Genomic DNA, 288,358 nt, shown 5'->3' with positions numbered 1-288,358 from the left:
TGAATGCAGTTTCTGTGTTTGTGTAGTGGATGCAGTGTCTGTGTCTGTGTTTATTTTGAATGCGGTGTGTGTATCGTAGATGCAGTGTGTGTAGTGGATGCATTGTGTGTGTATAGTGGATATAATGTGTGTAGTAGATTCAGTGTGTGTAGTGGATGCATTGTGTGTGTATAGTGGATATAGTGTGTATAATGGATGTAGTGTGTGTAGTGGATGCAGTGTCAGTGTAGTGGATGCAGTGGATGTAGTATGTGTAGTGGATGTAGTGTGTAGTTCATACAGTGTGTGTAGTGGATGTAATGTGTATAGTGGATGCAGTGTGTATAATGTATGCAGTGTGTGTAGTGGATGCATTGTGTGTGTATAGTGGATATAGTGTGTGTAGTGGATTCAGTGTGTGTAGTGGATGCATTGTGTGTGTATAGTGGATATAGTGTGTATAATGGATGTAGTGTGTGTAGTGGATGCATTGTCAGTGTAGTGGATGCAGTGGATGTAGTATGTGTAGTGGATGTAGTGTGTAGTTCATACAGTGTGTGTAGTGGATGTAATGTGTATAGTGGATGCAGTGTGTATAATGGATGCAGTGTGTGTAGTGGATTCAGTGTGTGTAGTGGATGCATTGTGTGTGTATAGTGGATATAGTGTGTATAATGGATGTAGTGTGTGTAGTGGATGCAGTGTCAGTGTAGTGGATGCAGTGGATGTAGTATGTGTAGTGGATGTAGTGTGTAGTTGATACAGTGTGTGTAGTGGATGTAATGTGTATAGTGGATGCAGTGTGTATAATGGATGCAGTGTGTGTAGTGGATGCATTGTGTGTGTATAGTGGATATAGTGTGTATAATGGATGTAGTGTGTGTAGTGGATGTGGTGTCAGTGTAGTGGATGCAGTGGATGTAGTATGTGTAGTGGATGCAGTGTGTGTAGTGGATACAGTGTGTGTAGTGGATACAGTGTGTGTAGTGGATACAGTATGTGTAGTGGATGCAATGTGTATAGTGGATGCAGTGTGTATAATGGATGCAGTGTGTGTAGTGGATGCATTGTGTGTAGTGGATGCAGTGTGTGTAGTGAATTAATTATGTGTGTGAGTATATAGTGGAGGCAGGGTTTAAGAGCATAGTGGATGCACAATGTACAAATTAGCTTGGCATCTAGGAGCCAGCTAAACCAATCAGAAGCCCATTATTATTTTTTTAAACTAACACATCTTTATTTGTAATGACAAAAATCCAATTCTTAAAGGGACACTATAGTCACCAGAACCAGTACAACTTAATGTATTGCTACTGGAGTCTATAGCATGTCCCTGCAGGCTGAGCACTGTAAATGCTGCCTTTTTTTTTTTGAGAAAAGGCAGTGTTTACATTGCTGCCTAGTAACACCTCCAGATGCAGTCACTCAGACAGCCACTAGAGGTGCTTCCTAGTCCATTGCTGTACAGTGTGTATATATGTGTATGTACAGCAGATTTGTTAAGGTGTACAGAGGTGGCATGGCCCCACCGGGACCAAAGCATGGGCCAGCCCTGCAACGGTCTATTCTCTAAATATTGAGCTGCACTACAAGTATGTAAAACAGGAAAAATTGAAAAAACATATATTATTGCAAATCTATCAATTACAAAGTAATAAAAAAGAATATGTTTAATGCAACCTTTTATTTTCAATAATAAAAATGATAATACCTGCAATGTAATCTCTTGCTCTTCAAATCACTACTTAATATCTTTCAGTGAAACTTGAAAAATAGAAATGTAAAGCGACAGTCCCCTGTAAAGTTCACAATATCTCTATACAGGAGACAAAACTCATCCCACCTATACCCCGGTGGTATGGCAAAATGGAGGAACTTTCAAGTAACTTTGAAAGTCTACAGCAGTGGTTCCCAAACAAATCCTCACGCCCCTCCACCACCAGTCCACGATTCAGGGATTACCCAGTTGTGTCTAAGGTGTTGTTTTGTTTTTAAATCATCTTAGACTCAACTGGGTAATCCATAAAACCTAAGACTTTAGGTGGGCGTGAGGGGAACCACTGGTCTACAGGGACATCTAGACAATTTGGTTGGTCACGACTCACTTTGATGAGTTTGACTAAATACTAACCCTATAGTTAAGGATACCAACTATGTGGACAAGAGGCAATTCTCTTATGCCCACTATCACTGATGATATCTCTAACTGCTTACATTTACACTTTTTCCTGCATTACAAATCACTTTATTTCTTTGTTTTGTTTATGTACAATCAACTTTGGTAAGATGGATTTGACAATTTGCATTTGTCTGTCCTTATATGGCAATTTTAAGCATTGGATTGATGATCTGAGGCAGAGAGACTGGGCCAGTCATGGCAAATTTAAAGTCCCTTTACTCCAATCTCAGGGGGGCCGGGGACTGAAGTAGCTAGTCCAAAACTATAGTATTAAGAATACGTGTTTGTATTCCTAACACTATAGTGTTCCTTTAACCCCTTAAGGACCAAACTTCTGGAATAAAAGGGAATCATGACATGTCACACACGTCATGTGTCCTTAAGGGGTCAAACTAATATATGCTGGATAACCCACACAATTTACTCTTGGAGTGAAGAGATGAAGCTCCTGGAATTTTTGCTAAGTAGCAATGCTTGTGGACGCAAATATTACTGAATTGTGACATGTTTCAGTCTTTCTAAGCTTCCTGTCTTTCCAGTTATTCTAAGCTATTCTATCCTAAATAATATCATTCCGTTTTTAATTCACCGTTAAATACAATCCATGTGTCTATGGACTAGAAAACATGTCCACTCATCTGTTGCTAGATGGTACCGAATATTTTCTGCAATATATGTATTATTATTTTTTTTTTTTTAAGTTCTTAAACATCATAATTTATGAATCATACATACGTACATACAGAAGATGCTGGGAGAGCCAAATCTTTAGCTTAACAGATTCCACAGATTTTTCACACGTGTAATCAGAAGAGAGATACACATTATAGAAATATAGCGTACATGTTTTACATATCCAACATTTTGGAGACTCATGTCAAATAATTCATGGTTTTTCCTCCAAATCATACTACAACACAAAAACAAAGAAACACCACATAAATCTTGAGCTTTACCGTGTTATAGAATTTATTGAACAATTAGCATTTTTAAAATCAGCTTAAATTAAGCTTCCCTGCAGCGACAGAACCTGCCTCTTTGATAGTTTCTTTAATCCCAGAACATTTCCCCTCCGTACAGCAGACACGGATTATTTTACTTTGTTCACTATTCCAACCTGACAGTGAACTGTCAACGGAGGTCTGGCATCTATATTAAACCTCTAAGGTACAAAATAAGGAAACTGTCATGGCAGTACAGAGTCGAATGTTATTCTGACCCACAACTGACAACCATTCTAAAAACTAATATAGTTATTTTGTTACGCTATGTTGCCCGTACACATATTTATCCCTTCCCTTCCAACAACATACGTACAATCATGTTTTCTCAAAGGAGCCATTCAACGCCATTCAAAAATCAGAAAACCAGGTCCTGGAGGACAAGGGAAAGGGTAATCCTAAAGGAACTCGGAACATTTTTCTAAGAATGGATGATTAAATCTAAAATGTTATTATACTTCAGGGGAGCTGTAGTTCACAACATCTGGAGTACCAAATGTTGTCTACACATGTTATAGTATATTCAAATCCCCTAAATTAATACATTTTAAAATCTTACACCAAGAAAGTAAAGTCAATGGGCGCAAACAATGGTAAAAGAAAAAGAAAATATAGCCACTATTAAGAAAAGGAGAGACATTTGGGAAAGAATGTTTAGTCACACTAATCCTACTAATCAATAAACATAGGCCAAGCAAAATATATCCTAAATAGAACCTTATATGCTTAAAAAGTAGATAGATGAAAGCCTACCAGTTGAGGTCAATATACATAAAAAGTCTATAGGCAATATAAGGAGTAGGGTATAGGGAAGATACCTATAGCTATTCCAGAAAAAAAGAGAGTGCTAATTATAATCTCCGTGTATTCTTATAAGTAACTTATTTCTGCATAACTACCCTAATAGAATAAATAATGTTGCAGTCGAAAAAAGAGAAAAAGTAAAAAATTAAGCTCTGTCCATATTCTATCTATGTAGAATAACAGCTGAAACCTTGGATGCAAGATCCCCAGATGAGCCCTAAACAGTAACTGTAATCGAGAAGAGATAGTTCCTCGTTCCTTCACTCAGTAAAATATTTTTCAGTGTTTAATGCAGCTGAGGTAAGTAAAAAAAAAAGTCTTTCCATGTTGCGACATCTCCACTATCCCATGATGTTTCTAAAAGAAGAATTCAGTACTGTGCGCATGCACACTCAGAAATTTCCCCCAGCATTGCCCTACGCATGCATGAGTCGTGTATACGGTACTATATGAGTTTAAGGGACATAATAATCAACTAAACAACTCAATGGAGCAGTTTTGGTGTACAGATCATGCCCATGCACTCTAACTGCTCAATTTTCTGCCATTTAGCAGTTGAATCATTTTGTTTATGCAGCCCTAGTCACACATTCCTGCATATAGCATGCACATCCTTCCTAGACACTTCCTGTAAACTGAGATCTAATGTTTACACTTCCTTTATTGCGCAGTCTGGTGAATTTAGAATGTCTTATATTCTGCTCTGTTAATAGCTCGCTAGACCCTGCAGGATTGTCTCCTGTGTGTGATTAAAGTTCAATTTACAGAGCAGTAGATAAAACTTCTAAAGTAAGTTAACATCTAAATGAATTTAAAACCACTTTTCCCATGCAGTCTGTGTCAGTCACAGCCAGGGGAGGTGTGGCTAGAACTGCATGGACAGAAACAAAAGTGATATAATTCCTAAATGGCAGAGAATTGAGCAGTGATACTTCAGAGACATGATCTTATCACAAAAACGGTTTAATTAAACTAGTTAATAGTTTTGGTGACTATTGTGTCCCTTTTAGTTAGTTACATATGCTGCCTAGCCCTGGCCAGCAAAGTATATCATTTTTTTTGTTTAAATTGCGCAACCAATAGCTCACTTTTAGTTTTGTTAAAATTAGCCACATGACAGTTCCTTTTTAACAGACGAAACATGCATCTGAAGTATGGAGGATCTTACATTGATTAATAGGGTTTCTTTATTGTATTTTGTTTAATGGTTCTTTGTGTTCACTCATTGCACTTTCTTGGTTTTGAAGTCTAATATAGTGTCTCTAGACCCATAATAATCAATTAGCAATCAATGGTACATTGACAAAGAATTCAGCTGCAATAATCACTTATTGATCTAGATTTCTTGTGTTCTCTATACTGAAGGTTTGCAGTTGGTTCACAGGGAAAGAAATTTGTATCATTGAACTCTCTGTTGTTGTGTTCTTTTAAAACAAAAGTTGTTAATTACTCGGACAACAGTACGAGTTGTTTTTTCTAAACTTAAACCTCAGTATTAAGGTTTAATTGCCATGTTGGCACTTTAAGGAAAAAAAGTTGGCATATATTGCGGTTTGGGCACTCTGGCTCCCAGACCACTTCATTACGCTGAAGTGGTCTGGGTGCCTATAGTGGTCCTTTAAAGCACAACGTAGGAGGCACACTTATGCAATCTAAATAAGATGTTAGTTCGTGGGTGGAAGTGGGGTAACGATATTGATGAATTCCTATGCTTTTTTTGTAGGACTTGACCCCTGCCATAAATATGTTAATCCACACAGTATAAATAGACCCTCAGAGTCAGTTTAAATATATTCACAACCACAGATCACAGGCTGCCTTCTGAGCATACCTGAGCTCAGCCAGTGGATCTGTTTTCCTAGCATAAGTGTTAACAAGGCGTTCTTCTAGGAAAATAACAGGCATTAGCCTGTAAATTATAGCTGCAAACAGTGACACTATTTTACTGTTTTCAGTTATAAATAGTAAAAAAAAAATTAGACACTGAGGTCTGTCAGAATGTAATTATAGCGGGACAATTGGTTCTCTAACACTTGGAAGTTCTCTCTATAAATAAATAATCTTTGGGTCCCTCAGGATGTGCTACACCATGGGAAGATGGGCAATATACATTTTATGGGAGCCAGGAGATGGCTAGTGTCCTAGCCTAGTAAAATACCTCCAAGGGGCTAGGATATGGTTAGTCTAATAGCTCCTAAAATTATATTTCAAACAAAAAATGGCTTCTGACTCCTAGGTGATCAAACCCAGTGAGGGGGATAGCCCTTAAAATATGAATATGTCCAGTAGATGTCTAGCCTTCTGGCCAAGGGGCCAGGAGATGTTAAAATACTGCTGGCATGATGTGGGTTAACCCATTGAATACTAAAGGGGCTAAGCGACACCCAGTCTCTTGGGCCTATTAACCCTAAGGTATTAACCACTAAAATGGCAAGACCCCCAGTAACTAGCATCACCTCCCTCCAATATTTATCCAACCTGCCCTCCACACAAACATTCCATACTGACGGTGCCCAAATATTGTAATAATAGAGTATAAAAGTTTTTTCACACCTTACATTTAAATTATTGAAGATTTTCTTTATTCGGTCTTCTTTCTACAGTCTCAAAATGGCCACACAAAAAAAATTCAAATATATCTCAAACCAATAAATAAAAATTAAAATTTACTAAATTTGTAAAAAAAAAAAAAAAGAAAATAGACAAAAAAAACTAAAAACTGTCACACAAACAATACAAAAAATAGAAAACAGAAACAATATAAAAATGTACCCACCTGTCCCAGCCTTAAATGCTCTGTATAAGCACCATAATTTATTAGCTTGGAAACATGGGCATCCGCAGGTGGGGTAAGCGGGGGCACTTCGTGTGAGATTGTAAATGCACTGCAATACCGGCACCGGCTAGTAGGTGGCGTTGTGTATGAAAAAAAACAGGGATAGTAAGCTACATCTTATCCCTGCTTCTCTCTGCTGACTGAAACCGCAGGGGAGCAGCACATGCAGCCAGCAGAGACAGCCTACAGATCAGGTAAATGAGGGATGGGGGGCAGCCTATAGATCAAGTAAGTGAGCCATGGGGGGGAAAGATAGCCTATAGATCAGGGAAGTGAGGCATGGGAGGCAGCTTATAGATCAGGGAAGTGAGGCATGGGGGCAGCCTATAGATCAGGGAAGTGAGGCATGGGGGGCAGCCTATAGATCAGGGAAGTGAGGCATGGGGGGGCAGACTACAGATCAGGGAAGTGAGGGAGGGGGAGGGGAGAGACAGCCTGTAGATTAGGTAAGTGAGAGATGGGGGGCAGCATACAGATCAGGTAAGTGAGAGATGGGGGATCCACCTACAGATCAGGTAAGTGAGGGATGGGGGGCAGCCTATAGATTAGGTAAGTGAGGGATGGGGGGAGGCAGCCTACAGGAAGGGTCAGCAAGGAGCAGGAAGGTAAAGTAAGAGAAGGAGCAGAAAGGAGAATGAACAGAAATGAGCAGGAAGGGACACCAAGGAACAGAAAGGGGCAGCAAGGAGCTGGGAGGGACAGCAAGGAGCACAAAAGGTAAAGTAGGAGAAGGAGCACAAAGGAACAGAAATGAGCAGGACGGGTCTGCAAGGAGCAGGAATAGTCTGCAAGGGGCAGGAAGGGTCTGCAAGGAGAAGGAAGGGACTGCAAATAGCAGAAAGGGACAGAAGGAGCACAAAGGTAAAGAAGCAGAAAGAATCAGAAGAAGCACAAAGGTAAAGTAGGAGAAGGGTCTGCAACGAGCAGAAAGGGATCAGAAAGAGAAAGAAGCAGAAGGGTGCAAAATAAGCAGAAAGTAGCAGAAAGGTAAAGGAACAGAAGAAGCCAAGGAGGAGAGAAGACAGTGTCAGAAGAAAAAGAAGACTGTGTCAAATGAAGAAGAAAATGAGATTGGAGCAGGAAGGACAAGTGAAGTGAGCCCTCCACTTTATTCTGGACACTGCATCATAAGGCTTTGGTACCTGGGCCTGGCAGGGAATCTTTGGACCGTCTCATCTCCCCAGGTAAAAAAATATCAGTATTAATGTGGTCACTTTTATTTACTGAGTGTCAGGAAGCACAGAGTGCCGCTGGGTAGGGGTGTCGCTGATTGGCTAAAGCGGTCAGATGGCACTCTAAGCCAATCAGTAGCTCCCCATTCGTAAAAAAGTAAAACATTTTTATGAATCGGGAACTAGCGATTGGCTTAGAGCGTCAACCGACCACTCTAGCCAATCAGCGGCACCCATGCCCGGCGTCAATCTGCACTTCCCTACACTCCGTTTCAGAAGCCGAATACCACTGGTCAACCTGGAGATCTGGATATGGAGGAAGTCTTTCGGGTAAACCATTTGAGAGCGGTTTAACCCCTTAAAGAAAAGAGAGCACCCAGGGGCTTCTTGGAATCATAGCATTTTCATTTAGATGAAGTTGTTATGGTGACCCGAATGTTCCTTTAATTTGCTTAAAGGAACACTATAGTGTCAGGAATACAAACATGTATTCCTGACACCATAGTTGTGAAAACGCTGTTCACCCTGGCTTTATGTGATAATGACTATGCCCCTTCCCTTTCATGACACTGTCAAAAAGGGACCAAGCATGGATGTCATTACAATTATGCCCCCCCCCCCCCCCCGGAAAAATTCCTGTGGATGCCCATGCTTGGAAACTAACTATAAGCAGCTGTCTGATGGTCACACCTTGCTTCACCCAAATCTTGGCCGGTAATGTGTACATAAAGTATTATAATATGTAAATATATACACAGTCCTTCACTACATGCGGGGTTTAGACCAAATGCCTAGCATGTCATTTGTCGTGTGCATTGACGTTTTCCTGTCTGCCAATCAATGGATTGTATAGTGTGACACCAGTAGCTCCGCCCTAAACGTACCATACCATTTCCTATGGACCTACATCTGAAGGGGGCCCAGGAATGGTGTGGTTTGGCTTGGTTGTATGGGCCACTTTCATAATGGAAACACTCAAAATAGCGTACCAGACCGTACCAACCCGAACCGTACCGCTCAGTGGAAACGGGGCATATGTATAAGCTTGACATCGCATAACTCAGTGTTACAATACCCTTATAGGGCTAAGCCTCCTCTCTCAAACATCACGTAGACTGAGATTGGAAAGTCAGACTGGAAACTACTTTACAGAGGAAGAATGGAATTCCTCAAAGGACAATTTACAGAGGTTGTTCCAAAACGCAAATTGAATATGTTCAAAAAATCACCCTAAAATAGTACCAGGTTCCCACCAGTGTCCACATCTACAAATCAAAAAACAATAGGTGTTAGCGTAACTGTGGACAGCAGGGCTCATACCTCCACTCATAGTGGTCATGCCCATTGATCTTCATACTTTGGCACAAAACTTTCCAATTAGTTAACCAAGTATCATTACGTTGCCCCAAAATATCCTTGCGACAACTGATTTCAGATGTCCTATATTATAGCTGTGGTCGAAAATAATAAAACATGGGAGCAGATGGGCTATACTGTAAATGATAAAATACTCTCCGAAAAAAGAAAACGGACAGACTGGGACACATTCTGTATAAAGATGTACATACATTTACATCACTAATGATAGAACATATTAACTGGCATTGCACTGGCTGTAACTGTGTCCGGGGAATACATGAGGCATTAGAAATACGAGTGTACACTTCAATAATACATCATGGATGTTATTCATGTCAGTTTCTTGATTAGTCAATATATTCTCTCTTTTGTTGTACTTGCTTGAAAATACAACAAAAGTAACAATAAAAAAGAACAAACAGGCAAAAATATATACTGGAATTGCGTCAGTTCTGCAGGAATGCTTGACCATTAGTCAAAGGAAGCACTTCCGTTAGCTTATTGCCAATCAAGTGGATGACAGTAAGTACTAAATCCAAGGGTTCACATACTGTACATTTTCACATATCCCGCGGGGATATTGACACTGTATGGTGTGGATAAATACATGTTTGTAAAGCATTGTGTTTGTGAGTCACTTTTTAATGAGGTTATTATTAGCTATAATTAGAACGTAGATTACAACCTGATGCCATTGTAGGTGTGACATATTTGACAATGCAAGCTATTTTTTCTCTCAAAATACAGCATCTCATTTTAACACTCAAGAATTAGAAGCCTGAGAGAACACAAGTATCAATCTCGGTTAGTCATATCTGCTGTACACTCCTCTCCCACATTGAGATTTTTAAAAAAAACTATTTTTTTGCAATATCCTTGAACTTCTTCAAATACTGATAACCAAAGTAAATTACACAGGCGTCAACATATATTAATTACAATAACCAACTAATCCTAAAAAAAACAATTACCTCCTCTGTAGCACAGAGCGTGGAGACGCTGAACACCAGTCATGCACACTGTGCAACACTGGTCTAGGAAGCACCTCTAGTGGCCATCTGAGTGACTGCCACTAGAGGTGTTACTAGGCACCAATTTATACACTACCTTTTCTCTGAAAGGGCGGCATTTACATTGAGAAGTCTACAAAGACAGGCTAGAGACACCAAGGCTAGAGACACTGCCTAGGGCAGCACAAAACCAGGATACACCACTGGTTTTTACCCTCATATTCTCTGTTTTTTGTTGCACTGCATTTGCTAGGGCTCTCCCTAAGCTCAAAGGGTAATCCAGACATGGACCCCGTGTTCACTATGCCTAGAGGAGTTTCAGCAACACCTCGCTGACGAGGCCTAAAGAAGGCCGAAAAGGATCGTTTGGGGTTGCTGTATCGCTATGTTTTTGTTGCAAATAAAATAAGTTAGAATGCATTTCTTTTTAAACATAATCAAGACACAGCCGTATATATTTAAAGCACGTGGCACAGACTGACTGCGGTATAATAAAGGCTGCAAAGGCCAATTCACAAAAACATTTATATTTTAATAAACTATAAAAATACAAATGTAAGCACACAAAACAATCAGCCATGTTCAACGTACAAATGTATAGCTTGCCTTTAGTTAAGGTCACCCGGATGTCTGGTTGCACAAATACGGCAAAGCTTTATTCTAACAGAGATCTGCCTGATGCATTTCACCCTTATTTGGAACTTTTTGAAAGGTCTCATGTTTATTAAAACTTTTGTAAAGTTATCCTGCCTGCCTTGGTATTTAACAAAAGCTGGATAAATGTTGCATTATTTGCTTTTTATTTTATTTTATTTTTTAAATGGCCAGCTTTAAAGTTTTTTTTGTTTAATGAAGATGTGTCTTCTTTTCTATTTTATAGGCATTTCTGATGTTGATATCAGGATGTTAACCACCTACTGTGTGGCATTCATTGGTAACCAATAAATCACCCAACAGCCATGTTATACACACATTATTAAAAAGGTATGGAAGAAATGAAGGTGTTCTTAATAGCAATAAAACTAATTAAACCTAATTAATATTAACATAGTTTGGAAAAACGGCGCCTCAGAGGTGATATGATAACATTATACAAATATGTTTGGGGCCAATACAAACCATTATCTGGTAATCTATTCATAAACAGGGCTATACATAGGAACAAAGGTCACACATTTAGGCTGGAAGAAAGGAGATTTAATCTAAGGCAAAGGAAAGTTTTTTTTACAGTAAGAGCAATTAGGATATGGAATTATCTGCCTGAAGAGGTGGTTTTATCAGAGTCCATACAGATGTTTAAACAGCAATTGGATAAATACTAAAAAAACATAACATTCAGGGATATCATTTCTAATTAGTGGGGTAATAGCTTCTTGATCCCAGGAGACATCTGACTGCCATTTTGAGGTCAAGAAGGAATTTGTTTCCTAGTTTGTTGCAAAATTGGAAGTGCTTCAGACTGGGTTTTTTGCCTTCTTTTGGATCAACAGCAAAAACATATGTGAGGAAGGCTGAACTTGATGGACGCAAGTCTCTTTTCAGCCTATGTAACTATGTAATTTCATTGGCCTTTATAGAATCTTCAGAAAGAAGAGCCATAATGTAAAGTAGGCCATTCCTTACACAAATTATAACAATACACAAAAATGTTAGTATATGTTAAACGCAAGACTATGATAGAAATACTTTAAACGCTATATACTAATGTATAGAATATTATTTATCACTGTTTTACGATAACATAAAAACACTACATAATGATTTTGTGGCAGTCTATCTTTCATGTGCCGCTTTCAATCTTTCTTATTCGGATTCTGCTTGCATTTACTGTGTGCCCCTCCATTTTCTCTCCCGCTATCCTGTCTCCAACCGTATCATCTTTATTCTTCCGATCACTCTTCTGGTTTCTTGCAACTCTATTAGATACTCTTTGGGGACCTTCCAATCACCTGAAAAATCAGCCACAGCTGTTTAAATGCAGCTCTCTTCCCAGAGGAGCCGCACGAAGCTGCTGGACTCATATTTTTAGACGAAAGCAAACGTCTTGTTTGAATGTTTGACTTCCTTACACCTGAACAAAAGACAGTAACTTTCATTCCCTGCTGGCAAAAGCAAACAATGTGACTTTAGTAGCTCAAGCTTGGTATAGAAGGAAAATAGGCTGGGATTGGGAGGGGGAGAGATGAGGAGGGAGCAAGGTGCAGTAGCGAGGTGGGGGTGAGGGAATGCAAAACAGCCTTACACCTAAGAATGGTAGCTGTTTCAGATTCACAGTATAAAACAGAGGTTTAGCTATACGTATAAAATAAATTATGTATGCAGAAGGGTATAAACTAGAAGACACAATGGCCACCCCATACCATGATGGGACAGTGTTCAATGGAAGCTAAATATAAAAGTAGCAAAGTTTGGAAAGGTAATGTGAATGTATGTGAGAGGTGAGCTTTTTTGTTGATATTTTAGAGCAGGGGTGATCAAAAGGTAGACCCCCAGATGTTTTTGAACTACGGCCTCCACAATGCTTTGTCCTTCTAAAGTATTCTAAAGGCACGCAAAGCGTCATGGGAGTTGTAGTTCGACAACATCTGGGGGTCTACCTTTCGGACGCCTCTGTTTTAGAGAGCTACACAGCTTAGAACTAGTGGAGAGTTGCGTCTGAGGACAACCCAAGAGCTTTTGGTGGAATATCATAAATCAGGGATGGAAAATGGCAAAATGTGTGACTGTTGTGAAATACATCTCCCATTATGCATAAAGGCTGGCAAAGCATCATTGTTGTTAAAGGCCTACATCAGCTGGGGTCTACCTATCATCCTATTAAGGTCATTCCACCAAAATCTCTTGCCTTGTCCTAATACTCAATGCAGGACAAGCTACTTTTTGCCAGCCTTGATATAAGTGTACTTGGTTGTGGGACAGCGACTTAGCTGTATAAATGTTTGTCTTATCTGTGGCATTGGAGCAGCTGTTGTGTGGTTTTGGTGACTGTGAAATTAACTCAGTGCTGAAATTGCAAAAAGCTAAGAGACCGTGTCTGGGATGCATGTTTGGTTAGATCAGCGGTAAAGTAGTAGGGGGTAATCGACAGATGTTACAATTGGCAGGGGAGCCAGCAATGTAAAAATGCTTGTCAGAAAAGGAGGCTTGTAGATAGTAAAGGAGGGGCTAGACAAGCAAGATTTATTCCAATAAGTGAAAAAGGTTGTCTGTAATGGAAACTCATTTAAAAAAATAATAATAATTAAACTGTAAGATGTTTCTTGTTCGAAGAATTTTAAATTACAAATATTGTCATTTTTGTTCGTGATCAGGTATTCAATGCAGGAGTCAATAAGGTTTGATAAAATGAAACATCCGTGATTGCAAGGAGTTAACGGCAGAATGATAACAATGACAAAAAAAAAAAAAGACCACAGTGTCAATCCATTGGTTTCCTTGGCAATTGCTCCACTTAAAGAATACTGTCCCATTTTCCCAGCAGTGAAACGTGTATAAATGAAAGAGTGGAAGCCATACTACATTAGAGATATGGTCCATGGATTGTTTAAATCCCAGACTTCTCTGATCATTGACTGAAATTGATAGCAGTGCTAGTTTTTAGTGCTTGCGAGTCAGTCATCACTATCCATTGCCTCCTGAACTGGGCCACTTGGGCCTTTAGCCTACACAGGGTGATATATCAAGGCTGGCTATGCGGCATATTGTACAACATGCATCAAATGTATCAGCTGTTTTAAAAAAAGATGATATCTTAATAGACTTTTTACTGTAAATTTGGCAGTGAGCAGGCCTTGAATTGATAGCTGGATACATATACACGCACTTTTGTTCTAGCACCCGTGAGGTATTCGATTGTATTATTAATCTTTCATTCTTTACACATTTTAAGCAACAATAGTTACATTATTGGGAGTATAGAGTACAGCAGTACTATTACAGATCACCAAAAATATCTGGAATGCTTGTGTTTTACCCTTTAGCAGATCCCGGAGACCTAGGACTTTGAATCCCTCAGAGATTTCACCTAAAATTTTCGAAGCTCTGTGCTGATGGAGCTTGGAACAATTCATGTTTCCCATTTTAACATGTCAAATTCATAGGAAGCTTAAAATTGCTGACAACACAGTCAGCAACAAGGTGCTAAAGCATATGATATAAAATGTTTAACTGGTCTATTATTTTCAGTTTTTTATTCCTTTTTTCCAGACCTTTGTGTGTGGTATAGGGCACAAAGAACATTCTATGTATTCCACATGTAGCAGTGATAAACAGCAAATCTGTTGGACTAAAATATCAGTTTATTTATTTAAAATATTAAAATACTCAGTGGGAAGGTCAGCAATTGATGTGGTGGACGTACTCCAAATGATAGAAGCACAAAGAATGAATGCAGTTCTATTTAAAATAATCTAAAAATTTTTTTTTTTTTTTTTTTTTTATTAAGGAAATGAAGTAATTTACATGAGTAATATGTTGTCATTTTGCCTATTTTAAGATATCCATACTGCTTTTGTAAGTAGTCATCACATCATATAAGTATCACAGCATTTAAAGTGGATTCATGATAGTATTAGGTATCCACAGGGTCATAATTACTGAATAGTATCCCTTAATAATTCTTCAAATCCCAGCCATGGAAGTTAAGCTCACAGGCCTATCATTTTGAACCCCTTTTGAAAATAGGAACCACATTTACCTTCCTCATATCCTCCAGTACAGTTCCTGAAAGAAAATAAGTCTGAAAGATTAAAAACAGAGGTTCACTTATTTCCACACATAGCTCCTTAAGTACTCATGGGGGAATACCATCAGGCCCCAGAGCTTTGTTTACATTAACTTTCTTGCTGCAGCACCTTGCCTTGAGTCATCCAATTAAAATTTCCTGCAGCAATTATTTGCATATATCTTGCAATATGATCCTCCTTAATTTATACTGAGGAAAATTAGTTATTTAAAATGTCTGCCTTCTGGGGGGGCAGGGCCTGACTGTCATGGAGGAGAGAAGTGTTTCACTCAAGCTCCTCAACAATCTTGGAATAAAAAGCATTTCACAGCCCCATACAGCACGACCTGGGCAGCTCATCAGACTCCTGACTTGGCTGAGACATGTTGCCGAGGTTGGTGACTCACTGGGAGCCAATTGCCCTACTAACAGAGGCATGCGGCCTTGTTAGCAATGGATGGGGGAGGCAACTGATCCCCCGCTCTGGAGCGGCACATCGACTACTCCCATGAGTCAAGCACCCGTTACCCCCCCAACCCTTGGACCGTTGGGAGTGATCACGGTCCCACTCAGGCAAGCTCCCCTGATATGAAAGAGGAACAGGACACAGCTCTACCCGTCAACGACCAGCCCAGCGACTTCACAATCATGGCGGATGCCACTTGTCCCCTTCATCCGCATGTTGCCCAAGCTGATATCCAGACCAACAGATATAAACACCACAAAATGGTGTAAGATTACTTAACTTTGATTAGTGTGCAGCCTCCCGGGATCGTTATCCACAACAAACGATCTTTACAAATATAAAAAACCACAACCAAGACGGGATACGGCTGAAAATTCTATAAAGGGAACATACAGAAAAAAACACAATAGTGTAATACAGTAAATGCAATGTTTCTTGCGCTGATAATAAATGCACTCACAAGATGATGTAGATAAAAGCGCTCATAAGGTGCCTCCCCTGATGGTATGGGGGGCTGGTAATCTCCCTTCCAATACGAAATAGCTGAAAGGTACACGGGAGTTTTTTTTCATTTCTGTACCTAAAAAAAAGGGGGGGGGAATGGTTGTTTTGCTCTCTATGGCTATTACGTTCTCTTTTTTTTGCGTGCATTATTGGAGTTCCTTATATCTTTTATAACATGCCTTTAATTTGTCTGATTTAAATGCTTTAAATACCCTTTACTTATTTTTTATTTCTTGGTTTGCCTTCCCACTAAGCCACATTGGTTTCAATTTGTTTCTTTTATATTTATTACCCATTGGTACATACTGAGAAGTGTACCTTTCTAGAATATATTTGAAGATATTTCATTGATCATCAGTGTGTTTTTCACTAAAGAGATTATGCCAGTCAATGAACTGTAAAGCTGTCCTTATCTTATTGGAATTTGCATTTTTGAAATATGTTTTAGTATTCCAAATGTGCATTTTCTTTTTTGAGTTTATTTCAAAAGATACCATATTGTGATCACTATTTCCCAAGTGCTCCCCTACTTGAATGTCTATCAGAAGATCAACATTTTTTATTAGAAATCCAGACAAGCATCCTTTCTAGTTGGTGCTTCTACCAGATGTGACATGAAGGTATCATTTACCAGGTGTAAAAACCTGATTCCTCTTGTTGAACTACTAGTCCGTTTATCAAAATTATGTCCAGGTAATCAAAATTTCCAATAATTAATGTGTTACCCGGATGTGCAGCTTTCTCAATTTGCTCTAACAGCTGTATTTCCTCATCAATATCAACATTAGGTGGATTCTAACATATCCCAACCAATAATTAATTTGCCTTCTTTTGCCACAAGTAGATATTTTTCTCGTCACATTCCACTTAATATTTGGCTTTAACACATGGTTGACATACAAACATACCCCACCACCTTTGCTGATTTTTCAATCCTTCCTAAAAAAAAAGTGTAGCCTTTTAAGTTGACTTTCCAGTCTATTACTTAGTGTACGTTATTGCCTCTAGTTTACTCATTTTGCTATTTAGATCCCTTGCATTATTTATCATAAGTTTCTTGTGATGAATTTTGTATTACTATTACATACCTCCACTTTTCTGATCTTGCCCCTCGCCCCATCCTCTCTTTTTGTGCTGAGTTAAACCCATCTCCTTTTTGTCCTATCTCCATTTTGTAGATTTCTGTGTCCCACCCCCCTACCGCCAGGTTAAAATCTACTCTAACCTTCTAGCCATCCTGTCCCCCAGCACGTCAGACCCTCTTCCATTTAGGTGCAATCCATCACGGCCATAAAGATTGTACCCAAGCATAAAATCAGCCAAGTACTCTAAATAACCAAAACCCTCCTTCCTACACCATGACTTTAGCCACGCACTGACCTCTCTAATCTCCCTCTGCCTTTCTACTAAAGCACGCAGCACAGGTAATATTTCCTTAATACTATCTGTTACGGTACCCCTGGGATAAAAGGGGTTAAAACCGTGTATGATTCTGCTTTCCCGAATACGAAGGCAACTACCGATCACTCCAATCAGCCGAACAGGAACCATACGAATCATACACCCTCCAAACATCCGAACGAGAATCACCATACGAATAAATCCCCCCAAGTACGAGACAAAGCTCTGTATTGAGGGACAGCTGGAATCTGGTTTATTATGGGCTACCTGCCCGGTATTTATGCAGGTTTTCCACCAGGTGGACACTCCCCTAGGGAACCTGGTGGAAAACTGGGGCACATATTGTACATTAGCCAATCACAGAGTTGAAGACATAAACACTCCTCTTTTACTTACATACAATATAAGGTGGAGTATCTTCTTATTTAAAACAAATGGTGGTATTGCCTAGAGATAAAGCAGAGAAAACACATAATAGTGCAATATTGTCTGGGTCATATGGAAGGTGCAGAAAATGGGTGAAATATCACTCACAAGACAGGAGCCTATAGAAAAAGGCTCAATTTTCCAGCGTTGTGGGATTTAGGATCCCACTCCCTTCTTTATACTGCCAGGAGGTTGTAAGTAGTTCAATGTCCTCTCAAAGGTAAGTATAAATATATAAAGTGCTTTATTGAAATAAGTGCACAGATGGTATAAATAAAAAATATAAAAACAAGACCTTACAATTGAAGGTGGACTTGTAGAGATAGTCTCTGGTTGCAAAACGCGTTTCGCCTCGTTTAGAGGCTTCCTCAGTTGCTGTAGTTGCTTTCTGTAGGTGTCCATTAATATAACTTGTATTTGGCGCCCTTTTCCACCTCGGGTAATTAGCCGCGGCACTTCCGCTTCCGGAATAAAATCTCTATAATAAAACTTAATAAGTATAATACATTAAGTTTTATTATATAGATTTTATTTATGATATGATGTATTTACAATTGAACAGAGACTGTTTTTTAGTGTATATGGCATAATATAGACTGTCAAAAACGGATGAACCAAAGTGGAACGCATAGATGCGTTCCATCATACGAAAACCGGAACTAGGACATATGCGTTCAACTGTTGGAACGCAAATGCCGAAAACGGAAGCATCATCTAGCCATCAATTTAGTGCGTTCCACCGATGGAACGCAAAACCCCGGAAGCGGAAGTGCCGCGGCTAATTACCCGAGGTGGAAAAGGGCGCCAAATACAAGTTATATTAATGGACACCTACAGAAAGCAACAACAACAACTGAGGAAGCCTCTAAACGAGGCGAAAAGCGTTTTGCAACCAGAGACTATCTCTACAAGTCCACCTTCAATTGTAAGGTCTTGTTTTTATATTTGTATTTATACCATCTGTGCATTTATTTCAATAGAGCACTTTATATATTTATACTTACCTTTGAGAGGACATTGAACTACTTACAACCTCCTGGCAGTATAAAGAAGGGAGTGGGAACCTAAATCCCACAACGCTGGAAAATTGAGCCTTTTTCTATAGGCTCCTGTCTTGTGAGTGATATTTCACCCATTTTCTGCACCTTCCATATGACCCAGACAATATTGCACTATTATGTGTTTTCTCTGCTTTATCTCTAGGCAATACCACCATTTATTTTAAATAAGAAGATACTCCACCTTATATTGTATGTAAATTCTGTTTGATGTGAGGGTAAAGGGTACTCACTAAGGTGTTTTTGAGCATCTCTTGTTTTTGTGTGTTCCACTGGTAATACTGTATTTTCTTTTACTCCTCCTTTACTGTATAGGACCCTCCTCTCTGTCCTGGAGATAATTGGGAAGTAACTCAATTATCTCTGAGGACAGAGGCCAAAGTCCATTTTATACAGAATAATGAAAATACATAAAAATACATAATATAAGAACTACCGAACACAATAGATACATTCAACACATCCCCAGATAGCTTGGATCTGAGCGCACATTATTACCGAATGGCGCTCAGATCCTATACACACAGTTAAATCGCCATGGAGCCAAAGTCTTTCACATAGTCTTTGGTTATACGAATGGGCTCCATGGCACAGCTATCTGGGATAAGTCTATTCGTGAAAGGAAACTACCGAACGGACCGGCGTTCTTATGCTTGAAAAATAGAAGAAGGGAGGTCAGCGGCTTTCAGCGATGTTTGTGAGAAACAGTGTGCGTTTGTAGTTCCATGAAATCATCGACGAACACCACTGAGCATTCGTATGTCCAAGGTGGCTGTCGCCTCGTGGTCGGCATACGAACGATGACCACCCAGTCGGCATTCGACAATTAGGAAGTGTCTGCGGTTAACCACAACGTTCTAATGAGGCCAAGAGGTTAACCAGCAGCACACTTCCATGCTGGGTGGCCGGCCGTTCGGTGAATTGTTCGGTATAAAAGAAACAAGCGTGGGGACCGTACGGATAGGGAAATAGCCGAACAAACAGACGAATGAGGGAACAATAAAAGTATTTCACAGGCAGTTGGTTCTGTCACACTATCTTGAAGGTTCTTTTCTTCAGTTTACTTACCAATTCCCTGAACACATTATTTAGGATCCTCCATTTTCCTCTGACTTTGTCATTGGCAATTATATGGCTCATGACAGGCAAGTCTTTACCAGCCCCTCCCAATAATCCACCCACTCTGTCAGCAATATGCCGGACCCGAGCACCCAGGAGGCTGCAAACTGTCCAGCTGAGATGATCAGAGGGCAGATTACCCTATCTACTCTCTTAATAATAAAGTCCTCGACCACCACAACCTGTCTAGCTTTTTTAACATTCTCAATTGTATCTGTACTGGAGGGGCTATTCCCTCTGCTGTTAGAAGGCACATATTCCTCTAGTACAGCTGTTCCAGAACTGATGCTCCCAACATCTTCACTCAAACTGGCAAATCTGTTGGGTTGCACAAAGATGGGACTAGCTAAACCGTTCCTCTACCCTCCCCTTCTGCTACCACGTGGTATTGTTACCTGTGGCGAAAGTAACCTCGCCACTGGTACTTGGAGGGGTCTGCTTGCCAGCCTCTTGCCCCAGGATTATGGGCCCTGCAAAAAGACATGTTAAAAAGTGACTTCCATTGAAAAACCAAACCACTGAACCAATCTGGGTGATTTTTTTAATATGTTGGTCACCCAGATCAGGGCTATCCGAGGGTATGACTCTTGTGGGGTTTCCATGTATCTTGGGGGTACTTTTGGGGTGTTTGTAAATTGTGTGTTTTTCTGTACTTGGAGATAATTGAGTTTGTACAGTTCCTGACTCAATTATCTCTCAGAGTGTATTGCTTGTCTGTGCCTCTTCCCCTCCCCCTTTTTACCTGTCCTATTGTTTCTCCAGCAGGACGTTGTCCCAGGGACACTGCCAGATCAGTTTAAACTGGCTGCTTTATCCCTCCTCAATCTCCCATCAGCCCTTGCTATTGTCTGACCCCACCCTCCCTTGTACTATAGTGCTCTATGTAACCTATTGTATGTAAATGAGGCTGTTGGGGGTTTAAATGTGTGTATAAATTGTAGGTGCTGGCTTGCATTAAACAGACCTGCTTTACCCCTTCATGAAGTCTTGGCTCATGTTTGGGGGATTGGATAACTACACTCTGGGGGATTGCTATAATCACTATACTCCCCTGAGTATAATCACTCTTGTAAGAGCTTGTTCCTGCTATGCTCTCTGGAGTAGGAGAGGTCTACCCACTGGGACCTGGATCCTGGTCTTGGGTCCAGGGTGGGTGGAGGACGGCGAGACCCCGGTGCAGCTGCATCGCTGGAAGTGGGGTCTGCAGTGCATTATGGTGTCTGGTGGAGTGCTTGGAGGCCTCGATAAGCACTAGGAGCATCGATTGACGGAAGTATCCGGTCAGGGTGCCAGGCGGTCCGTCACATTACCTAACTACATGACTGCTCCCCAGCTGTTTTATCTCTTCTCACTCCACTAAAGGCCCACACAAAACTCTGCTCAGTGAGCAGCAGACCCCATTCAAGATTGTCAATTTTTCCCAATGTTGCAATTTGCTTCTCCATATCTCCAGTACGAGCTTACGGAGAAGCCACTCCCTCACAACTGCCACAGTGATATAGATCCTGGATGGATTCAGCCAGGCATGCATACATGTAGCAAGATGTGCACTAAGTCAAACCTTCAATCTTGCTAGCCCCAATTTCCACAGTTACAAAAAAACAAGTACAGGACAATAAAACCTTGTTGGTTTAAACTGCTTGTTGATTTAAAATCCTGGTTTTAACCCCTTCCCGACCTTAGACGTACCAGGTACGTCTGACAAAAAGTGGTTGTTTACAACCTCGGACGTACCTGGTACATCCGCGGCAAATCAGCCCCATATACTTTTCTGGACCGGCGATCCCGGTCGGGGGGGGGGGAAAGGGGGAGACTGCCAGAGAGCCCAGCAGTCCCCGTACAGCAGCTACGGCCCTCAAGGGCAATGTGATCACTATGATCACATGGCCGCAATATGAGTCTATGGAGCTGCCAGCAGGGGGACTGCCTGAGCTGTCAGGGAGTCCCCCAGCCAGCTTAAATGTTGTAAAAATTAAATAAATATATTAATTAAATATATTATAGTCCCCCAGGATAAAAAGTCTAAAAAGTACAAAATAATAATAATAAAATAAATATATTGTACATATATTATATATGTATAATATATTATAAAATAAGTAAAGCATTTTATAATATATTATACATATATAATGCATATATATGATTTCATCATAAGTGTACTTTGAGATATATACACATATATCTCAAAAAACACTTGTAATTAAATCATATATATGCATTATATATGTGTAATATATTATACAATGCTTTACTTATTTTATAATATATTATACATATATAGGAAATAAAAACGTGTGTGTGTGTGTGTGTGTATATATATATATATATATATACACACACACACACACACACACACACACATATTATATATATATATATATATATATATATATATTTAAAGAAAAACACATTATATATATATATAAAAAACATTTTATTTTATATATATATATATATATATTATATCTTGTGTAATATATATATATAATATAAAATATAATATATTATATATTATATTTTATATTATATATATACATATTACACAAGATCCATCACACTCACTTATCCACTAAACAGCAACTTCAATGTTGACAGATTTTATTAGTTTTTATTTTATTTTTTTAAAACATCTAATCTAGGTAAAAATAATGAGGGTTTAGTTACACTATATGATCATACATTGCATAAGCCTGCCACAACGTCAATGTCCTCCATCTTTGGCAGGTCTTACTCTAACAGTCTAATGTCTGCTCTTCTGGAATTAACCCACTTACTTGAGGAAAGAATTTCATCTGGAACTCTCTGCAGTACAAGGCTAAATAGGGCCCTGGGATGAGGCACCTGTGACAGGGAGCGGTGCAAAACCAAGGAGTTGGCTAGACTCCTAAATATATATATATATATATATATATATGAAACCAGGGGGCTGCACTCACCTGAACATGCATAAATGGGGTAATGGGGTGCTGCTGGGGCCAATTTATACAATATACAAGATCCAGCGCACTCACTTATCCACTAAACAGCAACTTCAATGTTGACCTAATGTTGACCTAAACACCAAATCTAGGCAAAAATAATGGGGGTTTAGTTCCATTATATGATCATACATTGTCACAGGTGCCTCATCCCAGGGCCCTATTTAGCCTTGTACTGCAGAGAGCCCCAGATGGAATTCTTTCCTCAAGTAAGTTTGTTAACAGAGGTGGCTTTCTAGTTAGGCGATTTAGGCGGCAGCCTAAGGCCTTGTGCTGATGGGGCCTTGTGGCTGCCTAAATCATATGCAGACCTCCCAGGAACTGGATAGGGGGGCTCTGCAGCACTCATGTATCAAGTACTAGAAACAAGGCAAGACTAGAACAGGCACTTAACAAGAAAACAAGATAAGACTAGAAGAACCCAGAACTGGAGCAGGACAGAAAGCAGAACCCAGAACATGTACACAAGACATGAGGGAAAAATGAACAGGGCAGGACAGGACTGTACATGAACTGGGAATACAAGAGAAAAGAAAACAAGACCAGAGATGCAAGGCAAAACAAGAGGAGACATAACTAAGTACCATATATGTAAAACTTTGGAGATTTAGACATGCATAAATGGCCAAGATGTATGCAGGCCACCACTGCGCCAAAGTACTCAAATTAAGGTGGGTCCTAACTGCCTAGATATGCATGACTAAATAAAAAATAATAAAACACACACAGTACTTACCTGCAAAGAAAGGGACAGAGGACATGAAACAACTGCCTGCAGGAACAGACTGAAACAAAGAGGATTACTGGAAAACGAATGGGTGTAGCAACATGAAAACAAAAATTTCAAGGATGCCAGTAGACTGGGAATTCCAGGAACGGAATCAAGGAATGAGCCCAGAAATCCCAGCATAAAGAAAACCAGAAAAAACAAGAAAAACTAAACAAGAATTGTAAAAAGAGTACTGGATACCAGAAGCCAAGGCCAGACATTCCTGCAGAACAGAACAGTATGTGAGAAAAAAACATTTTGAAGAAGAACTTTAGTTTGGAGATGTTTTGTTTGCTATATTTCTTAAAACGATTGTTTCTTCAGAAGAAAATTCTGAAAAAAGATTCTAAAAAAAACAGTACCAAAAATGGATTCTATGTAATTTCTTTCAGAGGTATCTGTATCTCTTATTGAAACTTACATTGTCATTTTATGAGATTGTAGGAAAATATCCAATACTTATTTTCAATACATTTTTGTGAGTGTTTTACTGTCCTTTTAAAAACAGAGGCCCGTAAAATGTAGGATATATAGAAACCCTTGTATGGGGTGCTAAGAATGCTATGAATATAATATAGGAAGGGATCATCCTTGTAGGTCATCACTTATAGAAGTAGAATCCCTAATGTCTTAGAATTAATTGCTGGTTAATCATGTCAGTGCCAATGTCATATCTTTCTGCCTCACCGAACCTCGCTACCAGTAAAGCTTTAGTACGGAACGAAACTGTGAGTCAGTGCTATGGAAGCAGGTCTTTGTATGCGATTGCGCTATTCCTGAAAAAGCACAATGAATTCACTAAATTCCCTTCTTTTGTTTTCAGCAAAATGCCACTTGACACTTATGGAAATGGAGATTGCGTTGGCTTTGGGGGCGAGTTATCTTTCATGCCCGTTTGCCCAAGAGCACTTTGCTTTCTGAGCTTCCTCTGCTCGGCCCTTTCAGTATCTATCATTTTGCCAATGTTTTACAGAGATAAAAGACATAGGAAAACTCTCAGGATCAAGCAGAAGAGCTTTTAACTTTCAACTCCGAAGGAGAACTGCATGGGGTCAGAAAAGAAAAAGGTAAACAAAGGGATCCCTTAAAAGTAAAAGAGTGGAGAAAGATGAAGAAAAAATAAACTGGCCGGACGAATAAAATGGATTGAAAAAGGAAGGAGGAGGAGGAGGAGAGAGACGGGCTTCAAGAACAAGACGTGGAGGAGTCAAAATAGATATTATAATAATGGGAGAAAAGGAGGAAAGATATAAATGAAGAAAGCAAATAAAAGAGAGGTTAAGAAGACAAACTGATACCAGACAAAACATTATTTATAATGATAAAAGCAGACTAACACAAAAGAAGCAAAAGGGCATACTTAGCAAAACACAAATGCAATTTCTAATGTACGGAGCCCTAAATAGCATTGCTTTCTTTGATGAGTAGCTAAAAGTGAAACTGTTCTCCTCAGCATATAAATGCATCTTATGAAAGCATCCATACTACACACGAAGAGTTGCTCTGCTATTTCTTTGTTGCATTGTACATGAAGACATCGGTTCTAGATGCTCCGATTTGGAATTCTATAAAATTCATATTTATAGTTTACTGAATAGTAGTGTAAGAAGGGTTATTATTAACATCTGCCCTACGTCTCAACCCAAAGGTAAAGTTGAACAGAATGATAACTTGGAAAATGGTAGCAAAAAGGAACAGTGTAAAATGAAAAAGAGAAAATATGTGATGATTTAAAAAAAAAATTGCATCAGGAGAGAAATGAGATAAGTATGAGGGTGAAGGGAAAAGGTGTATATATTGTTAGGGTGTTTGGTCAACGCATTTTGTAATTTCCATATAACCGCAACAAGTTAACATAGATGGAATACATTTAATGGCAAGAACATAGAAAATAAAGCCAAGTATTAAGGATGCTATGAATATTATATAGGAAGGGATAATCCAATAAAAAAAAAATATGCAAAGGAGAAAGTAGTAATTGATCAACATCACAACTTAAAACAATAGATAGAAATTATATTCACCATAAAAAGAGAGTTAAACAATTCCGTGTAGTGTACAAACAGAATACAGAGCAAAACACGGTTACGAAAGGGCTTATAGATGAATAAATACATGTGGGGATCCCAATTGAAAAGATGATTGGGCAAGAAATAAAAAAATCGGGGTATCTTTTAAAAAAGAGAACAAATAGAGAACAGAAAATGAGAGATACATATTGGAGACTATAGTGGAACGAGGAAATAAGAAAATGTTGGGTATTAAATATAGAGAGTAAAGTGAATGAGGTGATAAAAGCGGTGGAGGAGAACAGAAAGAATAAAGAAGAGAATTAAATACTAGATTATGGTGGAAGTTAAGGGGAAAAAATATAGCATTAATACCAAGATAAAAATGGAATGGAGAAAATAATTGGTTTAAGTCAATATTAAACTGTGGGAAAGAAAATAGTAAAATAGTAAAGTCTAAGGTGTAAACTAAAGATTTGGCATAAGTGTAATAAATTTCATGGGAGAAATCAGTGAATTGGGTACTTTGTCCAATAGAAACGGAAACACAGAATTAAACTTGACTGATTCACTCAGTAACTAGGATCTTAAGATCATCACAAAATGTAACATAATCAGCACTTTTATTCAAGTGTACTCATCCATTAAAACACAACATTCAGAAAATAAACGCCAATAAAGTTAACCAGATATTGAAGAAGAAGATTTGTAGACAACAGCAGAATACACACACGGTGGAATACATAGAAGCCATAGAGTCCAATAATCAAAGTAAAACAGGAAATGTATTAATCAAAGGTATTACATAAATTAAAAAAATTAAAAAAATTATATAAGAGTATTGCAACCTTTTTTTTATATGGGGTATGCTCTAGTTTTTTTGGCATTAAGAAAAAGGACTCCACAAATTATTATCTTCAGATTTGGGCAGTTGTCTCACTCTATGCTGTTAAAACCTATTGAAAGTGTGTGCTGGCTGCTATTTTTCAGATTTAGTATATATATATATATATATAAAATAATTTGTGTAATTTATCATGTTCTTTATAAAGTGTTATCATATTCACTAATTAAGACTATAAATATAAGTAGTGGGTATGAATTAGTGAAATAAATAAATTGTATTACTTTATAACTATAATAGTGTGTTTATTGTTTGCTTAATATCATGTATTCTTTGTACATGTATGTTGTATTCACTATGTAATTGCAGCTTGCAGTTTGTAGTTTCACAGCTTGACAAATGCTCATACTGAATTAAACGATGCTTGATATGAGGTCACATTATAGGTTATAGTTTCAGACAAGGCCGGGGACATTTTCTGATATGCATGTCTTACACAAATGTGAAACAATTATATGAGACCACGTACCAACAGCACAACAAACGCTAAACCCGACAAAAAAAACAAAAACAAAAGAGTGTTAGCTCAAAATTATACCACACAGTATAAATCAGACTTAAAGAAATTCCAATACGCTGCACACTGATTATAAAATATAACAAATCCTTTAATAAATCCACTTCACACCAAACAGCATGACACTATAGTACAAAAAGTATGTCAGTACAATGCTACAAATAGTGTGGTTTACTATGTAAAATAAAATAAATAAGGCAAACAATGTAAGTCCAAAAACAACCTTTGTAAAAGGGCAAACATGATTTAACTCATGAGAGTTGAGCATGGATACTGCATGGTAATGATCTATACACCAAAACTGCTTCATTAGGCAAAAGTTATTTTGGTGACTATAGTGTCCCTTTAAACAGTAAGAATCCCACCTAAAATGCAAAGTACTTTGTGAAAGCTTCTAAACTTCCCACCGAAAACATAGTAATCCAAATATCCCAAAATAAAACAGTTACAATTTTGGAAAATAAATATAGCCTGGTCTTATAATTACCATTGCTGTGCATGCGTTAGAAAACTACAGAAGCCATTGCAGACCCAGATGTATCATTTGTACTATTGTGCTATGTTATTTGGTTTTAAGTGGATTTAATAAAGGATTTACTTTATTGGATATTCAGCATGCACCTTATATGAATTTCCTATTCAAATGTGAAATCACTGCAAGTCTGAGTCTTCTGGAATTAGACCTATCGCAGATAGACTGTTTAGTAAATCTGTTGTGTCCTGGAGATTATTGTGTTTCTTATCAGATATTTTAGCATATATACTGTTCCATCAGATATATATATGTTCTTGTAGAGCTCCCACAACAGAAATGACCTTCTTTGTGCAAAAATTCTTAGCAAATAGAGAAATATTTTACTCGTTGGTACCTGATGAAAAAAAAAAAGAGAATACAAGGAGTGAGAATGTATAGTCAAAAAAATAGTGTGGGGGCGGGGCCGGACCGCCATGCTGACCGGTCGCATGCAGGAGAGGCTCCGGAGAAATTTGGCCTCTTAGGCTACACTCAGAAGCTTTTGACTTAAAACAAACCCACGAGAAACCCACACGGCTGCGGCAGAGGTAGCAGACCCTGAGATCGGGAGTTTCGTACCCCCTGGTGGAAGTACGAGACTTTGGGGGCTGCGGCCTACTCAGGAGAGGAGCGAGGTGGACGGCCGCTACCATGCATCCCTTTCAAGCTGCCACACGCCAACACCCGGAGTCGCTTGACGGCCCCGTTCACCCCCCTCTGGGCCGGGGGGGTCATCCCGATCCCCACTGGGGAGACTTCGAGCTACGAGGAGCCTAACACCCGAGGCCTACCTTGTAAAATGTCGGAGACTCAAGGCATCCCAAGTCTCGAATACTGCATCAAGAAGCTGGCCTCGTGGCGCACCCAAGATGGCGGCTGACTACTCACCCTATACTCAAAGCTTGCCTCCCAGCCATAGGCGCCATCAGGTCACTACCACAGATCCCCTACAACGCCTCAAAGAAAATTTCCTGCGATGCTGGGAAAAACTAAACCAGCGTGCATTTACCAGCAGGATGCAAAGTATAACATCGGCGCTGCTGGCTCCTGCCGTACCTCAGCAACCGGTGCATATTCCTGATGCAGCAGAGGGGACCGCTACCAAAACGGAGGCCTCAGCAAACAGTAGGCACTATTCCTCCCCCTCGACGACCTCAGAATCCCTGGAGGCTCCACTTCAAGCTACACCATGGAAGTGCCCGCAGTGACCCATGCCGCAAGAACCTACTCTACAGGCGCAACTCACACAAAGCCACGAGCCAGTCTCCCCCGCACTCCTGGACTGCTGAAAGCATGGTGCAGACCGCCATGCCAAGACTTTGTGATCCTGCAGGGTAACGGCTGACTGACACAACACACACGGCCTGCCTTACTACCAATTGCTTGAATACTCACTGCACCTGGCAGGTGCACTTACCTCTTGACATGTATTAGGACATGTAACCAGCTTTAACAATAAATATACATGCCCTTTCCTTGACATACCATGCATAAGCATAATCCCCTAAATTAACATCGAACAGCAACACTAGCTATATTTAGACAGCACGATTTATGTCTCCTCTTTATTAACCACTAGGCACAGCAGACCTAGCATGTTACTTGAAGTTGACTAGCAGAGTTTTACTTAAGGATTTCCTTCTTACTCACTCTTTTTATTTTTAACCAACACCACCTTAGTGAATTAAGCTAGAGGCACTGGCAACCCACAAGCAGTTAGTCTGTTAGCCTGCTAGCCTGTCCCAGTACCTCACCAGCGTCACCCCACAACTGACGTGCTGATCTACAATAAGGCACCCAGCCATGCCAGTTACTCCGCTATTGTCCAGTGTAGGCTAGCCTATCAGGCGTCATTTTTGTAACCAAATTATCACTAATATAATATTGTGCCATGATATTGTTTACCATGTTTTGCATATTAGCTAGTACATGCTGCCGTGACAATACAGGACACCTGCAATGTACGGTAACTAGACCATGCTACTCTTGTTAACCTCTACTTAATTATAAAATTGTGCATGCTTTCTCATATACCTCAATGTTACAAATGACTATGACACGCTAGAGGATTGCCGTTGGGGTACCTCACAAGTGACTGTTATATGTACATGCACTGCAAAAATAAAGAATTACAAAAAAAAGAATAGTGTGAGAATCAAAAAACAACAACAAAAATGGAAACATGGGGCTAGGAAAAATGTACAGTATTTAGAAACATTTTGGCAAGAGAATAATGGTTCTGATGCACAGTGCGGGTGAAAAAGAATGAAGGATCATGGGATAAAGGATTGGCTGCTGAGAACGTGTCAATGTATGTGCGAAACGCGTCCAACTGTCCCTCGGTTGTTTTTCTGTTCCTCCATCCTCTTTATGGTATATCGACAATTTTTCTATTTTGTATTTTAGGATCCACACATGTGTGGCCTTCTTCAGCCTTGTATTTTTTTTTTTTATTCTTTATTTTTGCAGTGCATAAAGATACGTGTATGTGGTACCCCAACGGCAATCCACATACTATCAATAACAAGTATTACAGTGGGGTACATGTTGATGCTTGCACATTTTTATGTTTATATGAGGGATCGGCTCTATTACCAGTAGCTTATGTGTACGTTTTGTGTGTGTAATGTTGCTGGTTCAAAAGCTTGAGGTGGGTACTGGTCAGCTGTCAGGCTTTACAATGGTAGAGTTAGTTTTCTGAGATGTGTATTACTGGTTGACGGTGTACCCTGCTTGTATTTTGCTGGGCTAGTGTTTCGAGTGTTAAGGCTAAGCTCCACTCCACCGGGTGGCTTAAGCTAGGGACACGGTAGTGTAGGCAGGCGTGCCTGGTAGATTGTGGGGTGAGTGTAGTGAAACAATAACATTTAAGCATTAAGCTTTGCTGTTCAGGTCGGGTAGGACGCCCCGTCCCTTCGGTACCATTAGGGTTGCAAAGGAAGTCCAATGAGGTCAAATTAGCAGGTGATTTGGCACAGACAGTTCAGGCAAGGGCCGGGGCAGATCGGTCAGTGTAGTAAAAGCATGGTAGTCACTGAAATGCCCAGCCAATACCTTGTTAGGAGTTCACCCCATCCCCTGTCTTGGCTCCTGATCTCTTTGTTGTGTGCTATTCTCATAGCGGGTGTTGAGCGGATTGTGGTAGGTGGCAACCTTCAGGTGGTTCTGCTGCTTCATCAATTTTGCCGATGTAGGTGCCGCTTTAGGAACTGTTGGTGGGCTCCGCCACTCGTCAGATATGCGGTGTGGAGCTGAGTGCGCCCCCTGGTCAGATTTGCGTCCGGACGCTTTATGTGGCCTCCGCCTCTGTTCCCCCTGCTTGTGGTACACTAGCCGGCTGAAGGTTGTCCCCCTTTTGTTTGAGCAGCGGTGGGCCCTGCATGTGGGCCCTCCCCCCACGTCGAGGCCCAGGTAGGTGGTGTCTGATGCGTGGTCTGCAGCCTAAGGGTCGGGGGGTAGCCCTCGCTCTGCTCTCCTGCTTCTTCTCGTTTAGTGGCTCCGTGGTGCTTTTCAGAGCTGGTTTATGTGCAGGGGGGGTGCTTGGCTGTCGCATGGCTGTTTGGGTCTGTGCCAGCGTGGTCCATAGCTGCTCCCAAAATTGGTCAAATGCTGCTTTTATACTGTCCTCATTGGGAATCCCACTCATTGGTCTCACTTGTGGAGACTTAGTGAGTGTAGGCCCCGGAGCGTGGATGGCGGGCGCCATTTTGGTTGTCAGTTGCGGGTTGCTTGCGATCGCAGGAGTTTGTGGGAGCCTGTGGCCCTGTGTAATGTGGACCGGGATGACCCCCACCGGTCCATAGGGGGGGGAACGGCTAAGCTGTAAATCAGCCGGATATGAAGGCAGCGGGAGAGCGGCCGTCTCTCCCGCGCTGCCTGTGTGAGCAGGCCGCATGTTGGTGCCATGCGGTGTGTCAGCAGGCCTCAGTAGGTAGATCCGGGCACCCGGCTGTCGAACTGCTCGTTTTTGGTATCGGGTTATTCGCCTGGGTGTCCCCCACTTATTAAGAGCTGACTTGGAGTTGGATGTGCCGAGTTGCAAGGGTTTTACCCCATAAAAAGACGATTTGGCTCAGGAGCTGTGTCTCGGCACGTCTGTTCAGTCTGGCTGCTCGGCTCCGCCCCCCTTCAGCCATGTATTTTACTTTTCTTTAATAAATTATCACCTTTCACAGACCTTTCGCAAAGATTCAAGTGTCAGCTCAGTGTGTTCTGAATGCTTTTTTGTTTGGTTTGTGGATACAAAGAAACAGATAAACAGACACAGCTGAACTGTTTTCTTTGCCTTTATTGAGGGAGTAATTCAGTACAAATATATACGTGCTAGTGGCATTTGCCCTTCGTTCTTTTTGCAATAATGAAAAAAGTTTCGTTTAAAAAAATTAGAAAATGAAAGACTACAAAACAGAATGAAGAGAGAATGGAACAATGGAGAGAGTAGAGCAACGTCAAGGAATGGCGCGATTAAATGTATTTTGTAAAGACGTAAAACAAAACTAAATTATAAAAGGATGTGCATGGATTGAAATTTGTAGAATAGTGAGCAGTGCAACCAAGAGGTAGTGAATGAAATAAGGGAACAGAAAGTGACACAACGCATTTAATGGTAAAAAAAAAAAAAAAAATATCTACATAATTATTTTGACTGTTCTACAGTATAGATGACTACATATGTAGCAACTGTTTTACATATAGTGGCTGAGACCATTGTGATTGAGCAGCTTGTTTCCTAGTCACTTAGTTGATGACAAAGAAACTCACGAATGAACAATATTATTAAAATTATGTTAACGATGATTGAGATAAAGACGAGAAGAACGAGTAGGCCAATGTTGATTATATTGCGGATGAGTGAGAAAAAAAGATGATAACAAGTAATGTGCTACAATTTGGAGATAGGAGACCCACGGAGAATATTCAAGATCCTGTTCATTCATTTCTACAGTCAGGTGATTTTGCAGAGTGTACATTTATTCATTCGTGACGAATGCAAATTATTCAAATTGTGCAGCGAATGTCAGCATTATACTTATCAGGAAATAGAATCTAATTGAAAGCAAATATTCCTGTATACTACCATTAACCCCGTCAGGCCGGAAAATACTATACCCAACCCTTCAATAAATACCTTACTGACCGAACGTTAAGTTGAAAACTTGTTCTACATTTGTAGTCTGGTAGCAGAAATACTGGCAGATCAATAAGATGAATATCAAAAGAAGATCTTTAAATAAATTAGGTAATTTCTTTCATTTCATCACAAGAAAACAAGCACTTAAAATCAAACAAATATTTGTAAAAGGGAGAAATGTTATGCTTTGTACTTTAAAATATGAACAAACATGAGTCGTAATTGATTTTGTTATAAATATGTGTCCGATTTATACTGTTCTTGTTTTATGTCCTGGCTCGGAAATCTTGTTTCCCAGCTGATCCTTTTTATATTCGCTTGAATTTAAGACCATCGGTAAATTTTTCTATATACCTGCCTTACTGGCTTGATCATGGTGTCAAAAAAACATGCAGAAAAAACTTTAAACATTTAATTTGTTATTCTACTTAAAATTTTGAGTCTGAAATAATGACTCACATTAAAATGTCAAGTGTCATGACGTGAACTTAGGGTTAGTGTCAAAATAGTGGTTAGGGTCAAATGTTGAAAATCGTAGCTGTTAGGACCAGGATTAGGGTTAAGGTTTAAGGGTTAGGAATATTTTACAGGTTATGGTTAGAGTGTAGTGGTTAGGGTTATGGGTTACTGTTAGGATGTAGTGGTTAGGGTTAAAGGTTAGAGTTAGGGTAACAAATTAGGCATAGGGATTAAGGTGTAGTTGTTATGGTTAAGGGCTAGGGTCAAGGTTTAAAGTTAGGGATTAGAGTTAGGATAGAGTTTAGGGTGTAGTGCTTAAGGTTATGGGTTAGAGTTAGGGGTCGTGTGTCTAGGGTTAAAGGTTAGGGTTAGGGGCTGGGGTGTAGTGGTTAAGGTTAAAGGTTAGACTTAGGGATTAAGGTGTAGAGGTTATTGTTAGGAGTTTACAGATAAGATTAGCGTTCCGCTTAGTTTAGAGAGATACTACATAGAATCAACATTGCTAAATAAGCGACATTTAAAGGCGCATTTTTGATGCAGATAACATTATTAACTTAATTTATGATACTCAATATTAGATCGGCATCATTACAACTGTAAACGCTTGATCACAGCCGCAAACCGTTGCAGATTCCTCAGTTCTTACTTTGAAAAATAAGGCGATAGCATTTATTTATTTTCTTTAGTGATCATGAAAGTGTATTTTATCTGTGTTACAGTCTGTGATTGTAGAGTAGATAAATAGACTTAATTTATTGCGTAACCCGATCATTTCTCATTAAAACATTGTTCATTATTAACTGTATTAGATTAGCTTATTATACACATGTCATTCATTTTGCTTTATGTTGAGGAACAAGAATATTTATTGTAATTGACTTTGCATTTGCTACACGTCATATAACTGTATCAGTACTTTTTTTTTTTAATAGATTAATTGTTTGTTTTGATAACTATCAAATCAAAAGAAGTATTTTTGCTTCTGGCAAATTACACATTTGTTTTGTAATAGTATTTTATTGAGGTTTTCATGTTTTGGTTTAGAGACGGCATACATATTCGGATATTCCGACATAACAAGGGAATGGAAAAGAAGATACAATGGTATAGTAATAGGAGTATAGTCAAGGTTAAACATAAGGTGAACACAATATTGATAACGACAATTGGCATACATCGATAAGTGGCAACTGTAATATTAGTTTGATGCAAGATCTCTGAAATGTCTACGCCTAGCAGCGTGGAGTTGCGCATTAATGATAAGCTGGGTATTCGTGAAAGGTAAGATCTTTTTGTTTCTGCTTGTATGTGACAACAGATATTTTTCCATAGGTGTGATTTCTATTTTCCCAAATCATGACCTCAGAGGGGCACACTGTGCTTTTCCAGTTAAGTGCCTGAGAAAATATGTTCTAGAGCTCTCCCTTTAAAAGGAATGGATTGTGGAAGGTCCAACCAGGCAGGTATAGTGTAAGGGACCACTTAGTACATCTACAAATGTTAGATATTGCAATTGTGTATATATCTGCATTGTATTTTGAGCACTTAACCTACGATATTGCTGTTTATTTCTACTTAAATATTTTCATTAAGGTTTAGAATCACTATTATATTTTTTAGTTTCTATTTTTTGTATCTGATTTACATGTGGATGAATTTATATATAAATATAGAAATTAAAGGAACAATCCAACCACCATAACAACTACAGCCCTCTTTAGTGGTTTTGTTGTTAGAAGTGTCCTGGCACCTTTCCATGGTGAGTAACCGGACAGTTTGCAAATGGTCTGACAACTCACCTGAGGTCCACCTGGTACCAGTCACTGTCTGTCTTATCTCCACTGAACTAAACCTAGTCGTACAGGGCTGGTTCCTTGGCTGAAAGCATGAAGTAGGCATTCTCAGTCAATGGGCTAAGCCCTTAACCATCAGACTTGGCTCATAGCTGCAGCTTCCCGCTCCAGAATTGGCTGTATCGTGTGCCCATCTGAATTCAGGTAAGTTGACAAACCATTAGCGTAGCGGATTGTAGTGGTTATGGGTTAATGAGTTTAATGAGTTTTCCATTAATATTGGCGATATTATAATCAAACAAATTTGTGTGTGTGCTTTTGTGTTAACTACAAAAGACCATTTGCCTATGTGTGAATTGTCAGAAAGTCAAAGTAAACTTTATATTTTAAACCAAAACAGTTGAACTGAAAAATACGACTGAATTTTTTCGACTATTAAGCCCCAACAATTTAAATTCACTTTGACCGCCTGAAAAGTCACATTTCAGTGAATAACCTTGGATAGTATATTTCTATTTATCCCATAAGAGCTCTAGACATATTTCCAGTCCACAAGCTTTAACTTCTGTACACCTATATGTACTTTATATCTACCAATAAATTATGCATCTCTAAAAAATCAAATGTAGTTAATTTCATTGATGGACTCAAAGTGTTATAGCAATGGTTGAGTTGGTAATCTTAAGTGAAGCACAAAAGATTGTGAGCCGAACGTTAATAATAAGTCATACTGAGGATAATGGAAATATTTCGTAAAGTAGTATAAAAGGTTCATGAAAAAGAGGAAAGAAGGTATGTTTTCGCTCAACATTCCAAAACCTCCCATGAAAAAGAGGAAAGAAGGTATGTTTTCGCTCAACATTCCAAAACCTCCCATGATCCTTTGTTCACATTTGATAGACTATTGTGTAACAGTCAGAGCAGATATTACAAATAACAAAAATAAGCTTTGTTGATAATTGCCGTCCTACAATTAATATGAAGGGCTAGCTATTAAGCTGTTGCTTGTTATCAGTACCCTCGTATCTTCTATTTGTTTTTTTGTTTTTCTATAATTAGTACAGGCCTGTACTCTAAAACAAGATGCATTTATTAAACCTCTTAACTACTAATGTTTCTTTTTATTTTGCAATGTTCATTACCTGTGAAAATGCTTGTGTGACTTATCTTGTTATCTTTCACCTGTTTCAGCTAATATAGGTGGGAGTATTATATTGTTTGCATAAAATGTATAACACTGCTGTTTATTAATAAAATAAAAATAATAAAATGCAGAAGTAACACAGAAAAACACATTACTTAGAGGAATTCTATAGTGTCCAGAACACAAGCACGTGTTCCTGACACTATAGTGGTAAAATAACAGTTTAGACCTTGCCACCCCTCTCTTTGCATTAAACATGTGTTTTTACTCAACTTTTCAACCACGCCATGCCGGTCTTGCCATGGTTGGCCCCGCCTCCAGGCTTGATGATTTTAGCCATTCCAATGTTTTTCTTATACAAAAGCACTAAGAGGCTATTGGGCATGCGCAGCAAAAAGCTGTGCTGCGTCAATCTGCATCTCTTCAAAGAAATGGATTGAGACGCTTAATGCCAGTGCTGCACACTGTGCAGCTCTGATACAGGAAGCACCTCTGGTGTCTGTCTGAGTGACTGCCACTAGAGGTATTTCTAGGCAGTGATGTAAAAACTGCCTTTTGTCTGAAAAAGTAGTGTTTACATTAAAAAGTCATCAGGGAAAAGCTATAGACCCCAGAACAACTAAATTAAGAATCAGAAATCTTACAGGAACACTCCAAGTATCCTAACCAGTAGAAACGGTGCCTAGTTATTGTGCCAGTAGCGCCCTGTGCCGCATTCCTCATCCACCACCCCAAATTAAAGTAGTGAAAACATTTTGAAGATGTCCTCTGGCTCGATGCAGCCGCCAGGAGAAATTAGCTCTCCTGTACAGCAGTACCAGTTCATGGCTGAGAGAAACAGCTGAGCACTCTCGGCCAATGAATTAAGCCAAGTTCAGCTGAGACAGAGAGCTTCCAGCTCAGTGCCATGACAATGGTAGTACCAGGTTTTGTGGACACTTTCTAGAACTTGGCATCTTGTGATACAGAATGGGAAAATGTTGAATCCATGTAACACAAAATGGCAGCCGCTATTGTGTTTTTGTTAAACAAAACAAAAGTATATTATTTGTTTGAAGGCGGCAGTGCATAGCTAGCACAAAAATAGGACATCATTGCTAATGATCTTTTCATGGATGTCTAAAATATTAAATTATGCATATCTTCATATTACTACTTTTTATTGATTCGTTCATCATTTTCAGAAAATTAATGGCGGTCATAAAGTATAACTGATTATACGGCATCCTTTTTTCTTATAATATTTAATTGTTCTCCTAAAAACCTTCTCATATGTACAAATAATATTGTGCTACAATATAACATATGTTTATACACTTCTTATGGATACTGGTATTTTAGTCAACATTTCCAGATTTGATTATTTTATTAAACATTGTGATATATGTGGCTATAAACCAGGTTTCTCCTGGGTCTTATTTTTCCCAATGTTTCCCAACGGGCTATTGCGATGCACTGCTTAATAATTAGGGAAGGGTCACCATATATATCCAAGGGCCTACTGTGTTGCAACTTATGCCTCTTTATCGAATTCTTTTTATATATACCTATCCTTTCCTTTCTTCTTTTTCTTTTTTTCATTATCCTCATTAGTTATTAATAAAAAATGTGTCTTTCCAGGGAATATGGCTGCTGTCAGGCCCAATTTATCACGTTTATATCGTAACTTTTTGATATATATTGTTCCTTCAGGACAATGCTCTCTATTTCTGGAGAACCTCTTCACTGAAACAGCTTCTCCTCATCTGGATGAATTGCCCCCGTGGAATATTATCAAATCATTTAAGATAATTACAATTACAATCTAGGTTGAAGTTAACATTCATACTTTAAAGTAATCACTACTCTGCTCCTGCCATTTTCCAAACCTAAATTCTAAGTCCAGGAATTGCATATTATTCATTTACATATAAGTTGTTAATTATATATTACCGTTATTTCTATGGATATTCTCATCAAAGTCATTAAATGGTCAGACTCCTACCAAACTTCCAATATGAGATTTAAAAACCATCTCTCCATATTTTCATATTACTATAAAGTAATCTAAAGTTATAAATAACTCATTGATCCCATAGTCCCAGTAAAAGGTCTATATGACTTGGGATCATTAAAGATAGAATATTGAAGATAGTACTGAAGTTACAGAATTAACCATGAATGTGAATAATAATACAATAGAATATTTGCATTTTATGATGGAATATGGTTAAAGCAGCACTGTCACCACAACTGAAAAATTTGTATTTCGTATGAAATACTCATTTTGACCATGGTGGAATTTTACTGAGCTATTGCTGTCTAGATCTGTCAATTACCCCAGCCATCATCAGTGATGGATTCAGGGAATTAGCTCTGACTACGGAGGATCCTGTGATCCTGTGAGACAGCGAGTTCCTCCTTAAACCTTAATGCGGTACTCTTGCGCATGCTGAAGCACCAGGAGCTGAAGAGGACCCACCGGAGGAAGAGGACCGCACTCAAGAGGGACAGTTCAGGTTAGTAGAACTCACTTTTACCTGCTCCCCCGGCCACTGGACCCCCAGCAGCGATGTCACTGTTGGGGTCTTTGCAAATACTGCATAGCCTCAGGCGGTGACAGTTCCGTTTTAAGACCTGTTCTACCAATTCTTTTTAAAGGGTGGATTCTAACTCTTAAAAAGCATAAATTGAGGAGACTCTCTGTAAGTAGCATGTCTGCTCAATTGTTTGGCTAGTCCCTAACATTCCAATGTCTTTATGCACTAAGTCTAGCTATGGTTTCCATAACTTTAAGAATTTGGTTTGACTTCTCGCAGCTGTTACAGCTGCATATTCAAATAAATAATATTGTCTTATCGTATCAATCAATTGATTACGTGTTGGATAGGTGGCTTGTTTCCAGTCCCCTGCTATAAGGTTTCTTGATGGCTGCTTAATTTACTATAGCTGTCATCTGCTTTGAAACCTGCCTCTGTCCAGTATGAAATAACAAAAAAGACTTCTTTCCACAAAGGTTTGATAACCTTGCATTCCCAACAGATGTGCATCATATTTCCTTCCTTCTCTCCACAACGCCAGCAATAGGGAGATAAGTGGGTATATATCTTATTGAGTCGGCTTGGTGTCGTATAGCATCTATAGACTAGTTTTTTATGTGCCTCAATATGTAAGCAGTTTAACCAGTAAGTATTTTCACCCTTATAGGTATTGCTAAGATAGATAATATTAAGTAGCCTTGTAAAATGTAAAACTGTGTTTCTATTATTGTCAGCTGTTCCTTAATCTGTATTTTGGATTCTAACTCTTGTAATGAATACGGTTATAAGTGATAGGATAATGTTCCACTAGGGATGTACAGTTGACTTTAAAAATGACTGACTAGAAGGATAAGCAGTACACCCGTAAATCACCACCAATAAATGTAACAAGTTGGAGATCTCTGCCAACTCCTTTATGAAGCATCCTCATGTAGAAGAAGGTCCAACATGTTGTCGTTTATGGTAGTAAGTAATCATTCTAAAATAAAAATGTTGGATTTTTAAAACTATTCTACCCCTGTTGGAGTGCTGTAAAGTACTGTATATTTGGATAACATAATAAATAAAAAAAAAGTATGGTATATGGAGGCCATAGCTCTGCCAATATGTAACCTTACCAGTGTCATTTAAAGATACATCTCACGCCGTAGCCTCCTCCTGTCTGTTTCCAATTCTACCATCTGATGCTAGACACTTTCTGTTTCTTTCCACTCCACTATTTGTGGGCTCAGGTCAAAACTAATGCATGCTCTTTGACAGGGGTGAGCCATGGTTCTAGGAGTCCTGGATGCAAAAATGTAAATGCAAAAAAAATAGACACTTTATAAACATTTTGAGCATCTCTGCACCCCATTACATATGTATCCTAAATCCTATTACCCTATACATTTCTCTCCCAACTACCTTACTCCTTGTGTGACTTAGCACAACATCACCACCTTGTGTGTATCTCCTAACCCCTTTTACCCTATTGTGTCTCTCTCTTAGCCCACTTACCCCTTGTGTGCATCTTAACCACCCCCCTTACCTCTTAACCAACCTCTTATCTCCTTCTTACACACAAGAGGTGAGCAGAAGAAGGCAGTTAGAAGGCTGCCAGCCTCATTAGCGTGTGTGTGTGTGTAGGGATTGTAGTGTATATGTTTGTGTATGGAGCTGGAGTGTTAGGGGGTGTATGGGCTGTAGTTTATGTCTGTAGAAGGGACTGTAGAGTGTGTAGGGCATGTAGTGTGTGACACTATAGTGTTGGGAATACAGGTTTGTATTCCTACCACTATAGGGTGTAGTGTGTGCATGTGTGTGCATAGGGAATGTAGTTCATGTGTGCACAAGTGTAGTGGATATAGTGTGTGTGTGTGTGTGTGTGTGTGTGTGTACAGGGCCGGCCTTAGGTGTTCAGGCGCCCTGTGCGAAACAATCTTGTGGCGCCACCCTCACCTGTCTCTGTTTGGACCCCTTCAAACTATTTTGGGAGCATTCACAATCTGTCGCCTCCACCCCCTTCTACAAAACTCCTGCACCTCTTAACCAAAACCCCTGGCCAGATCTTCACCAAGCCCCTGACCATCACTTCATCAAACTCCTGGCCACCACTTCCCCTTCATCAATTCCCTGGCCATCCCTTCATCAAACTCCTAGCCACCCCTTACCCTTCATCAATCCCCTCCCACCCCTTTATCAATTCCTGCCACCCCTGCATCACCCCTGCCACACCTTTAACAGCCCTCTGCCCCATTCATCAGTCCCCTGACCCCCTCACCAATCCCCTCCCCCCCTTTTATCAGCCCTCTGCCCCATTCATCAGCCCCCTGACCCCCTCATCAGACCCCTCCCACCCCTGTATCAGCCCCCTGACCCCCTCATCAGTCCCCTCCCAACCCTTTATCACCCACCTGCCCCCCTTTAATCAGTCCCATGCCCCCCTTTTCAATCCCCTGCTCCCCTTCATCAGCCCCCTTAATACATCCCCTGCCAATTAATCCAACCCCTGGCCACCCCTTCCTCAGTCTCCTGCCCCCTCATCAATTCCCTCCCACCCATTTATCAGCCATCTGCCCCCATTTCATCAGACCTATGATCTCCTCATCAATCCCCTCCCACTCCTCTATCAACCACCTGCCCCCTTTAATCAGCCCCATGCCCCCCTTTTCAGTTTCCTGCCGCCCTTTATCAGCCCCCTTAATAAATACCCTGCCAATTAATGCAATCCATGCCACCCCTTCATCAATCCCCTGCCCCTCTTAATTAAATTCCTGCACCCCTTCAATAAATAAAAAAGAAAAAAAAAAAAAGAACAGTCACTCACAGTAAAGGCTGCTGCTCCCTGGACTGAGCAGTCACTGCCGATTGAAGAGCACCGGGCGCCGCCTTCATTCACTGAATTGGATCCTTCTGCGGCTCCCTCTGATGACAGAGCACATCGACGTTACGCAAGTACGCGGCGTAACGCCCCCACGCTCCTCCTCCACACTCCATACAGAAGTATGGAGTCAAGTGCAAAGCAGCATTATGCACTTGACTTGCTCTGCACTTTAAATACAGAACTCGGCCGGCCTGCGAGCTGTGTTGGCCTCCCGGCGCCCCTGTTGCCATGGCGCCCTGTGCGGCCGCACAGCTTGCACACCCCTAAGGCCGACCCTGTGTGTGTATAGGGTTATAGTGTGTGTGCAAATAGGGGATGTAGAGTGTGGGGAATGCAGAGCATGTGTGTGTGTGAATGGTGGGTGGTGCAATATTTGCTTTAGTCTGTGTGGGGCCACCTAGGGGCTTTAATATTTATTAATATTAAATCAATTAAATAGTATTCCCCTCTCACCTGCATACCTAGGGCCATTGAGGGGGATATGCAGATCTCTGGCAGCCCAGTGCTTCATTCTGCAGGGCACACAGACTGTACTTTCTTAAGCTCTGGCATTCTGACCATCAAAATGTTGCTGTGGTAAACTGCGGCATCGCTGTGAATAGCCAGAGCTCATAATGGATACACCCAGCCTGCACCTGGCAGACGTGCAGACTAGAATCTTCCTCCTAGGGCTGCATAAACAAAGTTATTTAACTCGTAAATGGTAGAGAATTTAGCAGTGAGCCTGCAGGGGCATGACCTATATCCTAAACTGCTTCATCAGACTAAATGTGTTTTGGGGACTATAGTGTCCGTTTAAATTTTTTTATTTTTTATTTTATAATGTCCTATTTTTCCCTAACTGAACTCACTGTCTAAATAAATGTAAAAAAACCCAAAAACTGTGAAACACAACCTTGAACAAACATTAAGAAATAAAGTAATTGTACAAGAGGAGTGCAGACCCATAACAATATAGCTAAAACCATCTACGACTCAAGCACACACCAATATATACAGTGCATGCATTACCATTCTTAAGAAGCTGTACACTTTCTTTAAACTGTAGGAAATGAGAATTCCACCACATATATATATGATCTAACAATGCTCATCTCACAACTGCTCCAAAGTGCCTTTGTTTCTCTGGGTCTTAACCTAATGTTTTAAAAAGAGATAAAAGAGAACAAAATCTTTAAATCTTAAATACTTACATTGGAACAAAGTCCTATTTATTTCAACCTTAAGGCGATATTGAAGGAGAGGCTTAAGGTTGAAATAAATGGGACTTTTTTCCAATCTAAGATTTGAACATTTTACTCCTATCTCCTTTGTAAAAATTTACGTTAGGATGCAACAAAATAGCGGCTCGTTGGTATGCTTGTGGGCTGAGTATTATATGATTATGCATGTAATTTAAGCCAAATGTTTTTCCACATCTTTAACCCCTTAGTGAACAGACCATTAAAACAATTTTTTTACCGTTAAGGACCAGGGCTGTTTTTTTTACATTTCTGCGGTGTTTGTGTTTAGCTGTAATTTTCTTCTTACTCATTCACTGTACCCACACATATTATATACCATTTTTCTCGCCATTAAATAGTCTTTCTAAAGATACCATTATTTACATCATATCATATCATTTACTATAAAAGTTTTTATAAAATATGATGAAAAATGTAAAAAAAAACCACTTTTTCTAACTTTGACCCCCAAAATCTGTTACGCATCTACAACTGCCAAAAAGCACCTGTGCTAAATAGATTCTAAATTTTGTCCTGAGTTTAGAATGTTAACATGTTCTCAGTTTTTTTTTTTTTTTGCAAGTTATAGGGCAATAAGTACAAGTAACACTTTGCTATTTCCAAACCATTTTTCCAAAATTAACGCAAGTTACATTGTAACACTGATATCTATCAGGAATCCCTGAATAACCCTTCACATGTATATATTTTTTAAACGAAGACAACCTAAGGTATTAAACTTTGGGTATTTTTACTCTTTTCCTGCTCTTTTCATGCAACCATTTTACCACCAATCTATGCCACATTTAAACAAAATAATAATAATTGGTGATTTTTATGACACACATAGCAATTTAAGAATACATGTACTGAGAACTTTAACATTTTTGAAGCCGGCCAATGTAATTTACCCCATCAAACCATATATTTTTGAAAAGTAGACACCCTGGGGTATTTCAGATGGTGGTGTTTTAACACTTTCTATGAACTAATTCTACCACCAGTCTTTGTCAAACATTTGGGTAGTAATTTTTCTGTTATTTTTTTTATTTTTTTTTGCGTGAGAGTGCTGTGGATGATGTGTGTGAGTGCTGAGTGTGATGTGTGTGAGAGTGCTGAGTGTGAGAGTGCTGTGGATGATGTGTGTGAGTGCTGAGTGTGATGTGTGTGAGAGTGCTCTGAATACATGTTAGAAGGGATTGTGTGTGTTTGGGAGGTAAATAAAAACAACAAAATAAGTAAGCATTATGTACCCCCCTCCCTTCTTACCTTTTAGCCTGGGAGGGGGGGACCGGCAGGCTGGTGATTGGGAGGGGGGTTCAGGCACTCTGCCATCCATCCCTGGTGGTCCAGCGGTGAGTGAACTCTAGCCTGCGGGCTAGAGTTCACTCTCGCGAGATCCGGTCGTTGCCATGGCAACGCTCCGGATCTCGCGAGAGGAACCCGGCGGAGCTGCAAGATAGAGCTCCGCCGGGTTCCTCTGCTGGCAGGCTGGCTCCCTCCCTCTCTCTCCCCGCCGGCGGCCGCCTTTGACAGCATGTGGGCCGGTGAGGGAGTGCTTTGATCTCCCCACCGGCCCTCCATGGAATACAGCGGGGCCAGCGCTAGGATAGTGCCGGCCCTGCAAAGACCGGCAGGGGAGATCCTGGGACCTCCCCTGCCGGCCTCGGCCCATGGCCACCGCGGTCCACCGGGCATTTGCCCGGTGTGCCCGATGGCCAGTCCAGGCCTGGCAATATCTACTTCCTTTGTCAAGTTAGTGGGGTTACGGGTAGGAAAAATACATAAGACAAAGTTGTCCCTATTTCATATTATATTTTAAAGACAAATAGATCAGAAATTAAGAAAAGAAGAGCAGATTCTGAAAGAGGAAGAGGAGAGGAAACAATATGAGAAAGGTAAGTTGGAGATGTCAGAGCCATTTTAATTGTGGATATCCCAAACACGCAACCACCGAATCAAATATTTGTTAATTGGATCATGTTTCATGGATATTGAAATGCGACACTATACCTAAAAATGTCCAAAACAACAGAATATATTCCTTCTCAAAATTCTATTTACTTTTTTATTATTTAAAGAAAGTGTTACTTTTTGTTACACTGAGGTTTATATACAGAATGAGCCGTTACATACGGATTTATATGTAAACCTCCAAGATCATAATAACCAAGAGTTTTTGTGCAACACAATATCCTTTCTGCCTTAAAGCCAATACCTCAGCGCTAAGAGGATAATATCTGCTGAAAACAGATTAGAATTAAGATTTGATAAATGCTAACTTAGTAGAAACAGAACAAAGGTAGAGTCTTTTAAACTTAAAATAACAGATCTGATAATATTGGAAATAACCTCAGTGTGCACTAATTTGCATATTGTGTGACATCACGGTCAGTAATACCAAATTACATATGATAACCTGTTAAAGCACTGAAGAATAGCTCTTTGGAAGTCTTTTTTTTGTCAATGAATGTAGCATTTTTGTATTTTGCCTTATTTGAACCAATATTTAAAGGGACACTATAGTCACCAGAAAAACTACAGTTTATTGAATTTGTTCTGGTTAGTAGAATCATTCTCTTCAGACTTTTCGCTGTACACACTGTCTTTTCAGAGAAAATGCAGTGTTTACATTACAGCCTAGTTATAACTTCACTGGCCATTCCTCAAATGGCTGTTAGAGATCCTTCCTGGGCCATGGCTGCCTAAAATGCATCCAAACATTCAGAATCTCGTCCCTCTGCGTGCAGACACTGAACTTTCCTCATAGAGATTCATTGATTCAATTCATCTCTATGAGGAGATGCTGATTGGCCAGGGCTGTGTTTGAATCATGCTGGCTCTACCCCTGATCTGCCTCCTTGACAGTCTCAGACAATCCTATGGGAAAGCATTGTGATTGGCTCAGAACAACACTTCTGATGATGTCAGCAGACAGTTTGTAGGTCTGAGGCAAACAGGGACACAAACAGCAGCTTCAGGCTTGAATACAAGTAAAATTATACTATATTTAGGGTGGCAAGAGAGGGCCAGGAGGGGTAGATGATGGCTTTAACACTATATGGTCAGACATCTATGTTTGTTGTATGACCCTATAATGCTTGTTTAATATATTATAAAGATTTAGCTCAGAATTAAAGGGTTCCTATAGTATGATCAGATAGATAACCATTTGCTCAAGTGTGTCCTTCACCCAATATCCATCCTTCCCTTACTTGTGTTTCACATCCCTTAATTCATATCCCCCATTTTCCCACATAAATCACTAAGGGACAGACCATTATGGAAAAAGATCAGGTTTGATAGAGCTTTCCTGATTTCAGTAGGATAGTCCCAATTTTAGGGTCCTGCCTCACTGTCCCGACTTTGTTCCCCGATGTCCACGAAAGCGGGAACTGCCACCAAAAAGTAGTTCAAGATCATAATTTGAATCACTCACACTGCACTCAAGGCACTAGGACCCTGCAGACTAAGTGAACATGAAACCTTTGCCTCACTGTCTTATTTATGCCATCTATCCCATTTATCCCCCTTGACTGGTGTTCTATCTTTCGGGATGCCAATATTGGGGCGTATGGATTGGAATGGTGACATATTTTCCTGGTCAGGCAAAGGTATTGAGGTAACTGAATTCAGCCCCACTGAGCTGTGCAGCTACAGGAGCTTTTAATGTAAGTATGTTTTTTTAAATTTTATTTTAAAATGTTCTTTATTATATAAAGAATTTAAAAAACAGGGGTTCAATATTTGCCTATTTTTTTCTTTTTAACCATGGCAATGCCCGAGGAGCATTTAAATGGTTACGGACCACGCAGCAATCAGAGACAGCCAGGGCTCGTGCAAGGATCTTTGGCTACACAGATGTAGATGCATTCTGGCTGCCCCCCCCCCAAAAAAAAATGCATCTTCACCTGTGGTACCTTAACCCCCTCCTCTTAAATGTCTTACCCCTTTTGGGTGCCTCCCTCAACCCCTGTCTGTCATTTTTGCCCCATCCTTGCCATTCTGTTCCTCAATCACACATAGATCATGCCTTTCCTACCCTTCAGACATTCTCCCCAGCTACTGATCAAAAGCTCTTCTCTGTTCCTCTCGCCCCACCACTTGCCCGCTCGATCCTGTCCCATCTCACCTTATTAGATCTCTCTCCACTTGTCTCTTGCCTTCCTTAACTCACATCTTCAACTGCTCTCTGTCTTCTGGCATTGTCCCTGCTGACCTTAAACATGCCACTGTAGTACCTATACTAAAAAAAACATCCCTCGACCCGTCCACCCCCTCTAACTATCGTCCCATATCCCTGCTCCCTTTTTCCTCAAAGCTTCTGGAAAGACTTGTCTTTACCCGTGTGTCTCATTTCCTCAATTCCAACTCTCTCCTTGACCCTTTTCAATCTGGTTTCCGCCCTCTCCACTCTACTGAGACTGCGCTTATCAAAGTTACTAATGACCTAATCGCAGCTAAATCCAAAAGCCACTACTCCATACTAATTCTTCTTGACCTCTCAGCGGCCTTTGACACCATTGATCATTCTCTCCTTCTTCAAACTCTTCAATCGCTTGGTCTCTGTGACTCTGTCCTCTCGTGGTTTTCCTCTTATCTCTCCCAACGCTCATTCAGTGTCTCTTTTTCTAATGATACCTCCTCCCCTCGTCCTGTCTCTGTTGGAGTATCCCAAGGTTCTGTCCTTGGTCCCCTTCTATTTTCTCTTTATACTGCCTCTCTTGGCAAACGTATTACCTCTTTTGGATTCCGCTACCACCTGTACGCTGATGACACCCAGTTATATCTCTCCTCCCCGGACCTCTCCCCTGCCGTCCTGCAACGTATCACTGCTTGCCTTTCTTCCATCTCTGACTGGATGTCGTCCCGCTTTCTGAAACTCAATCTCTCTAAAACTGAGCTCCTTGTCTTTCCTCCTCCTAATACTGATCCTCCTCTTTCGCTCTCCCTTCAAGTTTGTGCTACCCACATCAGTCCATCCTTGCAAGCGCGCTGTCTTGGTGTCACACTTGATTCTGGCCTCACCTTTGAGCCTCACATCCAGCATGTTGCCAAATCCTGTAGATTCCATCTTAAAAACATAGCCCACATCCGCCCCTTTCTTGCACCAGATACTACCAAGGAGCTTGCCCATGCTCTAGTAATTTCCCGCATGCATTATTGTAACCCTCTCCTGATTGGTCTTCCCAAAAGCCGTACTGCACCGCTACAGTCCGTAATGAACACTGCTATCAGACTGATTTTCCTCTCTAGTCGTTTCTCTCACACCTCACCCCTCTGTCAGTCCTTACATTGGCTTCCTGTATGCTATAGGAGTGAATTCAAGGTACTAATTCACACCTATGAAGCACTGAACAACTCTAGCCCCTCTTATATCTCCTCACAGATCCATAGGTACGTCCCTTCTCGGTCTCTCCGCTCTGCCCGTGACTACCTCCTGTCCATTGTCCGCACCCGTACGGCCAACTCATGCTTGCAGGACTTCTCGCGGGCGGCTCCCTTCTTATGGAATAGCCTGCCTACCTCCATCAGACTCTCCCCTAGTCTTGCATCTTTTAAGAAGTGCCTTAAAATCCATCTCTTTAGGAAAGCTTATGGCCTCCCAGAGTAACCTCTACCTCACATACCTGTCTCTTGCTCTATCCTAAAGGGCAACCCACCTTATTTGACTGCAAATTCCTGTCCTAATGTGTTTTACACTCCACCTCCTATAGAATGTAAGCTCGATTGAGCAGGGTCCCCTTCAACCTATTGTTCCCGTAAGTTCTTTGTAATTGTCCTATTTATAGTTAAATTCCCCTCTCATAATATTGTAAAGCTCTACGGAATCTGTTGGCGCTATATAAATGGCAATAATAATAATAATAATAATAATAATAAAATCCCCTCTGTGTCTCTTTGTGTCGTCCTTTAGCCCCTCTGGGTTTATCTCCCCCATGCCCCTGCCTGTCTCTTCTGCCCCTTCCCTAGCCTCTCTGTGGCTCTTTGCTGCCCCTCTGTGTATCTCCTACTCTCACCAGCTCCATTTGTTTGTCTCTCCCCCCTAGCACCTTGCTTCTTTCTCTCCCAGACCCTATATGTCACTTTGTGCCCCCCAGCCCCCTCCATGTGTCTCATATACCCCCAGCCTCCTCTATCTGTCTCATATTCCCCACGTGTCTCATTCCCCCAGTTCCTCCATCTGTCTCATTACGCCCAGTCCCCTCCATATGTCTCATATGCCCCAGCCCCCTCCATGTGTCTAATATCCCCCAAGGTGTATCAATCCACCCAGCCCCCCAGACGTCTCATATCCTTCCAGCCCCTCAACATGTCTCATATCCCCTAAGCCCCCATGTGTCTCATAGTCCCCAGCCCTCTCCATGTGTATAATTTCTCCCAGCTCCTGCCATGTGTCTTATTTCCCCCATCCACCCCCATGTGTCTCATACCCCCCAACCCATCCATGTGTCTAATATCCCCCATGCCCGCTCCATGTGTCTCATATCCCCCCAGCCCCCCACTTGTCTCATATGTCCCCAGCACCCCCATGTGCCCATTATCCATCTAGCCTTAATGTGTCTCTTATCCCCCTAACCCCCCCATGTGCCAGTTAACTTCCCTCTACTCCCTATATTTCCCTCTCCCCCTCACATGTCAGCACACCTTCTTCTACCCCCTTCATGTGCCAGCACACCTCCCTCTCCCCCCCATGTGCCAGCTCACATCCACCTCCCACCATGTGCCAGATCACCTCATTCTTCCCTCCTGATTTAACAAGAGCAGAGTTCCATATTTAAGCTGAACATAATATTCAGCTCCAGTCCCCGGCTATCATTATTAGCACTCTACCAAACAATTGGGCTAGGCACATCGGCAATAAAAGGAACTCTCCAATCACCATAACCACTGCAACATTTTGTAGTAGTTATGGTGCCGAGAATGCCATGGTAAGCAATGAAACAACTTAAGAATGGTTTGAAAACTTACCTGGGGTCTTCTCCTCCCTTTGAAGGGCCATCTTATTAACTAAGAGCATCTACCAATGAGATCCCCCCCGGCTCTGCAGTGCAGGAGTTTCTGACTACGGAGGATGTGGTAGCAGACGTCCAGCAAGTTGATTGTCAAACAAATTGTCAAACTATTCTCCAACTGTTTGAGTAGCTATCTTGGGAGGTCACCAGGGAACTCATGCCACCATAACCACTACAGTGGGCAGTGGTGCTTTCATCCAGCACTACATTTGCTATTCTGGGGTAACGTGCTAAATGTTAAGAGATGGGAAGCGTATAGTAACAGACAGCAAGAAAACTAAATTGTTATAATTATACTAATAATAATTACTACTTTTTGACATATAGCACTAGTTGTAATTTTCCAATCAAATAGTTGATTAGTATATTTAACAACTGTGCATATTTAATCACAAACTATCACAATCACAATAACTAACAGCATATTAGCTAACCACGCATGGAAAACGTCTCCTTTTAAAATATCGTTTTGTGAAAGTGATCTTCTTTTCCCACACATATTTTTATTCACTGTTAGGGTTATTTACTAAAGTAAGAATTCAAACTAAATTTCAAATTTAAGTCTCGAGTAGTGAAACTGAAAGCATCGCTGATTTTTGCAGTTTGGCTGTTTTGCAATTCGCTTTGAACTCACTTAAAATTCTAACTTTTGTGAAAAACCCTGTAAGACTCTTAAAGCTCAAATAAGAAAAATTAGGAGGAAAAAACCCTGAATGTTTATACACACAGCATTAATTTTTCCAATCTTTTTTTTTCTTTGCTGTTGGTTGCCATGGTGAACGCCCCTTATTTATGACTTTTCCCCAGAGTGGCACTTTTTTTTTTTTTTTTTTTTGCATTAATAAATGTGAATTATGAAGTCATTTTGTTCCCTAAAAGGAGACATGTTTTTAGAATGAAGAATATATTTGCTCTTTTTTTTTTTTTTAAAGCTGACCCAGGGACCATAACTAATTCTGCAACTTTTGCAGTTTGATTCTAAAGGATAAGGTACAGTAAGTGGGTTGTTACCCTGTCATTGTCAAAGTACACATTTACTGTTTGTTTTTTGTTTTTTAACTCCTGCTTTCTGTGTCTGACAATACACTACGCCTCATGGCAGTAAGGGGGTTTAATTATTCCAGTTTGTATATATATATTCTTACAGTTCAGGTGTGACCTCATTACAACTCTACAGAAAGCCATTTTAGGATCACAGGGAGGTCACACCACTCATTCCATCAGCAGTGATTAGTGTCACAATAAAAATGGCCAGCATCACACTGCTGTTGTTAAACCACATTGTCTCTAATGTCCCTGGGTGACTTGGTGAAAGGAATATATATATATATATATATATATATATATATATATATATATATATATATATATATATATATATATATATATATATATATATATATAAATGTTTTTTTGGTTTAATAAAACAACCCTATTATCCCCTGTAAATATTCAGGAGGGGATGCCAGCCACCACCTTTTGCATGAAAAATAAGGGTTTTATTAAAAAAGAAAAAAAATAGCAGTCGCCCCCGCCTAAGATGATAAGGAAGCAACAGTTAACCGTTTGCCTAACAGATTAGTCAGTAGCAGATTGCACAGCAAAGTGCAGCATTGTACCATGGAATGAGGTGGGTTAACAACTGTTAGAGAGGAAAGTGTCTAATTATGAGGCTGGTAAGGGGGGGCTTGGGGTGGTAGACGGGTCCCCTCAGCTTGTTGTAGTTGATGGATTTCCAGGGAATCAGATCCCCCCTACAGGATTTAGTGGCCTCCTCCAGCCCAGCTCAGTGAGCAGTAAGCAAGTCTCACATCTCTCCCCTTCTCTCTGTGCAATCCCTGAGTCTCCAGCAGGGGAGAGAGCAGGAGAGGGGATTTTAGCCTGGTTCCTTCTGTCTCTCTCACACATACACACATACACACAGTCCCCCTGCCCAGACAGTGCTGGAGCATCACTCTCTGGCTGATGCTCACTGCCCTCAGCATGGAATAGAATCCTGGGTGGAACAGAAACATATTGAGGATTCCAAGCCTCTGGCTTCTTCATCTATAGGATTCCAGCATTGGAGATAAAGAGCTTTGGAAGGTAGGTAATACATGCATGCACTGGGAGGGAGCTCTCTGTATATCAATCTGTCTGTTTGTGTCTGTGACTGTGTCTCTGTATGTAATACATGATGTATATGACTGTATAAGAGCACATGTGCATATACAAAGTAAGCCAGTACCTGATTATTTATTTTTTTGCTGTTTTTTTATGTGAAGGTGTGTATACTGTGCATATGCACCTGTTTGTGAATAGTATTGGCTATTGGTGAGTAGATAAACCACACAGGTAAAAGTATATGCAGCAGGAGGGGATTGGGAGTTAAGATACCCACCCTTAATAATGTATTCAAAACATTGTAACAAAACAACTTCATGCTAACAGTGGCTGTGCATTACATTAACACATCCAGATTTTCTATACAGACACAAACATGCACACACAAAACATCTTTTGAGGTGTATCACATGCATGTAACCTCTATAGGTTGTCACAGCAGAACCTAAATATCCTACACACTTCACAATCCATATCTTGTTGCACAGTATCACATACGACACGACAGAACGCAGACCACACTTGTCCAGACAACACTATTCCACACTACCCATAACATGCACTATGTACACCATGTGTTACATTTAAACAATTTACATCATAATATAAGCAACTACCTGTGTGATGCAAACCAGTCACACAAAGGTAACAGTTGTCGTTTGCAGCAATACACCATTTAAAGTAATCCTACAACACGGGAGATGTTGTACAACCATAACTACTATTCAGACTTCATGTAGTAAAGTCCGCACCGCGTACCGCAAATTAATTGTGTACAATACATACAACACATTACACAACACTGATGGCACCGTTGGTGCCCTCAGATTATGCCACACAGCACAATTCATGCCACCTGTCCAAGTACCGCTAACCTTTCAAGGTACGTCATTCCCAAATGGAGGCAACACAAACTATTACAATATCCAATATAAAACATATGTGCCACAATAAATGTATTCTCCTCATGAAAGATTTTAAGTAAACATAATTGACCATATTGTGCTATTTGTCTTTTGTCACACTGTGCTTGAGGTTTGCATGGGCCTCAATATAAATTTTAAAACAGTACAAATGAATCACAGAAGTGCATTCATATCGCTCAGCACCTTAGGGATGATTCACTAACCCTCAACATTAAAGAATTCAACTTAGGGTATAAAACATTTAGTGAGAGCCAAGGGCGACTCAAACGCACGTACGGTATCTCTGGGTTATGAACAAGACCCCTAGGCAGCAATTATTGGGAGTTCATTTAAGATGTGCACAGCTCAGGTCCACTATGGCCTAGTGCTAAAACAATTACCCAAATTATAGTTTAATAAAATTAAGCCGGTTGCAGTTTAATTAACCGGCATAATCAACAGGAGCGTCTGTGTGTTAACGTGTGGAGTCAGTGTCTTGTCTGATAAAGTCAAGATGTCAATTGATTATGCCAAAAATTGATGTCATAATCAATATGAGATTCAGCTATGAAAAAAATTAAAAGCTACGGTCATTCTCTGGCCAATTTTAGATCTAGTTAAAATAATCACTTTTTGTTTTGTGAATTCAACAAAGCACAGAGTAACATGGAAATCAAACTTACTACACTAGCGGTAAAAATAGGCAAAATTCGTATCAGAATTGGTTAAGAGATAGAAGTCTAAAGTTTTGCGTAATGAATACTAGTTAGAAAATCAAACAATTGACGCTTAAATTGCTAACTAGTATGCTTTGTATTTTCCTATCAATAAAAATACACTTTTTTTTCACAAAAAATCGCCATTTCAGCAGAGGGAAATCACTCAAAACTTGATCATGTTGCTTTTACCTTCCTTATCTAATTGGTACCCACCTATCCACCTTATATCAGATAAGCACAAACAGATTACATCAGGAAAGAAAATTGTCCGAGCCATGTACCATACTTGCACTTCCAGTAGTGTGCCCAAGTTTCACTGATAAGTATTCACATGCATCACCACCCAATTTGATCTACTTTGGTGGCCTGTTTTTTTTTTTTACCTCAAACATGTTATAGCAGATTTTTTTCTTCGTACAATTTTAACCTTTAAATTAACAATTAGTTCAAAATGTATATAATTTATATGTAATACCCATAACGTTTTAATTAAACTGATACCGAAGTATCCCTAGACCTAGCACATGTTCCCTGTGAACTACACATCCAACCATACTGTGGCGTTCGAGATCTCTTTATCTGGTGGTAGAACATGCCACAAAAACACATCACAACTTGTGTGCGACAGGATGCTTGAATTGTTCTGTGTGTGAACACAGTTACATTACATAATAGAAGGCCATTCGCTAAATTTTAAAAAAAAAACATTCACCAAAAAGGGCTATACGATAACAGAATTGGAAAATTTGTCCAGTTGGTCTTTTTTTGGCCTAGAATTATCAGTTATCTTCCTGATACGTAACAATTCCTAGTTTAGCGATGAAATGGAGAGTGACAGTTGAAAATTTAGGCCAAAATGAAAATGTTAAAAAAAAACTCAGCTGTATTAGATTTTTTCTAATTTGCACTGTTTTCGTCTACATTTTGTAAGTCATATCAACTCACCGTTTAGCAAACAGGGTAAGATTATACAAAACAGCATATTCTGATATTGACACTACCACCCCCAATGCTGCTATATCGTAGAGACTAGAATTTGTAGAACTCTTACTGTTGTCTGATAAGAGCACCAATCAACTCAAGCCCTATGGTGCCAAGGTTAATGTGAACTACAGAATAACAGCCTGTGGCCGTTGGTTACCTATCCTGGTTTTAAAACCAGACACAAGGATAAGCCATTTACCTTGCTGTTATAGCGAATCTGTCACCTATTGTGTTGGTGACAATTCCATTTTACTAGAGTTTAAGTGAAATGTGCAGAAATTGTACATATAGAACACTAACTTATGAAGCACTTTTACATGATCACTTGTGTCATCTTCGCATGATACTCTACGCCAGGGATACCCAAAAGATAGATCTCCAGATGTTTTAAAACTATAGCTTCCATGATGCTTTGTCATTATAAAGACATGCAAAGCATCATGGGAGTTGTAGTTCTACAACATCTGGGGATCTACATTTTGGGCACCCGTGCGCTACACCCACAACAAATAAAGCTGTGCGCCACTCCTGGGGAATGGGTGTAGGATCCCATGCAATACCTGGTACTATGTGGTTGGAGGCCAGCAACCAAGTTATAGTATCTAATAGAGAATCCACAGGTTCAACAGGTAAAATGCATCATGTCGTTTATTGAAGAAGGGGACACAAAAACATACAAGGTTTTGGCCCAATATATACATGATAAGGCCATGGGGCATTTACCTGTTGAACCGGTGGATTCTCTATTGGATATTCTACACCAACATTCGCACTGAGCATCTATTTCGCATTATGCTGTGTGCACAGAAAGCACAGAATCATGGGATTAAAACTAATTTGAATTGTATGCCAAGCTGTGCTTTGTATTTAGAATAACGTTATAGGCACTTCAAAAACAAAACACAAAAACACACTGGGATTTTTATTGGGGGGAAAAAAAAGATCAAAAAGTGACAGTTTCACTTTAATACTATGACTGGTACCTCTGAGAGCCCTATCTGGTTCATCCTATAACCTTGCTGTATTTATCAGACAGCACTGACCTTCAGATTTAAAATCACTCTAGAACACAGGTACAACCCTTTTGGATTGTGCCGTATCAATCTCTTGGCCATTGTGGTAAGTAAAAACAATATGACACAAGGGCAGCAAAATTCATACCTACTACCTATGTACCTACCCGTGTAAATGCTTGAGAAGGTGCATCTGCTTTCAACATCAATTCTTGAGAAATCATTTTGGAACAGGAAATCTTGTCTTGATTGCTGGCACAGCTTCCTCTGTTTGATATGGAGCCTTGCTAGGAATAATTGAGGGACGTATAGTATGTCTCTTGTATGTATTAGAGCCAAAATCTCTCTTTTTGTTGCCAATAATTCTGTTCCTGCTACTGCCATTATGTACTAAGCTGGCACAGCTGAAGTAAAATTCAGCCACTGAATGAAATGCAGTTTTACAGCAAAACAACTCTAAACATCCAGTATTAAGGACAATGCATACATTTCTTCAACCTCATGTTTACAGGAACCATTGTTTATGGCCGTCAGACTTACAGTCAGAGCAACAATTGTTATATTTAGCTGTAATTGTAATGAGAATCAGCACTGACTCAGTGCAACTACACATATTACTGAAAGCAATCATAACATGTATATACCATACTGAGATACAATATAGGTAGTGATGCATGTTGCAGGTAGATATTGCAAAGACCAGTATAAATGTATATAGCACACTCACGTTTTTTTTTATACATATTTATATCAGTCTCTCTTATAAATACATAATCTTATTTTTTCATCCCCTCGTTTACAATATATATACATGTATTTAGCACATTTGACGTATATTTTGAATTTATCCTTTTTAACACATGAACTTGTGTATTTTTTATCCTTTTATTCATGGTAGTTTCATTTGCAAAAATGTTTTGGAGGAGGAGTCTTGTTTTTTTTTTGTTTGTTTGTTTGTTTGTTTGTTTTTAGCAATCTCCTGTTCGGGGAAATGTGTATTCCATGTTAATGTTTGAAATAAATAAATAATTTCATTGTATGATAAATTATATGTGATATTTTTGGACAGTGACGACTTTATGTTTTTTTTTCCCTGTTGTTGTAGTTGTTGTATGTTTTGATAATGTATTGTAAATTTGTGATAACACTAAACTGTTATATGTGTATAAGCTCTGACTTTATTGTTATATTATTCAAATTATTGTAACATTAGTAAATATATTGGTATTTAAGAAAATATTAACATATAAGTACTTCAACTGATTCACATTTTAGTTAAAATACATACAGTACTGCATAACACAGCTTATTGATTTGACTTTCCCATCGGTTTTGTTTGGGGGAATACAACTACTAGATTTGCGCACAAATCCCTTTTAGCTGCGTTGAACGAATCAATTGCATGTTAATTAATGGACAAACGAATCGATTTGTTAGACAATCCAGAATGAATCGATTCACAGGCATATGATTCGTTCAACGGAGCCGAAAGCGATTCATGCACAGGCCTAGTAACAACATAAACTAGATTATCAAATGTAAACCGCGTCAGATGTGCATCATAGGACTATTCAGTAAGCAATTTGTTCCCTCCAGTACATTATATGACTGTTTTATATACACATAGATGGATAATTATGTAGGTGTGTGAAATTTTATGATAGGGAAAAAGATGCTTATCTTGTCGGAAGGTGTTTACTGGCCAAGATTTATAGATATTTTTCTTGTTTTCCAGTGCTTCTTCAGTATTCTATATTCTGCTTACAAAACATGTTGTCTCGTGCCTGTTGTGTCCTACTTTAAGATCTGGCTGATAAATTGTATGTAGACCTTTGCCGCAAATTGTAAAAAATAAATTGACACATTTTTTCTCAATATGTACTCGATGGACTATTGTTGTACTCAAGTCACACAATCTAAGTAGAATATGTTCCTAGACTGGAGGAAAGAAGAATAAGAGGAAAAAGACAAGCTTGACCCAACAATGTGAAACAAGCAATTGTAGCAAGTGGAGCGAGGCAGTTGAAAATGTACCCAAATACATCAAACTAGGAATTGTTAACCAAGATCTCTAGAGAACCTCATCCTTCGACATGCCCTATAAATTATATGCCTCCTCTTGGGTCCTACTACTCTTCTAAATAGAGTTGTGTGCTGGGTAAATAGAACATGAATATTTATAAGCAACCCTGGGTAGATGGAACATAGAAAAATGCTAATTTCTCAAATGCAGTGTATTTAACCTCTTACTGGGGTACGAGTATGCATTAGAAGGAGTCTTAGATGCAAACCTAATTTAAGTAGCTTGTGTTTATTCAGTAGAGACTGAATATTAAAATTTTTGCCATATTGAGCTTTCTTGCTAAATTAGTACCTCCATCGTGAAGATATATAGTTAATAACGGTCAAGTGGGCATGAGAATAATCTTTGGGTAGTAAGCAGTAGTCATTATGACCTATCCTCACACCTTCTCTTGCCAGACATATAATATAACCCCTAATAATATTCAAGGATTACGCCAAGCATAATATCTGCTACAAAAATAAACCCAATACGTAGTTTTGGCACTGAAAACCAGTAGTGCATCTATATCCCACTCAGTAGTGTCACCCCTGCTACCCAAAACATAAGTATATCCAAAACAAAACTAAGGTGAAAAACGTTCACAGTGATATAGAGTTACCACTTAGTGTATGATATAATATTATTTCTAAATAAACAAAGATGAAAGAATCTCATAGTCTAGACGTTTAAATACCTTCTTTTATTAGATTTCCAGTTGGGTAACTTACGTTTTTCTGAGCCCAAACATTGAGTCAAACTTGACATCACATATGCATTTTTTTCCCCAATATTTCTCCTGGTCTAGTATTGGTACACAGCAACACTCAGCAGGACGTATGCTCATCGCCAAACAAATACCGTAGGAAGAAGCAATCCCAGTTTCTGCAGGACCTGTCCTTCCATCCCAACTTTGAACCCTGGTGTCCTACTTGCGGGGACATCAGCGTACTGTCCCCAAGAATTGTAGTGTTACTGCATTAATGGTTCTGCTTGCGCAAGTCCTGCCCTCAGTGGGCTGGCCTACTTCTTTATCAGGCAGCCTGGCGTGTGTTTACGCCAAGCTGACCTGCCAGCAATTCGCCTACACAAAACACTATTTTGGTTAAAATTACCCTTGCTGTTCTGGATCACCCTCCCAATACAAAATACATAGAAAAATCCAGCTTGTTGATCAAGTTCTCATCGCAGCCCTATCCCATATCCTCCATGCCCAAAGATGGGAATGGAAGGTAAGATGGGCTGAGAGGGGTAGCATATGGTGCCAGCATGCTGTGTGTGCTGAGTCAGATGTAAAATTTTCACAGAATTCTGGGCTAATGATGCCCTAATGACGCTGCCACAGGTAGATTTATATGCAGACTATAGGCACCTTGACCACTTCAAATTAGTAAAGTGGTCATTTTTAATTGGAGTCACCCATTAGCGCTAAGTACCATCAGTAATTTGTATAATTGCAAAGAGGATATATTACATATATTACATAGTACAGTTTGCACTCAAAAATCTAGGAGTGACGTACAACTGCAGGAATTTGAGAACAATTCTGCAACTTTGAAACAGTTCTTTGTCGTCCCCAGTCTCACAGTACCTTCCTTCTGCTTTACAGCAGCAGGAAGTGAGTTCTGTTGTTTGTTTTCAGACAGGAGAAGAGAAGCAGCAAACAGTAATAGTGCAATAGCCTTTGTAACCCCAACACTGTGTGAGATTGTGCCTGGGCTGGTGGCCCCCAACCTCAAAGTTCTCCTGGCTTGGACTGGTCCACTGAGATATGGGTAAGTCTGCAGCATACTGGTCAACCTCGCTGCCCGACTATAATGAGAATGTGAGGTGTCCTTGTAAGGTGCTTGCAAGTGGCCAAGGGCTGAGATAATGCTAAAGACATTTATCGTACATGTCGATGGCCATTGGTGGCTGTGGCTTTGCAGGAAAAAAAGTCTGCATGTCAAAGGCATGCCCTGAATCTGGGCAGGTCATACTGATGGAGGGCAAAGGGTTATATGATGACACTGAGACTCTAGCAGTCTCCGTCTATTAAACCCATAATCACATATTGTATGCACCATGTGAGCTTGGCCATCTATTCTGGGATTTGTGAGAATTTTGTGTAGAGAAAAATGTCATTCATTTGTACATGCCTTGCAGGCCAGAAGCTGCCGGCCCTCCCCTGGCAATTGTAAAAACCCACACCGAAGCAATTGGCTAAAATGTGTTATCATTTTTACTTTAGTCATATAACCTCTTTCAAAGTTACGTCTGCTTTGCTAGAGAGTAAAAACTATAAAATACAGGACCCTCGTACCCATTCTGGGCCCCTAAATATCCACGATAAAGTGTACTAAATCTTACAGTTTAATTCAAGTTACGGAATCTGCTGCATAGCTCCCTATAAATGTGGTAATTTATGAGCATTCAGAACTACAAGAGTCTCTCCCTCTGATGTGACATTCAATGTCAGGGCTGGTTTGTGTTTCGCAAGTCACTTTGTCTGCGGATCTCAATAAAACATGCTTAATAATCCTGATCGGAATAATGCTGTACAGTAATTTTGGATGTTGTAATGGTCTATTCGTGACCAAGTCTAAGTTTATTTTGACATGTTCTTATCTTAGAAAATAGACATTTCTTAAGGTAAAAATTGCACAGTAGTAACTGTTTTACACCGTGTGTTCGTATCGGTTCAGTGTGTGTATTGACTTACAGGTAAATGGGAAGATTAATTTCATTTGATTGTTTTCCAGCAGAGAACTGGCACACATTCAGCTCCTATGACATGTTTGATAATATTTCTGTTAAACCTAGACGTGAGTAAGAGAATGTGTTATTTTAGCATGTAGAAGGGATCATGGTCTTTACATCTTAGAATGGGAGGACATATTGGTATAAAAGTTTCTACATGTATGGGTTAGGTCAGCAGGTGCCAATACGTGCATCACAAGGCATGCATTCCTATAAGGGATTCTGATTAGACCTGCAACATGTGTTACTCTGTGGATACATACCTCTAAGAGAGGACCTGTTGATAGGATAGCATGACATATTGTTTTGTTTATTGCCCAATATGCTCTGTCATGTTAAAAATCCATTACCCAGTTGGTGGTGATGAGATTTTGGAAGTAGAGAAAATATAGTAGGTGTAGGTGGGTAGTAACATTGAGGACATCTTAAAAAAAAAAGTAAGAGTAACCCAAATCCGATTTCTCGCCAATTTATTATTTTTTTTCTAAATAGAATAGCACCATGTTAAATCGTTATGTGTTTTATACGTTTATATATGTTCATTTTAGTTGTAAAACCTCTATGTGTTTTATAAATTTATGTATGCTTATTTTAGTTGTTAAATCTTTGTGTTTTATACATTTATATATGTTCATTTTAGTTGTTTAATCTTTATGTGTTTTATACATTTAAATATGCTAATTTTAATGTGTAGGCTAATGTGTATATGCATAGGATTGATTGTATGCTGCCTTTAAGTCAAATGAAGATTTTAATGACAACGATTCTAACATGAATTCCGAAATAATTGCCATGTTTAAAGGAGGGGTGTAAATAATTTTGCAGATTCAATTCAGTGAAGACAATGTAATACAAATGGATAACAGTGTTTCTCATCCTATTTTCTGAGTACTGCTTGCAACAGTTATTATCAAATCATGGACCTCCGATATCTTTCGTCCATTTAACAAGTGTCCTTAAAATCAACATTCCATATCGATAACAATTATCTTCTGAAATTAAAACGGTAAAAAGCATCCCCTGGTATCATCAGTTCAACTCATCGGATACATGTATCCTCAGGCCAAGAATTTTTGAGTTACAAGAAGAGCTGTATTGTATTTGTTTATAGTTTATGGTCTTCACGGCCTTAAATACAGTAAGCAGAAAGAGCAATTGGGAATAGTAGCCTGGCTGATGTGTAAAAGATCTGAGTGGAGGAGATATTATTATGTTGGGTGATTTATGGTTAATATTGTGCTTCTCGTGAAACTGATGAATGATTCTGCTGGGATTCTATTCTCCCTCAGGAACTTGCCGAAGTGTTAATAACCAAACTCAGCTATTGTCTGGGGAGCATTTCATTAGTGAACATTGGTCTGATGGGATAAGCCGCTGTCTGTATATATCATTTTCACTAACACTCTTTTCCTAAAACATTATTATTCGGTACAGAGTTCTGTGGAAGGCTTTTTAATATTTCCTAGTTGCTCTCATTAGCCTACTAGATATGAACATGTTCTCATATTTAATGTGTACATTATCTATATCGTATATAGTCATGTCTTACTTACGTGAACATGGTATATATTAGCTCGTTAGAGCATTGCTAAAGGGACACTATAGTCACCAGAATAACTATTGCTTATTGTATTTGTTCTGGTGAGTAAAATCATTCCCTTCAAGCCTTTTGCAAAATGCAGTGTTTACATTACAGCCTGGGGATACCTCCAGTGGCCACTCATCAGATGGATACTGGAGGAGCTTTCTGGGGCAGTGCTGCACAGTGTGACTGCCATTCAGTTTCTCCACCCTCTGCATGGAGAGACTGAACTTCCCTCATAGAGATGCATTGATTCAATAAATAAGAATAGATTGGATCAGACCTCAAAAAAAAAAAGGGGGGGGGGGGGAAGAAACCAACAATATTACCCACAAAGGAATCAAAAGTAAAAATACAATTACTTTATAAAATATTATTATTATTATAATTTTTTTGTTGTTTTTTTTCCTTTGATACTTTTAATATAAAATTTTGCTCTTTGAGCTTTTGTTAAATTACTATTTCTTTGTGGGTAATATTGTTGGTTTTGTGCCCTCTTTTTTGAGGTCTGAATGAATTTATTCTGGTCTATTATAGAAGGTTATGCCCTAAATTACCCAGCAACCAATACGGGCTCCGTGACGGTTTACTGATGATTCTGTCACGGATATCCGTCGTTTCCTGATTCAATAAATCTCTATGAGGAGATGCTGATTGGCCAGGGCTGTGTTTGGCTTGTTTGCTCTACCCCTGTTCTGTCTCCTTGTCTCAGAGAATCACTTCTGATGATGTCAGTCAAGCAGGCAGATCAGGGGCAGAGCCAACAGCAGCAGACTGGATCAAAAGTAAGAGTTTACTATATTTAGGGTAAGAGAGGGCCAGGGAGCTAGATGGTGGTTTTAACAGTATAGGGTCAGGAATACATGTTTCATTTAACGTCACTGCCTTAGAACTGGGAAACCCAGGTTAGAGTCCTGTTCAGACCACTTCACCAGTAAGTATCCTTAAAGGATCACTATAGTGTCAGGAAAACAAAGCGGTTTTCCTGACACTATAGTGCCCTGAGGGTGCCCCCACCCTCAGGGTCCCCCTCCCGTGGCACTGAAGTGGTTAAAACCCCTTCAGCAGCTTACCTTAATCCAGCGCCGGGCTCCCTCGGCGCTAGTGACCTCTCCTCCCCGTCCGACGTCAGCTCCCAAGTGGAGCGTAATGCGCATTCAAACGGTTTCCTATGGACGTTATGCACATTGGATGTGTATTTCGCATCCAGCGTCGCAGATGCGCCTCTAGCAGCTGTCAGGAAGACAGCCACTAGAGGCTGGATTAACCCCTAATGTAAACATATCAATTTCTCTGAAACTGCTATATTTACATGTGAAGGGTTAAAACCTGGGGGACCTTGCACCCACACCACTTCATTGAGCTGAAGTGGTCTGGGTGACTATAGTGTCCCTTTAAGCAAGACACCTAATGATCAGGGGCGGGCTGGGCCAGGGGGCAGGGAGGCAATTGCCCCCCAGGCCGCCCTAAATCATTTTAAGACCGGCCGCTGCAGGGCCGGCCCTTTAAATCCTGCAGCCGCCTGAGCGCTCTGTTAAGAGCCTCAGGCGGCTGCAGTTGCTTCTCTCCTCCCCTCCCCTGTAGCGTGGCCGAGCTGCTCTCCGGTCCGCGGCGCCCGGCCGGAGTGATAGGAAGGTGCACACTGAGTGTGCACTTCCTGTCAGTCTGGCTGGGTACAGGAAACAGAAATTCCTGTTCTGCGCGTAGTTTCTGTTTCCTGTACCCGGCCGGACTGACAGGAAGTGCACACTTAGTGTGCACCTTCCTATCACTCCGGCCGGGCACCGCGGACTGGAGAGGAGCTCGGCCACGCTACAGGGGAGGGGAGGGGAGGGGAGGAGGGAGTAAGAAGGGGGGAGTGGGGAGTAAGAAGAGGGGGAGGAGTAAGAAGAAGGGGAGGAGGAGTAAGAAGAGGGGGAGTAAGAAGGAGGGAAGATAAGAAAAAGAGGGAATAAGAAGAAGAAGGGGGGAGTAAGAAGAGGGGGAGGGGAGTAAGAAGAGGGGGAGTATGAAAAGGGGGAGGGGGGAGTAAGAAGGAGGGGAGATAAGAAAAAGAGGGGGATAAAAAGAAGAAGGGGGAGTAAGAAGAAGAGTGGGGAGTAAGAAGGAGGGAAGATAAGAAAAAGAGGGGGGTAAGAAGAAGAAGAGGGGGGAGTAAGAAGGAGGGAAGATAAGAAAAAGAGGGGGGTAAGAAGAAGAAGAAGGGGGTGAGTAAGAAAAAGAGGAGGGAGTAAGAAGAAGAAGAGTGGGGAGTAAGAAGGAGGGGAGATAAGAAAAAGAGGGGTAGTAAGAAGAACAAGAGGGGAAGTAAGAAGAACACAGGGAGGAGGGGGGTAAGAAGAACACAGGGGGGGTGAGGAGAACACAGAGAGGGTGGAGGGGGGGGAACGCATAATAACACATAATACATCCCTTATACACAAATACACACTGCATCACCTACACAAACTGGTATCCCTATACACTACATACCATAAGCACACATATTAGATCCTCTACAATAACACATAACACATCCCCTACACACTCCACTCCCTGTGAGCGAACTCATGGGTGGGTGGAACATATAAGTGGACTTATGAGTGGGCCTTATGGGCATACTCACCGTCAGGCCCTGGGGCCCAGACCTTGAGCTGTGTAAGGGGCCCCAAAAAATGGAGCTGCTTCAAATTCTCCCAGAACATTGAATTTTGTGACCACAGTTGCAAACAGCCTCCAGAGATCCTATTCTACACCAGACCAGTGGAGCCAAACTGCAGCCCATCATCATCCTCATCTGGTTGTAAGTAGGCAATCTAGTATATTATTAGTGACACTATTATTAAATGAAGTGGTTTTGGTGTCTATAGTCGGTCCCTGCAGGCTTTTTAATGTAAACACACACTGTGTGCAGCACTGGCATTAGTTCATATGGCAGATCATATGGGTGGGGCATTGTGATGTCACATGGGGGGGGCGGCAAATTTTTATTTTGTCTAGGGCGGCAAAAATCCTTGCACCGGCTCTGATCCTGGGCAGGTGCACCAGTCTACTGGTGACCCACAGGAGGGGAGTGCACTGATTGCACTGCACTCTCCTCCTGCCCAGACCCGTCTTTACTGCAGTGCAAGTGCCCTCTGCCCCTAATTTACAGTGGCTCACACTCACAACAAGCAGTGCCTGGAGCCTTTTGCAGAAACGGGAACAAAGAGGTTCTGCGGCAGCTGGCCGTCCTGCAAGCATTACATTAAACAGCTGTTCCCTATGCAGCCACAGGTGGCGCTGTGCTGGGAGACTGTAATTACTCTTCACTTCCTCCCAGCCTACAGAGCAGCGCATGGGGGAGAGAGAGGAGGAGGCATGATTTAATCTTACAATAAATCCTCTAAGCAAACCTTTATAAATTTGGGGGGATCAGCTCTGTTTCCACAGTTTATTGGTGTTTACTCTGATGTCTGTATTAATATTGAGGGATGTCTAAGTAGTAACGTCAGTGTGTGTCAGCAGGGCCAGCCTTTGGGGTGTGCACGCTGTGCGGTCACGCAGGGTGCCATGACAACAGAGGCATCCGGCGGCCAACACAGCTCACAAGTTGGGGACACCAGCATATTTAATTTAAACGATTCGCTGGTGGTCCACTGGTGCGCACCATCAGTAGGTGCAGTCAGATCATATCCTCTCCCTCGTGGTTCCGGCGCTCAGTTAGTGAGTCAGAGCACAGGCTCAGGGATTCTCAGCCTGTGCTCTGACAACATTGAAAGTCAGAGCCGTGAAGGAGCGGGTATGGCAAAGAGCTACTGATTAGCATAACATCAATATCCGTTATAAAACCTGAAAAAGGTGGGCATGGATGGTGAACTGATTTGGTAGTGCAATGGGCCACGTGACTGGTTTTGCCCCCCAGGCCCAAGGCTGCAAGCCCTCCCCTGCTAATGATATATATCCACCTATCTCAAATACCTACGGATTGTAAGAATGTTTGTGCAGGGCTTTCTATAATTGTAAAACTTTGTGGAATATGTTGCCGCTATATAAATGCTGATAATACCAATGGTATTCATCCTTATTGGCACAATGATCTAAAACAGGGGTGCCCCTAAAGGTAGATCCCCAGATGTTTTAAAACCACAGCTTCCATGATGCATTATGGGAGTTGTAGTTCTACAACATCTGGGGGATCTACTTTTTGGGAACCCCTGATCTAAAGCTACATATATACCAATAGCTCATTGTCACATTTTTATATATACAGATATCAACTATAGAAAAAAAATCCACTTCATCTTGCGCCAACAATACCAAAAGGTATATTATTATTCTACAGTGTGCCTTACACACAGCACACTATTAACTCTCCCCAATGGTCTTGTTACATTGTTATATATCAGCTAATTATCCTGCATGTAGCTATTCCCTTGCTACATTTACTGTATTACACATGCACACATGTTCCCATTACACACACACGCATATATTTATGCATTATAGATGTGCACTTTACTCTTACCAGCGTGCATATTAGCCTCTCTCTCTCGTGTGCATATTATTTATAGATGATGTGAATTACCCCGTTTAAAATGTACACACAATCCTTTTGCGTCATGCAGACTTTAATTACTTGTCGACATTTCTCTATTTACCTCTAACGAAGATATTATGCAAGTTCACTGTATACTCTTGTCCCCCAAGAAGAATATGATTTGCCAGGCTAAATATCTGATAAAATCCATTTCTGTAAATGTATGGGGCTTGTAAAAATGTACGTTGCTGAGAATTTCTGGTTCCTCTATGCAGCCCATTGATTCTAACGTCTTTTCACAACCTGATAAAAGTATCAATAGATTCTTCTAGCCACACACTATTTCACAATAATATGGGATTGCAGCTCCAATTCACCAAATATTCTGCTTTGGTCATTGTTTTTTTTTCACTAGAAAGAAAATTATTAAACTGGGCATACTGCTGACCCAAAGTAAAAAGTTAAAAAGTCCAAATAAATGTACAGACAATTGTTGCCTCAAAACTATTTTAATCATGTATTTCCTTTCATATCTTGATGAAATGATTATTATTATTTTTTTTTAATTAAGTTTACCGGTACTTTGAAAAAAAAAAAAAAGAAAACCTATTTTTTAGCTTTAGTATATGACACGATCCTTGAACCATATACATGCACCTTGGGTCGGACGGTATTTGAAAACAGACACACAGGCCATGCTGAAGAAAGACATCGCCATTGACTAAATGCCGATAGTCTGTTTACTGTGCAAGGGATCGGAGGGGGGCAGCAATCTTTAATATTCTTTAGTGATATCACTAGCACAGTATGTAATTCAAAAAATCACACTACAGGTATCCTTTAATATATTTATATATATTTTTAACTGCTGTTGCATACTCCTCATTTAGCATGTATACTTAACTGTCTGAAGAGTATTATGATCTTTTTTTGTGACTCCCCCCCCACCACCCCCCCTGTGTTAAATTTGTAAATATGTCTGATTTAAGTACCAATAACGTTTTTGATTGAACCTATGGTGAGCGCTGGACTCAGAGTGCCATCATTAGCTAACTGTGCATCTTCCTTATTCACTGAACATCAAATTGTAGTACATTGAAAACAGAATTGCACAAGTTCCATCTAAAATAGCCAAAAGTGACTATAAATAAGCTGGAAAAATTCAGGGTTTTTTTGGCTGCATTTTGCATTGTTTTCAATTATTATTATTATTATTATTATTATTTTTGACATTTATATAGAGCCAACATATTCCACAGCGCTTATTCACTACAATTCAATGTTTAATAAATAAATCTCATTGACACCTGTTCACTTGGAGCCCAAATAACTACCTTTAGACACAGTGACATATTTACCAATAGGCACACTTTAACGTTGGCATACATTTGCAGAGTGTAGGGGGTGGCAGAGGAAAGCTCATTTTTTTACTTATATTTTTGTATATTCTATAGAAGAATCTGGTAAATGTCTGCCCCTACAGCTGTCATTGCTTTAGTCCTTGTTACTGTTCCTATGCATTAGCTTCCAGACAGCCCTTAATTTAAGATCTACTCCGGCACCAAGTAGCGAGTTATCTGCTGTCCGACTATAGTGGCAGCCAAAGTCCAGAGTAGAGCACTGTTCTTCACTACAGTTCATATTTTGTAGACTTGATATTGAAATCTGTTTGTTGCCTAAATAATATGTTGCACATAAATGAAGGATGATACATCATATACATACACCATATGCATTACACTCACTACACTCAAGTATATCACATTTATGTATGTCTAATACACATTCATACATACACAGTAATGTTTAAGAAAAAAATTAATACATACTAAAAACAAATATGCATCCTAAAAACATATATTAAAATAAACCCAGTAAATAACAAAACCTAACTATAAAAACACACCTGTCTGATATCATGTAGGTCCTCCCTCGTGCTGCCAAAAGAGCTCTGATGCACTAAGGCATGGATTCCACATCACCTTTGAATGAGTCTTGTGGTATCTGGCACCAAGATATTAGCAGCAGAACCTTTACATTTTGCAATTTGTGAGATGGAGCCTCCATGGATCAGATTTGTTGTTCCAGCATGTCCCACAGATGCTCAATCAGATTGAATCTGGGGAATTTGGAGGCCAAGACAACCCCTTGAACTCTTTGTCATGTTCCTCAAACCATTCGTGTACATTTTTTGCAGTGTGGCAGGGTGAATTATCCTGCTGAAAGAGGCCACTGCCATTGTCATGAAGTGGTGTATGTGGCCTGCAACAATCTCTAGGTAGGTGGTACATGTCAAAGTAACATCCACGTGGATTTCCAGGACCCGAAGTCCCATCCAACATTGCCTAGACTCTAGAGCATAACATACTGCCTTCCTTCTTCCTATAATGCATCCTGCTGCCATCTCTTCAGTTCTGATGTTCACGTCCCTGTTGAAGGTGCCTTCATCAGTGGATAGGGGTCCTCATGGTTTGTGACTATGCTGCAAACTGTGATGCACTGTTTGCTCTGACACCTTTCGATCATGGCCATGTTTTTCAGCAATTTGAGCTGTGTGATTGGAACAGGTGGGCTAGCCTTTGCTCCCCACGTGCATCAATGAGTCTTGGGAGCCCATGACTCTGATGCTGGTTCACATTTGTCCTTCCTTGGACCATTTTTGGTACTAACCACTGCATACCAGTAACACCCCACAAGACCTGCCATTTTTGAGATGCTCCCAGTGGTCTAGCCATCCAATCCTTGTAAAAGTCACTCAGATCTTTTTGCTTGCCCATTTTCCCTGCTTCCAACACATGAAATTTCAAGAATGGACTATTCACTTCCTGCCTAATATATTCCACCCCTTGAAAGGTGCCATCGTAATGATATAATCATTCTTATTCACTTCACCTGTCAGTGGTTTTAATGTTGTGACTGATTAGGGCATTATTCCACGTGAGTTGACTCGAATGGACCTAAGGCAGCAAATAAGCCAAATCTTATGTGGTTTGGGTGGAGGGGTGATATTCCCAGTATTTTAGTGAGGGTGAAAAGATCTCTGCTTGAAGTTATTAATATATTAGGTTTCTAGGTAGACTTGCATACTTGACTCTAAGTTAATGAGTCATCTTTGGAAACTGGGAGATTTGGAGATGGAATCAGAATGTTTGTTTTTTTTCCTATATTTGAAAAATGTAGTAGTTATGTTTATACAGCATATTAGTAGCCAGTTGGTTTTGCATTTTATTTCAGCATATTGTTTACAGTGAGAAGATAACATTGTGAATTATAAAAAAATAAAAAAAAGCCCAGCAATGCAAAACCTAAAAATAGAAAAACGCATTTTCAACAAAGCACGAAGATACGTAGGCAAAAAGTCAGTACACAAAACAAAAGTTTCGGGTTTCTAATTTTCCATTTACTTGACATGATTTATAATAAAGGAGTATGTGCGTATATCTGTGCATGTATGTAATTTATAATATATGAATGTTTGTAATTTAAGTTATTAGAAAAGTCTGAGAAGCAATGAGAGGTTTTATAAAATAATGAAATAATAACTTTTGTATTTCTCCAAAACCCCAAGATGTCCGAGGTTTTAATTAGTGCATACTCCTGCATCTTTGCAACTGTTTGCCCTTTTACCTGGGTCCTCCCTAGGTGCAGAGAGTCCTCCAATGCCTAGTGACAACATCCGGCTTCAGCAGAGATGACGTTGATCCCGCCAGTCATAAATGCACTGAGAGCGTAAGCTGACCGCTCTCAGCAAATGAACACACATAGAATTGACATTAGCCAGCCTGGAACTCTTGTTCCGGTCTGGCTAATGACTCCCCGAAAATGCTGCCGGGGGCGAAGTTACACCTCCAGCAGCAAAAGGATAAAACACAGTATGTTCAACATTTCAAAGACACACACAGAGTGTTCCTCTAACCCAGGGCAGCACTTGGACAGACATGCCTGATCGTGGTCGAGATTGGAGAGAGGCACATTTCCACACAGCATTTGCTATCTGCAGATGTTATCCTTAATTTAGCCTCTCTCCCGATAACAATGTGCTGGGAGGGGAGTTGAGGAAACAAAATTGCAATTTCTCGGTCTCTCTAGCCCTTCTCCCAGCATATCATTATTGAGCGAGTGACAAAATTAACCCCGTAAGAACCAAACTTCTGGAATAAAAGGGAATCATGACATGTCACACATGTCATGTGTCCTTAAGGGGTTAAAGGAAAACTTTACCATACTAGAATGTTCAATATTGTGTTTCTTAGAAACATAACATCAGTGAGCCGCATTTCTGCATATATTTATATTCTGGAACCAAATATCTCCATCATGTCTCCCTGTCCATCATTGTTATAAGCTCTGCCCTATTCTGTCACTGAATATAGTAAGAAGAGGTGCAGAAAATTTACCCTGGCCGTCCCTGAATCAAAGTGGATTGTAATCATTTTCAAAATCTTTAAATTGACACTCAAAGCACCCAAACGACTGCATCTTAATGTAGTGTTTTTAGGTGGGTACATGCCGTCTCTTTTCTTGGGCATTGTTTACATTTAGCTGAACATCTCTTGTGGCTGTCAGACAGCAATTCTAAGGTGCACGTTCTCCGACATAGGAAAGCCAATCAAGCTGACTTCAGGTTATGATTGGATATGATAGCCGTTAAGTATGATTCCCGGGTCTCTGGTGCAGATGGCTGGTGGTCATAGTTAGAAGCCATGCGTTCAAGTCTTCATACACGAGAAAACTTTGGAAGACAGGACACAGAGGGACATATTGATAACACTGTTACAGCTTCAACAAGAGGAAGTTGTATTTCCTACAGTGTCCCACTAAGATCCTTCCATTTTTCAAAGGTCTTCACATTCAGCATGATTGATGCCGTACGTAGCTAAGCATTGGATTGGACCAGAGATCATCATGAGTTATGATCTCAGAGTGGAAGGATTTTGTTGCAGAGCAGAATCTTGACAGTGATATGTATAATTGCATTTTGCTAACTTTTGGCTTTTTCATATAAATAAGAAAACATCTAACTTAGAAATAAAAAATATATTTATTTTTAATATTTGAATGCCAAGGTACCATCCCACAGTAACATGTCAAACTGTTTTAGTACAATTTGACAACATAATTTAATTCTGATAGTTACCCAAGGCGACATACCTCCATCTAGTCTTTTCCAGCAGAAGAATCCACTCGTTGGATGAGAGTGTCAGCTCAGCACACTCAGTCAAGAAGCTTGGACCTTTATCGACCAAACTATATTCTACAGTGACATCTGTTTTTTCCTGTTAGAGAAGCTGGATGCAGTCGATGTGGCACCGGCACCTGTCTGGATTTAGGTAAATTGTCAGACTGTGCCAAAATGATATGATATCTCACTGACACCACAACCACTACAGCGGGTTGTAGTGGTTATGGTGCTAGGAGTGTCTCTTTAATATAAATTCTAAAGAAAATGTAACATCGTATTAAGAAAGGTTAGCACAAATTATAGATGATTTTCAGTGTTTCATTCAAAGGTGTAATTTTCCTGTCCCCCTTTTTAAGTTGTCAGTTCCTTCTAATAGCAGCTGCTGCTTGAAAGTATAATTTTCACTAATCTTGGGCAGGTGGTCCTGGCGGTACACTGAGATTAGGGGTCTCCACACTGGATGGTGTCAGTCACAATATGCATAGTCACAATATGCACAATATGCATATATATATATAGAGAGAGAGAGAGAGAGATACAGCAGATATATAGAAACATGATAGAAACATTTAAATTCATAAAGGGAATCAACACAGTCAAGGAGGAGACTATATTTAACCCCTTCAGGACAGTTGACGGACGAGGTCCGTCATCCAGGGGATACCCTTAACGACGGATGACGGACCTCGTCCGTCACGCGGTAAAATTAACCCCAGATCGCCGCAATCACGGCGATCGTGGGGTTAATGGTGCTCCGGTCTGCCTCTGCATTAGAGGCAGACCGGGAGCACCGGATCGGGCTGTCCCAGCACATGTGCCCGCTCTGACAGCATGTCAGAGCGGGCACATGTGCTCTGTATACTCACCTCCGCCTCCCTGCACTTCCGGGTTCAGTGTGAAGTGCAGGGAGACGGATCTTCAGTGATCCTGCCCCCTGGTGTGTAAAAAAAAAAAGTTAAATTAAAATCCCACCCCCCTTTACCCATATTAATAAAAAATTAACCCCTTCCCTGCCAATTGATCACTGACTACAGTGATCAATTGGCAGGGATTACATTTTAATATGATCTGATTTTTTTTTTAACCCCTGAGGGTTAATTCTTTTTTTTTTAACCCTCAGGGGTTAAATTTATTTTATTAATTAATTTAAATATTTTAAAATTATAAATTTAGCTAGCTGGGGAGGGTGGAAGTTAGTGGGGAATTGGGGGAATTAGTGTTAGGCTTACTAGGGGTTAACGTTAAAAAAAGTTTTAAAATAAGCTTTAAAAAGTAAAAAAATTAAGTTAAAAAAAAGTTTTAATAACGTTTAAGTAAAAAATTAAAAAAAATAAACCCTTTACCCAGTCCAAATAAAAATTAACCCCTTCCCTGTCAGTCTATCACTGCCTACAGTGATCAAAATACAGATCACAGTATTATACTGTGATCTAATTTTTTTTTTAACCCCTGACGATTAACTTTTATTCATTTGTTAACCCTCAGGGGTTAAATTTATTTAATTAACTAATTTAAATATTGTATAATTAAATATTTTTCTAACTGGGGTGGGTGGGAGTTATGGGAAAATGGGGAATTTACTGTTAGTGCTGCTTACTGCTAGTTAGGGGTTAACGGTAAAAGAAAAAGCTTAGAAAAATGTTAAATCTGTAAAAAAAAGTTTTACGAAAGTTTAGGAAACTTTAAAAAAAATAATAAGCAAAACAAAAGTTTAAAAAATAGTTTTAAAAAGTAAAAAAAGTTTTAAAAAGTAAAAAAATTAATTTAATAACGCTCATTACCACTACACCTGGTACAAGCTAGCGGAAAAATGATCCCACGCAAAGGTTCAAAATATGCCTTTTGAAATACCCTGGGATGTCTTCTTTAAGAAATGGTATGGCTTTATGGGGTATTTGGATTATATAGCCTGGTAAAATACTCTAAAATGGGACATGGGCACAGCGTAAAAATTTAAAGTTTGAAAAAAAATGGAATGGCTGTGTCCCAAATGTGCCCCTCCGATGTCCACATATACCTGGCAAAGGTACATACGGGGGTATTTTTGTACTCAGCCGACATAGCTGAGCAACATATAAAGTATTATAGAGTGGTGGTACACATAAGGTTTGCAAAATATACTGTGCAAACTCACTTTGTGTGTCAAAAAGGCAGAAAAAACGCTTATTACCACTACACCTGGTACAAGCTAGCGGATAAATGATCCCACGCTAAGGTTCAAAATATGCCTTTTGAAATACCCTGGGATGTCTTCTTTAAGAAATGGTATGCCTTTGTGGGGTAGTTTGAATTATATAGCCTGGTAAAATACTCTAAAATGGGACATGGGCACAGCGTAAAAATTTAAAGTTTGAAAAAAAATGGAATGACTATGTCCCAAATGTGCCCCTCTGATGTCTACATATACCTGGCAAAGGTACATACGGGGGTATTTTTGTACTCAGCTGACATAGCTGAGCAACATATGAAGTATTGTACAGTCGTAGCACACATAAGGTTTGCAAAATATACTGTGCAAACTCACTTTGTGTGTCAAAAAGGCAGAAAAAACGCTTATGACCACTACACCTGGTACAAGCTAGCGGAAAAATGATCCCACGCTAAGGTTCAAAATATGCCTTTTGAAATACCATGGGGTGTCTACTTTAAGAAATGGTAGGCCTTTGTGGGGTAGTTTGAATTTAAAACCTGCGAAGATGCTTGGAAATTGCACATAGGCCCAGCGTCAAAATTCAAAGTTCTGTAAAAACTGATATGGCTTGGTCTCCAATATGCCACTGTAGCTTCACAAAATAGACATTCATTGGGGATGTCTTTTTACTCAGAAGACTTAGCTGAGCATAATTTGGAGGTTTTGAACTTAGTGGCACATATGAAATATACAAAATGCCCAGCAAAAATGCAATCCGTATGTCAAAAAATGCACAAAATTATTTTTTACCACATACTTTGGAATATATTGATGAAAAAATGGGGGCATGCTAAGGCACAATATGCACCTTATGATATACCCTGGAGTGTCTACTTTTACAAATGGTAGGCCTTTGTGGGGTTTTTTTGAACAGTCAAACTGTTATAATACCCCAAATGGAAGCATAGGCTCATTAAATCCGTCTCTCAAAATTCTACTGTGAATACTGAAAAGGACAGGTCTCCTGTATGGCACTGTAGCTTCACGAAATAGTGCCATAGACATACAATGGGGGTGTCCTTTTACTCAGAAGACTTAGTTGAGCATAATTTGGGGGGTTTGAACTTAGTGGCACATATGAAATATACAAAATGCCCAGCAAAAATGTAATCCGTATGTAAAAAATGCACAAAATTATTTTTTACCACATACTTTGGCATGTAATGGTAAAAAAATGGGGGCATGTTAAGGCACAATATGCACCTTATGAGATACCCTGGAGTGTCTACTTTTACAAATGGTAGGCCTTTGTGCGGGTTTTTGAACAGTCAAACTGTTATAATACCCCAAATGGAAGCATAGGCTCATTAAATCCGTCTCTCAAAATTCTACTGTGAATACTGAAAAGGACAGGTCTCCTATATGGCAATGTAGCTTCACAAAATAGTGCCAATGACATACAATGGGGGTACCGTTGTACTCAGCAGAAGTAACTGAACACATAATAAAACTTTGTACAGGAATAGCACACACCAACTTTACAAAATACACATGAGAAGTTCTTTGTTATACGTTTGTGTGCGAAAACCCCCAAAAAACACAATTTTACTTCAATATTTAGCAGAGGTTGGCGGTAAAATGGCTACGTAGAAAGTGTCAAAACAACCGTAGGTAAATAGCCTGTGATGTCTACTTTATATAAATATATACTTTTGTGTGGCAATTTTGTTTTCTTTTATGGCTATTAGGCTTACAAGACAAACATACCAAATTCTAAAATCGCTCCACATTAAAATTTTATTTTACTCCTTGTGCTTTGTGACCTGTAACTACCAAAAAAAACTTAAAATCCCAGACACATTATATATTCTGTAAATCAGAACAAATAAATGAATTTATTTTTAATTACTTTCCTTAACCTGCACTAATTATGCACACATTATGATTGCAAAAACTGTAAAAAAAAACAATATTTTTAATTTTTTTTTCATTTTTCTGTATTTTTTTTATAATAAGTAAGCATTTATATATATATATATATATATGTTATATCAAATTAAAGCCCCTTCTGTCCTTTAAAAAACAGTATGTAATATGTGTCGGTGCAATAAATGAGAGAGAAGCAAATTGCAGTTGAACGCAAACAGCAAGAAAATGCAAAAATTGCTTGTGTCATTAAGCGTAAGTCAAGCTTCTGAAGCTGTGTCCTTAAGGGGTTAAAGGAAGAAAAACTACCACAACAAGAGGACATAGTCTTAAATTAGAGGGACAAAGGTTTAAAAATAATATCAGGAAGTATTACTTTACTGAGAGGGTAGTGGATGCATGGAATAGCCTTCCAGCTGAAGTGGTAGAGGTTAACACAGTGAAGGAGTTTAAGCATGCATGGGATAGGCATAAGGCTATCCTAGAATTAAGATAAGACCAGGGACTGATGAAAGTATTTAGAAAATTGGCCAGACTAGATGGGCTGAACGGTTCTTATCTACCGTCACATTCTATATTTCTATGTAGATATTTATAGATATATAAAGAAACACAGATATATACTCAGACTTTCATATATACAATGTGCGTTTACGTACACAGTATCAGGTAAAACCAACAAACGTAACAGAAATCCATAATACGATGCCTAGTATAAAAAAATGTATCATTTCATTCTGTGCCTTTTTTTTTTTATCACATTATGATTTTGAAATATACTAGTCAAAATCATTCTGTTATAACCATGTAAGGCGCAGAAAGACCCAAGTGATTTAAATAGAATATTGTTTAGCTATAAACAGGTTGCAGCGAACTGCAGCCAAAATAGGTGTAAACATAAATAAGCATATACATATTCAAGACATATGCTAGGAGGGAGTTTCGTCTAGAAAGAAGGAGAAAAAATGGAAATGCATACAGACAGCGTGTCCAACAAATTAATTACAAAGCTGTCTCCAGGAACAAGATTTCAGCTTCCTCTGATCTTAGCCAGACTTTCTCAATTTGGAGTTCTTGCGCCTCCAGGGCACTTAAATAAAAACAGCATTGAGTACCCCATGTACCTATTTTCAATAACACAGAATCATGCACCTATGTGTATTTGCTATTTGCATCATCCGCTGTTGCAGCAAGTAAAGCCAATATGTGGACGTCTGATAAACAGACATTTTAACGAGCTCCGTTAATAATTAAATTCTACCCATCTATGAATTAACATGTTTTATTCAGACTATTTAAAGGGCCATTTTAAGCACCAAAACCACTACAGTGTTAGAAAATTTTGACTTATTACTTGGCGCCTGACGGGCGGTGAGTTGCACTTCTGATTAGGAGCTTTCGTTAGCCATGTCATGGCTAAGCCCTGTCATGGCTAGCTTATTGGCGGAAAACCTCAGCTTAGCTTAATGAAGAGGGATTCTGGCTCTCAATGAGCAGTAATGGAGGTGGGGAGTGGTCCATGGAGGATCCCAGGTAAGAAGTCAAACCATTTTAAAAAGGTTGGACTCCTTAAAATGGGGGTCATCAAAGGACTCCCAGAACCATAAACACTACTACACGCTGTAGTGGTTATGGTGTTTGGAATGTTCCTTTAACTATTAAATCTCTTCTCCAATGACTCTAATAAAGACCGTTGGTAGAAAGAAAAGCATGTTTTATAATATAATATATTTCTCTTCTGCTTCTTGTTGGGTGGCTCACGTTAAGATGATGTGAGTGATGTTAATATACATATATTTTATAATTCTTCTGTGTGTCGGTTAGAAATGTCAATATGCATCAGACCTATGTTTTCTAAAGGTTTATTCTGCTTACAATTACTAATATATAATAAAATAACAAGGGATGTTACAGGATGATGGGTGTTCAACAGCAGATGTTATTGCTGGACTCAGGAAGGGAGAGAGAGTCTTTAACCACTTCACGACTGTGGACGTACCAGGTACGTCCGACAAAAAATGGTCGTTAACGACCTCGGACATACCTGGTACGTCTGCAGCAAATGTGATCGCTTCCAGCCACTCTAAGGGTTTTGCAACGATGCCTCGATGTTGAGGCATCCTGCAATACCTCTCTTGACTGCCGGGCCGCCCAACGTGGCGCTCGGCAGTGTATCAGACTTCAGGCAGGCTTCCGATGCTCTGCCTGTGTGCTGAGTGCCTCGAGGGTCAAGGCACTCAGTGAAGATTAAATAATTTAAAAAAAAAACATTAAAAAATCAATAAAAAAATATAATATATGTATTAAACCCCTCCCCCCGCTCCCACTCTCCCCTTCCCCAGGACCTCGGACGTACCTTATACGTGCACGGTATTCCTATTCACTTATTCAATCGCCGCCATTCCCCCGCCGGCGACCAGTGTTCCTCTCCGACTGGGGGGACTGTCTGACAGCCCAGGCAGTCCCCCCTCAGCAAATTAGGACCCTGCGGGCCATGTGATCGCTCTGAAAGAGCGGTCACATTGACGCAATAGGCATCCATAGAGCTGTCTGCAGGGGGACTGCCTAAATGTGTAAAATAAAAATCAAAAATTTTAATAAAGAAAAAAATGTATATATAACTTGCAAAAAAACTAAGAAAATGTTAACTTTGGGTATTTCTAAACTCAGGACAAAATTTAGAACCTATTTAGCACGGGTGTTTTTGGCGGTTGTAGTTGTGTAACAATTATAAAAGTGTGTTTTTTTTATTTTTTCATCATATTTTATAATTAGTTTTTATAGTAAATTATATAATATGAAAATAATGATATCTCTTTAAAGACCATTTAATGGCGAGAAAAACGGTATATAATATGTGTGGGTACAGTAAATGAGTAAGAGGAAAATTACAGCTAAACACAAACACCGCAGAAATGTAAAAGAACCGTGGTCCTTAACGGTAAGAAAATTGAAAAACGGTCTGGTCACTAAGGGGTTAAAGTCCACTATATATGACCATAATGACGTCAGACTTTTTAGCTAAACTTTGGCCACATAAGGACATGTATGAAGACCCTCATCCCTCAATCCTCTCATTATACACCAACATTACAAACTTTCTCTATGTTCTTTTTTTTTACCCATTAAACATCCATACCTAATATTAATATAAACAGGAATATAGAATATGTAACATTCTACACCGTTTTTGTACGTTTGTTCTGCTGGGCTGCCTAGGCTCAATTTAAAAATATATATATTCTATTCAGAGTTTCAGTCTTTACACAGACACAGACTCGGACTCAGTATAAGCACCAACTTTGTGAAGAGATTTGGGGAATAGATGTTGCCCCTATTCTGTTATAGGTGAAAACAGCACAATGTCTGTGCAACGGAACTGCTTTCTATTTTAAATACCCAAACCCATAGTGATTGTCATTCAAACAGGCAGTAGGGGTTTTGGGCAAGAATAGTTTTTTAAGATTTGAATCTATAAATCTCTGAATTCTATCTCGATGAGAAGAATCGGATTGGAGGATTGTGGTGATAGCAATGGATGCGCCATATATTCATAATGCTTCTCTCTGAAGAACATTTGACTGGACAAGAGACATCTTGATAAATTCATAGTAACTGTTAGATACCATTGCAATGAGCAAAATGTAACCCCCCCCCCCCCCCCTTCCTACTTTCGCCGGCTGGGGAACTCACTGCTGTGAACGCACCTCTTGGCATGTTGAGTCTTTAACAGCAAATACCCCGGTATTTAGAGTGCTTGGACACATTGCTTTGTCTGTTTGATGCATCTAATTCACAAAGTGGGGCAGGTTACAGAAGTACAACACCCAGACCAATTCCATTAACCCCTTATGAACATTAGGAGAATCGGGCTGCATCGAAAAGGTAAATTTTACCTCTAAGGTAAATTCCATTGCTATTTAAAAGATTGTTTTGTTTTTTAAAAGGGGGACTCCTAAATTTAAGCAGATAAAGGAACACATGAGACTAAAAATTGATGTTATTAGTCTGTTTCTTTAATTAATTAGCAATTTTCATATGAGGTAGTTACCAAGCTCAGAACCCTATCCGTTTGCTTACAGTCTAGAATGTTGACAGTTTTAGTTTGTCTCAAAAAAACAAAAAACGAAAAGGGCTTATGAGGCGTCTTTCTGTAGGGTTCCGCCATAGGGAGTCACTGGCAGTTTGTGCTGCTCGCCTTTGGCATTTTGCTGTGGGGTCCCAGCACGGGATTCTCTCACGGGTTGTAGCAGTTGCCTGCCTCTGCATATTTTAATTAATCACTTCTTTAAGTTTTTTTTTCACTTTTTGGAATAATTTCAGTAACATATCTTTTTAAACAGTAAGACTTATCTCCTTATTGGCACTATACAGGGAAAGACAAATGGAGCAATGTTTCTATGCACAGACCTTCCTCAGGTCCACATTTTGTGTCACTCCAATGACTGCCATTCTGTGCAACAAAAGTTGCACTGAATTAACATTAGTCAGCTCGGAACTCTGGCACCCCTATGTCCCTGCCGGATGTGGAGTTGCACCTCTTTCGGCAGAGGGGGTCGTTTTATGTACATTCAGCGTTTTTATAGTGAAATGCTGCGTATACAGACTCCAGGCACCATGACCACTTCAAATCAGTGAAGTTGTTATGGTGCTTGGAGTAACCCTTTAATGGTGCACATATAAGTAATTTGCGCACACATGGCTCAATACAGACAGTTACCAGCAGCAGTTCAGGTAACAGTGACTGATTGTGGACATTCACGCCTCATGCATCAGAAGCACTAAAGACAATGTGTGCCAAACATCTTACATTATATCATTGCAAGGAGCAAAATGTATCCCCCCCTCCCTGCTTTCGCTCACCACTTCAGGCAGCTGGCTGGAGAATTGACTGCAGTAAAGAGCAGAGGTGAGCAGACCCCCTGGTATGTTGAGTCTTTTACAGTAACCACCCCGGTAGTTAGAGTGCTCGAACATATTGCTTTAGCTGGCTGATGTATCTAATTCACAAAGTGGGGCAGCATAGAGAAATGCAACCTTCAGGTCCATTCCATTAACCCCTTATGCACCAATCACAGTCTTTGTCATCTTCACAAGGATGGTTCTAACACGCATGCTGCAACCTTGCAACTACCAATGGCAAATAAGCAGGCTACCCCTTAACAACAGAAGGTCTCTAATGGCAACGCTGACCTCGGCACTCCAGATAATTGAAAACTATTTTTCCCACGATGCACTGCAAGCCTTACGAATACAATTCTCAATCATTTCTAGAGTCCAACTTAGTCATTACTGTTCTACCAGAACCAGATTTAGAAAAAAATATTTAAATGCAATTTTTCCGTAAAAGGTTAATAAAGTTGTAGGCCTCTCTGTTCTTCCAGTGCCGCTAATAGGGCTGATTTTAAGTAAATCACACTTTGTGCATAATTATTTTAATCACGGCAGCTTAGTAAATGATTAATTATCCTAAACTGATGTGAAAATATCTTTGACACCAGGCCTGATAGCAGCGCTCAAGACAGAGCAAAAATCACACCTGTTACCGAATGCATTTAATAGGCTTGACTTTGTTAACAGCCTATTAAATTAACCCATTTACTTTGGGAGCTTTACATGCGAATTACCCTTGGGGAAAATTGTTGCGTCTGAGTAACGAAATTATATACAATGGAATGCATGCGTAATAGGGTAATGTGCTTATAATATGATATGATTATTGTCCTACAGATATAAAAACACAGCGCGGCATCTTAACGGATCTTTTCTTTGCGATTCTGGTTTGTTCGTTTTTTCGCCCCTCTTTCTTGTTCTCTTCGTCTTTAATTTTACCTTTTCTCTACGCATAGTTTCTGAAGCCGACTTTAGGGCTGTGGGAAGGTAAATGGAACTTGTCATTGGCTAAGTCTGATGTATTTTCTCCCCGTTCCTATGGCAGCATCTTGGCTGCATTGTCAGAAATGAAATCCCAAGCATTGTTCTCAAATAATGCCGTTAATTGGTAATGGCAATCAGCCTGTTAGCTTGTCATTTCGGAGGGTAGTGCGATGTATGGGAGACTCTGCAGCCGGCCAGCCCCACACTTCATATAATGCAGGAGGTGAACTGAAGGCTTGTCAATCATCACCTTCTTAACAGTTGACAAATTCTGATGTCCATTTGCAGGCAACACCATTTGCAGGCAGCATCGTATTTGTGCATACTATATGCGGAATCAGTATGCCTGAGCCGTGTTTATCAGCAGAAATTGTCTATATGTTAATGTTTTGTATAATTGCTCGAAGCCTGCCAAATCTGTATATTTTAAAACATGTACTTAAAATGTTTGGCAGCGCTTGCATGTGGATTATCTTCTAAATGGGAAAATGGAGGCTCATAGAAAACAATTAAAGAACAAAGAGTGTAGCGCAATATTGCGAAATTCAGAGCGTAGAAACATAGAAACATATAGAAACATAGAAACATAGAATGTGACGGCAGATAAGAACCATTCGGCCCATCTAGTCTGCCCAGTTTTCTAAATACTTTCATTAGTCCCTGGCCTTATCTTATAGTTAGGATAGCCTTATGCCTATCCCACGCATGCTTAAACTCCTTTACTGTGTTAACCTCTACCACTTCAGCTGGAAGGCTATTCCATGCATCCACTACCCTCTCAGTAAAGTAATACTTCCTGATATTATTTTTAAACCTTTGTCCCTCTAATTTAAGACTATGTCCTCTTGTTGTGGTAGTTTTTCTTCTTTTAAATATAGTCTCCTCCTTTACTGTGTTGATTCCCTTTATGTATTTAAATGTTTCTATCATATCCCCCCTGTCTCGTCTTTCCTCCAAGCTATACATGTTAAGATCCTTTAACCTTTGCTGGTAAGTTTTATCCTGCAAACCATGAACCAGTTTAGTAGCCCTTCTTTGAACTCTCTCTAAGGTATCAATATCCTTCTGAAGATAGGGTCTCCAGTACTGTGTACAGTACTCCAAGTGAGGTCTCACCAGTGTTCTGTACAATGGCATGAGCACTTCCCTCTTTCTACTGCTAATACCTCTCCCTATACAACCAAGCATTCTGCTAGCATTTCCTGCTGCTCTATTACATTGTCTGCCTACCTTTAAGTCATCAGAAATAATCACCCCTAAATCCCTTTCCTCAGATGTTGAGGTTAGGACTTTATCAAATATTCTGTACTCTTGCACTTATCCACATTAAATGTCAGTTGCCACAACTCTGACCATTTTTCTAGTTTACCTAAATCATTTTCCATTTGGCTTATCCCTCCTGGAACATCAACCCTGTTACATATCTTAGTATCATCCGCAAAAAGACACACCTTACCATCAAGACCTTCTGCAATATCACTAATAAAAATATTAAAGAGAATGGGTCCAAGTACAGATCCCTGAGGTACCCCACTGGTGACAAGCCCAAGCTTTGAATATACTCCATTGACTACAACCCTCTGTTGCCTGTCACTCAGCCACTGCCTTACCCATTCAACAATATTGGAATCCAAACTCAAAGATTGTAGTTTATTGATAAGCCTTCTATGTGCAACAGTGTCAAAAGCCTTACTGAAATCTAGGTAAGCAATGTCTACTGCACCACCCTGATCTATAATTTTAGTTACCCAATCAAAAAAATCAATAAGATTAGTTTGGCATGATCTCCCTGAAGTAAACCCATGTTGTCTCTGGTCTTGAAATCCACGTGTTTTTAGATGTTCAACAATCCTATCCTTTAACATGGTTTCCATCACTTTCCCCACTACTGAAGTAAGGCTTACTGGCCTATAGTTGCCCGACTCCTCCCTATTACCTTTCTTGTGAATGGGCACAACATTTGCTAACTTCCAATCTTCTGGGACTACTCCTGTTATCAATGATTGGTTAAATAAATCTGTTAATGGTTTTGCTAGTACACCACTAAGCTCTTTTAATAGCTTTGGGTGTATTCCATCAGGTCCCATTGACTTATTTGTCTTTACTTTTGACAGTTGAAATAGAACCTCTTCCTCTGTAAACTCACGTGTAATAAATGACTCATTTATCCTTTTTCTTAACTGAGGTCCCTTTCCTTCATTTTCATCTGTAAATACCGAACAAAAATATTCATTGAGGCAGTCAGCTAGACCTTTATCCTCATCTACATACCTTCCTTCTTTTGTTTTTAATCTAACTAATCCTTGTTTTACTTTTCTTTTCTCATTTATGTATCTAAAAAAAGTTTTGTCCCCCTTTTTTACTGACTGTGCTATTTTCTCTTCTGTGTGGGATTTGGAAGCTCTTATAACTTGCTTAGCCTCTTTCTGCCTAATCTTATAGGTCATTCTGTCTTCCTCACTCTGGGTTTTTTTATAATTACTAAATGCTAACTTTTTGTTTTTTACTATTTTGGCCACATCTGCGGAGTACCACAGTGGTTTCTTGAATTTTTTGCTTTTACTGACAAGCCTAATGCAATTTTCTGTTGCCTTCAGTAGCGCAACTTTTAAATAATCCCATTTCTTTTGGACTCCATATAAATTGCTCCAGTCTGATAATGACTCCTTTACACATATTCTAATTTTAGAAAAGTCTGTTTTTCTAAAGTCTAAAACTTTTGTTTTTGTGTGGTGTGACTCAGTCACTGTTCTTATATTAAACCACACTGACTGATGATCACTGGATCCTAAACTTTCACCTACAGTAATATCTGATACCAAATCTCCATTTGTTAACACTAAATCTAGTATGGCCTCTTTACGAGTTGGCTCCTCAACGACTTGTTTTAGAGACAATCCCAGTAGGGAGTTTAGAATATGTGTGCTCCTGGCACAAGTAGCTATTTTTGTTTTCCAATTCACATCAGGAAGATTAAAGTCACCCATGATGATAACTTCCCCCTTCATTGTCATTTTAGCTATTTCTTCAACTAGTAGATTATCTAACTCTTCAATTTGTCCTGGGGGCCTATAAATCACACCTACACGAGTTACTGTGTGATTACCAAATTCTAACGTAACCCAAACGGACTCTATGTTTGCCTCACTAACCTTTATTAGGCTAGATTTTATGCTATCCTTTACATACAGGGCCACCCCTCCCCCTTTCTTGCCTTCCCTGTCTTTTCTATATAAAGAGTACCCTGGTATTGCTATGTCCCAGTCATTTTTCTCATTATACCATGTCTCAGTAACAGCGACTAAATCTACACTATCAGTTGCCATTATTGCCACAAGTTCATGGATCTTATTCCCTAAACTGCGAGCATTTGTAGACATGACTCTAAGCTTATCATTTTTTAACACACTTGCTACAGGCACCTTCTGTCCTTGTTTTGGGGGACAATTGGATTGATGTTTTATCACCCTTTTGCCCCCCCCTCCTAGTTTAAAAACATCCTAGCAAAACCTCTGAACTGCTCACTGAGAACATTTGTTCCCTTTTGAGAAAGATGCAAACCATCTTTTTTGTACAGTTTATTTCCATTCCAAACAGAGCTACCATGAGCAATAAAGCCAAATCCTTGCTCCCGACACCATTCACCAAGCCACAAGTTAAAGTCCCTAATACGCATCCGCCTGTCGTTCTGAGATGACACTGTTTAGGGGTTAACTCTTACAAGTAAGGAGCCAGTAAAACTGGTCTCTCAGTATGTGCGTCTGTGTGTCGTTAAAGGGCCACCCAACAACCTCAAGGATTCCATAGTGGCAATAAGTTGGCCTCCAAGTTATTCCAATATTAAACATGGGTAATGAGAGCAAAATTACGATAGTGCGATCTGTAAATATACTGAATATTGTAAGAAAGAAAAAACTCACATGATTTTGAGCCAGACAAGGTGCTCAATCTGAAAATGCATAGAGGTTGTACGTGACTCACAAAACCTCGAAGAGCCTCCTGGATACAAATGGTGCTAATAAACTCCAAAAATGTATTAAAATAATAAAAACATGTATATAAAAAAATATAAAACAGTAAGCTAAAACACAGTTCACTTCTTCACAGTGATGCTTCCTTAGTTGGCATACTTGAAATATTAAAAGAATAAAAATAAATGTGGAATAACACCAATGTGTTTTTGAATGACATGAATGTAGAAATATTAAAGTGACAGTACACCCTTAAGGCACAGAGGACCTATGTATACAATATCATAAAAAAACATAAAACTCTTGTAAAAAAGAAAAAAAAAAGGAAATTTGAGGATGGCAGAGCGTCCATAAGTAAACCGGGATGTATCATATGAACTGGGTATCGATTCTGGGAAGAAGAAAATAAAAAAAATATATATATTCTCTCTTTTTCTTTCTCCCTTTCTCATTTCCATTCTTCCTTTTTTCCTCTTTCCCTTATCCTTTCAAAAAAATTGAAATCTATAAAATAAATGACATAACTCGAGGTTGTGATTGATTGCCCCAGGAATCCAAGTACCCACTTGATATATATCCATCTCATTTGCTCTTCGTTAATTGTATTCATTAATTCCTTTCCTCTCCATTTTTTGTGTTCTTGTTTAATGACTACAAAGGAACTGTCTTTGTTGGAATTGTGTTTTTTGTTTATAATACATAGGGACGGATTGGCTTTTTAGACATTTCTTAATATTACTTGGATGTTCCTGGATCCTCACATTTATTTTCCTAACTGTGCGTCCTATGTAATTAAATCCACAAGGACAAGTAAGAAACTGCACAGTTGTGAACATATTTAGGACATGTGTAAACTATACTCCAGCCCTCATCCCAACATATCAAATGGTGAAAATGTAGCCTTCTTTTTATAGGTTGTGACTGGAGGTATGACCAGAAGGCTGAGCTATTTAGGACATTTTAGTAGACTACATTACCTACCTGAAACATTTATTTAACTAAAAATAATAATTTAGAACAAGATCACATATATCTTATTAACACAACTTATTTTTAAACACATTTATTGTTGTTTAAATACAGATTAATGTGTGTTTTATTGCTGTGAAGCAGTTACCCACTCATGCACACCAAAAGAAAATATGGCATTCTTAGAAAAGGTAGAGAGACTAGGCTTGTAAAAAAAGGTACAGAGAGGTTTTGGCTCAAATTATAGGCTGTCCCTCCTGCATAGGGACAGATACGAGGTATGTATCAGTTGTGGTCTACACTTCCCACAAAACCCAGAAATTACCCAGAATTGTATGAATGAATGCCAGGAATACAGGATTCAGGAGTTTATCTGTTATGGTGGGTGGTGGAAAATGTAATGACAGTGGGGTGATTGATATAAATATTGGCAAGATGTCTAACACTTAAACTCTTATCTGGTCTTATTTTTGCCTGTGCACTTGTATGGCGTTAATAAAGATGTCTAAACAAACGTTATAAATTAGAAAACAATATGTGTCTTGATTGTGACCCCATATACTTCCTCGACCATTACCACATTCCTTAATAATTAGATCACCATTCTATTTTGACATGCCTGGGGCACTGGGACCCATTTCTGCTCGGAATCATGTTTATACAAAGATACAAGTGTAGATGTTAAGTCTGATGTCCCAGTTATGCCACTTTTCCCACTGAAACACTCTTATGCATAGGCCCAAATGCATGCTGAATGTATCATCCATGTGCAATAATAATTTGAAGTTACCAGTTTAAGACCATCCAGCAGGAACCAGTCATTGCTTTTTCATACCTTGAACATCATTTATGATCCATCTTTTTATAGGACAAAGTTTTTCACACCTATTGACTGGCTTGACCTATAATTGTCCTTGTGTGCTACATGAATAAATTAGGCAATCTCAGTCTATGGTTGTCAAGGCTAGACATCCCAACACGCAAACCTTAGAGTATCTTATACTACAAGAAAATCTATAAATCTATTACTGTACATGTGGGGGGCTAGGCTTAATATATGAAAATATAGAATACAGTTTGCACAAATAACAAGCAGGGACCAATTGAGGCCTAGAAGTACGGAGTAGTGGGGGAACAGTAGACAGCCAAAGTCAAGGATTTCCAGAAGTCAAAGAAGTCATATTTCAAAGCCGAGTCAAAATCAAAATGCAATTTCCACAATTCAGAATGCACTCTCGGGTAACAGACACCACAACAGGGCAAAGGTGAGTGGTCAGAATGGCTTTAAATAACCCCAGGCTCATTCCCATAGATCTGCGTCATTTATGTGACAAAATGTGCAAAACCATACAGACTGACGTGACATCAAAAAAATGACGCAAACATCAGAGCATATAAACAGAGTGCCATTTGGAGGGGAGTGCGTCAAATGATGTCAGAATAATTCACATGTCGAACTCATGCGTCAGTGTCTAGATGTTGCAGGATACACGACAATGGTTACTCATATCAAATACCTGAAATTGCCAAACTAGTCTCGGTGAACGCATATCAAGAACTTCCCAATGCAATAACCATCGTTTGGCATCCAGAATTCTTTAAGGACCTGTATGTGATGACTGTATGCATTGCCAGTAAAGGGTTAGCTAAGGTGTAGCCAGCTCCAGTTTAAGCTAATAATTGTGTGTGTAGGGATGTTTTTTTTTTTTCATCATCTCTATAAATTTCAAGAACCAGTATGTTTCCATCTATCACTTTTCAGTGGCAGAATCGCTGATTCAAACAGAAGAAATGTGCTAGCCAGCCTTCTATGTCTTTGCCTGTTTTACAACCCTTTCATGTTACAAAGATTTAATGAACTCTGTCTAATTTATGATAAGTACGTACATCTCCATATATGCGCATGGCTCAGATGTTGCAGATGCCAATCTGCATGTGACTGTGTGTCACTCTGCGTGGAATTTCACGTTTATCGGTTATGCAAGTGTGTCACTTGGGACGTGACGTTGTGCTTCTTGGTACGTTAGTATGTCACTCAGGATGTTACAGTGCGTTTGCTTGTCTGTTATTCTGTCTCTCTGTGAGTGAGAGTGAGAGTTTCTTGGTATGCTAATAATGTGTCACTCTGGATGTGAGATATTTCATGTTGTGTTGGTTTGTCAATCAGAAAGTGACAATGTGTTATCTGTTTGACAATGTGGTATCTTTCTGGATGTGACATCTGGTGTGTCCGGGGCAGTTAATTGTGTGTCACTGTGGCTGTGACAGTGTGTTCCTTGGTGTGTTAGTGCTAGCGTTAGTGTGAATCATATGGAGAAAGAGACTGGAGATCTCTGCTCTAGAGCTGAGTTGACCATATTTCATCAACCACAAAATGCAGATGTTACATTTCATGCATCAGTAGGAAAATGCTATATTTCAGGTACTCCTTTCTCCACAAAAAAACAATAATCCCAGGTAAAACAATTGATTTGTATATGAAGTGTGGGTAATTCATCTCCCCAAAACCCTCAATTTCCATCAATGAGGTGGCAATACACCTCCCCACAATCCCATTGGTTGGCATGATCTACCTTTTCCAAGCCAGTTTTGTGAATGGGGAGTCACTGATTGGCTGAGAGCATCAGCTGAAAGCTCTCAGCTAATCAGCGGCGCCCCTGCCTGGCGGCACTCCACGCTTACAGAATCTAAAAATTCAAAATCAGATACTGTCAGGGGGGGGGGGGGGTGGAGATCGCCGCCGGAGGCAACTTTGGGGTTAAACCGTTTGAGAACAGTTTAACAACTCGAGCTAAGAATGCCCATGGGGTCCACCTGGCACCATAACAATTTTGTTTAACAACTTTAATGAACTACTGATTATGTAGGTGATCACCTGAACCAAATCTGATTTCATGAGCAAAAATATAAAAACAACTGCAGTGATCAGCACTTGCAATAGGACCAGCTTGAAGACAAAAAAATAGTGCTATTAGTACCTTAATATTAAGTAGTATCCTAGAGTGTACTCTATAGAGTGTCTTTGTTATATAAGTCTTGTGTGACTCAAAGGGGCTGTCAGTGATATAAACAAGAGGGTTTCACCATGTGTATGGTTCGAATTGAAAGTTGCAACTTGTGAAATCTCACAAATGAGTACCCCTAACCAAGGAGAGGAGAATACCTTATCTTTAAACTATTTTAAAGAGAAAAAGTGGTCTGGGTCCCGATTGGGCCATTACTTCATCCCTAGGGACAAATGGAACCACTAGATTGGGATCCCAGACCTGAGTAGTGTTGAGTGCAATCTTCTCCGCGGTCAGGGCGGGTAATCCTAGCCCCTGCAGAAATTGTGGAGCATCCGCAACATAAGTTAGCCTATGATCAGTCTCCTGCTGGGTTACGATCAAGATTCCTGGAGATGCCTATCTATAAGGCAGACGGGAGTCTTTCAGCCATTTAAGTCCAGTTCTGAGAGATCTTTGCTATTGAAGTATGGATATGGTTAGGTCATGATAAAACGTGAGGTATGTGTTCTCGAACTGGTACGGTGTTTTATCACGAACAGCCTGAAGTGAGGAACATTAAACTATAACATCCTGGGTGACATTGGGAGAAGCCATTGGGGACCTTGGCAACCAATATGTCCCATCTATGGTCAGCTTTCTAGTCAGAAGTTGAAGAAGTATGGTAGCCATTAGGCATGTCAAATAATGTGGCAACACTTCAGGGGGGACTTCATCTGGTATGCCCTGTATCTTGACATGATGTTGTCTGCAGCTGTCCTCCATGGCAGACATGTTTGCAGTTAAAGTTTATTGAGAGGATTAAGTTTTCCTAATACTGTCCTGTATAGTAGACAGACCACCGCGTAGATTCAGAATATCCTCCTCAGATGCGCAGAACCCGTCAGTAATTGCCTTGACGTCCTTCTTGACTACTGAAATGTCGGCCTGCAGCATTTGCTTGATGTCCAGCAGGAATTGCTGGATGTCCTGCTTAGTGGCCAAACCTGGGGCTGCTAGCATTGCTTCTGGGAATGCAGACTGTGAAGGTGGGTTGATCAGCTCCACAGGGCCATCTAGTGGTAAGGATCTCGGGACCTCCACAGCCACCATCGCAGTGACTGGCAGTTGTCTCTGCCAGCCGCCCCCATGGCCAGTTTATCTCCTATATGCTTGGATTAATCAGGCTCAGCTTCTTGGCAGAGGTCTTCCGCTGAGGAGAGACTCAAGCTCGGCAAGGGTAGGTGAAAAGTAGGCCGCCGACCTGCACTTAGATTTTCTCACCTTAGATGTGTGAAAGAATGGCATCCGTCAATGTAGGGGGACACCGTAGGGTGCTGTCAGTGTGTATCACCCCTGGATGGTTGGTAAAACTGAGTGTATTTGTCAGTGTTGGACTTTGCAAGTGGGAGCTCTAGAAGATGTGTCCGCTCTCGATAAATAGCAAGCTCCGCCCTCGCATTGTAGCCATTTAAAATCAAATAGCTGAAAACGTTTTTCTGACATTGAGAAAAGTTGAGAACACAAGTTGTTTATTGACACCCAAATGGGCAAAAATCACTCTCCACTGACTGGGATGACCACCGCTCACTCGAATGTTACTCAACAACCATAGAATAACATCAAAAGGACCTATAAAAAGGATGGTAAATAGCAGCCATGGTGAAGTGAACTGTGTGGACTGTTCAAAACAGGCTACTAGGGGCACAGCTGAAGTCGTGCAAAGCTTGAAAAAAAGCCCTTCATCAATGAGAGGTTTTGTAAGGTCATCTTCTCTAATGAGTCCAAACACCTAATCGTCCAATTATGAGATGGAGACCTAGAGAAGCCTACAAGCTGCAGTGTCTCGCATCCACTGTGAAATTTGGTTGAGGATCGGTTATAAAGGAAGCATGAATCAAGCCATGTATAAGGTTGTTTTTGAAGAAAAAACCTTCTGCTCTGAAACTGTTCCTTAAATATGAGGGGTTTTATTTTTTAAATAGGACAGTGCTCCATACCACACACCAAGCTCAAATAAGGTGTGGATAGAGGTCCACCAGATCTGTTGTGGCCAATCCAATCTCCAGACATTAACGTCGTTGAAAACCTATGGAATGTGATCTAGAGGCGGATGGATGGTCACAAGCCGTCAAACACAGCTGAGCTGCTTGAATTCTAGCCCCGGGAGTGGCATGAAGTCACCCACCAGCAATGTAAAGACTATTGGAGGGCATGCCAAGATGAATGTGAGCTGTGATTGTAAATCAGGGTCATGCCACCAAATAGTAATTTCTAAGCTCTTCCCAAGATAAAACATTAGTATCGTGTTGTTTAAAAATTAATATGAGCTTGTTTTCTTTGCATTATGAGAAGTCTGCAAACACTGCATTTTATTTTGATCAGCTGTCAGTTTCTTAAAATAAATGCTCAAAATGGCAATATTTTTATTTGGAATATGGGAGAAATGCTGTCATTAGCTTACACAATAAAACAAAAATGTTCTTTTTACTGAAATACATACCAATAAATAGTAATACCAGAGAAACATATCATTTTGCAGTGGTCTCTTAATCTTTTTTCCCAGAGCTGCATGGTGATTCTACCTTGTGGAATTCTTAATTTTGAATGTTTTTTTTTATTTTTTTTAATTCACCCCACTTCGCTGTTTAGTAAATAAATCCATATGTCTCGGTGCAGCAGTGCGTCACTCCTGATGTGACAGTGACAGCTTGGTTCCTGTTTAAAATCGACCTCCCATTGAGTGCTGTACGCGCCTTGTTTGCAAGGTGCAGAAAAACTGTATGTCACCGGGGATTGACATTACCATAAAAAGCACCCTATTCGCTGTGTACGGCAAATTTCCAGCGCCCACCTGTCCTGTTTGAAATTAATTCTCCTTTCATTAATATTCACATTCAGCAGGTGGGGGAGTTGGATTTCCCCAGGGAGTAGAAGGGGGAGTCGAGCTACAGCTAAGCAGAAAACACTAGGCAGAGCTAATAATAAGAATGCCACACTTTTCCCATCAGTGGTTTAAGGTGCAACTGATTTATGTGCTCAGAAATGCATGTGAAAGAGGTTATATACCTTTGGACACCAAGAGGAAGTACTGTCTGTACAGCCTCCCTTCCCGCATACAGACAGGACTTTCTGTCCTCCCTCCTCCCTTCGTCTCATAGACAGGACTGTCTCTTCCCCTCCCCCTCTCATAGAGATTTCTGTGACACCCTGGCTTGCCGAGGCACAGTATCCTTTGCCTCCCCCACACATAGTCTTGTAGTTATCCTCATGCAGACAAGTGTGACTGCATCCTTTCTTTGCTCACAAGGATCCTACTTAACAAATAAATATTTCCCTTCTCACCTCTGTCACATATTATTATAATTTAAAAAAAATAAAAATGTGTGGATAGACATATAGGTAATTCTGCCACATGATTAATTTTATGAGCATGGACCATCTCGGACATCCAGATCATCCGTAGACTATTTTCCTGCATCTTTGTAGCAAACTCTCGTAGATTGGCAGATGTATCAGATTGAATTATTTTTCTCCCCAGCATCTCCCCTCCCATTCATTTCTTTCAAGGACCAGTCTCTGTGCACAGAGACTGTTATTCCACAACCAATGACACATTTCTGCGTGATTTTTTTTTCTGTACCCGCAGAGAAGGAGAAGCTGGCATATCTGCTCCTTTCCTGCCCTATTTCGGGAATTTCACAAACCCCTCCCAAGCCACACACATACCCGTCTTCTAACTCCTTCCCTGCTTACTAGTTCACTTATTTCTTCTTTTTAATGTCAATCTCTCCCTCTCTCTAGGCTCCCAATCTATCACTGTCTTATCTTCCGCTCAGCAAATTAAGATAGAGATGCAAATGATATATATTGATCTTCACTTCCCTTCTCTGGCATGGCTTTCATGCTCCCTCCCTTCTCTATTTATCTTTTCTCTTGGAGCAGGCTCTCATATTTCTCATCTCTCTTTATGATGTCCTATTTCCTTTTTTTATGGTTTTGTCTATTACTTTGTGGGAAGCCTCTTTTGGCTGTGGTGCAGATTTGAGTACCATTTAAGGGCCTGTTCTCTTCTCCAGATAGCTGCTCGATACAAGCGCAGAGAAAATGGATATGACCTAGAGGATTTTTTTTAATGTTATTATTATTACTATTTTGGCTACATTTTGCTTTTTCTTACTTTATCATCCTTATACATTTTCTTATTTTGGCCACATGTGGCTTAGTGCCTAGGTGGACCGTAGACTGTCAAAATATCATCCCATGATGCACCAGCATCATAGGTAGCCTGTTAGGCTAGCCAATGGTGCTTAACTTGCCTCCGTCTTGTTTTGTTGTTATCTCTTCGTGCCTTTGTTTTGGTTTTTGTTTATCTTTTCATAGAGATACTGACAAGCCCGTAACGGGTTAGGACTTGAATTCTGCTTTTCTGTAGCTACTGGTCTATTTGCCCCCCGGGCCTGTGCTGTAACCGCTGTATTAGGGAAAGGTTTGCTCATTTTTCTTCAACTGTATTTGATGATAAATAATTCAAGCTTGACGCCAAATCTTTGATTAAAATCTCCTTTCCCTTGACAGAGAATCTCAAAAGGGTAATTTTCCTATAGATGATATTCTCATGGGTATACTTTGGAAACCCTTAATGCACAGGAATTCATCTTGTAACAGTGTCTGAGGTATAAATATATGCCAGTAAACATTTGATTATTAATTCACAAGCAGTTGTTTGGGGACTGTGTTTCTGTATACCCTTCAACATATTTACATGTTCCAATCAATGACCCTATTTTGCCTTTTATTTTAAATAACTAGAATTGAGGCAGACATGATATTTTATGAGTCCTGGTTATTAAAATCTTTACCGAAAAATTCGAGATTTATGACTTAGTCAATTCGATTTGAAGTTGGCAACTCTGAAAGGGTTAATGGTTTTTATATACTGTAATTATCTCAGAAAATATTCTGATGCTTAAACTTTTGAGAGATCATTAAACACTGTTGTCTGAAAGCTGTTTCTTGAGAAAAAGCTGTTAAATTGGTATGTTAATTTATCACAAGATATCAAAACATGAGGTAGCCAGTTCTTACTAGTACTTACACAGCTGCATATGTCTGTCAAGAGCAATATTTATTTTTTGTTATGTACCTGCTTTCTTACGCGCTCGTGTGTTTATATTTACCTGTGTTGTAGAACATTTTAATGTGTTATTTATTTATTTATTTTATTCTTTATTTTTGTGCACAGATAGACGAACGGTCATGTCACGCCCAAACAGCGTATGACAGGCAATCCAGTACGTACAGCTTTAAAGTTGTAGGCAGGATAAAACAAGCACATTTTATAACATATATATGAACAAGCAGATTTGTAGGGCTTCGTAGCTGCACAGTGCATTCTAGCGATACACTTGCTAAAGAGTTTCCAGTCCACATAGCGGTAAAGAAAATGGCATATCATTTGGCCTAGATGGATTGTGGGAGTCGCTATGTGAGGGATCATGCTTATTTTAAGTAGAGGGTGAAAGAGATAAGTGGCTTATGTCACCTTAATAGAGAAGAACTATTATTAGACGGCACCTATGGGGCAATTTAAAGCCTGTACAGGTAGACTGCATACAGACAATTGAGCTAAAAACAAAATGGGTAGAAGCTATATACCATGTGTAAGTGGTCCACTGTTGCAAACCGCTACATGGGTTGGGGTCAGTGATGGACCTTATTAGGCAGTCTACCTGGGGCAGATGTGAAAGTTCCCTTGCATGTGTTGCATACTCGTAGCAAGTAATTTAGTTCAGGGAGTTGGAGTCTCTGTAACCCCAGAGCATGGGGGGGGGGGGGGGGTTACCAGGGGACCAGCTTGGAGTGCCTTGTAAATTAGTTACTGGCAAGTGCCTCGGTGGACTGTTTGGTAGCGTTTGAGTCAGTAAACTAACAGTAAAAAGAAAAATTATAAAGCATCAACAAACATATGCATAGACTCTGGTAAGTCAAACAGAGTATGGGTTAGGCCAAGGTAAGATGAGTATTACTCCCCTCCAAGGGAGATTAGCCCAGAGCTGAGGAGCTCGATGGGATGAAGACCTCTACATTCGCCACATCCCGTTGGTGAGGGGCCCCGACCGGGTTGTTAGTGGCTGTATTAGCCGTTAGTCCCAGGAAGCACTTGTAGGTATCTGCTTCCGATAGGGATGTCAGCCTGAATCTCCGGCCTTCCTTTTCGGCTATGAGAACCCTGGGGTATCCCTATTTGTAGGAGATGGATGCTGCTCGCAGTTGGGATGTCACTACTCTCAGCATTGCACACCACTGCAAGATAGGTTGACTTAGATCCTGGAAGAAGATTAGAGAGTGCTCCTCAAATATGTATGGTGCTTGATCTCTAGTGGCTTTCAGGAACACCTCTTTGTCGCTGCGTGACCTAAAGCACAGGATGACATCTGTTGGTGTCTGGGTCTTGGGGTTTGGCCGACCCGGCAAACAAAATAGCCCTTCAAGTAGGAGTCCCTTTGCTTGTTTAGGCATTAAGGCGGTGGAGAACAGCCTCCGAATAAATTGCGGCAGCTCAGCCCAGTTGATCGTGTCTGCGATCCCCTTTACCTTCAAATTGCATAGTCGAGCGCTGTCCTCTAGCCGCTCAATCCTGGCATTAAGGTGTTTGCAGGTAGAGCTGAAGTAGTTTATTTGTGTTGCCGAAGAGTCTTGTTATCTTCTTCCGTGGCCTTAATGCAGCCTGTCAGCGTTTCCAGGTCCTCCCAAAGCACGGCTAATTCAGAGGCAAAGAAGGCCTTTAGGTCTGAGACCATGATTGTGAGGTCTCACTTTGAGGCCAGTGGGGGTTCAGGCTGTCGCTGGACCTGTCCCCGGCATCTGTGGGGTGGGGATAGAGCTTCTGAGAGGTCAAAATCCTCATCTGAGACCGTAATAGAGCCCTGGAACGAATCTGGACGGAGGTCCGCCATCTTGTGCCGGCTCGGCTGAGCAGCAGGCCTTTATCCCTGATCTGCTTTTCACTGGGCCTCTGGGATTTTCTGGAGTGTTTCTCCATGGCGTGCTGGAGTTTCTGGCAGTCCGGTATATCTCAACCTGATGTGTGGAGCAGCCAAAAAAACGAGGTAATAGCTCAAAGTATTGGGAGCTCATGCGGCATGCCGCTTAGCTTGCTGGTCAGCCCTGCCCCTTTTAATGTGTTATTTATTTTTAACACTTTTTTTTAACAGAAATAAATCTTCAGTATTTTTTTTTATCTTTAGGTGTAGCTATTGCCATATTTATCACAGCGAAAACTGGCACTGTGCTGGGTTAAGGTTCTAGATTTTGAGCGATTGCCAAGGAAACCAAAAAATATTTTACATGCTGCATTCTGCCCCCAAAGAGCACATGCATTGTTTTAACTCATAATTGTATTCACAGTGCGTGATATCTTTTGCTTAAAGGGACAATATACACTGCTCAAAAAAATAAAGGGAACACAAAGAGAACACATCCTAGATCTGAATGAATTAAATATTCTTCTGAAATATTTTGTTCTTTACATTGAATGTTCTGACAACAAAATCACACAAAAATAAAAAAAATGGAAATCAAATCTGTCAACCCATGGAGGTCTGGATTTGGAGTCACACTAAAAATTAAAGTTAGAAAAAAAAAAACTACAGGCTGATCCAACTTTGATGTAATGTCCTTAAAACAAGTCAAAATGAGGCTCAGTAGTGTGTGTGGCCTCCACGTGCGTGTATGACCTCCCTACAATGCCTGTGCATGCTCCTGATGAGGTGGTGGATGGTCTCCTGAGGGATCTCCTCCCTGACCTGGACTAAAGCATCTGCCAACTCCTGGACAGTCTGTGGTGCAATGTGACGTTGGTGGATGGAGCGAGACATGATGTCCCAGATGTGTTCAATTTTATTCAGGTCTGGGGAACGGGCGGGCCAGTCCATAGCATCAATGCCTTTGTCTTGCAGGAACTGCTGCCTCACTTCAGCCACATGAGGTCTAGCATTGTCTTGCATTAGGAGGAACCCAGGGCCAACCGCACCAGCAAATGGTCTCACAAGAGGTCTTATCTCGGTACCTAATGACAGTCAGGCTACCTCTGGCGGGCACATGGAGGGCTGTACGGCCCCCAAAAGAAATGCCACCCACTGCCAAACCGGTCATGCTGGAGGATGTTGCAGGCAGAAGAACGTTCTCCACGACGTCTACAGACTCTGTCACATCTGTCGCATGTGCTCAGTGTGAACCTGCTTTAATCTGTGAAGAGCACAGGGCGCCAGTTGCGAATTTGCCAATCTTGGTGTTCTCTGGCAAATGCCAAACGTTCTGCATGGTGTTGGGCTGTAAGCACAACCCCCACCTGTGGACGTCGGGCCCTCATACCACCCTCATGGAGTCTGTTTCTAACTGTTTGATCAGACACATGCACATTTGTGGCCTGCTGGAGGTAATTTTGCAGAGCTCTGGCAGTGCTCCTCCTGTTCCTCCTTGCACAAAGGCAGAGTAAGCGGTCCTGCTGCTGGGTTGTTGCCCTCCTACGGCCTCCTCCACGTCTCCTGATGTACTGACCTGTCTCCTGGTAGCGCCTCCATGCTCTGGACGCTACGCTGACAGACACAGCAAACCTTTTTGCCACAGCTCGCATTAATGTGCCATCCTGGATGAGCAGCACTACCTGAGCCACTTGTGTAGGTTGTAGACTCCGTCTCATGCTACCACTAGAGTGAAAGCACCACCAGTATTCAAAAGTGACCAAAACATCAGCCAGGAAGCATGAGAAGTGGTCTGTGGTCACCACCTGCAGAACCACTCCTTTATTGAGGGTGTCTTGCTAATTGCCTATAATTTCCACCTGTTGTCTATCCCATTTCCACAACAGCATGTGAACTTGATTGTCACTCAGTGTTACTTCCTAAGTGGACAGTTTGATTTCACAGAAGTGTGATTGACTTGGAGTTACATTGTGTTGTTTAACCCCTTAAGGACACATGACATGTGTGACATGTCATGATTCCCTTTTATTCCAGAAGTTGTTCAGGTATAATCTATAGCTCCCTGTAGGCAATCTAATGTAAACACTGTATTTTCAGAGAAAATACAGTGTTTACATTGATTGATAGGAATACCTCCAGTAGCCGTCACTCAGACGGCCACCAGAGGGACTTCCTATCATGCAGGGCCCTAAAAAGGCCCTGTACACGTCAGACGTATTAAAATATGTCTGACGTGTGCAGGAGAGAGAAGGCACTGTGTGCGTGCCTTCTCTCTCCAGCCTGTCAGCAGAGGAGGGGGGCGGGCAAAGACCGCTAGCTGAGCTGTCAGTCAGCTCAGCTCGCGGCAGCGCACACCGCGCGCATGCGCGGTATTGCGTTCAGGACTTCAGAGGGCGGCCTCTGAAGTATGTGCGCATGTGCGGCGAAGCCGCGCATGCGCACAAGGGAGCAATGACGCTTCCAAATGGAAGCGTCTGATTGCTCCCTGCTCGCGCCCGCCTATTTTGTCATTTTGACGAAATAGGGGGCGCGGCTTCACAAGGCTCCCGGCGCTGGAACCAGGTGAGTAAAAACTGCTGCCTGGAGAGTCCCTTTAAGTGTTCCCTTTATTTTTTTCAGCAGTGTAGTTACCAATACAACTTTAGATTCATGAAGCAGTTTTGGTGTATAGATCATGCCTCTGAAGTTTCACTGCTCAATTATCTGCCATTTACAAATTAAATCACTTTTGTTTCTATTTATGCAGCCCTAGCCACACCTCCCCTGATTGACACAACCTGCATGAAAGCACAATGGTTTCATTTTTTTTTATCAGAAGTAACTTACAGGAAGTGTTTAATAAAGCTATGTAAGTCACATGCAGGGAGGTGTGGCTAGGGTTGCATAAACAAAGTGATTTAACTCCTAAATGGCAGAAAATTGAGCAGTGAGATTGCAGGAGCATGATCCAAACACCAAAACTGCTTCATTAAGTTAACCTTGTTTGGTGACTATAGTGTCCCTTTAAATCCGCCTAGAGGTTAAATTTAATGAGTCGTAAAACTTCCATAGTGCAATATGCCAGTGCCTCCTGAAACCCAAGGTTATTTAGTGTCAAAACCCATGGGCTGGATTTCTAATGGAATTACCCAAAATTAAAGGTCTTCTTTAACTATAAAAGCATGTTACACTTGAAAACCTTGAAAAATGTGAACATTTCAATGTAATCAAATAAAACCTGTCCTGATTCCTATATACACTTTGCTGTAAGTGGGTTAAGCCCTCCTTCTTTTACTTTTATACCCACCAGATACCAAAAGAGTAGGTGGAACTCTATGAACCAAGGGACAATTGAGGGAGAGATATTGACCCTACCTGTAACTTATTAGCGACTATAAAACAATGGCATATCCCAATGCCGTTCTATTTCTTTCAACTTTTTATTTTTTTCTGGTTATTGGTGTCTTTGCACAATAGAGATTATTAAATCGAGAAGCAGCCTAAAGCTGTGTCTCTGATTTTTATTACATGTGGGTAACTAAACTTAAGCGGATCCTTGCGTGCTTTGCAAGAGAGACACAAAATAAGACATTCTCGATGTTATCAAATAACTCTGTTTTGGCAAAATGACCTATACTGTTACAGTAATGTAAGTGTGTCTGGGGAAAGCTTTATAGAGGAGCTACTTGGCATATCGATGGTTTAATAGCCTAGAACCGTTCTTCTCCTTATAGCCATAAATCCTTAAATGCAGGTAGGACAGAGGAAGGCTGCTCTGACTTTTTGGTGATCTAAGTAGCCAGCAATGTCTTTGAAAACCAGCGTTTAGATATAAATATCAGAGACCCAGGGGAAGCCATGTGAGGACCTAGGTGAGGAAATAAGAATTTCAAATTTAGCAACATACGAAATGTGATTCCAAGAATAAGACTCATGGCATTTTGTGCACATTTGCATCTGTATGAGATCATAAATTACTCAAGGCTGTGTTTAAATGCAAATATGATTTTCCAAAATAATGGTCTCTGACAGGCATTGTGCTGGCGTTGGATGCAATTTAGTCTGGTTTTCCTTCCTCGTGGGATCTCTTTGGTGGTTTATTTCGAAGTAAAGTTACTGTAGAAAATGAATCTGGACATAATGAGTCTGTCAGGAGCCAGAAAAGTGTTGTAAAGTGCAATGTATCTGCATTACTCACCCGCATGGTCACACAGCAGTAGCCCAGTTTGGTGAGTTTCCTTGACCATTATTTAATTCTCCCAACATCTGTAATACTGAGAAAATAAATGAAGATGTCCTTACTACTTCACAGCAACAGGTGCTTCTTTGTTAGAGTGCCCTAGGGTGACCTGCGAGACATATTTTTTTCAAAACTTGTTTTTTAAAAAGCAAATGACCATAGATAGATTTTAACGTTACATATTTTTAGTGAACATTCTGATAAAAGAACATCCGTTGCGTTAGATTTTCAGGTGGAACCAGACTTTGCATGTTGCTCGTTATAGTTCTTTCCTCAATAAAATTGTGCCGTAATTATTAGAGGAATACCTAGGCTATTTGGCACCCAGGGTTGAAGTATGTGAGGTGGATGTCCCAACAGAATTGAATAAACATTTTGTATGTCTCATTACATATTTTCCCTTTGTATCTTTTAATCCCCCTAACCTCTTTTGCAATTGTTTAAAAAGTTACACCTAGATTTATTTTAGAGTGACCATTGAAGAGGCTGTAGCAGAATAGAGGACCCAACTTCACTTTTATTCCCTTTGTTCAGCTGTCCGTACAACCCCGTTCGTTTACCGAACCCCCTCTCTGTGTGGCCCCTTGTCTGCACCTTTTAATCACCGACCACACCTGGCTATTAACCACAAATTGGTTATTAGTTCAAATGTTTTCCCTGTGTGACCGCTGTTCGTATAAATGAACACACGTGTTCAAACAATTGGCGGCCATTTTGTCTCCCGAACGTGGGCAGCAGTACATGGTGGTCGACAGTGTGGAACTGTGTTCGGATACGCAACCTGATATTGAGTGATATTTCGGCAAAGTGTGCACTCAGATCCAAGCTATTCAGTGATATGACTTTTGTGGGATTCCGAAATTATTAAAAAGTATTTTTGGGGGTGTTTTAGAATATTGAGTATTTTTCTGTACCTAAGAGATAATTGAGTTATAGCTTTTTTTCCACGCAATTATCTCTCAGGCACAGAGGATCCTGGGAAGGAAAGCCCTGTATTATTGTATGGGAGACCCCATGAAGGGGTCTGTGCATAAAAGCCGTGTGTGGCCAAATAAAATCTGTTGACTCCCAGAACTATGTGTCGTCTAGTTGCTGGAGGGAAAGGGTCTTGGGGTATTATACCGTTTCTTTCAGCTACGAGGACGGAATAGCGGAGATACCTATGCTAGGTATTTGAGCTCCGCTACAGAGGCTGTTGATGTTCCACTGCTTGGTCTAGTAGAGTGGACTGACTGGTGAGAATATCATTGAGTCCCAGTCCGTTCCACTCACTACATGCCGCACTTAGCTTCCTGTTAGACTGGACAAAGGAACATGAAGATCCTTTACAGGCCATGCACGGCCATGTTCGGGGTCATTATATGCCCCCGAACAAAGCAGTGCACTGGGACCTTGTCGACACAGTCACTCACAGAAATGAAAATGTAATTTTATTAATAACATTAGGTTTATATTTATTTGAACCTCCAAGAAGATCAGTGTTTAAACATTAAAAAACATGCCGTACAGCAGAGCTTAATCAAGACAAATGTTAGCACAATATAACATTAGCAACTGACATTGACTGTTAAAAAATATTAAAATAACTTTATTATAGCTTTATGTCTTCAAAAAATGATGTGTGTCGATTTTGTCTTTCTTATGTATAAATAGTACGTTCATGTTGTTTTCATCAAGGTCAAGATATGTATTCGCAACAGCATGATCGCACATACAAATAATAGCTAATACTGAAGTGATTAGCCCACCTAAATCCTTTTATAAAGAGGGTTTGAAGGTTCTGAATAAATCTTCCTGAATAATATACTGAAAAGTTGGCAAGCCTACGGGCCCCCTATGCTCGTGGGGCCCCGGGGCAACTGCCCAGCATGCCAATGCGTTAAGACGGTCAGGAGTGGATATTTTCTGCATCTCTTTGTGTCTGTTATCCAGGTAGGGACTGGCCCCGATCCACACCCCGGTGATGCACCTAGTCAGGTCTGGACTACACTGAACCACCAGGGATCTGCTTGCGGTGTACCCACTCTCACTTTAGCAGGGATCTGCCTACTCCCACTCCCCGCTTTAAGGTAATAAGGGGGAGGGAGGAGTAAGTGTGATTTTTTTTTTTTAATTATTAAATAAATTATTTAAGGCCCTATCCTACCCACTATATACACACACCCTCACATACTTACACACACAAACACACTATATACACGCTATACCCCTATATACACATTAAAGCCCAGGCACTAACACACAAAACACTACACACACTTTATACCCCTATATGTACACTACAGCCCCTGCACTAACACACAAACACACTACACACACACTCTATATCCCTATATATACACCACAGCCCCTGCACTAACACACAAGCACACTACACACACTCTATACCCCTATATACAGACTTCAGCCTCTGCACTAACACACACATGACACACACTCTATATCCCTATATATACACCACAGCCCCTGCACTAAGACACAAACACACTACCCACACTTTGCACCCCTATATACAGACTTCAGCCCCTGCACTAACACACAAACACACTACACACTATACACTACAGCCACTGCACTAACACACAAACACACTCTATCCCCCTATATACAGACTTCAGTCCCTGCACTAACACACTACACACACGCTATACTCCTATATACACATAAACACACTACACAACTCTATACCCCTATATATATACTACAGCCCCTGCACTAACACAAAAACACACTACACACACACGCTATACCCCTATATACAGACTTCAGCCTCTGCACTAACACACACACACTACATACACTCTGTATCCCTATATATACACTACAGCCCCTGCACTAACACACAACATCACAGGGAGCATCCCCACACATGCACAACACACTTTAACAGCCCTGTTCCACTTTTGTTCTCTGGTATCCCACTATTGAGGAAAACAGAGAGTAGTCACCAGCAAACGCAGCCCACGCTTACATTGCACAACACTCCCCCCTCCCCCACCCAACAAAAATAGGACATTTATTTAAGAGCGCTGGGTGCTCTGGAGGGGCATCACACTAACATACTCTTTTGGGCGGGACGTGCTTTTCAATGGTGATGACATAACACGACTCCTTTTTGGCCCCGCCCCTCCTAGTGGGCTACTCTGTCTTTAATTGCCCAGGCTGAATTTTTGTCCCAGGCCGGCCCTGCACGTAGTTGACGTATCATGACTTGAATACAAATCTCATAGGCATGAATGCAAGGTCTGTTCAAACATGCTTGGCTCAGATGTGGCTTTAAATTACACTTTTCAGCTGAACTAACTATTAAAATGGATTTTCATATATTTATATATTCAGATGAGCAATACAACATGTTGTGAGTCAGATATTGTCCCTTTCTATACCTCCAGGTTGTCCCTATTTAGGAGGTACAATCCCTATTTTGAACCATAAGTGTATAACAGAGCAATAATACTCACAGTATTGTTTTTAAACTAAACAATAAATGTCCTTAGAAATCGGTCTTTGTAAATAAGATACATTGTTCTTATTCTGAATTACATTTTAGTTCCATAAGTTAATATAAGTAAATCACCTAAAAATTTTAGAACAGCCCTCCCTGGCCACACCCCCAAAATTAAAGTGTCTCTATTTGTCCATTTAAAATGTTGGTGGATATGCTACTAGCAAACTGAGCTTTTCCTCTTCTGGGTGATGCCATTTTTTGGGGGAACAAAATTGGAATTTTGGAATACTGCTGCTTAGTCATATTTGTTTTCTTAAAGGAACACTATATGGTCAGGGACACAAATATGTATTCCTGACCCTGTAGTATTAAAACCACCATATAGCCCCCACTAAATATAGTAAAGTCTTAGCTTTACGCTAGTCTGCTGCTTCTGGCTCAGATCTGCCTGCTTGGCTGACATCATCAGAAGTGTTATTCTGAGCCAATTACAATGCTTTCCCATAGCAAAGCATTGGATTGGCTGAGACTGTCAAGGAGGCAGATCAGGGGCAGAGCCAGCACAAGCCAAACACAGCTCTGACAAGTCATCATCTCCTCATAGAGATGCATTGAATCAATGCATCACTATGAGGAAAGTTCAGAATCTCCATGCATAGGGTGGAGACACTGAATGTCAGTTACACTGTGCAGCACTGCCTCAGAAAGCACCTCTAGCAGCCATATGAGGAGTGGCCAGTGGAGGTGTCCCAAGGCTGTAATGTGATCACTGCATTTTCTCTGAAAAGACAGTGTTTACTACAAAAAGCCTGAATGGAATGATTATACTCACCAGAACAAATACAATAAGCTATAGTTGTTCTAGTGACTATAGTGTCTCTTTAAGCCCTTAGTGACCAGACCGTTTTTCAATATTCTTACCGTTAAGGACCAGGGCTGTTTTTACATTTCTGCGGTGTTTGTGTTTAGCTGTAATTTTCCTCTAACTCATTTACTGTAGCCACACATATTATATACTGTTTTTCTCGCCATTAAATGGTCTTTCTAAAGATACTATTATTTTCATCATATCATATAACTTACTATAAAAAAATTATAAAATATGCTGAAAAAAATAAAATAAACACTTTTTCTAACTTTGACCCCCAAAATCGCATCTACAATCACCAAAGTGGGAAAGTTATAGGGCTATAAGTACAAGTAGGACATTGCTGTTTCAAAATATATATATTTAAAATGTATCAATAGTGACATTGAAACACTGTTATCTGTCATAAATCTCAGAATCACACCTCACATGTACATATTTTAGACAACTCAGGGAAATTTCAGCTTTTTCCTGGACTTCATTAGCTAACAAACCCATCTCTGTTTCTAGTGTACCTACACTTTCATTTTTTTTTTTTTTTTAGATGTACTTGAAAAAAACTTTGGGATTGGTTTTGCTTTCTTTGGCTATCAATATCTCATTATCTAGTTTAGCCACTTTAATTGCCTTTTCCAAGCATTATTGGCTTCCTTATATCTTATATAGGATGCCTTTGATTTATCCGATTTAAATGCTTTAAATGCTTTAAATGCCCTTTTATTATTTTTAATCTCTTGTTTTACTTCTCTACTAAGCCACATTGGTTTTAATTTGTTTCTTTTATATTTATTACCCAATGGTACATACTGAGAAAAGTACCATTCTAATATTTGTTTGAATAGTTTCCATTTATCCTCAGTGTTTATCACTAAGGAGTTTATGCCAGTCTATATGTTGTAGAGCTGACGAAATGTTATTGAAATTGGCTTTTTTTAAAATTATATGTTTTAGTATACCCCACGTGCTTTTGCTTTTTTGAGTTTATTTAAAAAATTACCATATTGTGATCACTATTTCCCAAATGCTCCCCTACTTGAATGTTGGTTAAAAGATCAACATTGTTTGTTATAACGAGAACCAGACAAGCATCCTTTCTAGTTGGTGCTTGTACCAGTTGTGACATAAAGGTGTCATTTAACACATTTAAAAACCTGATTCCCCTTGCTGAAGTACTAGTCCCTCTATCCCAATTTATGTCCGGGTAATTAAAATCTCCAATAATTAACGTGTTACCCCGATTTGCAGCTTTCCCAATTTGCTCTAACAGCTGTTCTTCCTCATTTATATGTACATTAGGTGGTTTATAACATATCCCAACCAATAATTGATTTTCCTTTGTTTGCCCCAAGCAGATATCCACCCATAAAGCTTCCACATTTTCCTCGTCACACTCCACATGCCTAAGATTTGACTTTAACTCATGGTTGACATACAAACATACCCCACCACCCTTCTTATTTTTCCTATCCTTCCTAAATAACGTGTACCCATTTAAATTAACTGCCCAGTTATGTATCTCATCACACCATGCTTCTGTTATGCCTATTACATCATATTGTTTAGTGTATGCTATTGCCTCTAGTTCCCCCATTTTGTTATATAGGCTCCTTGCATTAGTAAGCATACATTTAATATTATATAATATTTTTATATTAATATATGTATATATTAATAAAAAATACACTTAGTATGAAGTTATATATATAAGATATATATATATATATATATATATATATACATACATATTATATATAAATATAATATATGTATATATATTTGTTTATTTTTAAACTTTTTTTTTACTTTTTTCACCAGCAGGGGGACTGCCTGTCCATTCAGGCAGTCCCCCTGCAGGCAACACTATGGATGCCTTTTGCAGCCATGTGACAGCTCTTTCAGAGCGATCATATGGCCCATGGGGTACTATTTCGCTGTGGGGGGACTGTCTGGGCTGTCAGACAGTCCCCTCATTGGAGAAGAAGACCGATCGCCGGCGGGGGAACAGCGGCGATCGGGTACGTAATTAGGATTACCTCGGACGTACTAGATACATGTGAGGTCCTGGGGTGGGGGGTGAGGGGGGTTAGTTTTATATATATATATATATATATATATATTTAAATTTTTTTAATTAGTATTTTTACTGAGTACCTCGACCCCTCGAGGCACTCATCACACACAGGCAGATCATCGGAAGCCTGCCGTGCGCCACGTGGAGGCATCGCTGCAATACCCTTAGACTGCAATACCCTCACGATCGCTTCCAGCGCTGATATTTGCCGCGGACATACAGGGTACGTCCGAGGTCGTTAACAACCGTTTTTTGTCTGACGTACCCGCTAAGGGGTTAAGGAAGCATTCTGATTTTAATACCACTCCTATTATTCTAATGAGAGAAAATTGATTTATGTACTTTATTTAGAGTATATTCTACCTCTTGCTTAATTTACCTAATACATGAAGGATTTTAATCACGTTTTTTTTTTCTTTTCATTTAAACACTGTGCTTTTTATTGCGTTCCTGTGACATATACATCGGCTTTCCTTCTCATAATCCACCATTGGTATCCACTAACTTCCTGATACTAGCATGCTCCTCCCCTTAAAACACTCCGTTTTTGTATTGACGTTACAATGGCGCCCTCCTATTGTAAGTACTTATAGTAGTAATTTTAGGAAGTTGTGACCTCTTGGAGGTCACCAGGCATTGTTCCCTACCTGCTCTCAAGTATCTGGAGAGCCAGATGTCTGCTTAATTCAGACAGAGGCATTCCGGCTCTCTGTTGGATGTAGTGGAGGCGGGCTGCTGCGCATGGTGGTCCCCAGGTAAGAAATCAAACTGTTTTTAGAAGAATTGACTACTTACATCAGGGGGGTGACAGGGCAATGCGAGCACCATAGGAACTACAGCTCGCTATAGTGATTATGGATCTCGGAATGTTCTTTAAACAATGAATCCTGCTCTCCATTAACCATACTTTATCTGATTACACAATGCCCTTTTCTATTGATGAATACTTATTACTCCTGATAATCACCGCCAGCAGGTTACTACTCTTGCTCTAGAACAAACAATTCTGCTGTCGGTTATTACATTGTGCTTCTGCCTATCACATAACAATAATAGTAAAAGTAAATACTTCACACGTTCTCAAGTGCATTTAGCTACCAGATGCATGTGATATACAGTGTGCTTTAAGAAAGATTGATTGGGAACAATTAATTCACAAAGCTAATTAGGGAATTCCCTCTCTACTGATCAGTGAGCACTACAGTCAAGTGTATATTGTAGATCGAGTTCTCTACAATTATTTCACAGTCCAAGGAGGCTGCTGTGTAATAATCAATACTGTCTAAAGAGCAGTGGCAGAATTATTATAGAGAGGGACCTGGTGCATGAACATTTTTCGGGCCCCTCAAGAATGGACAAAAGGTTGATTCCCCCATCTGTCGTACAACTTCCAAAATGCTGTGCCAGGTGGGTATCTACCCTTGCCCATCCTTGCAGAAATGTATTTGTGTTTGTGCATTTGAGTGTAAGCATGTTTTGTATAGATTGTATGTGTGCATAAAGGGGTGTATTTGTATGCAATGTTGCCATTGGAATGCAGCTGTGTTCTTGTGTTTTTCGTGTTGGACTTTAAATGCTGGTGTACGTTTGTGTTTAGTATTTGTGTTTCATATGATTGTGGAGTTTGAATACAGGGGTGTGTTTGTATGTAATGTTTATGTTTGATTGCAGGGATGTGTGTGCATGTTGTGTTGGTGTTTGATTGCTGCGATGTATGCACATACATACATTGACACACAGACAGGCATTTACACACACTGACACACACACATTGACACAGTGTATTGTCAGTTTGTGTGTGTATATGTCAGTGTGTATCAGTGTGTGCATATGTCAATGTGTGTATGAGTCATTGTGTATATCTGTGTGTTAAGGTGTGTGTATGTGTATTTGTGTGCCTAGGTGTGTGTATGTGTTAGTGTCTTTATCTGTGAGTCAAGGTGTGTGTATGTGTCAGTGTGTACATCACATATACACATACTTTGACACACAGATACATGGACATATAGACACATTGACATATACACACACACATAGAAACACACAAACACATACAGTATCTCACAAAAGTGAGTACACCCCTCACATTTTTGTAAATATTTTATTATACTTTATTATACTTTTCCTGTGACAGCACTGAAGAAATGACACTCTGCTACAATGTAAAATAGTAAGTGTACAGCCTGTAAAACAGTCTACATTTGTTGTCCCCTCAAAACAACTCAACACACAGCCATTAATGTATAAACCGTTGGCAACAAAATATTTACAAAAATGTGAGGGGTGTACTCACTTTTGTGAGATACTACAGGTACATACATGTCATTGTTTTTATATTGGCAGCCACCCTCCTGTTAGCGTACCTTTTGTGTGCAGGAGAGTGGCTTGCTTGGGTTCTGCTACTGCAAGCTGAGGCTGGAGCAACTATCTACTAGCTTCTCTCCCCCTTGCTTACCTTGCTGCCTCTTCCTCCTCCTCTGCCTCTCCTACGTGAAGCTCGGAGGAAGTGATCTGCTCTCGCTTCCTCCCAGGCTGCCAATTTAAAAGGGGTTTGTCACGCTGTTAAATGGCTGCAGCATTGAGTGGCCCTAAGTGAATAGTCCACCTGATGGCCCCCCGCAGCGGTAGTTCCTCCTCTGCTAAAGGCAAAGTTGCTTCTCTGCAGCTCTGTCTTCGACGCCCCTTATAGCATACCTCCAACATTTTAAATGAACAAAGAGGGACACTTTAACTTTAGGAGTGTGAGTTGAGTTGTATGACTAGGGGTGGGGCGGTTCTGAGAAATTGTAGGTGACTAATAGCAATTTATGCAACTAAAATATAATTTATACCAAGAACAAAGTATCTTAATTGCCCAGACTGATTTCTAAACTCATTTATTGTAGTTTAAAGACACATTATTGTGCGTACTATTGCTGTGGCGCTGTTTTATTTACTCAGACACACCAACAATATAAAGCACCTGGAAAATTGGGACATTAGGACGGAAAAGAGGAATAGGGGGATTTGGGCCTCAGATAGGGACTGTCCTTCCGACAGAAGGACACCTGGGAGGCATGCTTATGTTCTTGAATGCGTTAAATTTTCTCTCTCTTGTAAACCTGTAATGCTACTGTAAAGTGTAAATGTTATGGTACCCACAACGAGACAATATAGGCACCAAAACCACAAAATCTAAATGGAATGGTTGCTGTCACTTTTTTGGACAATATAAAAGCCAATGCTGCCAATGTTACATTTGTCTTAAATCACACTTCTAGCTGCAGTCTAGAACCATTTCCTACTTTAGACATAATTTTCCTTCTTTTAAAAAATATTCACGTTTGATGTTGTCACCAAGCGTATCCTGTGCTTCTCTTAGACAAGCATCAGACTCGATGCTTCTCTATGAGAAGCACTGGATTGGCTCACATACTTTTTACATCCCTAGTTCTTCTCTTTGAGAACATTGTATTGAACAGAAAGCATTAGTTATGATGACCTCAAAAGGCAGAGGGTGCTGCACTGATGAGACTATCCTAGTCCTGCATTACATGTACCTTTTATGGCTCTCTACATAGCACATGAGACAACAGAAGGTCTTTTTTGTTGATGATAGTATTCTGTTTATCATGGAAACACTGAATTCTTTTCCTAAAATTACATAGTTCTCTAAAGGAATTTGGATCAGTATTATAGTATAAGGCCAACCATTAAAGGTCGCAAGCCATGTCTGTAAATTTCCCGTTGGCAACAATGAAATGCCTCAGACTTAAACTAAAATATGAATGGCACATAGACGACATCTAGGACACAGGTTACAATATAACCCAGATGTTATTGTTGCTGCAAACCTTCACTTTATATGGAAGCTCCTTTAAGACAATATGTTCTGAAATTATGAGATCTCTGCGCTGTGACATTGTGCCTCTGCTAAGATGATGGTATTCCCTAAATTGCTTCATGTATTCAGATCCATTCCATCAACACTTCCCAAGGTTAGACTCCTGAAGATGTAAAAATATATTCTGACAATACTGTGGCACAGTCCACTTTATTTCATTCACCACAGGGAACGAAGATAGTTAGATTTAGAGGAATCTCTGGGTTATCTAAGCATTGTGTGCACTAGCTCCCTTAGTTCCTGGCTCACTAGCTCACCGTGGCACTAGCTCCCTTAGTTCCTGGCTCCCCGTGACTTTCCACTGAGCCTCAACATGGAAATCTTTAGCCAAACAAAACCCCACGTATCTGCCTTCAGCCATTGTCTACTCTACAAGTGTCATTTTGTAAGATGCCAATGATTGAACTGGATCTGTCCAAATGGACCTTAAGGGGTGTAAGAATGCATGCGGATATATATAAATGAGAAACCTTGCTCCCTTTTCAATCGATTGTATTGACATATTGGCGATTCCTGGCTCGGAAGTCTATACTTATGTATCCTTAATTTCATCCAGTTGAGTGCAATTAGTATGCTAGAAAAGACAATCCTCCCCATGTTATAGAAAGTTTTCCTTACAAGTTTTCCAATCTAGGGATTTGATTTCCAATTTCCAGTTTCCAATTTAATATGTAAAAGCAGCATCACTGAACACTTTTACACAGAGCCAACCTCCTTTCAAAACTGTGGGAAAATGAGATTGGGCGTTTGATTTCCCGGGAAGATTGGAACAGGGCATTGAAGGATTATGCGCGAATCATACAGAGCTTTTATATAAAGTCTTGTATAGACAGCACCTGGTGTCCTTTATACTGACGCAATCGTAGGGAAAAAGGGACATATATTTGGTGGCAATGTTCATCTTTACGGAATTTGCTTATTTGTTCTTATGCTCCTTTCAGCTTAAACAAAGGTTGCCCTACTTGGCATGTTCTTGCCTGATCTCCATAAACAAGATATTTATCTCTGTCCACACATTTTTACTGTGTGTGTGGAGTGTTGAGACTGCGAGGGAGTTGTTTTCTCCCTGCTCGGCACCCTTGCGCACCCTCTAGTGAGGCTGGGAGTCAGAATATGACTTCTCTCCAGCCCCGGCATCACTAAAAGTAACAAACTCTAGTGAATATCATAATGTATACATTTACATCTCTTCAACTATCCCCAACCTATCATCACCATACAGGGATTGCACCCGAATATGTTGCACTATAAATGTATTAGTGCTTGGAGTGTCTCTTTAAGGGCTTTTTTTAGAATGTTTCTAACAGAAATTGTCTAGAATGCCTGCAAGGTTTTCTGCAACATCACAAGTCCAATAAAAAAAAAAAAAAAAAAAATGAAACTGATGACAGAATTGGGGTGGAAGTGTGAATAGAGAATGGGTGATTCTTTGGAAGAGCAGAAGGACTTAAATAGGTAATGTTTGTTATGGAGGTTGTTTTTTTGTTTTTTTAAGTACTAATAGTTTACATCACATTTTAAAGAATATAGTAATCTAGCATAAGCATTGACAAAGGGGAGAAGTGTGCAAAGAACGTTTGTAAAGAAAGATAAGCCTGGCAGCAACATTTATTACAGGCTGTAATCTGGGCATGTGTTAGAATGAAGTGTGTGCTGCGGTAATTGAGACAGGAGATAATGATTGTGTGAACAAGAGCTTTGGCTATATCTTGTGCTACAAAGGGGCAAATACAAGCTATATTTTTTAACATGGATGCAGCCAGAGATTTAGAGATTGACTGGATTTGAGGAGTAAAGGAAATGGAAGCAAGAAGTGAAAGAAAGGTCAAGTTAAAAAAAAAGGCACTTAGACATTCAGCCTGCATGGCCAAGATGATAGATTTTTCTCACATTTACAGGTGTTAAAGACACACACCTTATGTTTAAAGGGGCAACAGGGGAAGGTGATTCTCATTGTGTAGACATTTAGAGTTCTGAGCAGTGGTTTACATCAAATTGTTGCTTCGTTATATATTTTTTTATCTCCTCTAATATTACTATAATTTTGAGTATGCATGAACATGCTTGATGCCAATCTTGAAATAGCTTGATTTGGACTTAAACCCATGGGGGTGAGTGACTGGTCCCCAACTTGGGATTCAGGCGTGCTATTCTATGTCGTCCATCCCTTCTTCTCTGATACCTGAATTGGATTGTGACGGTAGTCACCATCACTGGGGATGGAAGACAGACACTATGGGTGGGCTCCCAAATTCCTTTTGTGTTTTGTCACATTGTGCCTATTATTTGTGCAGGGTATGTTGAATGTATTGCTGGTCTGTCCATCTCCCCCTCCCCCTTTTTCCTGTCCTATTGTTTCCCCAGCAGGGCGTTGTCCCAGGGACACTGCCAGACCAGTTTAAAGGGACACTATAGTCACCTGAACAACTTTAGCTTAATGAAGCAGTTTTGGTGTATAGAACATGCCCCTGCAGCATCACTGCTCAATCCTCCGTCATTTAGGAGTTAAATCCCTTTGTTTATGAACTCTAGTCACACCTCCCTGCATGTGACTTGCACAGCCTTCCATAAACACTTCCTGTAAAGAGAGCCCTATTTAGGCTTTCTTTATTGGAAGTTCTGTTTAATTAAGATTTTCTTATCCCCTGTTATGTTAATAGCTTGCTAGACCCTGCAAGAGCCTCCTGTATGTGATTAAAGTTCAATTTAGAGATTGAGATACAATTATTTAAGGTAAATTACATCTGTTTGAAAGTGAAACCAGTTTTGTTTCATGCAGGCTCTGTCAATCATAGCCAGGGGAGGTGTGGCTAGGGCTGCATAAACAGAAACAAAGTGATTTAACTCCTAAATGACAATTAATTGAGCAGTGAAATTGCAGGGGAATGATCTATACACTAAAACTGCTTTATAGACATCCAATATTGGCCCCCAACTTGGGATTCAGACGTGCCATTCTATGTCGTCCATCCCTTCTTCTCTGATACCTGAATTGGATGTCTAGGTATTCACCTCTAGACATCCAATAATGGTCCCCAACTTGGGATTCAGACGTGCCATGCTATGTTGTTACAGACCTTTTTACTAACAAGACTTCCGACACTGTAGCAGATGACCACTGCCAAGAAATAAAGTAGTCAGCTAACAGGACCTTGACATGTTCTACTTTTTATTTATTAACAGAAGGACTAGACCAGGGGTAGGCAACCTTCGTCTCTACAGATGTTTTGGACTACATCTCCCATAATGCTTTTACAGCCATATTGCTGGCAAAGCATCAAGGGAGATGTAGTCCACAACATCTGTAGAGCCGAAGGTTGCCTACCCCTGGACTAGACCCTTATCAAGCTTGTGGTGACACTTTCCATGATAACATAAAGTTCTATATGCAATTTGGGGGACAAAAAAACTATTACCCATTACTTTAAAATAGGTATGGAATTTAATGGGACACAGTACTTTAGATTTAAGAAAATGTTGGGTGAACTAGTAAGGACAGAAATATAACACCCGTCTATTGTCCATTCCACCACTAGAGGTCCCGGCACTTAAATATTTTGACAGTCCTGAGTTCTAGAAATAGTAGTACCCTAAGAACCTATAAAAGTGCATAGGGAAACAGACTGTTCTACAAACTTGATCACCAAGCCATGATTTCCCAGACAAGTACCTGCAACATCTGGTGCCAGGGAAAGAGGCCCGCCGGAGTTTATCCATGCAATACTGCTGAGGCAGTATCACCAGAGTAACTATCTAAAAATACTGCAGTAGTTTATCAATACAATTCCCACAGTCTCACCTCATAGTGAACAGTGTAGCCAAAAAACATGTAATTTGGAAAAATAATGCACAGCTTCCTCGAGGGATATCCCTGGTAGCATCCCTCAAAACGGCAAACCAATGTATAAAGTATTGAGAATGCAGCTGTTAATCTACAGAAGTAACACAGATATAGTGTGATACAGTACAATCTAAATATATGCACACAAGGTGATCCACTCACTAGGGAGTTGATGATATGCCTTAGGGTGCCTCCGCCACTGTAGCTCAAATTGCTGAAAAATGAAATGCTGGCCATGATAGAAAGGTGTCAGAACACACAGGACATTGCAGTCTGTAGCGTATTGGGCTGCATGGCAGCAGACCGATCATAGTGGCAATGTGGATCCTTGTCCACCCCTGAAGTCACATTCATAGGGGATGTGAGAATCAAAACTGGACCATGGAGCAATGGAAGAAAGCTGCCTGGTCTGATGATTCAGGTGGATGGCCTAGTGCCTGTGCGTCATTTATCTGGGGAAGAGATGGCAGTAGGCTGAACTATAGGAAGAAAGCTGACAGAGGCAGTATTATGGTCTGGGCATTGTTCTACTGGGACACCTTGGGTCCTGGCATTCATGTGTACTTTGACACATACCACCTACCTAGAGATTGTTGCAGCCCACATACCCCGCTCATGCCAATGATGTTCCCTGGCGGCAGTGGCCTCCTTCAGCAGGATAATGCACTATGCCACACTGAACAAATTTTTAGAAATGGTTTGAGGAGCATGACAAAAAGTTCAAGGTGTTGCCTTGACCTCCAGGACTTAAACTGGCACTTTCACTGCCTTGGAAATTTGCAGAATTCGCACAGACCCCTGATGATGACATTGCTGCTGGGAGTCCTGTAGCTGATGGGAGGCAGGTAAAGGTGAGTACTACTTACTAGAACCTGTCCCTCATTTGCACAGCCATATTCTTTCAGCCGGTCCTCTTCAGTTCTTGGCACTTCAGCTAGGAGCTGATTTCACTGCTGGTCATTGAGGTCTATGGAGAATCCCGCAACACTGCAGGATCCTCTGTAGACAGAGCAGCTTTTTGAGTGGGCACTTGCAAGTATAAAGACCTGCTTCTGTCTGCCTCACCAATCATCTGTGAGACAGGAGCAGGCGTTGGATTCCCAGGGTGCAGTTTGTGAAAATCCCTACCACATCAGCTCTGTGTACCAACTCATTAGGTTGGTGTATGAGCTGAGAAGACTAAATGCCGGATCTTTGACTGAGGCTTGGAGATGGAGCTTCTATGCTGCCATTTAACAAATTTGTCATATTGTAAGAAGACCCAGAGGTACAAAAGAAAGGTAAACTGGAGGGACCATTTTGAAGTCAAAATGATTTATGGAACCTCAATGGTTCCACAGTTAAGCTTAAAAAAATCAATTAGCCCATGACAGAGACGGTAAACCAAAAAAAAAAAACGTGATTAAATTGTGGTGCCCAAATGGCTCTAGATGTGAACATATCTCGGAAAAACATCAGTCATCAGGGGGGTTAATAAATGTGGAAATACATTTGCAAAATAAAAACATGTTTAATGCATTACAGTTTATGTATCTGCTGAAAGATTAAACAAACTAAATGAACAGCAACAATGTATTTATTAAATGACAATTTGAGTCTAGAAGAGTATTTTGCATTGTAAAATATGAGACAAGTAAAAAGAGAAAAAACTGTGCCATATGCCACCAATATTTATATTTATGAAGATAAAAAAACAACAATTAATCTATAACCGCTATGAAGAAATGTGTCCTTAACTCATATGTCTTTTGTCATGTAAAGTATTGATGGACATTGATGTATGGCTCATATTTTAACAACGATGCTTAGAATTACATCAGGGCAGTCGGTGGCTGATCAGAGACATGCTACATGCTAATTCACTCATTTAATAAGATATTTCCCCCAGGTTATATTTTATTTAATTTTTTTTGAATTTGTTATTTTTGTCGTGCATAAGAATTACAGCAGGGGGGGCGTGGTTACGGTGCCGACCAAGATGGCCGCATAAAGGAAGAGCTCCGCTCCACCGGACCCGATATAGCCATATAACATAGCATTTTCACCTGCTAAATGGGTCGCAACAAGAAACCGGAGCAACCCCAGACCCCCAGGAACCTCCAGCAAGGTCCCCTGGACGGATTCCTGCACCCACAACCGGGCGCTAGCGGGAACGTGGGAAGCCCCAAGATGGCGCCGGCTACCCCTCCGGCGACGGAGGGCACAGCCCTAGAGAGGATTGAGGAGAAGCTGATGAGCCTCACGGCCTCCATGGCCACAAAAGACGACCTGCTGTCCCTTACCACTGTCATACAGGACACCCTCAGGGCAGAAATAGTGGGGATCCAGGCTGAAGTCACTACCCACGCGGGCCGCATCGCACGTGTTGAGGAAGCGGCTGAAACCCTCTCGACACGCCAGACATCTGCCGACACCGCAATTGCCCGCCAGGGATCGATGCTATTATCTATGAGGCGACACCTCGAAGACCTAGACAACAGAGGTCGGAGGTGCAATATTCGTGTCCGGGGAATCCCTGAAGCCGAGGGTCCGGCCGAAAACGTAGTTAGCATACTCACCGACCTCTTCCAGGCAATACTGCAACCGACTTCCCCGGAACACATAGAGTTCGAGAGAGCGCATAGAGCTGCACGGCCCAGATCACAGGAAGAGGGCCCTAGGGACATCATCTGTTGCCTCCACTCCTTCCCCGTTAAAGACGCCATCATGAGGAAGGCCAGGGAACGACCGACGTGGCCCTTCCGAGGCGCGCAAATTGCCCTGTACAATGATCTGTGCCCTATTACATTGGAGGCACGGAGAGCTCTACGCCCTGTGACAGCAGCTCTGCGGGAACGAGCTATCCCCTACAAATGGGGGTTCCCATTCGCCCTGATGGCCAGAAACGGCAATGGTTGGATCTCCATCCGCTGGCCTGAGGATGTCCCGCGGTTCATGGAGGAACTAGGCCTTCCACCGCCACCTGTTCCCAATTGGATCTTAGGCCAGACGGCCCCTGCCACGAGATCGCAACGGGCACCGAGACGGAGAGACGCCCGCTCTCCATCGGCTCAACCTGTAAGACGGCATAGAAACCCGACATCCCCGGAGGAGTGAATACACCCCCGCTAACATGGACGTTCCATCACGGCCTCCTATCCAGGTTGACGACCCTTCGCTAGTTTGCTGACCCCGGACCTACCATGTGTTTGGCCCCGGCTGGGGTAATGGCTACCCACAGGTTTGACGGGACTTCTTTTGGGGGGGCTCGTGGGGGGACTCAGGGGACTGATTTCGGGGTTCTCTGAACTTTCCCCTTTTTATCTTTTTCCCTGAAAGCTCCAGCCTTACTGAGTAACGTCTCCTGGCCTAGTCCAGTTGCCACCGGACTCCCAGGTTAAACGGCATTGATGCAGGGGATGGGGTACCTTTGTTTGGGGAGGTGGGGACCACAGGGTGAGAACATGGGCTTCGGTCGCATCACTTGCCGCTGCAACACTACAACGCACCCCTTGGCTCCATCGGGGCACAGTAACTATATTTCTGCTGTTATTTTATTATGGTTGTTCATGCATGTGCCGATGTGCGGGGGGCGGGGGTGGGGTGCACACCTGGGGGAGGCAGTAACGTGTAACACTGGCTGTGTCTTTGAACCATATGGGTATGTACTGGGGGAGTGGGGGTGGGAACTTAGCGTAATAATGCAGAGCCTCTCACCCTCGGTAATCCCCAGCGGTTGTGTCTCCCATTCCCTGTTACGTCTAGGAGAGCTTTACCTACGTATATGTAAGTGCGTGGGGGATGGAGGGGGGCTCACAAGGGGTCGGGGGGAACTGCCTTGATTATGTCTTTGCCCCCAGCATGAATAGGAAAGTCGGGGGTGAGTTATGTGATGCAGCTTAAACATGATCTTGTATAACCTAGTAAATTAAACTGTAAGAAGCCTCCTCTACACACCCCGACACCCGAGACCCAGGTGACTGAGAGGGCCTGCTGCACGGACAGGCATTACGAGATGGGAGATGGGTTTCGGTTACTGGTAATATTTAGCTCGATTCTGTCTTGCATGATGTTGTTAAAAGTTTGGTTACCCTGCATTATTCTAGTACCTCCTCCCCCTGGTGCCCCCACAAAGCTCCAACCCTGAGCCAGTCCAGCCAAATAGCAAACTTCAGACTCCCCCCCCCCCCCCCTCCCCTCCTCCATGCCTCCCTGCTTCCCCCCTCCTCCCCTCCTCCCCTCACCCCCCCCCCCACACGAACCTCGGGTGCCCGCAAGGACCTGATGGACAGGTGCACAGACGTTACTGCAGGGGGGACGGTCCTCCACTGCCTAAGGTTGTTCTAGACGCACTGCTCAATCCCGTTTTCAACCCTGTTATTGAATATTTTATGTGTCTACATGGTACTAACATTCCCACACCCGTCCGCCTATACAGGGCTCCAGCCCTGACTCAGTCCCACCAACCGACAACCCCCCCCCGGGCTGAACAACACACCCTCACCAGCGGGAGGCCCTGGGTTAGTGCTGGTGCCTGGAATTGTGACTCCCCTCCCCCTCTCCACTCCCCCCCCCTTTCCCCCCCCCCCCCCATAGGCAGTAATTATGGTATGGGAGCTGGGTTTCGGCAACAGTAGGTTGCCTCTGATAAACTGCTTGATTGTGTTTTACTTGATGTTGTTCTGTAATTTCTTTATTTGCTTGGTAATGGCACTCATCCACACGAGGACCTACGTAAAGCCCCAACCCAGAGTCAGTCGCACCAAACAGTAACCCTGGGAGGGATGCCAGACCCCCCCGACAAGCTGACACATTGAAATCCCTCCCCTCCCCCCCTATTTCCCCTTTCTCCCCCCTTCCCGGGACAGCGCTCCTAGACTCGGGGGACTGATGGGGGTCTTGGGGGCTCCAAACAATGGACCGTGACTGACACATGGCCCCTCAGCGCTGACACCGGGATCCGCTGTCGAGTAGATGCAGGTACCTAATTATTACAAGCTGACCTATTTGGCCCCGCACAAGATGGAAGGGGTTCGGTGGGGCGGACGACTCCACTGTTGGACTAACCAATCCTCTTGGGCGGAGCCTGACTCGCGCCTCCCACTCTACACACTCGTGCTACGAGTTGGGCAACTGGGCTGTGGTTTTCCTCGCCCTCTGGGCTGGTACCAGGGCGGGGCACCTCTAGCACCAGCTGCAGCACGAGACTCATTACTAATACTGCCCCGTGCAGAACCACACATACACTTACAACTTCACATCCCCACCACAAACCCTTTCGGACGACCTCCCCCGGGGTCCGGAACCTGGCTTTCGACCTGCGGCACTTCTGACACTTACTTTTCGACTTTCCGCTTCACCTCCTTCCCTTAGCTCCTCTTCCTCCTCCCCCCCCCTCCACCGTTGGTCGGTGTCCGGGGGGCGCACTCTGACGGCCGCTCCGCGGGACCGCGGAATATCCGTGTATCGCTGAGACTGTGAGACATACTAACAACACTTCGCAGGAATGGCCTACCAAAAGACGCCCATGAGGGTCCTCACACAGAACTGCAGAGGCCTCAACATACCTGAGCGACGGTCTCAACTCCTCAGGGAACTGAAGAGAAAACGCATTATGGTGGCCATGATCCAGGAAACCCACTTCCGAGAGAACTCGGCACCCACACTACGGAATAGACACTACCCAACTAACTTTTTCTCCAACCACCCAACGTCCCACAAAGCTGGCACGGCTATCCTCCTGGCAGCCGAACTAGATTTTAAGGAACTCGAAAGGGCGCAGGACTCCCAAGGTCGATACCTCTTTCTCAAGGGAGTCATCGCCGATAAGATATACACCTTGGCCAATATCTACGCCCCTAACCGACGGCAAGCCCCCTTCGTTCGAAATGCACTGCACATCCTGGAAGACTTCACAGACGGTATACTAATAGTTGGAGGAGACTTCAACGTACCCCTGGACCCGATAATGGATTCCTCCTCGGGACACAGCTGCATCCCACAGACTAGTATACGTTCCATCCGCAGATCCTTGGAAGATCTGAGACTGGTCGACTGCTGGCGAGCACTCAACCCAACGGCGAGGGATTACACCTACTACTCCGTCCTCCACAACCGATACTCCCGCATTGATTATATATTCATCGTACAAGAGGGACTCACCCGCTTACTTAGAGCTAACATAGACCCTGCCACTTGGTCGGACCACGGTTCGGTCTGGATAGAGTTGGAATCCCCTCTATTCCGCCCTTCATCCTGGTCCTGGCGGCTCAACGAGGCATTGTTACTGGATCCCACCACAAAAGACCAAATAAATCAGGAGCTAGAACAATACTTCAGGGAAAATGACACACCTGACATCTCCCCAATATCCATATGGGAGGCCCACAAGAGTACCATCCGAGGAGTGCTCATCCGCATTGCCTCACAAAAACGTAAGGCAAATATGTCGGAGATGCTCGACCTGCACCAGAAGATAACAACCCTGGAATGTCAACATAAGAGAGCACAGTTGAACGAGGTCTACGGGGAGCTCATGGAACACCGGAGAAAACTTAGGGACCTCATCACCCGTAAACACTTCCGCACACTGCAGCGTACGAAAGGATTTTACTACGCCCATGCCAACAAAGGGGGAAAATACTTAGCCAGGCTATTGAAGGGCCCGGCACCCCGCAGGCAGATAAGAAAACTGCAACTAGCTCCGAATGAGATAACCTCCTTTCCACAGAAGATAGCTAACGAATTCCGGACTTTTTACAAGAACCTCTACAATTTGCCTCCACCCCCTCAGGGGACCGGAGCCGACAGTCACAAGTCCCGCATAATGGCCTACTTGACCAACACGGTCTCCAACACGATCAATCAGGACTCAGCGCTCGCACTCGACACCCCGATCAGTCTGGAGGAGCTGGCAGCGGCCCTCAAAGTTACAAAATCGGGCAAGGCCCCTGGCCCAGATGGCTTCTCAACTGGCTACTATAAGAGCTTCTCCACTCTTTTACTACCATGGCTAACTAAAGCGCTTAACGCGGTGGGCGAGGGTGGGCGCCTGGGCGCGGAGTCCCTGGCAGCGACCATCACGGTCCTGCCTAAGCCGGGTAAAGACCCGCTGCTTTGCGGAAGTTACCGCCCCATATCCTTGTTGAACGTGGACGCTAAGCTGTTTACCAAGGTTATGGCGAGCAGACTCAACCGCCCTTTGCCGGACCTGATCCACGCGGACCAAACGGGCTTCATCCCGGGACGCGAGGCCAGGGATAGTACACTGCGGGTGTTCTCCATCCAACAACACGCCAGAATAACGAAGACTCGTTTACTACTCTTATCAACCGATGCCGAAAAGGCGTTTGATAGAGTTGATTGGACTTACATGCAAGCAACTCTACAGAAGATGGGATGCGGACAGAGGTTCCTTACCTGGATATCAGCTCTATATAGTAAACCCCACGCGACGGTAAGAGTCAATGGGTCAACGACTGCTGATTTCCCGATCAACAATGGCACCCGTCAGGGCTGCCCTCTTTCACCGATCCTGTTCGCGATGTCCCTCGAACCACTACTCCAGGCAATTTGCTCAAACCCTGATATCCAGGGGTATAACTGGCGAGACACACACCATAAAGTAGCAGCGTACGCCGACGATCTTCTGTTTTTCGTGCAGAACCCAAGAACGACGCTACCGTGCCTCCTCTCAGAATTCGACAAATTTGGACGCATTTCGGGTTTTAAGCTCAACCTTTCAAAATGCGAAGTCCTAAATATCACAACCCCCACGGATGACTACATCTCCCTTGACTCGCAATTCCCCTTCCGGTGGTGTCACGGTAAGATGAAGTACCTCGGGATCTGGGTGGCCACAGACCCCGAGGACACTTACCGATTTAACTTCACACCCCTTTTGAAGGCAATTGCGACCGACTTGGATAGGTGGTCGTACCCCCACATTACATGGCACGGCAGAGTGGCGATCATCAAAATGAATGTCCTTCCACGAATCTTATACCTCATGCAGACCATCCCACTAGCCATACCAAATGCCTTTTTCTCCTCTCTGAAGACGGCGATAATTAAATTTGTTTGGCGAGGTGGTCGCTCTAGAATTCGACACGACATCCTTTGCCGACCAAGGCACCGTGGAGGACTAGCACTCCCGGACATTAAGAAATATCACCAAGCCACGATAATGCAGCGAATACTGGACTGGCACACAGATACCACGTCAAAACAATGGGTTACACTTGACAAAGGATTACTCGGACCCTCCCTCGAAATGGAGATATGGGGAACCGCAAAGGGGCGGATGGATGGAGGAATTGCAAACGGATCGATACAACAAACAATAATGGGCTGGAGATCACTGAGAAACCAAAGTCACGTATCGCCTACTCCCAGCCCCATGATTCCTATCACACATAACACGACCCTAGCAGGAGGGCTGTCCTCGAGGGCATGGCCCGCCGTCAGCGACAGGGCATACATCCCCTTCTACCGGGTCCTTACAGAGGGCAGACTACGCGACTCGACATCGCTGTTGGGAACAGCCCCTAGGACACCCCTAGATGTTCTCAGATACCTACAACTACAACATTATTACAACTCAATACCGCATAAAGAACGCTTGCATCGGGAACTTACCTGGTTTGAAGACCTATGCGACCGGGGCAGTCCACTGGACCATACAATCTCGGCACTATATCAGCACTTAATCGCCGGGGACGGGACCCAGTCGCCCACCTTCCGCCGACAGTGGGAAACACAACTCGGGAAAACTCTGACTCCAGCACAGTGGGATACAGCTCTACTCTGGCAGCAGAAAAGCTCCATGAGCTCATACTACCAGGAGGTCAACTACAAATTGCTCTCATTATGGTATAGGACCCCGACCCTGCTACACAGGATATTCCCATCAATCACACCGTTGTGTTGGAGATGCCAGGCAGAACGAGGTACATTGATTCACATTTGGTGGGAGTGCAGAGACATAGTCCCATACTGGGCGATGATAAAAAATGCCATTACCGACATCCTGGGTGACATTCCGGAGTGGAGTGTTGAGCTCGCCTTGTTGCACATCTCGACCCAACCCGTCCGAACTTACAAGAGGTCCATACTACGCCATCTGCTGAACGCCGCCAAAGCCAACATACCGGCACATTGGAAAACGCGCGATACACCGACGAAGAATGAATGGATCAACAGGGTGGAAGACATACACGGAGCGGAAGACATCCATGCCTCCCTGACCGGCCGCACAACGAAACATCTGGAGATGTGGCTCCCATGGTTCACATACATCACCCGCTATAGATTAGCGAGGGGTGCTCGCGGCCACCCAAGTGGGGGGACGGCGGCAGTGGGTCCCCCTTGATGCAGACCAACCTTCTTTACCCTCCTCCCTTCCTTCCTCCCACCTTTAATTTCTCCTCTTCTCTCTCTAACTCTGCTGCGGCTCGACTGTTAGGCCTAGGGGTCCCGGGGTTGGGAACCGGGATCGGGGAGATACCGTCCTTCCAAATTATAGGCTCCATTCCACTGATGCCTTTGCCCCTGGCCATTATGTGGCGCAGACGACCGCCTGCACCATGGCAATTGCGAAATACACTTACCATCTCGCATCTTCACGACAAATGCCGTGGTGATGGTCGACTTTGGTTCCCTGCCCACGATGAGGCACCACATCGCTTCACACTCCCCCCCTGACAACACTGACACACACACTACAGTTACAACATAATCTCTCACTCCAAACACTTAACCTACCCACGACAACTACAAGTGACCTACACCTGAGACGCTCGCGCCCCGCAGGCTCTGCCGACGGGGACGACGATTCAACCCATGACCACTTACGTCTTTGGACATGAAGGAAAGGCCCCTGGGAACGCGAAGTCTTAGCAGGGGCAACTTCTCCGACCACTTTGTCTCGAGAGGGCGACCGGGCCACAATCCACACACTGAAGAGAATAGGTGTCATCCCGGGCACCCCGTAGCAGACACTGAAAGGCACCCATGGTGACCCCGACATCCACGGGTCCACATGACTGATAGACGCCATAGTTACAGATTGGTGCGCCTGACTCGATAAAGATACATAGACTACCTTTTTTATTTCTGCCCTGGCACTCCGCCAAAGACTCTAGAGTCCCATACTTACGTATCCTTCCCGTGTCCCATGCCTAGTTGAAAAAAGCTTCTCCCGACGCTAGCCACACTTGTTCTCAACGTATTGAAGTGCCTTGGGAAACCATACGGGTGTCCTTTGCTTGGTGCTCCAAGAGATCTCCTCATTACACCTATCTAAGTGCCTACTTTATCCATTAAGCACGAATATTATGTTTACCTACCAGGAGACCTGCGTATCTCCTTATTGATAATACCGCTGAGATTTGCATAACTCGTGTTATGACATATTACTTCAAATGCCTGAAACCTGCGTGTTTCCCACTGCTTATTTACTGCGCACTCTCTATGTCATGTTAATACCTCAATAAAAAAAGATTTACAAAAAAAAAAAAGAATTACAGCAGTGCTTGTACAGCCACAATAGCTTTCACAAGCTCAATTTTCATTTGATGTAACAGAAACATGGCTTAGAGATATCTTGCACATTTTTGTATTTAGAATAGTGAGCATAAACGGTCTAAACTAGAATAGCACGAGTTAGGTATAGTGGTAAGGATACATTCTAAGTATAGCGATGCTGGCATGGGAGCCTATATGTAAAGCTAAGTTAGCATGAGTTGAATGTTAGAGTAAATGGTGAGGAAAGACATAGCAGGCTTGAGCCAGTAAAAACGTTTAAACATCAACTGGTGGATAAGAGAGCTGGGTAAGTAAACCATTCAGCACTGGCAATGGGGGAGTGATCTGCCCTGGCAGTAAGCCTGGCATACCCATACAGTCAGGCAGTCTGTCAGCCTATTCCCCGGCTGGGTTGCAAGCTACCATGTGAACACAGTTCATGCGGGGCTGCCAGTGGCCCGCCAGGCGACAGAAGTAGTTTGGTTGGTGTTTGCTGGTGTATGCTTGGTCGTCTGAGAGGGTCTGGGTCGATGTCTAGGAGAAATCGGTTTGGTTCCCTCACTGGGTATCTTCCGCGTTGCAGCGGGTTCTTTTCTCCCAGCGGGTTAGGGCCGAGGTGCTGCCGCTTGCGCCGGTGTCTCAGCTTTGGACTCTGCGTTGCCGCATGAGGATCTCCTCTGTGCTGCTTGTTTTTATTGATTTGCCTGAGCCGGGTGTGTGGGTGGCCCGGCGGGAATCGAGGCTCCTTCGTCTCCCGTGGCGCCAACCGGGCGCCATGGCGCTGGGCCGCTGGCCGCCGGTTTGGTCGTGGTGCCTGCTCAGGAAGGTCAGAGCTCTGTGGTGGGGCCGGTTGAAATAGTCTGCGCTCCAGCAGCTTCCAGAACCTTTTAAAGTGTCTGTTAATCCTCACCAGGACGTTCTGCACAGCGACAGTGGGGCTCTCAGCTCTTGTTATTTCCGCCATCTTGGGCGATGCTCTATACTCTCGCTTTGCCCATGAGGCGGCCTGTGTCGTTTCGGCCCGCCGTGGGTCGTCTCCGCTGGGTGGACCGGGATCACCCCCACCTGTCCAGAGGGGGGGGGGGGGGTAACGAGGCTTGTTCATCTTGTGTGTATTGTCAGAGCGTCTCTGGGTCGGGAGAGCGTCTGCCTCTCCCGCCCGTTGTGTGCTAGGCCGCCCTGTCGGTCGCGGTATCAGCGTGTCTTGGACGAGTCTCTTGCCCTCCCACTGCGTGCCCTCTGTGGAGGGGAGCCCGTGGGAGTGTGGTACTGTTGCTTGTTTCGCTGGGTACCGTCTTGAATCGCTTATATCGCCATAGTTAAGCGGGAGCCCTGGGGAGACACGTCTCGTCGCCATGATGGTTAGGCCCCGCCCCCCAGGTTATATTTTCTATGCATTTTTTTTTTCAGCATTTTTTTTTTTTTAAATGTTCATTTTAGGAAAGGTCGCATGGAATGTTACTTTCATGGGTCCTTGATTAGGTATGACATTTTAGACAGGTATGCAAACCATAGAGGCAAAAACAACATAAACTGGGACATTTAGTGTGGATGACTGCGCCAACTTTATTTGTGACTTCAATTGAAAAGATGGGACACTTAAGGTATCAAACATGAATCAATGGGGATGTAGACTATCATTCCAGCATCATATAGATATCACCAGGCAAGCCTTGTGGGAACATTAATTATTTACTGGTACACTGTGATGAATTATTTTTTAGATACTTATTAGATTTTCGAAGTTAGGTAGGAATCACATTTAGATATTCTGTTTCTAACAGCAGTAGCTGATGGTGCCTAGTAGGTGGCCAGTAGCCTGGAGACCCCTTACCACCTGGAGTCTGGAATATTGTTTATTCTCTGGACCATGAGACTGGGCACACCTTGGTCCTTTAGATATATTAGTGTTGGATAGTTTGGGGTCCCTCTGGTCCTAATGGATTGAGGGTTTTGGGAACTTGACATCATCTGGTTCTGTAATTGATGGGCTTGGAGTCTGAAGTCCATTGTTGTAAAGGGGTGCAACTGTTTTTTCTGTGTTGTTGATTTTGCCATGCTTAGCTTAATGCATAGCAGAAAAATCAGTTATATATCATAGGTTCTTGTAACTGTAGATTTGTGCACCATATGCTGACAAGCATTGCAGGATGCATGAGAGCCAAATAATCATCCAACAGTTCATAATGATCCTGTGCTTGTTTTAGCTCCCTTGGTGACACATGTGACAAAACCTGTTGGTAAAGTTTTGGGTAGAGTTCCATGGAGATCCCATGTTGGTTAAGCGCTAAAAGAGTTAAAAAAAAAAAAAAAAAAAAGGGACACATACGATCCTGTAGAATGGAGAATCGATTTGACTTGATCCGGGAAAAAAAGCTAATTTACAATAATTTCCCTTGATCTGCCTTCAGGAAAATAGAAAATTCAGGATTAATACCTGCATAAACCAGCGTAAGTTGGGGGGCGGAGGCCGTGGCTTCTAGAGCCTGCCGCTTTGCTGTGTAATTTGTGCACACCTAACGCGCACCCACACACATCTAGCTAGGGATAGAGTATTGCATGTACCAGCCTAGCCACACACTCGAGTACACCCAGCATGATACATTGAATATCGACATACCATGTACCGGCTTCCCTAGCATGATCACTGTGCACAACTACGGCTCAAAGGCTGATCCGCATAGAAGTCTCTCATGCTTAACGCTACCATTGCTTTCTTAGCAAATACTAGCTATATAATCCAAGCTTGCTTAACAGGCGCTAAAAGTTTGTTCACTTTATAATTTCTTAACATGTAACCTACGTGTCATACCATAAGCTTAAGCGTGCCTAACTATGTCATTTTAATATCCAGACTAGCATGATCACTACAAACTCCTGATGTCGCATAGCCTGTGATTTTCCTATCATACATAAAAAATGTGCTGTTTAAACTGCCACACTTTGCAATGCTATGAAAATGCCTGCAGCTGCTGTCGTGGCTCCGCACGCTTGTTGTTACTCGACGCACAAATAAAATAAGGAATTTAAAAAACTAAATAACTGCATAAAGTTATAAAGAATTTTTTGTTCAAAATCTAATTTCGTTTTTTTTTTTTTTTTATTGAAATCTATTTATATTGTATAGTTTTGTATTGTATATTGAAATATACAATACTCATACAATACAGGTCTATTTTAGCTAAAATCAAAACACCTTAAGCCAGTGCTTCTGAACAGAATTTTATAGTCAAGTATTGAAGTGACCTTTTAATATCATATTACCTAAATTGTCATATTATCTACATGCAATAACCTTGTTGGAACAGTGGCGGAATTTTCAGACTTTGTCCATCTTCCCGTTACAGCCAGCTATGTGCCCCTTCGATCCACGGACACGGTCTGTGTGTCAGATTTAAAGCAGCACTGCCACACGTGGGGCTGATGCATTTTTTACATTGACTCCCACCCTTCAGTAAAATGTCTTCTGCATGATGGCACCCATGGACAAAAGTGGAGGAAGTGACATTCACACTTGTAGTCCACTTTCCTTGGTGTATCCAGTTTCTTTCAACTATCGGAAGATGGAACTACCAGGAGATTCGTTGCTTTTATGCTGATGTGAAATACTGCAATCATAGCTTCGATGTTCTATCTGCCAAAAAAGGGATTTCAGTTGTTTTGCTATTTTACGACAGAAGGAGCAATACATGTGTAGTGATTTTTACCTATAAACCATGTCCTGCACATATGACTTGGCTGCGGCTTATTTGGGTTTCCAGACGGCTTACTGCGATTAGTTGTCTGTGTCGGACATCTGACTGTTCCTTGACTATTAATCCCCATTTTTAGAAACGTAAATTATCTGTAATAAACTCTCTGCTTGTGTTCCTTTCTCTAAAGCAGCAGTCCTTTTCTTCTGTTACCAGGGAATTGGCTTTCACATCTTCAGACTAGAGAAGCAAAGAGTTCGTAAACAAAAAAAAAAAAAGGTCAAAGGCGACCTATCATTATCATGTCATAGCTACATTCTCCGTTTTGATGCAGAAGTCACTGTTATACTGCATACAGGATGACCCTCCAGTTTGACCACCATTCCTTCCTCAAAGTGGGGCAACAAGGTTCCCGCGTATCAAGGTTAGAAATAATCCAGTAATAGTGGTCTGGCAATAATCGTACCTTCCATTAACAGGGACTAGTTCCATCACAAAGCTCATCACCAGATATACTACATATTACTTAACAACTATACTTTAACATGCTGTTGCACGGTACGTTAATTAAACTGTCCACCAACCTGTGGAATCTCTACATTTCCAGAGGGATACTTTTTAATCCTGGCTGTCCCTATAGGATCCCTTCTTTGATTTACGAATTGATTTCTGTCTGACAGCATACCTATTGTACAATGTGCAGTATCTATCAGGGGCCAGCTGATGGTCTGCGGAGATGATATGTGCTTGATCTGGTACTTTTAATTAACTTTTGAAGTGTAATTGGTTCTGACAAAATTAATTGAATGCACATATGTAAATGCTTAGCCGCCAGCTATGAATTCAGTTTCCCTGTGTAGAAGACAATTTCTGGTCCATTGTCTGCTTGCTCTTTCTGTACTTGAAGGTACACTGTAGGTACTATAACCATTTCATCTCATTGAATTAGTTATTGTGCCTTAGGTACTTTTTGTGCCCGACTACTGATCCTTAATTCAGTGTTAAAGGCACACGGTAGGCACTGCATGTGCTTTATCTCATTAAACTGGTTATAGTATCTGGAGTCCCCATGTGCCATCTTTTCATTCAGCATTAAACAGTTTTGTTACATTTTTATGTATTAATACTAATTGAGAGTTCCCAGCAGCCCATCCACTCTGTGCTGCTTTGGCTAATGAGGAAATATTAGCCTAAGCAGCAAAGGGCAGCTGTGATTGGCTGAGAGTGATATAACTGACGATATAAAGGGCATGATTACAAGGAAGTGAGTAATGTCTACCTTAGCCACAGCTTCAGAAGGGACTGGACTGTGGGTGGCAAGAGACCCTTATTTAGTGATAAACTGCCCAAGCATGGTTTAACACTTAAAGGAACCATATACATGTATTCCTGACCCTATAGTGTTAAAACCACCATCTAGCCCCCCTGGGCCCCTCATGCCTCCAAAAATATAGCAACATCTTACTGTATTAAAGCTAAAAGCTGTAGCTCTGCATGCTGTTTGCCTCAGAATAGCAAGCTGTCTGCTGACATCATCAGAAGTGGTGGCCTGATCCAATTACAGTGCTTCTCCATAGGATTGCTGAGACTGACAAGGAGGCAGATCAGGGGCAGAGCCAGCATGATTCAAACACAGCCCTGGCCAATCAGCATCTCCTCATAGAGATGAATTGAATCAATTAATCTCTATGAGGAAAGTTCAGTGTCTGCATGCAGAGGAAGGAGATACTGAATGTTTGGATGCATTTTTGGCAGCCATGACCCAGGAAGTATCTCTAACACCTATCTGAGGAGTGGCCAGTGAAGTTATCACTAGGCTGTAATGTAAACACTGCATTTTCTCTGAAACGACAGTGTTTACCTCAAAAAGCCTGAAGGTAATGATTCTACTCACCAGAACAAATTCAATAAGCTGTAGTCAGGCAGTGGTGTATTTTGGATTTGTGCTGCCCTAGGCACGACTAAATTCGGGCACCCCCAAAATCTAAATTTGCCCCCCCTCCCCCCAATTCGTGTCAAGGCCATTTTTTTGACTGACAGACACATGCCTTCATTGATACATGCACGGATATACACTCACTGACAGATACACAGTTATTGGCACACACTGTTTAACCAACACACACTGACACACCCACTCACTGACAGGCACACACTCTCAGATACACATTAAATGGCATACACACACTGACACACACTCACAGGCACACCCATTTTTACTCACAGACACACACTGACAGCTACACTCACTCCCTCACAGTAAGGTGGACAGCCCCAGAACACAAAGCAAACAAGGAATTTGTCTGGGAGCTTGGGGTGGCATTTTTTGGCGGCCCCCCTGAAAGTGCCGCCCTAGGCAAATGCCTTGTTTGCCTTGTGGTAAATAAATCCCTGTAGTCAGGGACGGACTAGGAAAAAAATTCGGCCCGGGCATTTTTTTTATCACAGCGGCCCACTAAGAAAGGGGGCGGGGCAGAGGAGGTGTGTTTTGTCATCACTTATGACAAACACGCCCCCTCTCAAAGTGAACATGTTGGTTCAATGCTCTTCCAGGGCAGACCATGCACAGAGCTCTGCTGAAGAGCTCAAGCATGAGAAAAAAAGCCCTGTATTTGTTCTGCAGAGCGCAAGCAAATTTAATAACATGCTTGCACTGTGTTTCCTTGCAACTTGTCTCTGGTGTCTCTATAAATGGATACCAGGAGACAAAAATGCCAGGAAAGAGTATTGTGCATCTGTTTGGAGCCTGCTTGTGGTATTGGGTGTGTGTATAGTGAGCTGATTGTGGTGTAGTATTGTGTAAAAAGGTCGGTTTTAGTTGTGTTGTGTTTGTGGTGTAATGTAATGCATATGTGGCTAGGGGCTATTGAGAATGTGTGTATAGGGGATGTAGCAAGTGTGTGCACACAGGCTATCGTGTGTGTGTGTGTATAGGTGATGTAGTGTTTGTAGAGAGTGTGTGTTTAGGGGTGTAGTATATGTTTGCTTGCAAGGAATCTAGTGTGTGTATAGGGGATCCAGAGTGTGTATGTTAGGAGTGTAGTGTGTGTGTGTGTGTATATTTATATATATATATATATAAATATGTTTGGAAGTATTGTGTATGTGCAGTGTGTCGGGGGGGTTCTGTGTGTATGTGAGGGGTGTAGTGTGTATGTGAGGGGTGCAGTATGTGTGTGTGATGGATGCTGTGTGTGAGGTGTGATGTGTGTGAGGGTTATGTGTGTGAGGGTCGTGTGGGTGCTGTGTGTGATGATGCTGTGTGTGTGTGAGGGTGCTGTGGTGCTGTGTGTGATTGATTTGTGTGAGGGTGCTGTGTGATGTGTGTGAGGGTGCTGTGGGTGATTTGTGTGTGCGGGTGCTGTGTATGATGTGTGTGAGAGTGCTGAGTGTGATGTGTGTGGGTGCTGTGTCTGAGAGTGCTGAGTGTGATAGTGCTGTATATGATGTGTGTGAGAGTGATGTGTGTGAGAGTGCTAAGTGTGATAGTGCTGTGTATGATGTGTGTGAGAGTGCTGAGTGTGATGTGTGTGAGAGTGCTGAGTGTGATGTGTGTGAAAGTGCTGTGTATAAATGTTAGAAGAGATTGTGTGTTGGGGGGGTAAATAAACAAAAACGAAAAAAATAAGCAGGTATTATGTCCCCCCTTCCCTTCTTACCTTTAGCCTGGGAGGGGGGGACTGGCACGGTGGTACCTGGGAGAGAGAGAGGGAGGGGGGCGGCACTATCACTCCATCCTTGGTGGTCCTAGTGGTGAGTGAACTCTAGCATGCGGGCTAGAGTTCACTCTCGCGAGATCGGGGGCGTTTCCATGGCAACGCTCCAATCTCACGAGAGGAACCCGGCGGAGCTGCAAGATAGTGCTCCGCCGGGTCCTCCTCTCCCTCCCCAGCCGCATGTCTGTCCAAGTGGGCCGGTGAGGGAGATCTTTGATCTCCTCACCGGCCCATTATTGAAAACAGCGGGGCCGGCGTTTGTATAGTGCCGGCCCTGCATAGACCGGCAGGGTCGGCACTATTTGCCCGATGGCCAGTCCGGGCCTGGCTATAGTTGACTATAGTGTCCCTTTAATGGAGGGATAGTGCCCGGGCACTAAAACCTATTCAAAGAGATGAAATGAGTATAGTGACTCAAGCACACTACAAAATGGACCTCTGAGAAAAGAGGTACACTAGAATAACCAAGGAATTTTGGACCCGAAATAGGGACAGCCCCTCCTAAATAAGGAAAGTTGGCAGGCATGAAAATAAACATTTGCCTTATGTATGTGTTTGGAATGTCCTGGAACTTCAGTGACATTCCCATGCAACATGTAGTCACGTTTTCATAAAGATTTTATCCTGAAAACACTACTAGTGTATGAAACATACATGTGGCACAGAATGCATTAATATGAGCTCTAATACAGTAAAGCTGTGGTGCTGTGAGTGTTGTCCTTGTTTTGGTGATTTCCTATGCAGTTCCTACAGCAGGTCTTAAGAAAGAAAGTATGCACACTAAAAAACAAACAAATAAATAAATATACATCTAATTGAAGTGTTCCCAGGTGTACCTCAGTGATACCTAATATAGTGAATTACAAGAAAGAAGTGGGAAAAAACACCCAAAAAGCGTACAAATATAATATAGTACAACCTGGAAAAGTAAATCCGGGTTGAATGGATCCTACTGAGGATATATAGTAAATCTACGATGATAATACAGACATATCATAGCGTAACACAGTATAAGAAAAATATAAGAATTTTGGTGTGGTAGCAAACTCACAAACATATGTGGAAAACTGGCTTCTCTCCCCACTCAGGGTAAAGTAGTATCTGGAATTGATAGTAGATCCTGATATCACAGAATCTTAAATGGAATAGAGGAAGAAAACCATACATGGTGAAGTATGTATAAAATAGAAAAACGTTTTATTAGATTGCACTTCCACAAACTGGAAGAAGGTGCAGGCATATCTCTACTACAAGTGGAATTAAGGCACAGCGTAATGGAACTGGATATAACCCAATCTCAGGCGCAGAAAATAAAAAAACAACAAAATACAAAGATAAACAGGATAAAATAAAACAAAAGTCCAATCAATCCGATGCGTTTCGTCCAAAGGGTAGAATGACTTCTTCAGGGATCGGGTAATTCTTTGTGTGATGTGCTTCTTATTGTACTCCTAATTCTGCTTAATTGAATTCTTCAGTGGTGTGCGTTCCACCGCTGAGGCGCACTGACGTACTTCCTGTGCGTCCTATGAAAAAACTGGCGCGCTCATTCGTAGTGTGGATGGAATTCCAAACTCTTAAGACTTGTCTTACAATGGAGCGTGCGCATGTCAATAAAACGCATGAGTCTAAATACAAGAGAACAAACACAAGGATACTGGCGAACTGTCGCCATAAATAGAATAACATACTAATATACTAATATATAATATACTGTCGCCATAAATAGAATAATATACTAATACCAAAGAATTACCCAGATCCCTGAAGAAGTCCTTCTACCCTTTGGACGAAACGCATTGGATTGATCGGACTTTTGTTTTATTTTATCCTGTTTATCTTTGTATTTTGTTGTTTTTTTATTTTCTGCGCCTGAGATTGGGTTATATCCAGTTCCATTACTCTGTGCCTGAATTCCACTTGTAGTGGAGATATGTCTGCACCTTCTTCCAGTTTGTGGAAGTGCAATCTAATAAAAACCTTTTTCTATTTTATACATACTTCACCATGTATGGTTTTCTTCCTCTATTCCATTGAAGATTCTGTGATATCAGGATCTACTATCAATTCCAGATACTACTTTACCCTGAGTGGGGAGAGAAGCCAGTTTTCCACATATGTTTGTGAGTTTGCTACCACACCAAAATACTTATATTTTTCTTATACTGTGTTACGCTATGATATGTCTGTATTATCATCGTAGATTCACTATATATCCTCAGTAGGATCCATTCAACCCGGATTTACTTTTCCAGGTTGTACTATATTAGAGTTGTACGCTTTTTGGGTGTTTTTTCTTACAGCAGGTCTTGCCCTTATTTTAGAATTTCTGACCTTCTGTGTTGCAGTCTGACCCATATTTCACACTTTTTCTTCTGACCATTCTGTTGTGATCTCTATCTTTTTTTATAGCTTAGCCTTATATATGCTGACAGTGTCTTACAACTCTTGACCCCTGACATGTCTTGCCTTCTTAGATAGGTTTCTTTAAGCTGGTTCAGAGCAAATAGATTTTTAGCAGTCGTGCAATCTGTGGTCACATGTGGTTAGTCACACAATTTGTTAGCATATGCAGTTACCAAATACATGGTACTATATATCCTCCCCACATATTGTCCTCCGTATCCATCATTGCCACAGTCAGACTCGAACGATGAGTAAAGGGCAGATTACAACTGGATAATCATCCAAAATGTTGGCGTTCTAAACCAAAGAAATAGTTAAGTGAACAGAAAATTGACGTTCTTGACCTGCCATTGCAATTGCAGACCTCAATCCAATAGAACACTTGAGGTTTGAACTCCACAACGTAGTTAAACTGTACAATAAGGGTTCTTTTCATTACAGAATTTCTTTCTGGGTGAATGGTCAAAAATCATTAAGGAACGATTCACACACTTATTAAACATTAGGGGAAGCTTCTTAAGAATTTGCGCAGAATATTTTTTTTTAATGAACTTCATGTTCTCTAAGTAACGTTTTCAGTGTGATAGGTAATCCTTGGAATTTAGTTGGTTTTCATCACGATACACAAATTCCCGTTAACATGCCTATCCAAAAATAAATTCTTATCTCAACAGAGGAAAAGAAAAAAACGAGTCCAACCTGCAAGCATTCAATCTCTACCGATCAAGCCATCAGAGCAATTAACGGTTGGAAATGTGAGTTATTAAATGTATCTAAAGCAGAAAATTGCTCCATACTTACCATAATGTTCTTTTACTGATTAATAACCATGGCAGCATTAACTAATGTGTAGCTCCTCTACCTAACGACAGAAAGGACAGGAAACAAAAATATGAAATCTACGATAAATCAGACTGCCTGCCCTTTTTAGAAAGTCAATTTAACTAGCTTAGCAATTATATATTTACTAATTAGGTAAAGAAAATTAGGGTAAGTATAGAACAATTTGAATAACCAAGCTATACATGTAACGGGAGGAACAGATAATAGAAAGAGTTTAGACATTAGTTAAAAGTTCTCATTACTGAGCGTAGGACATAATGAGCATTTTCCAGAACTGACGTCAAATGCTTAACTCTCAAAGAAATTGCAAATCATGATGATCAGCTTTCTAAAAAGATATAAACAGCATTATATTCTTTAGTAGTTTGTTTTTTACAGTCTCATTTCTGGACCAAAATGTTAATGGCTAAGACAACACAGATCATTAGGAAGACAAAAAAAAAAAGTATGTACTTTTTAAAAAGTGGTGCAGTCTGTCAACTATAAAACATATAAGATAAGTTCACCTGTATGTAGATATAGGAATTTTAATTTTATAGAATGCTTATGAAATCATCAGCGCGTACATAGCTTAAAACATATACGGTCGAGATTGAGATGTTTTACAATTTTTGTTTTGCCTTCAATTCTCTTTTTTATTAAATTCCAATTACTATTGAGGTATAAGATATCTTGCAAGTTCCATTGTGACTATTCCGGTGCAATCTGTTAATTGATAAATTGTATACCTCCTATACTTTACAATGGGAGAGGGTAGTGGATGCATGGAATAGCATTCCAGCTGAAGTGGTAGAAGTTAACACAGTGAGGGAGTTTAAGCATGTGTGGGATAGGCATAAGGCTATCCTAGCTATAAGATAAGGCCAGGGACTAATGAAAGTATTAAGAAAATTTGGCAGACTAGATGGGCCGAATGTTATGGAATGGAAATTCTGGTCAAATGAAGAACGTTAGAATTTTTATATAGTTTTTTTTTTGTTTTGTTTTTTACACCTGTACTAATCCCGAATGTGCACCTGATACCCCTTAGTGAATTGATGCATCATATGCTTGATAATTATTGCTTAACTAAATCACATAAAGTTTAATAAATGATCCTATGTTGTAGTATTGCACCCAGATACACCATCTAAAAAGCCTTTGGTTAACTAGATGGCAGATCCTCATGTGTTTTAGGAAGTTTCTTATGACACAAGTCAAGAGAGTATAACAAAGGAATGAAAGAACCGTGCTCAGGGTAATTGTTCAGAGAAGGATTAACATCCTACAGGATGGTGAAGAGGGTCTGAGGCTCGTGGCCGTTGTTCCTGCCGGCAGGAACGATATTATGTTCGATAAGTCCCAGGTGTGTGTGGTTCTTGGGCTTGGGTCCAAAGATCTCTGTCCTGAGTGTATCGGCAATCTCTGATGCTTCAGTGATGCGTAGAGTTTTGTCCCCATGTGTAATCACTAGGTTCCGGGGATAAGCCCAACAATATGGGATAGAGTGGTTGCGAAGAGAGGTGGTTAGTGGTTTGAACTGGCCGTCCCAGATCAAGGTCGGCTTAGAAAGGTCCTGATAGAACGACAGGGCGGAATTTTCAAAGGGGTAGGAAGGATGTTCCCTTGCTGCTGCCATGAGAACAATTTGTGCCGATCATAGCTGGAACTGTAGTATAACGTCACGTGGGGATTTAGCTGGGGCTCTGGCTGCTTTTGGGATACGGAACGCACCCTTTACTGCCGCCTGTTTAGCTTGTTTAAAGGTAAGTATCGAGGTTGTCAGTTTGGGGCCCCCCTTTATTCTTCACAAGGAGATGTGAATGGAGCTAAACAATTTTTTTGTTTTGTGGTCCCTGTCTAACTCCTGGGGCCCTAGGCAGTCACCTAAGGTCACCTTATGGTTAATCCTGCTCTGTAAATGTTTCCTCACTACACACAAGGTTTTATGAAGAGATCAATCTCATGCTTGGCACTGCAGAAGTCTCCCTTTAATCCTCACTTTTTTTAGGCAAATGTTTATCTGAACCTGCTGTGAAAAGGTCCTTGTTTGCTAGTTGCGCTCCTGAGAATATAACTTTTTGAAGTTTCTTGTTCTGTTAGGCTGTGGAGCGAACATGAGTAACTCTGATACATTTAATCAGGGCTCAAGTCTTAAGCAAGTAGCCAGTCCTAAAATGTACTAACCTCTGCAAAACTGTAAACCCAGGGCACACTCATCGGGGGTGAATTTCTACTCACCTTGGCTGAATTATCACTTGCCAGTGGCTAATGGAGGAATGGGAATCACAGAATGACTTTTTTGCACCAACGATTCCAGGAGTAATTTTATGTAGCCTTGAGCATCCAGTATCTTTCTACATATAGGCAACTATTGCAAGCTCTGCATTTCTATGTAATGTTGATGCCATAGAGAAGTTTATTTTCTAATTCTGAGTTTGTGTACAAACTAGCCTGGAGCGGTGCTCTTCTATTTACTGCTTAATTTCTCTGTGTCTGTTTATTGAAGAGATGAGCCAAGCATATATTGCAATCCATCACCAGTGTTTACCTATTACCATATAATTTTGCATTCCAACGGCAATCTTGAGACTTTACAGAGTGTTTGTTTCTGTGATATTAGAGCTTTGTTGGTCAGTTATTTACCTACTGGGTCCTTCCTCTTTGTCTTCTGCTCAAATGGGTTTAGTCATCAGCCTTAAATTCATGCAAATTTGTAATTCAGCTCTACTACGCCCCCTGCTGGCTCATTGTGCCTTCTTTGACCTTGGCTGCTCCTATAGTTTTGATGTTTGCCTCCTGTACCCATATTATTGACCTGTTTCTGGCTTGCCACTGTGTTCATAATGATGAATTCCTGCACAATCCTTAGTCTTGTTATTCTCTCTTGCACCGACTTCAACTATTCATGCATCTGATCTTAGTAACCTGTCTTTCCATAACATCACTGCACATTTCTCGAGGGCTTGACCTCTGGGGAGATTGAGTGTTGCTAATATATGACAGCAAAACATATACTTTACTACTGAAGTAGAAAATGCTGTCTCCATTAAAGGCCGTTGTGTATGTGCGCATGAATCATGCCTGGCTAATACTGATAAGAAACATGATTAATTCACCCAAGTCGCAAAGGAATAGCCTGGTCCTAAAATGTCCAGATCTGTCAAGACCTAAAAGTTTGCAGATAATCGGTTGTGGTACCAACTAAGATATAATCCTGTTACATCTGTACGTATAACCACATATCTGATGAGGTGATCTGAGAGCACGGTTCTACACCCTGGAACAATAAATTATTTATTATTTATCCACATGTTAATGGCTGCTAATCAAAATTGCACAGTATCTGAGCTTTCAACAATTTTACCATTATTGGTTCAATGAAACATTTCCCTTATATTTAATGTTAAACGGTCAAGTATAACCAATCACAGTCTTTTCAGAAGAAACGTTATCAGCAAATTATTTGAACCATCTGACACTTAGGACATTCAACACCAGAAAGAGCTTAAATAGGCAGTAAGAACCTTATCTGATAATTAAACAATACCATAAAACTTTTGGGGTCTATGCATGAGGGGGACAACACCGCAGACACATTCACTGAATTAAAAATAATGTATGCAGATAATATCATGAGGATTCTTCAGTCAATTAACAGAGTAATTACTGGAGTTAGAAATAAAAACTTCTAAATTAAACACAATGTGCAATAAGGGAAGTTTAAAATTAGACCTCTTTTTCAGGAAGTGTCCCTTAACCCCTTAAGGACCAGACTTCTGGAATAAAAGGGAATCATGACGTGTCACACACGTCATGTGTCCTTAAGGGGTTAAAGTATAGAATGTTCCTTTAAGTTACACTCTGGTCTCTCTCTGTCTATCTACTGTGAGCTTATCTAGGCTACATAATGTTCTAATAATAAGTTCTTTATTTGATATTTAATAGGAGATGCTCTCGAAAATCAAGCAAGCATCCTTTACGCCATGTAGAATTGGCGATGCCCTAGGCTAGTGGTTCTCTGATCACATTAATGATTATATTGCTACTCTTGATGTACTTTGTCACCCATGAGAATTTTAAAGATTATTCAGAATATTTCCAGGAAAAAAAGAGGTGCACTTAACCCCCTTTATAGCAAATTATTCAGAGGTAACACTGATTTCGTACTTGCTATGCAGCCAAAATGGGCCTTGCGTTAGATAAGGGCCAGATTAAGAGCCCACTGGGCCTGGTGCTGACAATTATGATGGGCCTAATTACAGAATTGTATCCACCAAAAACACTAAAGCACTCCCAAGTGTCATGTGATACAATGTGAGCAAGATATTACTTTGCTGCAGAGGGATTTAGATAGATTGGGAGACTAGGCACTCAAAATGGCAGATGAAATTTAGTGTTGAAAAATGCAAAGTTATGCACTTCGGCGTGAAGAATGCACAAGCAACGTATACCGTTAATGGAAGCGAATTAGGGATAACAACACATGAAAAGGACTTGGGAATTGTTATAGACAACAAACTGTGCAACAATGTGCAATGTCATTCAGCAGTGGCTAAGGCCAGTGAGGTATTGTCATGCATGAAAAAGGGCATTTATTCTCGGGATGAGAAAATAATTTTGCCTCTTTATAAATCACTGGTAAGACCACATATGGAATATGCTGTCCAATTTTGGACACCTGTTCTAAAGAAGGATATTATGGCACTAGAAAAAGTGCAGAGGCGGGCTACAAAATTAATAAAAGGAGGGGCGGGGCCGGACCGCCAGGCTGAACGGACGCAAAATGGAGTAGCTCCTGGAAAAGCCTCAAGTTTAAGCCTAAAAACGACAGCTTTAAACTTACCCGACACCTGGCTGCTGAACCCCGAAGTGAGAGACCACCCTGGTCCTGAGGAGAGGCTTGCCGGGAGGTTTTAGTCCCTCGGAGGGGCGATCCAAGTCTCAAGATGCGGACCGCTCGGGCGGTGAGCGGGGTGGACGGCCGCTGCCCAGCTATCCTGCCCACCAGCGGTAAGGCAGAAACCCGGGGCTAGGCGGGTCCGGCCCCGTTCCCCCCCCTCTGGGCCGGTGGGGGTGATCCCGGTCCCCACCCTGTGACCCATCGGACCTTCATAACGCTGGCACTCGGAGAGGTGTCGGAGAAGGCCCAGCGCACAGGCCACTTCCAAAATGGCGGAGACCTCGTGGCAGGCGACCCTGACAACAGCGGGGAACGCTCATCTCCCCTGGGGGCCCTGGAACAGCCAAAACTGTATTTTACATGTTGTGGACCCAAGAACCTCAGACCAGCGTGACACAAACATATGCCTCAAGGTTCAAGCTGCAAACCGAGACGCTGCACAGGAGAAACCCTTGCCGACGACTGCTAGAGCTGGAATCAAACCCAGGGACTGCACCGAAGGGGCCAACCGTGTAAGCAATCGAGACATTCCCACACTGGCCATAGCTTGAAGAGCCCACTACCCTGACCCACAGCTGACATGCCTCAAATCAAATCGTGTGGGCACTTTCCCCCGCTGTCACTATATCACACTAGCCCGGGAGCAACCTCTGCCACCGTTGTGGCTTACTACCCAGCGAACTTTACCTACTTCTCAAGCTGACTTTCTGTTACCACTTGTTACCAGTGGTCTCATATTCTGCTAAATCTCACTACAGCATATTTGTCTAACTAGCAAGGTCTAGATGGGTTCCCCTAAGCATGTTAACTTCGAGGGTTACAGGATTAGCCAATTAATGTACTACTAGAAGCTGAGACATATAGGCTTTTCATGTAACCATGTTTTTCTTCAACATTATAAAATGTGCACTGTCTCTCATGTCACACTATTGTTATACTATACTTAATGATATGCATGCACCAACTGTTGTGGCAGTGTTGCCCTGCTTGTCTAATCTATGCACGAATAAAATAAAGAATGTAAAAAAAAAAAAAAAAATTAATAAAAGGAATGGAACATATCAGCTATGAAGAAAGGTTAACAAATTTAAACCTCTTTAGTTTAGAAAAACGTCCCTGAGAGGGTATATGATGACATTATACAAATATATTCGGGGCCAATACAAACCATTGTGTGGAAATCTATTCACAAACCAGACTTTTCATAGGACACAAGGTCATGCGTTTAGACTGGAAGAAAGAAGATTTTGACTAAGGCAAAGGTAATGTTTTTTTACTGTAAGAACAATAAGGCTGTGGAATTCTCTGCCTGAAGAAGTGGTTTTATCAGAGTCCATACAGATGTTCAAACAGCAACTAGATGCATACTTTCAAAAACAGAATATTCAAGGATATAATCTTTCAATGTAGGGTAATAACTGCTTGATCCAAGGATAAATCTGACTGCCATTCTGGGGTCATGAAGGATTTTTGTTCCTATTTTGTTTTGCGAAATTGGAAGTGCTTCAAACTGTTTTTTTTTGCCTTCTTTTGGATCAACAGCAAAAACACATTTGAGGAAGGCTGAACTTGATGGACGCAAGTCTCTTTTCAGCTATGTAACTATGTAATGTATCTGATGGAGATGGTGCTGGAGGGAAAGAAAACAGATATACGAAAACACATACCCTATGCTAATCTCTCTCTAATGTTTGTTTTCATCTTTCAAGTAAATCCATAACCCGTAACAGCAGTGTCCGGTGAATCAGGAAGTCAGTAGGCACGGTAAAAGGGTGTGCCACTGACACAAACCACGTAACCTGCCAAAAGGGGCGAACATGCCCAAAATGGGGGCATGTCTGCCAAAAGAATTAGAAAGCCAGCTTAGCATTGCATAATTATGTATGAGTGACATCACATGATGTAAATCACTAGGAGTGACATAAGAGTAAAATCACCAAAAATTGACTTACAGTTTGATTATGCTGTATAGATGGATTGCTCCCAGTGTCTCACTGTCCCCCAGTGTCTCAAGTCTCCCACTGTCTGTGTTACTACATATCAGTTTCCTCATGTCTCCCAGTGTCCCCATGTCGCCCAGTGTCTCAGTGTCCCCTAGTCTCCTAGTGCCCCCATGTTTTCCAGTGCCCATGTCTTGATTACCCCAGGTCTCACAGTGTCCCTATGTATCACAGTGTCTCAGTTCCCCATGTCTCCCAGTTTCCCCTAGTGTCATGTCCCCAGGTCTCCCAGTGACCCTATGTATCACAGTTTCCCTATGTATCACAGTGTCTTAATGCCCCTTGTCCACCAGTGTCCTCTTGTGTCTCCATGTCGCCCAGTGTCCCCATGTCTCCCTGTGTCCCCCAGTATTCCCATGTCTCTCAGTGTTCCCTAGTGTCTATGTCCTCATGTTTCCCTGTGTACCCATGTCTCCCAAGGTCCCCATGTCACTAGGAACCCAGAGACCTAGGGACACTGAGAGAATTATGTCCCTTGGGGCACTAGGAGACATGGGGACACTGGGAGACATGGGGACACAGACACTAGGGACACTGGGAGACATGTGGACACTGAGACACTTGGTGAAACTGAGACACCAGGGACACTGGGAGACATGGGGACACTGAGACACTAGGGACACTGGCTGGGACACATGGGGATACTTTGAGACTAGGGGACACTTGAAGACATGGAGACACTGATACACCAGGGACACTTGCTGGGAGACATGTCTTCAAGTGTCTCTGTGTCCCCACATGTCTGTGTCAAAATGTCTCCCAATGTCCCTTAGTGTCCTACTGTCCCATATTGTCCCCAAGTGTCTCAGTGTCCCCATATATCCATGTGCCCCCCATGTCGCCTTGCAGCCTTTTCTCCCACCCCTTACTTCTCTGAGCTGTAGGCTGTCTCTGCAGGCTGGGAGTTGCTGTCTGGATAGGCTGGATAGGTCTATCTCCACACAGAGCGACTGACCAGTGCTGGTATTGCATCGTAATCTATGTTTATGCTGAGAAAAATACCAGCATTTGTATTGCCAGTATGACTGCAATATCGGCCCCGGCTAGGCAGCCTCAAATACTGGCTGTGCCAGTAAAATACCACCCAGGTGGAAACCCTAAGAGTAGTGTGTAAAAAAAAATTAAAAAAATATTATTATTTTATTTTTATTTTTTTTATCAGTGGGCCTATGTCATGGGCATGGGCCTGGAGCTGCAGCTCCATCAGCCCTTATGTTAATCCGGCCCTGCATTAGATGTAAGACTTTTCATTACTTACTGTTATTAACACTAGTAATATATAAAGCCAACCTATTGTTCTGTGTTTTACAGTTATAGAAATTATAGATATTTGACAACAAGTACATTATGCACAACATTTAAGAGGAGAAGAAGGCCGTACTCAAATTATCTTACAACCTATGATTCTGTTATTATGCTTTATACACTTCTCAAGAACACATAGGGTTGTTTGCTAAAGTGACAATTTTAAGGGACACTGTAGGCACCCAGACCACTTCAGCTAATTGAAGTGGTCTTGGTGCAGTGTCCCAATTGCCTTTAGTGCTGCAATGTTAAACATTGCAGTTCCAGAGAAACGGCTATGTTTACTTTGCAACACCAAGTCAGCCTCTAATGTTTATCAGCAAATAGCGGGCATCAAGGTTTAAAGTGCGGTATCTGACACTGGACGAGCATGAGGACGTCCAACGTCAGATTTTTCCCCATAGGAAAGCATTGGTTCAGTACTTTCCTATGGGGAAGTTTAATGTGCGTGCAGCATTTGCTGCGCATGCATATTAGAGCCTGCTCGTTGTGGGACAGAGGACGAGCAGCTTCGACCCTTTTTAACCCTTTATTCACAGGGGAGAGGGGTGCGCAGGGGAGGAAGGGCAGGGGGAGCAATAGTGCCAGGAATACAGCTTTGTATTCCTGGCACTATAGTATTCCTTTAAAGTGAATTTCACATTTAAGGCCATTGCAGCTGAAAAGAAAGCATAGCTTATTTAGACAATCTTCCAGTTTGGCTATTTTTTTTTTGTGCACAGATAACAAACATTCTTACGCTGCCACAATAGCCGAAGTAAGAGCTGTAAAACATATAGTATAACAGTGGCACTAAAAATAACTGCAAATTTAGATATGTATTTACAAGAGGTGAAGATGCTCACAGGCTAGACTGTGGTAATAATAGGTGCATAGTTTTGTGTTATATATGACAGGCCAAGTTGGAATAAACATGTTGAGTGGGCTATCTCAATGAGGAGCAAGACTAGGCAGCTGTGCATTTTAACAGTCTGAGTAGTCTGGAGAGCACTTAACTAGTTATTCTTAAATAGCCTTTAGTGTGATCTGCCTTTTTAAGTGCATAAAATAATGAAAAAGTTCATTAAGAGAGTGTTCAGGTGTAGTTTAGGTTGGGCAAACATTTCTTAGGGTTGACAAGACATATGAAAAGAGACAGGTAAGACATGAGTGCCGAGAATTATATGCTAAAATGCTCTGTGACCTTGAGCTGGGGGTGAGGGTTGTGTGATGTAGGGAGTCGCTAGTAGTAGCTAGTACTATGTTGTGGGCCCAACGTGGGACCCCTTTGGCATTTGGTCCCGGCATGGGTGTATTTAACATTCTCTTACCAGGTGAGAATTTGCTAAATAAGCGTGTGTGTCAGCAAAACAATTTACTAACTAAAGCCTCAACAGTGAACTACAATAACATTCTATGATGAGACGTTGAATAGGAGCAGGGAGGTTTGATCAGCAACCAGGTTCTGAGGCTTTCCGCTTTAGTCCTCAGGTGACTCGTGTATTTCGGCTCACGTTTGGTGGTCTGGAGGTCGCTGGGTGGGACGCTGGTGAAGCGGGGCTGAGGCTCGTGGCCGTTCTTCCTGCCAGCTGGAACGATTTTATGTTCGATAAGTCCCAGGTGTGTGTGGTTCTTGGACTTGGGTCCAAAGATCTCTGTCCTGAGTGTATCGGTAATCTCTGATGCTTCAGTGATGCATAGAGTTTTGTCCCCATGTGTGATCACTTCCGGGGATAAGCCCAACAATATGGGATAGAGTGGTTGCGAAGAGAGGTGGTTAATGGTTTGAACTGGCCGCCCCAGATCAAGGTCAGTTTAGAAAGGTCCTGATAGAACGACAGGGCGGCATTTTCAAAGGGGTAGGAAGGTTGTTCCCTTGCTGCTGCCATGAGAGCTATTTGTGCCGATCGTAGCTGGAACTGTAGTATAACGTCACGTGGGGATTTAGCTGGGGCTCTGGCTGCTTTTGGGATACGAAACGCACCCTCTACTGCAGCCTGTTTAGCTTGTTTAAAGGTAAGTATCGAGGCTAGAAGCCTTCTAATATAATGCGACAGTTCTTCCCGGGTTATGGCCTCAGGGATTCCCCTGATTTTAACATTACGACTTCTGTGTCGATCCTCCATAGCCTCCAGCCGGTGAGTAAAGGTGGTTTGGGTTCTGTGTAATTCCGCTTCCAGTGTTTGGCATCTCACTGTGAGGCTCTTTGTGTCTTCTTCCACTGCTTTAACTCTGCCCCCCACTGTATGTATCTCTTCCCGCACTGTGGCGAGATCCGCTGCAAACATCTTGTGTATGTTTTGCAGGAGGACTTTGATGTCCCCTTTAGTGGAATGCATCTGGTTATCCTCATCTGAGGAGGGGTGGTGTAGGCCACCTGGGCCTGGGAACTCATCCAGTTCATCCATGACCTGCTCTTCAGAGGATGCCGAGGCTGAGTCGCCATCTTCTTTTGGCGCGTGGACTGCCGCGGCCCTCTTGGGTTGGAGAAAAAGGTCTCCTATGTCCCGGGAACCTGCTGCTTTTGCAGGTCCTCGTGTCTAGACTTCTTGCCCATTTTGTAGGTTGCTGCTTTTTGGGTCAATAATATTAGAATGTAGCTGTTTTTTTGTGTTTGTACAGGCTTAAAGTTACAGAGCTCTCCTGCTACACGTCTGCTTCGTTCAGCTGCTTGCTCCGCTCCCCTACAGTTCGGCTATTTTGACCTTAAATGGGACATTAACCTTGAATTCACCTTTAATTCTCACTTTAGAGAACAACCCTGACTGTCATGGTTTCACATTCATTAACTTTCAACTATCAGTCTGGTGCTGTGGTGGCACACACACCTACACAAAGTAATTTTAGATCATTCTAGAGTTTGCGTTTCTTATGAGCAAAACCATTGTTCAGTTTAATCAGTTTTGAGTTAGATTGTATTGAAGGTTGTGGGTTAGAATGTATTGCAGGTTGCAAGAAAGTACATACAGAACATTAAATATGAATCTTAGCTATATAGTTACAAGTAAACGTGTACAAGGGTATGAGAATAATACATCAAGGAATAATAGTGTACATTACAGTCATTCAATATATCTGGTATGCATTGCTAAGAACTGATAAAAAAAAATGTAAAGTACAAGATGTAAGAAAATAAAAATAACCTCTAAATAAAGGCTCAATTAAAAATATTAGAATAAACTAAAATTATTTTTTTCAACATAATAAAGCAGGACTCGACAAAGCCCTTTAGCTAAAGGCACGATGGGGGAACAATCGTCCTGAGGAGTGTGGACGGCTGGCTCAGGGAGCGTGCAGGCGGCTGCCCGGAGGAGCATGCAGACGGCCACCCCGGGGAGCATCGCTGTGGTCGGCTGGGGCAGCGTGCGAGGGAGTAGTGATTTTCGGCTCCTCTCTGCTCCCTCACGCTGTTTAATGATGCCGGGTGCCGGCATATGACATAATTCCGGCTCCTGGCATCACTACAGGGAGCAGAGAGGAGCTGCTTGAAGATCACTGCTTCCTCACACGCAGGATGAGCAAGCAGGCCATTGGACCCCAGGGAAAGTCCACTCAGCTCTCCCAAAGGTAGGGAGGCTGGGTGGATTCAAATAAAAATGGAAAATGTGTGTGTGTGTGTATGCATGTCCATGTGTGTGCGTGTCTCTCTCTCTCTGTCAGTATGTGTGTGTGTGTCTCTCTCGGTCAGTATGTGTGTGCATCTCTGTCAGTATGTGTGTGTGTGTGTGTCTCTCACTGTCAGTATGTGTGTGTGTGTGTCTCTCCCTGTCAGTGTGTGTGTGTCCATGTCAGTGTGTGTGTCCCTGTCAGTGTGTGTGTGCCTCTCTGTCAGTATGTGTGTGTGTGTCTCTCACTGTCAGTATGTGTGTGTGAGTGTCTCTCTCTGTCAGTGTGTGTGTGTCCATGTCAGTGTGTGTGTCCCTGTCAGTGTGTGTGCGCGTCTCTCCGTCAGTGTGTGGGTGCATCTGTCACTGTGTGTGTCTGTCAGTGTGTGTGTGTCTGTTAGTGTGTGTGTGTGTGTGTCTGTTAGTGTGTGTATGTCAGTGTGTGTCTGTCAGTGTCAGAGAGTGTGTCTTCTTGTGTCTGTTTAGGTACCTGCACCCTTCCGATCACGAGAGAGGTGTTTTTACTCACATTCTTTCCCACGCCATGCCAGTTTTCCGCGGCTTGTGATGCCTTCATGGGTGAGCACCTCCATGGAGACAATGAACAAAGGTGCTGCACAGTGTGAAGCACTGACACAGGACTCTCTAGTGGCGTCTGAGTGACTGTCACTAGAGGTGTTACTAGGCAGCAATGTAAACACTGCCTTTTCTCTGAAAAGGCAGTGTTTACAGTGTTTACAGTGAAAAGGCTACAGGGACAGGCTACAGGCACCAGAACAGCTACATTAAGCTGAAGTGGTTCTGGTACCTATATATACAATTCCCTTTAAGAATTGTATATTTCTCGTAAATTTAACTTTAAAAAAAAACTGGCTCCTAACTTTTTTAGGCGGCTCCTACATTCCAAACAAATTTGTCAAGCCCTGTAATAAAGGAACACTATAGGTATAGGGTCAGGAAAAGCAATGTGTACTCCTTACTCTGTAGTGTTAAAACACTATTTAGCCTCCTTAAATAGGATGGAAAACTCACCTTATTTCTGCACTGGCACCGCCCATGATCAGCCTCCTTGGCTGACATCATCAGACTTGAAGATCTTAGCCAATTCAATGCTTTCACATGGATTGGCTGAGATCACCAATTCTGATTATCTCAGCACAGGAGGCCCGGCGGCGGATCCATCATATCCTCATAGAGATACATTGAATCGTCTCTATGGGGAAAGTTCAGTGACTCCATGCAGAGAGTGGAGACCCTGAAAGTCGATCCAGGAAGCACCTCTAGTGGCCGTCTGAGTAATTGCCACTGGAGCTGTTCCTAGGGAGCAATGTAAACACTTCCTTTTCTCTGAAAAGGCAGTGTTTACATCAAAATGCCAGCAGGGACTGACTACACTCAGTAGAACAACTACATTAAAAGCGGTAGTGTTCTGGTGACTATAGTGACCCTTTAAAATATATATATTTTTAAAAATCTTTTAAAAAAAATATTAAGATATAAAAACATATCAAAATATTTAAGTATTTTTCTAAATATTAAAGCATTTTAAAAGTTTATCCAAAAACATTAACTAATTTTAAAAGCTTATCCACAAATATTAAATTGAGTTTTGTCAATAGTTTATCAAGGCCTATTGGCTATTGAATTTGATAAGGGGAAAATACTGATCCACTAACATAGTGATAAAACTTATGTTATCACTATGTTAAGGCAGGCTTCCCCAAACTCTGGCCCTCCATATGTTGCTGAACTACAACTGCCATGATTCTATGAATGAAATAGATAGGCTGAGAATCATGGGAGCTGTAGTTCAGCAACATCTGGAGGGCCGGAGTTTGGGGAAGCCTGCTTTAAGGATTGGGACCCTTTTTATAGAAACATAGAAACATAGAATGTGACGACAGATAAGAACCATTCGGCCCATCTAGTCTGCCCAATTTTCTAAATACTTTCATTAGTCCTTGGCCTTACCAGTGTTCTGTACAATGGCATGAGCACTTCCCTCTTTCTACTGCTAATGCATCTCCCTATACAACCAAGCATTCTGCTAGCATTTCCTGCTGCTCTATTACATTGTCTGCCTACCTTTAAGTCATCAGAAATAATCACCCCTAAATCCCTTTCCTCAGATGTTGAGGTTAGGACTCTATCAAATATTCTGTACTCTGCCCTTAGGTTTTTACATCCAAGATGCATTATCTTGCACTTATCCACATTAAATGTCAGTTGCCACAACTCTGACCATTTTTCATTGATAAACCAAAAATGCCAAAACTGTTGTTGAAAGGTGTGATTGTGATCGTGCCAACCACGGGAGGGTCAAAAAGGCCATCTACCAAAAAATTTTTTTAAAGTGCATTAATGCCAAAAAAAAACCCCCATAAAAACAAAAGTGTTGTGCTTTTGATATATAAAATTAGTATTTTAGTTAATGAAGATCATGAAACGACACAAGTTTTAAAAATATTTTTCACAATGTGGTAATAGTGAAACCAGTGTTTTTTTTAATATTTTGGGAGTCATTTTTTAGTTTCCCAAATTTTATCAAAGGTTTGCCCTTATTTAAAAAGCATCAAAATCTTTATTTTAATCTAAATCTAAATTTATTTGAAGGGTGCTGAAGGGAACAATAAGCACACACACATCGCTTCATCTTAATGTTATACACACAGATAACCTTGCAGACAGCAAAATAAAAATATTTAAAAAGGAAATACGTATCTTGAAATCGGCAGCAAAACCACATCCTCAGCTCTACCATGTTGATATTTAAGCTATTGGCATCCTTGCTCGCCTCATCACTCGGGTATTTTTGTATATTCTATCATGAATAAAATGCAAAAAGTGCATTTATAAAAGATTCCCCAAGATGGCTGACAAGAAAATGACTGTGTGGAATTACAGCTGTCCTGTTGTTCATTGTTCTTATAAAGTACTTCCCCTAGTCATGCAATTTTCCTGTCCACTTCTAAAAAGTCAAGCTTTTGAACAATATATGTAGGACAAAAAGGATTTTTCCTTAAACCTTCTTGTGGGCTTCTGTTTTGCTTAATACATAGATGGAATTTTTTAGACCAAGCACTATGACCACTTCAGTGACTTGAAGTGGTCATTGGCTGAAAGTGGTCAGCTGACACTGACAACTGAATCAGTTTTAAGCAACAAAAATTTGTGTCCCTATAAGCAGCCTACTATGTCATCAGGGCCAGCCTGTCAAGGCTCCCAGCTCCTCTGCCGGCGTGGCTGCACAAAAACTAAGCAGCCACGCCGACAGAGATATTTCTGACTTAGCTTGATCCCGGCGGGCAGCTGCCTGGTCTCCCTCTGTTCCAGTCCCCAGCGGGTGCAACGTTCGTAGGAACGCTGGCTGCTGCGGTTCGGATTTTTGTAGTAAACTTACCTACCCCAACAACAAAGATGGTGCCAACGTGCGTGTGACGTCACGTAATAGACACGCACACATGTCTTGGGGTCAGCGGTCAGAGACAGCCTAAGGAGGGTTATTTAAACCCAAATTACCTTTTTGTCAGTGCCCTATCGTGGTTTTCACTAGTTGGTTATCCAAGAGTGTGTTTCTGATTGTGTTTTTCTGGTATTTGACTTTGGCTTTATTTTGACTTCCCTGATTTTTGGTATCCTTGATTTCTGGGTTTCCTCATCGGTGTGTCTCATTCTGTGTCCCTGACCTCGGAAAGTATTTTGACTATTCTCAGGTACATTAAGTCCGGCCAGTCTAAGGTCCGGTTAGACGGTATCCTAGGTGTGATTCTATTCTGCGTTCTGGATCAACTATAATCCTGACACAGCCTTAGAAATGTGCAAGCTTTGCAGTCGCACAGGGCGCCAGGGTAGCAGGGGGGGACATGTGTGTGTGTGTCTGTCTTGTGACTGTGTGTGTGCCTATCTGTTTGTGACTGTGTTTGGCTGTTTGCTTGTAAGTGTGTATGTAACTGACCATGTGACTGTCTACCTGTAACTGTGTGTCTGTGACTGTCTGCTTCTAAGTGTGTGTGTGTGTGTGTGTGTGTAACTGCCTATCTGTAACTGTGTTTTTGTGACTGTCTACGTGTTACTGTATGTATGATTTTTTGTAAATGTGTGTGTCTACCTGCCTGTAACTGTGTGTGTGTGTGAGAGAGACTGTCTATGATTATGTGTGTGTGACAGCATGTGACTGTGTGTGGCTTCCTGTAACTGTGCGTGTGACTGTGTAAGAATGACTATGTGCCTGGGACTGTGTGCATTTGGTTGTTGTTTTACAGTATATATGTATAACTGTGTGCATCTGACTGTGGGTCTATGTGCATGTAACACTGCAAGTATACACACCTGCATTCACACATGGGCCAACATGCATTTTAATCTGAATTAAATACCCATCACAAATATCACACACAGTCAACGCACACATATATCTCACACAGTCAATACATCCATAACAAATATCGCACACAGAGGCACAGACCACTGTACCACCTGGGTTCAGCACGCCTCCCCCCTGCAAGGTAACAACAGGGATGGGGGAATGAATATTTGCTTTTGGGTTGTTTAACAATTATTAATTTAATAAAGCCCTGATACAAACACTATACACAAATTAGCGGATATGACCAGGGAGGGGCGCTGTCAATATTTTTCTCACAGGGCGCCTAAAGGACTAAGGCCGGCTCCATATGTCATCAAAATGTATCTGAGGAATCATAATTAGTTCCAGATATGCCAGAGAGTATTTATGGTCCGTTCAATGCATGTTTTTGGTAATGTAACACTCCTGCCATTCAACAGTACTCCCACAGCCTTCCAAAGATCTCTCAATGCCAAATTTATAAATTATCTCCCACAATTATCTAACAAGACGATGCCATGATAATGCTCTTTCCTAACTTGTTGTCATAGTACAATTAATCTACGTCTTTCGTGTTTGGATCCTAACATCATAAGATCTTGATTTTAAATAAATCCCTTTAAAGTAGAGACATACTTCCCTTGTCTCAACCCAGAGGTTTAAGAGTGCAAAATATTTGTAGTATCATACATAATATGGGAACTATACCATTACTTGCAACAAAATGGTGCCACAAAATAGTCTTGGACCAAGGCTTGAATGTGTTCTCTCAAGGAATGTTTTGTAGGTTAGCAGCATTGACCTCTCTAAGACCTATACATAATCCAATCCATAACCAATCGCTTCATAGCTCTTTTGCTATTAAAAATAAATTTCTGCCTGAAATGTATCATGGATACTGGAACTTTGATGGTCAGTTACTAAGCTCATGAGTCACACATAACCTCCCTGTTTGTCTGTTTTGCTCTTTCTGTCTTATCATCCTTGGACACATTGGTTCCAATCATTGCACCGGGCATGGATCACCTTGCCTTTTTAAACCTGTTTAGACATCCTTGCCTTGCTCTCGCATTGTCATTATATTTCTGATTGGCTACAAAACACTTTTCATTCTGCTATTTTTTCATGTCTACAGTTCCTGGCCTCTACCTGTCCTTTGGTTTCACATGTTTGCCCATGTACCTGACATTTTGAAATGTATGTGGTTCCTCTGGTTATTCCTTGTTTTCCCACAATCCTACATCTGTATGGTACTGTAATATCTGTATCTATGAATTAGCATTTTAGTACGATCACTGCATGGTTCTTTGCTACGGCATAGAGGTGCTCCTTGTAAATCCTCAGACATCTGCAGACCACCATCTGGATCAACCCCAGGAGCAGGCCCGGACTGGCCATCGGGCACACCGGGCAAATGCCCGGTGGGCCGCGATGGCCGTCAGGCCGTGGGGCCGAGGCCGGCAGGGGAAGGTCCCAGGACTTCCCCTGCCGGTTTATGCAGGGCCGGCACTATCCGAGCGCCGGCCCCGCTGTATTCCATGTTGGGCCGGTGGGGAGATCAAAGATCTCCCTCACTGGCCCACATGCTATCCAATGCGGCCGCCGGCGGGGAGAGAGGGAGGGAGACAGCCTGCCCGGAGAGAGGACCCGGCGGAGCTCTAACTTGCAGCTCCGCCGGGTTCCTCTCGCGAGATCCGGAGCGCTGCCATGGCAACGACCGGATCTCGCGAGAGTGAGCTCTAGCCCGCAGGCTAGAGTTCACTCACCACGAGGACCACCAGGGAACACTGCCACTCTGCCTCCCAGTCCCAGGAACCAGTCCCCCCCTCCCAGGCTAAAGGTAAGAAGGGAGGGGGGGACATAATGCCTGTTATTTTATTTGTTTACCCCCCCTACACACAAAATCCATTCTAACATTTATACATCACTCACACCCATCACACTCAGCACTCTCACACCCATCACACTCAGCACTCTCACACCCATCACACTCAGCACTCTCACACCCATCACACTCAGCACTCTCACACCCATCACACTCACACCCATCACCCCCAGCACTCTCACCCACAGCACTCTCACCCACAGCACTCTCACCCACAGCACTCTCACCCACAGCACTCTCACCCACATCACACACAGCACTCTCACACCCATCACACACAGCACTCTCACACCCATCACACACAGCACTCTCACACCCATCACACACAGCACTCTCACACCCATCACACACAGCACTCTCACCCATCACACTCAGCACTCACACCCATCACACTCAGCACTCTTACACTCAGCACTCTCACCCACATAACACACAGCACTCACACCCATCACACTCAGCACTCTCACACCCATCACACGCAGCACTCTCACACCCATCACACTCAGCACTCTCACACCCATCACACTCAGCACTCACACACCCATCACACTCAGCACTCTCACCCACATCACACACATCACACTCAGCACTCGCACATTCAGCACTCTCACACACAGCACTATCACACTCAGCACTCTCACACCCATCACACACAGCACTCTCACACCCATCACACACAGCACTCTCACACCCATCACACACAGCACTCACACCCATCACACTCAGCACTCACACCCATCACACTCAGCACTCACTCAGCACTCTCACCCACATAACACACAGCACTCACAACTATCACACACAGCATTCTCACACACAGCACTCTCACACCCATCACACAAAGCATTCTCACACACATCACTCTCACACACATCATACACAGCACTCTCACACACAGCACTCTCTAACCCATCACACACAGCACTCTCACACACATCGTACACAGTACTCTTACACACATCACACTCAGCACTCTCACACACAGCACTATCACACTCAGCAGTCTCACACCCATCATACACAGCACTATCATACACAGCACTCTCACACACATTACAAACAGCACTGTCACACACAGCACTCTCACACACCACATTCTTACACACATCACACACAGCATTCTCACACACACCACTTACCGCACCCTCACATACCACTTACCGCACCCTCACACACAGCACCCCTCACACACAGCATCCATCACGCACACATACTGCACCCCTCACATACACACAGAACCCCCCAACACACTGCACCACACACATACACAATAGTTCCAAACACACACATATATATACATACACACACACACACACAGCACCCCTCACACATACTGCACCCCTAAACACATTACATTCCAGACACACACTAGATCCCTTACCCAACTCTGGATCATCTACACACATATAAACACTAGATCCCTATATACACTCTGAATCCGTTATAAACACACACTCACTAGATCTCCTACACATTCTGGGTCCTTCAAACACACACTAGACTCCTATACACATACACACACACACACACACACACACTACACTCTTAACATATACACTCTGAATCCCCTATATACACACACACACACACACACACACTAGATTCCTTGTAAGCAAACACATACTACACCCCTAAACACACACTTTCTACAAACACTACATCACTTATACACACACTCTATAGCCTGTTTGCACACATGCTACATCCCCTTTACATACATTCTCTACAGCCCCTAGCCACATATGCATCACATTACACCACAGGCACAACATGTCTAAAACTAACCTTATTACACAATACCACACCACAATCAGCTCACTCTACACACACGCAATACCACAAGCAGACACCAAACACATGCACAATACTCTTTCCTGGCATTTTTGTCTCCTGGTATCCAGTTATAGAGACACCAGAGACAAGTTGCAAGGAAACACAGTGCAAGCATGTTATTAAATTTGCTTGCACTGTGCAGAACAAATACAGTTTTTTTTTTCTCATGCTAGAGCTCTTCAGCAGAGCTCTGCGCATGGTCTGCCCTGGAAGAGCATTGAACCAACATGCTCACTTTGAGAGGGGGCGTGCTTGTCATTAGTGATGACAAAACACACCTCCTCTGACCCGCCCCCTTCTTAGTGGGCCGCTGGGATAAAAAAATGCCCGGGCCGAATTTTTCTCCCAGTCCGGCCCTGCCCAGGAGAGAGTGTGTTCTGGCAAAAAAACGACATGGGAATTTTAGTAGTCAGAACAGTAAGTAGGAGATTTGCAATTGTAAACTAGTAAAGTGTCTATATTGCCCATATATTGGTTCTTTATGTTAATGAATATGACATGTCAATATTCCCATCAAGGACAAATGCCTTACAAGGCACATAAACTATAAAATACAGGAGAACACTCTAACATTAGAAACATATTTGTATTTCTAACATTAAAATGCTATCAATTCTATATATTTCTATAGAGTCAGATGACTTTGGGTATGTCTATAGGAGTTGGTTCATCCCTATCTCTGAGGCAATCCTGGAACACCTGCACAAGTCAAGTAGAATGAGTCTTAGGACACGGACACTGTCCACTTTGACCTGGCTGTCACTGTCCTCCAGTCCCTAACATCCGTGTTCTAGTTTAAGCTACATAAAACGTTGGCAAATTATAACTGTTTTGCCGTTTTTGTTTTTTTTAATGGATTAAAAATCGACTTGCTATTTTGCCAGTGTCAGATTGGTTCAAAATTAAAATGTGGTTGTTTTAGGAGACATAAGTTGTGTGCTAGCAGTTTAACTTTGCTGCTTAATTAATTGTTGCATGCAATTGTTAATATTTTGTGCTTTTTGACATTGGCAGAAAGAAACCTTGCTAACTGTTCCATAAGCAGAAGCATTAAATGGCTTGGAAGAAAAAAGTCAAATGACATGTGTGTCAAAACAATGACTACAATTTGAATAAATGTAATCATTTTTGCAGCAAAAGACCCATGCTATCTCTCGCTTGGTTTTTACATTATAGTATATCTTAGCAACCATATATGCTTACATGGAGTACCCAATTCTCTGTGCTTTCAGCATTTCATATATATATATATACATATTAAAGCATAGCCATATGAAGGGTTCCACTTAGGTCTTTGGGTCTCTCTAAGTGAACACCTATTTTCCAGATGGGGAGGGGAACATTAAACTTTACTAGCTTACCATTTAGCTGTATGGGAAAATGGACCTACGTGTTTTTAACCAACCCTGATTTTTTTTTTTTTTAGGGTTCCCCTACACATTTGTGATCAGAACAACCTTCTATTTCTTGAGCCCCCCCCCCCCTCCCCCCTTTTTTTTCTGGCCATAAGAAAAGACATGAAGATGTCTAAGGGGCGATTGTGACATTTAGCATTTGAGAAGTTTGGCAAACCATCACTTTCCTTTTTAGAACACATTTATATGTGGAGTTTGTATTTTATTCTATACTCAGATCTTGTAATACCTCGAATGTCTAGGGCTTGCCCTTGTCGAATAAAGAGTTACATGTTCTCTTTCGGAATTGTGCCGATCCCTACGTCATCCCAATTTGTATAATGAAATAAATATTGATACGGTCGGGATGTATTCAATTTGTCCTGACCAGTGAATCGCATTCGTTCTGACAGGGCACCGTGAAAAACAGAAGCTGAGTTGTAATTTTTATTGTCAACATGATGTACAGTGGTGCTCAGCGAAACACGGAGCACTGTGACATCCACAGGGATGTAAGGGCCAATGCATGTAAATTGGGGCGTATGTTGAAGGCATGGGGAGGGTGAATTGCAGTTATACCAATATAATAGAGGTTATACGTGTAACACAAGGGAACTTGACCTGAAAGCCATGCCCTGCTCTCGGGAATGCCGCTTGCAGCAGAGGAGTTAATTACAGTATAGGGAGAACAGGCCTCTCTACTCTAAGTATAGAGAACTGACAGAACAGCAGATCTGTGGCTCACAGCTGGGCATCAGGTGCATTTACTGAATATGTCATTGCCTGAGGTCTTGTTCAAAACCATGTATGGCATTTCTGCTTGAAATAAAATACCATTACTAAATTACATTTATGTATCTTGGTATTCTTGAGTCAATTGTGTTTCTTGTAACCGCATTCCTATTCTGTTGTGTATTTGGCAGCCAAAGCAGCAAATGACTAATACTGATGTGATTTCCCACTAGATCACTAGACTTTTATTTATATGTATTTGTTTTCTTTCTTTTTTGTGTGTTTGTTTTAGGTCGAGAATCTCTAGACGGACTGGGACTGCTCATCTGCTCGGATCATTGATTTCCAAGGATGGGATGTAATGGTGTCTTCTTCTCGTGGGCAGAGATGAAAGGAATAGTGTCGTTCCACTGTGGGCTACAAAACCAGCTTTAACCTCTCATCACCTCTCGAAGCCATATGCGATAAAGATCAGGGATTTGGAGGTCTCGGTTTAATAAATTGAGAAAACAGGAAGCCTTTTGGTGCAAATAGGAGAACAGGGAATTCAACTGTGAGGCCTTTGAGTTCAACACCTTACAGTTTATTATAACCCAGTACTGAGCTTAATATAATCACATAGATCATAGCACTTGACAAAATAGGGCACTGAGCAGAACAATTTGGTTATTCTTCTGGAAATACATCATTCCTCCACATCTCTTTATATCCCCGTATCCAACCAGAGGGTCCTTATATATTTCAGTTTTTTTAAATACATCCCGGTCTTGTTTGGTAAGACAAAATATGATGCAGCTTGATATTGCAGTACATAAAAATACACATTGTTTACCTGCTCTGTTCATTAATTGTGTTCCCTCTACTAGTGCACTTTATTGAACACATCTTATTAACTCGATTCAGTACTCCTTACTATATCCAATTACAGCTTCTACACCACAAAACACATAGTGTGATCTAGCACAGTAGGGGTCATCATAATAAGTTTAAGAAAATCTAGGCTCAGTGTGTGGTAGAACATTGTTGCATTATTCAAATGTCCCAATTTAACATGGAGAACCAACTTCTATATCAGTGGAGCTAGATCTATTTTAATGTCATTATATTCTAATATACAACTTACCTGTCCACGTCAATTTATTTTGTTGTTTTGTAGCATCACAACTCATCCAGCGGGTTCCAACACTGTACAAGTTTGTGCACCTTAAACTTCCTACTTAACTTCACAGTCCAGGTTAGCGTTAACCAATCCTAGTGCATTTTGATATATCTTATATTAGATTCAGACATTTTAGACTGGTCTTGCACATCCCACCACAGTCAACCTAGGTACTGTCTGGTTCATTTAAAGAATGCCTCAGCAGAATGGCTATAAATGAGGGATGTGGTAATTATGGAACTCTCTATCACCACCATCCATGGTTAACAACTACCTGCTGCGTGATGTGAGGTCTTGGAGACCCAGTGGACTTGGAATGGCTGCTCAAGGCTTTGCCTGGACTGTGGTGCTGATTTTTTGCAGCCCAAAGCTCTTGGGAATGGTTTCAATGGAAACGGGATTGTCATTGGAGGTGTCTGGCCGAGTAAAACGTGGTTGGGTTTGGAACCAATTCTTTGTGGTTGAGGAATATACAGGGACAGAACCACTGTATGTGGGAAAGGTAAGAAGGGAAGATAACATGGGTTGGGGGGGAAGTATAGCATGTACCATATAAAATAACGTCTAAAGTAAGGGGATCTTAAGAGGTGGGACAAATACTCACTGGTTAAACAATGACAGAACTCGTAATATCTAGTAGAACACTTGTATGTCATCAGGTTCTTCTGAAAAACATTGTATGGGTACAGGATCCAATGGGAAATGTCATTGACATTCTGTTTATGAGAGTAAGCATATTGATGAAAGAGAGGCACAGAATTTGTGTAAACTCTAGTCCTTGGGGGCTGTAAGACAGTCGAGCATTTAGCACATTGCTCCGTGATAAACTGTTAGTTGTATAATTAAATGTTAATTAGATGAATCCTAATACTTTGGTGGGATAACAACCTTCAAGATCATTTAGACACCCTTGCTGTAAGGTATAGATCTTGGGAACACTGCAATAGAATGTGTGAAATCACATGAGGCTTGAGGGAATATTAGTGTCTGGTGATAGAACTGTCTAGTCCTTGCCTAAAATGTAAGAAAATTATAGAATATTCACGAGAAGATGGTATGAATGGTGTCTGATGGGAAATTACAAAATATACAATTGGCATATGTTTTATTTGTTTAACCAATGCGCCACCAGTAATATTGTGACATGTTTATAAGGAGATGCTATATTCTAGAAGCAATGTTTAGAGTGCTTTATACTTTTCATTTAAAATAAACAGTTTATGTACCATACCCACTGCAGGCTGGTGTAAACTATTGAGAGGTATGAAACCAGGACAGTAAGGATGGAGGCAGGAAGTGACTGGGCTGTATCAGTGAGGCATTGTGCATCACTTTACATAAATGTCAAGAGGCATGCCCAAAAAAGACAAACCAACCAAGTCTGAATTGAAAGGGAAACCATCATCTCTCTGCAAATTACACAATGGGTTAAAACATTGAAAATCAGCTATAACATGTGCTAACCCCTTTTTTTTGTTTACATGGGGCAACATTTTCTTTTTAAATTCATTTTTAAGATTAAGCAAATGACTTCACAACCCAGTTCAGTCCAAGCAGAGCCAGAGCAAACATTACTTCCGAGGAAGAGAAATAGAAACGTTGTTTCATTTGTTCTGTTCTTTCGGTGCTTTCTCTGAGCCGACTACCTTGTGTAAAGGGCAACTAATGGCCTCGCTCATCCTCATGCATGTTAGTGCTGAAGTGAGATTCTTGCTGAGAGCTGTTGTCTTCAGAAGTGGAAGTGTTTAGTGGTATGGTATAGGTAGTTTTTTGGTTTTGATATTTAATCTGTTTGTTAAGTATATTCTGTGTTGAAAGATGTTCAGATGTATGATGACAGCGTTCTATGTTCTCACCTACTAATTTGATTTGATGGATCATGGAAAACTATGTTTGTATGCGTGGTTTTCAATGTTTGTGATGCTTTGTATGCGTTTGCAAGCAGTATTTAAGCGACACAATAGTCACCAGAACAACTACAGCTTATCATTCACTTCAGGCTTTTTACTGTAAACACTGTCTTTACAGAAAAAAGGCAGTGTTTACATTACAGCCTGGTGATAACTCCACTGCATGGAGACAGTGAACTTTCCTCATAGAGATGCATCGATTCAATGTATCTCTATGAGAAGATACTGATTGGCCAGGGCTGTGTTTGACTTGTGCTGGCTCTGCCCCTGCCACCTTGACAGTCTCAACCAATCCAATGCTTTCCTATGGGAATGAATTGCGATTGGCTTTGATCGCCACTTCTGATGATGTCAGCCAAGCAGGCAGATCGGAGCAGAGCCAGCAGCAACAGCAGCAGACTGGAATGAAAGTAAGATTTTACTATATTTAGGGGGGGGGAGGGGTTAGATGGTGTTTTTAACACTAGAGGGTCAGAAATATGTTTGTGTTCCTGACCCTATAGTGTTCCTTTAAGTAGCTATATCTTGTGTATGTAGTAATTTTAATATATGAACAGACGTAGATGTCCGTTTCTGAGCAGTTTTCAAAAAAAACACAAACATTTATACATTTCTAAAAGTGCAAACAACACACCCCTCTCTGTATTACTTATGCATAATTGTTACGCATTAACTATAATCACACAAGATTGTGTGTGCGGGTATGTTGAATAAATGCATTATAACAAAATATCGCAGTGTATAATAATACCTTTTTCGTGTACTGACATTTACTTGAAAAGATGAACGAGGTAAAATGTGTTTTGCAAAGTGTACGCATAAAATGAATGTCCTGTAAATAAGCTATTACAAATAGCAAATACTTGCCTATTATGCATCACAATATGTAGTTTAAAGTACTCGTGCTAGTCTAGTGATGCAGGCATTAAATAAACGAGTATAACAGTATGTGGGGTTTTTTTTTTTTTTTGGTAAGGGAATGACATTAAGATTCAAGGGCATATTTCCTAGAGTAACAAGTTCCCTTTATCAATTCAGAAGCAATACTGAAAGCCAGAATGAAACATCAATAGTGTACAGTGGCAGCCTATGTATAATGTATAGACTGCTATTTATACATACATGTGTTTGTGTGTGTATGTATATATATATATAGATACTACACTGGTAGCATGGCAATAGCGCCTCCTACTGGCCTTGTGTGTAGTGCTCACTTTGTGCAGATCTCCCTTGTTTAATAGGATTATGGGGTCAGACACTGGCACGGGAGAGAGAATGCGGAGAGATCTATTTTAGATATAAAAGGGATTAAACACAAAGCTCACACATTTAATTAACTTGCTCAGATTTAAAGTAAAGTGCTGAAGTTTTCCCTGACACTCTGGGGAAGCCAAACAACAGAATATTAAATTCCGCTTATTTAAAAAGCTTCGGTTGGATTACGTACGATTAAAAACAATGCCTCTTAGATAGAGAATCACTTTCCTCTTCAATACAGTGAGGAGCTGTATTCCACGCACCATTTCTGAGTCATTTGCTTCATTTTCAAAATCGCCTTAGCAATACCATATTGCGTGCACCGTAAAATAGGCTCATGAGAAATAGTCTTACAATTGGTTTATTTTTAGCCGCAGATTAATGTGTAAAGTTTGAAAAACAACATCCCACATTGGTGATCAATATTACAGCCAAAATATTATGAATATTAGTGAATAATAAGATCTATCAACTCTGTCTTTTAAAAAAATATATTATTTTAAGCCTTATCTATTCTTTAAAGGATTTTAAAGAATGATGGGTAATACAGTAAACAGCATTTTAAGTGCACCAAGGGGCAGAGTTTAGGGGTTGGGGATGAACACACAAAGGGTTTAAAGGGACAATATAGTCACTAAAACAACTTTAGCTTAATTAAGCTGTTTGGGTGTATAAATCATGCCTCTGAAGTTTACTGCTCAATTCTCTGCTAGTTTGGAGTTAAATCACTTTTGTTTCTGTTAATGCAGCCCTAACCACACATCCCCTGGCTGTGATTGACAAAGCCTGCATACATTTTTTTGTTGTAAATTTTCAATCACATGTAACTTATTTTAAAATATTTAAACTCTTACTCTGTAAATTTAATTTTGACTACAAACAGGAGTCTCCTGCTGGTCTAGCAAGCTATTAACAGAGCAGGAGACAAGAAATTCTAAAGTAAACATAATTTGCAGTAAAGGAAGTGTAAACATTGGATGACTCTTTACAGGAAGTGTTTAGGAAGACTGTGTAAGACACATGCAGGGAGGTGTGACTAGGATTGTATAAACAAAGTGATTTAACTCATAATTACAGAGACTTAAAAAGTGAGACTGCAAGGGCATGAGCTATACACCAAAACTGCTTAATTAAGCTAAAGTTATTTCGGGGACTATAGTGTTCCTTTAAATTTAGTGATTAGGAAGGAGTGCAAAGTCGCACACATCAGTTAGGTTTATGGATTTGAGATTATAGCAAGTATTCTTTATTGAAGATACTGTGACTTACCTATCTTAGACAAAGCTTGGTTATTTAGTCATATAGTATAGCTATACAATCTGAACCTCTGTCTGTCTGTCAAGCTATTTGTTCCCATTAATTTGTCATTTATTTACTGTTTTATATCTGCATATTAAAATTGTACAGCACCTTGGAGTATGTTTGTGCTGTATAAATAATGATAATAATGATAATTATAATAATATTGTGGTCAGCCATTAAAGGGAAACTGTAGGCTATGAATATACCCCTTTTATTCACTTACCTGGAACCACTGATGATATTTCTCAGTGCTGGTTTAGGCTCTGCCTTCACTCCCCCTCTCGTGCACCGTGATCGTATCAGTGTGTGTCTGTTAGTGACTGTGTGTGGCTGTCAGTGAGCATGTGTCTGTCAGTGTGTGTGTGTCTGTAAGAGAATTTCTATCAGGGAATGTGTGTGTGTGTGTGTGTGTGTGTGCCTGTCAGTGACTGTGTCTGTCAGTGACTGCGTGTGTGTCTGTCAGTAATTGTGTGTGTCTGTCTGTCAGTGAATGTGTGTGTGTGTGGGTATGTGTGTCAGTGAATGTGTGTCTGTCAGTCAGTGTGGGTGTGTCTGAGTGAGTGTGTTTTTGTGAGTGTGTGTATGTGTATGTGTCTGGCAGAGTGTGTCAAATCAGTGAGGATGTGTGTCTCTGTGAGTGTGTGTCAGTGTATGTATCTGTGAGGGCATGTCTGTCAGTCAAAGTATATGTTGGTCTTAAACAGGAAGAAGTGTGGCCTTGACAGTAAGGGGTGGGGCAAATTTAGATTGGGGTTGCCCAAGCTTAGTAATGCCTAGGGCAGCACAAAACCAAAATAAACCACTAGGCACAATCCTGCCTTTTGCTGCGCATATGTTTTCTTATTGGAAAACATTGGATATAATAATAACAATAATTATAATAATAACAAAGTATTTAACCAGGAAAGGTCCTGGGGATTGATGATCTCAGCCATATAGGCGGGAACAGCTGCGGCCTGGTGTAGTGTGGGAGAAAAGGTGATCTAAGGTGGGCCGGGGACGTAATTAGTTAGTTAAACACAATAGTGTCAAAAGTACATGTTTATATTGCTGACACTATAGTGCTCCTTTAAATATATATGTAAGAATTATTAAATACGAGTTATAAGGTGCTAGAAACTGAGATTCTTTTTTTTTCTGGTTTCTACTGAACCGAGACCAAATGGCCTAAGACGGTGCATGGCAGATATGATTGCTTTAGACATTTTACATAGTCATCTGCTATGTAGCAGGCAACCAGTTAACCTAATATGTATTCATTTTACCAGTTGTAATCTTTTAATCAATTTAGAGTGTCAGCCTCTATTTTAGCAGTTGCAGTATGCGGTTACTAATGTGATTATTTAATGTTATGTCTTTGGCAGCTCTACAGGGATTGCAATAAAAGTTATAAATGCTAATCATTCTAGCTGTACCTACAAAATCTTTTTTTATCTGCAAGTTACCCTTCTTAGCAGAGGTACAAACTGTCTGGCATAGCATGGGTTAATGCAGGATTACCCAAATCTGTCTTCGACCACTAGAAAGATAAAGAATTTCCATGTTTCAATAGAAGCAATAAAATAAGTATACGGGTCTGTCTGAGTCTTTTCCTGAGCATGAGCAGGACATTCTAAATCAGAGCAAGCTCTGAAAGTGGAAATATATATTTTTTTTAAACTGCTTGTCAAAGGGTCTAAAGCAGTAGTCTAATCGGCTTGTCAGACATGGCAACCTAATTATCGTGACACACAATATAATTTCAGATTAAGGTCCCTGTCTAGAGTCCTGGGCATTAACAGGATTATTCTCAAAATTCGAAATTTCTGAATTAAAATGTGAATTAAATCCGAATGGAGAATCTAAGTCAAAAATGCATACCTGGAAAAAATATTCAACCCAGCTAAATTCACATCTTTTTGCCTCATTGTAATGTGTGTGTGTGTTAACTGTGCAATGTGTGTGTCTACTGGCTGTGTGTAATATGTGTGCTGGCTGTGTGTAATGTAAAAATAAGGATGTATAATTCTCTGCCTGAAGAGGTAGTTTTATCAGAGTCAGTATAGATGTTTAAACAGCAATTGGATGAATTATTGTAAAAACGTGATATTCGGGGATATGTTTGTTAATTTGTGGAGTAATAGTTTCTTGATCCAAGGAGAGATCTGACTGCCATTCTGGGGTCGAGAAGGATTTATTTTTCAAGCTTGTTGCAAAATTGAAAAGCTTTGTTTGGATCAACAGCAAAAACAGATGTGAGAAATCCTTAGCTTAATGGATGCATGTCTTTTTTCAGCCTATGTATGTATGTTAATGCCTGTGCAATGTTGGGTGACAGCAATCCCCTCTCCCGGGGAGGTTAGAGAAAACAAAACTGCTTCTATTAAGGTTCTGTCTTATTTGCAAGTTTTTCTTTATTCACAGGTGTGTGGTCTTCGCTAGGAAGGGTTCTACAGATCTCCTAATGCTGTGGAAATGATTACTGTTTGTTCTTTAGCACATTCATTCTTTCATTCATTCATTATTTCATTATATCAGTCACTTACTCATTTATTTATTCATTATTTAACTCACTCATTCAGGAAGCCAGTCATTTATGTATTTATTAATTTTTTCATTCATTCATTCATTACTATACATGAGTAATATCCAACTTCTCTGACTGGACCTGTGGGTGTAAACTTATTTTGCCCTATGAAGCCAAATTGCTCTGAAAATATAATTTGTACAAACCAGACCTCATTATTCAGCACGGAATGTCTAGTAAAGTGTAGAGAGTAAATAGCCTGGATAAAGTGCAGTTTTCATATGCATATCCTGTCTCAGATAGTCTTAAAAAAGCTCTCTGGGCACCAAACTGGCTACAACTCATTGGTGATGCTGAATCTTTAGGTGCAGCCCTTTGTTTTCTGTCAAACCATTTTGGAGCGGGTGAAAAGAAAGCATCGTAGTGGTTATGGTGTGCCCTGGTTCCCTGCCAGTGTAAGGAATCAAACTGTTAATGGGGCCTGCTGGACAAGAGTCGCTGCCTCATTCCTTCACAGATCTGTGAGCTCTCTGTCTGAACTAAGCCCAGTGGTGCAGGACTAAGTTCATTGGCTGATGCTCTGTGTTAATGCGCTGGCCCTGGCTTATCTCAAGAGAGCAAAGTGAAACTCCTAATCGAGCTTACAACTCTCCTGTAGCTATAGTAAAAGCAGGGTAAGAAGAAAAACTGTTCTGAACTGTTCTAAAACATTTTGATTAGTTACAATGGGAGGGAGGGGTGCCTGGACCTGGTCCTTGCACCATAACCACTACAGCTATCAGAAGTGGACCTTCTGCATTTTTCTGAGCAGCAGATGAAATTTCCAGGCTTTAGGTGTAAGGAATTTCATTGCTGCAGCATACAGCCTGCAGCAACAGCAGAGCCGTAGCAGCCGGGCAGGGGGGAAAAAAAGAGGCAATGAGTAAGTTGGCAATTGATGACCCACACATTGTCTCATAGGCAGACAGTTTACTTGTACACCACCCGCTGGCCTGGGACGCAGAAAATGTACTCTATGCATGGGGATTTCCAGCTGCAGAGGATTTGATGTTTAAACCTCTAAAGAGCTGGATCGGAAAAAAAAAAAAGGCAAAACTTTATGGTTGCAGTCAAACCAGACAGATGGAAACAAAGTAGTCAGTAAGTGGAAAACTGATGACCCACTCACTCACTCACTTATACCCCATATCAGACTGTTCACTTCTATCTTGCATGCTATCAAGAGGTGGATTCCAAAGAGTGCAGATAATGAACTTCCTGTAGTGAGGTTCCATGTTCTAGTGCAGGGATAGGAAACCTTCGGCACTCCAGATGTTGTGGACTACATCCCCCATTATGCTCTTACACCCATAATGCTGGCAAAGCATCATGGGAGGTGTAGTCCAGAACATCTGGAGTGCCGAAGGTTGCCTATGCCTGTTCTAGTGGGATGTTTTCAGTCATCTAGTGGTTGTTGCCTTGCCTAAGCATCATTAGTCAACAACATCACTCAACTCCCATAAGACAGCTACCAGCACTGTCCTCATGAAGCACCAACAGCAACAGAGTTTACTTTTAAGGTGTAACTTTCTTCCTTTACCGGCAGGGCCGTCTTTAATATTGATTGGGCCCTGGGCAAGCATTTGCTTGGGCCCCCTGGACCCACTCCCTGGCATGCAATCATGCCTCCACCCCAACGCAGTGGGCAAACTAAAGTAGAAAGAGTCCTGGTGCAAGAATTTCATTTGGACCCCCAATTGCAAGGTTGGAAAGAAGGTAGAACCCTATCTGTCGTGCAACTCCAACAATGCATTGACAGCTGGGGTTATACCAATTTCCCATGCAGGGTTGTATTTAGCACTGTGTTTGTATGTAAAAAAGATTTGTTATGGAGTATGTTTGTGTGAATGTGTTTGTATGTAGTATTAGAGTTTGAATGCAAGTGCACATTTAAGTGTAGTGCTGGTTTTTGAATGTAGGGGTTTGTTTATATATAATTTTGGTGTTTAACAGAGGTGTGTTTGAATGAAGTGTTGACTTCCAATGCAGGAGTGTGTTTGTATGTAATGCTGAAGTTTGAATGGAAGGGTGTATTTGTATTTATTGTTGGTGCTCTGACCCAGGTAAACATGCTGACACACAAGCAGATACACACACTGACTACATACATATACGCACACAGATAAACACACACACACACAGAGAGATAAACTGAGACATATAACTGAGACAGATAAACTAACACACATAAAAACATACAATGATAGACATACTGACACACAGGCACATACGATGACAAACATACTGACACACAGATACATATACTGACACACACACAGGCACAAACACTAATAGACATACTGACACACACACACAGGCACATATACAGACATACTAACACACACACAGTATCTCTATCAGCATAGGTGGCTATGTGTGTGTCAGTATGTCTGTATATGTGCCTGTGTGTGTGTCAGTATATCTATCAGTATGAGTGCCTGTGTGTGTGTGTGTGTCAGAATGTCTGTATATGTGTGTGTGTGTGTCAGTATGTCTGTATATGTGCGTGCGTGTGTGTGTGTCAGTATGTCTATCAGTGTATATGCCTATGTGTGTGTGTGTGTCAGAATGTCTGTCAGTGTATGTATCTGTGTGTCAGTATGTTTGTCATTGTATGTGCCTGTGTGTGTCATTATGTCTATCAGTGTGCCTGTGTCAGTATGTATATCGGTGTATGTGCCTGACACACACACACACACACACACAACAGGTACACACACACACAGACACACTGGAAGACATACTGACACACAGGCACATACACTGGCAGACATACTGACACACACAGACACATACACTGATAGACATACAGACACATACACTGTCAGACATACTGACACACACAGACACATACACTGTCAGACATACTGACATACACAGACACATACACTGCCAGACACACATACTGACACACACAGACACATACACTATCAGACATACTGACACACACACACACACACACACAGACACATACACTATCAGACATACTGACATACACTATCAGACATACTGACACACACACACACAGACATACTGACACACACAGACACATACACTGTCAGACAAACTGACAAACATATAACATTTACATTTAAGCCCACCCTCCAGTTGCCTACCTTTTGCTGGAGGGTGGCATCCCTGGGATCCAGTGTGCTGCCTGAGGATGATGTGAGTGAGGAGCCCCCATCCTCACTGGCTCCTCCTCCTCCCTCCCGTGCAGGTCCTTCTTCTCCCGCCCAGCAGCTCTTTATGGGAGGAAGTGACGCTCAGCACTCACTTCCTCCCAGTGCTGCCAAAAAGCAAGGGGCCCGGTCGCGCTGTTAAAGGGCCACAGTGCCCGACCGGGCCCCTGCTGGTACAAGCCCACTGGGTGGCCCTAAGTGCATGGGCCACCCGGTGGGACTACTTACAGGGCGTGGCCCGCCTAAAGTGGCCAGGAAACATTTTTTTTTTTTTTAGGGTAGCTAGGCCCACGGGACAGCTGCTTTGGGCCCCCCAGGAGTAATTAGGCCCAGGGCAGCTGCCCCGTTTGCCCCTTGTTAAAGACGGCCCTGTTTACCGGGGAAATTAGTTACAGCAAAGAGACCTGCAATATGCTTCTACCTCACAGCAGGGTGAATGAAACCATTAGCTCAATCAAGTGCACTTGTATAATTGTCGAGGGGTCAGGGTTCAGAATATCATTAGTCACTAAAAACACTTGCTCACATTGCACAATAGTTTGTAGGCACAAGAACAGCTCATGAGCTGCCACGCTCATCGTGGTACGTTGGGGGCAGTGGATGCTGGTGAAGTTTTAAGGTGCTTGGCTCCATCCCTGGAATTTGATCCCGCCATTTCTTGTAAACATTGCTCCTAACCTGTCGGACTTTGCCACTGAATGTGCTAATACAGATTCTATCAATAATATTTTATACGTTTGTTATCACTTACAATGTCACCTAGTGGCCAATTTATTTTTGTTTTCTTCATATTGTTTTATTGTTACCACCAGCTGAATGACTAGTTGAGTGTTATGGGAAAGTAGTCTGCAAGAACTGCAGTGCTAAAGGTAAGAAATTACTATTTGATTATTATTATTATTATTACTATTTGGTCACCACTAAACGGTATAGCTTTATTTCTATATGAAGCGTATAAGACAAAGCTCTTGCTAGGGAGCAGCACTTTCAGTTCCGGCATGAATAAGACTGCTGTGGAGAGCTGTGGGCAGGGGAGAGAGTGAGACGGAAGGGGACGGACTCAAAGCATGGAGCCAGGAGAGGCTTATCAGAGACAGCAGGGGAGAAAGATTAGTGATGTATTCAAAGTGTGGAGCTGGTGGAAAGCTGTCAGAAACTGACTCTTCACTTTTCATACTGTACAACCCTCACTGCCCCCGTAACACTGTGATATGAGCAGGGCTGGCCTTAGGCCTTTAGGTGCCCTGTGCAAAAATCTTCACAGCGACCCTCCCTGGTCACATAAGGTGTGTATATAGGGGTGAAGTGTTTGTAAATGGGCCTATATTAAAACTGGTGGCCCAGTGTGCTGCGTGTGATATTTGTGGTGGGTATTTAATTAAGATTAAAAAATAAAATGTATGAATGCAGATGTATATGTTTGCAGTGTCACATACACACAGTCCCACAGTCAGATGCTCACAGTTATACACATATACTGTCAAATACAGCCACATGCGTACAGACCCAGGCACATAATCACACACACACACAGTTACAGGCAGACATTCACACACATAGTTACAGACAGCCTCACACAATTAGAGGCAGACAGTCATATACACGGTTTCATGTACAATAGAAGATGGAAGTGCACTCAACCCATCTGTCTTGGAATCCAGGGTGCTCCAATGGAAAAGTCCCAGTACCAGATGGACCAAACATGAAATATAAATGTAGAAAATAATCCAGGCACTCCAACGAATTCCAAATAGATAGGCAATTTTATTAGAACCAGAAACTACACGGTTTCAGGCAGACAGTCACACACAATCACAGACAGTCACACAGACAGTTACAGACCGTCACGCACACACAGTTACAGGCAGACAGTCACACACACGCTTACAAGCAGACAGTCACACACAGTCACAGACATACAGTCACACACACAGTTACAGCCAGATAGTCACACACAAACAGTTCACATTTACAGGCAGACAGTCACACAGACAGTTACAGAGAGTCACACAAGCACACACACAATCACAGACCGTCACTCACACACACATTTACAGGCAGACAGTCACACACAGTTAAAGGCAGACACTCACACACACTCTCTCTCTTTCACTGACAGACAGTATGGTCCCTGGGGGAGGCAGTGTAGTCCCAGTAGTCTAGGTATTGGGGAAGCAGGGACTCCTTCCTATTACCCTTAGTGTGCAGCAGTAACCGGGAATGGGGTAGAGGCTGCATTTAGATCCACCCCTGCTGTCGATTTAGCTTCATCCCCTCTTCCACTTTAGATCCACTGCATTATTTGCGGCTGGCCCTGTGGCTGGCCCTGGATATAAGCATTTTTCACACTCTTTCCCGTCTGTGATCATACAGCTACATTAATCTGTATCTCACTTCTTACACACTCAGTGTTTCAATGTCAGCAGGGGCTGCACAGTGTGAAAAGTGAAGAGTCAGTGTCTGCCCTCCCCAGCCAAAGTGTTCCATGGTGTGCTAGACACATAACTCACAACATTTCAAATGGAAACATCTTATTGTGGGATTTGTTCCCTTCCCATAGGAGCCTTCCTTACCCAGAGCCAGGGTTTATAAGGCTCTGGGAAATGTGAGTTCTATATCAATAAATGTTCTGTGTGCACAATTATCTAACTAGTTCAGATGGTCTGCACTATAAGTGTTTTTATATGTTTTTACAGACTATGGTACAGTATTTACAAATACCGATGGTGAAGTATTACTGTGTGTATATCATCATTTACAGTGCAACACCATTCTTTTGGATTCCATCTTAGTTCACTTTCTGTTGGGGGTGAGTGCCGCTGGTTTTGACACCATCACTCACTGAGTTTGTGCAGCACGTTTTAAAGTTCTAAGCGTTGTCCACTTTGTGTTTAGTGTAACTTTCCACCCAGTCTACACTTTGAAAAACAGCCATCTCCAATATCATCAACATGTACTGCACACTGTGGTGGTTATGGTGCCAGAAGAGCCCTGTTGAACCCCCAATGTAAGTAGTTAAGCTGTTTTAAAATGGTTTGACTTCTTACTGAAGGCTCACTAGACCCCGCTCCTTGCCTCTTCCCTTCCAGTCCTGAAGCTAGGAGCTTCCGTTTCTCCATCTCCTCCGGGCTTAGCTCAGACAGAGTACTTCTCACTCCTATAAGACAGGGTGAGGAGCCGAGCAAACCGTTTGTCTACTAATCTGGGATGGAGGTGCCGCCAGGACACTACTGGCACCATAACCACTGCAAAGTGTTTCTTTAAGAACTAATATTTAAGTAAGTAAAACACAACCAGGCACTTTTACTGATTGATGTGAGAAATAATTAAAACCTAGCAAACAGTTCCATTTTACTGCTAGTAGGGATATTAATTATAAATGAAATAAAAAATAAAAAAAATTAAAACTCACTGCTGGGTTTCAGTAAATTAAATAAAAAGATCAAATGAAATAGTAGACACGTTCCGTTACATCACTGCCTGTAAACATAAATACAATTTAATTAAAATGAATATGTATTAGTATCTTAATTGACAGTGTAGATGTTTGTACTTCCCAACGTTGGTAGGTGTCAGCTCAGGAGAGGGGGTGGGTCTCAATGGATGGGTGGGTTGTGACAAAATGAGGGTTTCTAGGCTTATCAACCTGAAAAGAGGGCATGTTAGCCTGACGTGAATGCCAGGTTAAAATGGATGGTTAACCCCACCAAACGCTGCCTTAGTTAGCTGTGTACAGTACAAACAGGTCTAATGAGGGACGGGTGGACATGTGCAAGAATTCTCGGGTTAGAGATGAGGCAGACACAGGTCGTTGAGGAACAAAGGCTATTTATTGTTTTGCAGCTGCAAAGGTCTCAGTCAGACAATAGTCTTGGAATACCCGACGGAGGACACGTTTACAAGAGAACAAAGAATATATACCACAAATGACGTATTCCATACGTATAAAAAAATAAATAAAAAAATTACACCCACATTACAATAGTTACATCCAATTATTAAACTAAAACTTATCTCTTATATATGTTATCTCATAGTGGGCGTTCCTGACATTCCACACATGCGCCCTGGTTCAAGATAGTTGCACAGTAGTTTTAACCATGTGAGTACTGAACTTTTATTAAACATCCTGTAGCTTCTATCACAGACAGAACTCCGAAACTGGGACTGTCCCAATGAATCTGGTACTGTTGGGCTAACATGCAACTATCATATCACAAGCTAGTGTAATAAGTGTTCCCAGACATATCCTAATTAAATTATCCATACCCATTGAGGGCCCAACCTGTACTCATGTAACAATGTAGAAATAGCTCACCTGGCTGAATATTATCATAATTTATCTTTGCAAATTATGTTTAGCACTAGGATCACATTTGGTTGTTTCATTTTGAAGTTTGTAAGTGTAAAACTGTAAGCTCGATTAAGTTCTTCTTCAACTCTTCATATATTCTGTATGAAAATTACTTTTCGAATATCCCCATTTTATAATTGTAAAGTGCTGCGGAATATGTTGGCACTATAAAACTTTTAAAGTAAGTAACATCTCTGATTAAAAATGAAACAATTTTAAAGTATGCCCGAGGGCGTGGCTTGGCGGTCCGAGAAAATGGCAGCTTAAACCTTGTGCTCCCCGCTGGCTCCCAGCTAACCTCGCCAATCCTGCACTCAGTTCGCAGCCATGGGGAAAACCCACCGAGCGGCACACGCACCGAGACACGCGGACACCCCTAAGGGGACACCGACCCCCTCCATGAAGCACTATCTGGTGACTCAGGCGGAGCCTTTAATGACTCCACATCCTCAGGCCTATCGGGTCCGCCGTCACCGAGGGGGGACCGGCAGTGCACGGAAGGCGGCCTGAAGGCACCAGGGGAGTGCCCACCTAATCTACTCTCCCTGCTGAAAGAGCTGCCGACAAAAGCAGACCTGAAAGCGGCTAATCACGATCTTCGCACCTCTCTCACCTCCGAACTTCACGCGCTGCGGGAGGACATCCAAGGCCTCAGCCAGAAAGTGGCGCAGCTGGAGGCAGACTGCGACCATATGTCTATGGCACAGACGGCAAATGCGGACCAGATACAGCAACATACCACGATACTGAAGAAATTAGCCCTACATGTCGAGGATCTCGACAACAGGGGCAGAAGACAGAATATACGTGACAGGGGGCTAGATAAAATGGCGCCGTTTCAGACCACACTGTTGGAATTATTCAATCAACTCCTCTCCAGGCCTCCCCAGACACACATAGGATTTGTCCGTGCACACAGATCGCTGAGACCGCAGGGGCCCCCAGAGGGATCCCCTAGGGACGTCATATGCTGCCTGGAGAGCTTCCAACTGAAGGAGGACATCCTCCGAAGGGCGAGAGGAACCGAGAAGGTGCTCTTGGGGAACGCCGAAATCCAGCTGTTTCCAGACCTCTCCCCAGCAATCCTAGCATACCGGAGGGCAATGAAGCCGCTTACCAGACAGCTCCAAGCGGCAGCCATCAGGTACCGCTGGTGCTTCCCCACAGGCATACAGATAACGACGCCCAAGGGCCCTTTCACAATAACCAATGAGGAGGAGCTGACAAATATTCAACGGGAACTCCACCTGGCACCGGAGAAACTGCAGTGGCCAAACCCACTCACCTTCTACACCGCTGGCCCCAGGCTTCAGGGAGTGGCCCCATGCCACAGAGAATTAGAAACCTCCGCAAGCAGACGACAAGACCCGCAGGGACACCGAACTAACCGAGCTGGGCACTCCGCCCTCAGCACTGACCCCACGGGAGGATAATCGCCACGATTGTAAGCTTCTCACCTGTTTACTTGCGAACGCTTTGAGACTCTCCGGGACATTTAAAGGTACAGCTCCCCAAGGGAATAAGTGCCGGAGGTTCTGACACCCCTACCAACTACCACACAGGCCAGGGGTGCAAGGCCACCAACAGAAAAGACACAGACTCGCACCGACTGGCTGGAGACTGGGCGCTTTGCCGATCACCCATACCACAAGTCCCACCAGCATATTTTACTATATCACACATTGCAATGCAGTTGGAGCGTGCTGCGGGGGGGGATTGGGAGCGCCGACCGGGGGGTGCCCCACGGGACCACAGCGGCCAGCGATGATCTGCCTGGGAGCGCGCTGGGTCCCCTGGGCTCTGCCCGCTTGGGGATCCCTAGACCCCCTTCTGCTACCTGATACGTAATTCCACCACCCATGAGATGGGGACTTATTCGCTGGGGATATGGGACTAAACGCTCCACAGCACATTTATACGGCAGGTACGAGGGGGGGGGCGGGGGGAGAGGTACCCGACTGAACAGGGAGTGGTCGAAAAGGTCATTCCATACTCAGGGCTGGAGGTCACTGTCAAATATAATTCTACTGTACGTGTTGTGGGGGGAAGGTAGGCTGACTGGGGGATGCCCCGAGGGACCATAGTGGCCAGCGATGATCAGTTTGGGAGCGCACCTGGACCCCACCCACTCAGACTCCTGCACTCTATGGCCTGCCTCAGGCGCTGACGGGGAATGCCACGCTTTAAACGGGGGGGAAGCAGGTCGATGGGGGGTGGGGTGGGGAGCTGCGGGTGGAGTGCATTGGGTTTCCATTCCACAAATATTCTTTGATGTATTACACTTTAATGTTATGTTAATGCTATGCCAGATACTTTTGGCGAGGTTACACGACAGGCTATTTTTTCTCTTATAAGAAATTGTGTAAATAGCACTGTATACATGCAGGTACATTCGCTTGTCATGGGGAGTAAAAAAGCGGGCTGTGGTTACTGCCAAACAATAGGTGTATGAACAGTGGGATGCACAGAGGTGGGGGAAATGCTCCAAACACAGGAGACACAGACTTGCTGCTGCACAGCGCCGCTAGTATCCACACCTCTCCCACAGACCACACAGACGTCTTAGACTTGCCCTGGGCTAGCTGTCTAACTCACATCTGTGAGTGTCAGAACTAACTGCTACTTCAAGGCAGCCTCAAGATGTCCCTAACTCCCCAATCAGTACAACATGCAAAATTATATCAAGGTCTCTCCCACCCCTTAGTAGATACACCACATAAAAAAATATCAGTAGTGTGTTTGGAGCATTTCCCCCACCTCTGTGCATCCCACTGTTCATACACCTATTGTTTGGCAGTAACCACAGCCCGCTTTTTTACTCCCCATGACAAGCGAATGTACCTGCATGTATACAGTGCTATTTACACAATTTCTGTGTTAATACCTCCAATACAGGGGTTTATATGAATATTTCCTGTTTTTTCTCCCCTGCCCCTCCTCGTTTTTCTGTTTTATTCAGATACCTATACTTTGGAGCTTTTTGACTCCTTATCAGAATTAACTCTAGGATACCATATTTGCCCACCTTCTAGGTCCTATTGTGTATTGGCATTTTTTGTAGCCAATCTTTTAACTTTAATTGTATTTGTCTTTTCAATAAAGGTTTAATCCCTCTCCCCTCCCCCTACTTTTTATATGTGATTTTCACATTTTGAGGTATATATTTGGAAACGAATTTGGTCCACACCCATGGTATGGGAGTGTTCCCCACATTCAGTTTTCATTTTTTTCTCTTTTTGATGTCTGTCTGTCAGTAAGTCTGCGTGTGCCAAATCAGTGAGTGAGTCTGTTTAGGTCGCTCTGATCGCCATTTTTACCATGGCTGGTTGCTAATAATCTTGATGATTTCAGTCAAGACGATGCTATCCCATTTGTCGTTGAAAATTAAACTATTAAACAAAAACTGGCTTCTAACATTTTTAACTGGCTCCTAGATTAAAAACAAAGAGAGAGAGAGAGAGAGAGAGAGAGAGAGAGAGAGAGAGAGAGTGTGTATTATCTGCTGTTCTCCAAATTGAATAACTACAAACTGAGGGAATAAAAGGATGCATTTCCTTTTTATAGGGACACAAATTTCATTATTTATCATATTCCTTCAAACGTAATATGTATATTTTATTATTGTAATGCCTTTGCTGAAAAAGGCCAAGTAGTAATGAATGGCTGCATACGCATTCTTTGAAAATGCAAGTTCATAGCGATGGCATTACTCAAATGTTCTGCTATTATATTTACACGCTAGAATTACACAATATTTCAAATGTGTGTTATTTCTTACTTCTTTCTACGCAGTCTGACTTTTATGAAATGGTACTCTTTGCTGTATTTATAACAGCATAATAAGAGATGCAGGGAGCTATAACATCACATCAGCATTTTAAAGTCTATATGTTGAGAAAAAATAGATATTGTCACTTTGAGTATAAAATTTCATCTATGATTTATATTACTCAAATTTCTTAATACGTAAAATGAACAGCAAAACATGTTATATAGGTAAAATACAAGCTATTGCCTGATATGTATGGCAAAAATTTAAAAACTACAAATATATCTTAGTGCATGCACGCATCCAGTAGCTCCCAAATCCTCGGTGCAGCGTCTTGCTTTTTTGTAAGCGGTAATCCTCATTTTTCACCGCGCACCATTTTTTCAGCAACACAATGGATTCAGACATCCCAAATGCAAAAATGCATCTCAGGGAGGTGGGTTCACAAGCTGCTGAACCACCTTCCTCCCCTCCACTCCCCTCCCTTCTGCACAGAGAGTCTTGTTTGTTCCAGTGACCATTAACCCCGTCCTTGGGGACCCGGCTCTAAACACCGGCGGTCAGGAGAGTAGGTTCCCGAGGTCCAGGGGATGTACCTGCTCGCTGGTGATCCCCCGCCAATTGATCATGATGGGGGGACTTAGCTGGCTTTCCAAGGAGTCCCCCTGCTGCTGATCCAGCCCGTATGGTAGCCCAGGATTGAGAATTACCCCCACGATGGCCTACCAATTGCAAAAGTAGACAACCCAAGGTATTGCAAATAGGGTATGTCCAGTCTTTTTTAGTAGCCAATTAGTCACAAACACTGGCCAAAATTGGCGTTCAAATTAGCATTTTTCACACACAAACAAATATTAATGCTAAGTTTGGCCAGTGTTTGTGACTAAGTGTCTACTAAAAATAACTGGACATACCCCATTTGCAATACCTTGGGTTGTTAACTATTGCAAATGGTATGCCATCATGGGGATAATTCTCATTCCTGGGCTAACATACGGTCTCAAAGGAAACGTAACCAAGCTGGCGAATTACAATGTGAAAAAACTGAAAAATTCAACATGCTATATTTGACCCTGTAACTTCCCACAACACCATAAAACCTGTACATGGGGGGTACTGTTTTACACGTGAGACATCGCTGAATACAAATATGTGTATTTTATTGCAGTAAAAGCAAACAGAATTATGACATTCACAGTTACAATGTCACGCAGAAATAACAAAATGTCTTAATTATTTTTATTTATTTTATTCATATTAAATTATGTTTTATAGCTAAATATTTGATGTTAAATGAAAGCCCTATTTCTCCTGAATAAAATGATATATAATAGGTGTGGTTGCACTTAATATGAAAGAGGTGAATTACGGTTGAACAGACATAAAGTCAAATTACAACTTTTGTTTACGTTTTATTTTATCAAAACATGTACATTTGGCTCAGTCCTTAAACCAGATTAATCAATTAGCACCTGCTATAATCCCTTAAGTAGAAGCTGGTCCCTAGTGGTATTTTCCTTGTGGTACCTTTTATGGGAGTGTGGAAAATATTGGACTCCTTCAGGTCCTCTTTCTGAAGGTAGGATCCTGTTATTTGATGTAGGTGTTAAATTGTTTTTCACCCCCTTACCAGGATCTGTCTCTATGTTCTTCCATGTAAAATATCTAGTCGCCATATTGAATCTCCTGAGATGTAGTTTCCTTTGTGGCACATATCCAAGACTGGAGCATGTGCAACTCATTGTTGGGAATGTTGAACCAGTGAGGTCAATCCTGGAGTATGGAAAGGTTATCTGAAGTGCAGACCTCTGTAAATGGGTGTTTCGGTGGTCTGTATTATTCATGGATAACTTGTCCATGTTTGATCCTATTACAGATTATTTTTGTGTAGAATTTGAATTTTTTATTTGTGTTGTATTTTGGTCAATGGACCTTTTGTAGCTGTTATTGTGTATTATGGAATGAGCCATGGGCCTTCCACACATGTCACGGTTTAGTACGCAAAGCCCAGCATGCAGTAATAGGCTTGAGAAAAGCGAGCTACCAATATAAAATTAGGCAAAGGCAGGGTCAGACTGGCAAATAGTAAGGTCAGGCAGCACAGGTTAGTAAACGGAGGTCAAGCCATAGATCAGATACCAGGTAGTCAGAATACTAACAGGTGAGCAACTAACAGGACAAATAAGCACAGTAATACTGATCAATGACAGCGTTTGTGAGCAGATTTAAATAGGAAGAGGGCCCTGCGACATGCCCAAATCACCAGCATCCCCTGGATGGTAACTCCCCCTTCCCTTTTAAAGCACGCCAGACTAGGCAAATGCGCGCCTTATGGGTTTGGAGCTGAGGACCCATTTGCAACTTCATGTGAAGGACCTGCCAAACTGCAAGATGTGGCTTCCAATTCAGCGCTGCGCTAACGCTTCCCCGAAGGAACATCTCGCACTTAAAGACGCGAGTGAGGCAAAAGCCATTGGAGCAGTGAGACCCGGTGCCTCACAGGGAGAGGAGTGACGCCCAGAGTGAGAGGTAAGTGCTGGGCAGAGCAGGGGACTCACAATACCAGAGAACCTTGATTCAACTCTCAGATGAAAGAAACAATTTAGGACTTTCTTGCACCATTGTCATTTGGTTTTAGCAGCAATATGAGAGACAAAATTTGGTTGAAAGTCGTAGAATCCTTTATCCTTTCATTTTTTATGTCCTGTTGGATGGGAGGAATATTATCATTGCTGCCATGGAATGTAGCCAGAAAAAGAAAATTACGATAAGTATGAATACATTTTCCTTTTATTTCACTTCTCTTCATTTCCGCCACGCTAAATTAAACGGCTTAATTGTTGAACTCGATGGACTTTTCTCAACCTGGAATAGAAATGTAAAGTACACTTTTCAGAACACTTTGAAAGAAATCCCCACTAGGGTGTGCCACTCACACTGACCTAAAAGCACAATCACACAAACTCAGTTCCAACATTGGGATTACAGACAAGTAGTGGACCTGGGTCATTGTACAAAGAAGCGGAACGATTGGTTAGGAGGCTGAGTTGAGTCAATGCAAACCAGGCTGACTGCCAATCACACTGCTTGGCCCTATTAATGACCGTAGTGTCTAATGATGTGCTCACACAATGCTTTACGCAGGACAGCTCCTGGGGATAGTGTAGTGGTTAATGTGCAGTGTAATTTGTTAGGGTGATGTAGAGGTAATCTATACTGCAGTGTAGGGTGTCAGGGTAATGTTCGGGTGAATGTGTAGTTTAGTGTCTTAGGGTGGTGTAGAGTTAATGGAGGACTTTAATGGGTTATACATGTCCCAGCGTTGCCTGATAATAGTGAGAGTAACAGTTCCAGGTGCAGAGAAGGACTTTTTATATTTGGCCTGGAAGACAAGTACAGACAAAAAACTTTTTTTACACATTAATTTCACGTATCTCTGTGTGGATGTCCTACACATCACATCTTATATGAGTTTGATAGATGAAGGCTGTTGGAGTCTCTAAGTATGAGATAATTTGCAGCATGTACAGCATGAGGGGTGTTTTCAGAGATCTCTGCATACCTGATTGATTGACTCCGTTCCTATGACAAAAATGACAACAATTTCTTTTCTCACCCCGTAGACCAGGGGTGTGCAAACGGTAGATCCACAGATGTGTTAAAACTACAGCTTCCATGATGCTTTGTCATTCTAATGGCATTCTAAAGGCGTGCAAAGCATCATGGGAGTGGTAGTTCTACAACATCTGGGGATCTACCTTTTGGGCACCCCTGCTGTAGACACATGTAAGCACATCCACATCATATATACTCATCATAGTATAGTGGTTAGCTGCAGATCTCGCAGGGAATTTCACAGTGGGCCAGTTCAGCCCTGGAGAGCAATGAAATTATGGGCCCACACAGCGCCAGTCTAGAAAACCCACACAGTGCCATTCTAGCAACAGTGCCAGTCTAACAAGAGCAGAGGACAATTCCTGCCTACTGTCTCACCCCTGTGATAGTCTGCTAACAGGCATCCCAACGCACTTTTAAATCAACAGAAGAAAGACAAATAGACCCCCTGGACAGCCCTCTCACACCTGTGCTGCAACTCTTTCAGCTTCCAGCATTAAAATAGCCGCAAATACTGCTCAGGAGTTTAACTCCTACTAATCTCAGATGCATGTATGTTCCGATTGTTGCCCGCGATTGCACCGAGGTATTGTGTGCTTTATTCCCTGTTCATCGTGGGACATAATTTCATGGATGATGTCACTATCCATGCAATACATTGTCCAAAGCCACGGCCTGGTAGATTATAAATACATATATAAATACACAGACTGATCAGCCACTACATTAAAACCATCTGCCTATTTATGTTGGAATACCGCACTATTATATTCCATGAACATAAATAAATGTATGTATATGTATATGGAAAACAAAATTGTCAATTAAGGTAAAGAAAAAAACAAAAAAACATCTGCCTAATATCGAGGAGGTCCCCCTCGTGCTTCCAAAACAACTCTGATTCATTGAAGCATGGACTCCTCAAGAGCTCTGAATGTTCTGCGGTATCTGGCACCAAGCAAGACATTAGCAGCAGATCCTTTAAGTCCGGCAAGTTACGAGGTGGGGCTTCTATTGATCAGATTATTTGTTACAGCACATCCCACGGATGCTCAATCGAATTGAGATCTGGGGAATTTTAAGCCAAGGCTGCACCTTCAACTCTACATCATGTTCTTCAAACCATTCCTGAACAATTTTTGCAGAGTGGCAGGGTGCATTATCCTGCTCAAACGCATAAAAACCGACCACTTGCTGCCTAATATATCCCACCTCTTAACAGGTGCCAAGTGGGCTTTTATCAGAAAATATAGCAACGTGCAAATATTATACGTGATGAATTTCTCATTTAGTTATTTTACAATGCAATGTATACCTGTGCTAATAAAATAATGTTAATAATAATTATATAACCATGAAAGGTAATTATGTTTTTTTTTTTTTTTATTAAATTTATAACTTGGACTCCTGGTATTATTACCCAAATTAATAGAAAGTATTTTATCAACCTTGGAATGATAAAAGTCTGAGCTGAACTTCTGATTTTAATTCTCATTAATCTGAGAAAAGATCGCTCTATATTTAATTTTTTTTTTTAATTAATATGTATCTTCTTCACTGTAGAATAGATGTGCAGTAATAAAAAAAAAAAAGGTCCATCTGCTTTTCTTGTAAACCAACTCCAAGCACGCTTGTCCATCCTGTAGGAAGAAATGGTACTACAAGTGAAAGACGATAACTGGAAATGGAATGCGGATAAAGAATGTAATATATTTATACTCAGAAAGCCAATAGTTTAAAAGTGAGCAAGGCACAGAATGGAATGGTTAAATCACACAAAGACAATGAAGACAGAAACAGAAATCAAGGCATAAAATAGACCAGGCAGTCACGGCTTGTTTGGCTGTGGCTCAAAAACACGAGGTTGCCAAACCCAACACTAAAGAATGGATCAACTTCCAAATCAGATGTTGACAAAAGGAACAATTCTCTCACTCATTTTGCTCCTTTGTCACAACCAAAGTGTTAGTCAAACAGCCTCTTTTAAGGATGTTGTGATGGGTTCATACAAAAACATGTTCATGGCTTGTGAATAATTCATAGTTTTCCTAGGAGGCTCGCAGTCCTTTTAAAGAAAAAAAATATCACTTGTTATGTTATGTTGTCAAGTTACTCTTTTGAATAAAATATTTAAAAAGCACCTTTAACACAAAATGTTCTGTTTCTTGCTAAAGTTATATAAAGGAATTAGCAAATTGTATTTTAATCTAGTTCAGTCAAGGTAAAGCCAGGGCAAGCATACGGAGGAGAAATGGAAGAATGTGGAGGTATGTATAAAAAAGCGTTGTGTTCTGAAAGTGGTCTACAGTACTAAAAGTGGGGCATTGACCATGGAAACGAGTGGAACCACAAGACACATTACATTAGTGACTTTGTCCAGTTTCCATGCGTTCACCACTTTTCGGAAAATACCATTTTTAATATATAAACCCCCTGTTGTTTCATGTTGTTTCATTTCCTCTTTCCTTGTATGCTTTCTGTATGTTGACCTCCATGTAGATATAATAGAGCTTAAAACAATTAATAAAATGGATCGAAGATGGAGTCACCAGTGCAGTCTTCTTTATTTTATTTTAATATTTTTTTTATTATCATTAATAATTATTTTTACATTATTTAATTTTAATATTAAAAACGTGGCAAGTGACAGTACCCAATTAAAGGAGCCCGTCTCCAGTACTGCGTGATTAGGAGGAAATGTTAGATGTGTCAAATGTTATATCAAATATGGCTCTATGTGGTTGAAAAGCCAATTCATCAATGAGAAAAGTAAACAATCAACAAGACTGCTGGTCAGAATGGAAACATGTGAAGGCAATCCCACCAAAGTCGCTTCATTTCCATATCAGATCGTATTTTTACTTGCCCTTCTAAAAGAGACCCACCAGAGTAAAAAAAAATGATCTTTTATAAGAAAGCGCTACGGAATCTGTTGGCGCTATATAAATGGCAATAATAAATAACTAAAATAAATGAGTGTAATTTGTGGTTGACAAAAATGGTGAGAAAAGAGATGGCTTCCCTAAGTAAAGTCCAGATGGAGGGGCCAGTGTACCTTTCTCAAGCCAACATATACGAGAGTGGTGAAGTGGGAAACATAATGGAGATTTGACTTATTTGCATCGGGGCGTCAAGAGCAGATTTTTCTGAATGAGAGGGGTGTTGAGAAAGCTACAAAATTATATATATCGGAGTAGTTAAAACACGTAAAGGGTGTATGTTGCAGAAGGTCATTAAAACGAGTGAGACAGCTGATTGTGAAACAGTGAAGATCATTGGTCTTTGAATCGGGCAACACAAATCCTTTCCACCTAATGTGGTGGGTGACCATATTAGATGGAAAGGATTTGTGTTGCTGAAGGAGAGTTATTCGGGATTGTGTATTAACTAGTGGGACTTTCTTTTTAGTTTATCACAGATCATTATGGAACTGTAATGGCTGGAGGTGTTGAAAGTACGAAAATTCTAGCATGTTAAAAGAGACAGAGATATAGTGGGGATTCATCCCATTATTTTAAGCCCCTTGGGACATGTAGCTGTTGTATTTAGGCTACCTGAGTTGCATGGTGTAGTGTAAAAAGTGAGGTACACCTAAGACCCTAGATTTAGTGGGGATCAATACCATTTTAAATATATCCCGTGTATATTTAGTTAAAAAACGGGTTATCTAAGTATTGTGATGATATGCCAAAGATAATTTTTCCATCTCATAAAACTGTGAAACGTTTGTTGATATATTGCCTTTATATTTATATATTTAGATATTTTTTTTCCTTTTATCACATCTGTTTGCACCATCTACAACAAGTTTAAAATGTGTATAACGGTGTACCCACAATATATATATATTTTATTCACAGATTCACTCAGACTCCGATGAGGGTGATGGTTCCATTAAGTACACTATTTCCGGGGAAGGGGCCGGTTCCATCTTTATCATTGATGAACTAACAGGGGACATACATGCTACGGAGCGTTTGGATCGGGAGCACAAGACCTTCTATACACTCCGTGCACAGGCTCGAGACCGAAACACAGATAGACTGCTTGAGCCTGAATCTGAATTCATCATTAAAGTACAAGACATTAACGACAGCGAACCACGCTTCCTCCAGGCACCATACATTGGAAGTGTCCCTGAGCTGTCACCTGTAGGTGAGTCACATTGAGAGCCAAAGATAGTCGAATGATAAAAGTAAAACGTTACAATATTATGTGCTGATTTTTGTCATATAACTGAATTACTCTTCTGAACTGTTTTGCTGGCCTAGAACAGGTTGTGACACTATATACAATTTGTTTGTTAAAACCCAACATTTTATGTTTAGGGGTTAGACATTGTTAGTTCCCCCAGTGTGCCCATGAGTGGATAAAATCACAGATATTGGGGGGCGTGGCTTGCCGTGCATGGAGTGAGTCGCATATCGCCGGAGCTCCGCGAACCCGGACCACAAAGCCCCTTATCTATGCCACATTTCACCTCTAAAATGGGGAAAACTAAGCGCCAGGGCACCCCAGGACCATCGGGCTCGAGTCCAGTGAGGAAAAACGCCGGACCGCTGGATGATTTTCTAGCATACCCGGACGGCCCCCGAGCCGCGAGACACGCGGACAAGATGGCGGCCGCGCCACCGGACTTGGACAGTACTGCAGGCCCGGAGTCGGGCCCGGCGGGGGGCGACCAGCTAACACACATTACTGCTGAACTAGCGTCCATATCTGCCAACATGCTCTCCAAGGGCGACAAAACTGCGCTTGTGGCGGAGCTGAGGGCGGCGATCAGGGAAGAGATCCAAGAGGTACGTAGGGACCTCACTGCCCTGGAGGAAAGAGTCACGGAGCTGGAGGGGGAGAATATCAGGGCCATCCAACACTCCCAATCCGCTGACCACGCCACTGCTAGACAGGGCTCGGTTCTGCTCGAGCTTCGCAGACAGGTGGAGGACCTGGACAACAGGGGACGGCGTAATAACATAAGAATCAGAGGCCTGCCGGAGGTTGAGCATGAAAACCTAGGCACGACCCTTACGCAGCTTTTCACCCATATTCTGGGTGAAGATGCCCCAGAAGATTACCAGATAGAACGAGCCTACAGGGCCCTTCGTCCCCCCAGGAGAGATGGCCTCCCACGTGACGTTATCTGCTGCCTACTGTCCTTCCAGCTTAAAGACGCCATCATGAGAGCAGCACGTGCTCAGACCATCACCTTCCAAGATGCCGCTGTTTCGCTCTACCAGGACCTGTCTACCCTCACCCTGGACGCAAGAAGGGCGCTGCGGCCACTCACGCATACCCTCCAGGAGAAACGTATACCCTACAAATGGGGTTTCCCCTTCAGCCTCCAGGCCAAGCGGGGGAACACGTGGTGCTCCCTGAGGTGGCCCAACGACATACCCAGCTTCCTGAGATCGATGGACCTGCCACCTGTCAACGTTCGCAATTGGATACTGGACCATCCTCCGCCACGCCCGGACCACCCTGAGGTTCCAGAGCCGCTCCGCAACCGAGCACGTAACGACACGCAACCTATCCGCTGGGGAGGCCCTAATGGGCCCGAAGAATAATTGAACCCGTTTTGATCCCGACCCCGGTGTCACCTGGCCCTCCAGAACTGCCCCCGTATGATGATGTGCCTATCTGAAAGCATCGACGACAGCTAAGTACACACACTGATCCTCATGTGGGGGGCATAGTTATTACCCTCTCCACGCAGGCCATGGGGACCCGGGGCCGACATTTTGGGGACACTCCAGATATGGGGGGGGGGCTCTCTTTCACACACCGTTTATTGCTTTTGGGTGGGGAGCGGGTGTAGGCCCCCACTATTTGGTATCGGGACTGCCCACCGGCGGATTTTTTCCCGACCAGGGGACTGGGGTACTCTGCCTCTTTCTGACATCCGACTCCACCAGGGTCGGAGATCGGGACGCTACCCAGTTTTCAGCCCAGAACCGCCCGACTGCCCACGCCGAATGGCGAGACTCCCCTTAATTTTACAGGACTCCCTGGAACCGTTAGCTGCTTCAACGGCTAGAATTGGGGGGGTCCAGTGTCAGGTTGGGGTGGGGCGCTGGATGGGAGGGGGGAATTGGGAGATTCTGGTTATGAGTGTTATATTGCATGCCAACTGCATTGTAGCCCGTTATGTAAGATACTAGTAAATTCGCCCCCCTTACAACCCACTGTATGCATGTCTTAGCCTGTATAACCACCATACACCCCACCCTTCTGAAGTTGCCATTTTCCCGGATCTGGCACGTCCCCTTGCTGTTGATGGAGCGGCCGCCCGCTCCTTAGTTGGGGGGGGGGGGAGGGGGGCTTGCGGGGAGTTTCGAAGGGGCCTGGGAGTTGCACGCTGCACGGGGCGTTGCATATAAGATAGTGAGCAGCCTGCACCGCCCACGCCCTGTCAGACACAGTACGATCCCAGGATAGCCGTTATACCGGTTGCGCCCCGTAATGCCGCAGTTCTCAATGACCACGGGTACTGGCGGACCTCCCTTTGCCCAGTGGCTAAGACATGGGGAACTGTGAGCATAAGGGGAACTTCGCTAAGGTTTATTTACTGTTAAATCTGAATAATGTTGCCTGTACTGTATGCTCTCTGCAAAATTGTTCTCCCTTTATCAGAATGTGTGCAATTTCCCTGCCCCGCGCACCCCTCCCCTCCCCCCCCCCCCCCCCCCTGTTTCGCCCCGACCGACTGAAGTCACCCCAAGTTCCGGATACTGAGACCATTATTGGAACCCCGCCCTCCCCGCCACGCTTGGGATACCCAGGAGACGTCCCCCCCCCCATGGAAACCAGCCTGACGAGACTGGGCGCCCCCCCGGCTCCGACTCCCGCCGTACCACGGCTTAGCCCCCTGTTCTGCCCCACGCCAGCCCGCACGGAACGCCCAACGTCTGATGATTCCGTAGCCCCTCAATAAGACCGTTGACTTCACATATATTGTTTATTCTATTCGTCCTGACTCGCACGACCCCTGAGTGTTGCTGTCCGCCCCTATGTGGTCCGGGGGAACGTGACACCCGGTACCACCTGACGGACCACATACACGTGACTTCCTAGTCCCCCAGCAACGGACCCACCTGTATATTAGGTCACCCATACCTGACCTAGGGCCACGGTTGCCTATAACCCCTGACCCAACCCCTGACCCGACCCCTATCTACTCCCCCCCGTATCGCCTTTCCTTCCTCTACCCCCCTCCCCCCCCACGCGTTCCGTGCCCGAACTCATCCATGGCATCGAGCTATCTGCCCTCGCCTTTGCTCCTACGAACGCATAATGTTCGAGGCCTTAACTCTCCCGAAAAGAGGAGACACTTACTACGCTCCCTCTGGGCACAAAGGACCTCTGTGGCATTTATTCAAGAAACACACTTACAAGGTAAAGATGCCCCCCTGATTAGCGATAAACGATTCCCCCTAGGCTATTACGCCAATCACCCCGAAGCCAAACGAGCGGGGGTCGCCATTCTCTTCTCCCACAGTACCCCTTTTGTCAGCTCCGCCTCGCAGGCAGACCCCCTGGGCAGGTACATATTTGTCAAGGGTGAAATCGCCGACCATAGGTACACTTTCGCCACGGTGTACTGCCCTAACAAGGGTCAACACCGGTTCTTAACAAAAACCCTTGCACTATTAGAGAAATTCCGGGAGGGAACACTGGTCCTGGCGGGCGATCTCAACATTCCTCTGGACCCGCGGATGGACTCATCCGCGGGCACCAGCACCATCCCCTCACACTGTATACGCCAGGCCAAACAATCCTTAGCTAGATCAGGCCTGATAGATTGCTGGAGGGTGGCGCACCCCGAAGACAGGGATTACACATGCTACTCAGCGGCCCACACCAGATACAGCAGGATAGACTATATATTCCTTGCACAGGAATACCTCCCCTTCCTGATAGACGCCTCCATTGGCATACAGCACGACTCGGACCACGCACCGGTCCAGGTTACAATCAAATCTCCGCTCTTTAAACCCAGTGAACGCCACTGGAGACTTAATGAAAATATCCTGACTGACAACGATATCACCACACAAGTAGCCCAGACACTGACCCAATACTTTGAGGAAAATACCACACCAGATGTTGCCCCCCTCACTATATGGGAGGCACATAAATGTGTAATACGGGGACATTTGATCAGGCTATGCACTCAACGGAAGAGGGAACACGGCGCCAAAACCCAAGCTCTGATACGTGAGATTTCCACCCTAGAGACGCGACATAAACTTGACCAAACGGACGACACTTATCGACACCTCACGGACACACGTAGACAACTCAAGGACCTCCTATCCCAGAACCTATTACACACCATTCGCAAGTCCAACAGACACTTTTATGAGTTCTCTGACAAATGTGGTAGGACACTGGCACGCACACTGAAACAGAGACAGAGACTGCATCACATACACCAAATCAAAGGACGGGACGGGACAATGAAAAGGACCCCGACAGATATCCTGCAGACTTTCAGGCTCTTCTACGAAGAGCTTTACAATTTGGATACCACCGACCGAAGTACTGACGCGCGCCAACATCGGCGCAAAATAGATGACTTCCTCACGGACCATATAGGCCGCACGCTCCCGGAAGACCTGGCTGAGGAATTGGAACAACCGCTCACGGTAGAGGAACTAGCTACTGCACTCAAAAGTTCCAAAACCCATAGGGCTCCAGGCCCAGACGGACTGCCCACTTCGTACCTGCGCAGGTTTAGGGACATACTGCTCCCATGCCTGGTGCAAGGTTTCAACTCTCTGCTAGAAGAAGGTCGGTTCCCAACTGATGCCCTACGCGCCACCGTAACGGTCATACCGAAGGAAGGAAAAGACCCCGCGGAATGCGGGAGCTACAGACCGATCTCTCTCCTCAACGCCGACCTCAAGCTTTTCGCCAAAACCATAGCCATGAGGCTCTCCCGTGTGCTCCCCACCCTGGTCCACCCGGACCAGGTGGGATTCCTTCCGGGGCGTGAGGCGCGTGATAACACCACCCGAGCCCTACACATGATCCACTCTGCCCGGTCGACGAAGAGGAACCTAATCCTGGTCTCCACAGACGCGGAAAAGGCGTTCGACCGGGTAGACTGGATGTACCTTGAAGCCACCCTCCGCCACATGCAATTCGGCCCTCATATCCGCTCATGGATCCTCTCCCTATATACGAACCCCACGGCCCGCATTCGGGTTAACGGCGCTCTGTCCGCCCCCTTTGCCATCCGGAACGGAACCAGACAGGGGTGCCCTCTGTCCCCCCTCCTGTTTGCCCTCACTCTAGAACCCTTCCTGGAGGCGGTCAGACAGGACGGGGGAATTAGTGGGTACAGACTCCACAACGTAGAACACAAAGTGGCCGCCTATGCGGACGATATGCTATTTTTTCTAGATAACCCCACAATCTCTTTTCCCAACCTGCTCCGAGCCTTTAGGACCTTCGGCGGTATATCCAACCTGAAACTTAACTTGAGCAAGTCGGAAGCCCTGCCGATATCTCTCACGGCAGGGAAGGTCGCGCACCTAAAATCGCAATTCCACTTCTCCTGGTGTGACTCCAAACTTAAATACCTTGGCGTCTGGCTGCCCAATGACCTGTCACTCCTATACCGACTAAACTTTTTACCCATACTCGCGACAGTACAGTCAGACCTCCAACGTTGGAGGAACCTCTACGTTTCCTGGTTCGGCCGCATCAACGTGGTAAAAATGAACGTGCTGCCACGTCTCCTGTATCTGTTCCAGGCCGTCCCTATCACTATCCCCAGAGCATACTTCCAATCTCTGAACACAGCCATTCGGCAGTTCGTATGGAACGGGAAGGCGAGCAGGGTCAGCAGGGCGCTATTGGAGCGCCCCAAAAGCAAAGGGGGCGCGGGCCTCCCATCCCTTCAAGGATACTACCACGCGACACACCTACTCAGAGTGATAGACTGGCATGCCCACCCCACGGCTAAACTGTGGGTCCCCATGGAACATGGGCAGGCAAGGGGAGCGCTCCCTTCCCGCTTATGGCTCAGCTCCCTCACGCTTTCCTCACTGCAAACAGGCAATCCCTTGATTGACGCTACACTACGGGTCTGGTGCTCATTGAGGTATACACGTCAACTCACCTCTACTGACAGCCCCCTCACACCTATTACACACAATCCGGGTGTGGGAGGTGGTCTCACGCCAGCGGACCTACACTCATTTCCCGACCCCGACTGGCTTAGCTTCCGACAGCTCCTGCAGGGACAGCAACTTAGACCCCTCACGGACCTCATGGGTGATAAGGTACCCACTGGACTGGACCACTTCCACTATGCTCAAATACGGGCTTACTATAAGACATTCCCAAACAAACAGTGCCTACACAGACCCCCCACGCAGTTCGAATCCCTATGCATCTCTCGAACCCACCCAGACAAGGGAATCTCAATGCTGTATGCGACGCTTTTACACAACGAACACCAGACACACCCCAGATATGTGACAAAGTGGGAAGAGGAGACAGGGACTACTCTAACAGCTCAGGAATGGGACAAGATCTTTATACTGACGCACAAAACCTCCATCAGCTCCAAAGTTCAGGAGACAGGCTATAAGATTCTCACGCGCTGGTACAGGACCCCTGATGTTGCTCACCGCATAGACCCTGGGATCCCTAATGAATGCTGGCGTTGCGGAGGGCCAGACGGCTCCTTCCTCCACATATGGTGGAATTGCCCTGATATTGTCCCTTACTGGACACGGATCAGAGAAGCTATCCGCCTTATAACAGATATCACCCTACCCCTCCACCCCCTCACTATGCTCCTACACCATACTGACATGTCTATCTCTGCCTACAAAAAATCCTTGCTTAGACACCTACTGACTGCAGCCATAGCGCTCATACCTACCATGTGGAGACAAAAGGGCGCGCCCACCTTCCAACGGTGGCTAGACAGGGTTGGGGAGATACACCACATGGAATCACTCACGGCAGCCCTGCAAGGCAGAGTAGAGAAATGTGACCACATCTGGATGCCATGGCTGTGGTACCTTATGATGGACGGGACCGGAACCCGTGGATCCCCCCCCTCCCCCCCCCCCTCGTCCCCATCCCTTCCTCCTCCCACACCCTCCCCACTTACCTGCGATGAAACATAGGCTAACCGTTACCCAAGCCCTGCCCCGCTTAGACTGCCTGTCACCCATATCTCGACCTCGGATATAGGGTCGATGACACCCCCCGACCTTGACTGTACCGAATCCAACCCCGACGAATGCCCGACATTACGGACCCTGTATGACCTGGACCCCTAGACTATAGATCCAGACGATCCCTACCTACACTCACCAGACCGCCCCGCAGACACTCCACGACCAGGTGTGGCGAACCGTCCTTTGAAACTGGGTACCCCACCTTTCCTTTACGTGACATGTTCCAGGCCGATACACCGGTAGCCCCAGTCACTGACAGCCGCAGAAACTGGAAACTCAACTACCACTATGGTCAATCTGAGAAACCCCACAGGTGGTTCCCACCTGGTTTCACTGTTTTGGGCTATATAACCTCACACAGCCCACCCGCGTTAGCCCCCTATGTTTCCTGAAACTACACGTACCCTACGCCCCGTTTCTGTTACCCTCATGCGAGGCACAACTCATAATCAGGAGTGGGTCTCCACATGCCCAACGGGCTAGAGGAGTCCCTTCACTCCCCCCCATAGCACGATACAGGACACGCTCTATTGCCAGCGGGTATTGATGATCATGAACACCTGAATGTTTTCTAGCCAATGATTGTGCTTAGACTGTGTCTCCTTATTACGTGACTCACCAATGCAGTTGTAACTACGCTTGTGGTATATGTTGATACCGTTACCATCACACATGCTACTGTCCACGTCTGGGAGTCTTCCCCAGTACGCCCTATTGGTTCGAGGCATCCTAAGTCTCCCCCACGCAGCACGGTACAGACCTCACGATGGTGTCAACCGCTGGTTACAAATATATATACATGCATGTATACCAGTTGCTTAGTTTGGTTACTCTTAGGCACCCTATTTATGTCTTTGTTGTGATTTAATCTTGCCGTGTCATTACCATTTATGCCACTCATTTAAGTTACGTTTTTATGTTATTGATGATGAGTACGAGCTATAGCCTGTCCTTGTCGCTCGTTATGTGTAAATTGAAAATTGAAAATAAAGATTGTCAAAAAAAAAAAAAAAAAATCACAGATATTATTGTAATGTGGACCAAGGGAAGGAGAGCTACCCAGCCATAAGGGTTAAGCCCCTAGATTTGGGCAGCCACATGCAAGGTGCTTGTAGATCTTGTAGGTGCTGTAGTCAGGGCTGGATTAAGAGCCCATTGGGCCTGGTGCCAACAATTATGATGGGCCTAATTACAGAATCTTATTGACATAAAACACTAAAACAGTCATACATCCCAAGCGTCATGTATCTGGTGGAGGTCGTGCTGGAGGGAAACTCACTGGATATAGCTATCAAAAAACACATACCCTATCCTATGCTAATCTCTCGCTTTTATCCTTTAAGTAAAACCATACCTCCTAACAGCAGTGTCCGGTGAAGCAGGATTTCGGTGGGTGGGGTAAAAGAGTGGGCCCCTGATGTGAATCATGTAACCAGAACCGCCCAAAGGGACAAACATGGCCAAAAAGGGGGCGTGACTGCACAAAGAATTATATGGTCAGCCTGGTGTGACTGCACGCCGGGCTTCCTGTCAATCATGCAGGATGACCAACCAATGGCATACTATGCAGACAGCACCCGGAGCTTGGCATAAATGCGTCTAATGAGGCGCTAGCTCTACTCTTTCTAAGGACTGTCCCCTAGCACTCACTGTTTTGTTATTTTTTAAATCAATGGGCCTATTAAATAATCATGGGCATGGAACTGCAGCTCCATCAGCCCCTATGTTAATCTGGCCCTGGCTGTAGTGCAAGTCCAAATTCACAAGATATAAACATGAGAGTAACAAATCAGAAGAACGTATCGGCATAAGGTTTCAATATTGGCTAACACGATCAGGAAAACTTGACAGGATAAACAGTGTCTTGGCAGCTATTACTGAACATAGTCCATTACGAAGCAGTGGAAATATAATAAATATATAATGACAAAGCATATTTGGTCCATGGGTAACACAAGGTCAGGTGCTGTAGATACTGCAGGGAAGGAAGAGCTAAAAGACCTCAAATGACACATGATGTTTTAGTGAATATTGCAAGTGAAGAGCCTCAGGTTATCCCATCTCACGTCAACTGGAGCCAACACGGGATTTAGTGAAATAATTCTGCGGAGACAGGAGCAAACGGAGGTGCTTTGTTCCAAATTAGACATTTTGACATTTAAAAAAATATGTTTTTACTCAACACTCTGGAGCCTTAAAGTCAATTTTAATTTTTTTCAGTCCGGAATGGAATGCCTCTGTAAAATGCCTCTGAAACCTCTTTTATTCTAGAATGTATTGAATTTCAAATTTGTGTCTGAGGAAAGGTATCTAAATAGCAGGAAAACATAACCCTTCTTCCAACTATACCTGGCTATCCATTTAGTTCAGCTATTGATTTACTGTCTACTACTACTCCCATTATACTTATCCTGCAGGCTGTCAGTGGTTAAAGTAAAGTAGCTCATATGGTGGCAATTTGTCCATACCTACACCTTCAGCGTCTTTGCTTGGTTGATTTTTATACATTTGTCTTCTAAATGGTCACCAATCACAACTACAACCACCTGATATAAAAAAAAAAAAATAGAATTTAGGACCATTAATCTTCCACTGAAGGTGTAGCAAAATACTGAGGTGTTGTGAGAAGAACACTGAGTGCTGTCATTTTATCTCCTTTTTTCAGGCACATCTGTCATGGTGGTGTCAGCGTGGGATGCTGATGACCCAGCTTACGGGAGTAGTGCAAGAGTGGTGTACAACGTCGTGGAGGGAGAAAAGCACTTTACTGTGGACAGTAAAACAGGTCAGGCATGTAATAGGATAGCACAGTCATGACTAACCTTTGACAAGGCAGCTGCTGTGTACTCCATATCCCATGAGGCTCAGCCACATGGAACAACCCCTTTCGAAGAACCATGTTTAGACTTGCAAACCATAACAGAACTGGACAAAAATGTTCTAACAAAATTTTGTAAAATATATATACTAAATCTGAATATAAGATCCATCACGGACATAAATATTTAACCCCCTATAACCTATCTTTTATGTTGAGTTGTTTTTTTGGTACAAATTAAACTACAAATTGGTACAAATTAAGTCAGCTGTGTGTGTTTGTAGGAGTGTTAGCAAATCTTTTAATGAATGTCACTATAAAGAATTATCTGGGACACAATTTGAAATGTGGTCGGAGCCCCCAGGTGCCTTTTTTTTGTCTCGCTTTGCTCCGTATTTAACACTCTGCCCCTGTGATATAGCCTAGTCATGCTCCAGGTTCATCCGCAGGTCTGCCCGTCGACTTGGCTGTGCTCTACCTAGTTATCACTAAGCTCACACATCCCTTTGCATTTGAGCTAACAGGCATTTATAGGCTCTGTTTACAAGCTACATAGTCTGGAGACGGTCCTCGCTGTCAGTTGCATTCATTGCCATCCTTTCAAGTAGGTAGGCTTATCAGACAATTAACAGAGCAGCCTGCAGACACCTGTAGGCCGACTCCAAGATTTCTTGGTAAACCGTGAGCATCCGTAAACGGTGACCTGGATAAATCTCTGCCTTAGCAACATAATTGACCCTATTAGCACCACGGCTCCTCCAGACCTGTCTCACCGCTAAAACTCTCCCACAGGGAAAATTGTGATTCCCCACAACAGCATCAGCAAGCTGAAACAATTCATCTATGTATAAGCACACTTTAGTGGGCCTGGAGTAGCCATGCTATGTCATGTTGTCTCACTAATGGAATGATTTTCATCCTTTTACTGTTACAGTGGAACCAGCTTACGATACTATGGAGCCTTGTTAAAACATTTTATTGTTCAGTTTGCTTATTGTTTTACACCAGGAAAACTGACTTGTTTTGGACTGTGAGTGATTTTTTGTAAACTTGGCAGACCGAGAAGGAGAAACCTGTACAGACTTGTACCACCGATAGCTTTGTCTCTGTCTCCCGCTGCAAATAATAATCTGATTTGGCACCCCAACATTCTAAAACATAACTCTTCCCCTTTTTGTTTGCACTCAGACGATGTGCTAGCTGTCATATGTGAGACGGGGGATGTTATTGTATTAAAAACCCTCAATTATACAAATTTGATTATTAGTTGAGGCTTTACAAATGACCTCAGTTTGACCGCGAAAAAACATCAATGAGGGCGCAGGTGGAGTTGTCTATGTATGTGAGGCAATTAGATTGTCCTGACACGGTATCTGTATCTCACTGTCCTAGTTTAGTTTCCTTCGAAGCTATGAAGTGATTCATTAGTTATACGCTAGCTGTTCATACCATTCACTAATGTTCTTACCAGCAGTTGTGTTACATTTTCATGTGTGGCCCTAACACCTATTGCTACCGTAATGGGGAAATTATTATATTATCGTGATTATTGTTTCTGTTGACTGTCAGAAGATTCAGGATAACTGTTACATAAATGATGGCTACAAGCAATCTGACATGCAGGAAGTGTTAAATTAAATGTAACATATATATATACAGTTGCAAGAAAAGGTATGTGAACCCTTTGGAATGATATGGATTTCTGCACAAATTGATCATAAAATGTGATCTGATCATCATCTAAGTCACAACAATAGACAATCACAGTCTGCTTAAACTAATAACACACAAAGAATGAAATGTTGCCATGTTTTTATTGAACACACCATGTAAACATTCACAGTGCAGGTGGAAAAAGTATGTGAACCCTTGGATTTAATAACTGGTTGAACCTCAAATTTTTTTACATCTGATATTATTAGTCATTGTCTACATATTGAAAGAGTGGGTTGGGCTCAGTCACTGTTCCATTAATATCTTGTAGACCTGTTCTTTGTGGGTTCACACAAACTGGTTCCCATATATACCCTCCCAATCATCTCCTTCTAAAGCAGAGGTCAAATTCCCACTTGCTAACATACAATAAGGTGTTTCAGGGAAAGAAGTGGAGATGGAGGCAAATAAGAAATCTGGCCTTTTAAAAAAAAAAAAAAAGGGGGGTGGGGGGATGTATGCCGGCATATTCACAATGAGGTCTTGACAGATAATATTTTTTAAAATTTTGACTTGATAAGAGTTCAAAAAAAGACTGGGCCTGCTCGTCTGCATATAAATGGCTATACCTTGATATACTTGCATTTTCAAAAGCTTTAAAGTCTTAAGGCTACATGCATTAGAGAGAATATTTAATTGCGGAGGAACGGAGTGAGTGGCAAAGAGAAAACTAAAATATTATTTGTATGTGCAACTTGATCCCATAGGTTAATATAGGGAGAATTTCCAAGCTAGTAGTCGTGGATAGAAGCTGGTTCCAAGGACTCACATGTTTATGGACAGGGGAGTCTCTGCAAAAAAGTGCATGATCCACATGGATCCATTTTCTACCCTTGTTTTTGCATGGTATTGCTGCACCTGCTTGACCACACAGTAATAGTAAAGGAAGTTGGATAAGCTCAGACCTTCTTTTACGTAAGTGTTGAGATGTATTCGGAGACCTTCTGACGTGTGCCAGTTGATTTTGGGGCCAGTTTGGAATAGTGCTTAGGGTCTTGACAGTTTATTAGCTTAAGATGTGTATCGCCTGCATATGCGGAGGCATGATTCACCTTGCATTGTTAGTTCACGGAAATCGGGGTTGATTTCTGAACATGCACAGTCTGCACTTCTAAGGCTAAGGTGAATAGGAGGTGTGATAAAGGGCGTCTCTATAGAAGCTGCTGATTACAGTAAAGAGATACGATAGATCAAGATGGCCTGGGGGATTTGTACAATGGCATCCAGAAAGTGCAAGGCAACATTAAACTGCCATAGAGCACCAAATAAAAAAGTCCACCTAAGGCACAAATGCCCTTTCAGTGTTGAGTCATAGATCTAGAATTGGAATATTCTGAAGTTAGTTAATGATATTTCATGTATACTTGTATACTAAGTTTGATGTCCCAGGGTGAAGACAGCAAATTAATACAGGGTTAAGTTTACTGGCCAGGACTTTTGCAAAAACAAAATGGGGGCGGAAGGCGATACACCAACACGCTTGTTCTCTACAGGAAGCACTGGCTAGACGAGAAACCACTATATAGGCCTGTGGGAGGGTTCTCCTGTTCTCTCCGTGGCAACTTTCTGCCAATCAATTAATTGCCAGATTGGAGAAGGACATATTTTCAAAATGTTTATTCTCAATGTATACACTTTCTAGACTTTTTGATAGCATATCGTTAGTGGGAATTTGTTATTATATAACATAAATAAACAAACATTTAATGTACTATGACATGTACATTTTAAGGTAGAAAGGCTGCATGTGTGCAGAGATTTCAAGATTATCCAGAGATTGATCAGGGAGTGATTGTACAGAGAAGTCAAATATGATGGGAAGATGGATGCAATGGCTTGTAGAGAAATGTGCACAGCAAAAAAACACTTTTCATTTGTGTTATGGCCCTAGCAGTCAATCTTCCTTTTTATAGTATTGCTGTCTTGTCCACATGAGTGCTCCTGCTGTGCCAGTGAAAATAAGAGATTTCAAGTGTTTTCTAAGTCAGAGTATGCCCGAGGATCGTGTGGGGATGAGTCAGTGTTTATTTAGTAATTCCAATTTACAGAAGCATCAGAGAGAGTGTTGCGAAATTGATGCATACTTTGCTTTCTGTACTGAGTGGGACTAAATAAATGAACGTACCCCTATCACTGGTTTGTCTACCGTCCTAAGTGTTTCGAGTGTTCTGTTGGGGCCTGACTTTGAATAAAGTAGAGGTTCAGACCATCCCATCTCAATTTGACTATATCTTTATTATTCAATAGGATTGTACTGTAAAACTAAAACTAACTAAATAACATTACACCTTGCGATATTATTACACCATTGTCTTTGTTTTACAAAATTGACAATAAAGAACTTAAAAAAGAAAAATTGGTGGTATTGGAGTGCTCTGGCTCTAAGCTCAGCTGAGCATTCTCAGGCAATAAGCTAAACCATGGTTCTGTCTCTCTGTCAGATGTAGTGGTGGCAGGGAGTGACACCCAGCAGGCTCCAGGGTAAGGTTATAAGGGGAGTAAGTAAGAAAGGGATGGGCAAAATAACTATTCACCGCTAAACAATTCAGCAAAGGAAAAGCGTATAGAGCAGGTTGCATTAGATGTGTGCATTCATGTTTGAAGGCATGCAAATTCCACCATATTTCGAACAATTAGTTAATTTGTAGCAAAATGCAAATTAACTAATTGCAATTTGCAGGAAAAGACTGCAAAAAATAAGTGATCGTTAAACTGCCACAGTGAGGCTACAGTTAAATAATAACACAGCGTGACATAGTGTCCCCCGTGCCCCAATATGTGGCCAGCGGGTGAAGACTGCTAAGTAAGATAAATGTGAGGGACGTATTGACATAGTGTTCCTCCTTTAAAAAAAAAAAAAAAAAAAATAGTTTATTTTTATTTTAATAGTTATAATGGGACTTTATTGTCTTTTTATATGGCCTTTTTGGGGGCTAAAATTTAAGCTTTAAGACAAAATAAGAGATATGATAGTATAAAGTATATATATAATTCTTTTTTTTAGCAGGAACGTTTTTTCTTCCCTCCCCCACATCATGAGGTTGAGAGGTTAGCTGGTATGTTCTTTCTTGGAGTGGGTGGCTTGGGCCTTCTGGGTGGGAGCTGGTGGGACATTAGGTTCCATATGGGTCAATATATTTAGAGCACCCACCCACCACTTATGGATACTAAGTTCCCTCTATTAATTTTTTTTAATAGGCACATTTTACACCCTAGGTCCCCTCACGCTTTGTTATTTATTTAGATTCTCACTTTGGGGGCACAGGGGCACATTATTTTACCTTCATTTTATTATTTATTTGTACCTTCACAAAAGGTGCACGGCGGCCTGTGTCAGGTAACCCCTTCATTGTATAAGTCACTGTTTTGTTTAGGACAGCGAAGAGATACTCTCAATATGGTTGTGAAATAGCTCTTGTATTTCACAGCAAATTTGTGCCATGTTTTTATCCATTTCAATGGAAATTAAGTATTTTATATCTTGTAGCATGTTTGCCAGCCTTGTTGGCTGCCAAGTTTAGCTAGCTGCGATGTCAGAGTCCAAGAAAGTTTGGGACGCAGTTAACTTTGAGAATTTAAGTAGTAAAATACCAATATTAGCTGTAGCAGACCTAGTTAGGACAGGTAGTGTGGTGGGACCGCTGCCTGTTTGTAAATTGCCTTTCTGTTATTATGTGTGTTTCCCCCATCTTTTCGTGTCTTCTGCCCACTACCCGTTCAGAAGTGCTTCCATGAAGGAAATTAATTTGCCTCCCGAACGGGGACCACTCTGATATCCCATTTAGAATGTTAGTTTAGAACATTCACACCTCGCAACATGGTGTCAAACCGCGAACCGTAAGGGAAACAATTAATGAGCATGCCACTGGCTGGCTGCCATTCATGCAGACGAACGCCAGCCAGGGGGAACGTTCGTGGAATCTTTCCGACTCGTTCATTTACCGAACACGAACCTCCCCAGTGTCCCATTAGAATGTTCACACCAATTAATCAGAACCTTCGCACTTGCATCATACGTGTGATACCACAAGGGAAGTAAGTAGTGAATGCTCCCGTGGGTGGCCGCCATTTCGTCCAGACGAACGCCGTCCAGACGGAACATTCACGTCGAGACCTCGCGGGCAGAGCCTGGTCGAGGGAGGTACTGCTGCGAGGGTCCCTGAGGTTGGTGTGGGCACTTCTGGGACACTGGCGAGTTTGGCTGGCTTTACGGTACCCACTGGGACAAAGAAACCAGCTCTTTTCCCACGGACGGGCTCTCTGTGCCTGGATGACAAAGGGACGGTCCCTTTTTCCCGCGCTTGGTCTCCCAGGTACATGGGATGAAGACCCCTGTCCCGAATGTGGGATACCCTGTGATTTGGTGGTGGGCTGTTGGGACAAAGGGACAAAGCCATTTCCCGCGCTAGGTTCCCAGGGAGGGGGAGCATCCTAGGAGGGAACACTGTATGTCATGTGTCACATCCCTTGTATGGGGTTATGCTTAAAAGCCGTGTGTGTCAAATAAAGTGTTTTTGTACCTCCAGAACTGTGTGTCATCCAGTTACTGGGGGTTAATTGGCCCCTTATTGTCAGGGTACCTGGAGTCTCTACCGTTGAGAGAGGTAGAGACTTAGAAGGTTATCCGTCCGGACGCCATGTCTCCTCGGTCTCCCGCGGTTCACTCGGCCTTGATAACGCCGGCCGCGAGGGAGTCACTTCCTTTTATAACAGAAGGACCGGAGGTAGACGTCATGACGCTAACCCGAAACATCCTGCCACTCAAATCTCGGGAGACGAATCAGGACTCGCCGGAGGCGTGTCTCCTCTCCCTAGCCAGGATACTTAACGGGGGTTCTCTCATTCACTCATTGCCCTGTCGTGGTTCTAGTCCTTCTAGTCACACAGTGCTTTGTGATTCTCTTGTCTTTTGGTTCTCACCCGGCTTTGTTATTTACTCTCCTGCCTTTCTGTTTTCCTTGACCCGGCTTGTCTCTCGCTTACCTGTCTTCTGTTATCCTCGACCTCGGCTTGTCTCTGACCATTCTATTGTAGTTCTACGTTAGTCCGGCCATTCTAAGGACCGGTATACGTATCAGCTACTCTTTGTACTCTGCGTGTTGGATCCCTGACCCGATCCTGACATTACGACAGGGCCATGGATCCTGCAGGTACAAATTGTCAGCTTGGTTCTCCTGATCCTAGGTTTGACGCCATGGATCATAGGATGGATCAGATGGCTCTGGCACTACAGGCGCTGCTGTCTCGCCCTATTAATCCACCTGAGGAGAGGCGTAACACTTCTGCTTCTTCTGTGGGTTCAGGGTTAGAGGTAGCTACTGTAGGTGCTTCTTCCCGAGTTACCCCACCTGTACGTTATGCTGGTTCCCCTGAGAGGTGTCGTGGCTTTTTGAACCAGATCAGTATTCACTTCGAGCTACAGCCCCGTTCATACCCTACTGATAGGGCAAAGGTGGGATTTATTATTACCTTACTCATTGAGAGAGCTCTGAGATGGGCGAATCCGTTGTGGGAGAATGATAATCCATTAGTCTATAACTATAATTCCTTTGTAGCTGCTTTTAAAAGAACTTTTGACCCTCCTGGCAGGAAGGCCAATGCAGCCAGATTACTGTTGCGCCTTAGACAAGACAACCAAACCCTTGTGGATTATGCACTAGAGTTCAGGTCTTTGGCGGCAGAGGTAAAATGGAATGAACAGGCCTATATAGACGTATTCTTAAATGGATTATCTGATGTAATACTTGATGAGGTAGCTACTAGAGAACTTCCCGAGAATCTGGAGGACTTAATTTCCTTTGTCTCCCGTATTGACGAACGCCTAAGGGAGAGACAGAATACTCGAGATAGAACCGCTAAATCTTTCTCTAGACTAGTACCATCATTTCAAGTTGCTGAAACCAAAGATCCACAGGTTTCAGAACCTATGCAGTTAGGCCTTACTCGTCTCTCAGAGGAGGAGAGACAGTACAGGAGAAGAGAGGGACTGTGTATGTATTGTGGGTTCAGAGGTCATGTACGTTTGAGCTGTCCCAGCCGTCCGGGAAACGCTCGCACCTAAGTTTCTCTAGAGGACAGACCTTGGGTGTTTCGATTTTGTCCTCTACTCATAACTACAAAGAACATAGACTCCTTTTACCGGTCTCGTTAACTTGGGAGAAGGGAACTTTAGAAACTATGGCATTGATAGACTCCGGCGCTGCTGAGAGTTTTATCGACCAAAAGTTTCTCACTAAACACACTATCCCATCCCAGTTAAGGAAGACACCCTTGGCTGTTGAAGCCATTGATGGTAGACCTTTAGTTGAGCCTGTGATTTCCCGGGAGACCACACCTCTTTACTTAACTATTGGTATTCTACACAAGGAGGAAATATCCCTACTACTCATTTCATCCCCTTCTGTTCCCATAGTCCTGGGATATTCCTGGCTTAAGAAACATAACCCCGTTATAGATTGGAGATCAGGGGAAATAGTTTCTTGGGGCCAGAATTGTCAAGAGAGTTGTTTAAAGAAAGTGTCACCTCTTTGTAGTGTCAACCCAATTAATAACGCTACTGACTCTACCAAAGTACAGATACCGTCCTTGTATCAAGATTTAAAGGCAGTATTTGACAAAAGAAAGGCTGATACCTTACCACCACATAGGCCTTTTGATTGCAAAATTAATTTACTTTCTGGTACCATGCCCCCCAGGGGTCATGTATATCCTTTGTCCACGAATGAGAACTTAGTTCTAGAGGAGTATATTCGTGAAAACCTAGACAAGGGGTTCATTAGAAGATCCTCCTCCCCTGCTGGGGCTGGATTTTTTTTTGTTAAAAAGAAGGATGGCTCTTTAAGACCTTGCATTGACTACCGAGGCCTTAACAAGATAACCATCAGAAATGTTTATCCGATTCCCTTGATCACCGAGCTTTTTGACCGATTAAAAAGTTCTAAAATTTTCACTAAGTTAGACCTTAGAGGTGCTTATAATTTAGTGAGAATCCACGACGGTGACGAGTGGAAAACTGCATTCAATACTCGATATGGGCACTATGAGTATACGGTAATGCCTTTTGGTCTCTGCAATGCTCCGGCAGTATTTCAGGACCTTATTAATGAGGTTCTTAGGGAGTTTCAAGATGACTGTGTAATTGTATACCTTGATGATATTCTTATACATTCCAGGGATATTGAGACTCACCACAGGCAAGTCAGGAGGGTTTTACACAAACTTCTTCAGCATGGCTTATACTGCAAACTAGAGAAATGCAGCTTTGACCAATCCCAAACTACATTTCTTGGTTATGTGATTTCTGGGGAAGGGTTTGAAATGGATCCGGAGAAGCTCCAATCCATACTAGACTGGCCTTTACCTCAGGGTCTCAAGGCTATCCAGAGATTCATTGGTTTCTCTAATTACTACAGACGTTTCATTAAGGGATACTCCTCTATCATTGCTCCCATCACTAACATGACCAAACAAGGGGCTGAGACTAAGAATTGGTCTACTGAAGCTCTTCGGGCTTTTGAGACACTCAAAGAGCTGTTTGCTTCCGCACCAATTTTAGTTCACCCTGATACTACTCTACCTTTCCTACTCGAAGTAGACGCTTCTGAGACAGGTATAGGTGCTGTTCTGTCCCAAAGGTTGGGTGTAGATAAACCACTACATCCTTGTGGATACTTTTCCAAAAAATTGTCCGGTACTGAAAGCAGATATGACATTGGTGACAGGGAACTACTAGCGGTTATAATGGCCTTGAAGGAGTGGAGACATTTATTGGAGGGTACCTTGCATCCCCTTACTATTTTGACGGATCATAAGAACTTATCCTATATTGGGGAGGCTAAACGACTATCATCTAGACAGGTTCGCTGGTCCATATTTCTCACTCACTTCAACTACGTACTCACATATAGGCCAGGTTCTAAGAATTCTAAAGCCGACGCCTTATCTCGCCAATATGAACCTGCTGCCGTATCTGAGCCGGTTTTGTCCTCTATAGTACCCAAGTGTAACATTATCGCTAACACTACTCTCAAAGTTCATTCCCCGCTACTTGATCAGATAAGGAACTTGCAGCATCTGGCACCTAGACTGACTCCGGTTTCCAGACTTTTCGTTCCTCCTGAACTTCAATTGGAGCTCTTACAGTGTCTTCACGAGAGTAAGGTGGCTGGTCATCCGGGTGTCCGCAAGACGTATTCTTTGATCTCCAAGGATTTCTGGTGGCCGTCGTTACGGAAGGATATTAAGGATTTTATCGGGGTTTGTGTGGTCTGTACTAAAACCAAACTACCGCATTCGCTTCCTTGTGGCCTTCTACAACCGCTGGAGATTCCTGACAAACCTTGGTCCTGTGTGGCTATGGACTTTATTGTGGATCTGCCGGTTTCTAAAAAACACACTGTTATCCTCACCGTAGTCGATAGGTTTACCAAGATGGCACATTTCGTACCTTTGCCTAAACTCCCGACTTCTCCTGAATTGGCAGAGGTCTTTGCTAAAGAGATTTTTCGTTTACATGGGATTCCTTCTGAGATCACTTCTGATAGAGGCTCCCAATTTGTTTCACGTTTTTGGAGGTCGTTCTGTTCTCAATTAGGCATCAAATTGAACTTTTCGTCCGCCTATCACCCTCAGTCTAACGGAGCTGCTGAACGAACTAACCAGAAGATTGAGCAATACTTACGTTGTTTTGTTTCCGAACACCAGGACGATTGGGTCGGTTTGATTCCTTGGGCAGAGTTTGCGCACAACAATCTTGTTTGTGACTCCACGCATTCAAGTCCCTTCTTCATGAACTATGGCTTTCATCCATCTATTCTTCCCCCGGTTTCTCCTTCCCAAGGAGTACCGTCGGTTGATGTCCATGTGGCCAACTTGAGGAAGTTGTGGGATCAGACTCGACAGATTCTTCTACACAATTCTGTACTGGTAAAGAAACATGCTGACAAACGTAGAAGGGCGGCTCCGAATTTTGTTCCAGGCGATAGAGTGTGGTTGAGCACTAGGAATATTCGTCTTAAAGTTCCTTCCATGAAGTTCGCTCCTCGTTATATTGGTCCTTACAGGATCTTGACTCGAATTAACCCAGTGGCATATCGTCTAGCTCTTCCAGCTACTTTACGCATCCCGAACTCCTTTCACGTGTCATTGTTGAAACCTCTAATCTGTAACAGATTCTCCTCCACAATCGCCCCTCCGCGCCCTGTTCAGGTGGAGGGTCAGGAGGAGTATGAGGTTAACTCCATTATTGATTCTCGTGTCTCCCGGGGACGAGTACAATATTTAGTTGACTGGAGGGGATATGGTCCTGAGGAGAGGAGTTGGGTACCACAAGAGGATGTTCATGCTCCTCGTCTTCGCAGGGCATTTCACTCCCGCTTTCCATCTCGCCCCGGCTCCTTCCGCCCGGTGGGCGTATCTGAGGGGGGGGGTACTGTCAGGGTACCTGGAGTCTCTACCGTTGAGAGAGGTAGAGACTTAGAAGGTTATCCGTCCGGACGCCATGTCTCCTCGGTCTCCCGCGGTTCACTCGGCCTTGATAACGCCGGCCGCGAGGGAGTCACTTCCTTTTATAACAGAAGGACCGGAGGTAGACGTCATGACGCTAACCCGAAACATCCTGCCACTCAAATCTCGGGAGACGAATCAGGACTCGCCGGAGGCGTGTCTCCTCTCCCTAGCCAGGATACTTAACGGGGGTTCTCTCATTCACTCATTGCCCTGTCGTGGTTCTAGTCCTTCTAGTCACACAGTGCTTTGTGATTCTCTTGTCTTTTGGTTCTCACCCGGCTTTGTTATTTACTCTCCTGCCTTTCTGTTTTCCTTGACCCGGCTTGTCTCTCGCTTACCTGTCTTCTGTTATCCTCGACCTCGGCTTGTCTCTGACCATTCTATTGTAGTTCTACGTTAGTCCGGCCATTCTAAGGACCGGTATACGTATCAGCTACTCTTTGTACTCTGCGTGTTGGATCCCTGACCCGATCCTGACACTTATATCCTAAATGGTTCCTGTTCAACTGAAGGAAGAGAAATAGCAGAGGTAACCGGTCGGCTTACCAAGTGGTCCGCTACAGGTAGGAGCTGATATTGAAGTGATGCCACCTTTAAAGCAACACAGCTTCCAAGGCACAATAATTAACCATAAGCAGTGTCTATGTAGCAAAGGAGCTAGAGTGTCAGACCTGTATCTGTGGTGGAGAAGGTTTGCTTTAAGAGTAAATGGAGAAATAAAGTTAGCAGTACTGGTGAGAACAATATTGAGCAGTACCAGGCTTGAGTGGGGTTTACAACTTCTGTACGCTATTGTAAGATCCATAGCCACGGAGCCTTCAATGGTAAACTCCTGTAAAATATAGGGAGGAGTGGTGGGAACCGAGCTTGGAAGTAGAGGGCAACTATAATATAACAAGGCAATGGCTGCCGTCCCAAAAATGCACCTGGTAGTGTGTCTTATAATAGTAAATAAGTCCCACACTCTGCTTAGTAAATGACTGTACTGATAACAAATGGTAGTTGCAAGTGAAACAGCTAAGCTTGGTAAAACCCAATGAGCCCAACACTTGGTAAATACAATAATAATGGTCAGACATAAAATAAAGGAAGAGTTTCAAAAAACATCAGAGTTGTAAATGTGAATTTAAAGCAAAGATGGCTGCTATATTTATGTATAGCAATGTGTATCAGCCACCAGGTAGAAAAAAATGTGTTCAAATTCAATTTTACAGTCTTGCTTGTTGTGTTTAACTGGCGCATTGATGTCCACCAGGGCTAGCAGGCTACACACTTCCCAGTAGTCCCTGATTTTTGGCATGACAGTTATAAATGCCATCAGAGTGTGAATGTATCAATAGATGCACTCATGCTATGCAGAGTAAACTCAGGGAATTGAAACTGTGAGAGAGCTTCACAAGCACTCTGTGCATGGACTGCCTTGAGGGGGAAGAGTCAGAGAGGTTGTCAGTCAACATGGCATGCACGCTCGCAAGGCTCTCCTTCTGGCCCACGGTGCACTCATCCTTTATCTAAACCTCACAATGTTGGAGGGTTTAAGGATGAAGGAAGCTTTTAGTCCATCGCAAGGTGGCCAGGATGGCTTTGGATCGTGGATTTGGCTGAAAGGAACCCCAGCCAGGGAGCCATTGTGGAAAAGATTGTTATGGCAGCACCATGGGCAGGAACACAGACAGCAGAAAACAATTAAATAACAACACTGTCTGGTCCCAAAGAGTTGGAGAAGACCGCTGGAGGGTTAGAAGAGATGGCTCCCATTAATGCCAAATTCAGTAGATGTCTTGGAGCTCAAGGAAATGTGCTCCCCCTATGGTCCGTCCCAGAGTCTTTTTGTTAAAGACATGTATTCCTGACCCTATAGTGTTAAAAACACCATCTAGCCCCCTTAAATATAGTAAAATCTTATCTTTATTCCAGTCTGCCACTGCTGGCTCTGCCCCTGATTTTCCTTTTTGACTGGCATCATCAGAAGTGGTGATCTAAACCAAATCACAATGCTTACCTATAGGAAAGCATTGGATTAGCTTGGCTTGTCAAAGAGGCAGATGAGGGGCAGATCCAGCACAAGCCAAACACAGCCCTGGCCGATCCGCATCTCCTCATAGAGATGCATTAAATCAATGCATCTCTGTGAGGAAAGTTCAGGCCAGTAGAAGTATCTCTAGACTGCAAAGAGCATGAAGGGAATGATTCTACTCACCAGAATTAATACATTAAGCTGTAGTTGTTCTGGTGACTTTTGTGTCCCTTTAACTAAAGATTAGTAGTAATGGAACATGAACAAGGGATAGCAGAGTCAGGCAATATACGATAAATGGTCAATGAGATACATGTATGTATATTGTATGTATATGATGGACTGGAGAGGTGACAGGCAGTTGATGGGCTAGCCAATAACCTATTGCGATGTTTACTTTGGTTGCATCTGCTGTTTGGAAAAGCAAAATATAGAAATAGTACAATATAGTGAGTGAGTAGATGTCAGGCCATGGAAAGAGTGGGACTGTGTGTCTCATCAAGGCAGTGAGTGTTTGCTTTTGATGCCATTGTGGAATTATCAAGCAATTGGGTGACATTAGATATTTCTGTTGAAGGTGAAAGGGAATTATCCTCAAAGGCTCAGTTTTTGACTGTTTGCACTTAACAAGCATGTTCTCTCGCACAAAAATGTTTTGCTTGTTACCAGAAGAAGTCAGTGAAGAAAATTAAATGTTTATGGATGAAAAGAAAGATTGGTGTATAGAGGTATGGACATCCACAAGAATCTAGTACTAGTAGAGAATATATGATGTATAGATCAATAAGCAGAGGCTGCTAACTAATGAGTATTTGAGATACTCTAACAGATTGCTAATGGAAACTTCATGCCTCCGAACAATTTTGGTGGTACAGTCTCGCTTTAAACTTGTCCCGTTGTCCCGATTATAGTGGCATCAGGGAGCTGTTGACAAAAAAGCATATTTTGAGCACATCATTAGACGCGGTCATGCTACACTCACTTGGACCTTGAGACGGTGCTCCAAGCATGGTTCCATCTTTGGTGGACTGGCCTGCTTAATTGGCATGCATGTATTTAGAGGCTGAGAACCCTGGCACACGGCCCCCTTAACCCCATCCACCGATGTCCCACTTTATAGGAGGTCAATGTTGGGGGGGTTGAGAGTCATGCGTGTGTACTGATTTGCATATAGCAGCACTGCATTCTGTGAAAAAAATCACATTCTCCAAATGACTGTGTTTAAAGTGCATATGATATGTGTAGATGATGTATACCTGCACATTTCAGACTGTATGTTATATGACACATAGATAAGAAATAGGAGCATTCTTGTCATAACCTAAATCAAAATGTATTGACGGGTGCAAAGATTGACATTTCAGCCTTCGACGAAGAGCTTAATTCACACATACAATATAAATGTGTCTGTGTTGGTACACATACTCAAATTACATCGATCTGCAATAAAAGTCTGACAACGTAAAAAAAGAGAATAATGTGAAGATGGCTGGACCAAGTCCTTGCGGTGTGATGGAAACGCAGGGTTCCAATATGTCATGTGTGACAAGCGCCAGCATCAATAATAACAGCGTTAGCTGTAAGCGAATGACTCCACTGTTGAATACTTCTAACTGTACATTAAACTCCTATAATACAAAAATGCGTTAGACAGCAATAAGCCGGAATACAGTGAATTATTGCTTTACATACCATTAAAAGACAACATAATTAAAATGTATCACACAATGCGTAATGTATAAATCATGTAGCAGCTATTATGGCACGATGCAAACACAGCTGCTCCAGAGACCGAATGAGCTCTGTTCATACCATCCACTCACTCCTTATGCTTCCTGCAATGATATTAGTTGTAATAACATTTGTAGCGCTAGCTAACAGTGGGTGAGACTGGTCTGGCTAGGGTCATACTTAAAGGAACAGTATAGCGTTAGTATTGCAAATGCGCATTCATAACGCCATAGTGTTCTAATCACCTTTTCGGTGACTGCCCCCTCTCCAAGGAGTTAAGTCGTAGTTTACTCGCCTTTTTTCCCACATTGCACCGCTCTCTTCGCTGCTGGCACCGCCTCCTTGGCTATGATCATCAGTCAATGCCAATCCAATGCCTTATATAGGAGGCAAGTGTACATGCGCAGCAAAACGTTGTGTTGCTCCAATCAGATGGTTGCTATGAGAGACCATCTGACTGAAATTTTTGGAAGTGCCTCTAGTGGCTGTCAAAGTGACAGCCGCTCAAGGCATTTAAACCCGGCTATGTAAACAGTGCCACACCTGCAGTGACATCCATGATTCACCCTTTGTGGTGTCACTTTAGTTAAGTGAACATGGCACTAAGATACTGTTTAGTTATATATGCTTTACAATGATCAATACAGGTTTTAGTTATTTTATCAATGTATTTGAGCAGCCACCTATTTATTTAATTGGTGCAGATTGTGGACAAGCAAAAATGTTGTTATTGGTGAGCTTCTAGGGTGAAGACTATCACAGATCTTTTGAGCACCGGCATGGTAATTTATGCATGGACCGAGTACGTATTGGAGGCACATTGCAAACATTATTTAGAATCCATCCAAAATGACCAGTTGCGGAATTGCATGCACACTGCAAGTATGGGCTAAGATCCGCCCAATACGTGACAATAGACAAAAGTGTTCACTACACATTACTGACTGGTTTTCTAAGCTATGACAGTTTCTGTGTAGCCTGAAACACTGACCACAGAACAAAAAACAATATTTATGAATACAAATCTATTCAGCTGTTATTGAATTACAACTAACTTGAAATATGCTTATATTTGACATGCACTTACTGTATCAAAATACAGTATTATTGATTGAAATTTGCCTTTGCTGTCCACATAGGGACCTCCATGTGATACTCTAAGCACCAAAATAACTTTAAATCAGCGGTTTCCAAACTGTGTGCCGAGGCGCTTGGGGCGCCGCAACGGGCACACAAGGGCGCTGCAAAATATTTCCCCGGTGCTATGATCTTATGGTCATAGCACCGGGAACCCTGCCTCACTCTTCCCTGCCGGCTCTGCAGGACTGGAAGGGAGATCAGAGATCTCTCTCATTGGCCCGCTAGCACTGAAATGCTGGCAGCTGGCAGGGGAGGGAGAGAGGACCCAGATAAGCTCTATCCTGCATCTCTGCCGGGTTCTCCTCTCGCGAGCTCGGAGAGTTGCGGCGGTTACCACGGCAACGTTCCAAATCTCGCGTGCGTGAACTCTAGCAGCTTCTGATGCTGCTAGAGTTCCCTATCACACTTGGACCACCAGGGATTGCCTTGTACTGTCCCCCTTACCAGGCAAAGGTAAGCAGGGAGGGGGATATACATTTTTTTTTTTAAATGTATTTTTTTTTTCTTTTTAGATTTGTTAATCTACCCTCCAACCCCACAGACTCACAATAATTATCCCCTAGACACACAACCTACCCCCATACATACACACACACACACACGGCCCCATACACACACTGCCCTCCATACACACATACACAGCCCCCATACACACACTGCCCGCCATACACACACACACACACTCTGCCCCCCATACACACACACACACTGTCCCCAGAGCCGGACTGGCCCACTGGGATACCGGGAAATTTCCTGGTGGGCCGGCATACTAGCGTGCCGGTGCGCGACCGCCTACTGCGCACCGGCCCGCGGGCCGCACGGCACAATTATAGGGTGACGGTCACAGAATGTAGCGTGGCCGAGCAGGCAGACCGCCGTAGAGGAGCTCCTGTTTCCCTACCCGGTCTGACAGGAAGTGCTTACCGAGAGCAGATGACTGCTTCCTGTCAGACCGGGTACAGTGAGCAGGAGCTCCTCCACCACGGTCTGCCTGCTTGGTCACCCTACAGCAAGGTACAGGGGAGGGCTGGGGGGCAGGGAACTAATGGGACACAGGGAGAGCTGGGGGGGACTAATGGGACACAGGGAGAGCTGGGGGGGACTAATGGGACACAGAGAGAGCCTGGGGGGGGAACTAATGGGACACAGGGAGAGCTGGGGGGAACTAATGGGAGAAAGATAGAGCTGGGGGGGAACTAATGGGAGAAAGGGAGAGCTGGGTGGGGGAAACTAATGGGACACAGGGAGAGCTGGGGGGGATCTAATGGGACACATGGAGGGTTGGGAGGGGGATATAAGAACACATGGAGCGCTGGGAAGAGGGTATAAGGACACTTGGAGTGCTGGGAGGGGGTATAGGGACACATGGAGGGCTGGTAGAGGGGCTATAGGAGCACATGGAGGGCTGGAAAGGGGGATAGGGAAACATGGAGGGCTGGGAGGAGGTATAGGAATACATGGAAGACTGGGGGGGAGGGGGGGAACTAATGGGACACATAAAGGGCTGGGAGGAGGTTATAGGTGTCACGTATTCATCCGCACATAAAAATGTGGTTAATGGCATTTACTGTCCTGACAGGAAACGTTGTGCCGAGCAACATTACCGTCCTGACAGGAAAAGTTGTGCCAAGCAGCAATCATGCACATGGAAACCTGGTAATTACTTGTGGGGTCAAAGGCCAGTCATGGCCAATCAAATCCACAGGAGGGTTTAGCTGAGCAGCAATCATGCATATCTGGTAATTGCCTTTGGGGTCAAAGGCCGGTTACAGCCAATCAGAGCCAGAGGAGGGTTATTTAAACCCAACTCTCCTCTAGCTCAGTGCCCTGTCGTGCTTTCATGCCTATGGTTATCCGAGAGTGCGTTTCTGATCTTGATTTTCTGATATTTGACTTTGGCTTTGTTTTGACTTCCCTGATATCTGGTATCCTTGACTTTTGGCTTTCCCTCATCTTTGTGTCTGATTCTGTGTCCCTGACCTCAGCAAGTATTTTGACTATTCTTGGAGACGTTAAGTCTGGCCATTCTAAGGTCCATTTATACGTTATCCTTAGTCCTAGGTGTGACACAGTACTGCGTGCTGGATCAACTTGTAATCTTGACAATAGGGACACATGGAGGGCTGGGAGGGGGTATAGGGACACATGGAGGGCTGGAAGGGGGCTGGTGGGACACATGGGGGCTGGGAGGGATGGCTAGTGGGACACATGGGGGCTGGGAGGGGGCCTATTGGGACACATGGAGGCTGGGAGGGTGCCTATTGGGACACATTGAGAGCTGGGCAGGGCTGCCATCAGAAATTGTGGGGCCACTCAAGGTCTGGGCCCCCGTGTGCCCGCCTCCAAGCCCCACCTCCAAATCCCGCCCACAGGAATACACACACACACAGACAAAAAAGGACACAGACACAGAAAGATACACACATACTAACAGACACATATACTGAAAGACATACACACATATAGACACATACACAGATACAGATACACACACACACTGACGTACATACATACTCACATACTGACACACACACATACATACATACAGACATACATACATACATACTGACAAACAGACATACATACAAACTGACATACAGACATACACACATACACATAAATACATAATGGCATACATATACATACATACTGATATACATACATACAGACATACACACACACACAGATAGATATATACATACACAGATACATACAGACATACACACACACAGACATACATGCATACTGACCGAATTATACATACATACATACACACATACATACTGACATACACACACACACACACACACACAGACATACATACATGCAGACATATATACATACTGACAAACACACACACATACAGATAGACACATACATACAGACATACTGACAGACAAACATGCATACTGACATACAGACATATATACATACTGACAAACACACACATACAGATAGACACATTCATACAGACATACTGACATACACACACACACAGAAATACATGCATACTGACATACATACATACTGACACACACACAGACATACATACTGACATACACACACACAGACATACATACTTGCAGACACACACACAGACATACATACTGACAAAGACATACATACAGACATATATACATACTGACATACACACACACATACAGATAGACACATACACACATACATACAGACATACTGACATGCATACTGACATACATGCATACACAGACATACACATTGACATACACACACAGACATATATACATACACACATACATACAGACATACTGACATACACACACACACACAGACATACATATTGACATAAACACAGACATACACACACACACACACACAGACATACATACACACACACACACACTGACATAAACACAGACATACATACTGACATACACACACACAGACATACATACTTGCAGACACATATATATACACACACACCTCATTTATCAGCCACCCTCCTCTTACCTTTAAGTTGCAGGAGGGTGGCTGGGGATGATGGGAGCGAGGGGATGCCTCTCTGCTCTCCCTCCGCTGTCCCTCCGCTCTCCTCCTGCACGCAGTAAGCTGGGAGGAAGTGACCGACCGTCACTTCCTCCCAGCAGCACTTGCGGTGTAGCCGCAATTATTTTTTTTAAAGGGGCCCGGTCGCGCAATTATCCGGCCGCAGCGCTGACCGGGCCCCTGACGATATAGGACCCATCGGGTGGCCCTAAATGCTTGGGCCACCTGATAGGTCCCGGTGCAGATGCACCTGTGGCAGTTTTGTTGCTCCACGTGTTGCCCGGGCAGCCGGGCCCCCCAGGGCCGCCAGGCCCGTGACAACCATTATGGTTGTCACCCCCTGATGGCGGCCCTGGGGCTGGGAGGGGGCTATAGGGACGCATGGAGGGCTGGAAGAGAGGTCTCATAGGACACATGGAGGGCTGGGAGGCTAATGGGACACACAGGGGGGCTCATGGGACACATGGGGGTGCTACTGAGACACATGGGAGGGCTAATGAGACACATACAGGGCTCTCCCTGTAACTCAGAGTCGACTGGTGAGAGAAAGACTTCGTATTAAAGGGACACTGGTCACCTAGTCACCAGAACTACTACAGTCATGTAGTGGTTCTGGTGTCTATAGCCTGTTCCTGTAGGCTGAGCACTGTAAATGCTACCTTTTCAGAATAAAGACAGTGTCCACATTGCTGCCTAGGCACATCTCTAGTGACAGTCACTCAGATGGCCACTAGAGCTGCTTCCTAGTCCAGTGTTGCACACTCTGCATGGAGGCGTTGATCGCTCCCCATAGAGATGCATTGAGGCAATGCATCTCTATGAGGAGATGCTGATTGGTGCGGTGAAGCGCAGCATTTTGCCACACATGCGCAATGCTTTCCTATGGGAATTGATTTGGTATTGACTGAAGTATATCCAGTTGTAAGCCAAAGAGCAGAGTACACTCTTATTACTTTTTAAAAAAAAAAACAAGATAACATCATTCTTTTTACTGCCATACTGACTAAACTTTTCTTAATATATCAAGAAAATGGACTGAAACATTGATTATATGCAAATGCACATCTGCTTACAATAAATCCGCTCTTTTATTTATTAGGAAGCCCTATGTGTGCTTTCTTTCACGTTTGAGTGATAGTTTTCAGTTTGAAGATTTTTTTTTCCCACTTCCATATCTGCGCACTATGCTAGCGCAATGCATTTATGCGGCTGGTATAATTTTTTTTCCCAGGGCTGCTTTTCATTCCCAGTCCGGCCCTGACTGCCCCCTATACTCACACACTGCCCCCCCATACACACACACTGCCCCCCCATACACACACACTGCCCCCCCCATACACACACAGCTCCCCATACACACACAGCTCCCCATACACACACTGCTCCCCATACACACACACACTGCTCCCCTCAAACACTCTGTCCCCCACACACATACTGTACCCCTCAATACACACTATACCCCTCACGCAAAAAACTGTATCTCTCACACATACTGCACCCTTCAAACACACAGACACAATGCATCCCTCACACACACATACACAATACATCCTGCAACACAATGCACCCCCGTACACACACTGCACCCTCACACAAACACACACACACTGCACCCCTCACACACACTTAACCCCACACATATTGCACCCTTCACACACACACACATACATTGCGCCCCTCACACACACACACCAGTGCCCCCATCCCCTATTACAGCCCCTATTCTGGCAGACCCCAGGTAAGTTGTCAAACTGTTCTTAAATAGTTTGACTACTTACCCTGGGAGAGCACCATAGCCACTACAGTGTGCTGCAGTGTTTGTTGTGTCTGGGTTGTTTCTTTAAATAATCTACCAGTGCCCCTCCTGAGATTAGATTCTAGATCCGCCCCTGACAGGGAAACATTTATGCTGAACAGGGGCCCAGTATATGTTGCAGCGCTGTACATGTAAACAACCTAAATAGTTTTTTACTTGGGGCGCCTTGGAAACATATTGAAATATTAAGGGCGCCTTGAACCTAAAAAAGTATGGGAACCACTGCTTTAACTTATTGACACAGTTTTGGTATATAGACCATTCCCCTGCAGTCTCACTTCTCAATTATTTGCCATTTAGGTGGTAAATCACCTTTGTTTCTATTTATACAGCATTAGCCATACCCCTCCTGGCTGTGACTCACACAAGCAACATTAAAAAAAAAAAATTCAATCAGATCTTACAGCACAGTGTGTTTACTTTCGATGTTTTTATCTCCTATTCTGTTAATGGAACTTTAATCACAGACAGCAGGCTCTTCCAAGCTCTAAGGGCTATTTACAGAGCAGGAGATAATACATTGTAATTTAAACAGGCTGTGCAATAAAGGAAATTTTAAACTTTAGATTTTTATTTTCAGGAAATGTGTAGGGAGAATGTGTAGGTCACATGCCAGGGAGGTGTGACTTGGGCTGCATAAATAAAGTTATTTATTTATAACATTGCGCAGTTAGACTAATGGGCCATGATCTCTGCACCCAAACAACTCAAGTTGTTTTGGTGCTTAGAATACCCATTTAAGTCCCATGCTTTCTTGGCAAAGAGCTTCCATTGTGTTACCAAACAGCAGTAGCATTTTGGTTGACTGTAAAAAAAAAAAATTTATTGACTTTGACTGACATAAGATTTAATTTAATTGTTTAGGTGTCATACGGACGGCGGTGTCTGATCTGGACCGCGAGTCCCAGGAACGCTACGACCTAGTTATTCAAGCTACGGACATGGCAGGGCAATTAGGGGGTCTGTCTGGATCAACAACAGTCACAATTGTGATCACAGATGTTAATGACAACCCACCTAGATTCCCTCAAAGTAAGTAACAATGAGTATTAATGAATACACAAGGGTAAATGTGCATGAGTACATTTTATGTAGCAAATGAAGACATATTGTGTACTTAAAGTGAGAGTGTAAATAAGTGTAGCGTGTATTGGTGAATATGTATCAAGTCATATCATATCTGTGCATGAACTTATATGTTTAGTGTTTGAATATATATATGTGTGATTATATTTCTTAATGTATACACGTGTAGTATGTCTAAATATACATGTGAATGCGTGTGTGTATGCATGTAGACATGTAAAAATACATAGATGCCAATTGCATCCCCAGAAAATGAGCCTTAGCTTATTTTCGGGGGATTCTCGCAATATAAGCCCTACCCCGAAAATAAGCCCTAGTCGCTAGTTCACCAATCTATGTTCAGGGAATTTTCCCCAAACATAGATTTGCGGGTTTCCTTGCCCTAGATAACTGGTCTTTTTTGGGGGCAAAAATTAATATAAGACCTGGTCTTCTTTTTGGGGAAAGACGCTATATGCAACAGTAGTGTTTGATTATATAAGTAGTATTGAAGAATACATGAGTTTGTGATTACAAGTAATTGTATTTTTTTAATCCGTTGTGTGTATGTACACATAAGCCTGAAACATGTATAATGTATATAGTTATATGTGGAAATGCTTAAACGAAAACTATAGTGCCAGAAAAACCAAACTCGTTTTCCTGGCACTATAGCTTCCCCCTCTGTCCAGGCGCCCCCCCACCCCTCCATTGTGCAGAAAGGGTTAACAACCCCTTCTGTCACTTACCGATATTGATCAGCGCTGGCTCAGCTCTGCCAGCAATGAACCCCCAGACTTGCAGTGTCAGCCCAATCAGAAACTTCCCAATGCTGCTCAATGAGAAGTCTTTGCAAGGCAGGTGCTCTGAGCAATTGCTGCCTCTTGAGTTTAGCTCCCCTGAACTAACCAAACCAGGTAGTAACAGAACCTGTTGTCTGATTGACAGCCAGGGGGTTGTAAAAAAAAAATAAAAAAATGAGGACACACTATTCACACATAAAACATTTCAGCAAGCTAAAATGCTTCAGGGATCTATAGTGTCCCTTTAACTAAATATAAGATCAGTTAATAGTTTCTTAATTTGCAACATATTTTTATCTGATAAATAAAAATTTGCCACAGGAAATAACAAATCACATTAAGCGGTATGTAGCGGATAATGCCTTGTGTGTTAAATAGGCCAAACCTTGAATTGGAGATTTATGGTTATAATGTCAGCTATCCAAAATATCTTGAAGCTAACAGAATTAAACCCTGTGGTAATATGTTTTCAATTAAATAATAATAAAAACACATGTATTGCAGGTAATTAAACCCACTGCCTTGACTGATTACTCTAACAGGATCATTTATTAATTAGATATAGACACTTAGCAGTGTGCAAACTGATAAAAAAAACACCTCCCAGGGTTGAATAATGGCATAATTAATATTAAGTTATGAAGTGTGATGGAACTATTTTATATATTTGCACATTCACTATGAAAAAAAAAAAGCCAAATATGTATAAAACAGTCATCAAATATTTTGTATATAGAGTACAGGGGAAAAGTCACCGCGCTAAGCTATTAGTGAGATCGATAGATATGGAGAACCATAAACAATAGATGCACTAAACATAGACTAAAAAGGTTGTTCTAAAGACACAATGGAATGGGCAACAATAATGAAAAGATCAAAGACCAATGTTAGTAGGTGACATAAATTTTTCGTGACAATGGCTTCTCGTCAATTTAAATAAGAGGAATTACTAAAGAAGAATGAAACTATAGATATATATAATCGTAGAACATTGTTCCGTCACTGGATTGGATAAAATATAGATACAATAAAAAATACATAAATGGAATCAACACAGTAAAGGAGGAGACTATATTTAAAAGAAGAAAAACTACCACAACAAGAGGACATAGTCTTAAATTAGAGGGACAAAGGTTTAAAAATAATATCAGGAAGTATTACTTTACTGAGAGGGTAGTGGATGCATGGAATAGCCTCCCAGCTGAAGTGGTAGAGGTTAACACAGTAAAGGAGTTTAAGTATGCGTGGGATAGGCATAGGGCTTTCCTAACTATAAGATAAGGCCAGGGACTAATGAAAGTATTTAGAAAATCGGGCAGATTAGATGGGCCGAATGGTTCTTATCTGCCGTCACTTTCTATGTTTCTATAGACTTCACTGTGTCTTTCCTTTTACAGAGCTTTATCAGTTTAGTATCATGGAGACTGCTCCCCCCGGCTCTGTGATTGGACGAGTGAAGGCAGAAGATGCCGATGTTGGTGAAAACACGGATATGTTCTATCAGATCCAGCAGCAAGACATGGCAGCCATGTTCAGAGTAACCACGGATACCGTCACGCAGGAGGCTATACTGAGCATACTGCAGGTATATAAGCGACCATTATATAAAATATAATGTAATATATAATTTTTATTTTGTTTTCTTCTTCTATCTCGGTAATAGAGACTCTGTCAAAGTGTAGTTTTTTTTGTCAAGTAAGAAATTCAAAATCCGTTTCAAAATTTAGGCAAAAATAGCCCAAATTGGAAAACATTCTCCAAATCAATCTGTTTACAGTTTGGTTATTTTGACATTAAAATTGAAATTCACTCAGAATTTTTTTTTTAATTCCCAGCTATTCTCAATTTAGAAAATAAGCCTGCTAGTTTTAAACTCGATGTATAGTGCAGGCAATATGCCTTTAGTTCTGACAGTTATTTTTAAAATTAAATCACATAATTATTTTTTTTTGCAAGATTACTCTTTGATAACAAGGGACCCGGAGCCTAGTTGAGTGCATTATTTTTTGCTGCAGTACAAAGACTGAGAATTCAGAATGATACAACCTTATGGCACTCGCCTGTTCTATTATGCCAAATCTGTGTCGGCCATGTTGGCTCTGCCATGCATGTTTATGCACTTAATTCTATTGTGGTTGATTTGTGCAGCATTTAGATTTGACATCATTCATTCTCTGTCACTAACCTTCAAACTATCTACAGTAGATGGAGTAGACTAGTGGCCTTACTCTAATACTACCTGTTATATTTCTGCTCTAAAGACAGCACCTGCCATTGGATATACTAAATGATATTAGAAGGAACTATATATATATATATATACATATATATATATATATTTGTGTACGGCACATTACGAGGACGTAAGGCAATGATAATAAAAGAAGCAGTATTAGTAATAGCAAGTCAGTTGAGGTGTGCCGAAACTGACGTGAGGTTAGGCCTGTAAAAGAGGGCCCACCTAGGAGAAATGTTAATGAATTGAGGGTGCGGTGGGAGGGGCACTTCCGGGAACGTCGATGACAGGTAAGCTGGGCTTGTTGTGCTTTATATATGGAAAGATGTACCTCCCACAATTCACGGCCAAGCCTTCTATATATATATATATATATATTTATGTTCACGGCATAGAAAGCCGTAATGACAGTATATAACGTATATAACTTATACCATATGATAACATAGAAAATATGAACAGTCGGTTGTGGTGTGCCGAAATCGACGATGTGGTAGGCCTGTAATAAAAGAGGGCAAAAAAGAGTATACCATGCAAGATTTATTCAGCCTACAATGAAAGTCATATAGCATATATCACATGTCCATGTTACAAAATGCTTCACGTATTTCCTGTATTGGATGGGGTGTGTATCTGGTATATGCCGATGAACTCCACCGTCCCAATGTCTTGATAATATGTACCGGTATGTTTCTGCTGGAAGCAGTGGTGGCTGCTCTAATGTGGAAGGAGTGTCCTCAGTAATGGGATGGATTAAGACATAACCTAGCCAGCAATACTCTAATGTAGAGCATGAATTTACTAGTTAATTATAAAAGCAACACTTTTGTTTTTGCCCCCATTTTTCATGAGCTGAACTCAAAGATCTAAGACCTTTTCTCGGCAAAGGAGAAGTGCTCACTGACACAGATTTAGACAGATTTGTGGACAATATTTGAGAGAAATAGATCTTTTGTGTACATAAAAAAAGTCTTCGCTCTGGAGAGAGAGCCAACTCGCAGACTAGGTGGAAGACGGCTCCCTCCCCCGGGCGCCTCTCCCCGTCCCTCTCCCTATCCGGCCCCCCTCCTCCCCCCGCTCGCCCGGAGCTGAAATGTTGCCCCTCCCTCTCTTACTATCTCTGTCTACCTTCTGACCTGTCTCTTTCTCTTCCTTAGGCTCCAGTCTCCTCAGGTGGCCTTCTATCACACAAGGACAGCACACATAAGCGTAGATTGCATTAAGAAGCTAACAGTAGCTTTATCACCCAGCTAAAAAGGGAATAGTAGTAAAGGAGGGGTGGTGGGATGGAAGTGAAAGCTGGAAGACAATAGAAATAGGGACCAATAAAAGGGAATAACACACACGCTGTTGAAATCATAGAGAGCGTCACCCCCATTAGCGAGCGGGAGCCACTACACGGCCCCACCACCTCCGACCTTCAAAACAGCTACTCTATACAACCTATAGCACATATTTGAGACTGTCTCGAACTCATAGCCCTTCCGAAGAGAAGAACATACTAGGCAAATGGGCACATAGTTATGACCCACACTGTAACTAGCCCCACGCCAGCTCATGTTGTTAGTCTCAAAAAACATAGGCCTGTCCATAAGCCCAAAGAGGAATTCTTTCTATGCAGCAACATTATTTGAATGTTCTAATAGTATCAAAACTGTGCCTATGTTATATGCCATGTATATGCTATTCTTCATGTTGTTTATATCCTTTGCATATGTCGCCGTGGCAACACGACAGCCTGTACCACTTCGTGCACAGACAAATAAAGAATAAAAAAATAAAAACAAAAGTCTTAGATCTTTGAGTTCAGCTCATGAAAAATGGGGGCAAAAACGAATGTGTTGCGTTTATAATCTTGTTCAGTGTACATGTTTATGTATTTCTTAAATTTTTTGTTGAGCAAAAAAACAAGTCGCAAGAGAGTGCTGAGTATGGACAACAGCTCAATTAGCCTGCCCTTTGGTGGAATGTAGCGGAGGCCTGATATTCCACAGGTTAACTCCACTATAGATCCCAGTGAGGCTCAGGAACAAGTACTAAAAACACCATGAAGCAGTAATTTCAGCAAATAAAGTAATCCACGAATATCCCCATACAGATCCCAATGACTGGACGACACACAGCATCAGGAGCAGAACTAACTTTTAATCCACACAGTATCCTTATAAAGCATTCTCCCATGCAAGGGAGGGATTCACATTAATCAGGACAGTATCCAATAGTGTAACCGTTACCTCCCACACATCTCCTCACCTCAGTATGACACTTAACCCCATTATACATACTGTAGTTTTCCCCGAGTTCTGAATGTACCCCAAAACAAGCAGTTACAATAATCCTGGGGGTACCCCCTGGTAGCCCTGATCTGGGTGACTAACATATCCAAAAATCACCCAGATCGGACCAGGGGTTCGGGAGTTAGGTGGAGGGTGTAATTTGACCGACCGCACACAAGGTGGTATCCGAAAAGAGTTCCATGGGTTTTGGCCCTGCGGTCGGTCTTCGTTCGAGAGGTAAAATACACATCAAATACTGCCATCCACGATTAATCTTGGATTCGTATGAATCCCCTTGTTCGGTACTTTGAATCTACCGAACGGGGGGCTGATTAGCCTTCCCGTTCGTGAGTTACGGAGCCATGGAGGTCTCAGCGGTGTTCGGGTAATTGAGTGTCCGATTTGAGTTCCAGACACTCGACGACCAAACACCGCTGAGATTTCCGTGCGTAAAATGGCCGCCGCCACGTGTTCGTATACCGAACGGCGGCCACCCAGATACATCACGAAAGTACCGATTAACCTGCGGTTAGAGAAGTGTGAACTCTTAATAGGGTACACACTTCTCTCTGGGGTGGTCTATTGGTTCGGTAGTTTACATTCGTATGGAGTACGGATGGAAACTACCGAACAATCATACGAATCCCACATACATTTTACACATAGAAACAGAAATAACACACAAATTGCAATAGCATTACAGTCTTTTAGGACAGCCTTGGTACCATCTGCTACATACATGTTTATGTTTTTCTTACATTTTTTGTTGAGCAAAAAAACAAGTCGCAAGAGAGTGCGGACAACAGCTCAATTAGGCTGCCCTTTGGTGGGTACCCGCTCAGTTCTCAAGCTGGTTTTAGCTCATCTTGTGCCTTTACAGAGAGAACCAGGCCATGCATTTCAGACTGATTCCACCCAAAAGGGCAGAATAGATCCGAAATACCGTCCGCGTCTCTCTGCACGAGAGTTACAGCAGCCCCAGACGATCGTTTCAACCTTGCTAGGCATCATCAGTGAGGTATAGCCAATATCCCTCTAGGCACCATAAGCAAGGGGTCCACGGCTTGATTACCCTTTAAGCTTAAGGAGAGCAAATAACAAGTCGCAAGAGTGTACGGAGAATGGATAATAGCTCAATTAGTCTGCCCTTCGGTGGGTCCCCGCTCAGTTCTCAAGCTGGTTTTAGCTCATCTTGTGCCATTACAGAGAGAAATTACTACTTATTTTTCTCTCCTTAAGTTTAAAGGGCAATCCAGACGTGGAATCCATTGCTCACGGTGCTCTGGACTGCCCGTCTGATATGCTTCAGATATGTTCTCTCTGTAATGGCACAAGTTGAGATAAAACCAGCTTGAGATCTGAGCGGAGACCTACCGAAGGGCAGGCTAATTAAGCTGTTGTCCGTTCTCACCTCTCTTGCTACTTATTTTGCTCTCCTTAAGTTTAAAGGGCAATCCAGACGTGGACCCCTTGCTTACGGTGCCTAGAGGGATATTGGCTATACCTCACTGATGATACCTTACAAGGTTGAAACGATTGTCTGGGGTTGCTGTATCTCTCGTGCAGAGGGAACTTGCTGGCATTTTGGATCTGGACTGCCCGTACGGGTAGGACCAGTCTGATATGCTTCAGATATGTTCTATCTGTAATAGCACAAGTTAAGCTGTAACCAACTTGAGAACTGAGCGGGGACCCACCGAAAGGCAGGCTAATTGAGGTGTTGTCCGTTCTCACCTCTCTTGCTACTTATTTTTCTCTCCTTAAGTTTAAAGGGCAATCCAGACGTGGACCCCTTGCTCATGGTGCCTAGAGGGATATTGGCTATACTTTACTGATGATTCCTTACAAGGTTGAAACGATCGTCTGGAGTTGCCGTATCTCTTGTGCAGTTGGAACTTGCTGGGATTTCGGATCTGGACTGCCCGTACGGGTGGGACCAGTCTGATATGCTTCACATATGTTATCTCAGTAATGGCACAAGTTGAACCAAAACCAGCTTGAGATCTGAGCGGGGACCCACCGAAGGTCTGCCACCACAACCACTTACACATCTGTAGGGCTCCCACCTCCCAGTGCCGGACCGCCACCACAACCACTTACACATCTATAGGGCTCCCCCCTCCCAGTGCCAGGACTGCCACCACAACCACTTACACATCTATAGGGCTCTTGCCTCCCAGTGCCAGGACTGCCACCACAACCACTTACACATCTATAGGGCTCCCAGTGCCCAGACTGCCACCACAAAAACTTACACATCTGTAGGGCACCCAGTGCCAGTATTACCACCACAATCACTTACACATGTATAGGGCTCCCAGTGCCAGGAATTAGCTTATTGGTTATCATTTACATTTTCCCTCCCTCTCTCTTGTTTTGCCACTTTTCAGAAATCTGAAGCACTTTGGAAATTCGGAACTTCGGCAATTCTGTTCGGTTCGCCACTACTTAACTTCGGACATTCGTAAGAATCTGAATGTCCGAATTGCACGAAATTCATCCGAATATACATTCTGAACTATACGTATTGCATGTCTAGTTACCAGAACAACTACAGCTTATTGTATTTGTTCTAGTGAGTAGAATCATTCCCTTTAGGTTTTTTGCAGTAAACACTGTTTTTTTAAGTAAAGACAGTATTTACATTACAGCCTAGAGATACCTCCACTGGCCACTCCTCAGATGGCTGCTAGAGGTGCTTCCTGTTACTGTGCTGCACTGCCTTTAGTGTCTCTACCCTCTGCATGGAGACACTGAATTTTCCTCATAGAGATGCATTAATTCAGTGTATCTCTATGAGGAGATGCTGATTGGCCAGGGCTGTGTTTGGCTTGTGCTGGCTCTGCCTCTGATCTGTTCCTTGATAAGCTCAGCCAATCCACTGCTTCCATATGGGAAAACATTTTGACTGGCTAAGAGAATCACTTCTGATGATGTCAGCCAAGCAGGCAGATCGGGGCAGAGCCAGCAGCAGCAGATTGGAATAAAGGTAAGATGTTTACTATATTTAGGGGTGCAAGTGGGGGTCAATGGGCTAGATGGTGGTTTTACCACTATAGGGTCAGGAATAATAATGTCTGTGTTCCTGACCGTATAGTGTTTCTTTAAGGTTCCAGAGGATCCACAAGAGGACCATTCCTGCATCTTATTCTACATTCCATCTTTCTTCCTGAGTGATACGTTATAGTGTACATATGTTGTATGTGCAGTTATGGGGTATAACTAAATCAATATGGCATTCATTATTTCAGATTTATGTTCCCTGTGATTTTCTACAAATAATCAAATGTTTTTTGTTTTTTTTTTATCTTGCCAATGCATGGTTAGTCTTCATTTTAGCTGAAAAAATCCCTATTGAACTGTGATTTTTATTTATTTTTATATTATTTGGTTCAGCAACTTCTCACGAATGAATTGAACGATCACTTTACTGCAACATTCGCAAAGCTCTTGCTTTTTCGCACAGCACAGACAGTTCTGCAGTGACATCTGCTGAAACCAGAAATAGCTAAAATGTACTCACCCTAATGCTTCCTATGGGGAATTGTACGTCTCGTATAATCCACTACACGAAAGGGATTTACAAGAAATTGGCAAGACCAACAGAGCTGCTTATTTGTTTTATTCATGAAAAAAAAAATGAATGGTAGAGATTTAAGAAGGAAACTCTACACTGGCTTCTGTTGATGTTAACAAATAATTTTAATTTATTTAAATAGAAAGCTATGCGCATAGGTATCTCATACATTATGTTTGCATCTTGTGGTCTTTTGGGGAAAGTCTGAGAGTGTTTACAAATATAGAAGACGTGTAGAGTATGGACAGCTAATATACAGATCTCCATATAACTTTAACGGTTTGGGGTGAATGAGCTCAGTATGCAGAGAGAGAGAGAGAGAGAGCAAGGAACCTGTCACTTTAAGAGAAAGTCACTGAAACTCAGAATGCGTCAAAACAGGCAGGACAATCCAGAGGCAAGGACAGGTAAGCAAAGGTCAAAGCCGGACAGCAAAGGTTCAGGATCAGGAAGAAGGCTTAAAGTCTTTAGCAGGGCAATCCAAAGGCAAGGTGAGATCAGGAAGTAGGTTTAAAGTCTTTATACAGTACAGACTGACAATGGAGACTTGTAACTTCTAAGGGGCTCACAAGACATCTGAGCAACGGGCCTTAACAGAGCTTAAATAGGAGCATAAAAGAAGGGGTCTAGGGGACTATATATGTGAAGGAGTCTAGGGTTGTAGATCTTCATGGAGATCTGTGAGGAGAGCTGAATTTAAGCATATGCCATTAAGTTAGACAGGCATTCTTTGGAACCTTATTTCTTGTATGGGATGTCAAAGATGTCTGGGCAGAAGCAAAAGTTAGTGATTCATATTACAATTCAAAAACCTGAAGTACACAGGGCACATTCAAAGAGGCAAAACACAGTAAGAAGAAAACAATGAGATACGATATTAGACCAATCACTTGTCAGTACATCAAAATACATAATAATAATAGAAATAAAACTTAGATGCAATTACTAGGAACATGACAGCGAGAGCACAATAAAAAGAGCAAATTGTACAAGGCAAACTTTGAAGGGGCCTGGTGGCACCTTAAATGAAGCCCAGTGACATTATGAGTGCCATGGCACCATTATTACTGGCCCTTCGGGGTTGGCAACCTGATTACAAAAACAGCCCTAAAGGGAACACCATTTTGAATGCACAGAACCCAGATAACTTGACAGTTAAAAGGTGCAATTAAGCACTTTTATAAAAGTGTTGATTTCTCTGTAGTGGTTATGATGCCATGAGTATTCTGGTCCGGTTCCCAGGTAATGGGACAATCCATTTAGCAACACTTTGACCCTTAACATGGCTACACACTAGGTTTAGATACTCCCTGGTGGTCAGGGACATGCTCCCAGCTTTAGCAAAGCTGGAGAAATAGAAAGACCCAGCCTTTGCCATTCATTGTTTGAGAGCGTCAGCTGACCACTCTCGGTTCAATTTCCCGGGCAGGATGATGACACCCCAATGACACTGGAGTTACACTTTCGTAAGCAGAGGGGTAAAGCTCTGTATGTTCAGTGTTCCATATGCTGCATATACAGATTACAGGCTTCATGACCACTTCAAATCACTGAATTGGCCATGTTGCTTGGATTAAAGCACTTAAAGCTGTTCCTGTAAATATTGGTGCGGTGTAAGTGACAAGGACCTACACCTATAAGTGGAGCGCTCAAACACAGATAAATCTTACCAAAACGTAGTCTCATTCAATGGTAAAATATGGGGTACATGTCAAAGTAAAATACAGAAAATACAATATAGTGTAGATGGTACTGAAAAATGGCTTCACAGTGATTATAATGATATCGTGCTGAATATTACACTCACATTTCAAGGAGCCTGTATATAGAAAACACTGGCTCCGTATCAAGGCTTGTGTGCTGTTATGGTAGCACCACCCTCCTACTTCGGCTTGAAGAATTTCTCAGGAACACGAAAAAAAGGGAAGAAAGCAGACCAATGTGTAGACTTATGGTGATAAATGACACAGGTATGTGTTCAATAAATGGGGTGCTCACCTGGTCCTGAGCCTACGAATCCCGGCTCTAGGTGTGTAGGTTTTGTGCCAATTTGAATGGGGATGGCACTTCCCCTGTGAGGATTCCTTGGAGGCTCCAAAAAGGACTTGGATGAGGTTTTGAATGAAAATGGTGAATTTATTGGTTTAAAATAAACATAAAAACAAAGATGATAAAAGTCCTCAAATAAAAGTCCTTTAAAAATGGCCAATACGCGTTTCACTCTCAAATAGAGCTTCTTCAGTCAGCTGTAATGTTAGTCCTCTGAATCCTCCATTTTAAATGTCATCTGGGTCTTCCCCTTTAATGAGTTAAGTTCATTCTGTCCAATCAGATTCAATTTCACATAATGTGTGTGTGTGTGTGTGTGTACCTTTAATAGGTTAATGATGTTAACGCCTTTATTTGTCTATTTTTTCATTGGTGGGCAGCGTTGGTTGGCGGAAGTGCTTGTTTTCAACCGGGTGGTTGGCGGAAGTGACATCACTTAATCATGTGATCGCCATCCAGCCACTCCCAAAAAAAAAAAAAAAAAAAAAGGACATGATACTAACAATGGTTGGCGGAAGTGCTTGTTTTCAACCGGGTGGTTGGCGGAAGTGACATCACGTAATCATGTGATCGCCATCCAGCCATTCCAAAAAAATAAAAAACCAGCTGAAAAAAGCAAATAGAGCTGCAGAATTGAAATGACAGTAAAATTGCATAATGTCAAATATTGATATAATGTAAATAGTGGTGCATATAGACTAATACATTCACATTGTTAAAGGTGCATACTGTGCTGGTGGTACTTATATTTTTAAACATTAAAAAGGTGATATTACATACATATGTGCTAGAATAGATATCCTTATTGGGTATTTAAATCAATATTCTTTAAGTGGTATTCACAGTGTTTATAGTGTTCGGGCATACATAATATGCCACTGATTGAATATGAATAAGAAAAATGTATGAAAGAAAAACAAGGGGTATAAAAAGGGTAGAATGGATTACAATGGATAAATTCCATTGAACCCAAAAAAGGGTGGATACCCATTTAAATGAAATGGCAGAGTTCAAAGTCTATATTCAAACCCCGGGGCTTCAAAGTCCCGAGGTTGAATATCCACCTCATCTCACTCTGTCCCAATAATTTATTGAGGTCGCCTCCCCGCCAATTCCCCTTAACCTTTTGTATACCCATAAAGAGTAATTGGGTGGGATCACTGTTGTGGGCTAGGGTGAAGTGGTGTGATACACTGTGTCCTTCAAATTTTTTCTTAATATTTCTAGTGTGTTCCTCAATCCTAGTGTGTAAATTCCGTTTAGTGCGTCCCACATATTTTAAACCGCAAGGACATTCCAATAAATATATTACGTTGTTTGAGTGGCAAGTTATAAGTTCTTTAATAGGGAATTCCTCATCGTTATTGCAGTTCTTAAAAGTCTTAATATGTCTCTTTTTATTATTGGTGTTCCTACATGCAAGACAAGTACCACACCCATAAAAACCCTTTCCTTTATTTAGGAAGGTAGTGGTTTTAGTTTTTTTAATGTGGTTCTTTACCAAAAGTCTGTTTAAATTAGCTGCACCCCTAAATATTATCTTGGGTTTTGGTGGTAGAATCTGAGATAGGGCATGGTCCTGAAGTAAAATAGGCCAATGTTTATTTAGGATTTTCCTTAATGCCTTATTGTTATGGCTGTAATTACATACAATAGGTAAATTGACCTCACATTCATTTTGCTTCATCTAAAAATGTGACCGTGTGTTGACTAAAATTTGTTGATAAAATAATGCCCCATTCATTATTGTTTAATTGATTTTAAAAACTTTGTAGCGTGTTTTCTGTGCCCTTCCAAATAAAAAACAGGTCATCTATGTAACGGCGATAGGTCACCAGGCCCTCCACCCAGCCCTCATTAGGTTGTAAATGTTTGCGCTCCCAGTCTGCCGTGAACAGGTTAGCGTAGCTGGGTGCGAACCTGGTGCCCATCGCCGTCCCACATGCCTGTAAATAAAAAGTGTCATCGTACCAAAAATAATTACTGGTTAAAATTAATTGTATCCCTTCAATGATAAAATCAATTTGATCTGACTCAAATTTCTGAGATTGTTCTAAAAAGAATTGTACTGCTGCACAGCCCTTTTGATGTGTGATAATGGTGTATAAAGAGCTGACGTCAGCAGTTACTAGATAGTAGTCATGTTCCCATTTGATGGTCTGTAAATGTCTCAGAATGCTCCCTGTATCTTTAAGGTAACTAGGGATGCCTTGCACTATAGGCTGGATGCATCTGTCTACATACTCCGAAAATCTACATGATATGGAGTTGATGCCTGAGACGATAGGTCTTCCAGGTGGAACTAAGGGGTTTTTATGCACCTTGGGGAGGTAATAGAACACAGGTATCTTTGGGTATGTTACATTTAGATACTCAAATTCTTTTTTGTTTAAAATCTCCTTTTGTAAACCCTTGGTTATGAGATCGTAAAATTTATTTTTAATTTCAATAGTTTGATCTCCTTTTAATTGTGTATAGGTTGTGTGGTCGTTAAGTAACCTCATACATTCTGTGTGATAGTCTTTGACATTTAAAATGACTATCCCCCCCCCCTTATCCACGGGTTTAATGATGATGTCATTATCTTTCTGTAGTTTTTTTAGAACTTTGTACTCATCTTTTTGAAGGTTTTGTTGGTAGCGATTCGCTTTTTTTAATTTATTGATGTCTGACATCACCATTTTCTCATAGGTGGTCATTTCTCCTGAGATTAAGTGTTTTGGAAAAAAGGTGGACTTTTCTTTTAATGTCGTGTGTGTATACTTTTCTGTATTAATTAGGCTATTGGTTATAGGATTTTTTTGAAAAAAATTTTTCAAGCATAAGGTGCGTTTAAATTTATTTAGATCTACATACGTCTCAAATTTGTTAAGATTTCTAGTGGGTGCAAATTTTAAGCCCTTCTGTAGTAATTTGATTTGTGTATGGTTCAATGTAGTGCAGGTGAGGTTAAAGATACCTGCTTCTTTTTCCATCTCCTTTTGATTTTTTATGGGTTGCGTTTGTCCCTCTTTCCTCCTCTGTGTGTCCACTCCTCCTCTATTTCCCCTTCTTCCGTGCTCCTTTGTCTTTTGTTTGGTGATGTTTGGCGTGAGAGGAATTTGTGTTTGTCTTTGTTCCTCAGACTCCAAAAATCCTCTTCCTTTGTGATTTTTTCAAGTGGTTCAAATCTATTGTTGGTGGAAATATCTGATATTCTCCTAGGATTTTGTCTAAATTTGCTTTGTGCTGTTAAGAATTCATCTGATTTAGCTCTTTTTTCCATCTGGATGGGAGTTCTCATGTTGGGTGTGTGGGTTCTCCCATGGGGTCTTGTGGAAGGTTTAGGTTCTATTCTCTCTCTGGGTCTCTTATTGTAATGGTCCCTAAATGGGTTTGCCCTTGGTTGATAATATGTGCGTGCGTGATGTGAATTGTAAGAATTGTGGTTGTGTTGGTCATATGTATTATGATTTTCTGGTTTTCGATTTTTCCCAAATGTCCTAACTTCATTGCGTCTGTAGTCATTCTTATCACGTGTATATTTACTCTTTTTGATTTGTATAGTCTCTTGTTCTACTTTGTCTATAACACATTGGATTTTATCCGTGATCTTTTTGTATTCTTCTGTGTTAGTGTGATTGATAAGAAAATTTTGTTCTTTATTAATTTCCGTGTCTAATTTGTCTAGTGTAAATTTCCTCCTAGTTATGATTTTTTGCATCATAACAAAGGAGAAGGAATCAAGCATGGTGGCCCAGTCGTCCATAAATGCTTTATCTTCCTGATCAAATGAAGGGAATTTAAAAAACCTGAGTCCCCTTGGGGTGATTTTTTCACGAATGTATTTTTCCAGAGTAGCAATTTCCCATTTAATTCTGGTCTCCTTACTTAATGTTTTTTCAAGTATTCTCTGGCAGTCAAATATAGATTTTTCTTCCATTCTATCAATTTGGTTGAAGACAAATTCTTCTTCCCCAAATAATTCATCAATGTTAGTACATTGTTTTTTTCTTTGTTCAAATAATGACATAATGGTTATGTTTACACACGAGGATATATAGAATCTATGAATACCAATCAAAGGTTGCCTCTTTTTACAGAGGAGTGTGTATAACAAAAGTGCTCAAAAAAGTCAGAAAGTGATTTACAGGCAGCTCAATACACTGGTGTGGAAATATCCTCTATTCCACTGAATAAATTTAGTAGATATTGGTGCGGTGTAAGTGACAAGGACCTACACCTATAAGTGGAGCGCTCAAACACAGATAAATCTTACCAAAACGTAGTCTCATTCAATGGTAAAATATGGGGTACATGTCAAAGTAAAATACAGAAAATACAATATAGTGTAGATGGTACTGAAAAATGGCTTCACAGTGATTATAATGATATCGTGCTGAATATTACACTCACATTTCAAGGAGCCTGTATATAGAAAACACTGGCTCCGTATCAAGGCTTGTGTGCTGTTATGGTAGCACCACCCTCCTACTTCGGCTTGAAGAATTTCTCAGGAACACGAAAAAAAGGGAAGAAAGCAGACCAATGTGTAGACTTATGGTGATAAATGACACAGGTATGTGTTCAATAAATGGGGTGCTCACCTGGTCCTGAGCCTACGAATCCCGGCTCTAGGTGTGTAGGTTTTGTGCCAATTTGAATGGGGATGGCACTTCCCCTGTGAGGATTCCTTGGAGGCTCCAAAAAGGACTTGGATGAGGTTTTGAATGAAAATGGTGAATTTATTGGTTTAAAATAAACATAAAAACAAAGATGATAAAAGTCCTCAAATAAAAGTCCTTTAAAAATGGCCAATACGCGTTTCACTCTCAAATAGAGCTTCTTCAGTCAGCTGTAATGTTAGTCCTCTGAATCCTCCATTTTAAATGTCATCTGGGTCTTCCCCTTTAATGAGTTAAGTTCATTCTGTCCAATCAGATTCAATTTCACATAATGTGTGTGTGTGTGTGTGTGTGTACCTTTAATAGGTTAATGATGTTAACGCCTTTATTTGTCTATTTTTTCATTGGTGGGCAGCGTTGGTTGGCGGAAGTGCTTGTTTTCAACCGGGTGGTTGGCGGAAGTGACATCACGTAATCATGTGATCGCCATCCAGCCATTCCAAAAAAAAAACACAGAAGAATACAAAAAGATCACGGATAAAATCCAATGTGTTATAGACAAAGTAGAACAAGAGACTATACAAATCAAAAAGAGTAAATATACACGTGATAAGAATGACTACAGACGCAATGAAGTTAGGACATTTGGGAAAAATCGAAAACCAGAAAATCATAATACATATGACCAACACAACCACAATTCTTACAATTCACATCACGCACGCACATATTATCAACCAAGGGCAAACCCATTTAGGGACCATTACAATAAGAGACCCAGAGAGAGAATAGAACCTAAACCTTCCACAAGACCCCATGGGAGAACCCACACACCCAACATGAGAACTCCCATCCAGATGGAAAAAAGAGCTAAATCAGATGAATTCTTAACAGCACAAAGCAAATTTAGACAAAATCCTAGGAGAATATCAGATATTTCCACCAACAATAGATTTGAACCACTTGAAAAAATCACAAAGGAAGAGGATTTTTGGAGTCTGAGGAACAAAGACAAACACAAATTCCTCTCACGCCAAAAATCACCAAACAAAAGACAAAGGAGCACGGAAGAAGGGGAAATAGAGGAGGAGTGGACACACAGAGGAGGAAAGAGGGACAAACGCAACCCATAAAAAATCAAAAGGAGATGGAAAAAGAAGCAGGTATCTTTAACCTCACCTGCACTACATTGAACCATACACAAATCAAATTACTACAGAAGGGCTTAAAATTTGCACCCACTAGAAATCTTAACAAATTTGAGACGTATGTAGATCTAAATAAATTTAAACGCACCTTATGCTTGAAAAAATTTTTTCAAAAAAATCCTATAACCAATAGCCTAATTAATACAGAAAAGTATACACACACGACATTAAAAGAAAAGTCCACCTTTTTTCCAAAACACTTAATCTCAGGAGAAATGACCACCTATGAGAAAATGGTGATGTCAGACATCAATAAATTAAAAAAAGCGAATCGCTACCAACAAAAAGATGAGTACAAAGTTCTAAAAAAACTACAGAAAGATAATGACATCATCATTAAACCCGCGGATAAGGGGGGGGGGGGGGATAGTCATTTTAAATGTCAAAGACTATCACACAGAATGTATGAGGTTACTTAACGACCACACAACCTATACACAATTAAAAGGAGATCCAACTATTGAAATTAAAAATAAATTTTACGATCTCATAACCAAGGGTTTACAAAAGGAGATTTTAAACAAAAAAGAATTTGAGTATCTAAATGTAACACACCCTAAGATACCTGTGTTCTATTACCTCCCCAAGGTGCATAAAAACCCCTTAGTTCCACCTGGAAGACCTATCGTCTCAGGCATCAACTCCATATCATGTAGATTTTCGGAGTATGTGGACAGATGCCTCCAGCCTATAGTGCAAGGCATCCCTAGTTACCTTAAAGATACAGGGAACATTCTGAGACATTTACAGACCATCAAATGGGAACATGACTACTATCTAGTAACTGCTGACGTCAGCTCTTTATACACCATTATCACACATCAAAAGGGCTGTGCAGCAGTACAATTCTTTTTAGAACAATCTCAGAAATTTGAGTCAGATCAAATTGATTTTATCATTGAAGGGATACAATTAATTTTTTTTTTGTAAATATAATTTTTATTATTTTTGGAATAAGTATTGTCAAACGTAGAAATTTAACATGGAGACACGCAGGTCTCTAGCTCACATATGTATACATGGGCACGCAGGCCCGTTTATCATCTGTTCTTAATTTTGGCTCGCAGGCCTCAAGTGATCTCCATAGGTAAAATGTTAATAGAGAGACAGACCGATCTCAGTAGGATGCTATTATATTCGACATATCTAGACGTCTCAGGTCTCTGGAACGGCAGCTCATAGGAAAACCTTTACTACCCCTGGTTTGGTTAACACTCTATTTCATGATGTTTGTGGAACAGCTATTTTCGCGCGGCTTGGCCGTGCCTGTCCCAGTCCCATCTGTGCTCTCTCGGAGTGTCTGGTTAGAGGTGTCGGTTAGCGTCAGCCTGCCTATGGCAACCGTTACCTGTGCTAGCTTCTAGGTCGGTCCGCTACTCCCGTCAGGCCTGTCTGTTATTTCCAGGTCGTGGACTTGGTCCTTCTTGGTCGGGGTGAGTGGGAGAGGTCGAGGATAGAGGGTTAGGGTCATGGAATTAGGGGGGGGGTGTCGGGTGCGTCTGTAGTCCCTTATGGTTCGTTTCTGTCTATCAGTCTCAAGCGGTCCATAAAGTCTGGTTTCGAGGTCTGTAATATCCAGTGTGTCCATGTGTTAAAGTATGTCTGTTGTGTGTTTGCTGCTGTGTGTTGGAATTCCTCTAGGATTCGGAGGTCTTCCATGTGGGCGAACCAGGTGGTCAGTGGTGGGGTTGTGGTTTGTTTCCAATATTTGGGGATAATGGATTTGGCCGTGTTCAGTATTCGTATGGACAGTGATTTTTTGTATGCGGATCTTGGTATCTTAGTATGGTGCAGGAGCATTTCTGCAGGTTTAAGGGGGGGTGGGTCATCTGAGAACAGTTGCAGCATTTTGTGGATTCCCTGCCAGAACGGGATGATTCCCTTGCATTCCCACCAAATGTGCATGTGTGTGCCCCTTGCCTCTTCACATCTCCAGCATTGTGGAGAGTGTGTCGGGGAGATCGCGTGTAGAGTCGTTGGCGTGCGGTACCAGTGTGTCATGATTTTGTATGCCGTGTCCTGAGTCTTGCTATAGCTAGCGCAGTGGTGTGTGAGGTAGCAGATTTTTCCCCATGCCACTTCGTCCAGTGTGTGCCCTAGTGCCTCCTCCCATTTTCCCATGAAGCCTGGTGTGGTCGTTGGTGTGTGAGTCAGTAGTAGGTTGTATAGAAAAGAGACGCCATGTGCTAATGGTTGGGGTTCCAGGCATTCCCTTTCGAATGCTGTGGGGGTTCTCGTGAGCGATGTGCCCTGAGGGAGTGTGGCAATGTAATGGCATAGCTGTCGGTATTTGAATTGCGTCAGGAATGTGATTGGTGTCTCTCCTCTAAGCTCCCTTAGGGTTTTAACGCCGTCGTGTCTAAGGATATGTCTGAGCCTGGGTATGTGGTTTGGAATTATGTCCCTGAAAGCTTTCGGGTCTTGGCCTGGGGGGAACTCAGGGTTGTATGTCAGAGGTAGCATGGGTGAGGGGTGCGTTGACAGGTTGTGTTTACCCTTCGCCCTCTGCCATTCCTGGATGGTGGCCCTCATGTATTGTGAGTGTGTGAGCGTCTTACTCCCTGATCCTGGTGGTATCCATGGTATTATCGCTGTCGGTATCCCTGCCTCCCCCTCCTCCGCCTGTTTCCAGAGCTTGTGCACCCCCTCCTTGGACCATTCCAGTATCCGCTGGAGATGGCAGGCTCTGTAATATAAGTGGAAATCCGGGAGAGCGAGACCGCCTCTGTTTTTGGGAAGGGTAAGTGTGTTGTGGCTAATCCTGGGTCTTTTCCCGTCCCACACGTATCTGCCCAGAGCGGAGCGTAATGTGGTGAAGAACTTGCGAGGAATTGTTATGGGGATGGTCTGGAACAGGTACAGCAGGCGTGGCAAGAAGTTCATCTTGACCACCTGTATTCTGCCCAGCCAGGATATGTGTGGGTATGCCCATTCCCTCATGTCTGCGTGTAGTTGGGCGTGCATCGGTGTGAAATTCTCCCCGTACATGTCCCCCGCCTTTCTAGTTAGCCAGATGCCCAGATAGCGGATCTTGTGTGCTGCCCACCTAAAGGTGTAGCTTTGTCGCATGTGTGTTGTCCTGTGTTCCGGTATGCTGATGTTAAGTATGGAAGATTTTGTGTTATTGATTTTTAAATTAGATATGGCCCCGAAGTCATGTAGTGCCTTCAAGATGTTGGGAAGAGAGACCTCCGGGTTCGATACATAAAACAGCATGTCGTCTGCATATGCCGCAATTTTGTGGTGGGTCTTTCCCACCGTCACCCCTGTGATGTCTGGGTTTGTCCTGATGGCCTGTAAGAGTGGTTCCAGTGCAAGGACAAAAAGTAATGGGGATAGGGGGCATCCTTGGCGGGTGCCATTTCGAATATCGAATGCCGTTGTCAGTGCCCCGTTCACCACTACCTGTGCGGATGGTTGCGTGTATAGGGCCTCTATCCAGCCTCTGATTCTGGGGCCCATGCCAGTTCTCGCTAGTGTTTGAAACATGTATGACCATCCGACTCTGTCAAAGGCCTTCTCCGCGTCCGTGGACAGCAGGAGGAGGCCCCCGTGAGCGTGTTTCTGGCTGTGTATCAGAGTGAGGGTGCGCATAGTGTTGTCCCGTGCCTCTCTCCCTGACACGAATCCCACCTGGTCCGGGTGTACCAGGTGGGGCACGTGTGGTTGCAGTCTGTTGGCCAGGATTTTGGCCATAAATTTAAGGTCACAGTTGATGAGAGAGATGGGCCGGTAGTTTCCGCAGTGGTCCCCATCTCTACCTTCTTTCGGGAGGATGGTGATGTGAGCTGCGAGTGATTGTTTGGGGAAGTGGTGGCCTGCCCTGATAGCGTTGTATGTGTCGACTAGTGGGGTGTAAAGTATGTCCGCAAATGTTTTGTAGTAGCTCCGGGGTAAGCCGTCGGGGCCTGGGCTTTTGCCCGGTTTCGTCTGTTTTATTGCGAGGGCCAATTCCTCTAGCGTGATCTCCTCCTCTAGAAAGTCTGCGGTGTTTTTGTCTAGTGAGGGTAGGTCTTGTGTAGTGAGAAAGTCATTTATTTTGTTTATCAGGCGTTCGTCGGCAGCCTGTGTCGGTGGGCGGGGCAGATCGTATAGGTTGGCATAGTATGTTCTAATTATGTCTTGGATCTTCATGGGTAGTCGGTGTAGTGTGCCTTTATCGTCTCTAATGCGCTCTATGTATGTCTGCTGTCTGCGTTTTGCTAGCATCCTAGCGAGTAGTTTGCCACTCTTGTCGCCATGCAGTGCAAAAAACGCTTTGTGTCGTAATGCGTCCCTGAGATGTCTCTTCAGTAGGAGTTGGGTCAGTGCCCTGCGGAGTGTAAGAAGTTTGTCTTGTAGTGCGTGTGTTTGGGTGCCCTTGTTTTGTGTGTCTATCTCCTGGATTTCGGTGAGTATTGCGGATATTTCCGCTTCCCTTCGCTTTTTCAGCAAGGTTCCTTTTTGGAGGAAGTGGCCTCTCACTACACTCTTGTGTGCCTCCCATAGTATGGTCGGTGTCGTTTGTTCGGGTGTGTTTAAGGTGAAGTATTCTCTTAGTGTGGTGCTAATGTCCGCCTTAATGTCCGGTTGTGTTAGCAAGTGTTCATTCAGGCGCCATTTGGTCACCCTTGGTCTGTGCATCGGGGATGTTATCGTGATGGAGATAGGTGCATGGTCCGACCATGTCACTGTGCCTAGCTCCGCTCGCTCCACTAAGGGGAGGTGGAAGTGAGTCATAAAGAAGTAGTCAATCCTGGTGTAGGTGTTGTGGGGGTGGGAGAAGAAAGTATAATCTCTTTCATCTGGGTGGTGCGCCCTCCAGCAGTCAATCAGTTTTTGTTTAGATAGGAGAGCTTTAAGTGCTGTTAAGTGTTGGGTCGGGATGTGAGATGTCCCCGATGAGGTGTCCCATCTTGGGTCCATAGCTACGTTAAAATCACCCCCTAGGATGAGTATTCCTTCCGCAAATTTCTGAAGTTTGCGCAACATGTGTGATAGGAACCTATAGTGTGTCTGGTTGGGGGCGTAGATGTTAGCAAAAGTGTAAGTTTGGTCTACAATCTTCCCTTTCACGAATAAGTACCTGCCTTCCCTGTCCGTCATTATCTCTTCTTCTATGAAGGGGATTCTTTTGTGCATGAGGATCGCGACCCCCCGTGCCTTTCCCCCCTGGAAATCGCTATAAAACCCCTTCGGGAATCTGTGGTCGTGGAAGCGGGGTCGTGCCCCTTCTCTAAAGTGGGTCTCCTGTATGTATGCTATGGACGCTTTTAGAGTGTGGAGTTCGCGTAGTGTAGTCGACCTCTTTTCAGGTTTATTAAGCCCTTTGGTATTGATGGACACTAATGTGAGGTTTGCTGGTGTGAGTGACATGTTTGGTGTGTGGTAGTGTGTGTGTCTACGTCTGCAGTCGGTCGGTCTTGGGGCGTAGGATGGGAGGGGGGGGTGGGGAAGGTGGGGAGGGTGTCGGGGAGTAAGGGGGTAAGTAGGTGTAGGAAATAACCGTCACCTGGGTGACGTTAGGGTTATGGCGTCGAGGTGTATGTGTGGGCCCGGGCCGTTTTGCGCGCCCAGTGCCCCACTCACCTGGATGTGGCGCCTATCCCGTCGGGGTGTGGGAGGAACTCCGAGGAATGTCGTGACCACTTGGGAAACTCCTCCCCCAGGTGGTCCGGTTCTCGATCTCTTCCTAGTCTAGGTGGTCTGGGGATGTCTGCCTCCCATGCCTCCCTGTTCAGTGGCTCAAGTCGTGATCGTATGTGGCTGTCTCCGCCTTTGGACGTCTCTGTAGTCGAGTCGTCACCCTGGGCATATCTTCAAATAACATAAGAACAAGAAACAATAAATCATACATTAAACGATTCTATTTACCCTCAAGCTTGCAATGTCTATACAATAAGTAAAACCAATGCCGCGCTATAGAATTATGTATATACAGAGCGTTATAGTTTGGTCAAAGAGGTAGCGCGTTCTGAAATGATTGGAGAATACAAATAACACCAGTAAACCTTCATAAACATTCAAGTTATTTCTGCGCGGCTTTATGGGCCGGCCGACCCCCCCGCCCACCCTCCCCTTCCACCTTAAGATAGTGGTGCCGTGATACAATAGTGTTGCTGCAGCTAATACCTACAAAGTTGGTTATAAATCACCCCCTGCCCCCAGTTATTCCCAGTGACCCTAGCTCGTGGTGGGAGGTGCCCCTGTGCCCTGTCAGCTCTTCCGTGCTCTGGAGGGGTATCTTGAGTGGTCTGGGCATGTGTTGGAGCCTATGTGTGAGGTGGTCCGCATGGGGTGACATGCGGTCCCCTTTCCTGTGTATCCGCTCTCTAGGCTTCATGGAATGTCCCCCCCTCTTCCCTCCTCTATCCTCCTCCTCTACGGGTCGATAGCGGCCCTGTCAGTTCCCGAGGGAGCCGGGCCCACACCTCTCCTCTCCCGCCCGCTCCTGCTGGGTTCATCACGGGTCGGTGTAGGAGAAGCGTTTGCCCAGCCCAGTCGGCCCCATCTTGTGCCCGTCTCCCTCCCGGCCCTTGCGTAGTCTGTTACTTTCGGGCTTTACCTTCTTACCCTTCAACCCTCGCTCCCTCCCCAAATGGTTGGGCTAGTCCCTTGCCAAAAGTCCAGCATATACTTGCGAGTCCTTCGGTATGGGCGTCGTCTCGGTTGTGGCCGGGGGCGGCAGTCCTGTGATATATCGAATGGTTTGCAAAGTCCGGGCCGCACCCGGGGTTTCGTAGTTCCGAGGGCGGGTGTCTCCGGAGGAGGGGTGTCAAAGTTCTAGACAAAACATTAGGTATTATCTTCAAGGTGGGTATTCCTCGTGTCCAGGTATGGGGAGTCCATGTGAGTTGTGATAGTCCGTGTCTGGTTAGAGTTCTGCTATTGTGGTAGGGGAGTCTCTACTGGTGGTGGTCGGCCGATGTCGTCCGCCATCTTGGCACGTGTCGTCGATCCCTTCAAAGTTGGGCCCCCGAGGGCCTCAGCGCCTGTTGCCGCGTAGTTCTCCGGGTCTGCGTACTCTGTGGTTGGGGTGGAGCCCCTCGAGCAGGCGTGTATGGTGCTAACGGGTCCGGCCACTGTAAGGGTGCCGGCGTGATTTGGAGTTCTGCTGCTAGGGCATTCAGGTCTTGTCTGTCCTTCATCAGGAAGGGGCCGTTTGGTGTTTGTACTTGTAGCCCCGTGGGGAAGCACCAGCGGTAGCGCAGCTTATTTGCTTGTAATTGTTTGGTGAAGGGGCGCAATGCTCGCCTGTAAGCCAGCGTGGCAGGTGCCAAGTCGGGAAAGAGTTGTACCTCGGTATCACCAAGGTGTACCGTTCCTGCGTCCCTGGCCTTTCTGAGTATGTCCTCCTTGAGTTGGTAGCTCATCAAACAGCATATGATGTCGCGCGGTGGGGTCCCTTCCGGACCTTTGGGCCGTAGAGCCCTATGTGCCCGTATAAAGTCAATGGGATCATGTTGTGTGCGGCCTAGTATGGAGTTAAAAAGACCGGTCAGTGTGGTCTGTACTGGGGCGGAGTTGTCCGCTTCCTCCGGGATCCCCCGGACTCTAATATTTTGCCTCCTGCCGCGATTGTCTAGGTCTTCCATGTGGCCCGCCATTTGCTGTAGTTGGAGGGTGTGGAGTCGTAGCGTGTCCGTGTTCGCAGATTGCGCCGCTGACATGTGGTCGCAATCCGCCTCCACTTGGGCGACTCGCTGGTGTAGGCCTCGGATTTCCTCCTTGAGCGTTTGGAGCTCCGTTGAGATGGAGGTGCGGAGTTCCGAGTTGGCCGCTTTTAAGTCGGCCTTTGTGGGCAGGTTGCGTAGCATTTCCATCCAGTCTGGGTGGTGGGCGGCCGGATCGGTAGACAGGTTGTCCGCCATGGTCCCGTCTCCGCTTGGTGTAAGTGGGAGCGGGTCCTCTGGGGCCGTTTGGCTCGTGTAGGCCTGAGGGTCTGCGTCCGCTTGTGCGGTCAAGAAGTGCCTCATGGAGGGGTTTTGAGACCTCCTGGGGGTGTCCGCTTGTTTAGGGGGTTGAGAGGGTCTATTTGTTTTGCCCATTTTCAGGGTGAAAGTGTGCTTTAGGCGGTGATTTAGCGGAGCCTTGCAGGGAGCTCTAGGTCTATGCTGCCATCTTCCTCAGCGTCCAGGCCACGCCCCCCCGATACAATTAATTTTAACCAGTAATTATTTTTGGTACGATGACACTTTTTATTTACAGGCATGTGGGACGGCGATGGGCACCAGGTTCGCACCCAGCTACGCTAACCTGTTCATGGCAGACTGGGAGCGCAAACATTTACAACTTAATGAGGGCTGGGTGGAGGGCCTGGTGACCTATCGCCGTTACATAGATGACCTGTTTTTTATTTGGAAGGGCACAGAAAACACGCTACAAAGTTTTTTAAATCAATTAAACAATAATGAATGGGGCATTATTTTATCAACGAATTTTAGTCAACACACGGTCACATTTTTAGATTTGGATATTTTTATTGATAATGAAAAGATCAAGACCAAGACACATTTTAAAGATGTGGATGTGAACAGCTTTATCCACACCTCAAGCTGTCACTTTTCCCCTTGGCTAAATAGTGTACCTAAATCACAACTTATACGTATAAAAAGAAATTGCACGGACAATGACACCTTCAAGGAACAAGCAGACAAATTAATGACTGACCTGTTAGATAAGGGCTATAAAAAGGAGACACTCAACGACACTTATACACAAGTTTTAAAAATTCCACAGAGCACTTTATTACAAGAAAAAAACAAAACGCAAAATGAATGTGAGGTCAATTTACCTATTGTATGTAATTACAGCCATAACAATAAGGCATTAAGGAAAATCCTAAATAAACATTGGCCTATTTTACTTCAGGACCATGCCCTATCTCAGATTCTACCACCAAAACCCAAGATAATATTTAGGGGTGCAGCTAATTTAAACAGACTTTTGGTAAAGAACCACATTAAAAAAACTAAAACCACTACCTTCCTAAATAAAGGAAAGGGTTTTTATGGGTGTGGTACTTGTCTTGCATGTAGGAACACCAATAATAAAAAGAGACATATTAAGACTTTTAAGAACTGCAATAACGATGAGGAATTCCCTATTAAAGAACTTATAACTTGCCACTCAAACAACGTAATATATTTATTGGAATGTCCTTGCAGTTTAAAATATGTGGGACGCACTAAACGGAATTTACACACTAGGATTGAGGAACACACTAGAAATATTAAGAAAAAATTTGAAGGACACAGTGTATCACACCACTTCACCCTAGCCCACAACAGTGATCCCACCCAATTACTCTTTATGGGTATACAAAAGGTTAAGGGGAATTGGCGGGGAGGCGACCTCAATAAATTATTGGGACAGAGTGAGATGAGGTGGATATTCAACCTCGGGACTTTGAAGCCCCGGGGTTTGAATATAGACTTTGAACTCTGCCATTTCATTTAAATGGGTATCCCCCCTTTTTTGGGTTCAATGGAATTTATCCATTGTAATCCATTCTACCCTTTTTATACCCCTTGTTTTTCTTTCATACATTTTTCTTATTCATATTCAATCAGTGGCATATTATGTATGCCCGAACACTATAAACACTGTGAATACCACTTAAAGAATATTGATTTAAATACCCAATAAGGATATCTATTCTAGCACATATGTATGTAATATCACCTTTTTAATGTTTAAAAATATAAGTACCACCAGCACAGTATGCACCTTTAACAATGTGAATGTATTAGTCTATATGCACCACTATTTACATTATATCAATATTTGACATTATGCAATTTTACTGTCATTTCAATTCTGCAGCTCTATTTGCTTTTTTCAGCAGTTTTTTTTTTTTTTTTTGGAATGGCTGGATGGCGATCACATGATTACGTGATGTCACTTCCGCCAACCACCCGGTTGAAAACAAGCACTTCCGCCAACCATTGTTAGTATCATGTCCTTTTTTTTTTTTTTTTTGGGAGTGGCTGGATGGCGATCACATGATTACGTGATGTCACTTCCGCCAACCACCCGGTTGAAAACAAGCACTTCCGCCAACCAACGCTGCCCACCAATGAAAAAATAGACAAATAAAGGCGTTAACATCATTAACCTATTAAAGGTACACACACACACACACACATTATGTGAAATTGAATCTGATTGGACAGAATGAACTTAACTCATTAAAGGGGAAGACCCAGATGACATTTAAAATGGAGGATTCAGAGGACTAACATTACAGCTGACTGAAGAAGCTCTATTTGAGAGTGAAACGCGTATTGGCCATTTTTAAAGGACTTTTATTTGAGGACTTTTATCATCTTTGTTTTTATGTTTATTTTAAACCAATAAATTCACCATTTTCATTCAAAACCTCATCCAAGTCCTTTTTGGAGCCTCCAAGGAATCCTCACAGGGGAAGTGCCATCCCCATTCAAATTGGCACAAAACCTACACACCTAGAGCCGGGATTCGTAGGCTCAGGACCAGGTGAGCACCCCATTTATTGAACACATACCTGTGTCATTTATCACCATAAGTCTACACATTGGTCTGCTTTCTTCCCTTTTTTTCGTGTTCCTGAGAAATTCTTCAAGCCGAAGTAGGAGGGTGGTGCTACCATAACAGCACACAAGCCTTGATACGGAGCCAGTGTTTTCTATATACAGGCTCCTTGAAATGTGAGTGTAATATTCAGCACGATATCATTATAATCACTGTGAAGCCATTTTTCAGTACCATCTACACTGTATTGTATTTTCTGTATTTTACTTTGACATGTACCCCATATTTTACCATTGAATCAGACTACGTTTTGGTAAGATTTATCTGTGTTTGAGCGCTCCACTTATAGGTGTAGGTCCTTGTCACTTACACCGCACCAATATCTACTAAATTTATTCAGTGGAATAGAGGATATTTCCACACCAGTGTATTGAGCTGCCTGTAAATCACTTTCTGACTTTTTTGAGCACTTTTGTTATACACACTCCTCTGTAAAAAGAGGCAACGATTGGTATTCACTGTTCCTGTAAATGTTTTAACCACAAAAATGCAGTGCAATCACCATATAATAATAGAATTTGGCAGGTATTCTAGAATTCCCAGCCTTGTTTAGTATTTTAGTGTGGACTCCAACATTGTGTCTCCATGGAATGGTTGACCGGAACATCGTCCATACAAGAGCCATATTGTCTGTCCATATAAATTATAATATATTGTCATTAACAAGCCTTGACTTGATTATTGTGCTGGATGCCTGGAAGTGAGAACTATACACCACCTTCATTTTGTCCAATAAAAGCGCAGATGAATTAGATTAATTAAAATCGTTTTAATTTGCTTCTATTTATTAAGTTTTAAGTTGTGTTTTACAATGTATTCCAGTTGGTTTATTGATTAGGCTGACTTGATGTTGATCCCAGTTACTGTTATTAGGTTAGGTTTTGTTTTAAACACCGCCATCACAGCTTGGCCAGAACTATAGTATCAACAGCACATAGCCAGAGAGCCGTAAGTCTACAGGCCAAACATCATTTAAATTCTAGTGCATCATTGTCCCTTTGTCTTAAAGCAATTACGAGGCAATTGTTAGTGTTATTAAATCCAATTCTAACAGAAATATACAAAGCATTCATTTATAAAAATAAAAAAAATCTAAAATATGCGTATTTTCATTTCAAACCAATATTGCAAAAGACATTTGCAATATTTTAAATATATATAACATACAATATCCTGAGCACTCACTCACTAAACACCAACTTCAAAGCTCACAAAATCTAATATATATATATTTTTTTAAAACACCTGAGGATTTAGTTGCATTATATGATCATACATTGCATAAGGCTGCCACAACGCACATCATTTTTGGCAGGTCCTAGATATCTGATTTTTTTTTTCCCACCGAGTGGTTCATAGTGTATTCCACATTTGGTTCCTCTACCAGAGGCCTGGGAGTCTTAGGGTTCTACACAGTATCTTAGCTGTTCCTAGAACTGCACTCTTCTGGACAACTAACCCGACTGGAATCTGCTGAAACAACTAACCTAACTTAATGGTCATTTGTTTACCTTCTCATATTCCTACTTTTTGATGTTATGGTCACTGGATATTGCAACATCCACCCCCAATGCAGTCTTCCGAAAAGTCTGAGCTAAAACAAAAGTGTTGAAAAAATGTGAAACATGGTTTCTTACACTGTCTTTTTCAACTAATTTGATAATTAATATCATGTTAATGACTAATCGCAATCTCACTGTTCTTTTTTTTGATAATGCTTTTACCATGATTGGTTCAGATATACCTTAGTCTCAAACAGTTACTCTTAACCACAAACAGAATCATTCAGAAGAAGAGTTATTGACACATGAACAGAACAGATACTTTGCATTAGACACGCCACAAATTCAACACATAAAAGAATGTGATAAATCAAGGAAAATACTTTTTTAACAGTTAACCGATACCTACAAAAATTTCATTATTTAGACACGAACAAAACTAACATCACAACCATCTCCCCTGAGTAGATGAACTTCACAAACAACATCACCAAACATGTACTAAACATTCCTTGTTAGTCAGTTAGAGCATATAAAGCACAAATAAGCACTGTAACAACAAAATGATATTGCTAATTTTATAGCATAACAAATATACATGTACACTACGCCCAAAATGTTTTAAAGGGCCACTACAGTCACCAGAACAACTACAGCTTAATGTAGTTGTTCTGGTGAGTATAATCATTGCCTTCAGGCATTTTCATGCAAACACTGCCTTTTCATTGCCCCTAGTAACAACTCCAAGTGGCTACTCCTCAGATGGCCACTGGAAGTGCTTCCTGGGGCAGTGCTGCTCTGCATGGGGATGCTGAATTTTCCTCATAGAGATGCATTGATTCAATGTATCTCTATGAGGAGGTGCTGATTGGCCAAAACAGTGTTTGCCTCCACCCCTTGCCGATTTTAGACAATTATGATTATGTCAACCAAGGGGGAAGAGCTTGAAAGGCCTGACAGGCCGCATCTCCAAACTGGAGAGCTCCTCACAATCCCAGGCCCGGATATCGCTCCAATGCAACACACTGTACAAGCCCTGGAACAGCAGACCCGGCAATATGAACATCGCCTCGCGGCGCTTGAGGATGCCAGACGGGCTTCCAACATTAAAATCAGGGGAGTCCAAGAGGACATTGCAGAGGCTGAACTGCCTAAACTAATGGAGCGCATGTTACTAGAAATACTGCCACGAAGTCAGAATTCAACAATCACCCCAGAAAGGGTCTTCAGAGTCCCAAAACCAACAAACGCTCCAACCACGGCCTCGAGAGATGTCATTCTGACCCCCCGCAACAGCGGACATAAGGTGGCGATCCTGTCTGCCCTCCGAGGCAGGACCCCCTTCCGCCTCGAAAACATGGACCTCTCACTCTACACAGACCTGTCCAGAGGCACCCTGGCCTGGCGTAGGTCGCTACGGCCACTCACCTTAATTCTGCGTGCCCGCAAGATTGATTACCGCTGGCGGGCCCCCAGGGCATTGACAGTCCAACGAGGATCGAACTTGCACAGCATTCATGACATCCTGGACCTACCTCAAGATTTGCTGTCCCCGGCTAGAGTGGCCACCAAGGACAACAACAGCTCCCCTAACCGCACCCATACCTGTGACCCAAATCGGATCGCCCCATTCATCCCCCAAAGCTCCACGCCGTACACAATCACGACATAGAGGCACAGAGATACTCACCTGTCAGAGTCCTAGATCCGCCGCCTGGTTTCGGTAGGGACACAGGGCATAACCTGCGATCCACTGACACCCTGACAACTGCCGGACTGCCTCGAAATAGGACTGGCACGGCCAGACAGGCCACCGGAGACTTGATAGCACAGACCAAGGACCCCTGACACCAACGAAGACCCCCTCACTCCCGGGCAACCCAGTGTCCCTGCCCCAGCTATGCTAGTTGGACAGACTCAGGACGGAAATACAGAGACTATTTTTATTTTTTCTGCTTTGAATCCCGAGACTCACCAGATACTCAAGTCTGTGTATATTAGCACCCAAGTCAGCAATTGGCATGCTGTAAATATATAGCCTGTAAACTTACTGCATGTCAGGGTACCTATGGTCTCTACCTCCAAAAGAGGTAGAGACTTAGCTGTTCCACCATCCAGACGGTCTGATGACTCCCTTCCCCGCGGTCTATCCGGTCATGCAAGGCCGGCCGCGAGGGAGTGACTGCCTTTTACACCATCTAGGCAGGAAGTCATCATCAGGACACTCCCCCGGATCGACCTGTCAGTCAATTGCTGCAGGACCAATCAGGACGTCTCGGAGGTGTGGTTACTGCTCTGAACAGGGTATTTAACAGAGCTTCCTTCATTAGCTCATTGCCCTGTCGTGGTTCTAGCTTGTTCTAGTCACTCAGTGCTTGTGTATTCTATTTTCCCTTTTGGTTTTGACCTGGCTTGTTTACCTTACTCTGCTTATCTCTGTTACCCTTGATTCGGCTTGTCTCTCGCTTACCTGTCTTCTGTTACCCTCGACCTCGGCTTGTCTTTGACCATTCTATACGGTACTACTTACGTTAGTCCGGCCATTCTAAGGTCCGGTATACGTATCTGGCTACTGTTTGTACTCTGCGTGTTGGATCCCTGTCCCGATCCTGACATTACGACAGGGCCAATGGATCCTGCAAGTACAAACAGTCAGCTGGCTTCTCCTGATCCTAGGTTTTGTAACGAGTATATACCCCTACACGCAGGATCCAGCCTAACAGAAGACAGTACAGAGGAGAGATACGTCTACCGGACCTTAGAGTGGCCGGACTCGACGTAATAGGATAAGACAGAGTCAGGAACGATCCGAGGTCAAGGGCACAAAGAGACAGCGTAAACGAAAACTAGCCGGGGACTGGTACACAGGAATCAGCAAGCCGGCAAACAGTACAGAATAGGATAAAGCGAAAACGAAGTCAGAATACAAAGCCAAGGTCAAATACGGAGAAACACAACTGAACACAACAAGCACTAAAGGGAACTGTAGCAGAAACCACGATAGGGCAAGGAACTAAGGGAAAAGGGTAAGTATAAGTAGCCTTCAAACTAATATGATTGGCTCCTGTCACTTCCACTCCCCCAACAGGTAAGTGTATGGGGTGATTGGTATGACAGGAGCCAATGGGAGCCTTTTTGCAATTTAGGCTCCCACTGTCTCTTTAAGAGCGCGCCCGAGATTCGCGGCGCGCTCTTAGCTGCAGGCGGGACACGTGACCGCTTCTCGCGGTCACTGCCCGCCTTCCTGTCTGAACAGTCGGACGAGCCGCGCGCGGCTCGTGCAGCCGCAGGACCGCGCGCGGCTTGAAGAGAGGACCGCGTCCGGCCCCCGGATAAGGTAAGTACCGCTACAGTACCCCCCCCTGAGGACACGCCCTCCGGGCGGGCAGGACCAGGCCTGGCAGGAAAACGCGAATGGAAAGAACGTACAAGGCGGGGAGCATGAACAGCATCCGCAGAGATCCAACTGCGCTCCTCAGGCCCATAACCCTTCCAATGTACCAAGTACTGAAGCCGACCCCTAAGAAAACGAGAGTCAATAACAGCAGATACTTCGAACTCCTCATGACCCTCCACAGAGACAGGAGGGGGAGGGGGAGTATGCCGGGTATAGCGGTTGCGTACGTAAGGCTTCAACAAAGAGGTGTGAAATACATTGGGTATACGCAAATTCTTAGGCAGACCCAAGGCATAAGAAACGGGATTAACCTTATGTATAATGCGATAAGGACCAATGAAGCGGGGAGCCAATTTCATAGAAGGCACCCGGAGGCGAATATTCCGTGTGGAAAGCAAAACCCTGTCCCCCACAACATAGGAAGGAGCCGCTCTGCGATGCTTGTCAGCCTGAGCCTTCTGGCGGGCAGCAGAGTCCACCAAAGAACGCTGAACCTGCTCCCAAGTATTACGCAAACCAGCCAAATGCTCATCCAGAACTGGCATGCCCTGTGAGGAGAATGCAGCCGGAAGAACAACGGGATGCTGGCCATAGACAACGTAAAAAGGGCTTTTGCCGGAAGAATCATGAGTGGCATTATTCCGAGCAAATTCAGCCCAAGGAAGCAGGTCAGACCAATTGTCCTGATGGTGAGACACAAAACAACGGAGGTACTGCTCAAGAGACTGGTTGGCACGTTCAGCAGCTCCATTAGACTGGGGATGGTAAGCGGAAGAAAATGAGAGGGAAATACCCATCTCCGAACAAAAGGCTTTCCAGAACCTGGAAACAAATTGGCTACCCCTATCGGATACAATAGATAAGGGAATACCATGTAATCGAAACACTTCTCTAGCGAAGATAAGAGCCAATTCCTTGGAAGTGGGCAACTTGCGAAGAGACACAAAGTGAGCCATTTTGGAAAACCGATCTACTATCATTAGGATGACTGTGTTACCATTCGAAGGGGGTAATTCAACAATAAAGTCCATTGATAGATTAGACCAAGGTCTCTCGGGAACGGGTAACGGATGCAACAGCCCACAAGGAACTCTACGAGAAGTTTTCATACATGCACAAGTAGTACAAGCACTTATATAGTCAGTAACATCCTTACGTAAGGTATCCCACCAGAAATACCGAGAAACGGCTGACACTGTTTTGGAAATACCAGGATGTCCAGCAGTCTTAGTATCGTGATAAAGTGACAGAATATCCCGTCTCTCGGGAATGTCAACGAACAATTTATCATTAGGCCTCTCGCTGGGTGCCATGCCTTGTTTCGCTTGTATGGCCTGCAAGAGGGACGAGGAAATAGACAATATAGTAGTTGCTATTATCCTGTCTGGGGGAATGACAGGAGTGACATCAATCTCCTGTTTGTCAATAGTCTCGAATTGTCTGGACAGAGCGTCCGCTTTGGTGTTCCGGTCACCTGGCCTATAGGTGATTATATAATTAAAATGAGACAAGAACAGTGACCACCTAGCCTGCCTTGAAGACAATCTTTTAGCTTCGCTAAGGTAGGATAGGTTCTTATGATCTGTAAATATGAGAATAGGATCCTTAGTTCCTTCTAGCAAATGTCTCCATTCTTTGAGTGCTAAAATGATAGCAAGGAGTTCGCGATTACCCACATCATAATTCCTCTCTGCCTTAGACATTTGTTTAGAAAAGAATCCACAAGGATGCAATGGCTTGTCAGGAGACTCTCTTTGGGATAAGACAGCACCTACCCCTATATCGGAAGCATCAACCTCAAGTATATATGGCAATGAGGGGACAGGATGCTGTAAAATAGGGGCAGAGGCGAACGTAGTTTTAAGAAAGTCAAAAGCCTGAAGTGCCTCAGTAGACCAGACACGTGTATTGCCATCCTTTTTAGTCATACGAGTAATAGGCGCTACTATAGACGAAAAACCTTTGATAAAACGTCTATAATAATTAGAGAAACCCAGAAAACGCTGGATGGCTTTCAGACCTTGCGGCAGAGGCCATTCTATGACTGCAGCGAGCTTCTGGGGATCCATCCGAAAACCCTCGGCGGAAATCAAATACCCTAGAAACTGGACCTCGGACTGGTCGAATAGACATTTTTCTAATTTGCAATAAAGACCATTAGCAAGAAGGGTCTTCAGAACTGTTGTAACATGTCTGTGATGAGCGTGAATGTCAGTAGAATATATTAAAATGTCATCCAAGTACACAATAACAAATGAGTGAATAAAGTCCCTTAAGACATCATTAATAAATTCTTGGAACACTGCTGGGGCATTGCAAAGCCCAAATGGCATGACGGTATACTCATAATGACCTGACCGAGTGTTAAAGGCTGTCTTCCATTCGTGGTCCTTTTTAATACGTATCAAATTGTATGCTCCTCTAAGATCTAATTTGGTGAATACCGTAGCATGTTTGAGCCTGTCAAACAATTCTGTTATTAGAGGTATAGGGTAAGCATTTTTGATGGTGATCTTGTTAAGACCTCTATAATCAATGCAAGGTCTTAAATCACCTTCTTTCTTTGATACAAAGAAGAACCCCGCTCCAGCCGGAGAAGAGGATCTTCTAATAAATCCCTTGTCTAATGACTCTTTAATGTACTCCTCCATGACACGGTTTTCTTGAACCGATAGGGGGTACACCCTGCCCTTAGGAGGTATAGTACCAGGCAACAAATCAATAGCACAATCGTAGGGTCTGTGAGGCGGTAATTTGTCAGCCTCTCTTTTATCAAAGACAGTCTTTAAAGTTAAATACTGAGAGGGTATTGTCGTAGATAAAGGAGGAACAGTAGGAACGTTAATAGAATTCACAGGCGTGACTTCAATAGTACATGACTCATGGCAGGCTTCACTCCATGATTTTATCTGCCCTGTCTCCCAGTCAAAAATGGGATTGTGGGCACGTAACCATGGATACCCTAACACCAACTGTGAAGAGGGAGAGGTGATGACCTGGAACCGAATGGTTTCATAGTGTAGAACCCCTGTGTACATGTGTAGCGGTGTAGTCTCGTGAGTAACAACAGGAGATATCAATGGTCTACCATCTATGGCCTCAACGGCCAAGGGTATCTCCTTCTCTCTGATGGGAATATTGTTTCTCTTTACAAAACCAGAGTCTATAAAGTTCTCAGCTGCCCCAGAATCAACCAGGGCGTCTATGTTTTCAACTATACAACTCTCTCCCATATGTAAAGAAACAGGGAGAAGCAGTCGGTTAGGAGGCAATGTAGGAGACTTAGAAATCACACCCAAGGCCAGTCCCCTATAAGGTCTTAGGTGCGAGAGTTTTCCGGGAGCAGAGGACACTCCTTTACCATATGGTCTCTCTTACCACAATATAGGCAGAGTCCCTCCCTTCTCCTATGTAATTTCTCAGTATCTGAGAGTTTGGCAACCCCTAATTGCATAGGTTCCTCTTCAGATACTTTAACACTCTCCGGTATATTAACTCTGGGTTGAATAGGTGTAACAAAACGTCTATTCCTGTTCTTAGTATAGAGCCTGTCACGAATCCTATTATCTATATCGATGAGGTAGTCAATAAGGTCCTCTAAGGCAATAGGAAGCTCCTTAGCTGCTACCTCATCCAATATAGAGTCTGATAAACCTTCCATGAAGGCCGTAGTTAACCCATTATTGGTCCAATCGACCTGTGAGGCAAGGGTACGAAACTGTATAGCGTAATCAGCCACAGACCTAGAACCCTGTTTAACCCTCATTAATGCTCTAGCGGCATTCTTAGACCTTTTCATAGTATCAAAAGTTCTGCGAAAAGCTGTTAGGAAACTGTGAAAGTTATGCACCATAGGTCCATTAGCCTCCCAAATAGGGTTTGCCCATTCAAGTGCTTTGTCGGTAAGTTGGTGCATAAAGAACCCAACTTTAGACCTCTCTGTGGGAAATGAACGTGGATACATTTCAAAATGAAACTCTATTTGGTTAATGAACCCTCTGCATGTCTTAGAATCCCCTCCATACCTAGGAGGAGGCGTTAAATGTGCTGTAGCGTTAGGCATATTCGATACTTCAGGAAGCAGGGGTGCAGGAGGGTTAGGTGCGGTTGCTGGAATGGTTCTAGCTAAGAGCGTCTGGAGAGCCTGAGCTATTTGATCCATACGGTGATCCTGCTCTACAAATCTAGCCTCATGGGTCGCCATCTGTTGAGCTAAATCTGCGGGGTCCATGGCCCTATCGTAATGTAACGAGTATATACCCCTACACGCAGGATCCAGCCTAACAGAAGACAGTACAGAGGAGAGATACGTCTACCGGACCTTAGAGTGGCCGGACTCGACGTAATAGGATAAGACAGAGTCAGGAACGATCCGAGGTCAAGGGCACAAAGAGACAGCGTAAACGAAAACTAGCCGGGGACTGGTACACAGGAATCAGCAAGCCGGCAAACAGTACAGAATAGGATAAAGCGAAAACGAAGTCAGAATACAAAGCCAAGGTCAAATACGGAGAAACACAACTGAACACAACAAGCACTAAAGGGAACTGTAGCAGAAACCACGATAGGGCAAGGAACTAAGGGAAAAGGGTAAGTATAAGTAGCCTTCAAACTAATATGATTGGCTCCTGTCACTTCCACTCCCCCAACAGGTAAGTGTATGGGGTGATTGGCATGACAGGAGCCAATGGGAGCCTTTTTGCAATTTAGGCTCCCACTGTCTCTTTAAGAGCGCGCCCGAGATTCGCGGCGCGCTCTTAGCTGCAGGCGGGACACGTGACCGCTTCTCGCGGTCACTGCCCGCCTTCCTGTCTGAACAGTCGGACGAGCCGCGCGCGGCTCGTGCAGCCGCAGGACCGCGCGCGGCTTGAAGAGAGGACCGCGTCCGGCCCCCGGATAAGGTAAGTACCGCTACAGGTTTGAAGCCATGGATCACAGAATGGATCAGATGGCGCTTGCGCTACAGGCTCTATTATCTCGTGCCAATAACCCACCAGAGGAGATACGTAATACCCCTGTTTCTCCTGTCAGTTTAGGTCTAGAGGTAGCCACAGTGGGTGCTTCTTCTCGCATTACCCCCCCAGTACGCTATGGTGGGACTCCTGAGAAGTGTCGTGGTTTTTTAAACCAGATTAGTATCCACTTTGAATTGCAACCCCGCTCTTATCCTACAGATAGGGCAAAGGTAGGATTTATTATCACCCTACTTATTGAGAAAGCTCTGAGATGGGCCAACCCACTATGGGAGAACGATAACCCATTAGTGTATAACTATAACGCATTTGTAGCTGCTTTTAGAAGAACATTTGATCCTCCAGGTAGAAAGGTTAATGCAGCCAGATTACTGTTGCGCCTGAGACAGGAGAACCGAACACTGGTGGATTATGCACTAGAGTTCAGGTCTCTGGCGTCAGAAGTCAAGTGGAATGAGCAGGCGTATATGGATGTATTTTTGAATGGCCTATCTGAAGTAATCCTTGATGAGGTTGCTACCAGAGAACTCCCTGAGAATTTAGAAGATTTAATTTCGTTCATCTCTCGTATAGATGAACGTTTAAGAGAGAGACAGAACACTCGAGAGAGGAACCGGAGACCTTCTTTTAGGTTAGCCCCCGCTTTTCCAAGTCCTGACTCCACGGTATCTTTGCTTCCTGAACCTATGCTGATAGGTTATACCCGCCTCTCTGAGGAGGAAAGACAGTACAGGAGAAGAGAGGGTTTGTGTATGTATTGTGGAGCCAAGGGTCATTTACTCTCGAACTGTTCTAACCGTCCGGGAAACGCTCGCACCTAAGTCTCTCTAGAGGACAAGCCTTGGGTGTTTCTATTTTGTCCTCTACTCCTAATTATAAAGATCACAGGCTTCTGCTACCAGTTTCCTTAACTTGGGAGAAGGAAGTAGTAAGGGCTATGGCATTGATAGATTCCGGTGCTGCTGAGAATTTTATCGACCAAGCCTTTGCTATTAAGAACAATTTCCCATCCCAGCTAAGGGAGACACCCTTGGCCGTTGAGGCCATAGATGGTAGACCACTACTAGACCCTGTTATCTTTCGTGAAACCATACCCATTAGTTTAAATGTTGGTATCCTACACGTGGAGAATTTATCTCTTTTGCTCATTTCATCCCCTTCCGTTCCCATAGTTCTGGGGTACCCATGGTTGAAGAAACATAACCCTATTATCGATTGGGAGTTAGGGAGATACTCTCGTGGGGCCAGGGTTGCCAGGATAGGTGTTTATGCAAGGTTTCTCCATTAGCTAATGTTAACATACCTGAGACTCCTATTCAGTCCACAGAAAGACAGATACCAGACCTTTACCTAGACTTAAAGGCAGTATTTGACAAGAAGAATGCCGATTCTTTGCCGCCACACAGGCCATTTGATTGTAAAATTAAGCTCCTACCTGGGACTATGCCACCGAGGGGCCATGTATATCCTTTGTCTGTTCAGGAAAACTTGGTTCTAGAGGAGTATATTCGGGAGAACTTAGAAAAGGGATTCATTAGGAGGTCTTCTTCCCCGGCCGGGGCTGGGTTCTTTTTCGTTAAGAAAAAGGATGGCACGCTGAGACCTTGTATCGATTACCGAGGCTTGAATAAAATAACTGTCAGAAATGCCTATCCTATTCCACTTATTACCGAGTTATTTGATCGTCTTAAGGGCTCCAAAATCTTCACCAAGTTAGATCTCAGAGGGGCATATAATTTGGTGAGAGTCCAGCAGGGACACGAGTGGATGACGGCGTTCAATACTCGGTACGGTCACTATGAATACACAGTTATGCCGTTTGGACTTTGCAATGCTCCTGAAGTATTTCAGGATCTGATTAATGAGGTACTTAGGGAGTTTCAACATGATTGTGTCATTGTCTACCTAGACGACATACTGATACACTCTAGGGAGATTGAAACTCACCATAGACAGGTCAGAGCGGTATTACAGAAACTTCTGCAACATGGTCTATACTGTAAATTGGAAAAATGCAGCTTTGATCAGTCTCAGATAGATTTTCTTGGTTACGTGATTTCTGGGGAAGGTTTTAAGATGGACCCTGACAAACTCCAGTCTATTTTAGATTGGCCATTACCTAAGGGACTCAAGGCTATTCAGAGGTTTATTGGTTTCTCCAATTATTATAGGCGCTTCATTAAGGGTTACTCGTCTATTATTGCGCCCATTACCAATATGACCAAACAGGGGGCAGAAACTAAGACGTGGTCTCCTGAAGCTCTCGCTGCTTTCAAGAGGCTCAAAGAACTTTTTGCTTCTGCTCCAATATTAGTCCATCCTGATACGACTTTGCCGTTTCTACTCGAGGTCGATGCCTCTGAGACAGGAGTAGGTGCGGTTCTGTCACAAAGATTAGCGGTAGATAAACCATTACACCCGTGTGGTTTTTTTTCCAGGAAACTTTCTGGGGCTGAGAGCAGATATGACATCGGAGACAGGGAACTGTTAGCAGTCATTAAAGCCTTAAAGGAGTGGAGACATTTGTTGGAGGGGACCCTACACCCTATTACGATTTTGACAGACCACAAAAACTTGTCATATATTGGGGAGGCTAAGCGCTTATCCTCTAGACAGGCTCGTTGGTCCTTATTCCTGACTCACTTCAATTATGTACTGACTTACAGACCTGGTTCTAAAAACTCTAAAGCCGATGCATTATCTCGCCAATATGAACCTTCTACTGTACCTGAACCAGTTCTTTCTTCTATAGTTCCGAAGTGCAATATCATTGCTAATACGAATCTCAGGATTCATTCTCCATTACTGGCCGAGATCATTAAGTTGCAACATCTAGCACCTAAACAGACCCCTGCGGGTCGTCATTTCGTTCCTCCTGCTTTTCAACTGGAACTTTTACAGTGTTTACATAATAGCAAGATGGCGGGACATCCTGGTATTCGCAAAACTTACGCCTTGATCTCTAAGGACTTCTGGTGGTCTACTTTACGGAGGGATGTTGAGGAGTTCATCGCTGCATGTGAAGTTTGTACTAAAACCAAACAACCCCATACGCTTCCATGTGGACTCCTGCAACCCTTGGAGGTTCCAGAGAAACCATGGTCCTGTTTGGCCATGGACTTTATTGTCGATCTACCTATCTCTAAAAGACAGACTGTTATCCTCACCGTGGTTGACAGGTTTACTAGGATGGCACACTTCATTCCCCTGCCTAAACTTCCGTCTTCTCCCGAATTGGCAGAGATATTCGCCAAGGAGATTTTTCGCCTACATGGGATACCCTCTCAAATTGTATCGGACAGAGGCTCCCAATTTGTTTCCCGTTTTTGGAGGTCCTTCTGCTCTCAACTTGGTATTAAATTAAACTTTTCCTCTGCCTATCATCCTCAGTCTAACGGAGCTGCTGAACGTACCAACCAGAAAATTGAACAATATTTACGATGCTTTGTTTCTGAACACCAGGATGATTGGGTCGGTTTGATTCCTTGGGCGGAGTTTGCACACAACAATCTCGTTTGCGATTCTACTCATTCAAGCCCCTTCTTCATGAATTATGGTTTTCATCCGTCTATTCTTCCTTCGGATTCTCCTTCCCAGGGGGTGCCGTCGGTTGATGTTCATGTTGCCAATTTGAGGAAGTTGTGGGATCAAACTCGACAAATCCTTGTGCACAACTCTATGTTGGTCAAGAAACACGCTGATAAACGTAGAAGGGCGGCTCCGGTCTTTGTTCCAGGTGATAGGGTATGGCTGAGCACGAGGAACATCCGTTTAAAAGTGCCCTCCATGAAGTTCGCTCCTCGGTATATTGGACCCTACAGGGTGCTGACCCGTATCAATCCGGTTGCGTATCGTTTAGCTCTTCCTAATACCTTACGCATTCCGAACTCGTTTCACGTTTCATTGCTGAAACCACTCATATGTAACAGATTTTCCTCCACAATAGCCCCTCCTCGCTCCGTTCAGGTGGAGGGTCAGGAGGAGTATGAGGTCAACTCTATTATTGATTCTCGAATCTCCCGGGGGAGAGTACAATATCTGGTTGATTGGAAGGGATATGGTCCTGAGGAGAGGAGTTGGGTACCTCAGGAGGATGTTCATGCTCCCCGTCTCCGCAGGGCGTATCACTCTCGCTTCCCATCTCGTCCCGGTTCATTCCGCCCGGTGGGCGTATCTGAGAGGGGGGGTACTGTCAGGGTACCTATGGTCTCTACCTCCAAAAGAGGTAGAGACTTAGCTGTTCCACCATCCAGACGGTCTGATGACTCCCTTCCCCGCGGTCTATCCGGTCATGCAAGGCCGGCCGCGAGGGAGAGACTGCCTTTTACACCATCTAGGCAGGAAGTCATCATCAGGACACTCCCCCGGATCGACCTGTCAGTCAATTGCTGCAGGACCAATCAGGACGTCTCGGAGGTGTGGTTACTGCTCTGAACAGGGTATTTAACAGAGCTTCCTTCATTAGCTCATTGCCCTGTCGTGGTTCTAGCTTGTTCTAGTCACTCAGTGCTTGTGTATTCTATTTTCCCTTTTGGTTTTGACCTGGCTTGTTTACCTTACTCTGCTTATCTCTGTTACCCTTGATTCGGCTTGTCTCTCGCTTACCTGTCTTCTGTTACCCTCGACCTCGGCTTGTCTTTGACCATTCTATACGGTACTACTTACGTTAGTCCGGCCATTCTAAGGTCCGGTATACGTATCTGGCTACTGTTTGTACTCTGCGTGTTGGATCCCTGTCCCGATCCTGACACTGCAATACTCTGCCGTTAGCCAACGTAGGCAAAATATTTATGGATGCTCTCACTGTGGGTCTCCCCTCTGAATCCCACCCCCCCCCCTTTTTTTTTTTTTTCTCCTCGTTTTTTACCTACCAGGCATATTTAGCCTCATAACAAAAGAAAGAATACCGGCAGCTATAATTATGGCATAGGTACAACAGAACGACCCTCTCCGAACTGCAATGCCATGTATTTGACTTCACTTTTAACACATTTGAATTAACCATAAGCCTGTTTCGCTTAGCAAGATTAAAATAATCTATTGATGTTATAAAGCCAGATATTTTTTATGTTTTCACAACAAAATTGTGCTGTTTAACCTGTCTCACTTTAAATTGTTTAAAATGTTCTCAACTAAAACAAGAATTTACGCAGTTATAATTCTGGCATAAGTATACATGTTTGACCTTCACAGAAATGCAATGCCATATATTTACCATAATCTTTAAACGTAACAAAACTAATTATAAGCCTGTCTAACTTAGCAAGTTTAAAACAATCAAATGGGGGGCGGAGCCTGACAGCCAAACAGAGCGGTCGCACAGCGGTTGAGCTCCCAGCTAAAAAACTCAAAACCCACTTAAACTACCACAATCCTGCGGAAAATTGCCTGCTTTTCAGCCCCAACGATAGGGGTACGCGATGACCGAACAGCTAAACCGAGACTCTGTTCAAAACAAGCGACCAATCCCAAGGATTAGACCCGAGGCCTACCTGCGGCCTACCCAGAAGGCATGGGGGAGACGGCCGATCACCCTGTCGACTGCGACCCGCACTGCTGGAGGTCTATCCGGGACACCCTCCCCCCCCCCCTGCCGGTGGGGGTTACTCCGGCAACCAAGGCAAGCAGCCCAACACGGAGGTACCAAACCCGGTACACCAAGGCCGCCGAGACACTGACACCCAACATGGCGGAAGCCACGCGGGCCCCAGCACCCGAGCCCTACCTGCTCCCACTGTCGGAAAGGATAGACCGACTGCTCGCGGACTTCTGGGCCAAGGTATCTAGCCGTGGGGGCGCTCCGGCAAAGATCCCATCGGAGTTCGCCCTAAGAGATTCCACACAGAAGCCCACAATGCCGACATGGGCCCTGAGGGGGACACTGAAAGCAGGAAGACGGAGACGGGAAGCCCGACACAAGCCCCGGCTCTCCAACACTCGACTAAGGGTGAGTCACCCAAGTACTCAACACAAGCTCACCCCGGGGCTGCCCCAGCATCACTCCTCCCTTAACCACACAGTCCCAACGGGGAACCGACACCAAGCCGGAGCACCCCACACGCCCAGACGAGGCAAACCGAGGAACAACCCCCCTCCAGCTCCCAGGGTTGAAACGGGACTCTCCAATAACCACCATCCTAATACACCAGCGATGGAAAAGGGCCGGTTTAACGCTCAAAGAACAAGAACAGGGACACTCGCCCCTACTATCACCCATAATGGCGGCCCAAGCACCAGCATGACACCAAGAACAGCAAACGGGCTAATACCTCTAGATGGACTTTTGCTCCTCAAAGATCCCGACCAGCCACGAAGAGGCATTGGTTGAACATCCCCAGGTGGACACACTAAAATATGGCTCAAGGGAGCTACCTATCGGGACTGATGCATCACCCTGGGCAACAGCACGGGTACCCTAAGGCCCGCAATACCCATGGACACTCTCAAGCGCAAACAAGACATTATATACTTATGCCGTACACCCATGATGTATTCAAAATGATTAAGCCTGTGTAGAATACCATTACTTCTCTGCTGGGGTCCCATACCAGTCTGGCACCGCTCACCCCCACGAAGCACCTACCAATAGGCACCGCCTCACATGCACAGGCAACATTACATGCCCAAGGCCCAACACACCTCATGAGAACTCATATTGCAACTACCTAACACCAAACATCAGCTCAACTACCCCCACAAAGTAGTTGGAAAAAACTACCCTGTTTTTACTGACACACTAGGCGGTCACCCTTGGTGATACTAATCTTAGCACGCATGGCCTGCTCCGACATCCAAGTTAACTGTTTAGCAGACTCCCACACCTCCTATGGGCACACCTAACAGTAATTGTTATACGTTTAAAGCTAATGCCATACCATGCTGTTCTAGACAATAATGTTAACGTTTACCATTCTAGACATAACTGCCTAGTTTAAACCTAGCCTGTTCTCCACTCTCTAAAAATGTGCTGTTTCTGCAAATGTCTTACCAATGCTTGTTTATCGTGTATTACTCTAAGATGGCTTACTAATGTTGTTGTGACATTGTGAACAAACCTGTACTCATGCTAAAGCACAACAAAAATAAAGAATTATAAAAAAAAAAAAAACAATCAAATGATGTTATACAGCCAGGCACTTCCATGTTTTATCTTCTTCTAAAAATGTGCTGTTAAATCTACCAACCGCTTCTGTTACTCATCTTTAACCCTAAAAAAATGTCCACAGTCTCTCATGCCATGCAACTGTAATTCTATGTATCTGAAAAATGTGGTAATCGCTGTTGTGGCATTACTAGACTACATGTTATCTATATCCATTCACGAAAAATAAAGAATTTAAAAAAAAAAATACTGACTCTGGGATCTGATTTACCCTTCCTTATCCCCCCCCCCCCCCCTGTTATGGGTCCTAAATGTAGTAATTCTGTTGTGGTCTAAGCACATTTCGCTAGTTAGTGAACAAATACTTTCGTTTTGGGTTGTTTGGTATGATGTAATTTTTGTGTTTCAGCCCCTGGATTTTGAAACCCAGAAGGAGCATTCACTGGTCTTGGAAGCTCAGAATCGTTTTGTGGATCCTCGCTTCACTGATTTAGGAACGTTTCGGGATCAGGCAATTGTAAAAGTGTCTGTATTGGATATAGATGAGCCCCCACAATTTCGTCCACTGGATGGGGTGATAGAAGTATCGGAAGATGCCCACATTGGTGCTGTTATTGGAGTAATCACAGCCACAGATCCAGATAAAGCCAATAACCCAGTCAGGTACTGTCCGCGCTGTGATTTCAAACGCAGTGCAAAATGTGAAAATTGTCAGGGTTATAAAGTAAAGTGTAAATTGTAGGAAATTCATGGTGATCTCAATGTGAATTGAAACTGTAGGCCAAACTAATAAAAATGGACAATTCACACAGTTTAGTGAATAACATTGTATTTGCTAACTGGGTGTTAATGTTTTCACTGTATATGTGGTTGCCCAAGGAGCAGAATATGCTATAATACATGGGGTACTTTTCTATTTTTAGAGAAATTGAGCCGTAAAGTTTTTTTTCTATCCATAAATTAAAAGAGAAACATCTCTAGCAGTGATATTTATTATCACCTATTTACATAGTGCCAGCAAATTCAGCGACTCTAGATACATTAACTAGAGGGCATAATAAAACACAGGGTGACAGACGGAAACACATTGATAAAGTAGGTTTTTGAAAGCTTTGCTACAAGCTATCTATAGGGGTACAGGAGAAGTAGAAAACAATATGATAATTTAAAAAAAGTGTGTGTTTTTTTGTTTTTTTTAAAACCATGTTGTTATTAAAATAATGCACACATTTATATGAAAGAAATATACTGGTTATGCATAAAGGTTCAGTGTAAATTTTTAGTTACAATCCATAAATCAAATTCCGACATGCAAACCATAAAAAAGGAGGTACAGTGGGTGGGTCTTGGGGGCAGAGAGGACATTTTGGAGATGTTAGTAAAATCGATAAACATGGTAAATAACAACTATATGGATAACCATAAATGAAGTCCCAGAATCCAGGTATGCATATTAGAATTATGGTCTAGGTGGAATAAGGAAGAAAGTATCCCTTAAGTGCCTTCCATTATATGGCTAAGGATTAAGCAGAACATGAGGCAGGTTCAGAAGTTCAACATAAAATATTTTTCTATGAATAGTAAAGCCTGGTGTCAATGTGAATAGGGTTAGAAAGTGGTAATGTCTGGCACAAAATTTCTCGGTAGACCCAGAAGCAGTGATACCAGTTATTCCTTCTGGCTCCACAAAATGGCCTAGGTGGTCAATGGGTTATTGTAGAATAATGTGGAATGCTGCTGTATGATCAGAATTCGCAATTTTAGGAATAGCATTAGCAAGTCCAGGCTCTCAAAATTGTTTCATAATAACGGACTTAAATAGAACAACGTTATGTGGCAACGTTTCAGTCACTCAATGTGATCTTTGTCAAGCCATGACATTACACGTTCCAGTACTGTGAAAGGATTCTAAGTGCTTGGACCTCCTTTTATTTTCTTCCTGATATACTTGAGGCTTGGCCACCTCTAGAGTACGGAGTACCTAGCACCTTTCTTTTTGAGTCAAAAGGAAGATCTCTTTACTAAGTGTACACCCCCTGTCCTTTTTTTGCAATAATTTTAAGAATGGCAGGGAAGTACCTTTGGGAATGGTTGATGAAACATGTGTGAATATTTTCAAAGTCAGAAGAGAATTCCGGTATCCTCAATAGTAAAACAAGCTTTTTGTTTTTTATTTTCTGCATTTCCTTAATTTTTTGAAATTGTTTTCTAACAAACTTTTTGGATATTTGCCTTATTCACGATTTTTTTTCTCCTCCTTAACAGATACACGTTGGATGGGACCTCAGATGATGGGATTTTTGAGATAGATGATGAATCTGGTGAAATCAGGATCAAAAAAGCTCTGGATCGTGAGACTTCAGGGTGGCACAACCTAACTGTGCAGGCAAAGGAAGCAGGTGGGTTGAATTTTTTTTTCTCTGTGCTGGGTCTTATTATAACAGCCTAGTATTCCCAGTAGAATTCTGTGTACTTATCTGCTTACACACATGAAGATACTCACACACCACGCTGCAGGGGCCAATCTATCACCACATTACATGCACTGTTGTGTCTGCCAAGAAATTGATAGATAATATAAGCTCTCTGTATCCCACAGGAGATCCTTTAAAGGTTTCAGCTCTGTCTCTTCGGATTCGAATCCTGGATGTGAATGATAACCCTCCTGAGTTGGCTACTCCTCATGAATCTTCTGTGTGTGAAGATGCCCTCCCGGGGCAGGTAACTATCTCAAACTGTTCATCAGTGTCCACAATTAGACAAAGTTTGCCCAAGTGTCCAGCACAAGATGCCTTATTATTTAACGTTTCATATAAAATATAGACCATTAGCTGATATTGCATCTTGTTCCCACAAAATAAATCAGTACCAACACTCTCATTCACAAACCTAGAAAATTACGATTTTTCACATAAAGGCTGCTTACACATAATGCTGCCCAAGACCAATAAAATTGATCACTGTTTTTCAAATTACGTTTAATGGATTTGATAAGGAACAGCTATCCCTGGAACTCTGGTTAGTATTCATTGGCTGTGAGAAGGTACACTTACCATTGAGAGATTTGTTGACTTGGGAATGGCACAAATACATTAAGTTCAGTCTTTTACCCATATCTGTTTCTGCTATTGATCTAATTGCCCTACAAAATGGTATATAAAATTCTTCTGAACTTCAAAATGGCCATCAGATTTCTCCTTGGATTAACAAGCAATTACTCCACATATTAACCACTATCAAAAAGACAGTTCTGGGATTTGCATTTACAGTGTGAAGTCTTCCTGCTCATATTACTTATCTGATTGATTAAACCTGTGTGATGTCAGTAGACACTTTGTATATACATTATCAAGCCAATACTCTGCAGTTCTCAGTGAGATGATGATTGTGCACCTTCTACCGCAGCTGATTCAGACTATTAGTGTGGTGGATCGTGATGAACCAATGGGGGGACATCGTTTCTACTTCAGACTTGCACCCGAGTCCAGCGCGGAGCATCACTTCACTCTGCTCAATGTTAAGGGTGAGCCCTTTGCTGGTCACCTCCTGTCATGTGACTCATTCCATTAGTCAAATCGTATCACATGACTGTCAAACCCATTACATGAAACCCCAAATGACCATCTTTTCACCTGGTATAACTTGACCAGTTTGAGAGTCACTTTCACATGACATACCTTATTAATTTGTGTAATGTTTTCCATTATGTGCATGAAATTTACTGTATTTGAACCTATCAATGATTTGAGTGATCATGGTGTCCAAAAACATTCTGACCAAAACCTTATACAGTCCCAGATTCTTCCATTTATTAGATTAACTTTGTTGAATATACAGACTTTGTCTATCTGTTCCTAAGTCATTTATCATGAACTAAACAGCACCACATTTTTTTTATGCTTTACCCTCATAGACATTTCAGCTTATTTTGGTATCATGCTTCGAATTTTCTTTGGTCTCTTAACTGTTTTCTCCACAATATTTTTCACAAAAGACTCTAAAAATCTCTTTATTTTTTATTTGTATTCTCTGTTAACCCAACTGAATTTTCCTGATACTCTTCCAAGTCCAGCAATTTACGTTCTTTCCTTGCCCCTATGAATTTTTAATCTAGTATTTGCTGTTGCTTAAAATCATGGGGTGTTTACGCGCATGCATAAATCCACGTTTGGCTTCTACGGTAATAAGTGGAACTGTTCTCTTCATATTCCTCTGCATCATATCCATCAAATCCGGTCTCCTAGGTACAGGGCAGCTTACCCTCAAGGTGTAGAAGTACGAGGGAAGAGCATAAAAAGCTCCCCATGAGTATACTAGTGCGGCACCAAATTAACATCTGTCCTGTTTCAAATTTACGTTTAACACCTCGTGTTTATCCATCCAGCAATATACTGTATACAAGCTTTTCACATCAGCCGCAGATGATATATTGTCCTTTCTCATGCAGATAATATGGCCTCGGTGCATACACACCGAATGCCGTTTGACAGAAGAGAGCAAGACATGTTTATTCTCCCGATTCTTGTGGTTGATGGAGGGACCCCAGCTTTAAGCAGCACAGGAACGCTTACCATCCGAGTTTGTGGATGTGACAGTTCAGGAGCTGTACAGTCTTGTAACACTACTGCCTATGTGATGGCTGGAAGCCTGAGTCCTGGAGCACTTATTGCGTTGTTGGTGTGCGTCCTCATCCTTGTGGGTAAGTAGACAATGGCTCCAAGTTTATTATTCCATACCCGTTAACAAAAAAAGGTCTTAAATTTATATTTTTGGATAACCTGTTATAAATGATTCAATATTTTTGGATAAACTATTAAAATTGATTTATTTTTTTTCACAATATTAAATTAAGATAAATATAAATAGCATATAAATTAAAAAAGAATTAAAATATTTCTCAAAATATTAAAAGTGTATCCAAAAATATTAAATAATTTCAAAAACGTATCCAAAAATATTAAACGGAGACGAAAATCCTTCTGTGGTTTTGATGTCCTGCATTTTTCTCGGTTTGATGTACGCATTTGTGGCATACATGTTTGAAGGCTGTTTTGTAAATTGCTGTGCATGGATATTGTCATTACATAGCGAACGGTGATGACCGAACAACCAAAATGCAATATTTAGGCCATAATAGCGCAGGTGGAAAATCTGATGGATTAAATTCCAACTTCTCTAGTTTTGACTTAAATCTTACTAGTTGGTTATCAACTATACAACAAGTCACTGCTAGAGAAATTGCAAATAAGAAATCTGTTACTCAAATTACTCAATTACTCCAATTTGCTTTTGGAACCCTGAGTTAAAAGAACACGCCACCGATTTAAAAAACAACAACACTATTTAGTAGATTTACTCCTTAAGAAAACATGCCTGTAAATGAAAAAAAAACAGCTATGAATTCATTGATGATTCAATCATTTAAAACATTTTCAGTATTGGTAATTTGTTAGAAAAATGTATTTCAAGTCCTTTTGTTTGTTAAATTCACAAAATAGTCCTATTAAATTGTTGGAATGGTAATAATAAGTACTGGGAAAAGTTTGAGGATTGAACTTTGGGGATGGACATGTGGAGTAGCTGCCAAGTTTGGCAATTTACATGATAGGGGAGATTCATTAAAAAGAAAATATTGTCTAATCATTTGTGAATGTGCATATGCACTCCGTTCTGAATTGTGAATCTTTAAATGTCTGACAATCCCAAGCTTTGTATAGGGTTTGGATGCAAAAGCACGTCTGCAAATTTACTCAGGCCGACCGAATTGCAACTATATTTGGCTTTAGTAAATATGTGGATTGCCATTGCAGTTGAAATTCTGCCATTTGCAATGGATATTGTTCATCCAGACAAAATCCAGTTTTTATTGAATTACCCTTAAAGTCTTTTAAAACCATTTATAAAGGTGCTTTTCCAGTGAGATAAATACACTGATCAGCCAGAACATTAAAAAAAAACCTGCCTAATATCGTATAGGCCACCCTTGTGCTACCAAAACAGCTCTGATTCATCAAAGTATGGACTCCACAAGACCTCTGAATGTCATGTGGTATCTGGCACCAAGACATTAGCAGCAGATCCTTTAAGTCCTGCAAGTTGTGTGGGGCCCCTCCATGGATCAGATTTGTTGCTCCAGCACATTCCACAGATGATCAATTGGATTGAGATCTGGGGAACTTGGAGGCCAAGACAACACCTTGAACTTGTTGTCATGTTCCTCAAACCATCCCTGAAATTTTTTTTCAGAGTGGCAGGGGACATTATCTTGCTGAAAGAGGCCAAGGGGGTGTATGTGGTTTGCAACAATCTCTAGGTAGGTGGTACGTGTCAAAGTAACATCCACATGCCATGAATGCCAGGAACGCAAGGTTTATCAGCAGAACATTGTCCAGATCATAAAACAGCCTCTGCCAGCTTGCCTTCTTACCGTAGTGCCTCCTGCTGCTGTAGACAGGGCATGGACAGGGGGCATCATGAGCACTCTGACTGCTCTACGACTACACTGCCCCATACACAGCAAACTTATATGCACTGTGTGTTCTGACGCCTTTTTATCATGACCAGCATTGTATTTTTTTTTAGCAATTGGAGCTACAGTAGCTCTTCTGTGTGATCGGACCAGACTTCTTCACTGACAATTTGTCCGAGTACATTTCCTATTATTTTTATCCCTTAAAAAAAAAATCAGTATTTCAACCACTTCTATATCAAGTCCAGTCATGTGAATTGATAAAAAAAAAACTACCATTTCACTTAGCTTTTTCTCTGAACACTGTGTGCTACCAGAGGTCATAAATAATAAAACCGGGGATTGGATAAACAAACGTCTGGTATTTAACTCATCGCTAGTTTTTTTTTTTTCTCACTATGGAGGGATAGAAGGCAGCCACATATATCTTTATTTAACAAGAGAATGTCGTTATTCATGAAGCTCTATGCTAGTCATATCCTCAGCATACTAAAGTAAACAGAAAGCACTGACATTTGCAAACTTATATGTTTTACTTTAATATTACATCACACTACTGCCTTATGTTGTTTGCTTTCCTTAGTGTTTGGTTTAGGGCTTCATATTTTGGAGCATTTGAAGTTGTGTTTCTGATTTCATGTCCAATACAGTTAGAAAATGCCACACGTGTTTTAACTTATCAACCAAAGTTCATCCAGGCCCATCAGAGTAGTAATAACTCAAAGGAACGGACTGCTTTCATGTTTCACATTATTTTGGGGTGGTATTGCCCTGAGTAAACTTTCACCATCAGTATCCTGGGAGTGTTGTCTGTGATGTCTTCTTTTGGTTTCATGTATCTGGCCTCCATCTGCAAAATGATTTTGCAGCCGAATACAAAATATATAAATATATAAAACCATACTTATAGGCATGATTAAACTGGGAATCTCAAAACCTGAAATTGAAACACCATTTCACAAGCAGGCTGAGTAATGCAGATTCGGACAAATTCGGACAGAACCTACTATTTTGTGCCTCATCAGTGACACAAGTTGAATCACTGGAATGTACCTCAAGCCCCGCCCACCCCTGTCCTACTTTCATATATCCCAAAGTTAGGATGTATGTATGTGTAGTAGGGCCAGGGCCCCTGGGGCACATTTATGCCCTTTCAGTTGTTAATCATTACAAAGATCAGATAGGATCAGTATATACGGTGTCAAAGCACTTTAGGTTTTATGGACGGTACGTCCCATAACCCTCAGACAGGTCACGGAATATAACTGTACCTTCCTGGCTAGATGCAAACAGCATTTCAGGGCAGCAACAGGTTACAAAGGGAAAAAAAAACTCATGTAGCTGAGAACATGTAATGCATGGGCCTGGAGCTTCAGCTCTAATAGCCCCTACAAAAAAAATGGGCTGTGCATTAAAGGGACACTATCTGTTCCAGTCTCCCTAAACCTGCAGCTGAAAACATTGCAGTTTTTGAGAAACTGCAATGTTTTCATTGCAGGTTTAAGAGTGCCTCAAGTGGCTGTCTACCAGATAGGTAAGCATTGATTAACCCCTTGAGGACCAAACTTCTGGAATAAAAGGGAATCATGACATGTCACACGTCATGTGTCCTTAAGGGGTTCCCCCTCGTGATAATGTCGGAGGAGGCAGAGACGAAGCCTGCACCAAGGGGCCTTGGCGTTGGAATACGGTAAGTGAAAAATGTTTTTTTTAACCTTTTGATAGGAGCTGGGGAGCCGTGAGGGCAGAGGGACACTATTGTGTTAGGAATACAGCTTTATATTCCCAACACAATAGTGTTCTATTGATCTATGCGTTAGGAGTCTCACATGAACACACAAGATACTAATGCATCACCGCAAATAGAGCATTCATTATCCGATTTTCCCAAACAAAACTTAAATTATATTTTACAATTTGCATGGGTCCAGTTCACAAAAACCCCATGTCTGCTGTAAGCTTCGATGTGTTTCACAATTCACGTTTCAAGATAGGTTTTTATATTGTTACCTGTCATAGATTGTAGGAAAAAGGGTCACCATGCATGACCTACAAGAGCCCCTGTTTTACAAAGTATCTTTGCCTCCACAGACCTGCCAGAAATTCTCAGTGATCCATTTCTCATCTAAGACGTTCATTAAGACCCTTTTTGATACAATAGCTTGATAAAGACTCTTGTTAGTCGAAACGTTGCCTTAAGCTTCCAAATAAAAGTCTGCATTGGATGTATGGTGTGTGTCCGAACATTCTACATACAATAAGATTCCTTACGTACCCCCTGAGACACAGGAGAAAATCTCACCTCTGGGTGGACATATTATATAAAGGCAGCTTAGACTGAAACCATGGATGTGTGCTAAGCAATAGTCCATACATTCCTTAGAAAAATAGAAAATGATTCTAGCAAATACCTGTAGCAAAACTAACAATCTCTTTGTGAGCGTATAAATCCATATCAAGAGCTTTAATGCTGAAATTCGTAATTGGTCTCACGAGCCTTTCCTGATGCTGCTACGATGGAACCAGCAACCTGCAGATTTCAAATCCTGCAAATTTCAAATTTTTCTTCACCCTGCTTGTCACATTCTTACGCAGTGACAGAATTTTTAGAATTTCAAATTGAAGGCCAGAGTAGCCGAATTGAAAGCAGAGCTGATTTAGGGAATTTTTCCAGTTCAGCTATTTTGACTTTAAATTTGAAAATCACCTTGACCCTCACTCTCACCTTAAATATCGTTGACAGTGTCCGAAATAGATGATGGTCCTTCTGTTCTATTATAAAGAGCATCAATCTGTTTGGGACATTGTTTATCATTCTTTTTACAATAGATACTCATTTAATTCCCTCCGTGAAGCTGATCTGTTTTCGATCCTGCCCAATATGCCAATTCCATCTTGTGTAATTAAGATATAACCGTGCTGATCATTATAGCCGTCTAGGCTGATCAAAAAAGGAAATTACTGATCACTGCGTGGTGACCTAAACCGAGTCACTGCTGAGGAGTAGGAATGAAGAAGACATCAGTGATGATACTCGGAACCCATGCAGACATTGATATGTGACTGACCATACTGTAAATCAATTCCTTCCACTTATTTCTCAGCTGTTTAACACATGGTGGACTTTTTAAAGGTTATGTTTATTTAGTATATGTAATATAGTTAATATGTCCATGGATCATTTTTTTCTTGTATGTATTGTGCTAGCCACTGCATTTATTTTTGTTTAGCTTTTTTTCCTATTGTTTGGCACAGTCCTGATTTTCTCCAATAAATTGATTTTATATGAAGTTACGGCAGTTATCCCTTTCACCATTGTACCGTTTCAATTTCACGTGATGCCAGTTCTCTGGTTGTTGTTGTAGAGCATCTGTAGTGGTTATGGTTGCTTGGAGTGTTACTATAACTCTCCCTCAAATACAGTGTATTTCCCTGCTGTGAAAATGCGTTCTACACAACACGAGTGAAATCCAAGTCTTCTTAAAATGTCATCTATTTTATTAAGCTTCATACCTGTATCTGCCATTTTTTTTCTTTTGAGGCCTTCAAAATATAGTTTGTTTTTTTTTGTCTTGTACATTAATTAAATAACCCATAATTTCCTGAAGTCGGACCCAAGGATTTATTTAAGAGCGCAGCCATCCTCCCATGGACGCAAGTGAATCGATAATTGGCTTAATCCTCTACAAAGATATTTTTTTTTTTTGTTCTAATAAAAGATCCACCGTTGAGGAGAAACTGTCTATAACCCTTAAGCTTGCTGTAAATGGCTAAAATAAATGCTAATTTGAATAACATGACCAAGTATTCAGCTGAGCAAACCTGAACTATTGAACTTACTAATTTCTCAAATGTGTTGGTTCCCCTGTTTGCAGTGCCTCTCTGCCTCGAGCTAAAACAAGCTAAAATCCAATTTGTGGTTGCTACTAAATCAGATTGTTTATTTTCATTATTATAAATACAAAATCCGGCCGATTACAAATGAAATGTTTGCATCCAATTGTGATGGTGCGTTTTAGTTATACAGAAAAATCTGATCCAAAAACGATTCCTGTGGTATATGAGTATTGAATTAACAGTCTTGTTGCTTGTTATAACAAATAATATTTTTACAGTGTAGAACACATGTACACAGAATTCCTCTGGAAATTCCATGGTGGGGTTAACTTTTATTTTTCGCTGTGTGGCCATTCCTGGTTAACCCCTTAAGGACCAAACTTCTGGAATAAAAGGGAATCATGACGTGTCACGCACGTCATGTGTCCTTAAGGGGTTAACCATAACCACTGCAGTCTTTTGAAGTGGTCATAGTACAAGGACCATGTATGTGCTGTATTTCAGTATTAAAGGCTACATATACTGATATAATGCCGCTTGGTGCTGGAAGTGTAACTTATCCAGCGCAGTACAAGTGTTCCGGGCTGCCTAATGTTAATTCTGCGCATAAGACTTGCACGGAAGTTCATTTATAGACTGAGAGTGCTTAAGTGACTCTCTCAGGCAATGATTGAAACGCAGGATTGGTATTCAGATTCCGCAGACATCGTTGATTGAGGCTGTGCACCTGGCAGGGCCCAGTTGGCTGGCAAACTATTGTAAAAGAGTTTGCCCTTACCTGGAAATGGTGCCAGGGTACTACTGGCACCTGTAGTGGTTATGGTGCTTGGTGTAACCCAAAAAATTGCAAATTATAACAGCAACATAGACTGTAGAGATATAGACTTTGACATTAAATAAGAACGCCAATCAAACCTGTGATACGTCATGTGAGAGTAAACGTATTTCTAGGATGCTTATCTCAGACATTATTGAATTCCCTTACAGTCTTTTAATTTACCACCTCCGTTGGAAATCTATTCCCTGCATCAACCAATCTTTCTGTAAAGAGACCTGGTTATGCACATTGCCCCTGTTATTCTCTAACTTAAGATCATGACCCCTCATTCTGGTGCTGGTTTTTCTGCCAAAATGCTTTCAGCTTCAAGTTTATAAATCCCTTACTGGCTTGGATGATACAAGGGAAAGAGGCGATATGATGGAAACCTTGAAAATATAGTGTTTCCCAAATCAGTCCTCGAGACCCACCAACAGTTCAGGTTTTTTCAGCATCTCTATTGGAATAAGCAGGGAAATTCATAAATCATGGATTGTTGGTGGGCCACGAGGACTGGTTTAGGAACCCCTGCTCTAAGCTATACATATTTAGGTCAAGAAAACCCTCTCTGTACGTTTTATTTTTTTAAGCCATATATGTATCACTTACCATTTTAGTAGCCCTCTTTTGAATAGTCTTTAGCTTATTTTTTACCATTGTTGAAATATGGTTTCTGGAAATGTATACAATATTCCAAATGAAATCTCACCAGGCCAGAGGTGAGCAAACCTTACAATTTCCGCTATGAATAAATCTATGAGTACAATCATTCTGTTGGCCTTAAATGTTACTCTACTGCATTGTTTAGATTATTTAAAATCATCTGAAATAAGAATTCCCTAGACCCATTCTGCTCATCTTCTGTTACTGTCAATGCAGTGTCATTAAGTGCATAATTTACCTTTGGAATTTTGAATATTACATTTTAAAGTTTCCATTTTGCAATGTGGACTTTTAGATTTGTTTGTCCATCTCTTTCATTTCACTGTTTATTTTATCCAACCCCCTGGAACATCAGCTCAGCATGTTCCCACCATCATTTGGTCCACAGATGAAGTCAGCAATAGAGAGAAAAAGCAGATGTAAAAAAATAAATTATATTTACATATTATTTCTTAAATATATAAAAAAAAAAAAAGATTATAGATTTTTTTGATACCGCTCTTGACTGTTTTCCCCCTGTTGTGCACTTTGATTTAACATTGAGGGACTGTCCCCTAACCATCAATTGTCTTTTTTTCCTATCAACCATGTTTTTTTTTTTTGGCCCCATGAGAATGGAATTCAAAATCACGGCCCGAAATAAACATGTTCGTCCATGGTGCGTTTTGGTTGGTTCGTGATACATTTACATTTTGGAGTTTTGGAATTTGACCGATCACCCGATCAGCCCAAGTTCGGACGAACTGCAGTTCTGGATAAAACAAATTTGAAAATCTAGAAACAAAAAACAAAAAACATGACCGTTTAGTTGCTAACAAGCATGCAACCTGTATGACAATTTGATTTTCGAGTAGAACTCGAACAAAAATAAAATAGATCTCGGAAATACTGACCTTCAATCGTATGTATATGTTTTTGTCACTGTTAAAACCATGTCTTGTAAAAAGCATCACAAAGTTCTAATAGTAGAACAAATACTAATGGAACCAATGGAATGTATGCGCTTATTCCATTAAATCCCTTAATGAGTGGTCCTTTAATTAGCACTTACCAGTGACAGTTTTATAAAGTCCCCCGTGTCTGTATATAGTTTATATCATTAGCTTATCACACGGATAACAAAATTGTGAGTGCATTTGTAACGACTACCATAAGTAGTTTTTAAGAGGTATTTGTAGAGGGTGTATTTTTTAAAGAAGTAGAGTAACAATTAGTGTGGAGAATAGTGTTCTTATTCTTATGTCTTTTCTTGTGTTATCTACAGTGTTGATCCTGCTAATCCTGGCTCTCAAGCGTCACCACCAGGGCCACCTGATATCAGATGAGGATGAGGACATGAGGGACAATGTCATCAAATACAATGATGAAGGAGGTGGGGAGCAGGACACTGAAGCATATGATATGTCTGCATTGCGCAGCTTGTATAATTTCAGTGAGGGGAGTGAAGCTGGTGGAGACAGCACCCTTGCGTCCCAACGTCATCCACTACCCCAGTGGTTCCCTGGAGCTGAGCTGGACTTCTCACTCTTCAAGGATTACATCAGTCGGAAGGTGAGGCTAGCGGATCAGGACTCATCAGTGCCTCCATATGATTCCTTCCAGACTTATGCCTTTGAAGGCTCAGGCTCCAGTGCTGCCTCTTTAAGTTCCATTAGCAGCTGGTCTACAGGCTCAGAACAAGACTTCTCCCAGCTGGGCTCTTGGGGGCCCAGATTCCGCCAATTAGCTGCACTATACGCTGGACATAGAGGGCAAGAGGAAAGCCAGGGGTCCTAGCCCCATGTGTGCCCCTTTTATCAGGGTACCAAAATAAGACCTTATGCCCTAATTGCAAGGGCAGAACTGATCCATATTTATTACATATCAGTAATTGCAACAGCATATTACACAGCTTCCTATGTCCTTAAAATGTCATCAGTATATTACACAGCTTCCAATGACTCATTAGACATCCAAATCTTACTTACCCAATAACATCATTTCTCCCCATACACTGGTTGTTAAAATATATTGTATGTCAGTATACACAACACAACACAATCTTTACAACACAGCAGTCGTGTCAAATGCATCTCCCTCATTCTTGCACATCCCATACGCATTCTGCATCCAGACATAACTGCTCAGCTTCCATTCATTCCATCTGAGACTTTTACCCCATGCAGATCACAGCTGAGTCTAACAGGGTAATCCCGGTGGGATTTACACTCAGTCGACGTGGAGAATACAGACAAATCCAAAGTATTGTCTGTCAATGAATTTGTACATAGCACCACCTTTCATTATATCAATATATCTTGGATCTGTGGACTGTAACATCAAGTTTGTGCAGTGCAGTTATTAAGACTGTATCTCCCAAAGTGCACTGCATCAGCTCCCGAAAGCAGCATCGTAAATTTATCATGTTTCCTCTGAAGGCAAAATAAAAAAAAAAGAAATCTTCTACTAACTACTGATATGTGTCTCTATGTGAACAGAAATATGGGAGCAGAGGAGTTGATTGTCAGCCACAGTAAAAGTGGTACTAACTGTCTCCCCGTAGGCATGATAGCGTAGCTTAATAGTTATCTTGATGTAAGGAGAAATAATACGCAGATGTGATATATTTCTATGTACCTCGTTTTTGCACTATTGCAACATCTCATGAATGTTGAATTTCTACATCTACAAGGACGTTGAAGCAATACTTGATACAAACAATGTTGTAAGTTCTACACGTCAGCTTTATGCTTTGGTAATAGAGGAACAAATTTCACTGCCGGAAGCCACATGTCGCTGATATAATGCCTTTCAAATTGCTGAAAATGTCTGCTTAACCCCTGCTTTTAAACAGTACAGAAAATTTCAATGGGTCATACAAGTCCTTCAATCAGGGAGGGGGAGGAGTGAATAGACCATTTGAATGTCAGTATTACATTAGCAGTACAGATATTGATAAAGATTGCTTTAGCAGTTTTAAATTCCTTTATTTTAGAGATACATCATTGAACTGTATTTAATGTATGTGGGCATTATGTATTTTTTTTACATATTTGTCATGATGAAATATTATTATATTATTTGTGAGGTGATAGTTGTCCTGCAAGGAGCACTCTAATAAAATAATATCTGTGTGTGTATATATATATATATATATATATATATATATATATATATAGATTTTATTTATATTTTTTTTATTAATGTATTTATTTTTAATAGATCTGTCCCTTTATGAAAAAAAGTTTAAAAGACCACTCCACACCCATAAAGCACTGATGAAGTGCTTATGAGTGAGGAGTATCCTATAATAACGACAATTTAGAAAGGTGCCGATTTCTATGACAAATCAGCACTTTTATAAATAATCAATGAAACAATAACAATAACACATTTTTGACAGCCAGGGTGTAAACTAACGGAAGTGGCAGGTGTGCTGTACTTGAGAGTGCCTGCCTCACCGCTTGCATACCTCAGACTAGCGTCCAGACCTCAGATCAGTATGCACCCTAACTAGCTGGTGCATGCGCACACAAAAGCAGCTATGTGTGCACGCACAGAGGGAGCCCTTCAGAGGCTTCTCAATTAAAATCATCTGATTGGCTTTTTCCATGTGAAGAGACTGCAAGTCTTATCCACGTATGCATGTATTCACTGACTATATATCGGTATAATATATATATGAATAAAACTTCCCCATAGCAAAGCATTAATTTAATACTTTCCTACAATGCTTGTTTATAAGGAGCATTAGATTGGACAGTGGCGGAGGACGATATGACCACTCTGTGATGTTATGAAATGTGGAAATAGGTGCGTAAAACGTTTTGTTTTAAATGCACACAGGGTGTGGACCTGAAAACAAGGAGGGACAGATTTTATATTCCTAACGCCATAGTGTTCATTTAAGGCCCCCATTACATGCATATCTAATGCCTTTTCCCCGAGAAGTCAAGCGTTAATACTGTCATCAAAACAGTGGTGTTACCGTTATGTATAGGATAAGATAAACTTTGTACAGACTATCTTAAGCCAAGTATAACAAGCCTGAAGACATTAATATCTGTTTGTTGCCCTGCATGATGTATCTTTATAAGCTACTCTAATTAAAGGGCAAGGGCGATCACTATAACCAGAATGCTATTAACTTAGATTTTAGTCATTTTAAATTGCAGGCTCATCAGGATGCCAGCCTTCTCTTTTACAGAAGTTTACAATAGATTTTTCAAATTGTTCATCTCGTATAATGTCTTATGTTAATTGTTTTCCATTTTTGCTGGGCCTTCTTTTTTTTTATGTTTCTTATAATTTTTTTATTTTAATTTTTTTAATTATTATTATTGCTCTCTCCTAAATTGCCATTTTCACGGATCTCCTTTCCTCTCGCCGTTCATTCCTTCGTCCCTCCAATGTCTCCTCATCTCTGCTCCCTCCTCATCTAAATTCGCGCAAACTGAATTAATGTGCCAGCTAATCAGGATCTGGTCGGATTTCACTCTGTCCTCATTTAATTAAGCGGCTTCACCAGTTTCATTTTCCACCAATTAGTTTGCAGGGTGGATGCAAATTAAGATATTTGTTCTTTTTTTCAAGTCAAAAGAAAAATCCTTTGAGGCTCTTATTAGTTTTTCTGCTGAAAAGGAAAAAATCATTTAATCAGAGGAGGCCTCAGAGACCCGTAAAGCAGAGATGTGGGGGAGGTGAGCAAGAGAGAGGGAGAGAATCGGAGCAGAGAAAAGAAGTGTGAGATACAGCCAGCATAGGATGTGTGTATTCAATCAGATACATTGTATCTCCAAGACTTTGAAGGCAGATTTTGCAGGAGTGCAGAATTGTAAACATGGTGTTATTATATATGACGGTGGTTAAGCTATAAACAATGTTAGGTTAAATAACTTTTATAATCTTTATTGTATTTTAAATTATAATTCGGTATTACTGAAGGTTTGTTTTTGTTTTTTCTTAATCTTCTTTCCATTTAAGAAATATAATTGTGGATCTCAGCTTATTGCGCTGTAAAGACCAACAATAATTTAAATTGTCTGGAAAAGAAAAGGCTTTTAAGGTATGTACCCAACTTGACAATGCTGCGTCCTTGCAGACATTAAAGGGACACTATAGTCACCCAGACCACTTCAGCTTAATGAAGTGGTCTGGGTGCCAGGTCCCTCAGGTTTTAACCCTTCAGATGCAGACATAGCAGTTTCAGAGAAACTGCTATGTTTACATTTGGGGTTAATCCAGCCTCTAGTGGCTGTCTTCCGGACACCCACTAGAGGCTCATCTGCGACGCTGGATGCGAATTTCGCATTCATCAGGCAGAGCGTCCATAGGAAAGCATTAGGAAATACTTTCCTATGGACTCTTTGAATGCCACTAGGGAGCGCTTTGTTTTCCTGACACTATAGTGATCCTTTAACAAAATGCAATGCCAGGTCATGTGATTATTTTTGTTATTAAGTTTTCACACCTTCCAACTCCAGCATCCAGATAAGCTTGATGGCGATGGGAGGGTAGTAAAGCGGGTAGGTCAGTGATGTAATCAGACAAGGCTGCCTGACAATCATTTTAGCCTGCAAATTAGGGCTGTTTTCAGTGCTCCCTGCAGGGTCCTAGTGCTGGGAACCAGGGCCGGACTGGGGATACAAAGCAGCCCTGGAAAAAAAAATCTATGCCAGCCCCATAAGTCATTGCCCCATATATTGCTGTATGTAATATGTAAGGCAATGTCTTGCCACCCCAGATGGTTGAGTAATATATATATATATATATATATATATATATTTCTTTTTCTAATATATAATATTGTTCCTTTTAATTTAATAATACATTACGCATACTCACATGCAGTGTTTACATTGCTTCCTAGTGACACCTCTAGTGACAGTCACTCAGACAGTCACTAGAGGTGCTTCCTGTGTCAGTGCTGCACAGCGTGATTGCACAGTGTGCAGCACATTTGCAGCCAATCCTATAGCAGAGCATTGGATTGGCTCAGATCATCATGCTTGATGATCTCAGCCATAGAGGCAGGGCCAGTCGAGGGGAGACCAGCACGGCGTGGGGAGAAAAAAAAAAGGTGAGTAAAAACACTTTTTAAATACACACAGACACACAGATACACCATGACACAGACACACACAATGACACAGACACACACACACGATACAGACAGACACACACACACACACACACAATACAGACACACACACCATGACACAAACACACATACACACACACCATGACACAGACACACAATGACACAGACACACACACACCATGACACAGACACACACACCATGACACAGACACACACACCATGACACAGACACACACACACCATGACACAGACACACACACAATGACACAGACACACACATAATGACACACACACACGCAATGACACAGACACACACATAATGACACACACACATAATGACACAGACACACACATAATGACACACACACAATGACCACAGACACACACATAATGACACACACACACACACTGACACAGACACACACATAATGACACACACTGACACAGACACACACACAAATTGACACAGACACACACAATGACACAGACACACACACAATGACACAGACACACATAATGACACAGACACACACATAATGACACAGACACACACACAATGACACACACAATGACACAGACACACACACAATGACACATACACACACACCATGACACATATACACACACACACACCATGACACAGACACACACACACACATACACTCACACTGACACTGACAGAATTACATATTTTACCTGTTGGTGACCGGCTGGGTGGGCTAGTGGACGCAGGGGGAGGTCTTCTGCTGGCCGCTGGCTGGGGAAGTCTGCTGGCGGCCGCAGGGGGAGCAGGCTCTTCTGTCTCTGCTCTCGCGCGCTAGCAAGAGACCGGCGCCGGAATATGACGTCATATTCCGGGCCCGGTCTCATTAAGCTGCGCGCGAGGGCGGGGGAGCAGAGACAGAAGAGCCTGCTCCCCCTGCGGCCGCCAGCAGACTTCCCCAGCCAGCGGCCGCCGGCCAGCAGACCTCCCCAGCCAGCGGCCGCCGGCCAGCAGACCTCCCCCAGCCAGCGGCCGCCGGCCAGCAGACCCAGCTGTCTGCCCGGCCCCAGGTGCCGTCGGCCCACCGGGAAATTTCCCGGTATCCCGGTGGGCCAGTCCGGCCCTGCTGGGAACATAGCAAAAGTGTGTCTAATAATGTTCTCAGTTTCCTGGTGTCCCTAAAAGAATAACACCAAGGACCTAAATCGGGATGGCAGGACAGGGCCCAAAAAACAGAAATGTCCCAACGAAATCTGGACAGTTGGGAAGCATACGTTTTAGACATGTGTAAATCTTCGTTAGCACTCCAAAAACCATCATATGTTTGTCTTTTGTGCCTCAGAATGGTTGACTCATGGTAGTCTATAATCAGACAGTTTGAGAGAGTTTAGGCAGAACCAAATAACAGGTTGACACTTTGTAATAAATATATGGCTCTTTATTTAAGTTCCAAAGACTGGCTTGGATCCAATAATTGGACTCCTCTTAACTTAACCAGTTTCAAGAAGTATCACAGCCCAACAGACCAACATTCCAGATGGCCATTGGCACAAAGATCAATGGCACTCTCTCTAAACAATATCAGGTGAGGAGTGAGATGCTGTCTTTCTGTGGACAACAGTGACACCTACAGGGAGCTACTGCATGTGCTAGATTTTGTTTACCTAAGATTGACTGAACACAAAGTCAGGATTTGATAGGCTGGAACCATCTTTATGATGTGTGATATACTGTATATATGTGTTATACGAAGCAGTGTTTTAAGACAGGACAACAAAGTAACAGGGACACCACCATTCCTTCCATACACACACACAATCACTAGGATAGACAGATATATAGACATATATAATTAATCTTGTATGTTAGTAAGTCAAGTGTCACAGATTTACTTAGATATTTCAAGGAACATGCCAAGCACTATAACTACTACCTAAAATGCGTAGTTCAGGTTTTATGAGACAAAAACGGTTGCATATCTTCTGGAGGAATACAGTATTTAATCTTAGGTATGTTTCTCAGTTTGAAGAGAAGTTGATTGCTGATGATACTTTTGATCGGTTTTAAGAAAAAGCTCATAATGAAACAGCACATTCATCGACATTAAATTCTCTATATCTGTCAAGAAAGTTCTTATGTCATTGCAAGTCTGACCCATGCATGACTGGTTTCAATGCAGTGTCTCTCTAGTCAGCTATTTATCTCAGTCATAGAGTAGGCTTCGTGGTGTTCGCTGTTTAAAAAATGTGGAAAGAGGCCACATGTAAGTATACAGCATCAAGGCGTTGGACAAAATTCCTCCACCTTCCTTTGACAGCATTCCATTGAGATGTGGAGAAGGCAGGTTTGGGATGAGGTTCTTATGATTTAGAGCAGGTGTAGGCAACCTCCGACACTCCAGATGAGGACCACATCTCCACTGGTGCTTTGTCAGCATTATGGCTGTAAGAGCATTATGGGAGATGTAATTACCTACCTTTGATCTATAGCAGTGGTTCTCAAACCAGTCCTTATGGCCCACCAACAGTCCAGGATTTATATACACGTGATTGTACAGACCACCCAAGTGCAGAAATATAAAATGAAAAAGGATTTACACCTTTTTTTCGGTATAATATAAAGGATTCCTCCCGATCCTTATACAAAATAAGAAAACAAAATATACCTAACAGTATACAATGGAGAAAGCACTCATAGGGTAATAATGGGTAAAAACTCCCTAGATCTAAAGATTGCACTCACAGTGTTGCTGGAGATTCAGGCTCATCAGAAATAACTGTTGCTTCCACCAGATCCGGTATGTAATTCAACAATTCAGTAATTCATGTGGAGAGAAAGAGTGAATGAACCATAGTGCATAATGTATAAAAAGAAGAAAATACACTTTAATGGTCACACTTACAGAATACAGAGCAAACAAATGCCCATCAATGAATACACGCGGTCCTCAGTCCAGGATACAGCTCTGCAAATACAAGGAGGAGTAACAGGGACCAGGAACAAAAAATATATAAAACATAAACAAATAAACAAATAAAATAACAAGCTCAACTCAACTCAACGCGTTTCGTCTAGATCCACTAGACTTCCTCAGGAGTATTGGTAAAGTGCTTATATGTGCGTTGATAAAGTGCTATAGTCTGTACATGTCGACAAACTCCTTTTAAAACTCCCACCACCTCCAGCCAGCCAATCGTTTCCGTGGTCTGCATCTGTTGGTAATCCTCCTGATGGCCATATAGCATGTACGGAGATCCGGATATTTTCCTTGTTGGCACGCAATTGCGTTTCACTCACCCGGAAGTTCGGTGTCTTTCTCCGGCATAGTCCATGACATCATCACATCTGGAATGCACAAATGCGTTCCAGCGTTCCCCGATATCCCGGAGGAGGTGCTCATAAGGAAATATACATACAAACAAAAAAAATGGCAATCAGATAACATCCCAATATCTATTCAAAATCACTTTGTCATATTTGCAATCTATTATACATATTAATCCATGCACTTAATATATTATAAATAATAAAGAATAATAAAGGAAACATGAAAAATGTATATATAATAGGTCTCCTCTTTTTTCACATAATATCCAGGATTTATTTATTTCCCTGTTTTATTCCAATGGAGATACTAACAAAACCTGGACTATTGGTGGGTCTTGAGGACTGGTTTGAGAACCACTGATCTATAGGAAGGAGCAAAAGATCTTCTCATTCTGTTTTATATGACCAACTATAACTTGACAGAGGAAACGGCTCTCCCTAGTGGAGAAGGAACAGTGCCAACTATTTTGGTCTGTATAATTTAATAATACATAGGATGCCATGGAAAATAGGGCATTACTACAACGTCAATGCCAAATCAATGGTAGTGTGATGGTGAGTTTCACACCCCGACTCACTCACACTATGGCTGTTTAAGGAACAGCCCATGGCTAGCAGGCACAGCATGCTGTGAAGGATATTGATACTTTAGAGAGAGTTCAGAGAAAGGCTACTAAACTGGTTCATGGATTGCAGGATAAAACTTACCAGGAAAGGTTAAAGGATCTTAACATGTATAACTTGGAGGAAAGACGAGACAGGGGGGATATGATAGAAACATTTAAATACATAAAGGGAATCAACACCGTAAAGGAGGAGACTATATTTAAAAGAAGAAAAACTACCACAACAAGAGGACATAGTCTTAAATTAGAGGGACACAGGTTTAAAAATAATATCCGGAAGTTGTACTTGACTGAGAGGGTAGTGGATGCATGGAATAGCCTTCCAGCTGAAGTGGTAGAGGTTAACACAGTAAAGGAGTTTAAGCATGCGTGGGATACGCATAAGGCTATCCTAACAATAAGATAAGGCCAGGGACTAATGAAAGTATTTAGAAAATTGGGCAGACTAGATGGGCCGAATGGTTCTTATCTGCCGTCACATTCTATGTTTCTATGGTTCTCTGTGTCTTTGCTTCTTGCTATTATCCAGGGCTCAAAATTGAAACCTAACCATTTTTCAGTATTTTTCCTATAATAGTAAGATAACTAGATATATCCCAAAACAGAGCTTTGCGTTTGGGTTTTTGTTTTTTTGTAAGATAACAATCCAAGATATTGTGGGAAATAAGGTTTATTTCATAAATATGTGTTTGCCAACAGAGGAAACAAAATAGGATCAGCTACATTCCATAATTAAAACAATGTTCTACGTATATATAGAATTATGTCTATTTAATTATCATGTTGAAAACAGTTTCTCAACTTTAACTGAGCACGTGTCTCATCTTGGACCCCACAAAAGATCTACTTAAAAAAATTAGACTTGTACGGGAGGTAAACTGAGCATAATTCTTTTTCCATGTGGTCAGTTTAATCAATATTGTCGTTAACATGTTTATTTAAAATATTAAAAAACAAAAGCTTATAAAACTGGGAAACAATTCATCAGTGGCAATTAGGGCTTGGTTTCTGGTCATTTTTACTTTGCTATAACAGGAGTTACTGACTTTTTACACATTTTGACACAACTTTTACAGATGTTTCTGTCTGTGTGCCCTGATCTTTATCAGTAATCCATTGCCTGCTACGGTTCACCTTATTATGTCCTGTGGGATATAATGCGCTCTGAAGTGAGGAATGTCTAGTTCCAGAACACTTGATAATAATACTGGATAACATGAGATCTGAGTGTAAATCCAATTGCACTGTTGGTTATGAGCTCTGAATGAAACAATAGGTCTGTTAATTAGATGTTGTAATAGCTTTAAATTTTTATTTTATATCATTTGCAGAGTTTGTAATTCATTTAAGTTATGACTCATAGAGTCTCCTTTTTTCGGGGCTGGGACGTAAGATGTGGCTTCCTCGTCCTTGGGGTCATGAATGCATGTCATGAAGGCATACAAGCGATCTCTCCAACCCCAACCACATCTATCTGTGGTCCAGGATCCAATGGTTGGGTCTCTCTGTTGTACACCATGCTTTGGGTCAAGGATAGGCAACCATAGCTCTACAGATGTTGTGGACAACCATCTCCCCTAATGCTATGCCTATAGCTGTGAGAGCATTATGGGAGAAGTAGTCTACTACATCTCGAGTGCCAAAGGTTGCCTACCCCAAAAAAAAAGGAACACCTCATGCAAAAATGGTCTGAACTAGTAACTGGACAAACTGAAAATTATAATTATACCAAACTGGCTACAACCATACTATCAAGATACCAAGATGGCTTTTGCCAGGCAGAGGAAGTAGAACATACCAAATAAGAATGTGAATTGGGTATAATAAAAGATCGGGAGTTCATTACTTTTAGGCATTGCATGGTTCAGACTTCTAGCTGCATTCGCAATGAATAATACCACTGAGAGAAAGATCTTTTAAGCAATTTAAACAATATACCGGTACATTCCACAAAGGTTCTAAAAAAAAAAGTACAGACTGTTCATATCACACACAAAGCCAATAGTGTAACGATTCAAAGAAAGAGCAGTACAAAACAGTTCATAAATTACCCTTTTTCTTTTCTAATATCTTGTCAATGTGTCCTAAACTATTCTCTGCTATCAAAATAATGTTTTTTTCCGCTGCCTCTCTATTCATATATTCATATATATATATATATATATATATATATATTGCATATCCTACATTTCTCAATTTCTATATAATATTAAAACATTGATTCTTGTGTAGTTCAGATCCATTTTTTGTATTATTTCCCATTCATTCACGTACATTTACTCTCAAGAGGAATGACTCACCTCATCTGATATCTTTTGCTTTACTGTGATGTTATTTTTTTTTTGTCCCTTCTCATTTTAAATCTCCAGGGGGTGTCAGTTTAGCTCCCTCGTTAATTTTATTGATTTTTTTTTTTTTGCAAATGTGTCCAAGGAAGACAGCCACTAGAGGTGCATTTAACCCTGCAACGTAAACATTGCTGTTTATACAAAACAGCAGGGTTAAATTTGCAGGACCACGGCACCCAGACTGTCGCATTGAGAGATTTTTGAATTAGTCTCAAATTAAAGTGTACATGTCATGACCTGCAGGGTTATTCACCAGACTGAATTTTTAGAAAATGTAATATGAATGGTAAATTTAAAGCTAAAAAAGCTGATTTCTCAAACTAAAGTAATATCTTGACTAGTTTAGCCTTGATATTTACCATCCAAATTTAATTCACTAAAATTCAGAATTTAGTGAAAAATCTTGTTGGTGTAACCTCATAGAGAATATTATTTAGTCTGCACATTTATAGATAAACGTTATACTAAATTAATTTTTACCTCCCATGACTTTACTGCTATGCCATCGGCATAACAGTAACCAAAAACATATAAAGTCTCCATTGACAGCCACATGTCCAACTGCAAGGTCGTCAAGTAACACAGCATCTTTCAACAACTCCAATGTTGCATTCAACGTAGGTTATCTATTTTTTGCTTAGTCAACATATTAGTGCCAGGAGACAGGGTATCCTGGCATTTGATTTCAAGGTGTTTCAGGCTGATGAACACCATTAGTAAAATGAGACATTTCATTGCCAGGAAACATATTGTACCCAGTAGTGGGGATACTTAACCTACTAGTGGATTATGATCATCCGGCCTATAAATTCACTGATAATGTCATTAAAATGGATGGATACAAAGGTAAAAGGCGGCTTCACACCATTCTGTAGACCACAAGTCATTTATGAGATGGATGAACAAATGTTTACTATTTTTCCCGAACCCCAGTTAGAAAAATCCCTGCATCTTCTCATAGCTGTCCTTAATGCTAATGAGCCATGGGCCCACCTCTGCTTGTGAGCCCCTTTCCTAAACCATCCCTCTACCTATGCTCCCCACATTAGTCTCCCATGTTTTTCTGACCTTAACCTGTTTCTTTTTTCCATGTGCCTCTTTTATCATTGACCCCGGGTCTATTTACATTTATTCTGTCTCTTTTTGCAGACAAGTGCTAGCCTGCCACTCTAAAAATCGGTACGCATTCATACTTTATCTTTAACCTAAATTTAGTACTCCCTGCTCCACAACCGCTAAAACGTGCTAGAGGTTTAGAGGAAAAAGTTACTCAACCAGAAGAAGGTATCAAAATGAGGGTACTTTGAATGATCCTTCTTTCATGAGTATACATGTTGTGACCTTGAAAATGTCTCTCCACTCCTACTCATCCTACTCATTTCCCCTGGGTCTGTTTGGTATTAGGTATGAAATCCGGGGTTAAAGTGTGGAGAAAAAAGAGACTTTGCTTTATCTTTTTATTCTTTTGTCTGTTTGATCCCTGAAGAAAATGGAGTTACCAAACAAGGGTGGTACTCCTGTTCCCCTCGGAGTTCCCATCAGGAACATCAGGAAAGGTAAAGTAATACAATTAAACTTGGACGTATCTTGGTATTTTGTTCTCTTTTAACCACATGACTTCTGTTAGGAACTCCAGCCTTGCCTTGCCTTCTGGTAATGTACTCATCTTGGTTTGTTCAAAGAGTAGTTGATTGCAAACAGCTTTTTATAGTTAATTTAGGTAAATGAGGGGTAGGACGACCATCACACTGCTAAGGTCTGTGCAGCATAGTGTACAGCCTGATTTTACTATTTGCTTAGCAGAAACAGTTTACCATTTAAGGTCAAATGATTATGCAGTTTCTATCCCATTCTGCCACAAGCCATCCTTGGAGATCAACATGCCTATTTTGAGTGTAAAAAATATTATGCATTACGTGACTTTGCCAGTGCCAAGTTTACATCCGTATAACATTTTTCTTCTATTTACTTCCAGGAGTCTAGATGTAGTACAAAACTATTTTCGTGTGTTGAATACTCGTCACTTACATTCTTAACCCCTTCCCGCCGTTACGGCGTTCTATGCCGTCCCGCATTAAATGGGCTTTAAAGCCGTTGCGGCGGCATAGAACGCTGTAACGGCTTTGAGCCCTGGAGCGCCCGGTATACTTACCTTACCAGCGCTCCGCTTCAGGAGGACTGCCTCACAGCCCAGGCAGCCCCCCCACGGCAAAAGAAGCCCCGGGGGGCCATGTGATCGCTCTCAAAGAGCGATCACATGGCCCCCTATAGCTGGCTGTGGATCTGCCAGCAGGGGGACTATTTGAAATATCAGACAGTCCCCCTGCTGGTGGGATCTGTAA

At 42.2% G+C, this 288,358-nt stretch overlaps 1 protein-coding gene across 2 annotated transcripts; it reads left to right on the top strand.

Moving 5' to 3' along the window:
- The first annotated feature begins 51,567 nt into the window (after positions 1-51,567).
- Positions 51,568-276,102, top strand: CDH22 (cadherin 22). 2 transcript variants are annotated; one of them, XM_063459177.1, is made up of 12 exons: positions 51,568-51,964; positions 158,253-159,621; positions 184,914-185,208; positions 194,920-195,039; positions 217,389-217,556; positions 219,790-219,977; positions 262,277-262,530; positions 264,133-264,266; positions 264,467-264,588; positions 265,273-265,390; positions 266,315-266,566; positions 274,918-276,102. In XM_063459177.1, the coding sequence occupies exons 2-12, from the start codon at positions 159,379-159,381 to the stop codon at positions 275,427-275,429; spliced, it is 2,406 nt and encodes an 801-aa protein (XP_063315247.1). In that variant the 5' UTR covers positions 51,568-51,964; positions 158,253-159,378; the 3' UTR covers positions 275,430-276,102. The 2 variants fall into 2 exon arrangements, with proteins under 2 accessions (XP_063315247.1, XP_063315248.1); XM_063459178.1 differs by lacking the exons at positions 265,273-265,390; positions 274,918-276,102 and having other exon boundaries at positions 266,315-266,513.
- The last annotated feature ends 12,256 nt before the right edge of the window (positions 276,103-288,358 follow it).

Source organism: Pelobates fuscus, chromosome 6 (assembly GCF_036172605.1).
Source record: "Pelobates fuscus isolate aPelFus1 chromosome 6, aPelFus1.pri, whole genome shotgun sequence".
Lineage (NCBI taxonomy): Eukaryota > Metazoa > Chordata > Amphibia > Anura > Pelobatidae > Pelobates > Pelobates fuscus.
Note: the sequence above shows the minus strand (reverse complement) of the source record. Positions and strands in the feature narration are given on the sequence as shown.

Excerpts from the sequence above, each read along its gene's own strand:
- CDH22 (XM_063459177.1), top strand. The coding sequence starts at position 159,379 with ATGGTTAACAACTACCTGCTGCGTGATGTGAGGTCTTGGAGACCCAGT. Across the intron at positions 185,209-194,919 it reads CCCTGAGCTGTCACCTGTAG|GCACATCTGTCATGGTGGTG; the intron begins GTGAGTCACATT and ends TCCTTTTTTCAG. Across the intron at positions 219,978-262,276 it reads CTATACTGAGCATACTGCAG|CCCCTGGATTTTGAAACCCA; the intron begins GTATATAAGCGA and ends TTTGTGTTTCAG.